The 224144-nt window shown below is 37.4% G+C and overlaps 14 protein-coding genes, 1 long non-coding RNA gene, 1 other non-coding gene and 2 pseudogenes across 25 annotated transcripts; 5 read left to right on the top strand and 13 right to left on the bottom strand.

Moving 5' to 3' along the window:
• Window positions 1-761: 761 nt before the first annotated feature.
• LOC137953513 (uncharacterized) lies at window positions 762-4411 on the bottom strand (annotated as a pseudogene).
• Window positions 4412-8006: 3595 nt separating this feature from the next.
• On the bottom strand, window positions 8007-11721 carry LOC137952812 (uncharacterized). The gene is made up of 15 exons (XM_068799883.1): window positions 11538-11721; window positions 11294-11415; window positions 11138-11188; window positions 10933-11052; window positions 10726-10845; window positions 10496-10637; window positions 10246-10416; window positions 9860-10015; window positions 9644-9750; window positions 9460-9550; window positions 9230-9371; window positions 8969-9125; window positions 8749-8865; window positions 8536-8662; window positions 8007-8398 (listed from the first exon to the last, which is right to left on the bottom strand). The coding sequence occupies exons 1-15, from the start codon at window positions 11577-11579 to the stop codon at window positions 8150-8152; spliced, it is 1914 nt and encodes a 637-aa protein (XP_068655984.1). The 5' UTR covers window positions 11580-11721; the 3' UTR covers window positions 8007-8149.
• A 4514-nt stretch (window positions 11722-16235) lies between these two features.
• On the bottom strand, window positions 16236-17594 carry LOC137953512 (pentatricopeptide repeat-containing protein At1g79490, mitochondrial-like; annotated as a pseudogene).
• Window positions 17595-23615: 6021 nt separating this feature from the next.
• On the bottom strand, window positions 23616-24211 carry LOC137953508 (ribonuclease 3-like). Its single transcript, XM_068800933.1, has 2 exons — window positions 24007-24211; window positions 23616-23917 (listed from the first exon to the last, which is right to left on the bottom strand). Exons 1-2 carry the CDS (start codon window positions 24209-24211, stop codon window positions 23616-23618), a joined length of 507 nt encoding a protein of 168 aa, XP_068657034.1.
• A 6246-nt stretch (window positions 24212-30457) lies between these two features.
• Window positions 30458-42848, bottom strand: LOC137953504 (uncharacterized). Its single transcript, XM_068800927.1, has 14 exons — window positions 42808-42848; window positions 42559-42724; window positions 42354-42475; window positions 42200-42253; window positions 41921-42040; window positions 41690-41809; window positions 41423-41564; window positions 41151-41321; window positions 40914-41069; window positions 40689-40795; window positions 40178-40570; window positions 39853-40093; window positions 39529-39755; window positions 30458-30623 (listed from the first exon to the last, which is right to left on the bottom strand). Exons 1-14 carry the CDS (start codon window positions 42846-42848, stop codon window positions 30458-30460), a joined length of 2226 nt encoding a protein of 741 aa, XP_068657028.1.
• Window positions 42849-46827: 3979 nt separating this feature from the next.
• On the bottom strand, window positions 46828-58037 carry LOC137953503 (uncharacterized). The gene is made up of 15 exons (XM_068800926.1): window positions 57996-58037; window positions 49897-50015; window positions 49694-49750; window positions 49409-49528; window positions 49172-49291; window positions 48936-49077; window positions 48681-48851; window positions 48425-48580; window positions 48212-48318; window positions 48014-48107; window positions 47791-47932; window positions 47533-47689; window positions 47329-47445; window positions 47156-47279; window positions 46828-47058 (listed from the first exon to the last, which is right to left on the bottom strand). Exons 1-15 carry the CDS (start codon window positions 58035-58037, stop codon window positions 46828-46830), a joined length of 1899 nt encoding a protein of 632 aa, XP_068657027.1.
• Window positions 51164-51235, top strand: TRNAG-UCC (transfer RNA glycine (anticodon UCC)). The gene has a single exon. It is a non-coding gene; the product is annotated as a tRNA-Gly (tRNA).
• Window positions 51554-53599, bottom strand: LOC137953453 (L-type lectin-domain containing receptor kinase IX.1-like). The gene has a single exon (XM_068800873.1). It carries the CDS (start codon window positions 53597-53599, stop codon window positions 51554-51556), a length of 2046 nt encoding a protein of 681 aa, XP_068656974.1.
• Window positions 58038-61656: 3619 nt separating the features above from the next.
• Window positions 61657-63654, bottom strand: LOC137953502 (L-type lectin-domain containing receptor kinase IX.1-like). Its single transcript, XM_068800924.1, has one exon. The coding sequence runs from the start codon at window positions 63652-63654 to the stop codon at window positions 61657-61659; it is 1998 nt and encodes a 665-aa protein (XP_068657025.1).
• Window positions 63655-65286: 1632 nt separating this feature from the next.
• On the bottom strand, window positions 65287-88108 carry LOC137953264 (origin of replication complex subunit 4). 3 transcript variants are annotated; one of them, XM_068800581.1, is made up of 17 exons: window positions 88020-88108; window positions 82189-82380; window positions 82004-82094; window positions 81856-81912; window positions 81630-81677; window positions 81318-81368; window positions 81164-81207; window positions 80925-80988; window positions 80659-80745; window positions 79579-79670; window positions 79397-79478; window positions 78183-78268; window positions 77951-78060; window positions 66386-66478; window positions 66235-66299; window positions 65664-65807; window positions 65287-65495 (listed from the first exon to the last, which is right to left on the bottom strand). In XM_068800581.1, exons 2-17 carry the CDS (start codon window positions 82296-82298, stop codon window positions 65454-65456), a joined length of 1266 nt encoding a protein of 421 aa, XP_068656682.1. In that variant the 5' UTR covers window positions 82299-82380; window positions 88020-88108; the 3' UTR covers window positions 65287-65453. The 3 variants fall into 3 exon arrangements, with proteins under 3 accessions (XP_068656682.1, XP_068656685.1, XP_068656684.1); XM_068800584.1 differs by having other exon boundaries at window positions 66386-66463; XM_068800583.1 differs by lacking the exon at window positions 88020-88108 and adding an exon at window positions 87727-87751.
• A 5897-nt stretch (window positions 88109-94005) lies between these two features.
• Window positions 94006-98568, bottom strand: LOC137953501 (L-type lectin-domain containing receptor kinase IX.1-like). The gene is made up of 4 exons (XM_068800923.1): window positions 98554-98568; window positions 98369-98466; window positions 97983-98057; window positions 94006-96016 (listed from the first exon to the last, which is right to left on the bottom strand). Exons 1-4 carry the CDS (start codon window positions 98566-98568, stop codon window positions 94066-94068), a joined length of 2139 nt encoding a protein of 712 aa, XP_068657024.1. The 3' UTR covers window positions 94006-94065.
• LOC137952975 (uncharacterized) lies at window positions 98447-105696 on the bottom strand. Its single transcript, XM_068800120.1, has 5 exons — window positions 105481-105696; window positions 103256-103391; window positions 102863-103000; window positions 102649-102770; window positions 98447-99046 (listed from the first exon to the last, which is right to left on the bottom strand). The coding sequence occupies exons 1-5, from the start codon at window positions 105522-105524 to the stop codon at window positions 98881-98883; spliced, it is 606 nt and encodes a 201-aa protein (XP_068656221.1). The 5' UTR covers window positions 105525-105696; the 3' UTR covers window positions 98447-98880.
• A 13145-nt stretch (window positions 105697-118841) lies between these two features.
• LOC137953756 (MADS-box transcription factor 23-like) lies at window positions 118842-165776 on the top strand. Its single transcript, XM_068801255.1, has 9 exons — window positions 118842-118864; window positions 119007-119229; window positions 149894-149972; window positions 163728-163789; window positions 164934-165033; window positions 165133-165174; window positions 165300-165383; window positions 165513-165667; window positions 165758-165776. Exons 2-9 carry the CDS (start codon window positions 119048-119050, stop codon window positions 165774-165776), a joined length of 723 nt encoding a protein of 240 aa, XP_068657356.1. The 5' UTR covers window positions 118842-118864; window positions 119007-119047.
• Window positions 153171-183899, bottom strand: LOC137953758 (uncharacterized). 7 transcript variants are annotated; one of them, XR_011112411.1, is made up of 7 exons: window positions 183816-183899; window positions 183079-183206; window positions 180451-180508; window positions 175836-175919; window positions 165704-166131; window positions 164891-164985; window positions 153171-158882 (listed from the first exon to the last, which is right to left on the bottom strand). It is a non-coding gene; the product is annotated as an uncharacterized lncRNA (long non-coding RNA). The 7 variants fall into 7 exon arrangements; XR_011112412.1 differs by lacking the exon at window positions 175836-175919 and having other exon boundaries at window positions 153171-153803; window positions 153890-158882; XR_011112416.1 differs by lacking the exon at window positions 175836-175919 and having other exon boundaries at window positions 153171-154003; window positions 156081-158882.
• An 8216-nt stretch (window positions 183900-192115) lies between these two features.
• LOC137953528 (3-deoxy-manno-octulosonate cytidylyltransferase, mitochondrial) lies at window positions 192116-197289 on the bottom strand. Its single transcript, XM_068800955.1, has 8 exons — window positions 196817-197289; window positions 195197-195242; window positions 194969-195055; window positions 194755-194879; window positions 194466-194605; window positions 194316-194367; window positions 193928-194038; window positions 192116-192561 (listed from the first exon to the last, which is right to left on the bottom strand). Exons 1-8 carry the CDS (start codon window positions 197045-197047, stop codon window positions 192469-192471), a joined length of 885 nt encoding a protein of 294 aa, XP_068657056.1. The 5' UTR covers window positions 197048-197289; the 3' UTR covers window positions 192116-192468.
• A 209-nt stretch (window positions 197290-197498) lies between these two features.
• LOC137953137 (pentatricopeptide repeat-containing protein At1g09900) lies at window positions 197499-199772 on the top strand. The gene has a single exon (XM_068800376.1). It carries the CDS (start codon window positions 197720-197722, stop codon window positions 199547-199549), a length of 1830 nt encoding a protein of 609 aa, XP_068656477.1. The 5' UTR covers window positions 197499-197719; the 3' UTR covers window positions 199550-199772.
• Window positions 199773-207329: 7557 nt separating this feature from the next.
• Window positions 207330-212262, top strand: LOC137953103 (uncharacterized). Of its 2 annotated transcripts, XM_068800324.1 has the most exons (10): window positions 207330-207617; window positions 207716-207814; window positions 208107-208266; window positions 208376-208552; window positions 208866-209000; window positions 209299-209381; window positions 209628-209721; window positions 209822-209921; window positions 210258-210287; window positions 211783-212262. In XM_068800324.1, exons 1-8 carry the CDS (start codon window positions 207349-207351, stop codon window positions 209909-209911), a joined length of 1107 nt encoding a protein of 368 aa, XP_068656425.1. In that variant the 5' UTR covers window positions 207330-207348; the 3' UTR covers window positions 209912-209921; window positions 210258-210287; window positions 211783-212262. The 2 variants fall into 2 exon arrangements, with proteins under 2 accessions (XP_068656425.1, XP_068656426.1); XM_068800325.1 differs by lacking the exons at window positions 210258-210287; window positions 211783-212262 and having other exon boundaries at window positions 209656-209721; window positions 209822-209906.
• A 3560-nt stretch (window positions 212263-215822) lies between these two features.
• On the top strand, window positions 215823-219275 carry LOC137953240 (oligopeptide transporter 4-like). The gene is made up of 6 exons (XM_068800530.1): window positions 215823-216530; window positions 216985-217082; window positions 217239-217805; window positions 217885-218137; window positions 218238-218420; window positions 218514-219275. The coding sequence occupies exons 1-6, from the start codon at window positions 215988-215990 to the stop codon at window positions 219126-219128; spliced, it is 2259 nt and encodes a 752-aa protein (XP_068656631.1). The 5' UTR covers window positions 215823-215987; the 3' UTR covers window positions 219129-219275.
• The last annotated feature ends 4869 nt before the right edge of the window (window positions 219276-224144 follow it).

The following is a 224144-nucleotide window of genomic DNA, read 5'->3' as shown; positions in this document are numbered from 1 at the left end:
AGGTGACTTATCTATGTGTTCAACAACTCGAAGAGAAAATTTAAAGTATTTTTTTATGAATATTAATTAAGATTTTATCTAGTTTTACAAAAGGACATGTTTGTTTTACAACTTAAATGATTCAATTTTAGAACTTTGAGATCTCCCTTGGTTAAAAATTTCCATTAAGTTGATGATCAATTTCCAAAGTGCCTAATATCGCTCCCAAGTTCTCTTTGACTTTAAAACCGCTTTGTCGGGTTTGGCTTTGAAATTCAAAGGTCTACTATCATAGTATCGGAAAAAGCCGAGTGTTTTTTAAAACTTTTATTTTTAAAGTAGTGTTTTTTTTTACTTTTATTCTATGATAGAATCATTCTCCTTAATTTTAAGATTATCTCAAACATTCTAGCAAAGGCATAGGGATTGGCTATAAGTTTAAGAAAGCCATAAGTTTCCTTATGGGCAATTTCTAATTGGCCATTGTGGCCTTGGATGTAAGTGTAGTTTGGTTTCTTATAATAGTAAATTAAACTCCAAAGTGTAGAGACAGATTAATTGCCCCAGTTTTGGCTGTAGACCATATAAATCATTTTATGGGATTGTTTACTTGCATAAGTGTTTCAAATCGAGAACCGAATTTCCCCGACATTAACTTGCATTCTAGGAGAAGAGCTTCAAATAAGACTACTCCCCCCATTGTCAATAAAATAGGTTAGATCCTCATAGGTAAATATGAAGAAGAAGAAAAAATGTAGTGATTAATAACCTAGAAGTGAAACTCATACAGGAGGCCCTTCTAAGCGGATGTAATCATACATGATTCCTTGAAACGGGCTTGTACTTCTAGCCTGAGTCAGGAAAACTGTGTTCTCTCCTTCCACAAGCCAAGAACTCTGTACATCAACGTTAAACAACCAGTACAATCCATGAATTCCATGTCTTGCAATGGAGTTATCTCTCCCAAATACCCCACTGCTAAACTGTGGTGGCTTCGCTTCCGAGTCATTGAACCGAACCTTGTAAGAAAAAGAAGAAGCAGTGTACCTATCTGTGAGTCTTAACAGTAACCAGAGCAATACGTGAAGAACGGAAGAGATTAGTTCATAAAAGATTTCATACTTCTAGCTCAGAATTATGGGCTGATGCAATGGCTAGGCGCAGTGTGTAGGTCCCTTTTTGGATCAGGTCCCTTAGGTGAAACTTGATCTGCCATGTTGTTGGCTGGTACTTGTTATCTTCTATCTTTCTGCAATCCATTTTTTATTTCTTCAGGTTCAAACTAGACAAAGAATTCCGTAGAATTTGCAGGTGAAAGCTTCAACCAGAAGGTGGAGAAGATGGAGGAAATAAGAGTTTTAAACCTGGTAACTTGTGCGAAAAACCAGTGTTCTTTATAGTCGGCGGTCCCGATTGTGTAGACAAGATCACTTACAGGATACAATTCGGCGTATCTCTCCCATAAACCATATTGTCTGAATCTGTGGAAAGACGGATAATCACTGAATTGTGCATTATTTGATTCTGAGATCAGAACCCAGCTACAGTAATTGAAACTGTGAGGTTGAGAGCTTACTTGTCAGGATGATTAATGTAGAGTTTGTTGATGTACTTTGGATTTGGATCAGGCACGTAGAACTCAAATGCTGAACGATCAGGGACGCCGATTTCCCACTAAGTTGGACCACTCCTTGGTGGCTCATATACAAGATCACCCACTTCTGTATTGCTTCCTGCATCATCGCAATTTCTTTATTTTTCAGCAACTTACGTGATTATAACAATTTCCTGCATCAGATTACAGTAGAAATGAACCTGGAGTGATGGAGAGAGGAGCATCAAGCTTGTAGTCTCCTATGAAACCAGGGACCCACGCATAAAGATTGTAGTCTCCAGTGCGAATGTCATTAATGGAGAAATACCCAGCTGCATCTGTTCTGGTCCAGAACTGGTAACCCTGAAAATCGAATGCCATTACACTACTCCATAAAACTCTTTATTTGCTTTTATTTTCTAGAACTGAAAGTCTCAAACTCTTTAATTGGAACAGAACCTTGCATTCTCTTTGCCATGATCCAGCAACTCCGGGAAGAGCTAGCCCTACATAAGCAGAGACTGCTGGTAGATGTTCTTCATCCACGTACCTAACCATGATAAATGGAGATGTAGTTAAAGAATTAAAGAAGTATTTACTAACCTCGTTCAACAATTTTTTGAAAAAAACTTATCAATTCTAAAAAAGACAAAAAAAAAATATATATATACTCCAAAAGGCAGATATTCATACTGATCTTTAACAAGCAACCGGCCGTAGACAGAACCTCGCTGATCGGAAGCAGGGAAGTCCTCGGAAACTGGAAAAGTATAAGGCCAATTCTGAACTTCTATCTCCATCTGCAGTTCCAGTATATTAATGTCAGAAAGCCCTAGTTTCTTCTTCGTAGACTCTGTAAGCGACAGGGCAACAGACTCATTCCCTTCTCCCTATTGTCGGCAAAACTGATTTCTTCTCCTCCCAGCACAAAACCTGTTTTTCCTGTTTTTAGCAAATTTGATTTGCTTTCCCCTCAAAGCATCGGCGCACGATAAAGGAGAAGATTCACAAGTTAAAACTTACTCTCTGTAAGCTTTTCTTGCAATCGTGTTCTAAGGCTTTGGTAGATTGTAACTTGATTTATTTTTCTTCTCTCAAAAGTTTTTAAAAACTGTACTCTGTATGGGAAGTTGTGAAGTGTTTTGAATCCAAACCTGTGTTTTTGCATCTTCCCAAAGTGATCGAAGATGATCTCCTCCTGGCTTAGTTGAATTCAGGTAGATGAAAACAGGACTAAATACTTTTTTCCATTGCTCTCCATCGTCGAACTTGGGTGACAATTCATCCCCAGTGTAGTGAGAACTGAAAAATATCTGCAAAGGAAAAAGATGAGCAGAAAAAACACATTTCATAGCAGAGCTAGCAGATTTATGGATACGAGGAGACTCACTGCGAGAGTGGTTGGCCCGACGTGAGAGGTGAGGCTCTGTTTAAGTGGTCCGCCCGTTCTGAACTCATCGCTGGGTGTGATCTGCCAAAAGCCGATGGGAGGATCGGAGCTAATCCAACCATGCACCTTGTTGTCCTTGTTTTCTATTGAATACTCGTACTTGTCGTCCACCTGCTTGCATTGTTTAATTGTTAGATCGATCGTCTTCTTCGTTGGGCGTGAAGTATTCAAACACTTTGACGACAATTATCAGCTTCCTTTCCGGCTCAATTAATTAGTAGTAGTTATCACCTCTCCTTTGATGTCAGGATTAATGGGATCAACCAAGAGAACTGCTTCTTTGTAGGCCAGCTGCTGGCCTCGAGGTGGGAGACGATCATCTGGCATCGGCATCACGCGCTGTCTGTTGTCGGCCATCGCCATGTACTGGAACCTGCAATTCTCTCCTCTGTTATCCATTTCATAATCAAGATGGAAATCTCAGAAAACACAGGCCTAATAAAAACGCTCAAAGAAGAGCTTAAATCTGGACTGGCCGGTAAGCTCGAAAGCAAAAGAAGAATGGGGTTGAGCAGTTGGAGCTTTACTTGTCTTTCCTGAGTTTGAAAGCAATCCGTGTTCTTCCAAGAGTAAAACCCGGCCACCCTTGAAACCGCTCATAAATGGCGTATGAATAGAAGCCGGAAGAACCTCGAAGCACTATAAATCTATTGACAGCAATTTCATGTTATTGATAGCATCAGTAATCACAAACGATATTCCAATCTCTCATTTAACTTGCAACATCACCTCTTGTCTATGATGAGCGGAACCTGGGAACCTGTAAGTGAAGGATCCCATGTTCTTTTAAAGGATACTTCCACCTGATCGTCGTCTTCTTTGATCACTTGAAAGCTTGTTCCCTTAATCCTGGAAAATTTTCAGAACTTGAAGCTCGTTTTCTTCTCAAGTGATTTGAGTAGTCATCCTGTGGTCTATCGACAAAATCATATATAACAAAGAACTCACCGATCAAAAGTTCCTGGGTTTTTGGCGTCGTTCCAAACTAGATCCCAGTACCTATTAATCACCAAAACTGTGAGTAATTAGTAAAGAGAAGTAAGCAATGCGAGAATCCAATTCTATCTTCTCGTTTAACCTCCAGCAAAGACGAAATATCAAATACTTACCCTCTGTCGTCTTCCTGGTTAATGACTTCCAATAAATTATCAACACCATTGTATTGAATTCCGGTGACAATTCCTCCGGGATTCGATAACGTAAGCTGCAGAATACCATTGTCAACAAGAACCTGCACGCCCAAGTTTAAACTTCAGATTAATAACATAAAACAGTTAATTTTGTTGCTACCGTAAGAGGCAGCCCAAAAGAAAGATGGAACAGAGAGACAGAGCAGAGAGAGAGTTGAATACATATTGATCTTGAATTTCCAATTTTACTGCCATCATCGATCTTCTTTACATGCATCAGCGATTAGAAAATCATTAAGCTTCCTCTACGATTTATACAGCCACGTCTTGCCTTTCGAACCTTTTCGAAATATGTTAATAATTCTTGATACCAGTATCGCAATTGGATGAACTGGTTTCTCTCAGAGTTCCCGCAGCGGAGAAGAGAAAAAAATATTCAGGCGGTCGCCAACAACCGAGAATGGGTTACCTCCGAAGTGACATTTTGTCCAGCAAAGATGAAAAAGCCTTGATTGACGCAAAAAAGCTGGATCATCTTTTGCAGGTATCGAAAGCTTGCACATAGGTAGTTGGTGAGATCAGCTAAAGAGACCTTTCTCCTCTAGTTATTAGCTCGTTCATAGAAACTGAAAAATTCCTAAATTCCACATAAACAGCCTCTTTATTCTTAATCTCTTATAGAGTCTTATAATCACTGGTTTTGATCTAACCATGGTAGATTAGGTTCAACCATATGTTAGACTAAAATGGGATGTTACTATTAGATTTTTCATATATTTTTTATTTCATTAAATTTTAACACAATCATGTAGTTTGGTAAGTCGGTATGATATTTTTTATCCAAAGTATTAGGTCTCTATTTCTAATCCTCTCTTCCCTTTGTTGAAACCAGAGTGAGAGGCACAACAGGACCTTATACAAAGACTGGCCCAATCGATATCTCAACACTCCCCCGCACGGGGACAACCCGTGTACATTCGTGTCCCAACATACAAGGGACAAATTCGGGGGGAGCGGGATTCAAACTCGTGACCGACCTACTCTGATACCATGTTGAAACCAATTGGGCTAAAACCTCGAGGCATTAGTGAGAGGCGCAACAGGACCTTATACAAAGACTGGCCCAATCGATATCTCAACACCCTTGGACTAGAATCTAAACTTTCTATTTATCTTGTATCTAAGTCTCTCTCAGAAGTTTCAGAATTGCTCCGAACTTGAGGAATGGTCATGGCTTTTAAGCTAAGGCAGTGTTTTCTTGCAAGTTAAAAGAAAAACTGATAGGACGTGTATGAATGTATTTGAAGCGCTTCCTGTACTTAGAGAGTACTCTTTCTCCCCAATTTGTGCTCAACAGAAAAGATTAAACCATTCTTTAAAATCTTAAAAGCCATTAAAACAAGTAAATCCGGAAGTGTCATTACTGAAAGAAAAGTTTAGACGATGCAGGAACAGAGAAAGAACAGAGAAAACAGGCAAAGAAGAAGAATGGAAACGGAAAAGCTTAATTCAAGAGAGAGAGATGAGTACGTATTTATCCTCTATCTGCAATCGCACGCACTCGGATGACACTGTTTTAACTTTTAATTCGTGCGCCGTGATGAAAATCGCGAGCAGACGCAAAACCCAGAGAAGCTCCATGATGTCTTCCACGCCTAATGCAACAGGTGATTTGAAACTCCTCCATATAATGACACCCAGAAACCCCCCCCCGCGCATTTATAGTCTTTACTGTGGTAGTGATTTCTTGAGGAAATCCAGTTTGGTTTTGCTCAAATCCTGGCAATATTCATCAAGTAAATCACCCGAGATGGGTTAAAAGCGGAAACTATCTGGAAGGAGAGCTGTTCAGGCGAAAACATTAATCAGGTGGCTCCTCCAGCAGGGAAGAAATATGTCCAGATTCTTTGTTGATGGCGGATCACTTAAACTTGGCAATATTCTTTTTTGGGAGGTCGGAGAAGAAACCGGATTTCTATTTGGAAGAATGAGTTGCATCTGCGTCAAAATCTATAAGGCCAGAAGTTTTATTCTTCGTCTTCAGCTGAAGCTAATCGGTAAATTCATCCTATTAAAATATACGATTTTATTCCATTTGGGACGTCTCCAAGATTCTCTCAAGAAATATAGAACTTACTCTTCTCTTCATACTGAAACAAGGCCCAGAATATCAAGAGAAGAAGCAGTCTTGTATCGTCTCTCTACAAGAAAGAGAAGGAGATTGTTTTGCTTTGTTCTTCCGCTCTCATTGACGATGGTGAAAGTCAGCAGACATTATTATATCAGCTCAAGAAAGAGAGGTGAATCACGGGAAAGCTTGTTCCCATGGTGAAAAGTTAAAAGGGAATTTTACGGTAATACCCAATTTTTTTAAATAATAATACAAATAACCAACTTTTCAAATTAATATCACAAATTCTGAACTTTGATTGGTCAATTGTACATATATACAACAAAGGTGACACATAAGCTTTGACTGTGGTACCACGTCATCACACCACATCAGCCCCCAACACCCCGTCCCGCACATATGAACTTGCATGTGCGAATTTTTTTATTATAAATTATATCATTACCTTGTTATGGTTCCTATAATATGTGGTAGAAATGTTTTTTAAGTAGAAACATTTCCTCCTTTCCCCCTAAGTAGGAGGGGTATTTCGTAAATCTGTCCTACTCCTTGAAAGATATAAAAAAAAGGCATCTGCCTTACTTGTTTAGTATAGGCAGTGGGGTTAATATGTTTACACCTTGGTACTTGGTTCACCATTATCACTTATTTTCTGGAAGGTTGAAAATTTTATAAACTTGTTTGAGGTACAAATTGGTAAAGAAACTGCATGATGCTAGATGCAGCTGTAATTTGTAGCTCCTCATATTGTTTGAGGTATTCTCTTAATGCTAACTTTACTCTAGTTTTTCAGAAGAACATATTGGTAGCATTTTAGAATTGCTGCTATATGAATCCATGCTCCGAAGAAAAAAAGAAAAAAATGGGTTTGTGATTAAGTCATCCAAAATCATTTTTCTTAAACTTTTTATCTGTTTCGATGATCTGGTTTTCCAGTCCTTGAATCAAAACAATCTGATTGAGTACAAATGGACAAAACTAGCGTTGTTTTTCAAATGAATGTTTTTGTATTTGACTATTAAATAAAATTTATACATAATTATGCACCTTTTATGAATAATTATATGCATAGTGTATAGATAATTTTATGCAGGGTTAATAAATAGAGGTTATGCCCAATTTTATTAAAATGTACGCATAATTTTATATGAAATTTATTTGACATGTATTTTATGCAAAGTTTTAAATATAGGTTGGAGCTCAAACTCGACTCATGCTTGAGCTCGGGCTCGAACTCGATTAAAATTATTGGACTCGAGTTTGATTACAATTTTAGGCTTGAGGTTAGGCTCAGCTCGAGTTCAAGTTTGAAATATTTAAATCAAGCCCGATTCGAACATATGTAGGTTCGGGCTCAGCTTGATTCAATGCCACCCCTAGTTGACTAGTTAAAGTTATGTATTTGTAATATTAAGTTGAAAAGTTGGTTATTTATTTTATTATTTTAAAAAATTGGGTAGTATTTGAAATTTCCCAAAATAAAATTTTGCTTAAGTGATAAGTTGAGTGGATTAAGTCAAAAACTACTTCAGCCAATCAAACGTCCCCTACCAGGCTCGCAGCCTTGCCTCCCTACCAGAATCGTTGCATCCCGAGTTAGGAAAGAGTAGCTTTTCTTCCTATCGAAATTCTTACTTTTTGTTTCTCTGCAAGTTCTTGATAGAGGAAGAGAAGTTCTATTTTTCAGGTTCATGAATATAGAGAGGTTTGTGTATAGTGCAGATTATCTACATGATCAATACGATGGCAAAATGATCAAATGGAAAGGGTGATGTTTAAACTTCATAGGAATTATACTATTCAAAGTATAAAGATGGTTCTGCAGGAAACTTAATTTCTAGAGATACAAATCGAGGATGTTCCTTCTAAGAACCAGAGTCAGAAGGCGGGCCTTCCAATCGAATGTAGTCATACATAATCCCATGGAAAGGGCTTGCGCTTCTAGCCTGAGTCAGAAAGATGATGTTTTCTCCGTCCACAAGCCATGATCTCTGAACCTCAATATTGAACAACCAGTAGAGTCCATGAATCCCATGTCTTGCAATTGAATTATCTCGCCCAATTTGTCCACTGGTAAAATGTGGTGGATTCACTTCTGGATCATTGATCCGAACCTTCACATAAACACAAATGTTTAACTAGAAGTAACAAAAGACTGCAGTGATGTGTGTGAAGGAACCCAAAAATCAAATAAACTTGTCTATGGTGAGGTTGTGTTCACAAGCAGTAACATAAGTTGAATCGATTAAACCTGTAACTCGGAATATGTTGCTGAGGCAATAGCCACTCGAAGTGTATAGTTCCCCTCTTGGTTGACACTCTCGAGTTGAAATTTGATTTGCCATGTTGTTGGTTGGTACACATTGTTGTCTATCTTCCTGTAATTCAGACATCATGGATTTTAAATATTTGACAAGGATTCAAAATTTTGATCACAGAATTGATTTTTCTCAGAGAAGATGACCTGGTAACTTGTGCATAAAACCAGTCATTTCCGTAGTCATTACTCCCTACTGTGTAAACAAGATCATTTTCAGGATACAGTTCAGCATATCTTTCCCACAGACCATACTGCCTAAACCTGTTACACCGGACAAAAGAAGGTACTCAGAAGGAAAACACAGCAGCAGAAGAGAAAACTCTCATAATAACTTGAGAAATGTGAAGGGACGAAGGTAGCTGACTTGTCTGGGTGATTGATAAACAGCTTGTTCGTATATTTGGGATTTGGGTCAGGAATATAGAACTCCATTGCTGAACGGTCAGGGAAGCCTATCTCCCACAGGGTAGGACCATTCCTCGGTGATTCATAGACAAGATCACCCAGCTCAATTTCACTTCCTGCATTTCAAAGAAACACTGGCTGATATAATCCAGAAAAGAACTAAAATTCAGACCATTTTGGAATGAGGTTTTTCCTTTTGTAAAGTTCAGCAAAAAACGACCTGGGGTGATTGTAAGTATAGCATCATACTTGAAGTCTCCAACAAAACCAGGGACCCAAGCATAAAGATTGTAGTCTCCAGTGCGGATATCATTTATGGAGAAATACCCATCTGCATCTGTTCTGGTCCAGAACTGGTAACCCTAAAAACAGAGCAGTTTGAACTCTTATTTTCAGTGTCTTGGAACTCTTACTCATGAACTTTCAAGACAAATATAATGAGAAATCCACCTTGGATTCTCTTTGCCATGATCCAACCTCTCCAGGGGCAGCCACACCTACATAGGCTGAGTCTGGCAATATGTAGTCTTCACTGAGGTACCTAAGAAAACAGAGGATTTGGCCAAAACGTTAAAGAAACGAGTAATCAGGTCTGTGCTCAGGTGATTCTTAATCGCAAGATCAACTGGCGTACCGATCTTTAACGAGTAATCTACCACTGACTGAGCCACGCTGGTCGGATGTGGGGAAGTCGTCTGAGACTGGAAAAGAGTATGGCCAGCTCTGAACTTCAACCTCCATCTAGAATTTTTTAAAGCAGAAAGAAAGTTAGAGATGTCTCTTATGCTTGGTGAAATATCCACCCATGAAGGATGTGCAGGGAAGCTAACAAATGGGTTAAAGGGTACACCTGAATCTTGGCATCTTCCCAGAGTAAACTAAGATCTTCTCCCGGATAAGTCGAGTTAAGATAAATAAAAACAGGGCCAAACACTTTCTTCCACGACTCCTCTGCTTGAAAGTTTGGGGCTAGGTCATCTCCAGTGTAGTGAGAGCTGATAAACATCTGTGAAAAACAAATTATACAAGGCAAGTACCTCTAAATTGATAAAACATTACATTTCATGTTCTCTGCCAACTAGAATGTGCAGGAAAAAAACGCTATGGAAAAACTTTTCCAAGTCGACAAAAATTTCCGCTCGATTCCTCTTTATTTTTCTTGTCTTTTAGTGTCTGCTACTGCAATTTTTTTCTTATTAAGCATGGTTTGTGATTGGATGAAAATGTAGAACTCACAGCAAGTGTGACGGGTCCGACATGAGAAGTCAGGTCCTGCTTCGTGGGTCCGCCGGTCCGAAACTCATTGCTGGGAGTGATCTGCCAGAAGCCGATGGGAGGGTCGGAGCAAATCCAGCCATGCACCCTGTTATCCTTGTTCTCGATCGAATACTGGTACTTGTCGTCCACCTGTTTGTATAATCTCCTCATGGATCACACTATGTAGATGCTATAACGCGTTCCTCAGATGCAGTTGAGTTTAAATTACCTCTCCTTTAAAGTCACGGTTGATGGGGTTGAGGAGGAGCACCGCCTCCGGGTAGGCCAACGGCTGGCCTCTCGGCGGCAGACGATCGTCTGGCATTGGCATCAGCCGTTGTCTGTTATCCGCCACGGCCATGTAATGGAACCTGCAACATGTCCGTTTTGTCATCGTTACCGACTGTCGCGATTGCTTTGTCGTCCCTTTCAGACTGTAAAAAGGGTAGTGATTTTTACTTGTCCTTTCTCAGCTTGAAAGCTATCCTCGCTTGGGGAAGGTAAAATGCTGGCCATCCCGGTATGCGCTCGAAGACGGCATATGAGTAGAAACCAGAGGAACCTCGAAGCACTATGAATCTGCCATTACGAAACCATTCTCGCTAATTCTAGCATTTAACTATAATAAAAATCCACATTCTTCGTGAAAATGATAAGATAAGAAACCTTTTGTCTATGTTCAGGGGAACAATGGTGGTCTCGACGAATGGATTCCATTCCCTTGTGAAGGACACCTCTACCTGCTCGTGATCTTGTTGTATTACTTCAAATTTTGTTCCCTTTATCCTACAGAACATCAAGATTTCCCTTCTCAATAAGTATTCCCTACTAGAAAGCCATGGATTGAATGAATAAATTCGAGTATACTAACACGTCGAATATCCCCGGTTGGTTGAGCGGACCCCAAACAACATCCCAGTACCTATTAACGCCAGAAACCAGAAAAAAAAGTTGAATATCTGAGTTGCAACTGAAGCTGCATGTTTAAAGTCTGAAAAACTTTCTGAAAGTGGATGAAACTGCTTACCCTCTGTTGGCTTCTTCATTGAGAACTTCCATCAGGTTGTCGACGCCATTATACTGAATTCCCGTTACAATTCCATCGGGTTTCGACAGGGTCAGTTGGAAAATGCCGTTATCAATCACAACCTGCACATTAGTGTGGAGATTAAGATGAAGCTTCGACGAGAAAACCTATGAACCTCGTCTCTCGGCCATGAACATTTCTACAAGAAAAAAAATCAATTTATGGAGGAAGTGAGAGACGATACATGTTTATCTTTTATTTGCAGTTTCACTCCCACAGGTGACATGGATATTACATGTACTGCTACCCTTCTGTATCTCCTCCGTGATCTTGACTGTATGAATCAGAGCACTCTACATCTTCTGTTGCAAATTTTATCCCTCTTCGTTCCTTGATTTCAAGCTAAGACTTCTGGTTCGATAGTGATAAAGAAATGGATTCAGTAGCGATGGCTTTAAAGTGAAGGATGAGTTTTTCTTTAACCGGCGCTTTTCCTCAAAGAGACTGTTGTGAATGTGAGGAGTCTTGAGAGACTCGCTACGCAAATTGGTCTTGTGACTTAACAGTGACTCACCTTACTCGTTCAATTCTCAGTAACTTTTCCCATTCCCAAAAAATGCCGTGCCTTCTACTGTTCAATCGTGATTCTTGAAGAAGAAGGTCGATGGAAGGCATCAAATCGAAGTGATCGCGCGTGAAGGACTCGATTTATTTGTCATGACACTGGAACGTAAAAATTAAGAACGATCGACATCATCAAAGATAGTTTTAATTCCGTAAGCTGTACGAACTCAAGTTAAATATGTTTCAGATACAGAAAGGAACTCGAGTGCAAGAAAAAATCACTCCATTTTCACCTACAAATTGGTCATTTCGTTTTCCGGCCATAGACAGATCTTGACTAAAGACGCTGTCATTTATTTCTCGAGTTTCAAGTAACCCAGCATTAGCAACCAAACCTTCTGTCAAAGCCACCATTAGCATGAAAACGTCAAGCTTATCATGCCTAGCCTTCCAAAGCCACTCTAAAGTGAAAACCAAATTACTTTCACAGGCCAACAATCATGTTAAGGAAGGATAACTGGGAGAAAGATTAAACCATTGAGGTATGTACATGTAAGGCAAGCCAATCAAGCTATCCAACCTTCGAGCAAAAAAAACGAAAGTTAAACTGTTCCTTGTACAAAGAATCTATCCCAATCAATCGATAAATCATTACTGATTTTGAAAGTTTTCTTCTTTGATTCAGAATTCTTAGCACTGTATCATACGTATGGTTGATGTTACTCCAAGAAAAAAAATCTCTCAGCTTTATCTCTCTCTCTCTGCTTTATCTCTCATCAGGTCTCTCCTTTTCAGTCTTCTCTCACCTCCCTATTGCCCCATCTCTGTCAAATCTATTACTGTACATGTTTGTTGTATGGGTTCCCTCCAATATAGAGGATGACCCATGTAGGTCCATTAAGCCCACATGGAGAGAGGGTTTAGGTCCAACTTATTCAGGTTTACTAAAACCTAAGTGTTGCGGTCATTAGGTGAAGAGAGTGTGTGAGAGAAGGAGAAGACAAAGAGTTTGACAAAACAGAGCAGGCTGTACAGCTTCCGTCAAACATTTCGATCGGTGCCGTCTATGGTCCAATCGAACTGAAATCTTTCAGAAAAATTAAAGACACAAGGGTCTACAATCTGAACGCTGGAGATCGGATTTAAAGCAGTCTTTCTGGTGTTTGTATCCGTGAACAGTACCACGTCTTCTTAGGTGAAGTCTCTTCTATCATATTGTTTGGTTGTCAAGAAAGTGTTTTTCCTGAGATTATTATTGATTATATGCCTCTAGTGTTAACTAGAGAGAAAATTTGTGTACACATCATTGTTGATAGTGGAATTTTTAACTGGACTAGGTATCATGGTTTTTCCCTTTGCTTTGAAGGGTTTTTCATGTAAAAAATTCTTGGCTCTTTGTGTGTGTGTGGTTTTTTTATTAAATTATTTTCCAACAAATTCACACAAAGTGGGAGAGTATTATTTTCGTTGTTTGATAATTGATTTGGTTATTCCAATTCACTGTTAACATTTCTCCCAACATTATTTTGGTTAAGTTTAATGACACTTCTTATGTGTTATGGTGAACCCAGTGGGAACCCATCTTTGAGCCCCAAATTCCCATTGATTTCCTTGATGCATCTGTTTCAAGCCCTCAATCCTATATCTTCTTCTGCCAATAAGGATCCTGAAATCAATTTGGATTATTACATATGCAAGTATATAGTATGACCAACTCTTAACTTGGTTCAACTCTACCATCACTAAGAAATGTTTGTAGGGCCCTACAAGGATAAACCTAGAGGGAGGGGTGAATAGGTTTATCAAAATTTTAAGGATATGATTGCACTCAAGAAAATAAAGCATTCAATCACTATACCAAGGATTTTTATAGTGGTTTATAATAAATATTTTAAATTACTAATCCACTCCCAATGGTTTTAGTTTGCAGCCAATGGTTTTAATTTGCATTGTGGATTAATAGTGATAAAGAACCAAGCATAGTCATTACTCATTTGGCTCACCTTTGAATGGTCTTGTGAGGTCAATATTCCCTAGCCCCTTTTTAGACCATTATTTACTCTATTGCTATGGGAGGGACTAGCGATTGTGCAACTATAGAATATCATCCATTTTGAGAATGCGATTTGGATTACCAAATAACAAAATTACATTCCAGAAGAGGTCAAAGCAAGGAGATATACAATTAAATTTGAACTACCAAGGAACCTCATTGGTTTGTTAGTTTACTATCAATGACAATCTATTGTTAAGCAATCCCATTTTCAGTAAATGTCATGAAAAATTGGTAGCCTACTTTATGCCCTTGGATAGAAATATGTATCCTAGGAAAAGTTTACTCCAAGCATTTAGAGGTATGTAAGGATTGAACACTACCTATCTCCACATTGGTATGATATTGTCCACTTTGGACCTAAGCTCTCATGGGTTTGCTCTTGGGTTTTACCCCCCAAAAGGCCTCATACCAATAGAGATAGTGTCCACACTTATATATCCATGATCCTCCCCACTTCTAATCAATGTGGGACTTTAGTTGTATACCCAACAATCATCCCCTCAAACAAATGACCATTAAGCCTCCCCTCAAACAATCATTTATCCGTCCACTCTTTACCAACCCGGATTTTTTTCACTCCAATGCGTTGGAAGCACACGCCTTACATGGAGTACCACCTGTCTCGAGAGCATGCTCTATCCAAATAAACTCCTCTTCACCGTGTTGGGACAAGGAGACGTCCATGAAGAATCCAAAGCACACCACTTGTCCAATAGAGCACATCCATGAATCCCTTCGTGATTTAATTCGAGGCACACCACCTTTGTTTGATATTCAGAGGATCGCATCCACCATGGCTAACTCTGGGTATAGCTCTGATACCATTTGTAAGGACTATTGGACACTACCTATCTCCACATTGGTATGATATTGTCCACTTTGGACTTAAGCCCTCATGAGTTTGTTTTTGGACTTTACCCCCAAAAGGTCTCATACCAATAGAGATAGTGTCCACACTCATATATCCATGATCCTCCTTACTTCTAGTCAATGTGGGACTTTAGTTGTATATCAAACAAGGTATTGACTGTCGCTGTTGATCGATGGAGGGAACTGCAACACTAGCAAGAGCTTAGGCCCCTATGGAATCAGGCAAGTCAAGCAACAAGTGGAGTAATGAAGCTGCTTTTTTGTTTTCGAGAAATCTTTAATTTAATATCTTATAATTTGTTATGGTCCACATTGACTCCTGGTCCTGGGTTAAGTACATACGTCTTCCGCTTCTAACAGACCGGTCTTTTGGGATGTATTGGCTAGGTGCTTGACATTTGGTATCAGAGCTTTGGCTAGGTCATGAGTTCGATTCCCACCGGACGCAGGAATTCCACGGGTCCTAGACGCGGTCATTGTAACGGCACCCGTCGCTACGTGTTAAGCCGTCGTGGGCGTCGACTCGCGAGGGGGGGGGGGGGGGGGGGGGTAAGATGATATGGTCCCAGATCAACACAACGATTCACAAGAAGATGGAAGAAGATAACGAAGAAGAAGAAGAATCGCAAGGGGAGACCACGAAGGTGAATGGCGGTGGATAACCTAGCTCTAAGGGAGACTGTAATCTACGACTTTGAGGGAGTTCGCAACCTAGGTTTCTCAGAGGAGAACCTGATCCTATGTTAGGTGAAATTCGACTTGTTCATTTTGTCAGAGTGGTTCCGTCCACTCTTGTTAGAGTTTGTGGTCTGAGTTAGGTACTTGGCTTTCCGCACTTTAAACGGCTAGTCTTTTCGGGTTGTATTGGCCAGGTATCTGACTCAGAACTTCGTAGTTAAGCGAGCCTGGGCGAGAGTAATTCTAGGATGGGTGACCTCCTGGAAAGTACTTTTACCTAGGACTTTGACATGGTATCAGAGCTAAGCACGCCACGGCGCGCGTTCGTATCCCGTGAGAAGCGGCTCCAGAATGGGTGGGGTGGGTGTCAGAGTGGTTCCATCCACTCTTGTTAGAGTTAGTGGTCTGAGTTAGGTACTTGGCTTTCCGTACTTTAAACGGCTAGTCTTTTCGGGTTATATTGGCCGGGTATCTGACTCAAAACTTCGTAGTTAAGCAAGCCTGGGCGAGAGTAATTCTAGGATGGGTGACCTCCTAGGAAGTACTCTTACCTAGGACTTTGACACATTTAATTCCAGGGTGTCCCTTAAATAGGACTCATGACCACAAAGTTTAGAGAATTATAATTTTGCCCTTCTAAGGCATTTAACATGAAAATAAACTAAATGACTACTTAATTGACTCAGTTAGGGTGTCTCAGCCTGACTCGGCTCACTATTTGGTCCATAACATCCTCACCCCTCCTGGAGAACGAGTTTGTCCTCGAGTTCGAAGCTATTGAGACAACTGGGTGGAGTCATCTGATTTAGGGTGAAGAAGCAGTTGTCGCTTGATGAAAGAAGGCAAAAATTCTATCAGTGCATAAGCCCAAGGTGACAAATGCGCATAAATGTTATCAAAAGAAATCCCTTCTCTATGCAGGCCAGGAATTTTCACAGAAACAAGAGTTGCCCCCACAGATAGGGTTCAGACAGCAAGAGACCAAGCTATATGCTGCTAAAAAACAATTGCCTTGGGAAAAAGCTTATTCTCGTAAGCGACTGTCCATACACATCTGGCTCGATTTATCTGACCCATCAGCACAAGGTAGTTAAGCAGCACATGCACAAAATATTTTACTGCACTTTCCTCCAGCTCATAATCAAGTCCCTGGAAAAACTCTCTAACAAAGGACAGGACTGACTTTTTTCTCTGTTCTGTGCCCGTGAAGAGCCCACACATGAAAGAGTGTGCCTTATGTTGTGTTGGACTAAAAATTTCTATAATATTCCTCTCATTCTGCTCATCCAGACACCTCATAAGATGAGCTAGAATTGATGTGTATAGAATGAGGTCAACTTGTGCAGCTGAACTCACTTATGTCTCCAACAAGGGATTTGTAGATTCATACAAACCACTCTGCATACATGATTCCAACAACTGGCTGATAATAAATTTATTTGTTCGAATCCCACTTGAACCCATAAATCTCAACCATCTCAAAGCAAGATCCACTGATCCATCTTTGATATATATCATCAAAACATCACTAGCATCCACATCAGCTAAAAATCCAGAGGCGTTCATCTTGAGCAAAATCTTAGCAGCCACATCCACAAGTTTCTTACTTGCCAGAACACTTAAGAGAGATGTATAAGTACTGACACCGAGTCTTAGTCGAACATTAGTCATTGAATTACACAATTTAATGGCATGGTCCACTCGGCCAGATGAAGCATGCAGTTCTAATAAACATGAATAAGTAGACGGTGTAAGCAAGAAACCAGCTTTCTCCATTTCTGAGAAGACTGACATTGCCACATCTAGCTTCCCTGATTGGGCATGAGACTCGACAATCATGGTATACAATCCGAAGTTAGGCCTGAATCCTGCTTTCTTCATATCATCCCATAGCCTGAATCCTGTATCTAACATCCCAACTTGCACAAAAAATTCAATCAAAGAGACAACATCATTCAGGTTTAGATCACTTTCCAAAGAATCATGTATCTGAACAAGACATGAAAGAGACTTTGTATTAAAATCAGATACCATGTCAACAGATGAGACATCAACAATTTGGTTAATCCTCCAAGTTGGGCCATATTTGAAGGTGCCAACGTAGAACCCACTACCAAGCAAATCCTGAGCCATTCCTCGGAATTGCATCAAAGAATTGGGTTGAATCCATCGCTGGTTTTCCGTGTCTAGGAAAGGGACATGAGAAAGGCCACCTTCGTCAAACAAAAAATTCTGAAAGAAAATGAGAGAAAATGAGGCCGCTCATGGTGAACAGAGAAGAAGAGGAATTTGCTGTTGTTGACCGGTATCCAAAAACAGGGGTTGCCTGTCCCCAATTTTTACACATAGTGTTGAGGAATTCGAAAACTCACCGTTGTCACCGATACTCATAACCTTGGGAGGCTTTGTCCGCCGGTGAATAGCAAAGGCCTCTGGCCGAGATTTGTCATGGAGCTTCTCAGCTCGGGGATTGCCAATCTCCCCGACTTTGGTTTTCCTGACAGTGGGTTTTGGCTCGAAAGGTCCACGTTCGAAGGTATTAGGTCGAACGAAAACCACATCGGCCTTTTCCGAAGAGGTGTGAGGCTGAATGACTTTGGAATCGGGCTTCTCCGTGGAGATTTGAGGTCGAACGTCTTCTTCCGCAACGGTGACCCTTTGGTCTGAGTCTTTATCCTGAAGAGTGTCAATTTTGGCCCCCTTCTCAGGTTTTTCATTGTAAGCCTGAGAGATTATTTTTGTGCATAGGGCACTCAACTCCACCCGAATTGCTGGTCTTAACTCTGTGCACAAGGCTTCCATTTGCGACAGGATGTTTGCGATTATTTCTGCCTTCACGGATGCTATTTCCTGTCCGACCGTCGTTGCGACTGTTTCTCGGAACGAAGAATCTCTCATCGTGAAACTGCTCTGATACCAAGGTGATATGGTCCCAAATCAACACGACGATTCACAAGAAGATGGGAGAAGATAACGAAGAAGAAGAAGAATTGTAGGGGGAGACCACAGAGGTGAATGGTGGTGAATAACCCAGCTCTAATGGAAACCGTAATCTATGGCTCTGAGGGAGTCCGCAACCTAGGTTCGTCGGAGGAGAACCTAATCCTATGTTGGGTGAAATTCAACTTGTTCATTTCATTCCAGGGCGTCCCTTAAATAGGACTCATGACCACAAAGTTCAGAGAATTACAATTTTGCCTTTCTAAGACATTTAACATGAAAATAAACTAAATGACCACTTAACTGACTCAGTCAAGGTGTCTCAACCTGACTCGGCTCACTATTTGGTCCATAACATAATTACTCTATTGAGAAGTCTTAACCGACTTAATTAGACTACTTATTATACTAAAATATATAAATAACTATCATATATTTAATATAATATGATATATTAATACAACATATAATATATTAAATGATATTAATTATTTAAGAAAAGTTTCAAGGAAATATGCATTTCTATATAATAGAGGGATACCAATGCTCCCTAGAAATACTTTCATGCTTTTAAATGGGTTTCTACCATTTCCTATAAAGGCACTAACATGCTCTTTGAGAATGAAATTAATAAACGAAAGTCATATTAAAATCATATAATAACGGGCTTAGTTTCCCTAATAGGAACGTCAAATGGGAGAGTAGCCACCCTAGGTTGGGCTGCTCTTAGGTGCATTCACCTATGCAAAAAGTTCCGTTGACACATATCTCCAACCATAGCAGACAGATTCTATGAATTTTTAGAAAAGCTTGTAAAGACTATCCAAAGTACCATTGATGGAGAACACGAGCTTCTTTGCTAGACCATATACTGTTTTTAAGTACAACTGTTAAAAGCCTATTTATCATCAAAAGAGGAGAAGTTGGAACTAATGGGTAATTACATTTGTCCCACTATCCCTACATCTAAGGAAAACTACCTGATAATGGGTCAACTTAAAAAGAATATTTTTAATACTTTAATCTCAGGGAGTGTGAGTAATTTCACTTATCCTTTTCTTTAAGAATGCTTTCCATTACTGATTTTTCCATAATTGAAGGAAAGGGAATAATTCCCAGAATAAGGATGACTATCTCAACAGCCAATTCATCATAATTGTTGGCGTGAGCTATGTGAGCTCCCTTTCAGAAGAGAAAATCTTCCGTAGAATCAAAATAAAAAAGTCTATAAGCATGATTGTAGGAAACAAATTGTTGCCATCAATCTGTGATTGATTATGTACCTTGATTTTAGGATCTAAATTGGACCTAAAATCAGCATGTAATATCTTATAAATAGCCTCCTCAATGGAGAAGAATACATCAGAAAATTCTTTGAATCTTTTTATTGCTTTGGTTACTCCGTTACACATGGTATCAGAGCGGGAGAAATTTTTTTGTCGTGGCCGTGAACGAAAAAGTTGCCCCGTCGTCGAAGACACTGTAGCCGAAGACTAGAGCATAAGCTCTGCCCTGTAGCCAAAGAGCACGAAGAGCTGGTTTAAAACAGGCTTCTGAACGTCGCCGTCGCCGTCGATGACACCGATGCCGCCGACAACCGCATCATCAGCCCGAACGTTGCCGTTGACGGCCACATCACTGAAGACGCTCTGTCACCTCTGTATCCTCGTCTTCGTCCACCACCCACTATGACAGAACTTCTGTCACCGACGATCGCATCGTTAGCTGACGAGGAAGGAGGCGCATGGCTTTCACTTTTGCTATCGCGAAAAAATTCAGGCCGTAGCCGAAGATGAAGGCAATGCCAAAATAGCGTCACCAACCACCGGCCCCGCTGCCGACCACTACCGTCGCCGAAGTAAGTCGAAGGACGACCATCGCCAAAATCAGAAGGCTTGTCGTCACCGAAGATAGAGATGACCAGGTACGCGAAAAATAATTTTTTCACTTAACTTAGGTATGATTTAATTATTCTGCCGACCCGGACCAAAACAAAACTGAACTGAACCAGAACCGACCCAGACTAAAAGAGACCTAGATCGGCGGGTCAACTCAGCGGATCCAAACCGCACCTGAATCGGACCACATCCAGACCCGAATAGGACCAGAACCGAACCGGACCCGAATTGGTCCTGAACCGGACCATAACCAAACAACGACTATTGTCTGTAGGAATGTTTCCAAGAACCTAGAAATGACCTTGTTTTTTTTCCGATAACGATGATCTTGTCCTCCCGGAGATTTACGCTGTCTTTGAGCAGACGAAGAGAAGACTGCGAAGGAGATTGTGTCGATTGGGGAGCTGAAGTGGCAAGAGCTCCGAGTCGTGAGTGAAACGCCAAAATACTTCGAGAATGTGTGGATGCAAGCTGACGGATGCCTGCCCGTGGTGTAGTGCCGAACCTACCTGAGCGTGGTGGACATGATCGGCCAGATGGCGAAATCAGAGAGGCTGAGAAGCTTCTGGCGTGGTCTAGTTTTCGTCGTTCTCTGTTCTGCCGCTGGGGAAGACTACCCACCGTTGCCGAAGAAGAAGAAGAATATTGCCATTAAACCAAGGTCTATTTTACCGAAGATGACAACACCGTTGTCGAAGACGATGACACTGCTAAATTCTGTCGTTCCTGCTGTTGTCGAAAACTTTCCCATTATTGTTCCGCACGGTTCGGAAGTAGGGATCATCACTGTGGGGAAGAAGGAGAGTTACCTTTTCTCAACGATGATTCCGTTTCGGTTTAAGAAATTTTTTTCTGGAAATTTTTTGTTACCGAAGTTACTGTTGCCGAAGAAGCCGATTGCCGAATTAGTCAGGAAGAAGCACTGTTTCCCGATTAAAGATTGTCCTAAGTTAAGAAATTTTATTATTTTAAAGTCGTGTTCAGCGTACCGGACTTGACTCGCCCGAATCAACTTGGACCAGCGAACCAGCGTACCAGCAACCCGAGGTACTGTTTCTACACCAGCCAAACCGAGTCAACCCAGATAAACTCAATTTAGACCAACCCGTTCACGGTCAACTCGGGCCCGGGTCAACCTGACTCGGGCCACCTATTTTCTCCCTGTGTCATCACCGTGATGGAAGACACTCTGTCGTCACCACATTACCGAAGACGCTCTGTTGTCACCGAAGACACTCTGTCGTCATTGAAGACGCTCTATCGTCACCACATTACCGAAGACGCTCAGTCGTCACCGAAGACACTCTGTCGTCACCAACCGAAGACGCTCTGTGGTCACCATATTACTGAACACGCTCTGTCGTGACCACAAAATCGAAGATGCTCTGTTGTGACCCCAAAACTGAAGATGCTTTGTCATGACCACAAAATCGAAGACGCCCTGTCGTCACCCATAACCGAAGACGCTCTATCGTCACATGTCACCGAAGACGCTCTATCATCTGCCATCACCGAAAACTGTCTCGAATTAATCTCTGGTTCGCTGTGAGAGCACAGTTCAGAAGTGCTTTCAACGAAGAAGACGATGAGACCAGATTTGACTCGGACCAGACTTGATCAAACCGAATCACAGAACCGGACTGAATTGAACATTCTTATCAGATCGCACAAATAGACTTCCGCTGATCGCACCCGATGGAGCGCTCAAGAAGAGCGGATATATGGCATATTTTGTCTCAGACCAAGCGTAGTATGCAGCAAGAACTTAGACAACTCACTTGGCAAGTTGGGCATCCTATATCTGTACGCACCAACTTGAGGGGGAGTGTTGGCGTGAGCTGTCTGAGCTTCCTTTCAGAAGAGGAAATCTTTTGTAGAATCAAAATGAAAAAGTCTATTAGCGTGATTGTAGGAAACGGATTGTTTCCATCAATCTGTGATTGATTATGTACCTTGATTTTATGATCTAAACTGGACCTAAAATCAGCATGTAATATATTATAAATAGCCTCCTAAACGGAGAAGAATACATCGAAAAATTCAAAGATTCAAGAAATCTTTAAAATTATTTATTGTCGGAAGATCCAAGAGTGCAGAAGTCTTTCCCATCCCTGTAAGTTTGTTGATGAGTCCTAAGAGGACATAAGGAGATTTTACAAAATTACATACAACAACAGAGATGGGGGGAAACTGTTGGCGTGAGTTACTCCAAATGAGGACTTCTTCCTTTGGAGCTATCTTCCAGATCCGTAAAAACAAAGGAAGTAGTCCTCTGTAACAACGGCTTCAGAGATGATCCGATAGACCAGTTGAAATCAACTATAATCATATAAATATGATGTACTTAGTATGAAATCATTGGAATAAAAGAGGAAGATATTACCGAAGGCAACGGTGTTAGGAAACTCACTTTTTCTATTCTAATTTGGGCAACATATTTATTATTCAATTATATTTACTATTTAATGGAATAGGCCGAAATTAAGAGATCTAATTTTTTTAAACCTATTAAGGAATATGGGCCAATTAAGTAGATACCATAAGGAATTATGGGAACCCTATATAAGAGACACATTATGATTATGGTCCCCAATAAATTAAATCACACATAGTTTCCCTTTTCCCCATCCAAAAAAGAACGAAGGTCCCATTGAAGAACTAAAGAGATTTAGTTGAGGAAGATCACAAAACCAATCATTTGTTCGTATCAATTGCCACAGAATTCTGCAACAGTAGGTAATCATTTGGAATTGATCCAGGTATTTATCCCGAATCTTAATATTTTGGCATGATGTAAATTCTGGATTTAGATTTAAGATTAAGAATTTTTTTAACAAACGGAAGAGTAAGAGGGAAGAAAGGATGATTCTTGAGCTCGTGAGACGTTCTTGTTGTGCTTCAGACGAAGAGTTTGGTTAATCTTTGTGAATAGGAAACCAAAAAATTGATTTCTGGGCGATAGCGTCAAATTGCTGGCAAGTGATTACTCAACTAGGACTTCCGAGTATAATGGATGAAGGATTATGTTTAATTTCAGAAGTCAGAAGTGGCGGCATCTGAGCTTTCGTTTCCAATTTCACCTTCGCAGAAGTATAACACGAACTGGTCAAATTTGACTTATTTTGATAAGCACGAAAGGGCTAAAACCCGTTTAAAATAACATTTTTGAGATTTTAGGTACAAGAATTCCTTTTTTCCCTCTGAAGGAATTACATAAATCAACAAACGATTGCCTAACTGATGGATCCCTTTTTTCTTTTCTATGTACTAATCTACCTACACTAGGAAAGCCCCGAAAGCAATATTTGCCATAAAATTAAGAAACCACCATCTTTATCGGATTGATAAACTCAGAAGCATCTTCGAGAGAAACATCTTCAACTGTGGTCGAGGCCAGAGGCAGCAAAGTAACCATTTCTGCGCAGGTGCTTGGTGTAGGATCAGAGCAACTGATGAAAGTGGATGCAGTACTGTCAGTGCATAACCTCACATTTCGGATGATGGAGCTGCTGTTAGAGCCACAGTGTAGAACTGCCGTCTGGGTTCCCCCTAATCCGTCGTTGATGGCATTGACAACATCGGTTCGGTTGTAGCTTCTGGAGCTCGACGGTGCAATACCTAATGAAAAACCACCGTAGGCAAATGGTCATAACCAAGAAGAGACTAATCTGTTGAGATTTAGAAGTTAGTTTTGATTCTTTGCTCACCTTTGTCTGCAAGTAAATTGAGCAAGTCGGCAGAACTCCTCAAAGCCAGAGCTTTGGTAAAGTACTGGACTTGGGTAAAGCCAGTACAGATCCCGTTATCATTCCATGTAGATTCCCAGTCACTCTCGCCGCTGTTGCTTGGGCAAGAAATGCTCGGCCAATACTCTTGCAGATCGGTTAAAATGGGCTGCAACTGTGGAGCCATTTTGGTACAAAATCCGTAAGGAAGACAGAAAGGAACTTGTGAATTGATCGGGTGACAAGTCAGCAGAAAATAAATACCAGAGAAAGATTGAAATCTGTGTTATTGCATGATGGCAAGCCACCGCTAGAGAGGTATTGCACCAAGAAATCATCTTTGACGGTCCATGTGGAAGGGAAGCAGCACTGGTCTTTACTGCAAAGTCCTCCTGGCCACTGAGAAATGCAAGCGCCACAAAGACAGACTCCATGAGCATATTACCGATGAATCAAATATTTACAGGATCAAGCAGAAAGAAGTTTTAGTTAATGGATTATCCTTCATTGTATCCCTCTATTTAATCATGGGGGGTGTCCATAGAGCTCTCTCCTGAACATAAATGAGTCTAATTCATGCTTTCAATAACCGATAAGAATCACAATTCCAAAGAAGGGAGAGAGAGAGAGAGAGAGAGAGAGAGAGAGAGAGAGAGAGAGGTTACCCTGAGGTAGAAGAAGGAGTCCTGAGCAATAATGACAGGGCAAGAGATCAGAGCAATGAGAAAGATCAGCGGAGCGGCGGAACCCATTGTTCTGAAGAAGCAACTAATGTAATCTGTGGTCGATGATTGACAATTCCTCTGTCACTATTTATAGGCTTTACCTCCGGTCATGCACGTAACAACTCTTCATTAAATTAACGATTGTTCACTGGATTAACGCGGAAAGGGGCGGCTAACATCGGTTTTCTTTACATCTTTTCTTCATCGGCAGTCTTTCACGGTTTTCACCAAATCATTATTCTTTGCCAAACAATCTGTAGAAAACGATAAAGCAATCTGACTTTTGAATGTGCTCAGTCGTCGTTCAACGTCAATAATAATAAAAAAAGAGAGTACTAGATTCCTACGATTCTTCAATCAAAAGAAATGTGATCATCGTTCAACTACTGCTGTTTCCTGTTGCAGACGAAGAAGAGTAGATTTGCTACGATAAGGAATCCACGTGCCTTTTGAAGTTTTCGTCTGTGAATGGTTTCCGGAAGGGGGTGAACAGGTGCCATTCTGGGAAGCATCCACAGGATGGTCGTAGGCTTGTGATTTTGGGGCCCAACAAAGAAAGTCGTCGAAAGGAAACACCCAGAATGCTTCTGGAACTAAACGTTTGACATGAGAATGAAAAACAAAAAATAGATCGTATTTCTACCTAACTCGTGTCACCACCTAGAGTGAGGTACACATATTTTATCGATTATATTATTAATGAAGAAGATTATAGGGAATTTTACCAAAATACCAGTTTGAAACAACTTATTTATGAAAATAACGAAGATCTCAACTTATTTGCAAAACTACCGAACTTTGACCCATCCACTGTATATGTGTACAGTCAAAGGTGACACGTAAGCTTGGACTGCTTACGCGTTGCCCCATCATCAGAGCGATACTGTAGATGAACACAGAGGCTGCCACATCATTATTATTGACATGTCATCTGCCACATCATTATATGATAAAATTTTGAATAAATTTTAAAAAATCAAATACACTTTTTATTACCTTATATATAAAATAATAAATTATTTTAAAATTTTTAATAAACAATTTAAAAAGTAACTTTTACTTATTTAACACCATTTAATATCAATTAAAATATTTATTAATTAAAAAAATTATCGTTACACTTTTTATTTCTTCATATTTTAAAAAATAAAATAAAATACCTAAATTAATTAGATTTAAAATATTTATAAATTAAAAAATACAAAAAAGTTATTTTAGAGTTTAAAAATACAATTTATTTTTATACTTTTTATCACCTTATTTACAAATTTTAAATATTTATAAATAGAAAAATCTAACTCTTACCCATTTATTATGGATTTAAAATATTTATAAATTTAAAAAATCTTACTCTTAAGTCTTACCCATTTACTGTGGATTTAAAATATTTATAAATAGTTTTTTTTTAATTTTAAGTCTTACCCATATATTATCCATTTAAAATATTTATAAATAGAAAAATATACAAAAAAGTTTTTTTAGTGTTTAAAAATATAATTTATTTGTATACTTTTTATCACCTTATTTAAAAAATAATAAATTATTAAAAAATATATTATTTAATTAAAAATCTTACTAAACTTTACAATAATTTTAATTTGGCAGAAATTTCATTAACATAAAATCAGAAATTAAACAGTAAATCACAAAAAAATCAATACAGTAATTAAACATTATAATTAAAAATAATAATTCGATTCAATTAACAAAAACCCTAAAAAATCACCCTCTTAAATCGGCTTTTGAAATTCAAATTCGGGTTTGGAGGGTGAGTAGGGTTTCGGTTTTGAGAGAAGGGGCGGCGAGAGGATGAACAGAGGGGAACGGAGAAGAAGAACGAGAGATGAGGCTGAGACGAAGAGAGCGGTTGAAAGGGGGATGTCGAGGGCGAGGCCGAGGCAGAGTAGCAGCAGTAGGGGAGCGAGCGGCAACAGGGGAGCGACGAGAGGAGAGCAACCAAGACGAGAGGCAAGGAGAAAGATCGTGCAAGATATTAAAATGAAAAACATATGTGAGGGCTGATGTGGCGGGTGCTTACGTGGCCCTAGATGATAGGGCAAAACTAAAGTAATATATAATGACATGGTAAGTTACGTGGCAGATGACGTGTCAATAATAATGATGTGGCAGCCTCTGTGTTCATCTATAGTATCGCTCTGATGACGGGGCGACGCATAAACAGTCAAAGCTTACGTGTCGCCTTTGACTGTCTACATATACAGTGGACCGGTCAAAGTTTGGTAGTTTTGCAAATAAGTTAGATCTTCGTTGTTTTCATAAATAAGTTGTTTCAAACTGGTATTTTGGTAAAATTCCCAAGATTATATTAAGGGTTATTGTTTTATTTTCCATATTTTTTTATGTAAATTATTATAAGGATAATGTTCTTTTGTCACTGTAAATATATACTTTAGCCTGTTGAATTGGGTTCAATCAGACCCGATCCATTAACATAGTTGCAGGTGTTATAGATTCGGAAAAGAGTAAAAAACAGCTTAATCGGCCTCAGTTGAACATCCCATAATAGTCGATGCAAGGTATCTCAGTAAAAACCAGAGAGACAGATCGAGGAGTAGGAAGAGGGGAGCCGCCGCACCACTCCGCGCTTCCCGTAGACGACGGGAGCTGGATCATATCCACCCCTACCAACGCCCCAGAATACAAACTCTTCTACTTCAGCTCATTTTTCTTCTTGTCCATAGAAAAACATTCACCCTTGCTGCCTTCCTTCTTTTCCTTCTTAAGGTACAAGCCCCCATATCTGTCATCGCCATTACCTTTCTGCTTTCTTACCTTTTACCGGCTCCTTCTATGTTGTTTGCCACAGACTACAGTAATCTCATGATTTTTAACTCACCTGATTTGTAATTGTGATAGGAGGTAGACAAGCTAGTTTTGAAAGATTTGATTAAGTGAAACTGTCCTCTGCTCGAAGGTATAATAGCAGAAGATGGACCTGTAATTCTAGATTATGCCTGCAGCATCCGAACCTCGACTGGCGGGATTCGTGTCAACGAAGGTGACAGGTATTGCTCTTCCTTCAGCTTCACCGACTTAACATCCGACCCAGAGACGGGCATCGCTCCGCCAATAACTTTAAGATTTGTTCTTAAATTACATAAATGGAATTTAAAAAATTTACATGATATTTTGTCATTTTATTTTATATAAAATGGGTGAAAATATTATTTTTGTGAATTTATATGACACATAAGTTTAAAAAGGGATAATCAAATGGAAACTTATTTACATAATCAACATTTGCATTAATTTTTATTTGATTAATTATATATTATATGCATAATTACATATAGAAGGGTATTTTTAATTTAAAATTTTATATGTGAAATTATAAATTAGATTTAAAAGGGTTTTTAATTACCATAAATTAAATAAAAGAAAATTTAAATGGGAATTTTTATCATTTGTATTTTCTATAACATGAAAAAGGGTGAAAGGTATTTTTCTCAACTTATATAGCTCATAAAAAGTTTTGAAAAGATATTTTTAGTAAAACTAAAAGAAATAAAGTGCAGTCAAATAAGAATTTATTTCTATATAGTGACAAAATTATATGAAATGGTAAATTTATCGTTTATATGATATTGTATGCAAGAAGTATGTATAAAGTAATTTTTGCATTACAATTAGAATATAAGAAATATTTAACTGAAAAAGGGTGTATTTGGTATTTTTATATAATATGCATTTAAAGAGGTAAAAATAGTTTAATATTTAAAATAAAAATATTGTCTTAACTCCTAAGGATGTTAATGGAATTTGATGCATCATAAAACCATCTTAGATAGGTTTATTAAATGAATGATAAAGGACTAGTATTGTAATGGGTTAGTGGAAAAATGTCCCACATTTAAAAGTGTTAAGAAAAGTTAATGAAATATAAGATGTTGATTTTCAAGACTTCATATATTGCATCTTGGATAAAGAAGATAACACACATTGGGGAGGAAAGAGGAGGAAAAATATTATAATTGTACCCTTGACCCTAGTAAGAGTGAAGAAGAGACAAAAAAATATAAATTAATTACATCAATGACACCCTAATTACATCATATCTTCCAACATTCCCTTTCAAGTTAGGAGGTAATGTGAGACGAGGGGCAACCAGCCGAGTCCAGACGGCATACCCACATGCCCACCACACTGCTCCAGCACAAGGAAAGGCAATGCGCATACGGCAGAGGAAGCACGTATGGCAGCCATCCAAGTTCGGGACGTAACGTCGGCAAGCCTAGCACACGCCTTGGCGCAGCGCACACAAAGCTGGGCAAGTCACACGCAAGCCAGGCAGGCAAAGCAGGGTTACACACGCCCCAGACTCCAGGCAGGGTGCCCGCGCGCACACAGACTCCAGGCGAGGCGCCCGCACGCAAGACTCCAGGCGGGGCGCCCGCGCGCAGAGGCATGGCGCCTGGCGCCCGTGCAGAGGCATGGCACCTAGCACCCGCGTGCAGGAGCCCAGGCGAGGCGCCCGTGCGCAGGAGCCCAGGCGAGGCGCCCGAGTGCAAGACCCAGGCGGGGCGGGGCGCGTGCGGCCTGGCGCCAGAAGACTCCAGAAGGCGCCAGAAGGCTCCAGAAGTGGAAACCTCCAGGTCTGACGAGTTTTCTGGGCCTCTCTAGAAATTTCTAAAGGTCAGGGACAACTGGCACGATTTTTTGAGTTTCTAGAGCCTTCCAAGGCCAGGGAGGAGGGTTATAAATAAGAGGGGCCTCTTCCATTGTAAAGCATTCTTGAGCATTCTTTGCATTCATTGCTCTCCAAGTGTATAGAGAGTTTTGGCCTTCAATAGAGTTGAGCTTTTCTCTTCCATCTCTTTGGTCTTTCCATTGTCCCTTTGTCTTGCAACATCGAGTGTGGGAGGTTGGGAAGAAGATCCGAAGCACAAGGAGGCTGACTAGTTCTTGGGAAGAGCTAGGCCGCACGAGGTAGATATTCCGCTTGGCTAGACAAACTTAGCCAAAATCTAACCGCGTGACAACTGGTATCAGAGCAACATTTCCAACCATGGCATCCACAAGTGGTGATGTAGCAGCTAGAGGTATAGAGTCACCCTCTGAAAACAATGTACGTTTTTGTGATTTCGAGTCCAGACTTGCAAGCATTGAGGATCAGTTTTCAAGACTGGAGGAGTACGTGAACGACATTGCACATGCACGGTTACCTGTCCCGGAATGGTTCCAAGGATACAATAACGACGTGCACAGTGCTATGGCCGTGATGCGAGCCGAAATCAAGAGGGTCGACGAAGAGGTCAAGACCATTGCGGGAGAAGTTCGGGTGAGGCTCACCCTATGCGAAAGAGCCCTTGCGAATGGAGGAGGTTTGCAAGGGGGTGCAAAAATCAAGATACCGGAGCCGAAAGCCTTCACTGGAAAACGCGACCCAAAGGTAATAGACAATTTCCTTTGGCAAGTGGAACAATATTTCAATGCTTCAAAGTTAACCAGTGAAGAAGCCAAAGTCAGCACTGCATCTATGTTCCTTGCGGAAGATGCTATACTTTGGTGGAGGAGAAGGACTTCGGGCGAGCAAGGAGATGAAGCACTGGTGGAAACATGGGAGGACTTCAAGAGAGAACTCCGACGCCATTTCTTTCCGGAGGACATAGACTACCAAGCTCAGAAGGAGTTGCGTGCCCTCAGACAAAAAGCTACGATTCGAGAATACGTCCAAGCTTTCACTTCTCTTATGCTCTGCATTCCTCGTATGTCCGACAAGGATATGCTCTTTTCCTTTCTAGCCGGGCTAAAGCCTTGGGCTGAGACCGAACTTCGTAGAAGGGAGGTAAAGTCCTTGGCTGCAGCCATAGCCACGGCTGAAAAGCTGACCGAGTATGAGCGGAAGTCGGAGGACAATGCTACTTGGCCAAGCAAGGACAACAGCTACAACGGCCAGAAAAAGAAGAAGAAGCCAGAAAAAGAAAGGGAAAGGACCGAACCCAGTGACACCCGCCACACCAACAGCAAGAAGAAGGATGACAAAGGTAAGTCCTTCAAATGCCCTCTTAAATGTTTCATTTGCGAAGGGGAGCACATGGGGAGGAAAGAGGAGGAAAAATGGGGTTATGGACTTAATCCAAACTCTTCCCCTTAAGCTATATTTATAGATTCTAAAAGTATAATATTATAATTGTACCCTTGACCCTAGTAAGAGTGAAGAAGAGACAAAAAAATATAAATTAATTACATCAATGACACCCTAATTACATCATATCTTCCAACACTCCCTTTCAAGTTAGGAGGTAATGACAGTAATAATCACTAAAGAGGGTAATGCCTGTCATTCACAAGACGATGATAAAAAAACCCAAGGGTAGTCCATTACCTGTCTCTCATACGTAGTCCACCGCTGACCAAACCACGATGATGAGTACGAGGGTAGTCAACAGAAGTTGGAAAACCATATGGCCAACTTCTCACCTCTTGTTCCTGTGGAATATAGAAAGGAAGAATAATATTGTTGTGATTATTATTGATCAAGTGTATACTATTTATAAAATTACAATAGAGATTATAGTTGATTAGAACTTTACAATTTGAGTTTGTCTTTAATTCAATTGCTAGTTATTTTTATCTCTATCATGCCCCCTCAAGATACAGCTCTGAGAAGAGAGTCCAATCTTGATCTTCAAAAAGAAGAAGTGTTCTCGGAAGTGGTTTGGAAAGAGCAACGACACTGGTAGCGACTGAGAATCGCAGTGGCACTGGAAGTGGCTGGCACGGACAAAATCGCAGCGGCACTGGAAGTGGTTAGCACAGATGAAATCGCATCGTCTAGAGGAAGAACAAAGACATTGGTAGCAGCTGAGAAGAGCAACGGTACTGGAGGCGGACGGAATTGCATCATCCGGATAGAATAAAGAGGTTCTTCAATGAGGGTTTTATTTTTTACAATAAAAAGTTTTCGCACATGTGAAACTCATATGTGCGAGTTTGCACGTTGTACGGGACAGAGCTTCGAGGGAGGGGGGGAAATAATTTACCCCCCTCAACTTAGTTGAGATAGATGAGTATAGACCCATAGACCGACTTTCTTCCATGGCTCTCCTTCTTGAAGTGTTGTCTTTGGATCATCTCCAGACTGCTTTGAAACATCTGCAAATGAAGAAAGAAGTTTTACCAGAGAGGCGAGAAAATCTTCTTGCCAAATAGGAAGTACTGCAAAATCTAATTATTCTGTAAACAAATAAATTTACCGAGCTATTTCATTTCCTTATCGAACTTAAAGATCGTGACCCATTATTATAACAATGTCGCCAGATTCAAGTTTCTCCATTGAAACCAGTTTGTCAAAAAGAAACATACTCCATATGTTCATATATTTTATGGAAGCTTTTGAAAATAATTCTTCCGCCGAAGATTTTTGCAGAAAGCTTTGAAATCAAACAATAGAAAGACTTACAACAAGCGTGGTAGGTACGGCATGAGATCCAACTTTGAACTCGTCGCTGGGAGTAATCTACCAAAAAACGATCCGAGCATCGGTGGAGATGCAACCATGTACTTGCGTGGATACGTGGAGAGGAAGAACAAATGTGAAAGAGAAACGGATTAATTAGATTCTTAGCTACTTGCCCTTCCTTTCTCGTCGTGGTTGGTGGCATTTCCTTTTCCACAGCTACTGTTTCGATTGAGAACACCATGTTTAATTCCCTCCGAGCCTCGGATCAGGAAATACACGACTTCGCTATCCTCTATATTGTAAACTCCGAATTCCAAATCCGGGGTTCTTGACATGAATCAAACACTTCTCAAAACGAAGACACTTAGACGTCATCCAATCAACACGACTCTCCTAATCTCTTCAATCCGAGTTTCCCTCCTTGGCACAGTTTTCCAATCTTTGGACGGGAAAAGATATTAGAATGGGGGCTTTTTACCCAATTACCCATTTTAAAAAACTTATTTCAATAAGTAACGTTACTTTCAACTTATTTTGAAAAATACCCATCTTTAACCTGTCCACTGTACATGTGTACAGTCGAAGATGACATATAAACTTTGACTAATTACGTGTCACGTCATTAGTACTGTGTGACTAGATAGACACATCAACTGCTTCATCACAACTTTCACCCGTCAGCAGCCAAATAAGATGCCACATCATTAAATTACAAAAAAATTGAATAATTTTTTTTATTTTAAAAATCAAATTTATGAATACACTTTTTATTACCTTATAATTAAAATAATAAATTATAAAATATAATAAATAATTAAAAATATTAATTCTTACCTATTTAACAACATTTATTAGCGACTAAAATAGTTATTAATTAAAAATATATGAAAATTATATATTGGAGTTTAAAAATAAAATTTATCGTTACACTTTCTATTACTTTATAATTTAAAAAATAAAAATAAAATAAGTATACTAATTAATTAAGAAATATTACTATTATATTATTGATTTAAAATATTTATAAAAATAAAAATCTTACTCTTACCCATTTATTATCGATTTAAAATATTTATAAATTGAAAAAAGTATACAAAAAAGTTATTTTAGAGTTTAAAAATACAATTTATTTGTACACTTTTGATCACATTATTTATAAAATAATAAATTAATAAAAAGTATTAATTAATTAAAAATCTTACAACACCTTTTATTATCGATTTAAAATATTTATTAACTGAAAAAAATGAAAATTTTATTTTAGAGTTTAAAAAATAAATTTATCCGTACACTTTCATTACCTTATATTTAAAATAACAAGTTATTAAATAATCTTAATCTATTCTATTTAACATCCTTTTATTATCAATTTAAAATATTTTTTAATTAAAAAAATTGAAATTTTTAGTTTTGAGTTTAAAAATCAAATTTATCAAAACATTTTTTTCAAAGTTATCAATGCACTTTTTATGACCTTATATTTAAGTTAATTAAGAATAAAATAAATATACTAATTAATTAAAAATCTTACTCTTACTTATTTAAAACAATTTATTATCGATTTAAAGTATTTTTTAATTGAAAACATTATTTAAAAAAATTACTTTAGAGTTTAAAAATCAAATATATCGATACTTATGTTGTTACCTATATTTAAAATAATATAATATAAAATTAGTATATTAATTAATTATAAATCTTACTCTTACCTTTTTAATACTTTTTATTATCGATTTAAAATATTTATTAAGTAATAAAATATTTTATTAATTGAAAAAAATAGAATTTAAAAATCAAATTTTCGAGTACACATTTTATTACCTTATACTTACAATAATAAGCAATGATGGATGTAAAAGGACGTCATATTTTAATAAATGATTTTATATCAAAATGTCAAAGAATATAAAAATTCATGTTTTCTACCTCTTCCTTCCTTCCGACAAGGACTTTGTAGTCAAATTACTATAATTACTGGTTTGGCTTCTAGTTTCTGTATCATGACCTGAATTGGTGCTCTCTTGCTGCTTAGGTCTAACATTCTCACGAATTACTAAACACCCATCAGAATCCATCTCCAGATCATATCCACATGGGGAGACCTGAATTGGTGCTCTGATGACCCAAGGGTTGCTCTTGTCTTTTGTCGGTTTAGGAGGTCAAGTGAGTCATTTTCCAAATGATCGGAAAGGTCTTCTGCCAAATTCTTACCTGTTGGACAAGTTCTACAAATGAATCTGGAGGACCCATCTGAGATTTTAATTGATTATTTCCAGATGGGGAGATCAAATCTTGAACCTACATGAAAGGAGGAAAAACAAACTTTAATGCATTCAACTAAGTACTTTATATGTTGAAATGAAACAAAAAATACAGAGGAAACGATATTGGCAAATAGACATATATAAGTGATCTAACCTGTTCATTGTAGAAATCAAATGCAGTAATTTAAAAATAAAATCGCAAAGTGGAAGTGCTATTTGAGTTTGACAAATCAAATAACTCCTCAAAACTCCACACATATAATCCTGGGTCATTGCTAGAGCCTTCTTGAAGAAAGAAAATGAAACCATAACAAGTTGAGAGACAAAGCAATAGATATCTGGCTTAGCTATAGAGCTTTCATATATTGTAAGAAAAACTACTTTCAACCCAAAACCACGAAATGAAATGTGATCCATGTAATGTACAAAAAGTACTAGGCAGTAAGAGAGAGACCATGGTGTGTGTCTTTCCAGAATGTGATTGTCCATATGCAAATACAAAAACATTATATCCATCCAATGCTGACTGTACAAAAGGTTGAACATTGTTGAAAAGCTCCCCTGCAATTTAGAAAATTGAGATGTTGGAAACTTACTCTAAGAAAATGATAAATATCTGGAATGGTATGCCTATATTATTCTGCCAACATTCATAAGGAACCGAAACTTAAACTTTCTAAGAAATCCAACCAGAGCATGATGAAGGCACCACAATCACCTTGTCCAACATGAGACCTATAGACTCGGTCAAACTCAAAATGTTTCTTTTGAGGAGTGATAGAATCATCACTAGTCTTTACACGAATGGTGAATCCATCAGGAAACTCAACCACTCACGTGCCCTCATCTTGAAACAAGGGCTTTACCAAATAGGCACTAACCACAACTTCCAATAAGAACGACTACAAAATATAAAATTTTAAAATGACTGATTAATATATATAGAATACCAAAAAATATAAGACAATAATCAATAGTAATACTTAAATTTCACAAGTAATGAAAATGTTCACATTGGATTGCTACTTCTTGGAGCGGTTATTGGGGGGGGGGGGGGGGGGGGGGGGGGTGGAGTTATGCCGCTGTTGTTTACATCTACCACATACATAGGTACCACGTTCTCTTTTATCCATTTATGTACGTATACGAATTGAACATGGACGACCTAGTTGCTTCCTTGTAAGAGGTGGACAACTTGTACACCTGTATTAGGCCAATATAGTTTCTTATCATGACGAATAGTGCTATTAACACGTGTGATCTCCACCGTATTTTCTTTTCTTAAATTGATGAATCCTTCGATCACATGATGCAAAAACACTCCAAGTGCATTCATCTACAACACAATTAATTTTATAATCATAACTGCTATACCTCAATGTATTATACTCGACATGTCTTTCAATCGAGTATTTTCTCAAAAAAATATACCATTTGGGACTTATCCTCAAATATTTGACCCACACTGATATCATTTGATGTTGAGTCTGAAATATTTCTTATTCTAGAATCATCTTTGATACGTCTAGTATTAACCTCCCAAGCATTTGTATATATATCCGGGTACCCAATTCCATCTATTTTTTCAACTCTGCTACTATGAACCCCGACTTCGAAAATCTCATCCTCCTCCTGCTCAATATCTTCTAAATCAATATCATTATCACTAAAATTATCACTATCATCATCATTAACAACCCTGAATAAACACAACAATAAACATAAAAATCCGGGTAGGGATAGCATATATATCACACATTTAACAACGAAAAGGTAAAAAAATTACATTGGGAGAAGATGTTCCACACTCAGATGGTGATGCAATAGACAAGGGGTTCAAAAACCCCACTTCATGCCCGTGCGTATTAAAAATATATAGATAATAGTTTGTACTTAAAAAAAATTCATGTAAACTTGACAATTCATATCATAAATATACGAACATAAATACTTTTGTGTACGTGGTAATTCTTGTTCTTGGGTATAGGAGGTTTCACCACTAAAGTTTCGATTCCTCGTACCTTCCCTTCTTCTTTTCTAAGTAAATCTCAACCATAGATCTATTACTTGAAGCCATCTCAAATAATTCAATCAAATCATGATCATTTCCCACATTTACGATAATAAAAACGTCGTCGAAAAATGGAACTTTGGCCTTAATAATCGTTGGATGAGTATCACCATCCCACCCTGTGACTCCATACATCATTACTAAGAACTCACTAAATTTAGTTGAAACTGCAATCATTTTCATCCGTGATTGATCTCCATCATAACTATCAAAATATCCGGACTTCTCCTTCAATTTTCCATTGTATCGACAGAAGAACCCAATAACTGACGCCATATTATCTATAAAATCTACATACATTTGTAAGAGTTTATTTATGCAAAAAATTGTCTAAGTTTTAATTTTTATGACTAGTCCTAACAATACAAAAACACACCTAAGTCCAAATTCACCAAACACCCCTGGTAGAACCCTATATTACTTCGCAGTCACTACGAACCGTACCTCATCAGTGATGGGGGTTGGGTTTTATTGGCTAATGGATGCCCTTGTAGGCAACTCAGCCTAGTTTGAACCGGACACAATCCACCCTCCATTACCCAACCTACTCTTAATTAGACTCTCTACCCATCCCTAGGGACACATGTAAACTCAATAAAACATAGAAAAAAATACCATGTGGTGGTTATTTATAACACCCGAATCTCCTCACCACATGGAAAAATTATTCCATAGCACTTAAAAGTTATTCAACAACATTCTCCAACAATTAAAAATTAATTGAACTAATTCTATAGCAGATGACTAGTCCTAACAATGCAAAAACACACCTTAAGTCCAAATTCACCGAACACCCCTAGTAGAACCTTATATGACTTTGCAATAACTACGAACCGTACCTCGTCAGTGATAGGGGTCGGGTTTCGTTGGCTAATGGATGCCCATACAGGTGACTCAGCCTAACTTGAACTGGACTTAACCCACTCTCCATTACCCAACCTACTCTTAATCAGACTTTGTACCTATCCTAGTAACTAGGTCAAACACAAAAAAAAAACCCACTTGGTGGATATTTATAACACCCAAATCTCCTCACCACATGGCATGATCATTCCATGATACCAAATTTATTTAACAACAACTAGCAACTAAAAATTCTGCAAATCTTATTTCAATAGAGTAAACTGCAACTTCATAAATCAGAAAACTAAACTAAATTAACCAAAATTAAACTAGCAACTTCCAAAAATACAACATTCAATGGCATAGGAATTCATAAACTAAAATACAGAGAGGGAAATTCAATCAAGTTTCAATTAAACTTTACAATAATTTTAATTTATCTGCAATTGACAGAAATTTCAGTAACATAAAATCAAAAATTAAATAGTAAATCACAAAAACATCAATACATTAATTAAACACCTAAATTCAAATTGACATTATAATTAAACACAGTAATTCGATTCAATTAACAAAAGCCCTAAAACTTCACCTTCCTAAATCGGTTTTTGAAATTCAAATTTGAGTTCGGAGGCAGAGTAGGGCTTCGGTTTTGTGAGAAGGGGCGGTGATAGAGTGAAATGATAGGGTATTAAGAGAGGGGACACTGAGAGAAAATTATAGGGTTCAGTTTTGAGAGAGGGGGCGACAGAGAGATGAAATGATAGGCTTCAGTTTTGAGAAAAGGGGGGGTGAGAGGATGAATAGAGGGGAACGGAGAAGAAGAGTGAGAGATGTGGTTGAGACAAAGTCTGGGCTGAGAGGAAGAGAGGACAGTTGAGAGGGGGGCGTCAAGGGTGAGGGCAAGGCCAAGCGGCGGCAGCTGGCATGGTGAGAGGAGATGAGAGGAGAAAGATCGAGTGGGGAGACATAAAATGAAAAAACTTAAGAAGAGATGAGGGCTTACATGGCGCGAGATGACGTGTCAGAATGCCGACGAGAGGATGAATAGAGGGGAACAGAGAAGAAGAGTGACAAATTTGGTTGAGACGAAGTCTGGGTTGAGAGGAAGGGAGGGCAGTGGGGGGGGGGGGAGATAATGAGAAGCGATGAGGGCTTACAGGGGTGCGAGATGACATGGCAAGAAGAGTGTTAATAGATAATGATGTGGCATCTTTCTTGGCAGATGATGTGTCAGAATGGTGAAATGGCAGTCGATGTGTCTACCTACTCACGTAGTGTTGATGATGTGGCAATACGTAATGAGTCAAAGCTTACGTGTCACCTTTGACTATATACATGTACAGTGGACCAGTCAAAAGTTGGATATTTTTTAAAATAAGTTAAAAGTGACATCATTTATTGAAATAAGTTTTTTAAAATGGGTAATTTGGTAAAAAGCCCTTAGAATGGCCAATGGATTGAAAATTTTAAGGCAGGTGGAGACCACAGTGGCGGCGTTGCCTAATAGGGTTCAACTGGTCCTGCCACATGGAGAAACAAAACACACGTTAAAGATTGTGATGCCACACTCCATTAGTGGGCTGCCTAACCCTTTTTACCTAGGAGCAAGTAATCAATCACTGCATCACAAATTTTTAATGTTGTTCACAACCAATTTTTATTGTTGTTACCCTAGGAGTAACCTTAAGTCCCTAGTATTGTAATTGAGTCTCTTGAAACCCTTTGCTATCGATGTTGTTTGATTATCCCTAGTGAAAACTTTAATTCCAGGGCAACACTCTACCCTTACCTTGAACCCGTATAGGGTTATTTCCTCAACCCCAACCCCCACTTGTATTGTGAAACTTAAACGAGGTTTCCAGGTCCGGTCGGAATCCCCACAAAAACCGACCCAGTGCCTACCCGTAATTCCAACTATAAAATTTTGAGCTGTTACATTATTCAATATATACATGTCCACAAGAAATATACGGTATACATTTAATTTGTCAAACTGAAAACTAAAAACAGTAACCAATTGCTCTGAGGCGTTAACCTTTTTCTAGTCTACATGTTAAACCCAAAAACTAACCAAAAGTAAAAACAGTATAAAAGTATAACCCACTCCCCATCTCCGGGGTTAACGTGGGTTTTTCTCTTCATGGAGTACAGTGCAGGCTATAGATCTTCTACAAGGGAGGCCCCTCTAAGCGGATGTAGTCATACATGATTCCTTGGAACTGGCTCACAGTTCTTGTTTGAGTGAAGAAAAGAGTATTCACTCCTGGGACCAACCAAGTACTCTGGATATCAATGCTATATAGCTCTTGTAATCCATGGAGCCCATGTCGAGCGATTGCATTATCACGCCCATTGGTTGTTCTACTAAAGATTGGACTGCTTGATGGATTGTTCAAGTGAATCTTCCAAAAGAAATGAGAAAAACTTGGTTAGTTTTTTGTTTTTGAAAATTATAAAAAATCGAAACATGAACTATGGAAAGAGTTAATGATTCCATACTTGTAATTGAGATAAATGGGACGATGCAATCGCCACCCGGATGGTGTAAGTCCCAGGTCTGATACTGTTTAGAGTAAATCTGATTTGCCGCGTTGCTGGTTGGAACCCTTGATCGCCTGTCTTCCGGGGAACATGTGCATAAAACCAGTCTCGTCTATAATCACTGGTACCAACTGTGTAGACTGGATCCCCATTAGGATACAGTTCGGTATATCGATCCCACAATCCATACTGCCTAATCCTGTCAATTTCAGAACATAATTAGATGAAATATAAGTTTCAACCGGTAAATTAATTGGATGAAGAGAATTTTTTTATAACAAACCTGTCCTTGGGAGCGGTTAAAAATGAATTGAAGTATGAGGGATCGGGATCAGGAACGAAGAACTCGCGTACTTCACGATCAGGAATGCCTATTTCCCAGAGTGTAGGACCATTCCTTGGTGGTTCATATACAAGATCACCCAGAAGTATATCACCTCCTGCTGTGATGGTAATTGACGCAGAATACCTGTAGTCACCAATGTAACCTGGCACATACCCATAGAGATTGTAGGTTCCTGTTCTCACGTTTCTTATGGAGAATGATCCGCCTTCATCTGCTGTTGTCCAGAACTGGTAACCCTTGGATTCTGTTTGCCATGATCCGGCATCTCCTGGTAGAGCCAAGCCTACATAGGCGGAAACTGCCGGTACGGCAGCATCTCCATTAAGATACCTGATAAAAAAATTGCAGTTCGTATTACTAGAGATTTGATTACTCAATGAATTCTATTGGAATCGATAACTGATACAGAGTGCAGGGCTAGTATCTCTGATTTGATTTTCGTACTCACCGGTCCCTTACGAGTAGTCGACCGCTGACTGCACCCCGCTGGTAAGCATGAGGGAAATCCGCAGATTCCGGGAAACTATAAGGCCAGCTTCGAACTTCTTGCGTCATCTGCGATTCTCAGAACAAAGAGAAAGAAGACGTTGACAAAATTTTCATCTTAATTAAAGAAGAAGAGAATCCCCTTTAATTTTTCAAAATATTTAGTCGATGCGTGCGAAATTGGAACCTGTCTTTTTGCATCCTCCCACAGGGAAGGAAACGGAGCTCCACCTTCGATTCTGTTAAGATAGAAGAAAACTGGGCCGTAAACTTTCTTCCATGGCTCTCCGTCCTCAAAGATGGGTTCCAGACGATTCCCAGAATAATGACCGCTCTGAAACACCTATCCATGGAAAAGAATAATGCAGTATGGAGTCAAAAACAAGAAAGTGGAAAACGATTTTGTGATAGGAAGAAGACTTACTGCGAGTGTTGTAGGTCCGGCGTGAGAGGTAAGCTCCTGCTTCGTGGGTCCTCCCGATCGGAACTCTTGGCTAGGGGTGATCAGCCAAAAACCGATAGTAGGGTCGGAGCAGATCCATCCATGAACTTGGGAGTCTTTGTTCTCGATGGAAAACTGGTACTTGTCGTCAACCTATGCATGGAATCGACATCACCATAACGAATTGTTAGCTGAAAAAGTCACGGGCAAAGATCAACCAATTTGATGCTACAAATTAAGATCGTTATACTTACTGTTCCTCTGAGTTCAGGATTAGTGGGGTTAACGAGGAGAACAGCTTCCTTGTAGTCCAAAGGCTGAGCTCGTGGAGGGTTCCGATCCTCCGGCATCGGCATGATATGGTTCCTCGTATCGTCCGCCACGACATACTGAAACCTGCAATGCCCATCAATTCCATCATTAAATTGTTTATTAATGGCGAGGAGTTGCTCTAAAGAGAAGAGAAGAAAGTGTTTGGAAATTTCTGTGAGGAAGAAACTTTTTGCTTTAAAATCTCTTACTTGTCTTCTCTCAGTTTGAAAGTGAGCCTTGTCTGTGAAAGATGGAAACCAGGCCACCCTTGAACACGTTCATAAATAGCATAGGAGTAGAAGCCAGACGAAGCACGAAGCATTACGAATCTGCAGTTGTAAGTTGGCATTATCAGACTTAAAGCAGAGACGGGAAAGCAAACAATAAAACAAGATTATAGGTTTCCTTCTTCCAATAGAAGAAGATAGAGCTGAATTGACCTCTTGTCGATGTTCAAAGGAACCTGAGTGCCAGTCTGAGAGGAGTTCCATGTCCTTGTGAAGGAGACCTCCACCTGTTCTTCGTTATTTCTTATGACCCTGAACTGAGTTCCCAGAATGCTGTAGAATGTATTGCAGTTCAAGTAATTCATACATGTAAGACCTCTCTACCTCTCTCTCTCTGTCTCTCTCTCTCTCGCTATATCTATATATCTATATATATATATATATATATATATATATATATATATCTAAGAAGAGTAGAGGAAGATAACTTACACATCGAAAGATCCTCGATCCTGACTAAGGTCATTCCAGACAAGGTCCCAGTATCTGTCAAATAGCGAAAGCAATTGCACAGTTAATTCTTGTAGCTCAAGGGTTGAGTTTACGAACCTAAAAAAACATTGAAAGGTTGTTCATCTTCGCTTACCCTCTGTTAGTTTCCGTAGCCCGAAGCTGCATCAAATTCTCAAGGCCGTTGTACCGGAGTCCGGTGACAGTCCCCTCCGGATTCAATAATGTGAGCGTGACGATGCCGTTAGCAATCACCACCTGCACTTACGCCCCATTGACAAAACCATTAGAGTATCTAAGAGAAAACAAACGCAGGCAATGAAGATCAAGAATGTTAGTACATGTCTGCCCACTGTCCGCAATTGCACTCCCATGGTTGTCGCTTCCTGCGCCTGGGTGATCATCAAAATCATGGAAAGGAAGAGAAACCAATTACTCCATCTCCAATCTCTGTGAGTCTCCATGTTATCCACCAATCTGCAAATAGGCTGCGGAGATTGCTTCCCACTGCTTTTATACAAAGAAAACAGAAACCTTAGGCTACGGATATTGCTTCCCACTGCTTTTATACAAAGATTACAGAAACCTACACATTTGAAAGATCACAATCGTAGCTCCAAACTATTGCCATTGTTCCTAGGATAAAATTCCTATCTGGTCAAAGTTTCTTCCAGTTGGGGATTATTCAATATTTGACCGATAATTTCGATCGTTACGGAACCACTTCGTGAGCCAGTTGGCTGAAAGCGTTCAAGATTTCCAAACAATCGTCTGAATGTTGGCGCCGCCTTACTACCAAGTAGTTTCCCAGTAAGAATTCTTCGTGTTTGATTATGGTCTCCATTCCTCCACAAACTCTTCTTCCAATTTAGGTTACTTGTTTATACTCTAAACCCAACGAAACGTTCGGTTTAACCTAGTCTACTGTAAACCTGAGAGCTTCGGAGTCTAAACGTGTACGTTTTTCCCACTCGGAGCTCCCTTTTCTTTCTGGAGTTTCTTCCCAGAGGACCCAAGTGCAGGACGATGGCTTCTTGATTATTTAGGCAATGGCGCACTGGCATTCATTATCTAAGTTCACCAGTTGACATTCGCCCAAGCCTGAATTTTGTTCGCATTCTTTAGTTTGACTCGTTGAGTTCAACTCGGTAGCGTTTGACTAACCGGGGGAATTAAATTTCATGCCTAGTGCTTTTAACGTCTAACTGGTCTTAACTAGTATTTGAGTCATATTAATGGATGAACCGATGTTGGAACCAATTGCAGCTTTTAAAGCTGCTCCTTTTCCTCATTGAAAGCACACACTTAAAAAATTTTTAATTTTTTTTAATTTTTATAAACTTATTCCAATTAATTTTTTATATTCACAATGGAAATATATTTCATCACTAAAAAACATGATGCGATTTGTCTTTATAAAATTTTTTGGATTTAGGGTTTAGGGTGTAGGGTTTATGTAAATCCTAATAATTATTTTTTATTTTCAGCGAATTTGTAGAAGAAAGTCGATGCGTGAAATTAGGGTTTACATATGTCTTTCCTTTATTTATAATGTAAACATATTATATTATTGCCTCAAATCTCCCTTAAACCTTAGAAAACAACTTTCCAAAAAAACTATAGACATCCCTGCGCTCTCCCTCAAGTTGGAGCATACATATAACTTCCGTTTGTTACAAATTTATCTCATAGTCCCCATACACAGAAAATACAAAAATTGGTCTTCAACACAATATTGGCCTTAAAAAACTATGTGTGGTGCAACTTTGTGTTTTGAAGTTTCCGACTTACTTTGCATGGAGCCATGTAGACGTGCATGGAGCTTAGGTCGACGCTGAGTTGCCTCTTGCATTTGATGAGATGGTGGGCATGCATGGTTAGGTTGTGATTCATGTAATGTTCCTTGTAGTATGTGGTCTTAATAATAGATATCTTTAGTCATCTAAGTTATCAACACCCAATTTTTAATTTAACTATTTACTTTTTATTCATGTTAACATGAATAATTTAATCATTATATTTAAGACCCTAACCAACGGTCCAAATTGCAAGTATCAAGTAGTGGTTGAGATCAAGAGGTCCCAACTAATGATTAATGTTGAAAAACATTATAACCCATGGCACGAGTTTCAATCAGGAATCGGAGTAGTCAAACTCTCGAGGGGTGAGTGCCAGTGATCTAGATAGATTATACATGCATTTCACTAATCCAATTAAGTGCCTCTACATTAATCCAATGTCAAATATCAATTATGTGATTAAAACTTAGATTAGGGCCTGAAACTCTTAGGCCTATAGGTTCCTCAACCTCTTTCACCAAAATAGGAAAATGAAGAAGAAAACTAAACCTCATAGGATGCCATGCATATGCACTCACACAAACCAATCTAACAATTATTTGGTATAAGAAGAGTTGGCTAGCATGCCTGGCTTTCATAGCCAACTCTAGCCTATCTCTTGAGTTTATAATCATATTGGCACATCCCATAAAACTCAAGAGTGAAAATATGCTAGAGTAATTGAGTCAATGCCCTAAACTAAATCATGAAATCATCATGAGCATCAAACCTTGAATAGGTTTGTTAATTTTTCTACTTAATTTTAACTTCTTTTGGCTAATCCTTGTGGGTGTGTATATTTATCTTTTAATTAATAAAAATACAAGGCTAATCTTATAATTTATATATATGTTTATGTACAATAATCAAAGTATATGTGAAACAATCACATATCAAGTATGCACGATTTTTGTCAACCCTTCTCAACCCTTGCTTTTCAAAGCACAATTCAACATCGTCTGCTTACACAAGGTCTTATAGCTGATACAACTACAAATCTAATTTGTCGACCCCTACTTCTGAACCACAACAAGCAAAACTCAGATGAAATCCAATTGTGTAACCAAAGATTTAAGAACCAAGAGTGTCTATCATGTCAATGCCAATGAGATGGATCATTTCATCTCATAAGATGGATTCTTTGGTCTCATCAGATGAATTATTTCATCTCAGCATATGTCGAATTGGAAGATGGATTTTGTCATCCTAAAAATGAAATTTTAAGACAATGGAATCTTTTGTCTATTTCTTGAAAGATATTCAAGTAATGCATAAGAGTAATTGAAAATGAAGAAAATTGAGCCCCTCTGGAGGATGTAAATCAATGGCTGGAAGACCGACAAAAAGCATACCGATTACTAGGGACATTCATTTAAACTTCTACATTTTCCCCAACAATGGAGATGATTCAATGGAGAAGGAGATGACTTACATGAAAGCCAATTTTGGCAATTGCCAGGAAATAAAAGTTTCACAAAAGAGAAACATAAATCTAAACATCATGGTTCTAGAATCTGAAGGAGCTTGATGTGAAACACATAAACAGAGGAAGGTCAGTAGAAAATTATGTGTTCCAGAGGATCAGTCACCGGAACTTTGCCTTTGATGCTGGCAAGGTTAATCTTCGGTCTGGGTTCCGTGTCTGTAGTATTCGACACATCTGACTTCAACAAGCCTTCGGAAATCTGTGCCACCAACCACGAACAAAGTTACATTTCAAGTGAATCCTTGAAAATGTTCCGCTTTTCGTTGTGATCTTTGCCTTTGATGCTGGCAAGGTTAATCTTCGGTCTGGGTTCCGTGTCTGTAGTATTCGACACATCTGACTTCAACAAGCCTTCGGAAATCTGTGCCACCAGCCACGAACAAAGTTACATTTCAAGTGAATCCTTGAAAATGTTCCGCCTTTCGTTGTGATCAGCAAGTAAATAGAAGCACGACAAGCCTTCCATGAACCAATTGAGCAAAGGGATCCAACGAGCTAAGTGTTAAGGAATAGTCCCTTATTGATTAGTGAATACAAAAATCTTGAGTTTACTAGTTGGGAAAGAGTTTTCCTAAGTTGCCTAATCATTTTGGGATAGACCTTGGACCCAACTTCACATGGTATTAGTGCAGGTACTCATACGTGGGCCTTCACCCAAATTATCTACATGTAGAGCCACAAAAGAGAGCCTACTCATGAGGGTGTGTGTTAAATATTGATTAGTGAGTACAAAGATCTTGAGTTTACTAGTTGGGAAAGAGGTTTCCTAAGTTGCCTAGTCATTTGGGGATAGACCTTGGACCCAACTTCACACTACGGCGACTAGACGGTGGTAGCGCGCTACTCCCAACAAATGAATCTTAAGCGGCAACTTAGCATGGAGCAGAATCGTTGACAAGCATCTCTAGAACATAGGGAAAAGGTTTTTGTAGTTTGATCACCACAAAAGATATAGTGGCATACATCCCGACAATGATGAGTTACATGACACGATCTTTCACAGTGATGAAGATGCCATCGTTTGCGTAATTAATAATCCCATAATTACAATTCTTAATCACATTTTTTCATTACCAGACTCTAATCTCTCGTAATTCTTTGAACCAAGATAGACACTTTATGCAAATAAATATTTTTTTTCTGTAAACAACTGGACTGAGATATTCAATTCACTATGGACAGTTGCTTTTAGCAACGATCATTTCACTTGCAAATATGAAACAAACCTGAAAACCTATTCAAAACCTACCGTTCAATATAAAGAATAGAAAGAGTATCCGACCACCCTAAGCAGGAGCTTCTAAGCGTACGTAGTCATACAAGACGCCTTGGAAATGATTCAAGCAGGATGTCTGGGTGAGAAAGATTGTATTCTCGCCTTGCACCAACCTATCACTCTGCACGTCGATGGTGAACAGCCGATACAATCCGTGAATTCCATGTCTAGCAATTACGTTCTCCCCTCCGATCCTTTTACTCCTGTAAAGCGGAGGACTCCCCGGATTGTTCAAACGAATCTTCAGAGAACCAAGAAAAACAGCCTTAGTTTTTCTGAACTTTTAGAGAAATAATAAAGGGGAAGATCAGAATTATGTCTGTTTGTTTTAGTTTTACCTCCAACACCGATTTCATGGCGGCTGCATAAGCCACCCGAAGTTTATAGGTTCCATGTGCGGCACTGCTCAAGTTAAATTTTATCTGCCGTATGTTCCTGCATTGCGACAGTGAATCAAGTTTCAAAAAAAAAAAAAGATAAATTAAACTCAGGGAAAGTTAAGAGAAGAGACCTGCACATATGCGCGAAAAACCAATCTTTATGATAATCGCTGAACCCAACGTTATAGACGGGCTCTCCATTGGGATATAATTCTTCATATTTTTCCCACAAACCATATTGCCTAAACCTGTCAATTGCAGAGCGTAATTTGGTTTTTAATCGTTTGGGTAAGCGTCTAATTGATCTGAGCATCCAATTCCAGTTGACAACCTACCTGTCCTTTGGATCCGATAAGAATTTGTTGTAATAGATGGGTTTAGTGTCAGGGATGAAGAATTCGAGTGCAGTACGATCCGGAAAACCTATCTCCCACAACGTCGGACCGTCTCTCGGCGGTTCATATACAAGATCACCCAGATCAATCTCTCTTCCTGCGCTTCAATGACAGAAACCCTTTCAGATTCACCATTCAGTTACATGTAAAGTTTCCGTTGATATTATTGACTGGAGCAAGAGAAAGAAGGACACCGACCTGGACTGATAGTAATTATTTCAGCTTTTTTATAGTCTCCAATGAAACCAGGCACCCATGCATAAAGATTATAGTTTCCTGGCCTGACGTTTCTTATAGAGAAAGAACCGTTTGGATTTGTTCTAATCCAGAATTGATAACTCTGAAATCACAAAGCCTCAAAATCAGATACAATTCAATCTTGAATAATGAAACTGAATTCGAAGGTGAACTGTGATCGGACCTTGCATTCTGTCTGCCAAGACCCAACTTCTCCAGGTAAAGCCAAACCTACATAGGCAGCTGCTGCTGGTACAGGAACATCTTCATTAACGTACCTAAGAATGGATTAACAGGTTGTGCGGACGTGTTGATTAGTGAACTAATTATAAAACTCAAAAAGTAAAAAAAGTTTTGCGGATTTTATTTTTTCTTTCAGTACCGATCTTTCACTAGTAGTCGTCCACCAGCTGAACCGCGTTGATTGGAAGGGGGAAAGTCCTCTGATGCTGGAAAACTATACGGCCAATTTTTAACTTCTGTTGCCATCTGCATTCCCAGAGAAAAATATGCAGCGTAATTCCTGTAAATTGAGGCTTTCTGTTCTTCATCCCAGATTTGAATTACAGTACTGTAAAGTGGAATGAATGCAGACCTGTCTTTTCGCATCATCCCAGAGCGTAGGATATCCATTTCCAGTATGAACTGAATTGAGATAGAAAAACACAGGACCATAGACCTTCTTCCATGGCTCTCCATTCTCAAAGTACGGTACCAGATCCATCCCAGCATAATGAGCACTATGAAACACCTGTCAAATGAAAAAAGGTGCCCGCATTCAAAGAACAAAAAATGGTGATTTGCCTAAGCAATCGCCAAAAAAAAAAAAAAACTTTGTGACGAAGACATACAGAGAGCATGGTGGGTCCAACATGGGAGGTGAGCTCCTGCTTCATCGGTCCTCCAACTCGAAACTCATTGGTGGCGGTAATCTGCCAAAATCCTATGGGAGGATCCTCGCAGATCCATCCATGAAGTCTGTTGTCCTTGTTCGTGTTCGAGTATTGGTACTTGTCGTCCACCTGCAAAGTTTTTCATTGCTTAAACAGCAGGAAGAAATAGAAAGGAAAAAAAGAAAAGAACAAACTCTCTTGTCTCACATTTACTACTCCTTTGAGCTCCGGCTCCATGGGATCAACCAGGAGAACTGCTTCTTTGTAGGCCAAAGTCCGTCCTCGTGGTGGTTTACGATCTTCTGGCATCGGCATGTGGTGGAACCTCGAGTCATCCGCCACCATGTAATGAAACCTGCCATTTCCGTTTATAGTTAAGGAGAATACAGGCCCCAAAGAGGAGAAACTGGCTACAGTAGAAGAAGAAAGGGCAGAGATGGGTATTTTACTTGTCGTCTCTCAGTTTGAAAGCTATCCTCGTCTCAGACAATAAGAAACCAGGCCAGCCCGGAAGGCGCTCGTAAATGCCGTATGAGTAGAAGCCAGACGAACCACGAAGCACTACGAATCTACACTTAAATATTTGTTTGCATCATTTTACTTGCGTAACAAAAAATAAGAACAGTTTGCTTTTTTAAGGGGAAAAAATGAGAAGATGATAGGGTTTTAATTTATGCAGAATTCACCTCTTGTCTATGTTCAAGGGAACCTGAATGCCGGTGAGAGAGGAATTCCAAGTCCTTTTGAAAGACAGCTCCACCTGATCTTCAGTATCTTTTATTACCGTAAAGATCGTGCCCTGTATGCTACAAAAAAGTTCAAAAAATGCTTACGGAAACATATAAGAACAAGATCAACTGAACAGATTTGAGCAAAATGCTAAAAACCCTTCTCTTCTGCCCTCTAAAATGACGAAACAGGCATTTAACAACTGAAAAGAAAAAAAAAGCGAAACATAAATGAGTACTTACACATCAAATTTTCCAGGGCCTTTAACTTTAGAATCAGACCAAACAAGATCCCAATACCTATCAAAGGAAATTGAACATTCATTGCCCGGTCCGATGGAAGGAGGTGATCTTTGTTTATATCTATAACTTGGAAAACCATGCACGTTAAAGGAAAGAACTACTTCCTTCCCATAATATGAAGAAACTACAAAGTATGTACATACCCTCTCATTGTTTCTGTATTGTACTCCAGCAAATTACCGATGCCCCTGTACTGGATTCCGGTAATACTGCCCCCTGGTTTCGACAAAGTAAGCCTGAAGATGCCATTATCGACCACAACCTGCACCCCCACCGTCACACAAGGAATTTAAATTATTCCTTAAAAGCATTAATACCATTTAAACGTCTTTTGTTAATAGAAGTGTTTAGTAGAAGAAAAAAACTGGCGTACATGGAGAGACTCAGAAGTGCCATTACTGAAACAAAGTTAAGATCACGATACAGGAACAGAGAAAACAGGTGAAAAAGAAGAATGGAAACGGAAAGCTTTATACGAGTGAGAGAGAAGCGTACGTATTTGTTCTTTATCTGCAATCTCACGGACTCGGACGACACTGTTTTGACATTCGCCGTCGTCAACATCGCTAGCAGAAGCAAAACCCGGACGAGCTCCATGTCGTCTTTCAAGCTTGTTGCAACAGGTAACTTGAGAGTCCTCTATATAGTAACACCCAGAAACCCCGCGCAGGAGTAATCTTTACAGCACTAGTCATTTCTTGACGAAATCCAGTTTAGTTTTGCTCAAAACCTGGCTGTAATATTCGACAAGTGATCACCCAAGATGGGTTAAAAGCGGAAAACTACCTGGAAGGAGAGTTGTTTAGGCAAAACATGGATCAATGGCTCCAGCAGCAGGCACGAAAAATGTCCAGATTCTTAACCCAATAAATTTCCAGGCCTTAACATTTACCAGAGGCAGCCGATATTCTTTTCTTTCTTAATGGCGGATCCCTTAAGACTTTGCATTCTTTTTGGGAAGTCGGGGCAGAAAGCAGCTTTTTCCTTTGAAAAAATGAGGTGGTTCTACGTCAAAGTTTATAAGCCGACATTGACATTCACAGAGAGAGATGAGGCCATGGGCGCTAAAGTTTTATTCTTGATTTTCACCTGAAGCTAATGCGCAACTTCATCTTATTAAAATTGCCAGCTAAAATATACGATATATTCCATTTTGGACTTCTCCAATTAGACGAAATTAAAGCCTGACGCGACCTGAAAGCCTCGATGATGGGTTTCCTCACACCCCACAAGTCAGGAACAGGGTAAGGGAAAAAACTTCGACCTGCATAATTTTCATATTAGAGTTTTTTCTAAAACCCGACCGATCCTAATTAAAAAATTGTGAACAGCTTAGTCTTCTTGTCAATCCTAATTAAATTCACAGGTGGTTTAGATTTAATAGAGTACTCAAAACTGTTAAAATATGAAGCGTTTGTAGTCCAACGGTTAGGATAATTGCCTTCCAAGCAATAGACCCGGGTTCGACTCCCGGCAGACGCATTGAAAATTTTTCTTTCATTTTTCCTTGTGTGTATGCATTGGAATGCTTTTATGGCTTGGAGCGTTAACATCCGAAACAGTGATAGTTTCATCTTTGTATCTCGAGGAGGAAATTTTTTTTCCCAGCATAAAACCTAAATAGACAACCCTGTCATAAGAGAAATTAAAGACGAGTGATGGTGTGAAGATGCAACAAAACCCCATTCTTCTACTGAATTCATCACTTTGGCTGACGAACAATCATCTCTATTCCCAAATTCAACACTCTGTACACACTCTTCTCAGACAACGGGAAACAAAGAAAGCATTGCAGAAGAACTAACTACAGCACTTAGATGACTCGTTTGCATCGTATTCATTCTGGGAACCAAGAAGACTAGGCTGGTTAGTCTCCACCTTGCTCTTCTCCAACAATGATTTAGTGGAAGAAGCTCTAGAAGAAGCAGTAGACGAAGTGTTGCAGCTGCTATGGCTCCCGCCTGTTGTCCAGTTTGTAATGCTCATGTTGCTCGTGTAGTTAAAATGAGACATACTGAAGGGTGGCGCATAGTATATTGCTACTGGCATTTTTGCTGGTAAACTTGGCAGTGGAGCTTCAACATTCAATACTTGAATCACTTGCCTGATAGAAGGCCTTAATTTGATATCAGGGTGAACACAACATAGCCCAACAGTCATCAACCTCTCCATCTGCTTCTCATCGAAATCGTTACTTAGCCTCTCGTCGACGGCCTCGAAGAGCTTACCCTTCCCATAAAGATCCCACACCCATTCCACCAATCTCACCTTACGTTCATCAGCCCTTGTGTCCACAGGCTTTCTCCCACAAGCAATCTCTAAGGCAACCACACCGAAGCTGTATACATCAGACTCTTTACTGGCCTTGCCTGTTGTTATACACTCAGGAGCCAGATAACCCATTGTTCCTGCCACCACAGTTGACTGTGAGCCTAATTCATGATCAATAAATCTTGCAAGGCCGAAATCTCCGAGCTTGGTGTTGAAGTTTGAATCCAACATGATGTTACTGGACTTGATGTCTCGGTGGATAACACATTGTTCCCATTCTTCATGGAGGTAGAGAAGTGCAGAGGCCAAGCCTAGAGCTATCTTGTACCTCACTTTCCATTTCAGAGAAAGCTTCTTGCCAAAGAGGTATGAATCGAGGCTTCCATTAGGCATGCATTCGTAAACCAAGAGGAATTCTCCGTACTCGTGGCACCAGCCAATCAATTTGACGAGGTTGCGGTGCCTCAATCGACTAATTACTGTCACCTCCGTTACATACTCTTTCCTTCCTTGCTTTGAACCTCTAGCAATTTTCTTGACTGCTACTGTCTCAAAGGCAGTACTGTTATTGCTCAAAGTTCCTTTGTAGACACCACCAAACCCGCCTTGCCCAAGTTTCCCTTCCTCGCTGAAGTTCTTAGTAGCCAAAGCCAGCTCCTTGTAAGTGAACCTCCTAGGAACGGTTCCTTTCACAAACTTATCTTCTATGGAGGCATCTAAGACGGTGTCGTCTCTGCACTGCCTTTTTTCCCTTCTCCAGACTATCCATGCAAATCCCAACGCAGCAACCAAGACCCCCATGGTGACCACTAACAAAATAACCCATTGCCTTCTCTTATTTCCTGATCGATGAGTATCGCTACCAAGAGTCATAGAAGATTGAAAATTCCATGACAGGATTTTGTGGAGTTCAGTTGAAGCTCCTGTTGAAGCCGAGAACCCTATCACTATCTTGTCAGGGAGAAAATCTGTAAGATTTACTTCATAAGAGATGCTGGGTTTACCCGCGAAGCTCCATTTGTCGTAAGTAAGAAACGCATAGAGGCTCCGCGTAGTTGAATTATATCCCACCCATGCTGACCCTGCAGAACCGTTCCTTATCTCTGTCTCCCAGTTCTTAGTGGTCACTGAAATGATGGAATTTATGTCGATACCAATATGATTTGGACTCGGGTCCCAGCGATTCTGGAATGTATCAAATTCTACAGCAACAACTTGAGTTGATGCCATGCCATTGGTGGTAGAGTTGAAGAGCCCCAACCACTGACCAGTGGAATTTTGTGGGAGATCGGAGCCAACTGGGGCCATGAAGAAGGCAAGACCATCTCCATATTTTTCTTTATCAAGACCATCGATAACGAATTTGAATTGGGTGCAGAAATCAGCAACAACGCGGGTCGCAGGGTCCCAAATCTGGATGGGGGAGGCATAGGTGATTCGACCTGCACTTTGGAGCAAGTCCTGGTCCAGCTGGTTGCGAGTGAGTTGGATGACCTTTTCACCGGAAGCGAAGGCGTCGCCGGAGAAGATGATGTCATGGGCATTGGGAGCGAAGGAGGTGAAGTTAAAGATCATTTTGGAGGTTGATATATTTAGGACTGAGCTAAACAAAAAGAAGAAGAAGAAGAAGAGGTAACGGCTGAGAGCCATTTCTCCCGGAAGAAGAGCAAAGCAGACGGTTAATATTGCTGCTTTTAGTTCCAGAGTTTTTGTTGGCCAGAGATGATGAAAGGGGAATTCAAGGCGGAGGGTTCAAGGGAAGAATTTGTTTCCATGCATTCGAAATCTTCCTCCAGGAATATTTTGGTGGAATCTTGCCAGCAAGAGGCCGGCTGCTTCATACTACAAAAAGTTGACAGAAACATCAAGGGTGTTTGGCTCAATTCAGATGAGTCTACGAAGGTTATATACAAGTCTCGATAGATTTCTCACAGAGATGTACTCTGCACTCAATTTCTAGTGTGAAAAAGGGATTCTGATCTGATTAGCCCAAATGGAAAACATATTTGATAGCTAGTCCCACCAAGCAATTAGAGCACTTGCCCTCAATGAAAAAAAATACATAGATGGAAACCTTTGCTAAAATCCTCATTAATTTGGCCAAGCTTAATTTCATGTTTTTGTTATTGTATGTGTTAAAATGTGTTATTGAATTCTTACAGATTCTTTAAGGACGTTGTTGTATACATTTATCATCACAAATCTGCGTAAAATGGTTCGGAGCTATGCACTATTGAGGCACATGCTAGGTTTAGCAACGCACAAACTGCAATTAAGGCTAAGTTATTCCTGGCCATGCTCGTAGTCTCTGGAGGAGACAGGAATGATGGGGTGTAGACCAGCAGATACCCCCATAGATTCAAATACTAAATTATTCATATGCTCTAGAGAAGATGTGGATATTGGAAAATATCAAAGACTTGTGGGAAAACTTATTTATCTCTATGTAACAAGATCGGATATCTCATATCCAGTAAGTGTGGTAAGCCAATACATGAACAAACCACAACTTACTCATGGACAAGCATTACAAAGAATATTGCGATATTTGAAAAGAGCCCCAAGAAGAGGGATTCTCTATAAGGACCATGGTTACTTCAATATAGAAGGGTTCTCAGATGCAGATTGAGTCGGATCATCAAATGACAGAAAATATACTTCAGGGTATTATACAATGGTTGAAAGAAACTTGGCTACATGGAGAAGCAAGAAGCAGAATGTGGTGGCAAGGTCCAATTCTGAAGCATAATACAGGGTCATGGCACACACAGTTAGTGGGTTTCTATGGATCAGGTCCCTTCTTACTAAACTGGAATTCTGTAAAGGATCCTCTATGGATCTATAATGCTATAATCAAGCGGTAATTCATATCATTTCAAATCTGGTCTTCTATGAAAAAATAAAACACATTGAGGTGGACTGCCACCTTATACGAGAAAAATTCTAATCCAACATATTATCCCTCAGACATACCTCCTCACAAGGACAAGTTGCAGACATCCTCACGAAGCCAGTCTCTCATAAAACCATATCTACCATTTGCAACAAGCTGGGCATTTATGATGTTTTCTCACCCCAGCTTGAGGGGGTGTGTTAGAAGATAGGCCCAAGCCCACACGAGCATGGAGAAGGCCCCCAAGTCTAAGAGGGGTGGCATGCTTATAAATAAGGTGTCATCTAATAAAGATGACACAAGGGTATAATTAGTTAAGTTGAACATGTCTACTTAGGTATTTTCTCATGTAGAGCTTGTAGCCCTAAGGGCATTGTAGGCATTGTAAATTCCTCTAAAAAACTATATAGAAATCATTGGTTTGGGGTAGAGCATCAAGTCTCTCTCCCCTTTGCCAAATTCGTCCAAGCTCTCTTAGCCTAAAGGCTCTCTCCCTTTTCTCTTTTTCTCCCTTCTTTACCTGAGTTCTCTCTCTTCTTCTCTCCCGTTTTTACTTTGCTTCGAGGTTCTAATCTTTCTGTCCTAAATTTAGCAATATTCATTTATATTCATGAACTTATTGCACATATATTTTATATGCTTATGGGCATTTGTCACTATAAAAAAGGAGATTGGTGGTCTCAATATGGCCACTGAGATAATTTGATAATAAAAAAATACTTAAGTTACTAATAACTGTAAGACCTTGTGTAGGTAGGTGATGTTGAAAATCTCCATGTGGGTCTAAACTTGTGTGACCTAGTAAGCTACTGAAAAATCCCTTAACGGCTCAAGGTTAGTGTACGTAGTTATCTGTTGTAAATCTAAGTGAGGGTGTGCTATTGTAAATTGACTATTATGGTGAATTGAGTAGTGCAAGTCCCTATTTAGATAATATAGTAATTGGCCTAAAAGGCAATTTGTTGTAGATGACAGTAGGCAACCCAACCTTAATGGAGCTTCAAGGTTCTAAACACCTTGAAAGATTGTAAACCACATAAAAATCTTGTGTATTTTATATGTAATTGCTTCCAAGTGTACCTGGATCATTGTGCATAAACACCCAGTGTAAAATTGGCTTTGTACTTTAAATTAATTAAAATGACAAATACACACAGATAGGAATTAAACAAAGCGGGCTAAAATTAAGACAATGGCCGAGAGTTGGCAGGGGGACATTAGATGCACCATCTTAATAAATGACGGAGCATCCTCTACTCTCTGAACAGAGTATTACACCCACCACATTGAAATTTCTAGTGTCATTTTTCATGCATACATGACTCCCAAGTCCTAGAATTTATTAACTCTTATTGATCAGTCATTTACAGAAGAAATTGGGAGAGATCCAACTTTATTGGCACTGGAGAATCACTGTTTGCTATCAAAATTGCGGAGACTTCAACAAACTTGTCGAAGAAAATGAGCTTGAAGAGACGGTTACCTTCGAAGACTCACTGGTACTGCAGGTGCCAGATGAAAACGTATCGGGAGCAGTAACTTCCACAGTGGGTGTTGTGTACGAGAACTGGTTCATGTTCATCGGAGGTGGAAAATACACAGGAACAGGTTGCTGGGAAGGAAGAATAGGCAATGGAGCTTGAAAGTTGAGGACATTAATCACTTGTCGTATGGAAGGCCGAAAATGGTAATCTGGGTGAGCACACCAGAGACCAACCACCATTAAGCACTCCATTTGCTTTTCATTGAAATCTTCACCCAGCCTCTCATCCGCAGCTTCAAGTATTCTTCCTCTTCCATAAAGGTCCCAGACCCATTCCATCAGACTCAACTTGGCTGCTTCTGCTCTGATTTCAACTGGTCTTCTCCCACAAGCTATTTCCAGGGCCACAACTCCGAAACTATAAACATCGGACTCCTTACTGGCCTTCCCAATGGTGACACACTCAGGGGCTAGGTACCCCATCGTCCCGGCCAAGACTGTTGTCTGTGATCCAAGCTCATGGTCCACCAGTCTTGCCAGTCCAAAATCTCCAAGTTTTGCATTAAAACTTGAATCCAACATAACATTGCTTGACTTTATATCTCTATGAACAACACACTGCTCCCACTCTTCGTGCAAATAAAGCAGAGCAGAGGCCAGCCCAAGTGCGATTCTGTGCCTCACGTCCCATGCCACCAAGTTTTTGCTGCCGAAGAGGTGCGTGTCAAGGCTGCCATTTGGTAGAAACTCGTAAACAAGAAGGAACTCCCCGCGTTCATGGCACCAACCGACGAGCTGTACCAAGTTTCTGTGTCTTAAACGACTGATGATCTTTACTTCAGAAACATACTCTTTTTTCCCTTGTTTAGACCTCTGAGAGACCCTTTTAACGGCTACGATTAAGTTCAAATCCTTCAATTGCCCTTTGTAAACACCACCAAAGCCTCCTTCTCCAAGTTTACCTTCCTCCGAGAATTCATTTGTAGCAGAAACTAGTTCTTTGTAGGTGAACTTCCGGGGTCCTGTTCCTCTTTCGAATTCGTCGTTCATGGTCAAGTCGAACTCATCATCTTCTTCTCCTCCTTTTCTGGACCACTTCCTTCTCCATAAAAGAAACCAAACTAAAACAAACCCACAGACCAAAACGCCTGCAACCACAGACAATATTACTGCTAAACCCGTCTTCTTTTCTTTCTGAGTCTCCAGATTTGAAGAGAAATCCCATGAATGAATGTTGTGAATCTCAACAAATTTGCCGGTCGAAGCTGAGAAGCCCACAGAAACCCACTCAGGTAGAAATTCCCTCAAGTCAATAATGTAAAACAGACTAGAATTGCCGTTATAAACAGGCTTTTCGGCATAAGTAAGAAAAACACTTAAATTTCTTGCAGATGCATTATAATTAACCCAAGCGTTAGCTAAAGAACCGTTCTTCATGCTACTCTTCCACGAAACGTTCACCCTTGACTGAATTGAATTCACGTCGATGCCAACATGATTAGGACTTGGATCCCACCGGTTTTGAAAGCTGTCGAACTCGACGGCCACAATTTGATTTGCAGAGGAATTGAGAGCTGAGCTTTCGTTGAAGAGACCAAGGTATCCTCCAGCTGATGCCTCAGGAATATAGGACCCATTGGGGGCAAGAAAGAAGGTAAGCCCATCACCATAATTGGATTCATCAACTGATTTCATGATGAAGGAAAAGTGAGTGGTGAAATCAGTAAGCTTCTTGGTTTTTGAATCCCAGAGGTGGAGAAGATCCTTGTATACGGCTCTACCAACGCTTTGGTTTATGGGTTGATCAAGTTGGTTCTTGGTGAGTTGGATAACATCGTTTGAGGTAAAGGCATCTCTTAGGTAATCGATGTTGTCTGCAGCCTGCCTAAACTGGGAGAGATTGAAAGAAAGTGGATTTGCAGAAGGAAAAAGCAATAAGAAGATGATGAATGGATAGAAGCAGGCCCTTGCATAGGTGCTGAGAGCCATGGCAGAAGGAAGAGTTGCTTGAGAGTTCTGGAGTGGTTGAAGTCGTTCCTCTAAATCATTCAAAGCTATTAGACTAGTTCTTATGGTGGGTGATACTTTGTCTGGTTTGTGAGGTCAGAATAAAAAATAAGGCTCACTCTTAAGTTAAAATAAATGGTTTAGGTTTGAATCTCACTGGTTTGAAAATGTCAATTCCTCCATTCTTTAAGCTTCTGCAAAGGTTTCATCGTTCCAATCAATGTCATTAGAATAAGATAATCTCGCAGCAAACCCTTAAAACAGTTTAATACCTCAGAGAAGTTAAAAGGGTGGGACTGAATATAGAGATTAAGAAGTACTTGATCTGATACCATGGAGAGAATAAGAAGAAGGAATATTTTTCGATGTTTTACATTCATCAATACAGATAGTTATAAATTAAAAAAAATAAGATTTTAAATGATAACCATTATCACTAATTGTTTTAGAGTTAAAATTTGAGACAATCTCAAATTCTATTGGTTTTATCTTTATCCCTGTCACTGAATTGAGAATTAGTCGTCCCTTCCGAGAATTGCCATTAAAATATCAACAGTGTTGCGACCTTATAATTAGGCAAACTAAATAAGGCCGTGGCAGCGACCAAGTCCCTCGTTTCATCACCACAAAGCCGACCAAATTTTGATTCTTTAATAGAGATGAAGACAACTGCATGAATTATGGAGAAATGGCTATCCAGATGTCTTCTGGGTTGAGCATATCCTTTGATAATTCCTTGGTATAATCTGTGTAGACTTCTCTCTTGTGTTTGCCGTCTTGACATTTGTCTGTTGCTTTTGGAACTGAAACCTACCATGAAAAACCAACAGAAGAAAACCCTTCTCTTCATGTTCTAGAGAGGAAAGCAGCAGACCAGTTCGCACCCCCAAGTTAGAAAATCGATATCCATATCAAATGCATTACGAAGACGTGTAACTCTCGCATTAAATTCCCTAATTTCATATGATTGACGAAAATATTATCTTTGATTTGGTCAAAGGCTATGTGATCATCTGAACCATTACAGTTTTCAACTATGACAACACTGAATTTCCATGAGAGCACTGAACAGAACAGGTAGCTGGAAGAAGATAGTATAAGGCAGTTAAAAAAATTGCAGTTAGAAGTTGTTGTGCACAATTTTTGCAGATGAAATTACAATTAGAAGATCAGCATATCTTTAGTGCCAAAGTGTCAACTACCACTTCCAAGTTCTTTTTCACTTTAAGATAAAATTATGGAGTTCGAATTTGAGTTTGGATGAGCTAACCCTCGAGGAATCAAACACAACAAAATTAAATGAAATATCACTATCAATTTACAATCACCCAAATAAAAACTATAAATCTTTTAAATAAAATCTTATTACTATTAGAGACTTACTAGAAAATTACAATAAATATATTAAATTTTTCTTAGGAAAGTTAAATGGACCTCTTATTGCCTTTTCTAAGGAAATAAATAAAAATTAATAATTAATCTAATATATTATTATACTTATCGATAAATTTTTAATCACATAAAATGTCCAACACAAAATTGCTATGAAAATTACCTTATGCTCAAAGTAGTATATCATCAACTATCAAATACTTATTCAAAAATTTTCTATATGGTTTTCTAACCCATCTTGGCAGAAAAATCTTACTTAGAAAATTATGTGATTTTTTAAAAAGAATTTATAATTAGAAAAATATTTTAAAAAAAATGAGGCACTAATGGTCCCTATATTTCTACTAAAAATGTCTTTTCAACATTTATTGAAAAAACCAATAATAGTCTCTAGAAACGTATTTCTACTAAAATATCTTTTCAATTTCTTTAAGAGCCATGAGGAAGGGACAAAGAGTTTTTTTTTTCTTTGTTTATGATCTCGCCTGTAGGGGTGGCTTTGAATAAATTATATATAAAATTATGCATACATTTTAAAAAAATATAATGATAGGGGAGGTTCAGGATTGAATTTCAATAATGGATTAAAATACACCAATATTAATCTTTTTTACTCCAATTGTTGTCTATCTTGTTTTGTAATTTTTGAATCCCCCTAGATGAAAATTTATATTCTAGGAAAAACTAAAAATATTTTTCCTATGATACATATTCCCCAAAAAATCTTTAAATAAAATCTTATTACTATTAGTGACTTATTAGAAAATTACAAGAAATATTTTAAAATTTCCTTAGGAAAGTTAAATGGACCTTTTATTGTCCCTACTAGGGAAATAAATAAAAATTAATAATCAATCTAATATATAATTATACTTATCGATAAATTTTTAATTAAATAAAATATCAAACACAAAATTACAATGAAAATTGCTTCATGCTAAAAGTATTATAGCATCAACTATTAAATACTTATTCAAAAAATTTCTATACAGTTTTCTACCCCATCTTGGTACGAAAATCTTACTTAGAAAAATATATGATTTTTAATAAAAAAATTTAATTAGAAAAATGTTTAAAAAAACATGAGACACTAATATTTTATAGAAACTTATTTCTATAAAATTTATTTTTAATTTTTTCGAGAGGAAAAAGTTTTTTTTTTTTTTACTTTATGATCTCGCTTGTGCGAAATCGCACGTGCGAGATCATCTTCGCGCGGGCGAGGGGGGAGATTATTTCTCCCCTAATTTCTCCCCTGAAGTTAGGTTCTAGTTTTTCGTCGAGACGACGAGGAGGGAAGGGGGTTACGGCGCCGGGGAGGACCTGTCGTCGGGGATGACGGCTGTGACGGAAGTGGCGGCGACGAAAATAGAGGCGATGGCGAGGAAAGGAAGAAATCGAACTGACGGCCACAGAGGCGGCCGGCGAGCAGCTGTGACAGCGGTAGAGACGGCCGGCGAACAACTGCGACGGTGGTAGAGGCGGCGACAACAGCCGATGGGAGGGGCTCGGCGGTGACGAGGGGAGGAAAAAAATTTCCCCCCTCGCTCTCGATCCCGCTCCCGATCCCGATACCGAATCCGACTCACGTCGAGCCGGCTCGCGAGCCGACAAACCGAACCTGGCTTCGGTCGAGCTCGGCTCATTAAGATAAACGAGCTGATTTCGGTGTTCGAGCTCGATAGATAACGAATTGAACCGAGCCGAACTCGAGCCGGCTCGGTTCAAAGCCACCCCTAGTCACAAGTAGCACGACAGCAAGTAATTAATAAAGAATTAGAGAACTTGAGGTGAATCCTCACCCTTAATCACGAAGATTTAAATAACACAGACTTGTTTGTATATACGAACACACGATTAGCGACCAACAGGTATGCTTGTATATGTTATGGAGCCATGGCTAGACTGACTCTCAGAGGTAGTGGGTACACGGTATATTGGGATTGGCATGGTTTGTGGAAGTTCGGGCAGTGCTGCCTCAAAACTGAGAACCTGAATTGCCTGTTTGATGGAAGGCCTCAGAGAGTGATCGGGGTGAGCACACCACAGCCCCACAATCATCAATCGCTCCATCTGTTTCACATCATATGCCGTATCCAGGCTCTTATCCACAGCTTCCAGAACCAGACCATTTCCATGGAGCTCCCATACCCACTCGACCAATCTCATGGTGGTTTCGTCATCTGTATTTTCCACAGGCTTTCTCCCACAGGCAATTTCTAGAGCCACAACTCCAAAGCTATAAACATCTGACTCCTTGCTTGCCTTGCCTTTGCTTATGTATTCGGGTGCCAAGTATCCCCATGTACCAGCCAGGCCAGTGGTCCTCGGCCCCAGCTCATGATCCATGAGTTTGGCTAGCCCGAAATCGCCTAGTTTTGCATTAAAACCAGAATCAAGCATTACGTTGCTGGACTTGATGTCTCTGTGCACCACACATTGCTCCCACTCCTCATGGAGGTAAAGCAGTGCAGAAGCCAAGCCTAGTGCAATCTTGTATCTGACTTCCCAGGAGAGGAAGCTCTTATTACCAAAAAGATGAGTGTTGAGGCTCCCATTAGGCATGAACTCATAGACGAGTAAAAACTGAGCTTGTTGATGGCACCAACCAATTAGCCGCACCAGGTTCCGGTGCCTCAAGCTGCTGAAAACCTTCACTTCGGTTAAATACTCCTTTTTCCCTTGTTTAGAGCCGCTTGAAATTTTCTTTACTGCCACAAACATGTCGAAATCTTTTAAATATCCCTTGTAAACACTCCCAAAACCACCTTCTCCCAACTTCCTTTCCTCAGAGAAGTTGTTTGTAGAAGCAACAAGCTCTTCGTAAGAAAATTTTTTGGGCCAGGTTCCTCTCTCTAGGTCAGTATTGATAGATGTGAGACCCACGGTTTTCTTCCTCCTCTTTGATGTAATCTTCCTTCTCCAAAACATCACGCTTGCTATAATCAAGCCACAAATAAAAACAGCTCCCCAACTAGTTGCGAATCCCACCATCCATTTATTCACTTCCTCTTTCTGCTTCTCTCCATTGGCCTCGACATTTCTCTCCTTCATCTCCAAAGATGAATTGAACTCCCAGGAGTAAACCTTGTTCAATTCCACGTACTTACCAGTGGCTGCAGAGAACCCAATCGAGACCCATTCAGGCAAGACTTTTCTCAGATCAACTTCATAAGAGAAGTTATATTTCCCATCGAAAGTGGGGTTGTCTGCATATGTCAAGAAAACACTCAACCTCTTGTTTCTTGAATTATAATCAACCCAAGCATTACCCTTGACCTCGCTATGCAGGCTAGCATTCCAAGGCACATAAGCTACAGAGCCAAGAGTATTTACAGAGATACCTACATGCGGGACTGGTGGATCCCACTCGGTATTCACGTATGAATCGAACTCGACCGCGACGATTTGATTCTGGGTCGGGGTACCAAGGGTGGTGGTGTTAAACAGGCCCAGAAATCCACCATTAGAGTTTTCTGGGGTCTGGAAGTTCACAGCCGCAAGGTAGAAGACCAGCCCGTGGCCATAGTTCAGATTGCCAAGCGTATCAATGGAGAAAGAAAAGTGAGTTGTGAAATCTGTGAGTGTTTGGGTGCCAGAGTCCCAAATGGGAACATGCCGGTAATAGGTGGCGCGGCCAACACGGGATAGATAATCGTACCGGTTCATTTGGATGGCTCCATTGAATACCTGTGCATCGCCTTCGAAGTACATGGTAGTGGCGTTTGGATCGAAGCTGGACATACGGAAAGAAATCGAGCTGCTAAACGGCAGAAAAAGAGAGAAGATGAAGAATTGAAGAGGAACAAAGCGGAAAGTCGGCGGTGGCATTGCGGAGGTCCCGGAGTTGGACATGGTCGAGGGAAGTTTTTCTTTGAGTCACACTTCTCCATTAGAAGCTCTTTTGAAGAAGAATAAAATAGTTTTCTATTAACTTATAAAAGCATCATCTGTTCAACGTATTGACTTCAATTTTCTGGATTAGTAGCGGTGCAGAAAAAAATCTTTTCCAGTTAGATTCCATGTTCCTAAGCCATGGAAAGTGGTGAAAGGTAGTTGTTTTTTTAACACATTTTATATTATATGCAACAGTAGACTTTGTGATATCTGACTTATGTATTGCAGCGCACATGGTAGAGATCGGTGAAACACACCCACTTAATCAAACTGAAGCAAATCTTTTAAGTTACAGAAGAAGAAAACTTCAGGAAATGCTTTTAGATGAAAAAATTGAAGAAATTAAGAGAATCTGACGGCAAACCCTTAAAACTGTTCAATACCTCGGAGAAGTTAAAATGGTGGGACTGAATGTAGAGAATAAGAAATACCTGTTTGGATACCATGTAGAGAATATGAAGAATGAATATTTCCCGTTGCTGCTAAAATTTTAGATGATAAGCATTATCATTAAAACGAGTTTACATTGCTTTAAATTTACAATTTGAGAGAATCTCAAATTCTATCGGTGTTGCGACCTTATAATAAGTAGGTAAACTAAAAAAGGCCGTCGCAGCGACCAAGACTCTCCTTTCATCACGACAAAGCGGACCAAATTTTGATTCTTTAATAGAGATGAAGACAACTGCATGAATTATGGAGAAATCTTCTGGGTTGAGCATATCCTTTGATAATTCCTTGGTATAATCTGTGTAGACTTCTCTCTTGTGTTTGCCGTCTTGACATTTGTCTGTTGCTTTTGGAACTGAAACCTACCATGAAAAACCAACAGAAGAAAACCCTTCTCTTCATGTTCTAGAGAGGAAAGCAGCAGACCAGTTCGCACCCCCAAGTTAGAAAATCGATATCCATATCAAATGCATTACGAAGACGTGTAACTCTCGCATTAAATTCCCTAATTTCATATGATTGACGAAAATATTATCTTTGATTTGGTCAAAGGCTATGTGATCATCTGAACCATTACAGTTTTCAACTATGACAACACTGAATTTCCATGAGAGCACTGAACAGAACAGGTGCTGGAAGAAGATAGTATAAGGCAGTTAAAAAAATTGCAGTTAGAAGTTGTTGTGCACAATTTTTGCAGATGAAATTACAATTAGAAGATCAGCTTGTGACAACATGAGTACCATTAATTTAAGTAAGAACTTAGTTCACTACTCTCAATTGAAACATATCTAACATGGTCAAGAACTTGTCAATCAAGGACAATTGGGGTAGAATTTTTCTACTGAATAGCAATTAGTTCTTTTTACAAAACCACTAGGAACCTATCAATTCCCAAAATTGAGGGAATTAGATATGGGTAATCTGCCTAAATCTACTTAGTAGAAAATGGATAAAATAGTAAGGTCCCTCTTTAAAGCCCCTTCAAGCTTAGGCTGGAGATGTATCGAATGTTGAGGTTGCTGTAAATTCAGTTGCTTTTTGCACAATATGAACTGTAGCATGAAGCATGGGGCAAGGCCCCCTTCCCCTCTTTCTTCTTGCTGGCAAGGATTACTATCAAGAAAAAGATATTGGACATATCACCCACTTCAGCAAGAAGGCAAGCAACTTAATTACTCCCTGAGAGAATTGTGGATAGTTCAAATGGTGTAAAAATTATTCAAAAAAGAAAAAAAAATTGAAAAAGTTAAACCACATTCTCTAGAAATAACTACAATACGGACAACAAGAATGGTGGCATCTCTTCATTTGTAGGCTTCACGATCAAGCAATTTCAGAAGAATGGCCTGAAACAAGCAACTCACCATGTTAAGTTCCATTAAAACAGAAAATCTTCTAAAGCAACTCCAGATAACATTTAATATTATCTACTTCTTAATGTAAATCAACAGTTCGTAAATATAAGTTGTTAATAAGAAGACATTAAATAGGAGATTTCCCTGAAAACAACTCACTGGGCATGAACGATTTAATCTGAGTCCCTGATTAAGCTCTTGTGGTGATATCAGAAGTTTCACTGGACGAAACTCAATGAAGTGAGTCTGGACCCTACCATCAACGAATCCAACCAATTCTCGCTCTAAAAGGTGCTCAAATGCCTGATAAGCAAGAACTATGGTTATAACGCAAGAGACAACACGCATGCACGGTTCATTGTTCTATCTCAAGTGAGAACCAGCAAAACAAATTTATTTTGCTAAAATATCACTTTATGGGTCACAGCAATCTCGAATAAAGTGGAGTATTGGGATTTATCACACAAATCATTTTGTATCCTTAGAAAATTCCCAACCTCGGATCTCCGCCAGCCATCCAACATTTCAGTAGAACCATAAACTTAGATGTTTTAGATCGTGTCTCTAGGAACATTGGATGGTATGATTTTGTGGATTGCTAATTTGAAAACTCTCATCCATTAGGTGGGCCTCATGATGCCTGTGTCAACGCATGCGTACATCTGTATGTGTGTGCTATTGTGTAGAACAAGAGAAAAAGCCATATGCAAACTTACAAAACTCAACCCACCCTTAAACAAACGCTGTGTGCATAATGGTCTGAGGTTTGATAGGTATCGTGAACAGCTTTGTACTCTGCCAGAAACAACGATCAGTAAATTGCAGCAATCATACATCATAGATGAGAAGAAAAACAATATGCAAGGCACCTTTAATCTGACCTTTCATTATAGAATTGAAATTGTATGAGTTTTGCTCCTTAACCTCCAACCTGTTCATGCACACCAGCATATAGAGCTCTAAAACAGAAGCATCTGTCAAAAGGTTTAATTTTATTATGTTATAAGAAATACCTTAAAAATAATCAACATATAAAGGTTAAAGTCGTTGCCACTCAATAAATATTTAGGAAGACCACTTCCATGTTCTATTGTTTCTCAAATTACCACAAATGCATGCAGATCTGGAACTTAGTGTAGGTCTCGCTAATAATATAAATATCAGCACTATTTCAAAAAAAAAAAATTTAATATTAATATCAGGCAAATCATAGGTGACAATTCTAACATTGTTATGGTAGAAGCCACAATGTTTTGTATTAAAAATTAATTTAGGAGTTAGGGAGGTAAAAATAGGATTTCTAGATGGGTAAAAAAGAGATTGTTACATGTCTCGGGTGCCAAGCAAGGAGGAGAGAGGGCAACAGCCTCCTAGCAGCATTTTATTGGTTGAAAAGTCAAAGTCGGTCAACAAGAGAGTCGTAGAAAGTCTTCTTTGTAGTGTGGTTCTTAGTTGGAGTTTCTATTAGGAGTTTTAATTACTCTCCTATTAGGACTTTGAATTTCTTAATTGATATACATGATAAATTATCAATAGAATGAAGTTTGGCTAGGCAAGACATGCCTAAAGCCTTAGTATCTTTCACTTGCCCCTCTCTTTTCTTTCCACTCGTCTCCTAATAATCTCCCTCTCTCCCTTCTCTATTTTCCTCTTTATACTCGAGCTCTTTCCCTCTCTACTTCTCTTCCAACTTCTATATTCTTCTCTCTACTCGAGCTCTCTCTTCTTCTATCTTCTCCCTTCTCTATTTTCCTCTTTATACTCGAGCTCTGTCCCTCTCTCTACTTCTCTTCCAACTTCTCTATTCTTCTCTCTACTCGAACTCTCTCTTCTTCTATCTTCTCCCTTCTCTTCTCTGCCTCCAAGATCTCTGTCTATCTCTTTTTCTTCTTCCTCTTATTTTACCTTTTTTTTTCTCTAAATTTACCTACACTTTTTTTTTTCTAGCCCTCTGATCAACCTTTTTTCAATCTTCTCTTGCAATTTGCTGAAAAGATAGGACCATTTCAAAGAGGGTTCTATCACATTAGCAAGACTTAGACAAAATTCTTAAAAAGTCACAATTGTTTTTTTCTTTTTTCTTTTTTGAAACCCAAACTCACCCTGAGACTGTTTGAAAGTATTATTTACATATAAACAATCAGCAATTCTAAGAAAAGTAAATAGGATTATCACAGTCACCAAGTACACAAAATTTATGACAACTCAAGTCATGCCTTCATCTATTCTATTTATTAATCCAACAGAAACTAAGATACATAATGTAATTGAAGCTGAGTAATTTTTTTGTTGTGCATATCCCTGTGCTTAGAAAAATTGGTAGGGTTAAATGGACCCAGTACTGTTGAATACACTGTAGCCTTCTAAGTCTTTTAGTTTTTTTACTTATGAGTTATTGTGTATTTTTAAGTCTTTTTAGTCTTTTCAAATGGGGTCCTTAAGTATGTCACTGGTCAGGTAGTATACTGATTTATGTATTTAGAAGAGTGCCAGTTTAAGTATTAAAGAGAGAGGGGTATACTTGTAATTTTGCTAACTGAGTATAAAGGCAGATTGGTCGTCAAGCTCAACCCCTAATCCAAGTGGTTCTATTCTGCCACAAACTCTTTCTTCTTCTTCTACTTCTCTGTGTTCTCTTAATCTTCTCTTTAATCCCTTAAATCTATTTATCCACATAGTATCAAAGTAAGACCATTGACTTTGGTATAATTTGTGAGACATCCTCTTCCTATTATCAATCTACAACATCTCTCAAAAAGAAAGGATCAAACTTTTTATCCAGCTTTTAGGTCAGTTTCTTTTCAATTTCTATGTCAATTTCTAGAACCTCCCAAAAAATGTCCCAATGGCGCCACGAGGGAGGGGATGCACAGTCACACCAGCCAATGACCACCTTCGAGTCCCCTTCAATGTGGAGGGGGCCACTGCGGTTGTCTCTGAAAACGGGAAGCCCATTGAGGAGGCCATGGAGCTCAGCCAACGTTGAATCGGAAATGCCTAATGGGCCAACATACGAGAAGCACTGATTGTCGGATGATCCAAAATAACTCCCCCAAAGCCAGCAGTCCCGGGATTGCCGAGAGAAGAGCCACCACAATTCAACTTTAGGAAACCAGGTTCCAGAGGAGTCCTTTCCTTCATGACTTGGGCCATGGTCCCAATCTGCATCATTGCCAAGTTGCTCCAGTTTTCACGTTTAGAGGTACCCACAAAGGAGGAAAAGGGTTCTTAGTCAGAAGCTAAGCGGAGATTTGTCCCGACACCCGGTTCGCGACTCTTACCGCTGATTCACACTTGGCATCAAAACACCATCGGTTGAGTTCATTCCAAAGCCCCCACGGAATTAAACCAACACAAGCGGAGATCATCAGCTTTCCGAGACCAGGAAGGGGAGTACCAATGAACGACTTGCTGAAGGAGATCAGATATACCGTCATACAAAATTGCAGCCCCATCTGGCAAAGAATGGAAGTCCACACAATCCATGAGAAAGCGCACTGTAGCAAGATGTGACTGGTGGTTTCAGCCTCTATGATGTAGAACGGGCAAAGGGGGTCGATAGATGGGTGGCCCCTTCTTCTAAGCACACCTGCTGTGAAAATCTTTCCTTGGCAAGTGCTCCACATGAAGAATTTTATCTTTGACGGTGCACAGAGTCACCATACAAAGTATATCTCATGTTCCCTTTGATCTGAATTCCAGCCATTAATGTATCTGTATACAGAAGATACTGAGAAGGTACCGCTTTTGTCGGGCCACCAAATGGGCTTGTCCGCCTCTGAAGGTCTTATCCTGACAGAGTTCAAAGAATCCGTCAATCAGCTTGCCTCTAAAGCCTCCGTATCGGAAATAACCCTTCTGGGGTGTAGGCTCAGACCACCCCCCTCAAAAGCATTGGCTACTGATATCTCCCTTTGTGAAGAGAGGAGAAAAAGATTCCTGAATGAGGATTATAAAGGTTCCTGTCCCACCCACCAATCATCCCAAGATTTTAGGGATCTACTGTTTCCAATGAAAAATCTACTGGCAGAGGAGAATTTTGGAAGTAGTGAGAATACTGATCTCCCAATTGAGGATAGGCATCTCCGGTTACCACCTGAAATCCACCATTGACTAAGACAACCAAGCTTAGCAAGAACCATTTCCTTCCAAAGATTGGACGATATTGTGTTGAATTTCTATATCCACTTTAAGGGCAGAGCTTGGTTCATTTCCTTTGATTTTCGAATCCCCAGACCTCCCATGCTTTTTGGCAAACAAACTTCATCCCATCTAACCAAGATGATATTTAAAGGCATCGCTCGATCCCCTCCAAAGAAATCTTCTTTTCAACTTATCCATGACTTTACATACAGAGGTGGGGCAAGGCATAAAGGATAATGCATAGTTCGGGATGCCTGCAATGCAAGACTTCAAGAGGATGAGTCTCCCGGCTTTGTTGAGCAGACAACCCTTCCAGGATGCTAGACGGGACTTAATCTTTTCAACCACAGGATTCTAAAGACTTTGGTTTATACGACCATTGAATACGGGGAGTCCTAGGTAAGTTGTTGGGAGGTTAGTTGTTGTACAAATAGGTTTACCATCTCAGCAAGGAGCTCAGGTCTGATGTTAAAACCCATTATTGATGTTTTCCCCCAATTAATTTTCTTCCCTAAGGCTAATTCAAAGAGTTCCAATACCACTTTGATCCTTTTAGCTCCTTCCATATTTCCAATTCCAAAGATGATGGTATCATCCGCACACTAGAGGATGGGGACATTAAAAGCCTATTGGAGACTAGTAGGAGGGAGTCATCCAATATTAACAACTGAGTGAAACATCGAGGAGAGGAATTCTACTACCATGTTGAATAAGAGTGGAGATAGCGGATCACCCTGCCTTATCCCCCTGGTCCCTTTGAAATATCCGCAGACCGAGCCATTGAGGATGAGTGAGTAGGAGGATGAACCCACGCAACTTCTGATCCAAAATCTCCATTTTTCGCCAAAACCCATTTTTTCCATTATCTCATCAAGTAGGATCCAATTTACTCTATCGAAAGCTTTTTCCAGATCGAGCTTGAGAGCAATTCTCGGATCTTTGTTACGGCGAAAGTGATCAACAGTTCCTATGCTGCCATTATGGAATCTATGATTTCTCTCCCCTTGAGGAAAGTGCCTTGCCCTCTGTGGATGACAATCGGGAGAAAGACCTTTAATCTATGAGCCAAAAGCCTAGCAATGATTTTGTAGGCACTCGTAATAAGACTGATTGGTCGGAAGTCTTTTGGTTTCTCAACACTGGCTTTCTTCGGAACCAAAGTGATAAAAGATGCACCGATACTGCAAAAAGTGATGTCATTCTTGAAGAAACCTTGTATCATTGCTATGATATCCTCTTTGAGCTGTGACCAAAACCTTTTTAAAAAATCTCCATTAAAACCATCAGGACCTGGGGCCCTATCACTTTCCATGCCTAAGACGACACGCTCAATTTCTTCACTAGAAAAAGGGGATTTTAACAGAGATGCAGCTGCTGAAAAGAGACGAGAGAAACTGATGTGTTGAACCTTTGGCCGGTTTGGACACTCCTCCGAATATAAATCTGTGAAATACTGAATCAATACATTAGTGATTGAGGTTCGACATGACGTTACCTCATTATTAATACATAATGAGGTAATTCGATTGGATCCCCCCTCTTCGCTTATGCGACGGCATGAAAAAATTTAGTATTTGCATCGCCTTCCTTGAGTCATTTAAACTTGGCTCTTTGCTTCCATCGGATCTTCTCTTAATGGAGGATGGTATTGAGATTAGTATTTAGGGGGGTGAGGGGGTTAGTGCACAATGTAAGTGCAGAGGGAAATGAAAAGTACTTGTTTGTGTTAGTGTGCGCAATGAAAAGTGCAGTGTAAAGTACTTGTTTGTGTTAGTGTGCGCAATGAAAAATGCAGTATAAAGTACTTGTTTGTGTTAGTGTGCACAATGGAAAGTATAGTATAAAGTGCATATAGATTATTTATTAAATAAAATATTTTGATATATCTGACTATCAGAAAATTAAATTAATATTAGTTAATAAATAAAATATATTAAATATGATAATTAAACATATGCCTACTTTTATATTATTAAAATTGTAATCAAATTTTAATTTTGTAATATCTAAATATAAAATAATTATACAAATATCATACTACACAAATATCATAATAAGAAAAATAAAAATAATACAAATATAACTCAATCACCTTTTTAATATAAAAAACTATATCTGTTCATACAAAAGTACAACATAAAAAATATTTAGTGGCATTAAAATATAATAGTCAATAATTTTGCCACATGTGAATTGTTAAAACATCTCGATAATATGATGCTCTTGCAGATTGTACTGCAGACTCCCTCTGAGTACGTGCGACGAAAATAAATTATTAAAAATAAATTAAAAATAAAAAATAACATAAGTGAATATAATAAATAAATAAATTATTTTTTAATAACATAAGATATGTTTTAACATTAAAAACCACTAATTTAATATAATAAATAAATATATATTTATCAATAACATAATATATTTTTATGTATTATTAATTAATAATATATTGTCACAAAATATAAAACCATTGGTTTAATTAATTATAGCAATGGAATAATTAAACCAAAACAATTTATCAAATATTTATTTTAACAATATTTTAATTATGACTATTAAATCACTAATTTAATATAGTAATTATAAAATAAATATATTAAATAAATAAAAATAATTATTTTATAAATGAAAAATATAAATTATTATTTTTACGACGGTTTAATTTTTCCTAACTTAGGAAAAATTAAACCATCGTCTTCTTGCACGTGTCGTCTTCCTCAGCGGCAAGAAACTATGGCGACGGGCCAGCGGGCAACGGCGACGGAGGTTGCGCTCCAACGGTACGCCGAGAGAGAGAAGAGAGGGAGGACCAAGAGGCTCTACGGCAAAGGCTCGGCCTCCCGTGCTCTGCGACGGAGGTCGAGAGGGAGAGGAGAGGGAGGCCGAGAGAGAAGAGAAGTCAAAGGTCGCGAGAGAAAAAAAAATTTCTCCGAAACCACGTTCGAAAGAGGTTCCTCCCTGACATTGAGATGTATTTGAACGATGGTAAGTGAAATCCGAGCTCAACCCCTCGGATTTCACTTACCATCGTTTTATGCATGAAACAGGGGAAAGCAAAATACAACTGTATTTCACTTTCCCCCATCACTTACTGGGCGCACTAACGGGTTTCGGCCCACAATACACTTCACTTATGCTGCGCACTAACAGGCCCTTAGAGAAACTCGGGAAGAGAACTCAGCAGGAGTTAAGTACCTTTGTCCCTCCACCAGGTCCAGGGCAGCGATCTGAGAAAGGAGAGAAGCCTTCTCAACACCCAAAGAAGTACAACGACTTGTGGCCCATTCCTTTATTTTTCCTTTTATGAACCGCAACTTTAGAGGGAAAGCCCACTCCCTTCTTCCAAAGCTTGGACTTTTTGAAACGGAAAGGAGAAGGTCCCCATTTTTCAAAAGAATTGGTCAACATGATAAGCCAATGATCAGACCCAACCTTATTGAGCATTCTACCAGTAACATTCTCGAGAAGTTGCAACCAGTCTGGACCAGCCAGAAAACGGTCCAATTTTGAGAGAATTGGCTGTTGCTGGCCATAGGACCACGTATAGTTCTTTCTATAAAGAAATATCTCATCCAGCCCACATCCTCCAATGAAGTCTGAAAAGCCTCGCATTGAGGCAGATATGCAGGTTGTCAGTGATTTCTTTTCATTGCAGTATCGTATAGCATTAAAATCACCCGCAAATAACCAGAGGTGTCTACTTGTTTGATGAAGCTCACTGAGCTCATCCCAAAAAAGGATTTTCTACTAATATCTAGTCGGGCCATATACTCCACCCACGCACTAGATTCTACCAGAGGAGTGATCCTAGAGCTGGATACCCAATGAGAAACGACCCTCAGTAACATTAAGAGAATCAAAATTCACTGAGTCCCAGGTGACAAAGATGCCACCGGAGTGACCAATGGCGTTTACCGCCATCCACTTTATCGAAGGACACGACCAAAGTTCCTTAGCTATGACATCGGTCATCTCCTGACATATTGTCTCTTGAAAAATTACTATGGAGGGCTTAAATTGAGAGAGGAAGCTAGATATCATGCCGCGCTTCCGAACAGCACCAATTCCTCTAATATTCCAAGATAACAAGATAATTTATTACCTCGTTTCTAGACTCCCGACATGGTGCTGTCCCTAGGCAGCTGACCCTTGTAAACAACTCCCATAAGGTGGGCCAAATTCATCATTTGCTGCCACGTCTCATCATCATATCTATGGCATTCAACTTGGAGTTCCTCCACTAGATGAGACGATATTTCATTTGGGGGAAGGGAGGATTGAGTACTTTTGTATCTCTCAGGAGATCAAAGATTGCCCAAACTAGGTTGACCATGTGGGATAGCATTTTCCTGGTGCCGTCTTCTTCTTTGGTAAGTTGCTAGGACAGGGGGGTGATTTCGGATGTGGATTCAGAATCTGGGTGATCGGGATTTTCGGACTCCATATGTGGGTGAGGCAGAGAGGCAGGAGGCGTCACCATTTCTGTTCTCAGATGAGAGGAGTCTTGCTCGACAGGGGTATGTTGGAAGTTGGAATCACCGTGCTCATTTTCTGGCAATTGGGTATGCCATTCCTTGAGAGATACAAAGCTTGAGGGGAGAAGGACTCTGTCAAATATATCAATGTTGTTTCCTCAGTGTGATTTCCAATATGATGTGGCCAATCAGAAGGGTTTGGATGGGTGACAAGGACATTACGTGCACTGGGCAGAGGGTTTGTGTCAGAAGGGTTCCCGGTATTCCCGTTGTTCGAGGTATCGAACCATGAGAGATGGTTGTTGCTCTCTTGGGTGGGATTTCTGACGGACTTGAGCTGAAGCATGTTAAGGGGACTTACCTCGAGATTAAGGTAATCAATGTGCTGGTGGCAGTTTGACTGTGCACCTGAGACCTCGGGCCCTGTGCGAGGATTTCTTGGGACGAGGGGGAAGGAGTACAATTGTTCTGAATGGACTTTTCAGAAAGAGGGGGTTTAACAAGAGGTTTGTAACAGGACTGATGCCTTTTTGAAAATTTGAAAAAAAGGAGGAAGACATGAGGGATTGTGCATTTTTGGGATTCGGGAAAGCAGGGTAGGAAGGTGTTTCTAACAAAGGGCTGGCAAAGAAACAAAAATATTCTGCCGAAGTTTGAAAATTTGGTGCTGATATGCATGATGACTCAGAATTGGGTTCAGGAAAGGAGGCTTGGATGGAAAATCTGGCATGCGGCCAGATTTTCCTTTTTGGAATACGGGAGTTAAATTTGAAAGGTTAACCTTGGTAACCGGGACCACGGCAGATGGGGCAGATCTCGAAGAACTTGCAAGAAAATTCAAATTTGAATTCGAGTTCGAATCCGAACTCGAAAGCAAGGTCGATTCACCTGTGCAAGAAGAATCATGCTGAGTGGATTCGGAGTTGACTCGACGAGGAGAACTGGTTGTGAACTCAGACGTCGAGGCCGATGACCCTCCAGCAAACTCAAAATACAGATTTCCCCAAAAGAAACCTCAATCCATACAAACTCTACGCCGAAGATGATTTCCAGAAAAATAGATTCGGTCCATCGTGAGTTTGGGGCGACGAAGGCATTGTTAAAGAGTCATTGTAAAAATAGAAAAAATTTAGAATTGTGGTGTTGATAGTGTATGTGGATGACATTGTTATATTTGGCAATTATCTCAAAGAGATTGAAGCAATCAAAGAACAGCTAAAGAGTCATTTCAGACTGAAAATCTTGCACATTAAAAATATTTTTAGGCATCGAAATGGCCAAGGCCAAAACTGTTACAACCCATACCATGTGGGATAGGATAGTTGACTAGGAGAGTTGCCCCTACATGCGCCCAATTAGTAGGAAGAGTTTGCCCCTATGAGGCCTTAGCAGCAGTAGAATTGCAATAGGAATCTAAGTGTACAAAGTCAAAGTAGAGCTAGTAGTAGTAGGTGTCCATAGTCCGAAAAGAAGCAAAGATTGCATTAGAAGAAGACAAGCAGAGTTCAAGTAGTACTCAAGCCACAAGCAAAGACCATGTAGAAGAAATCCAACCTTCTCTGAAGATCATAAGATTCTTGATAAGTCAACGAGTCTATAAATTGTAAGCTTTCAAGCCAGGCTTTCAATCAATTCAATACAAATCACTTCAGCTTAGGCCAACCCAAAGCAGCTAACCAACAATAACTAGGCCATAGATCCGGCTAACCCCCTGATTTAAGGTACCTACCCAGCAATAGCTTTCGAGGCCCACTTCCACCTTTTGTCTACCATCATTGGCACACTATCTTGCTTAGCTCCCACAAGCTTCTCCTATCCATCACCATCCCCTCCACGAGAAGTCACTCGACCAGCACCAACCTCCACTTCTCATCATCCTCCACGAGCATCCACCTAGGTGTTTACAACCACACCAAGATCCTTCCTATCACCCTAGGTCTTCTCTCCTTCTCTATCACAAGCACAAGCCCCTCCCCTTCAACTCTAGATTCTCTTCTATCTCAAACTCTTGTCCCTCAACAACGCGCCCCCCCCCCCCCCCCCCCCCCCCCCCTTAAGGGTCTGTTTGGAACACCTAGAAAAGAAAAAAAATGAAAATTTGATCATTATTATTCCCAAAAATAGTTAATGAAAATGAGATAATGATCAAATTCTCTTTTTCACTAACTATTTTTGGGAATAATAATAATAATCAAATTCTCATTTTCTTTCCCATGGGATTCCAAACCCTAAGAGTCCCACTTCCGGCCAACCACCTTAATCCCCTTTCGTACAAAATCCTACACATCTCCAACTCCTTTTCCAGCACATTGCCAAGTCCCCTACATCCATAACACCTTAAACCCAGCCTCCCTTAGATTTCCCCACAACACCTCAGCTCCTTTCCCCAAGCTCCCACTGCCTACCCAACCCTAAATGCTAGATCGATCTCTCGCTACCCTCTAACATCCCAATCCACTTCCAGCCCACAATCCACTTAAATGTTCACTCTTTCCCCACATGCAACACATCTGAAGTGTTCCCCAACCTCTGAGCCAGCTCCCAAGTAAATTGCATGAAACAGGGTTGCAACAAGAACTGAACTGATGTGGTCACAAAGGACATATATAGTAGACTTGCGAGAAGAGAAGAATATCGGAGCCAAACCTGTCAAGACGCCATGGAGAGTAACCATGACCTACATGATGATCAAGTCTATTGCTAAATGAAAAAACACAGTACAAGAGACTTGTTGGGAAATTAATCTGTCATAGTTACTATGCCAGACATATCATAAGTCATAAGTGTGGTAAATCAACTTATGGAGAATCCCTGCAAAATTCATTCTGAAACAGTGAATTGAATTTTGAACTATCTAAAGGGATCAACAAGTTAAGGTTTATGGTATATATCTCATGGTCATTTTGAGGTTAAGAGAATTCCTGATGCGGATTAAGCAAGATCTATATTAAATAAAAGGTCTAATAGTGGATACTACGAATTTGTTGGAGACAACATAATTACGTGGGAAAGCAAGAGACAAACTGTTGTTGCAAGGTCTGCTACAGAAGTATAGAGCAATGACTCATACAACCAATGAATTGATGTCGGTAAAATCTCATATGGAAGAATTTGACTTTGAAGTGAAAGAACCAATGCATGGGTTGTGACAATCACGCCACTCTTTTAATTGCTAGTAACCCCTTTTTCATGATAAAACTAAACAAAGGTTCATTGTCACTACATTACTTATTAAAAATATTGTCATCAGTGGGGAAGATTTCAATTCCATACATCAGATTCGCTTGGTGCTTCTTTACCGAGGCTCTAGGGAAAAGAGAATGTATTTCTTTCTATAAAAATTAGGGGTTGTTGGACATATACAATCTAGCTTGAGGGGGACTGTTGCATTAAATGTATCCTTAGGAGCATTTTAATCTTTTTACTCACAGCAATAGGGTATTTTTGTCCTCCACTGGTGAGGTAGTATATTGATTCATGGATTTAGAAGAGAGCTGGCTTATGCATATGACAGAGGGGCATACTCGTAAGTTTGAATTATGTTTATTAAGTGAGTATAAAGGGAGATTAGGGACCGAGCTTAACTCCTAATCCAAGTCCTTCTATTCTGCTGTAAACTCTTTCTTCTTCTACTTCTGCCTTCTGTCTCAAACCTCCCTTTCATCTCTTAACTATCAAATCTAAAATGAGTTATGTAGTCCTGGGTCAACAGACAAATAACTATTCATAGCATAGAATGACAGTGTTTTCCAATAGAGTTATACAGTGCAACAACATGGCTTAATAAACAAATAACTTTTAAAAACAAAGTCGGGCAAGCTCATTAACCTTGTAGAATTTCAAGCTTGGGTTGCCTATGAACGCATTGACTAGCTGTCACAAAGTTCTCAAGTGATAGGAATCCAGACTCCAAATTCATAGAACAAACTGCATGAAATCTGAAGATTTAAATTTAAAAAAAAAAAAAAAAAAAAAAAGTGAAATGAGTTTCCTAAAGCTCAAACTATATTGTTAGTTCACCGAATTGATCTATATTCAAGCTGAAAAGGAAACAACTTACAGAAACCTCGTCAGATGGCTGATACTGTTATCAAAGTTTGATAATGAATTCAGAATATCAATAAATTTCGGATCGGTCAACAATATCTGCAGGACGTCAAGACCTAACAGATGGATGGCATGCAGACTATGAAATGCACAAGCAAAGGAAGATGGGTACCAAAATAACACCTTTTGATCACTTCAATGACTTCAAACATTTGGTGCTCATGAAGATCAACATCAGAGACTAAATAGATAATTTTCTCAAGATTCTACTGAAAGAAAATGGTTCTATAGCATCCAATTTCAAAGAAAGCAACCAGACAAAAACCCAAAAATGATCTTCACTTTGGGTTTGAAAAATCAAGTGACTCTGCTATAACACATGGATGAAACTCTCTCTAGCAAATCAAGATCCAATACTTACCAAATTTTCAAAATTTAGATCAATTCTTTACTTCAAGCAGGAGTTGAGACCAGTATGATTGGTTGGTGCTATTAAAAACAAAAACGAAAAAAGGTGGTTTAGTCCAAAATGACTGGTTCAAGTAGACGGGCAGCTTCTTTCAAACTAATTTACCTGAAATGTTACATTTATAAATACAAAAAAAGTAACTTTGCAGTTTCAATTGATTAGAAATTTGCTTTTATAATTGTGTATTTTGGTGTATAAACATCAGCTTCTCTTAGACTATAAGAATATAAAAGATAAACAGCCAATACAAGAAAGATCTACTACAGTGGCTGAATCTGGCAGCACAAATCTCTCAAACCTCCAGTTCATCCAATTTTAGTTTTTTTCATAATAACAGGAAAATATTAAAGCAGCTCTGCTCAAACCCACTTTATTCTCTGGTATGTCACCTTTTAATACATTGATTGAATGTTTAACATTTCCAAAACATGGCAAAGGAAAATCAACAACAAATTTGTGTCCCTTTATGGATTATGTTCCAGGAGAGAAGATGCATCTTGTAAGAGTTCTAAGTAAAACAGGTTCTACAGATAAGACTTGCAGATATTCCTCAAGTAGACGTGATGTCATATCAATCTTGCATATTGCAATATATCTGCTGAGCAACAAGCTTGGTCTGTATGATCTTCTTTTACAGTCAAAGCCCTAGTTGTCAAATTGAATTGGTTTAAGCTCAGTCAAGTTTCATAATTTTATGTTTGAGAAGTAGACATAGTTTTCATGCATAGTAGATAAAAGAAGCATTCGTAAAAGGATACTTGGAGCTTTGAGTTGAAGTCAACAACATATTTGCGAGGAAAAATAGAGTCTTTTGGCAAATAGAGTACGTGCTCCAAGAACCTGCATCAGAGTGCTAAAAGCTAAGAAACATTCATAGAGGCAAGAGCCATGATGCTTAAAGTATTAATGCACCATAAATATAAGGAACAAAAATGATAACCTTTGCAAATCTCCCCGTTTGGGAGGGACAAACAATAGCTTACGATGTGAGAATCGGGATCTCACTCTCTTCTCTAGCAGTTGGTCGGCATCCTGCACATTGAAGTAAAAGAGTTGCCTATAAAGCTTGATTTCATAAGAGTTGAGATCCAATTTTTCTTACTTTGAGCAGGATTGAGACCAGAAGAGAGAAACAAGAATGGGGAGTTTCGAAGTTGTGACACGATGGGAGACAGAGGTGCTTAGGATCAACAACTACTCTAATCCCTTTCATATACACTTGAGTCAAAAGATCACAAAATTACAAAAAGGTCCATCTCCCTCTTCATAATTACATCTAAATACGCTTTCAGGGACTGAATTTAAATACTGACATATAACTTTCCTAATTTAGGAAGAGAGGGATACCTAATGACAAAATACTAAGCTACCCTTGCAGATAAATTTCAAATTTGCCATGATCTTCACTCTGTAACAAAATTTTATAATTTTGCTAACTAAACTTAGTGCCATTTCCAGTTTTAATGCTCAAACTGACTTCTTACTGATCCTTAGAAGGGTCCTAACCCACCTCTAACCTGAGAACCCTTGTCAGTTGAGGAACTAAACCTCCCTAACTAAAGCATGCTTTGATGCAATTATATCAATGTGTCCGCCGTTTTTGCTGATCATCTCTAAATTCTACCCTTTCCATCTTTTTTCCTGTCCCTACCATATCCCCTTTGATTAGGGATTGACTGCCCAACTTCCAAAGTGAACTGCACCTAAAGAAGCACAAGCACAAACATAGAATAAAATCAAAAGAGGTTTTCACTCTCTATTAGAATCACCAGATATATGTCAGTGATCTTCTCCTTCAACAATATTTATCTCATCAGAATTTAGTTCGTCTTTTAGGAACAATTTTCTGATGGATCCGACTTTCCAACTTTCAGAGGTTTGGATTAAAACCAAGGTAAAAAAGGGTTACATTACCCCTCAAACTTGTGCAGCAGAAGAAATTTCTATATCAAGGTGCAACAGAATCCAATGGTCATTTACGATATTGAAGACAATTAAAGAAAGTCTAAGAAGAGCATACCAAACGACAACAAATACCAATTACTACAGCCTGTGATGTCAGAGACTGCAAAGCATCTAGCAAACTATAAAGTAACCGTTGCTTCCCCTACAAGGAACAGACAAAAAGGGAAAGTAGCAAATTAGGAACTCAATCAATTGCAAAATTATGTGGAAATATATAGTTTCATTTTCTTGCCATCCATATTATAACTCAGGAACTAACAAGTAGCCACAAAAGTAGCATCCAGATTAACATATACAGGAGGAGCAAGACATAAGGCAAACCTGGGTGAAAAGATCGAACTCATCCAACACAAATATAATTGTCTTATGAGCTAATCCACACTCTCTGACAAAAGAAGCCCATCCCAAATGAGCAAATGCAAAACAGGAAGAGGTGGCAATCCCTCCTCGAAATAGAAATGGTCAAAGAAATAAGAAAATTATAGTTTCACGAGTAGTTGGGAAGTGTGGGACGATAACAAGTCCAAGTAAGAGTTATTAGGTTTTTCACATGAACTCACCGCAACATTGCAATCACAAATTGTGAGTTGTCATCAAATGATGCCTACAAATCAATCAGCACTACAGGATTTCAAACCTTTTTACTCATGAAATTGAAGATAAAATTCAACATTGATGAACAAAAACTATTAGGTAAAAGCAAATTGTCGATACCATTTTTGAGAATATCAATTGATGCTCCAAACACAATTGTCTTGCAATTTCCTGAAAATTTTGGTTAAACCTAAAGATTAAAATCATTGAAAGATAAAACATACCGCAAAGTATTTAAAATCAAGTCATATTGAATTTTTTAAACTTTTCAAACCTTGTACCCGGTTGACATTTGAACGACCCAAGATCTTATACAGTAATTATTTTTGGTACATGTTATGAGACTCACAAGCTCAAATCGACTGGCAACAAATTTTAAAACAACCATGATAAGAAAAACCAAGCAATAGGTAAACATTGTACAAGCATCACCTTTAATGCACAATTATCATCACTATGCAATAATCCATTCAACTTCACCTGCAAAAAGCATAGAAAAAAAAATAAAAAATTGAATGTCATTTTTACTTTGTTAGAATAATATATTATACAAATCAACCATAGAATCCATCCAATTTATGATAAACAGCTTGAACAAAGTAACCATGAAAGAAGTAAAATGAGGACCAGATACAAAAAGAAAAAGAAAAGTACATACCAAAGATATCATGTCAGGGTATTCCATCTGTAAATCTCTTAAAACAAGCTCTAATACCTTCAGGGTAGACAACAGGACAAAATTTATTGTTGTAATATATCTAAGCAGAGGCAAGAAAGTAGTACTTTCATTGAGATAGGTGAAATACAGCTTTTTTCCCACATCCACGGGGTCCCAAAAGAAGCATGGAGTTGTTGCAAGACTCAGTAATGGAACTGGAAATGATGAACTTCAGCTTGCTGAAACTCAAAGCCAGAGATCTGTCAGATATAAACAAGAAAACAAAAAATAAGTAGAAAAAAATATAATTTTATGCTTTGACAAGAAAACCACCTGTAATTACTGTCTGGGGAATTCATTGAAAAGGAAAAAATGAAACTAGGGTCACATAGCCTGCTTCTAAGGAGAGCAATGGCTCTTTCTGCTGGGCTGCCTCCCTCCATCGCAAGTGGCAATTTTGGGAGTTTGGAACAGCTATTAACTTGGTCTCATTGTAACTTGCACAAGCTAGTAACCTCAACCATTCTGTTACAAACAAATAAAGTCAGGGTTTTTCTTGAGAAAAAGGCACAATTCATTAAGCCCAAAGGCAAACAGCAACAGAAAAAAACAGCATTACAAAGGAAGAAAGAAGGGGGTGAGGGATTGTGTTATCTTCTTTTTTTCTTTTTTTTTTTTGAGAATAGTGAGATTTATTAACCAAAAGGCAAAAAATGCAGACAAGGGAGAGGGATTGAAGGGGGGACCTTTTTCTTAGCCAAAGAGTCGGCCAAGCCATTGGCTACTCTAGGAATATGACTCCAATTACAAACAAAAGAACTAGTCATCTCAAGGACCTCAAAGAAAAAATGTCATAGCCTCCAAGGGGGGGATTGTTGCCAAAACCACCAGTTTATAACACATTTGGAGCTGCTCCCAGCATGGAGAAGCCCCTGAAAAGGAGGCAAGGATGGGGCCCGAGGAATCTCAAAAGACACCTCCAAATCCGAAAGGACCTGGCTTCCCCAAAGAGGAGACATCAGAGTTTAACTTAATGATATTTGGCTGTGGGGGAAATCCAGACAGCAGCTTTAGATGGTGAAGGAAGAGATAGACGAGAGACCCGGAACCATTGGTTTCTAATACGGTCAGTTTTGACATCAGTCAAGGAGGGGAGAGAGCTGACCCAAGAAACCACATGGGAGAAGGTGGTTTCAGCAACCCTTTCCCAATGGCTCAGAGGCCCTGTAAAGTAGGCAAGGACGGGGCCCGAGGAATCTCTAAAGACACCTCCAAATCCGAAAGGACCTGCCTTCCCCAAAGAGGAGACATCAAAGTTTAACTTGATGATATTTGGCTGTGGGGGAAGTCCATACAGCAGCTTTAGATGGCAAGGGCAGAGATAGATGAGAGACCTGGAACCATTGGAGTCTAATACGATCAGTTTTGACATCAGTCAAGGAAGGGAGAGAGCTGATCCAAGAAACCACATGGAAGAAGGTGGTTTCAGCAACACTTTCCCAAGAGGAGGAAGTCTTTTAAAAGATCCATTTATTTCTCTCGTTCCACGTGGCACAAAAAATAATAGTAACGCATGACTGGAGCATAAAATATCTAAGAACGAGAAGCGTAAGGCCAAAGCTGGATTTGCATGAGGCCCGAGAGAGTGTTTGGAAGACAAATTTAAAGCTCGAACTTGTTAAGAAAGAAGCTGCAGATATTCCTGGAAAAGTGGGAGTATACCAGTAAGTGATCAATAGATTCCTCACCTTCAAAGCAAAGGGGACAATTGCTGCAGGTAATAATAGAGCCACAGCAAATAAGGTTGTCCTTTATGAAAAAATTTCTATGAAGGGCACTCCAAAGGAAAAGTTTCGCCTTGTGACAACCTGATAGTCTTCAAGAGATGGTCACTGGGGAGAAGAAGCACAGTCAGCAATTAAAGTGGCATAGCAGGAAGCCTCGTGAAGTTTCCATCAGAATCCGAGCACCAGATGAGGTAGTCAGCTTGGTCACCTTTGATGAAGGTTGTGGTTAGTTGATTCAGCAGATTTCCAACTTCAACGACTTCCTGGTCATTAAGGTTTCTCCAGAAATGATGGCTCCAGTTGGTGCACTGAAAAGAACCATTCACAGCGATGTGAGCTATGAGAGCATCTTGCTGCCTCGAGAGATTGAACAATTGGTGACCTTAACGGGGCAATGCAGAAGAGAGAGGTAGTACGTCGGGATACCAGCAAGGCAAGCCTTGATAAGGACAAGTCCGCCAGCCTTAGAAATCAACTTCCCCTTCCAAATAGAAAGCTAGTGATCCAGTTTTTCAATAACTGGATTCTGAAGGGATCAATCAATTCTGCCATTGAAGAGTGGAAGCGCCAGATGGGATTTTCAGGATAGAAGCCATCCTGCAGCCAAGTTTGTCAGCTATAGCGTTCAATGAGCCTCGATCCAAATTAAACCCAAAAAGCCAGGACTTCATTCAATTGATCTTTTGGCCAGACATGATTTGAAAAATGTGGAGAAGGGCCTTAATGCTGGTGACCTCTTCAATTGTACCTCCACCAAAGATTATGGTGTCATCAGCATATTGGATGATAGAGTTTGTGAATTGGTCACTAGGGAATAAAGACTTACGCCAGTCAATGTCCTGGGCAAGTCTGAAAAAGCTAGTGAGACCCTCAGCAACAATGTTGAAGAGAAAGGGGATAAAGGGTTGCCTTGGCGAAGGCCTCTATTGCTCTTTAGGTACCCACAAGCACTATCGTTGATGAGGATGGAGTATAGGGCAGAGGAAATGCAGCTTGCAATCCACATCCGCTATTTGTGACCAAAACCCATGTTGTCCACCATGGAGGCCATGTATCCCCAGCTGATGCGGTCAAAGGCTTTCTCGAAACCTAATTTCAGGATGATCCTAAACTGGTTGCACTTCTTGAAGCAATCAAAAATCTCATGAACACTCATAGCAGCATTGTTGGAATATTTGTTTGTATCGACCGGGCCAGTCCTTGTATAAGATCCGTGGGGTTGATTTCCTAATAGGTTCGAGCCTTTTAGCGCACTGGTTTCAACATGGTATCAAAGCAGGTTGGTCCCGTGTTTGAATCCCGCTTTCCACGGCTTGTTCCCCGTGCTTTATACGGGCCCCAAATTTGAATTTCACGGGTTGTCCCGTGCGGGGGAGTGTTGAGATATTTATATCGACCAGGCCAGCGCTTGTAGATTTACCTGTTGTGTTTTCCTAACAGGTTCGAGCCTTTTAGCGCACTGGTTTCAACATGGTATCGAATAACCCTTTCCTTCATGAATGCACATTGTTCCTTGCTAATAACATGGGGAATAACAACATGGAGGTGGCTAGCAAGGATGTGAGTAACCAATTTATACGGGCTGGAGTGAGACTCATGGGCCAGAAGTCAGCAATTCAATCAGCACTGTCCTTCTTTGAAACTAAGGAAATGAAGGAGGCGCCAGGGCCATGGTAGGTGATGCCATTTCTGAAAAAATCATTCATCGTTGATTGGATGTTCGGGGCTATGAAACACCAGGCATGTTTGTAGTATTCTCCATTGAAGCCATCTGGTCCAGGGGATTTTTATCAAGTGGCATTTCCAAAGTAGAGTCCTCAATTTCTTTGCTGGAGAAAGGTTTTCTCAAGCCAATCCTTTTTTTATTATCAGAGAGTCTTTTCAAATGGAGTTGGGTAACGAAGGGGCATCTAGGAGCTGCATAGAATCTTAAAATTCCATTAGTAATGGCCGATCTATCAGAAGGTAACTCACCCCAATGTGGAGGGACTTAATCCTGTTAGTTCGACGTGGACCAAAGCTATGGAGTGAAAAAAAAAAAAAAAAAAAACAGTTATTTGCATCCCCTTTCTTCATCCATCTATACCTAGCTCGCTACTTCCATTTAATTTTCTCTTGGTTTTGTAAACCCTAAAGAGAGCAAGATGCAGCAATACAATTAGAAAACTCAGAGTGAGAAAGAGGCCTACCTTTCACAAGGAGATAAAGAGAGTTGATTTATGATTGAAGGGTAATCATTTGAGCAGATTGAGCAACTGGAGAAGCTTTAGACCAATGCTTCAACTTTTCCTTGAGTGGTGTTAATTTCTGGCAATGATTCCCTAAACTGGCCTGTATACAACCCCCTCCTTCCACCAAGTTTCCATTGAACTGAGGAGTCTTTGTCTTCAAGCCACATATTTTCGTGACAAAAAGGTTTTGGCCTCAAATTGCTCATCTTGGTGTCAAGAACAATGCCCAATGGTTTGACACCGCTTTGCCAACAGTGGAGGCACAAGCTTCTGTATAGAGATGAAGCCAATCTCTTGTGCTAAGGAAGCAATCAAGTTTTTCACCTGATTTTGTTGCTTCAAGTGAAAACTTTCCAGATGTAGGGATTTCATCCAGCCCATATATGCCAAAGCAATCACAAAATTTTCTCATGGATGAGGAGATGCGAGGGGCTAGTGATGACTTCTCACTACAGAACCTGATGGTATTAAAATCACCAACCAGCAACCAAGGCTCAGCCCAGTTATCCATGAGCAGTGAGAGTTCCTCCCAGAAGGTAGCACCAGCTGATAATGCACTTAGAATTGCCTTCAATGTGGAGACCTCCAAAGAAACAGGCTCTAAAAAACTTTAGGCCATGAAGAAGGGCAAGCAGCCAAAGTGGAATCCATGACAACTAACAGGCCTGCAAATGATGCCAGCACCTCACCACTGGAATTCCTGAAAACAACCAAGACTCCGGCCGGACCAGGGTTGCCAAGGGAAGAGTCGTTGAAATTTAGTTTAATGGTGCCAAAATGAGGAGGTTGTGTTCAACGTAATGCTTGATTCTGGGCGGAAAGAGATTAGTTGCCCCCCACCTACTTCTAATGATCTCATCGGTTACGTATTTGAAATCAGAAAGGGAGCAGAGCCAAGGAACAATCTGAGTGAGTAGACGTTCAGCAACACTCAGCCAAGATGAGGATTTTGGAGGAAAAATCACTGGTTACAATCATGCTGAATGCCCAGCAGAGGGAAGGGGCTTCCAGAGATCATGGACATGATCACCAAGGGAGCTGGGATGCAGTGAGAGAGACCAAATAAACCAAAGAAGAAAGGGCAGTGGAGAATCAAGTGATCAATTGTCTCCTCCGCAATACCACAGAAAATACGAGAAAAAACAGGCAGTCATGAATCTTAAGAATTGACTGACAATTCTATTAGCAGCCTTAGAAATTTTTTAACCTTAAACACACTTAAGAAATCCATTCACTAATTCAAATAAAAAATACACTGATAACATATGAAGCTGAATTTGATTCATGATAAAAGGATAGAAGACATAAGATTAAAGAGGGGAACAAAAAGATTGAAGAAGATTTTACAGTAAGAATTTCTTCCTCAATGTACAGATTTCCCTGGTGATTCTCTTCATGCATTTGACTGCCATAATATCGAAGAAACAGCTTATCTAAAAAAATTACTAGTTTCTGAAATGGAAATTGTTGAATAGGCATATGTCATTTGATATACATCAAGAGTTGATGGAGAAGAAACACATAAATGCATTTCCAAGAATGCAACGGCTAAACGGATACACAGCAGTGAAAATGAAAAAAAAAATTCTGTCAAAGAGATGCCAAAGGAACGCAATGAGTGCAAAAAGAAAACAGTGAGTCTATGCTTTTTGCCATTGACACCTCCCAAAGCTCCACAAGTATCCAAACTAAACAAGACAATAGTCACCACTTGTCTAAATCCTCCATTTGAAGAAACATTCTATGGTCTAGGCTGTGGAAGCTTTACATGAGATTGAAGTTAAACCCACAACAAAGAAGCTACAACAACATGGCTGGACCCAAAGTTTCAAACACTGAAATCGACTCCTTACCAACTCAATCAACGGCAACTCCACTCCTTCACTCAGAAGTTTGAAGTATAAGCAGGACGAGTGGCAGATATAAATTAGTTATTTGACCAAGGGTTGCGGGAAATTTGTGGCCCAGATATACAAATGTTGGAAAAAAGAACAGATATACAAAGAATGACATACTTTGCCATCAAGACATACGAAGGAAAAAAATGGAGAGATTCAGAAGGAGAGAAAAATGAGAATGACTTGTATAGGTTTCTACACCGAGAGAGGGAGTGAGGAGATGAGAGGGAGGAGAGCAAGAGAGGTACCTGTTAGCCGGCATGGATTGAAGACAGGCAAATATGACGTTGAGAGGAGGAAATGTTGGGAGCAGCAGCATCGAGCGTAAGAAGAGAGGAGCGGGAAGACATAAAGATTAGAAGGTTGAGCTCGACATTTTTTCCAGGTTTTCCGCCAGAAAAATAAATTCCAGGAAAAATTGGTCACTAAATCTCTATTCTATTTGGTTGAATCTTGTTTTGTATTTAGGGATTTTTTGCCAGAAAAAAAAAATATTTGAAGCTTGAACAAAGTTATTTGTTCCAACAAACTATGTTTGAAAAAAAATCCAAAGTGGAAAAGCTATTAGAAAAAAAATGGTTTGAATAAGTTTTTCTACTAAAACAAATTTAGCTGCAAAAATTCAAAGTTGTCTGAGTAAGAAAAAATGGTTTAAACAAAAAGCCCCCATTAGACATACAAAAGTTGTTCAAATATGTAAACTTGTTCAAATAGAAATCATAATAGAAGCCCCTAGAAAAGCAAGTTCTTTGAACAAGAAAAATTATTCGAACTAAAAATCCGAATAGAAGCCTCCACGGAACAAAAGTTGTTTTTGAACAATGTGGACCAGAAAGTTGCTAAATTGGATTTTCAAGCTTCAAATCGACATATAAAGTTTTTAAGTGACATGTCTATGTATTCAATAGCTCAATTAGAAAGCATTAACTATTTTATTATTGTTTTTTATCGAGATCTCAGCCAGATTTACTAAAGGAAAAAATTTGACCGAGAGGAGAAAGAAGAGAAGAAGAAGAGAAAGAAGAAGAGAAGAAAAAAGAAGAAGGTTCTCCAAAGCTTCTTCAAAGTTGGTCTTTCTCTACATTCTTATTTTGGTGAAATCTCCATATCCGGTTTGTTATTCTTATTCTTATTCTTATTCTTATTCTTATTCTACATTCTTATTCTTATTTTGGTGATATCTAACCTTTTTTTATTTGGCTATCTCACAATTTTTGTGAATGAGATTTTGTAAACCTCAAGTTTGAGCAAACTTGAGAGAAATTAATATTGTAAGCCCATTTTTAATAGTGGAAGATTATTCGGATTTACCCTGTGGTTTTTTCCCTCCACACTGAAGGGTTTTTCCAAGTAAATCTTATGTTGTGGTTGTTTGATTGTGGTTGATTGTTTGAGGCATTGGCTGAGTTCTAAACTTTATGTGGGTTTCCATTTTTGCACATAAGGTGTTTGTAGAAATATTTCAAGTGAGATGATCAATTAATATTGCACAAGTCCTATTGTCTATCAGCTTCCCATAACAAGTGGTATCAGAGCTTGGTTGTTTAGGTATTTTTTTTATCCAATGGAGAGTTCAAATGCAGCTAATAGAATGGTTGGTCTGAACGGAGAAAATTGGATAATATGGAAAGCAAAGATGGAAGACTATTTGTATTGCAGAGACTTGTATGCACCCATTGAAGGAGAAAAACCTGAAAAATATTTCAGATGAAGAATAGAAGAAACTTGATAGAAAAGCAGTTGGGCATATCCAGCAATGGGTGGATGATAGTATTTTTCACTATGTCTCAAGTGAAATTTCAGCCAAATCATTATGGAAGAAATTAAAAGATTTATATGAGAGAAGACAGGTGGAAATAAAGCTTTCCTCATAAGGAAACTTGTAAATTTGAAGTACAATGACAATGGTTCCATTGTACAACATCTCAATGAGATAAAGAACACTGTAAATCAATTGGCAGCCATGAAGATGGTTCTCGATCATGAGCTTCAAACCCTTTTATTATTGAGTTTTCTACCAGATATTTGGGAAACCTTAGTGGTTTCTTTGAGCAACTCCGCTCCGGATGGAATTGTGAGTATGAACCTTCTCACTAGCAGCTTGTTGAATGAAGAGACAAGAAGAAAATCACTAGTTTCTTCCCACTCTCAAGCATTGGTGTTTGAAAAGAGAGGTAGAAGCAAAAGTAGAAAACCTCAAGACAGAGGAAAGTCAAATTCATGAAGGGATCTTGAGTGCTACTATTGCCATAAAAAGGGACACATCAAGAGTGAGTGTCGATTTATCAAGAAAGCACAAAAGGAAGGAAAATATAGTGCCAAAGAAAAAGATAATGAAAAAGATAAAAACACAATAGTGTTGGATAATGAAGTTGCTATTATGACTTGTGATGTAGATTCTCTTTTAGCAAGTGATTTCGAAACAAGTTGGATTGTTGATAGTGGTGTTTCCTTCCATGTTACTCCTCATGTAGAGTATTTTTCTATGTTCCAGTCAGGTGATTATGGAATAGTGAAAATGGGAAACACAACTTTTTTGAAAGTTAAAGGAAAGGCAGACATAGTTATCAAAACTAATCTCAAGTGCAAGATGATTCTTTGAGATGTAAGGTATGTCCAAGATCTTCGCTTTAACATAATCTTTGCAGGCATATTAGATGAAGAGGGATATGAGAGCTGTTTTGTTAATGGAAAGTGGAAGTTTTGCAAGGGATCACTTATACTAGCAAAATGAATCAAGTCATGTACTCTTTACAAAATGAAGTAGAAGTTATTAATGAAGGTTTCACTGCAGCCCTAGAAGCAAGCTCATCAAATTTATGGCATAAGAGACTTGGACTTATGAGTGAGAAAGGGTTGGAGATTCTAGCAAAGAAGGACCTTTTACCTAATGGTATAAAAATTTCTCCTTGTGATCATTGTTTGTTTGGTAAACAACATAGACTTACCTTTGCTAGAAATGCTCATAAGAAAGACACAAAGATTCTTGATCTTGTTTATTATGATGTATGCTCTATGGATGTTAAGTCTCTTGGTGGTGCAGAGTATTTTATTACTTTTGTAGATGATGCTTTTGACAACGGCTAGCCAATACACCCAACAGACCGATCTGTTAGATGCGGAAAGCTATCGCCTACAAGAGTGGACAGAACCACTCTGACACCCACCCCGCCCATTTTTTACCGCCTCTCACAGGATTCGAACGCGGGACGTGGCGTCCCCAGCTCTGATACCATGACAGTGGCTAGCCAATACACCCAACAGACCAATTTATTAGGTGCAGAAAGCTACCGCCTACAAGAGTGGACATAACCACTCTGACAGCTTCCAGTAAGGTTTGGGTCTACACTATGAAATTCAAATGGGAAGTTTTTGATATATTTAAAAGGTTTCATGCCATGGTTGAAAGGGAGACAGGTAAACAACTTAAATGCTTACGTAGTGATAATGGAGGTGAATATACTTCTAGAGCATTTAAAGATTATTGTTCAAAACATGGAATTAGGCATGAGTTGACAATTCCAATGACCCCTCAACACAATGGTGTAGCTAAAAGGAAGAATCGCACCATTGTGGAAAGAGTAAGGTGTATGCTTTCTACAACTAAATTACCTAAACCCTATTGGGGGGAAGTTGTGAGGACCGCAGTTTATTTGATAAATTTGTGACCTTCATACCCTTTGGGAGAGGATATTCCTCAGAGAGTATGGAAAGGAAAAGACATTTCTTATTCCCATTTGCATGTATTTGGTTGTAAAGCTTTTATGCATGTACCTAAAGAAAACAAGTCAAAGCTTGATGTGAAATCTATTCCATGTGTCTTTGTTGGATATGGAGATGATGAGTTCGGATACAAATTATGGGATCCTAAGAACAGGAAGTTGCATAGAAGTAGAGATGTGGTCTTTCATGAAGACAAAACCATTAAAGACTTTGAAAAAGTTGAGAAAAGTCCAAGTACTCTAGATATTACCTCATTCTTGCCTCCTATGTCTCTTCCTACACCAGTTATTGAAGAAAGTGTAGAATCTCATGAAGAGGATGATGTTATCCATGAAGATGTGACTCATAATGATGCTGAATTGGGGGAGTAACTAAATGAACCATCTCAAGAAGTTGAAGAAGAAGAAACTCCTATTGAACAACCAGTGGCTGAACTTGAATTAAGAAGATCTCAAAGAGGTAGAATTCCTTCTTAGAAGTATCCTTCTAAAGAGTTTATTACTCTTACTGATGCAAGTGAACCTGAAATTTTTTAAGAAGCTTTGAAAGATAAGAACAAGGATATGTGGTTGAAAGTTGTGGAAGAGGAGATAAACTTTTTGCATAAGAACCACACTTTTGAGTTGGTGACATTGCCGAAGGGTAAGAAGACCTTGAAAAACGAATGGTGCAACAATATCGGTGGTTTGGGTCGGAGTTGAAGCTTGGAGCAAAACTTCAGTCACTCTCATTGTCAACTCGTCCAGGGCAGAGGAGAACGGATATTCACTAGACTGGAATTTTGTATTGGCCATGGATGAAGACACGAATCTGGTCTGAGTCGAGTCTTGGTCAAGTCTAAGTCGTTAGGGTTGACTTGGTTTGGGTCTGGTCCGGTCCAGGTTGGGTTGGGTTGCTAGACTAGAAATTAATTCTGCCCAAAGTTAGGAATTGGAATTAATTCGAACCATCGTCATCCCCGTGACATTGTTTCCTGAACAGCGTGGGACGGGAGGTCTCATAAACAAAGGAGGCTTCGACGAGGCCTCAACGTCAGGATGAGAGGTCTTGACAAACCGCTCGTCGCTAAGGACCATCGGTGGTAGAGCAAGCCTCTCGGAATACCAGATCAGAGCACCAACAGAGAGCGAGCCTATCAGATTGCGATTTCTCTCCCGGTTTATCGAAGGACCAGTAGTGGCACAACACATGGATTCGCCGGAGAAGATTTCAGCCCTCTTGCCTTCTATAGCTTCGGTGCAGGAAGATGAGGGGTTTCAGATCGTTGGCCTCCTAGTTCCCTGCATCATTATCGAATGGAAAATTTTCTCCCGCAATCATTGAACTGGTTAATCTAGCTTTGATACCATGTAAACTTTCGTAAAATCTTTATTTCTTATTCATCATTTCATACAAATACATCCATATTTATATACAAAGATTACATGTGAATTAAACTGGTCTCTCGGATCATCTCCGAAGATATTGTTACGGAGGACTTTTTCCTCCGTTTTTACGGATCTGGAAGACAGTTCGATGGACGAAGAAGTCCTCCTAGGATCTCACGCCAACAATATGATGCTTTGAAGGTCGGAAATGGCTTAAGCTAGTAAGTGTTATCTTGGATTCAAAAAGTCTGCATAGTCCAGAGGAGATTAAGGCGGTATTCTGACTTTCTTGGGTTTAATCCTGAGAGTTCAGATGGCTTTAGTTTTTCTTTTTGTTTGGTTTCTTGCTGCTTTACCTGTCTTCTTTCTAGTTAATTTATTTTGTTTCTACTTTTCTTATGGTCCTGGCTTTTATGTGTCTGCTATCACTTTTTTTTGCTTTATCTCTTTGAAGGAAGTTGGACGATTGATATGCTCTTTATGGTATATTTGTTTAATATTTCTTTCTCTTAAAGCATGCACTGTTTTAAACAACGTAACTGCAACCTGTCTTTGCCTCATAGTTTAACTTATTCTGGAATACACCCTCTTTCTTAAAGAGTGAATTTCTATAGAAATTTTTTTCTCTCATACGTATGACTCTATGCATGTTTACCAAGATCCGACTACACTTCCAATGAAAGGAACTTTTTTGCTTGAACACCGATAACTTAGATAGAATGCAACACATCAGATCATCTATAAATCTGACGATCTGTTACTGTTATTTGTCCTTTGAAGGTAGAGAATTCTGCTGAACCATGTATGCTATCTGTGGCTGTTATTTGTCTTTTGATTTCGTTAATACTCGACTTTAAACTGGTATTACAGCGAAAAGATAGGAGGGCAAACAAATTAGAAAGTAATTTTCCATTTTATTGTATTAAAGCAAAGCTTGACAAAGAAATTGATCAATTGTACAATCTAAACTTTGAAGCCTAGGCTTAGCAACATGTTGATCTGTGATGAATACATTCAGAACCTCATCTGAATTGCTTAGGCCGGTACGTGACTCTTCTAATTTGATTTCTGTAAAAGTTCTCAGACACTTATTGAAGCTATTTAAACTAATCGAGACATATGGACGATTTGTTGCTCCATCACCAACACTAGTACGTCAAGCAGAGGATGAACAGGAAATGTGTATGCTTGTATGTATACAAGATTACCGGCCGACTGATAGACTCGTCTCGGTTATTGAGCCATGGCTAGAGTGACTCTCAGAGGTAGTGGGTACACGGTATACTGGGACTGGCATGGTTTGTGGAAGTTCGGGCAGTGCTGCCTCAAAACTGAGAACCTGAATTGCCTGTTTGATGGAAGGCCTCAAAGAGTGATCAGGGTGAGCACACCACAGCCCTACAATCATCAATCGCTCCATCTGTTTCACATCAAATGCCGTATCCAGGCTCTTATCCACAGCTTCCAGAACCAGACCATTTCCATGGAGTTCCCATACCCACTCGACCAATCTCATGGTGGTTTCGTCCTCTGTATTTTCCACAGGCCTTCTCCCACAGGCAATTTCTAGAGCCACAACTCCAAAGCTATAAACATCTGACTCCTTGCTTGCCTTGCCTTTGCTTATGTATTCTGGTGCCAAGTATCCCCATGTACCAGCCAGGCCAGTGGTCCTCGGCCCCAGCTCATGATCCATGAGTTTGGCTAGCCCGAAATCGCCGAGTTTCGCATTAAAACCAGAATCAAGCATTACGTTGCTGGACTTGATGTCTCTGTGCACCACACATTGCTCCCACTCCTCATGGAGGTAAAGCAGCGCAGAAGCCAAGCCAAGTGCAATCTTGTATCTGACTTCCCAGGAGAGGAAAATCTTATTACCAAAAAGATGAGTGTTAAGGCTCCCATTAGGCATGAACTCATAGACGAGTAAAAACTGACCTCTTTGATGGCACCAACCAATTAACCGCACAAGGTTCCGGTGCCTCAAGCTGCTAATAACATTCACTTCGGTTAAATACTCCTTTTTCCCTTGTTTAGACCTGCTTGAAATTTTCTTTACTGCCACAAACATGTCGAAATCTGTTAAATATCCCTTGTAAACACTCCCAAAACCACCTTCGCCCAACTTCCTTTCCTCAGAGAAGTTGTTTGTAGAAGCAACAAGCTCTTCATAAGAAAATTTTTTAGGCCAGGTTCCTCTCTCTAGGTCAGTATTGATAGATGTGAGACCCACGGTTTTCTTCCTCTTCTTTGATGTAATCTTCCTTCTCCAAAACATCACGCTTGCTATAATCAAGCCACAAATAAAAACAGCTCCCCAACTAGCTGCGAATCCCACCATCCATTTATTCACTTCCTCTTTCTGCTTCTCTCCATCGGCCGTGACATTTCTCTCCTTCATCTCCAAAGATGAATTGAACTCCCAGGAGTGAACCTTGTTCGCTTCCACGTACCTACCAGTGGCTGCAGAGAACCCAATCGAGACCCATTCAGGCAAGACTTCTCTCAGATCAACTTCATAAGAGAAGTTATATTTCCCATCGAAAGTGGGGTTGTCGGCATATGTCAAGAAAACACTCAACCTCTTGTTTCTTGAATTATAATCAACCCAAGCATTAGCCACGACCCCGCTATGCAGGCTAGCATTCCAAGGCACATAAATTGCAGAACGAAGAGTATTGACACAGATTCCCACATGCTGAACCGGTGGATCCCAGTACTGGCCGTCCACAGAGGAATCGAACTCAACCGTGACGATTTTATTCCGGGTAGGGGTAGCGAGGGTGGTGGTGTTAAATAGGCCCAGAAATCCACCATCAGAGTTCAATGGGATCTGAAAATTCACAGGAACAAGGTAGAAGACCAGCCCGTGGCCATAGTGGTCAGGTCGGAGCGTTTCGATGGAGAAGGAAAAGTGAGTTGTGAAGTCTGTGAGCCTTTGGGTGGCTTTGTCCCAAATGGGAACATGCTGGAAATAGGTTGCACGGCCAACACGGGATAGATAATCATAGTCATTCATTTGAATGGCTTCTTCGAGCACCTGAGCATCGCCTTCATAGAACATGGTAGTAGCGTTTCTGTCGAAGCTGGGAATTCGAAAGGAAATTGAGCTTATAAACGGCACAAGAATGAAGAAGATGAAGAGTTGAAAAAGAAGAAGAAGAGAGAAGGAAGCCTGCAGAAATTTTGCCGGGGGCTTGGAGTTAGACATGGTGGTGGGAAGTTTTTCGTTTGAGTGGATACTTCCCCGGTACATATGTCTAAAGGCTTCAGTACTACAATGAATTGGCTTCATTTACCAGGATTTCGAGATGTGCAGAAGAATTCCCCGTTCAGGTTTGTTTTTAATTAGTATACTTAATCTTGAGTCAACGACAACACTCAGACATGACAGGGGTCCAGCTACGAGGTAATGGGCGACTTTTGTGTTACCCAACTTTTTTTTTTAGGGAATTTTAAAATATTACCTAACTTTTTAACTTATTTATAAAAATACCAAATTTTTACCCGGTCAACTCAAATTTTGATTGATTAGGTGGTGCCACATTATCATGATACATCAGCACTCGATTAGTCAAATGACACATCATCTTCAAGATACATCATCACCCATGTAGTTACCGCATCATTAAATGACACAAAAACCCGAAATATTACATGGCAAACCAAGTTTTCATCCATGTAAATACTTATTATTAAAGATTTTAAATATTTATTAATTGATTAAATATTTGAAAAAAATTAGAGTTTAAAAATAAAATTTATTAGTACACTTTTTATTACCTTATATTTAATATATATAAAAATCTTACTCTTACCTATTTAACACCTTCTATTATCAATTTAAAATATTTATTAATTAAAAAAATATTTGAAAATTTTATTTTAGAGTTTAAAAATAAAAAATTTCGATACACTGTTTATTACCTTATATTTAAAATAATAAAAAAATAAAATAAGTATACTAATTAATTAAAAAATCTTACTCTTACCTATTTAACACCTTTTATTATAAATTAAAAGTATTAATTAATTAAATTAATATTATAAAAAATATTTTAGAGTTTAAAAATAAAATTTATCCGTACAATTTATATTTTAAATCGATAATAAAAAAGTCTCAAATAGGTAAGAGTAAGATTTTTAATTAATTAATATACCTATTTTATATTTTATTATTTAAATATAAGGTAATAAAAATGTACTTATAAATTTTATTTTTAAATTCTAAAATATTTTTTCAATTAATAAATGTTATAAATTGATAATAATAGGTGCTACATTGATGATGACGTGGTTTGCCACGTAATATTTAAAACTGACCTTGAGGGTTTTTGTGTCATTGAATGATGTGGCGGATGATGTGTCATCCTATGTGGGTGATGATATGTCAACTGATATGTGGTTCGTTTCATCGGTCAATGCCTATGTGTCATTTTCTTTATCTAATTATGTTTAAAAGTTGGGTAATATCCTAGAATCTAACTATAAATGAATGTGAACGTAACGTATAATTTCAGGGGAAACCCACTATCGTAGTAGATGAACTCATGAAGAAGAAAGAAAAAGGTCTTCTTCTTTTGTTTAAAGGTCCTTAATTGTGATGGTCAAAAGTAGAATTTGACGCGTTTCCTCCCCATTTCGCTCTAGTAATTGTTCCATTTTTCTACCAACCACAGGAACAAATTGTTAAGGAATAGTCCCATTTTAAATCATAGTTCTCTCACTCAAAATTGAAAAAGAAAGGCGAAGGACATGGTTGAAGATCTCCATCACTAACAATTTTATTTTATTTGCAAGAGGAGGCAAACTTCACTTGATCTTCCCTTTTTAATTTTTTTTTTAGAATAGATTACAACATATGATGTCATTATGGATTAAAATGTAGAATTAAAACCGGTTAATTAATCTGACTTAGTCAGATCATTCCCTCTTCGAAGTTGATGTTTTATAAGACCCGAGGATCAGTCAAAACCTGACCAAGCTATGTTAACCAGTCCAATCGTGAACTGACTAACCTGGTCAGCTTAGTTATGTCTCATATTTGAAAAGGCGAAACAATTACACAAACATGAGTTAGAATTTTATAAAAACGTCCGAATGTTCAAGTCCAAGATGCTGCTCGAAGCTATCGAGTTAGCACAAATGCATAAGTAGGACAACCAACTCTTAGAATGTGGCAAGGCAATGGAACATCTTAGATGAAACTTGATATAGAAAATAAACTATATTTATACACCTAGGGGTGGCAATTTTACCCGATTACTTAAAAGAATGGATAATGAAATCATTAAAAGAAGATAACTTAAAAGAGGCATTTGAATCATGTTTTATTTCAAATGTACATTAACTCCAAAGAAATTCACTAAACTCTCTTACCCATTTGTTTATTTAATAAATAGTAACAAGGCATTTGATAAAATATACTCCAGAATAATTTTAAATACCCCAAATTTTTATATAATCATTTATTTATATGCAAAATTTACTCGTGTTAAACCAGGTACTGCATCGGCCCCAAATCCCAGGTCGGAGAACCTTGGTAAAACTTTGACAAGAAGAGTAGACTAAACGCAGCTCTTACTTGTTCAGTGCTGTTCACAACCTGCAAAGTTTGCCTTCAAAATATATAACACGGTTACAGTAAGTTCAAAACCAGCTTATACTGTGGGCTCCTTTCATGGCTTCTAACGTGGGCACCTGTCATTGGGGCACCAGATTTAACCAGATTATTACTGTCAATGTCGTTGCTCTAACTATGCCATATTGAGGTCGAAGCCTTCAACACGAAGAGATTCTCCTGGGCAGTCACACCAGATTTAACCAGATTATTACTGTCAATATCGTTGCTCTAACTATGCCATATTGAGGACGAGGCCTTCAAAACGAAGAGACTCTCCTGGGCAGTCACTATCTACAACATTGGACAAGGTGACTGTTTCTACACAAACAAGATGCAAATGGGCAATAAGTCGCTCCAATGATAAAAGAAAGCATCTGAAACAGATGGCCCAACCAGTTACTGCTGTTGAGAATCATCATCTCTTCGTTGGAGGAAAATGGATCCAAGTAGGACTGCAATCCCTGTTACTGCAATTGTGAACATTATGCGCCTTTGTGAAGAACCACGTGCTTGCCTTCTCGGTATGTCTCGTCTCTCGGGAACCATTGCATCCGTCGGTATTCTAGACAATAGTTATTTCTAGGTTACAATTATCACAATATCAACGTCCCTTGAAAAGTATAGATTCCAACAGAATAGAAAATAGAAAACCTAAGAGTTACTGAAATACTTTTAAGATGTTAGTGACCATGTTCTAGAACCAGTAAACTAAGCAACTTCAGAAAACTCAAAAGGTGATTGTGCACACAGAATTTCTTCTTCTAAATGAGAGATATGCTCTCCTTAACTTACAGATGATCATACATGTAGAATGACTAAAAGTTTTATTTCTGTAGAGAAGACACTATCACATTGCAAACTTGATTCTTCAATTAAAAGTCACTCTCTTTATGAAACTATAAACAACAGATGTACAATAATCATGTCCATAACCCTGAAGTATCATATAATTACATACAATTTGTGTTTCAATGCTACATAAATGTCTACTGATGTATTGATGCTACCATGTTTCTTATATAATAAGTGCATAAGCCCGTTAGTTTTTAGGTTGTCACCTTATGTGGAACCACGAATTGGCCCAAATTAAAATCTTGTGCCCAAGTTTGAAGCTAGGTCCGAAGCAGTACTACATTGTTATTCTGTGGTTCCAACACCTAGCTCACAGGACCATATAATAGAAGAGGCACATAGCATTTCTCGTATGGGTATTTTTTATTTATTTTATATGTCATAAGCTAGGGTAAGCTGACAAACATGGACAAAAGTTGGCAGCATGGCGCTGTGATTAACAATGTACTTAAATGTAGAAATCAGAAGTGAATCCATGAAAAAAAATGGGAGTTTTAGAGTTAAATAACTAAATCGACTTTATTCAATTATATAAAAGAGAAAATAAGTGACCTCATGAATTTTTTTCTCAAAAAATTTTTTTTAAACATGTTTGGGGGGCCTTTCTTTACAAAAAAAAATCTTCTGGCCCCAATTGCTTCCACATCAATTTCCTATACTACTTTTTGGCCACTATTTCTATTGGTACTACTACTAATAGTTTTCTCCTATATTCAAAGAATTTTATTGGTCCTGTTTTGCCACACATACACCTCAACATTCTCATTTTGTCTGGTTTGATCTTCTTTACATGTTGCTTATTGACAGCACAAAAGTCCAATTCATAAAGCATTAGAAGATTCAACCAATGCTGTCAAAACCAGAGCGAACAGGCCAATTCAACCTGGTTGAACCGGAAGTGGAGCCTTTTCCACATTTTATAACACATAACCAGATTTTGCTGAGAACTGAGGAGCCAGCTGTTTGGGCTGGTTCATCATTAATAGGACTGGTAACGTTGGTCCGGTTCAAGAAGGCCATATGGATGAAATAGAATTCAAATTATTTTAGGTGTCTGAGGGAGGATTTGAAATGCAAACCTCGGATATGCAAGGGTGCATACCTAACTAGTCTACCAGACTACTGTTTTGTGTGTACATGTAATGGAAAATGCATTTATATAATAAAATTAAAGGTTGCATCCCATTCTGGTTCAATGTGGTTGAAGCTAGACAAACTAGGTTGAATTGAAACTGGCCATGCCTCTAGTTTGATGGATGATTCAGTTTTAAAAACACAGGATCTAACAACAATGTCCTATAACTCATCCTTCACGACACTTCTAGTAGAACTTTGACATATTGACTTTATCAGCCAATATATATAAGATTTTCACTTACCAAATATAGCAGTAGCTGGCTGAAAGCTTTCTTGAATTCTGAGGTCTTGCTCACAGTATCCCTATGGTCTCTTTTATAAGACTCTTAGCTGGTGAGGTACTCAGGACTTCAAAAACTAATGAAGAAAGCACTGGAAATGTTATTACTCAAACAAGACAGCTAAAATGTAACTTTTTTTTGTTTTTATTTTTCAGAATGAAATTAAAGAGCAAAATTTTGTTGCTTGAGGGTGGAATCCTGTGTGCTAACCACCCGTATGTATGACGAACTAAGAGAGAACTCAGCTACAAAGAATTGAAGCTGAATGTAATGAGTACATATGCAGTAACAATTTTTATGCATTTGGTTTCCATTTTTCTTCTTGGGATAATGTTTACAGCAACTTCACAAGTGTTACTAAGTGCATATAGATGAGTTAAATTTCTTTATCTGTGATGATGCGACAGTTTAGGAGGTAGCTTGTATGACAGCTCCGTCAAGTAACGTGTTTCACATGAAATTTTCAGCTCGTTTATTCTTCTTGTCTTTATCCTGTCTCTTAATAAGTTATTAGCATCCTTGCTTGAATAATTTCATCTCCAAATTTATGTTTGAAATTTACAACCAACAAAAAAAAAAAGTCAAAACAAAAAAAGAACCTTTGATTTTAGCGAGTTTCTCAAGTGCTGTTGTTATCAAATACCATAAAGACCAGCAGCTTTAGTTTTTATTGGACAAGGCGAAAATGTTTCAAAATATATAACCCTCTTGATATTAATTACATTGCTTTAGAAGCAGCATTTCCTTTACACTAAAAAGCTAGTCCAAGTCCATTCCAAATGGCTAGCTGAAGATGGGAAATTTCATCCCATATAATAAATATATGATCTTTCTAAATCATATATTGGATCAAAGTAGGAGTCTTATCAACACTCCCCCTCATGTGTTCTTTTACACATGGATAATTTCTTGGTGGAGGCTCGCATATAAATACTTGCTATGATATTATGTTAAATTTGGGTCCATGTCTCTATCCCAAGTTAGGAAATATCTTCCGTAGTAATAAGCACATGATCATTTTAATCCTGGATCAACATGGGACTTTTTTTTTAATGCTACCAATATGGGACTAGTCTAAACAGTTTAGAACGACAATAAAACGCAGAAGAAGAAGAAGAGGGAGCCAAGAGAGTAATAAATTCAACATTACCAACTTAGACGGTGAGAAAAACATCAGTGACTAAAAAGACAAAAACGACAGAGTTGAAGAAATTTTTTAGAAAAGAGAGAAAATAGAATAAACAGACAGGAATAAACTGAGAGAGGAAAGAGGAAGAGGAGAAGGAACTGTTACCAGGATGAAAAAAGGAGAAAATGATCAAGAGCCAGAAGCTCAGGAAGGGGAAAAGTGAGCAAGGGAGAGAGCAAGCAGGAGAAAGGGAGAGAAAAATAGGTTTTTTTCTTTTTTGAATGAAGAGAAAAATATGTAATGGTTAGACCAAGAAGAATGATTGAGAGCAGAACACTGTCAAGCAGGCAGACCAGTGGCAGCAGGAAGGTAAGCAAGGCAGTACAGAGTGAGAAGAAAAAAATATGGTTTTACATACTTGACAGAGTATATAGGTTGGCAGCCGACATATGTCACCAAATCACTGGTCACTAAATGTAATAAGACAACCAAGTGTATTTAACATTTTCCTAATTTCACATAGAACCTAAAAACACATACCCAAAGACTAGATGCAAACAAAGATCAATGCAAGACATACAGCTTTCTTAATTAATGCAATAAATGGCTGTAAATAAGCTTTTCATTCAAAGGTCACATTGGCAGTGGTGGCATTTGTTTTCTAATGAGGTCTTGGGTTCAAGTCTCATTGTGGCTTGGTGTGTGTGTGTGAGTGTGTGTAATCAACATTCCAAAAAAATCCAGGTAAATGATAGTTTAGCAAACCTAGAAGATTCAGCAATACTTTCGGTACTACTGTGGAGTTGGATGTCATGTTGAATGCGCTCGCGTCGTCGAACATACTTGTTGCATTGGATGCACATCTCTGTCCTATTACCACACATTTCCTGACATTAAAAAAACAATAAGATATTTAGTTCCCAACAGTAATCACTAGAAAATTGGAAAGTTTTGACTATATAATGTTGATGATGACTACCTGGTGTTGGAAGAGATCCACTGCAGGCAATGGGAATTCACAGTATTCACATGTAACCATCCTCTGAGGGCAACTTTCATCTTTATGAAGATCTAAAGCATCCCGTTCTATAGTCTCACTGCATTGAGAACATGCTACCTGCCATAGCAATATTGAACCACAATTTTCATATGAAACTGAGTTCCAGATTTTGCTCAATGTGACTCCATACTGGAAGCAGCCTCAAATAAGATTAGATAAAAGATGCCAATATCAATCAGAGCTGCACAAGTATGCATTCCAATAGAAGTGGAATTACTTCAGCTGAAGCTTTTGTCCAATAGCTGAACATGTCCTATTCCAAAGCCGATTGCACAATCATGTACAATAGTTTCAAGAATGAGATACACATACCGGAGCGTGAGTATTTAGATAATGTTCATCTGCATGTCTTTTTGGGACCATTTCTCCACAGAGCATACATTTTTCAAGGTTGCGGGAACAGTGTGCGAAATGCAAATCAATGTTTAGAGTTGGAATATCTCGCTGACTGAAACCACAAAATGGAATTGTGAGGTTCACATTCCTTAGGCACAAACTACAATTACAGTGTAAAGTTCAAACACTTAACGAGCACTAGTTCCTACACAGGTAGCATAACATCTATTTGCAGTCCGTGTTAGATTTAGTTTTGAGTGGAAGTTTCCAGCTGGACATCCTTTTGTGATAGACCTGATTCAGTTTTTGGACACTACTGAAGCAGAAGGATGGGCCTGGCAATCCTTCTCTGCTTTTCTTTTTTGAGGAACATTAAGTCAAAAGCTGGTTCTCCATTGTACCAAGATACAACTGGAGGTTTCCAGCTAAATGATTTGATTTCCAATAGTAGACTACTCTGACTCATGTTGAGGAAATCAGTGAAGATTTTTTGTGTTTCTCTTCATGAGGTAAATTGACTTAGAAGCTCGCCCCGTGGATCAAAATTATTTTCAGCATACTCTTAATTAGAGAAAGTAGAAGAATAAGGGATATGCAAGCATCTCAAAACGATCTGGCTTTGGTGCCAAGCAGAGTTCATCAAAGAGATGAGAATCACAGCATTAATAAGCCAACTATAATTCCATTTCAAGAGATAACCTTATATGGAGATAAATGTTTTACAAATATGGCTTTCTAGAGCAAATAAGCCAACTTTGTCATGTTCGCTCCTGTTCTCAGGTAATAATAATGCACATTTAGCCCAAAAAAGAAAATAAAAGATGAAAAGGAATATGTTAAGCCAAATGAACGAGCACCAGGAGAGTCTTTGATGACATGTCAGGACCTATGCAATATATTGACAATATTCGTAAAGATCTACAGATGACATTGGTCATACTTCTTCAAAGCTTAGAAGGCATAATAGATAAGAGAACAATACCCTCGTTCTTCTAAATTCCTTTTCAATATTTTAATTTTCTTTTATGAAATACTGATGTTCTAAAGAAGTACGGACATCCAATTAAGCATCACTTTTTTAATGTTAAAATAGCTTTATCTTGCAGATGTAAGAAGCGTATTTTAAGAATATGTTAATTAATATGAACCGGTAAGGTTTGGTGCATGCTAATTAACACCAATACACATTGGGGATGTGACGCTCAACAGCTAACAATCTCCCAATTAAACGTTATCTTTATTCTGATTAGTGAATAGATTCATGATCCTGATTGCAATAGGATTAAATGTAACCATTGTTCAATCTGAAAGAAATTTGGAGAATCCAACAAAAATATGTGGAGAAAAGGTGTGACGGTTCTTGTTGATTGATGAAACTGTAGACATAACAATAGCCATTTGTCCTTATGTTGTTGTAATCATAGTTCCATAAAATTTTTGCAATGCAAGTAAAAGTCACTTTAAGCAAAACACGATCTATCATATATCAATTTTATAACCGACGTCATATAAGATATTCCACCATCTCTAAGTGAAAACTAATATAAGTGATGTCACTAACGATTATAGTACACGGTCAGAAATGGTGTGGATTAGCTGTTTTAACCTGCCAATAAGTATGAACAGTCTCTCCAATTAACTGCATTAATGTTCTTCAACAGTCCTGTAACATCAAACTTCAGTTTGTTTAATAGTTCCAAGTATCAACTCCTAATCCACTGGAAAACTCTGACGATATTTTCTGAACGTTTCAGTTCAATTACTACCACTTGGTTCCACCACGCACTTTCTAAATCATGATGGGTACCGAGTTTTTATTCCAAAGGATACTAAAAAATATGCATCGTGTTCTCTGTATCTTTGTATATAAAGAAAATAAATTTGTTTCAGGATCCCTACTGAAAAGGTTTAGGAGACGCTGTTTAATTTTCTAGACTTGCTGTTACAGATATTATCTTATGCTAAGTAAAAACAACAAGAGCAATCTACATAGAGATAACAAGATCGATGACCTTCTCTTTGGCTTCATAACCACGACTGAAGGACCGATTTACCGGCTATCTAACCACAGCCTCAGGATTACAGCAAATAAGAAAGAAACAAGTACAGCTCAGAAGAGAGGACCTAATTAACAAATCATCAACTTACATAGAGCTAAACTATCCTGCAATGAGACATGTAACAAGGAGGAAACCGCTTACCAGTGACTGCAAACAGTCGTGGTTAATTCGGACGGAATTGCCATGTAACCAGGAAAATCGACGGGAAAGTATAGTATTCTGCTTCTGCTAACGAAAGGAACGAGATTCGTTGTGCGTCTTGCAGCGATCAAACGGAGTCAATATAATCGATGCTTAGGTTTGATCTAGTCTCCGGGTTCGGGGATTCTTTTGCTTGGAGGTTTGTACAGCAGTTTGGACGAGTCCTGGCATATACGTCCCTCTCGTTGCCTAATTTCCGTATAGAATATAGATCGCTGAAGTCGAATACACTCTCAGTGGCTCGCGGCTTTTCTTCAAATGCTGCACATCTTTCCGTAATGACCTTGCGGTCCGATTCGGCGGCTGTGCTTGTTATTTCCATCGAGCCCGCCCCACCGGCCCGGTTAGTGAGCGGTTGAGCTAATTATAACTTATAATAATGTTGTTAAATTCGAATTAGTCATTAAATGGTAGGAGGGTTGATTTGATTTAATTGGGTTAGATCAGGTTTAACTATAGGTCATGCCAAAGAGGGATACTATCATTGAATTTTTATTTTATTAATAGCTTGATAACGTTTTTCATGTAAGTGTTTAGTCTCTATTTTGAATCTTCCTTCAAAATTATATTTTCAAGACTCCTACAAAGATTATTTAATCTCACCTGATTCAACCCATCTGATTAATGGTCGAATCGAACCAACTAACAGGGTTGCCTAAATAAATAAAAATCTAGTTCCTATTTAACCTGGTCAAACCGTCTAATTTGGTTTGATTTTGATAACATTGATTTATAAAATAGTGATGTTGTTATATGAATTTTTTTAAGAAGAAGGAGAAGTCTCTTTTCTTTTCGGATCCACTAAAATGGCATTAAGGTGCAATATTGCAATAATAGTTAAGAAAATGATTTTTTCTGCCTTTTTTTAACACTCAACAGTCTCTATGATATATTGACAAATGTTTTCTTATCTAACAATCGCTGATTGGTTATTGTAATATTGTGTAATTGTGCCATTTCAGCTTATTTTAGCTCCATTTCACAAACTATGTGTAATTGTGTAATTGTGGATATGAAAGAGGAGAAAAACTAGAAATATTTTACTATCTTAAAATCAAAATTATGACAAATCAATACAAAGACTATCATTTATAAGTTTATTGGAGATGAAAATTCAAATTCTTGTGAATCTATAGTATTCCTAGTATTCCTATAAATCTGAAGCATGCACTCATGTTTCTCCATTAATCGTACTACTTTATCAACCTAAGTGAAAATGTTGAACATTTGACCATAAATAGATGGAGATTTTTTGGGGGTTTCCTCGATCTGTTCACTTGAACATGTTGAGACACTGACACCCATTTTTGTTTCTTTCTTGAATATGAATCTTAAAAGATTCTTTCTAAATTAAATGACTCTATTTTATACAATAGACCTTTTGTTTTGAAAAGGATTTTTTGCTCCAATTCATAAGAGAAGTGCACTACAATTATCAGGACTCTTTTCAAAAGCATTACACACTTTGAAATAATCTTGTGAGGTTAATTTGGAGAATTCTAACTCAATCTTGAATAGATTAGTGTTGGAACTAATCGAAGTCATAGTTACAATCATATTATGCCATCCAACAAGTGTACTTGAGCTTTGATTTTCAAATCATCTATTGGTTGAGCTAATTTTTCATGTGCTAAGCAACATAGAACTCTTATTTTTCTATTGTTGGTTATTTTAGCTTGTATATAGAGCTGGTATTGATGATCTATTGTTAAATCATTCACATAATATAACAATTATTTTTTACCTTTGATTTTTCTATCCCCTACTTGTTTGAGTTGTATTTGAAAAACCGAACTACCACAAAACTCTTATTTTCAAATCTTTAAGTGTACTTGGTGATTTTTACGAACTTGTGCATTTGACTTAAAATTATTAGTCGAGTTCAATAAATCTCTTGTTTTTTTTAAATCATTTGCTTCATTAGGGTAATTACATTTGGGCTTGTACTTTAATTCTTAAATTGGATTTTGTAAGTGATACTTGTACTTGAAATCAACTAATTTACTTATTACTATGGGGGTTGTATAAGAGAGTTGTAATTTTTCGTTTGGTTATGTATTGTACAATCAACCTACTTAGGGGCATTGTATGTGTACTTGATTTATAAGCAAGTAACTCTTGCACGTACTAGGTTAAGTCTTGTAAAGACTAGACCATCCCATAGCTTAATTCATTAAGAAAGCTGGTAGGGCTGAGGTTGAGGTGCTGAAATCCCAATTTTAGGTCTAAACTTTAAACTCTAGTTTTGAAAATTCCATGTATGGGTTTAAGCTTGTAAGCCTAGTGTGGTTTAACTATGTGAGGGTGTGCTTTGTAATTTGGTTATTGTAGTCGATTAAGTGGATCAGTCCCTATGTGGGAAATATTGTCATTTGATTCTTTATGACTCTTTGATGTAGGCTTTATATATGTCGTTTGACCTTTTCACTTAGTAGATTCAACCCAAAGGTGCATACAACTTAGAAGTTGATGTGGTAAGCGGAATTTGGGTTGTGAACTACTATAAAAACCAATTTGTGCATTGTGTGGAATGTTCATTTCTATTGAACTTTGATTTTTACATTAAAAAGAAACTCACACATAGATTTAGTGATAAAAAGTTTAAATTTGGCAAGCAAAAGTATACAAACCTTCCCCTCTTCTCTAGGTTTATTCCTCATGGGACCAAATAATTGGTATCAAAGTAAGTGTATTTGATAGCTCAATATACATGTTGACTACTAGTAAATATCTCTTATGAGAACCAGAATAATAACACAACCAACTCCTTGTAGTTTTAACAAAAAATGGGTATTACAACCATTGAGGTAATTAGAAATTGTCATCTCTTTGATCGCTAATTATGAAAGTTGGAAAGAGAGGAAGACCATATTCATCCTAGCTCATAGCATAGAAACTTGGAGTGTAACCAAGAATGGGTCAAACGTTACCCCAAACGGGAGCCTGACTATTGAAGACAAGAAATGACTTCAAGTCAATACATGGTTATGCATTTGGTGCCATGTGCAATTAGAGCTAAGGACTTTCACCTCATTGTGACTTGCACAATAGCCAAAGAGATTTTGGAATGTTGTGAAGCATACTTTTCTTCTTGTTCAAGAAGGGAAAGAAATCGAAATTAAGGATTAACAAATTTAGAACATGACACCTCACTCTAACGAAATCATATTGTAGTAATAGGTTTTAAACTTAAATAGGATTTTGAGAACTTACATTAAATTAAAACCATTTTCCAAAATAATTAAATTAAGTGTTACTTTTATGATTTTTTAACCATGAACCGGTTCTCTATATCCCTAGTCGAAAGTTGAAACTTGCAAATGGTTATTCTATCAACAAAGTGAATTTGACTCAAGGTCACTAAGTCAATTATCTTTTTGGTTTTCCTTATGACTATATCATAAGTAGAATCTTGAATTAGGCATACATGACCTAAAAATTGCCACTTGTCCACGTCTCAGTGATTTGTCTTGGGTAAAATTACATAAAGTGTATTAATATATGAACAATAATGACCTGATAAACTATTTATCATGGGTGTGTGTCCATTAGGTCATCCCTTGAACTTGAAACTTGAAGTAGCCAAAACCAAATCAAGTCTCAAGTACTAAACTCATTCAACATCTTAAGATCTCATCCTAAGGCTTAAACTAACATGTTGTAGTTTTTTAAATGATTGTTAGGTCATTTTGATGCAAGGAATCAAGTTGGTTAGAATTGGGAAGAGCTTTCATTTGATGGCTATACATTGAGGGAAGTGTTGATTTATTAGAGGATGGAAGGTTGTTGTGCCCCTCTATACAAAAGCAATTTACCTAATGTTACAAAAACAGTTTAGGACCTAGCTTTGAGAAAAAACTTCAAAATACATAGGTTCTTTAGCCATTGGTAGCTAAGTAGGTCAATGAGGAAGCAATTTGACTGTAGAGGATGCATCTTTACCTATAGTGTGATAGATGCACATGTTATCACACAAACCAAGCTTAGTATAAAAAAAAATTCTTAGAAATGCTCATGCACATGATAGACATGTCTATTAATTGTTAGAGCCATTTTTTGGATAAAATGCTCTTGTGCTTTGGTTTTTATTCTAGAACTTGAGAATCTAATCTCATGGCAAATTTAATAAATTATGTTTTTTTTAAAAATTCAATATTTGATTCTTTGCATGAACTTTATAATTTTGATACTCTTCATGGAGCTCTAAATAGTGTTTTGAATCAAATCTACCTGTACATGCAAGATAAGACTTTGACTGGCCAAATCGTAAAAATCGTAAATGATATGTTTGGTAGGTCAAATGAAGGACAATGGTGCTGTGGACCCTTTAAGCTTCCTTAGAAACATTGAATTTTGAGTTATGTGGGGGCAGGAGAAGGATTTTCCTATTAAAAAGCTAAGTAAATTTGACAGGCTTTTGCTATCTATAGTCAAAAACTCAATTGGTAGTAAAACTACCAAACATGTCCTTGTAAGTGACAAGATGCTACTCTACATTCTGAAAACATTGGTTTCAATTTGGGGGTGTATGTTACTTTCAAGGATGAAAAAGGATCTCAAGATTGTACACAAGTCGTTGATCACATATTAACTATTGAAAAAAGACTTCAAATAGCAAAAATATGGACTTGAGAAAATCACTAAGCTTGTAAATGGAACAATATTGACTGGTATTAGTGGGACAAGAGAGTTCAAGGGAGAAGCAAAAGAAGAGGCGGAGAAGAGACACTTGGTCAAGCAGAAACAAATGAAGAAAAAGCTCCCACAAGTGAGAGATTAGCACCTAATGCGACACGTTCCTCTACTTCTTACACATGACCATTTCCATCAGATGCAAGAAAAAATGGCATGGAAACTGGACACTCTTGCATCTTTCACTAGGTATGACCTAGAAGGAATGTTGTCTAGAGTATCTTAGAAAAGAAAATATAGGAATTGAGCCACCACCCCCTTGGCTACATGATGAACAAGGAGAAGTGGAAGGAAGTGAGGAGTGGCAGAAGAAAAGGAAGAGGAGGATAGTGAAGGGACTAAGACTGAATGAGGGAGATCAGCCTAAGGGCACTAATGAAGATGATAGCCCAGATAGAGATGGGGATGGGCAAGGTAGTGAACAAACACTCAGATGAGGAACTCACCCCTAATACTGGAATGAGAAAACAGACACATTGACAAAATGTTGATAGATCTAGAAGAAGCAAAGGAGAAAGGATAAGAAGCATTTAAGAAATTTTCAGAAGGTTTAAATGATGGAGACTTGAGAACATTGATAACCAGGAAGCAAGAGGAGTTTAAGCAAGTGCTCCACATGACAACTGAAGAGGCAAAGAAAGAAAGAGAGAAAGAGAAGTAAGAGAGTCGGCTAGAGAAGATCTTACCTCTGTAACTAGTAGCAGGATGATGGAGAGCAACATGAGCGAAGTCAGCCCCCCAAGAAGAACTATGACTGACATGGATGAGAAGACTACTCTAGATTAAGTAGAAGTGTGTAGTTAGCCCTCATCTCTGAAACATGGCCTCAAAGGAAGAGGTCTCCAAAAAAAACAGAAGAGTCAGGTGGAAGATGCCTGTCAATAAATCCCCTAAATGAGGATTCATTATTCTTCCCTTCTATGGTAGTGAACTCCTCTGACATGAACACACAATAAAAGAGATCTAAGAAGCCAGATTCAATTCTTCTACGCTTCTACCCTTCCAAATTGGTAGAGACTCTTAACCGAATGGATAAGCATGAAGCTAACATTAACAAGCCCACGACCACTTAATAAGCAATCTTAGGGTGTAATTAGTCTTCATTTGTGTTTTGCCTTTTATTCTGTCCTTCTTTTGCTTTTCATAACTGCATTATATCATCAATCAATATCATACAGAGCTGTTTTGTATATTTCACTTGTGTTTCAATTTTCATGATGTCAAGATATTAAACAGGGCATGTTGAAAAAGAGAGTTAACCTAGTGAGAAGAGGATGCCAGATACTTGTGCCTCTTGCTGATCCCAGATCAATCTGTTTATTTTTCTAAGTTCCAGCTTATGGTTTAATGACCAAAAACAACCTTAAATTACTTCTTTTTCAAAACACGATAGTGAATAGATCTGAACGTGGCACCTGGTCTCTACTAATACAAGTATATGTCCATATCCTTCCTCTCAGGCACCTGGTTTTGTTAAGAATAAGACCCAACTGGTTCCCACATTAATTCCTCTCTAAAAAATCATCTCCAGGATCTTTACTATGTATCACATTCATGAGAAGCGACAGCCATTACCATCAACCTGCTGGCCTTTCATTTTTCAACCTTTCAGGTTCCTAACTTGCAAGTCCATAAAAAATCAAGTCTCCACAGCAAGGGAAACCAATAGAGCTCAAGTTTGCAAGATATACTATGAAAAGGTAGAGTTCGTCTTGTCAAGCCCGGAAGAATAAGGTACGCTCCTCCACCAACCTTTCCTACAGCATTATCAAAAGTGTTGTAGAAGATTCCACCATGATCACATCTTTCTTTTTAACAAAGTTGTGATTCCTTCCGACAATGCTTCACGCTCACCCACTACTGCTGGGACCCTTCTTTACAGTTCTATTACTCAAGTTGCACCATCAAAGCCCTGCATGAGGCCTCTGCCTAACAAGCCATTATCGAATTTTCAATATTTGAACTGTGAGCTCCATTTCAGCCCCGATGAGGAGCACAATTATGAGGCCATTTTACTGTAATTAGAACGTTTTGAAGTATTTTGTTTGGTACTTCTGCCGTAGTCCTTTTGTTCTTCTTCCAGTAGGAGTTGGTACTTACTAGCCATGCCCTAAACAGTTTTAACTAAGATGTCCTGTCTTTCCAACTAGACTACAGCTTCTTCTCCGCTAGTCCACCCCAATAGCAGGACATGTACTTTGTAATTGGAACAGTTCTTTTGGGCTGGCACCAAAGTGAGAGGATCTCCCACACCGGTTAGTCCAGAAATTTATTCGACTTATGGATTGTCATGGTTCCATTCACGTCGAGCTAGGTGATTGGTTAGGTCCAGAAAATTCTTGGACCAACTGGTACAGGAGATCCCATCTCAGAGCAAAATGCTGAGCTTATGGTCTGTTAAAACGAGAAAATATAAAGGAAATTTTGTGAGCTTAAAATGTAAAACTGGTAATGTCGCAAGATGCATAAATGTTTGTATAGATTTTTCTTTTTGAACCGATGCAACTTGAGGAAAATATTTTTGGGGTATAGCCCACATTATATTAATGTGACGATGCTTAGACATACTAACAACCTGTTATTACTTAAAAAATTCTCTTTGTGCATATTGAAATTGAGGGAACACCTGAAGAGACTAAAATTTCCATGTCTTGCCAACCTCACCACACATACCAAACGGTCAGGACAATCGCAGTTGGTGGTTAGTTGACCTAATGCAAGCAGGATGTAGAGATACATCTCCAAATATTCCCCACCCACACAGACCATTAAAACATCTGAAGTCTTCAAGTGATGATCTCAAAAATGGTTTCATATGAAAGCTCCTAAATTTGTCAAGGGTCCTATGATCATGCCTATTCGCGTCTGGACATTTTTATTTTATTTGGGGGTCCCTTCCAAGAAGGGTTAGTGATTGATCACAACTTTGGAAATATTTTTGGAAGAATTCTCAAACGTTTACATGCTGTGATAGTGGTAGAACCTTCCAAGAAAGGAAAACCCCTCTGTAGGTTTTAAGATAGAATTTTAAAATCCTTTGGGTTTGAATTTCCCCTCCCCTTGTGAACCATGCACACCCAAATAAAGATTTAACAAGCAGAATTTTAAATGCAAAAAATAAAAATAAGGTAAGCTTTTTGAAAAATTTATTGTGTACTCTATTCACATCTAATGGAGGCATCAACTCCCCATAGAAGAAACCTTAAATCCTCATAGGAAGGCAAACTTGCTTACTGTTCCACTTATTATATGATTGAGTAGAGAGATGTATTATTTAAGTGAGAAATGGATTCATTAAGTAATCCACATGGGTTGGGATTATAAACTAATCCTAAAATCTTCTTAAAAATCTTTCTCCTTGGTCATTGAGACTGTATTATTTGGCGATGATTGACACTTGGCCGCGCTCTTAGTTGGAGGCATGGTAGGCTATTATATTTTTTTTGTATAAAGCTCTTTGATATTTGGACTTGATCAATCCAAGTGCCCCCAAATGCATATCTTTGGTAATTTGTCACTTTCATTGGTTGACGAAATCGGTGTCACGTGGTCTCGACCAATCCAAAGATAGTATTATGCAACAAATCACCGCATCCCATAGGAGAAACTCTTTTCTTATGTCTTGGGTGACTTCCCAACCAAAATATATTGGGGAGTTTGACTAAAAAATTGATGTTTCCTAAGTGCTACCACATTTAGATGTTGATGTTCTAATGTTAATTAATTAAAATTAAATTCGTTAATTAAAGCTCGTGATGCTTGTTTTGCTCTTCCATGAAGTGAGAAGAAGAGAGGCTTACAGGCTTGTGAGGGCATGGGCTGATCTCGATAAAGCTGAGCGTGTGAGGGGTGGCCTCGATTGGTGACCAGGGTTTTTCGCTGGTCACGTGCATGTCGGTCGCTCATCTCTTAACATATGCCACACGCGTGAAAGGAAGAAGGGTCGAATTTATGGGTAAGACCGTAAGAAAGAATGCTTATCTTAATTCCTGCGAAGAAGTTAAGGTTCCGATATCCAGGGACAGAAAAATCGACAGGAAATCAGGTTTTTTATTATCCATTCCTGCCTGTAATCATTTTGCTGAAAATCTCGATCGGAACAATCCCATCAACCCATCCATCTTCTTCTGACAGTTGTGAAACAGTGGGAACTTCGCCACCATTGGTGAGCACTGGGCACTGCTTCTTCTTCATCTGATCAATTTCTTTGAGTAATGGTCATCGGTCCCTTCAAATGGCAGTCTGTCTGGTTCGGTACTTTCAGGGTTCCTCCATCTCTTCCAACTTCGATCTTCGTCTACAGTTATTTTAATCTTTCCTTGAACTTTTTAACTGCCTTGTCTGAGGTAAACAGGCGTAAAGCGGCTCATGAGAGCCATTTCCGTGGAAGAAATACAGTGATATCAAATGTATTTAAAAATTTTCAGAACGAGACAGAATCAGTCGTCCAGACCCATGTGAAATTCACGTGGATGAACAAACGGCCCTTATTCCTAACTCTCGTTGAGACGCAATTCAACAAACCTAATGGGATATATTTATTTAAATGCAACCGCACTGTGGATTAAGATAGATTTTACATAATAGTTAAGAGTATCCTTGGAATATCCACACAGAAGGTGGTCCCAAAAACCCTATTTCAAGTCATTCTTCCTGTGGTTGACCCAAGGGATTGGCGAGAATATGGGGAAGTTGATTCCTCAGACGACGGACTTGTCAAGCATATACACCTGATAATTGAATAGCATCCGATGTGGGCTGGAAAAGAGAACCAGTCGAGAAATGCTTCAGTAATGTTTACAATCATTCCTCTTTCCGATGCATCCAGTTCAATCGCTTTCGCTTTCCAAAAAGAGAAGAAGAGATACTGGAAAAAACTTTTGGCTCTGTTGCAGTGAGTTTCAAGAAATACAATATAACATCAAAGCAAACTCCTGGTGCCATGGATTAGCTTAGTTCTTCCCAAGGATTGAGGCACAGATGACTCCGTAAGCCAAGCTTTTGATAGAATTCAGATGCTCGGAAACCGAACACGGTTATCCTCTTCAAATGCCGAGTTATAGATACTCTGAAACACCTGAAAAGTTGCATTGCTTCTCAAGTTTAGAGAACTTGTAGTGATTCTTTTTTTTTTATTATTAAAGATAGTGTTGAGCTTTCACTAGGTTTTGTTTAAAGCCCCTTGGCTGGAAACCTTTCTCTTCAAATTCAAAGCTTTGAGATATAGAACGAGAGTTATAGAACCCACGTATAGTGGATGAATTGCAGAAGCTCAAGGAAAAGGTACTGGTTAATTGAGAAAATGGGTGCTCCGAGATAGGGAGATTGAGATAAAGGAAAAGAAAAGAAGAGTTAATTATTCTGAAGACAGCACGCATTGAAAGCATCAGAGTGAAGCCCTTCGTATCAACTTTGGATTGCCTTGGTGTTCTTATGCTTGTCCTGGTCAAGAGCTCACATTTTTTCAATATTCCTTTTGTCCCCATGGCCCTATTCTCAAAATTTACTTCTCTCACCTTTACGAATCCTTAAAATTTTCAATTATATCATCCATAGAGATAACCTTGGTTAAAGTACTCAACCAACATAACATATTATTGTTTTTATTGTTGAATGTTGACCAAAGATGGGAATAGGGATGTAACCTTGTGTACAAACTCGAATGGTGATTTAACTCGGTAGCGATTCCAGGGGCCAAGTATAAAGTGTAAGGAACCGTTACACCATCACCGTCCAAATAAGGTTTTCCTGATCATGTGTGTGGTCCTTTTTACTTAAAAAGTATTTTCGAGTACTTAAGGCTTCAACTAGTTGTGGAATGACTTTGAATGTTCGAATTTTTAGTCTATCATTCTTCTCTTCCAAATATTGTTACAAGTTAGTAAAAAAAAAAAAAAAAAAAATTAAAATTTGTCATTTTTCACCTCAATCCTGCACCACCAAGTACTTCACTTTCTCTTCGTGAGAATTAAAAAAACTTAAAAGCAAAAGTTCTACAAGGAAGAGAGTAGTAAAATAAAAACAAAATAAATAGCAAAAAAAAAAAAAACTACTTTTTTTTGAAAATTATTCTGCTAACGTTAACAAGCAAAAGATTAAGGAAGAAAAAGGCGAAAGCTAAACTAATGATTCTGTCGATCCACTTAAACTTTAAGGGATTCTCCTTTCGCAAGTGTCATTCGTAATCTCTACCTACTAGCGATCTTTAATTCGTCATAGTGTTAATTTTTCTCGTTTAATCAAAATTTTCATGCATATATTCTCCTACATTGATTTTCTTCTTTTTTATGTTTAATTTCTTTGCAATTCCTCAATGCTCTTCCAAAAATTAAAAAAAAAAACTATGTTACAACCTCCAAATATGCATAAAATTTATGACATCTACCAAGAAATGCGAACTCACCAAAGAATAATATGAAATAAGAAACAAAAAAGTCTAAAAGAGGCTTACCACTCAAGAGAGAAAACAATAAAAGACAAATCTCTTATCTATTATATACATAAAAGAAAGAAAGCCCCCCTCCCTCCATTAAAAAAATCTCATTAAGTGCTTAAGTCCAATAAATGAGACATCCACTTGTTAATAGTAAAATGGGAGTATTTAACATTGCTAAAAGGGGAAAAAACATAGAAATATAAGCTGCAATGTTGTAGTATGTGCAGAGAACAGAGGGAAGCGACAGTTGTGAGAGTTCCAAGCTAGTTGGGAGGAGTGAGAAAGGAACGGGAGAGGAGGCCTTTTCCACATATGGATTTGCATGGCTTTATCTCCTTTTGCCTGAAAAGGAAACCTTTTCTCGCGAAAAAACCCAAGTAATCTTTTCTGTTTTTGGGGGCTTTCATTATCCACCACGTTTTCGGCGACACGTGGTACGAACCCACATTCCCTTCTCGTTAACGTATCTTCCCCATCAAACACTGAAACCCACTTGCTTTCGATTCGTCCCAAGCTTCAGACCGACTTAACGAACCCGCACTTGTGGACAAATTCGCAAGCTGCCTCTCCAAATGACTAATTTACCCCTCCCTTTTTTACAAGTCCTTCTCCTCTTCTTTTGCATCCCTCTTGTGTCGCCCATTTGTAGGGTGTATCGGTTCATATTACCCTCCTTATGTGTCACCTTGTATTAACTGTTACAAAGTGTACTAGATACCTAAAATCGAAACCAATACCTCATATATTCTATAGTTTGGGGGGCCAACTTCACCTCTCTTTTCTTTCGATCATTAGGTTTGAACCAAGTTCTTTCGTCCGCTTAAAATCATGATTTATTTATTTTTTTAAAGTGAAATTGTTGGATGGGTGAAATGATTTAGTGTAAGTTGACCTGTCCTGACACATTGTACAGATGGCATGACATTATTTGTCAGCATTTTCAAAGTGAATTTCATATGTCATTATTTAAGTACTCATCCTCTTTTCTTTTTTCTCTTTTATACTATTAAATAACATATTTTAGTGTTACTTTCAATAAATTTTAATAATTTTTTATAGTTAAAAATTAATACATATAAATTACGCTCAAACTGTAACTGGGGATTGCTTGCAGAAGATGTTTAATTATTAAATAATAGTTTATAAAAACAGTTCAGAGGTTTTACAAATCTTTTCCTTTGAATTGGTTAGAATATGTGGAGAATTTATTTCTCGGCTTGCAACTTTATCTTAAATAGATGCTCTATTTGATATGCATAAATAATGACATTTTTGTTATGAGAAAGAAAAAAGAAAAAAATGAGAAAATTATATATTAGAATTAGAAGGCGGTTTGTTTTAACAAGTTTCTCTTTCAACATTTGAATCCAAAGACAAAGATCGAGTAAATTAAAATTTTGACGCTCATAATCACATTATAGAGTTCAAAGTAGGAAAATATAACATATAACATTATCGAGGATAACTAAAATGAACAACATATAGGGTTTAGGGTTTCAAATATCACAGTTCCTTTAGGACATGAGAAGTGAGCCATAGAAACAAGTAAGTAGTAGTTTAGTGTCAAGACGTTTTTATGCAGGTTTGGAGAGGGAGGATGGCTTTTATGGAATTACCGGTTTAAGGCACACTGATACCGACGAATTGAAAGAATAAAAATGATTTCTTCCACGTATCATCGTAGAGGGGATCATCGTAGAGGGGACCCCATTAGGCACAAATATTGCACTGTCCTAGGGGACCGCACGCTGTGTCGACCTGTGGAAGAGTAAGCAACTAGGGCTTTCGGGGCATAATCGGCATTTTAAGAAGTGAAGGACAGCTAAAAGGTCTTCACCCCCACCAGGCGCACAGCTCCCGACGTGGTTCGTACGACCTACGTATTCGAACGGCAACGTGTCAGTGATCAATACGGCAGGCGGCGCCATCAAATAGTCCTATTTTTAGGCTCTCACGCACTCCCGATTTGGCCTCGAACCTTTCCATTTTTAATCTTCCTGCAGACAAAACCAACCAACACGAAACCGCTACGGTTTCCGTTAAAAAAGCTGTTTTCTGTCCTTCCAAAACCGCTCTTTTTATTTTTTCATCAAAGCCACTCATCAGAACATAAAAAGGGAAAACGAGCCAGCAGAGAAGGCGCTCAAAGGAGACTCAGCTCATCAGGCTTTGGAGCAAATCTGATTAATCCAACAGGTTTCTGCAATTCTTTTCCGTTTTGTGTCCGATGATGCGGTTTTTTTTCTGTTTTCGCTCATTTATTTTCTTCATTTCGTTGTTTATGGCTTTCGATTGATAAAGTAGGTTTTTCTTGCTTATTTTTGTTTCCGTTGTTCAGATCTCGACCGCGGGAATTTTGTGAAGTTTTAAACAAGTGCGATGGGGAGAGGGAAGATTGTCATACGAAGGATTGACAATTCCACCAGCAGGCAAGTGACTTTCTCCAAACGGAGAAATGGATTGCTCAAGAAAGCCAAGGAACTCGCGATTCTTTGTGATGCGGAAGTAGGTCTCATGATCTTCTCTAGTACCGGCAAGCTCTATGATTTCGCGAGCACGAGGTCAGTGCAATTTACTGTGCGTATTTCTCTTTTTATTTTCTTTGCATTTATTGGTGGTTTTTTCTCTTGTAAATTACATGCAGTCATGACATGTTTCGCTACTTGATTAGCACTCCTGAAGGACGAGTATTTATTGTTTCCGAACATATTTTCATCAATTTTGTGTATGTGCTTCAACAGACGGTCCGTGATAGAAACAAAACTGGCTTTTCTTACTTGAGTTTCAGAATATAAATGTGACATGAATTTATACTTTGCAAGGATTTTATCTCATGCCTAAGAAATTTCGTCTCCATATTATCGGTGCATGGCCTTTTGCTTGACATAGGAATGGGAATCGTTCGTGTGAAATTATAAGAATTTATTAGCTCGTTTACGTAAGATGGATAGTTTATACTGATGCCTAATATAGTGCTCTCCATATTATCGTGAGTTGTTCGTCCTTCATTGCTTTAGGCTTGCCTTAGTTTGTTCGTGATTTTTGGTACAGAAACCCGATTTGACGGATAGGAACGTAGATATGAGATAGTTGAGAGCTGAGGGTTTGCGGTATGTTGGATTAGATATCCCAGAGAATGCCTTTACTACTACTGAGGAAGCCCTGCTCTTAGTATTTAGGGAGTTCACAACTTTCATGAAGGAGAGCTACCAGGAAGATTAGTTATCTTGAAGCCTCTGATCTCTAGGAATGTGATGCAACTTTTGAACACTCTTTTCTCTCCATTACCATCTGATTTTCTCTTCTTTTTCCGCCTGCTTTCAAGGATTTCTTGACAAACCATGAGCGAGTCTTTTCTCATATTTATTTGGTCCTGATTGTAACGGTTACTGCTTCCATGTTGGCTAGTTTCACTGATGTCTGCACGATTCTCCTTGTTTCCTGCCCTTCTGTAGCAGTAACCATGATGTCTGCACTCTTTTAAGCGCATGAGGCTTTATTTGAAGCAAGTTTACGTTGAAATCTGCACCCAGCATAATCCTTTGAACCCTAGATGCGCGGCTTCATCCATACGATAAGGTTTCTTCGATTATGGGTTTGAATTAACCGAGCGAAAGACACTTAGCAAGATATACTGATCATCCGTTCGTCCCCTCCATAACCTGGAGCGTTCGGGATTGGTGGCTATCATTCCAGAATGGTTCTAGGGAGCAAATACACAAATTTAACAGATTGTAGCATGTCTCGTTGCTTCTTTTTGGACTTTATAGTTGTTCAAGAAGAAGGTAGTGGAGATGCATATTTATTTATGCTCCATCAACATAAATAATTTAGAGTTTTCGTTCTAGGGAATTTTTTCATTCTTGCATATGTCAGAGTTCATTTTTGGAGCAGGTTTCAGAAAATATAGCAGTTACATACGAACTCTACCTAATAATGATCTTTCCTTCATAATTACCTTAGTTTATTCTTGTAAAATAAAGGGCTATTTTAGGCTGTTAAGATAAACATTACTTTGGTTAGGCTAGTTTATAAGTATTTGATCCATATTGGAGATGGAGCTAACAAATGATATACATTTTCCCCTTGCCAAGTTCATAAATGATAACAAACAAAAATTAATTCCAAATGAATGAGCTGGAACCGTCTACAAGTGACAAGAACCTTACTGCATAGTTTCATGCTTCAAATTTAATAAAAACAATCACAATGTCTTACGAATATAAGTGTTTATTTTCCATATATATCTTTAGTCGACAAGATATCTTATCATTTTTAGTGTAGTTGATTTCAATTGATAAGAATTCTCCTTTCTTATCTCTACTACTTAATTTTTTCCTAACAACATTTTGTGCTTATGTGACATACGAAATTTTAGGAAGTATAGTATGAATAATGCTTTAAGTAGGATAAACCTTGCTGAATTTCTGGAAAAGAGAAATACTTAACTAACTTGATGTAATTTGAGTACAATGAACCTTTATTTACAATAGAGGAAATAATTAGAATCTAATTACAATTAAACTACCCTTATCCCGGTTACACCCAAAGTTAAACACTAAAAGATAAGTCTTAGAACAATTGAATAATTGAATATAAATAGAAGACTAACATAATTAAAACACCTTTAACTAAGACTCGTCTGTGAAATCTCCTCTAATGAGACTTCTATAAGACTCTTCCATATTAATTCTAGTTCTGTGAGACTTCTTATTGTGAGAGTCGATGTAAGACTCATCCATATCTCCTCTTCAACACTCTCCTTCAAGTTGGAGTTTACAACTTCAACTTACAATAAAAATAATTTTTTATCTTCAATTTTCTTTTGTTGAGAAAAAAATTCTTCATTGATGCAAAAACTTCATCTTTATGCAAAAAAATTCATCTTTTGTGTTCCCCTATCTTGAATATTACCACAACATGTGAAATAAAATACTTATTTCTTATACCTCTTTTTCTACTTCTCCCCTTCAAGTTGGGGATAAAAAGGACATAGAGACCCAATTTGGATAATACACAATATGGGATAAGAAAATCACTTTTAGCAGTACGACAAAACTCCATACACTAATAAAAAATGGTCATAATCTGAAACACACTCCATTCAATTCTAAAGGAGGAAAACGACCCAACTTTAGGGTACAACAAAGAGACTACTTAGGTTTTAAGGATAACTCGAACACAAATCACCTTATAGGTGAAGAACAAAAGACTTGACTCAAGCTGGATGTTGGGCAAACTCCTATACTTTTTAGGCAGTAGGTTTAGGCATTGCACTGAAGTGATAAAAATACAAGATGATAAACTGAAGAAATACTAAAGAAAAATAACTTTAAAAAGAAGGAGGCGACTATGCAACACTTATACTTCTAAAGTCACATTTTTTTTAAAACTAGGGGAGACTATAATGGTAGAAATTAAATTTGAACAAGTATAAATTTTTTGGGGTGATCACAATTTATCAGAGTTAACTATGAAGAAGATACACGACTAAGAAACAAAAATACAAACCTTGAAAGCAACATCGAAGCAAAATATTGCATACATTGAATGAGGTCATCATGAAGTGATTAAGTCTGACCAAAACTCTCTGATTAGAAAAAAAAATTGGCTAAAAAAATCTGATTTTAAGAGAAAAGGAATCTCAATTTACGTCAATGCACAGAGAGATAATAGGTGAGAAAAAAGGGAAAATGAGAGATTTTTGACAGAACTGACCTTAGGAATTTCTGATATTGATATCTCCAAAAATATAAATCAAAATCACAAAAATGTTTGTCGCTAGAGAAGCTAGATTCAAAAAACTTTAAATTTATATCTAATTTGACATAAAAATCTTTATTTTTGAATCTTTTATGACCTCTTTATGTTCTTCATTCTATAGCTTGACTCTTCCTGACTTCAATGTGAATATATCTTTAAATATATATCTCCTTAAATATAGATCAGATTAACATGAAATTTTTTCCTTCTGAAACTAGACTTCAATACCTGTTAGCTAAGTATAACTTTTCTTCATAAAATATACTTTATTTGAGAGAAAGAATCTAATAGATTTTGGAGTATTTAATCTGGCTGAACTGATTACTCTTTCTTCTTTGGTCACCATGACCATTGACTTTGCCAAGATCTATATATCCCTTTAGAAAACTAAGATTAAGAATTGGTTATATAGGAAAGAAATTAAATATATGGATATTTCATTTGATATATAATTCTCCATATAAAGTCTCGTTCTTGATGGTATAACACGACTCGAAAATTGAAGCATTTGACCTTTGTTGCTTCAAATATTGATTTCTCTTGATAGAAAACTCAGATTGCCAAAATTTAATTTTGCGTTGGAAAGTAGATTCGAAGATATTTTCGTTAATATATAATTTATAATATGAAAAATTTAATATAGAGGTGAGAACGCCAAGAAACAATTAGTACAAGAACAAGAAAGAAAGAAAAAAGAGAGAATATGAACCCAAGCTACTAGAGATGATAGATTAGAAAAACATCACATTATCTCTTGGGTTGATCGAGTTAGCTCATAGAACCCGGTCTAATACCACGTTGAATTTCTTAAAAAGAGAAATACTTCACTAGATGTAATTTGAGTGCAATGAGCATCTATTTATAATATAGGAAACAAGTAGAATCCAATTACAATTAAACTACCCTTATCCCAGTTACATCCAAAGTTAAACACTAAAAGATAAGTTCTAGAATAATTTGTTGATTTTCAAGACTCCATAGAGAAAAGGAGTGAAGGTATGTTGGGGAGAAAAAGGAGGAAGAATGAGGTTATGGACTTGTATCCAAACCCTCCCCCTGAAGGTATATTTATAAATGAATAAAAGTATAACGTTACAATAATGCCCTTCACCTTAGAAGAGTGAAGAAGAGAAAAGAAACATAAACTAACCAGTACCACCCTAATTAGATCATATCTTCCAACACTCCCCCTTAAGTTGAGATGTAATGACATTGATCCCAATTTGAACCAAATAACATACATGTAGTAATAAGCTCCTCCATCACGGTGTCCTAACATTGGGCACCGACTCTCAAAGGATAGAAATGGGTGATAAAATATAAGTCAAAACCAACCTCAAAGGATTTCGATCAAATATAGTGATAATAATCACTAAAGTGGGCAATGCCTGTCATTCACAAGGCGATAAAAGACCCACGGGTACCAATAAAAATCTCAGTGGACTTGAAAACACCCATATAAATAAAAAGGACCAACCAAATTAACACTTCAAAAGGGTTGGCCAAAAGAGTAAGTGAGAGTCAAATAAAGGTCGGTAGGAGAAAGGTTGCCAAATAATAAAAGGGTAATGGGTAACGAAAAAGATAAGATGTTGAGGCCACCATATGTTATTTTTCCTAAGAAATTCAAATTTTGCATCAGACGAACCAATACCGACAACAATCAATAAGCTGCCAATAATCCAAGATAATAATCCGAGTCAATAAATGAGTTATGCCGAGTCAGGAGACCGGGTCAAGATGGCTGAGTCAGGCTGACCTGCACCAAGTTGACTTTGTTAAACCCAGCAAAATAGCAAACAATATGGTGGCTGACTTGGTATGAGTTGACTCAGTTCGAGTTGAGTTGAGTAAAGACCAAGTCGAGTCCAAGTTGACCTGAGTTAACCCCAGTGAATCAGAATTAGTATGGTTCCCAGTAATAAGCAGTATGATACCATCAGGCCGAGAGCAGCAATAATAGGCAGAGTAATTAACTCAGCATATAACTCGATAGTAATCAACTTTGAACCAAATGACCAGAGTAATCAACTCGCACCCGGTAGATTAATCAGATTAACTTGGTAGAGTTTGGTGTCGTTATCTTTGACAACAGCAACAGAGTCGGTGTTTGAGAAATAACCAGCTCAAAATGAGTAAATCACGTGTATCACTCTATAGGCAGCAACAACCAAATAACAATCAATTGAGTCATATGAAATCTTTCCAAATAGAGCAATGTTGTTTGAGTCATCTTAAAGTAGAAATGAGAGAAAAATGACTGGCATGGAGTCGTGATCTTTCCAAATAGAGGAAATTTTTTTTTTCCAGAAATAACTAAGTATCTTCTCCAATAGGGGCAAATATATTCTCGACCATTAGAGTGAAAATGGAATGAACCGAAAGATCAATCCCGAGCATGAACAACGAAGGCAATGAGGAATATCGTTTTTTCATGTGATGAATCTCGTATGAGAAGATATGATGAATCAAGTTGTTTTTCAGCCAAAAACATTTTGGCTGGTATTGTTGAATGAAGATATCATCCTCTGAAGCAACGATGCTTTCAGAAGACACACCAATGGTTGACTATCTGGTGAAGCAATTTTCAGAATGGAAAATCAAATGCCAATGCTCGAATAACACTACCAGACAACTAGTTGTTCTCCGATGAAGATAAAAATAATAACTTTCCAAAAATAGATAACAAGCTAGATCAAACCAACCATGCTTTGCTAGCTAATGTCCAACCAAAAAAAGAAGCCAGCTTCCAATGATCAATGGATGTTAACAGAAGATGATAACAACTTCTTTCCGACGAGTTTGGGAAAGATATCAAAAGCCAATAGTCAGTTTACCAAGAGATGGAAGACTTGACGGAAGTGGTCAACTGCTAAGGAATGGAGGAGCAGAAACTCCTCTTCAGACACCGAGCAATGGATGGGCAATGGAGGTACGAGATTCAGATATCAAACACCGATGCTGCAACAGATAATGGAAGAGCCCTTCTTCTCCAAAAGATAATGATCAAGAGAAGAATAAAAACAATTGTGATACTGCTAAGAGAGTAACTTCTTCTCCAAAAATAATTTCTTCCCTGTTATTATCACCTATGCTTTTTGAGTACCAATGGATAGTTCAGAAGCAGCAAGGTAGTCTCTCCAATGAAAAAAACAACATCGTCCAAGCCAAATAAATAGGATTGGTAGTGGCAAAGTAATGACGAGCAGTAGGAGAAAACGAGCAATGTTGGTAGGAAGACGAGCCAATTAGGAGAAAACCATGGTTCCAGTGCTTTATCCACTATCGTTGGAACGAGCACAATAGAAAAAATGAAATTTTCAGTAACAACAATAGAGATGAGCAACAATATTAAAACGAAGTTCCAACAACGATGAAAAATGAAGCAACAATATGAGCAAAGAAAAATGATGGGTTTCTAGAATCCTGAAAATCATTGCTCTGATACCATGTAGATTTTTAGGACGCCATGGAGAAAAGGGAGAAAAACGGAGGAAGAATGAGGTTATGGACTTGTATCCAAACCCTCCCCCCTGAAGCTCTATTTATAAATGAATAAAAGTATAATATTATAATTATGCCATTCATCCTAGAAGAGTGAATAAGATTCAAGAAACATAAACTAATTACATCAGTGCCACCCTGATTATATCATAACTTCCAACACAATTGAACAACTGGATATAAATAGAAGACTAACATAACTAAAACACCTTTAACTAAGACTTTTTTATGAGACCTCCTCTTGTGAGACTCTTGTAAGACTTCACCATAGTAGTTCTAGCTTTGTGAGATTTTTTATTATGAAAATCAAGTAAGATTCATCCATATTTTCCCTTCAACAAATCTAACTATTGTTTTATTGGAATTTTATTTTATAATCATATTAGTACTAATTTTTTAAAAACGTTTTGAAATACTATGAATGTTTTGTCAATCATAGTAGCAATTTAGAACAAAACATTAATTGAATGGCTAAGTGGCTTGACCCAGACTTTGTGCCAATTTTGATGCTCTAACTTTGATAATATTTTTATTAATTTAAATAAGGATGAATAACATTTATTTATACTTCTAAGTGAAATGGTTTCATTTTTAATATTGATAATGTATTATTGCCTTGGAATAGTTATAATAAAATAAATATTATTCTTATAAATAATATGATTATCTAAAGAAATATGTAAATGTAGTTATTGAATTTAGGACCCCTTTACTAAAATCTCGAGCAATGTGAGAGAGGGAGAAAAAAAAGGAAAGAGAGAGAGAGCTCTCGGGTAGAGAGGAGAGGAGAGAAAAAAAGAAAAAAAGTTTAGGCTAGAGAGGAAGTCTTCACGAAACAGAAGTGGAGAACTACTTTACTTTCTTATTATTAATTCGAGTACAAGTACCTGTATTTATAGTAGATAATAGTAGTAGTCCAAGGACAATTAAACTACCATTCTTCTAATACATAATTAGAAAACTAACATAACTCAAACTAAAACTCTTCTATGAGGACGTGATCATATGATAAAGATGCCGGTTCATGGTTATCATTGTGAGTCTCACTTGATCTTCCAACTAATGTGATAAGGATAGTAGCTCGTGCTTTACATCTTCCAACTCATGTTGGTTCGTGTGATGACTCTTCATGTCATTTCACATTCTGATAGTGGATCCCACTAGCTTGTGCAGCCATGGTGGGTCCCACATTGTAACAGTAGCCAATGTTGGTTGCACTCGAGTCTAGTTGGCTTTTGTTCCATTTTAATGATTAGAAAAACATTGTCAAAATCATGAGAGAAATAATGTAAGGAGTTGGTGTCTACAACGAATACCAAGTAGCGGAAAATAACTCTTAGATAAGATATCTTCATTTTCAAATATGGTGTTTGAAATGATATTTAACTATAAAAGTTAAGTTTTGTTGTTAAAAGTAGTACATACGAATTTTATGACAAAAAAATCATTATTTTGTCATTAGATTTCATGAGTCTATACATCATATTGACAATTTTCTAGTTATTTCTAATATATATAGCAAAAAAACTAACAATGAACTATAATATAAAAGGGAAAATGAGAGATTTTTGACAGAACTGACCATAGGTATTTCTGATATTGATATCTCCAAAAATATAAATCAAAATCACAAAAATGTTTGTTGCTAGAGAAGCTAGATTCAAAAAGCTTTAAATTTATATCTAATTTGAAATAAAAATCTTTATTTTTGAATCTTTTATGAGCTCTTTATGTTCTTCATTCTATAGCTTGACTCTTCCTGACTCCAATGTGAATATCTCTTTAAATATAGATAAAATTGACATGAAATTTTTTCCTTTTGAAACTAGACTCCAATACCTTTCAGCTGAGTATAACTTTTCTTCATAAAATATACTTCTTTTGAGAGAAAGGATCTAATAGATTTTTGAGTATTTAATCTGGCTGAATTGATTACTCTTTCTTCTTTGGTCAGCTTGAACATTGACTTTGCCAAGATCTATATATCCCTTTAGAAAACTAAGATTAAGAATTGGTTATATAGGAAAGAAAATAAATATATAGATATTTTTTTGATAAATACTTCTCCATATAAAGTCTCGTTCTTGACGGTATAACATGGCTCGAAAATTGAAGCATTTGACCTTTGTTGCTTCAAATATTGATTTCTCTTTATAGAAAACTCAGATTGCCCAAATTTCTTTTAGCGTTGGAAAATAGATTCGAAGATATTTTCGTTAATAGATAATTTATAAAATGAAAAATTTAATATAAAGGTGATAACGCCAAGAAAACAATTAGTACAAGGACAAGAAAGACAGAAAAAAGAGAGAATATGAACCCAAACTACTAGAGATGATAGATAGAAAAACATCACATTATCTCTTGGGTTTATCGAGTCAGCTCATAGAACTCGGTCTGATACCATGTTGAATTTCTTAAAAAGAGAAATACTTCACTAGATGTAATTTGAGTGCAATGAGCCTCTATTTATAATATAGGAAACAAGTAGAATCCAATTACAATTAAACTACCCTTATCCCAGTTAAACCCAAAGTTAAACACTAAAAGATAAGTCCTAGAACAATTTGTTGATTTTCAACCATAGAGAAAAGGAGTGAAGGTATGTTGGGGAGAAAAAGGAGGAAGGATGAGGTTATGGACTTGTATCCAAACCCTCCCCCTGAAGGTCTATTTATAAATGAATAAAAATATAACATTACAATAATGCCCTTCACCTTAGAAGAGTGAAGAAGAGACAAGAAACATAAACTAACCACTACCACCCTAATTAGATCATATCTTCCAACACTCCCCCTCAAGTTGAGATGTAATGACATTGATCCCAATTTGAACCAAATAACATAGATGTAGTAATAAGCTCCTCCATCACGGTGTCCCAACACTGGGCACCGACTCTCAAAGGGTAGAAATGGGTGATAAAATATAAGTCAAAACCAACCTCAAAGGATTTCGATCAAATATAGTGATAATAATCACTAAAGTGGGCAATGCTTGTCATTCACAAGGCGATAAAAGACCTACGGGTACCAATAAAAAATCTCAGTGGACTTGAAAACACCCATATAAATAAAAAGGACCAACCAAATTAACACTCCAAAAGGGTGGCCAAAAGAGTAAGTGAGAGTCAAATAAAGGTCTGTAGGAGAAAGGTTGCCAAATAATAAAAGGGTAATGGGTAACGAAGAAGATAAGATGTTGAGGCCACCATATGTTTTTTTTCCTAAGAAATTCAAATTTTGCATCAGACGAACTAATACCGACAACAATCAATAAGCTGCCAATAATCCAAGATAATAATCCGAGTCAATAAATGAGTTATGCCGAGTCAGGAGACCGGGTCAAGATGGCTGAGTCAGGCTGACCTGCACCGAGTTGACTTTGTTAAACCCAGTAGAATAGCAAACAATACGGTGCTGACTTGGTATGAGTTGACTCAGTTCGAGTTGAGTTGAGTTGAGTCAAGACCAAGTCGAGTCCAAGTTGACCTGAGTTAACCCCAATGGACCAGAATTAGTATGGTTCCCAGTAATAAGCAGTATGATACCATTAAGCCGAGAGCAGCAATAATAGGCAGAGTAATCAACTCAGCATATAACTCGATAGAAATCAACTTTGAACCAAATGACCAGAGTAATCAACTGGCACCCGACATATTAATCAGATTAACTTGGTAGAGTTTGGTGTCATTATCTTTGACAACAGCAACTGAGTTGGTGCTCGAGAAATAACAAGCTCAAAATGAGTAAATCACGTGTATCACTCTGTAGGTAACAACAACCAAATAACAATCAACTGAGTCATATGAAATCTTTCCAAATAGAGCAATGTTGTTTGAGTTATCTTAAAGCAGAAATGAGAGAAAAATGACTGGCATGGAGTCGTGATCTTTCCAAACATAGGAAGAATTTTTTTTCTAGAAATAACTAAATATCTTCTCGAACAGGGCAAATATATTCTCGACCATTAGAGTGAAAATGGAATGAACCAAAAGATCAATCCCAAGCATGAACAACGAAGCCAACGAGGAATATCTTTTTCCATGTGATGAATCTCGTACGAGAAGATATGATGAATCAAGTTGTTTTTCAGCCAAAAACATTTTGGCTGGTATTGTTGAATGAAGATATCATCCTCTGAAGCAACGATGCTTTTAGAAGACACACCAATGGTTGACTATCTGGTGAAGCAATTTTCAGAATAGAATATCAAATGCCAATGCTCGAATAACACTACCAGACAACTGGTTGTTCTCCGATGAAGATAAAAATAGTAACTTTCCAAAGATAGATAACAAGCTGGATCAAACCAACATGCTTTGCTAGGTAATGTCCAACCAAAAAAAGAAGTCAGCCTCCAATGATCAATGGATGTTGACAGAAGATGATAACAATTTCCTTCCGACGAGTTTGGCAAAAATATCAGAAGCCAATAGTCGGTTTACCAAGAGATGGAAGACTTGACGGAAGTGATCAACTGCTAAGCAATGGTGGAGCAGAAACTCCTCTTCAGACACTGAGCAATGGATGGGCAATGGAGGTACGAGATTCAGATATCAAACACTGATGCTGCAAAAGATAATGGAAGAGCACCTTCTTCTCCAAAAGATAATGATCAAGAGAAGAAGAAAAACAATTGTGATACTGCTAAGAGAGTAATTTCTTCTCCAAAAATAATTTCTTCCCTGTTATCATCACCTATGCTTTCTGAGTATCAATGGATAGTTCAAAAAGAACAAGGTAGTCTCTCCAACGAAAAAACAACACCGTCCAAGCCAAACAAATTGGATTGGTAATGGCAAAGTAATGTTGGGCAGTAGGAGAAAATGAGCAATGTTGGTAGGAAGACGAGCCAATTAGGAGAAAACCAAGGTTCCAGTGCTTTATCCACTAGCGTTGGAACGAGCACAATAGAAAAAATGAAGTTTTCAGTAACAACAATAGAGACGAGCAACAATATTAAAACGAAGTTCCAACTACAATGAAAAATGAAGTAACAATATGAGCAAAGAAAAATAATGGGTTTCTAGAATCCTGTAAACCATAGATGTTATTCCTGAAAATCATTGCTCTGATACCATGTAGATTTTTAGGACGCCATGGATTACACCATGGAGAAAGGGAGAAAAAAACACATTGGGGAGAAAATAGGAGGAAGAATGAGGTTATGGACTTGTATCCAAACCCTCCCCCTGAAGCTCTATTTATAAATGAATAAAAGTATAATATTATAATTATGCCATTCATCCTAGAAGAGTGAATAAGATACAAGAAACATAAACTAATTACATTAGTGCCACCCTAATTATATCACATCTTCCAACACAATTGAACAACTGGATATAAATAGAAGACTAACATAACTAAAACACCTTTAACTAAGACTTTTTTATGAGACATCCTCTTGTGAGACTTTTGTAAGACTCCACTATAGTAGTTCTAGCTTTGTGAGACTTTTTACTGTGAGAATCATGTAAGATTCATCCATATTTTCCCTTCAACAAATCTAACTATTGTTTTATTGGAATTTTATTTTATAATCATAATAGTACTAATTTTTTAAAAACGTATTGAAATACTATGAATGTTTTGTCAATCATAGTTGCAATTTAGAACAAAACATTAATTGAATGGCTAAGTGGCTTGACCCAGACTTTGTGCCAATTTTGATGCTTTAACTTTGATAATTTTTTTATTAATTTAAATAAGGATGAATAACATTTATTTATACTTCTAAGTGAAATGGTTTCATTTTTAATAATGATAAAATATTATTGCCTTGGAATAGTTATAATAAAATAAATATTATTCTTATAAATAATATGATTATCTAAAGAAATATTTAAATGTAGTTATTGAATTTAGGACCCCTTTACTAAAATCTCGAGCAATGTGAGAGAGGGAGAAAAAAAAGGAAAGAGAGAGAGAGCTCTCGGGTAGAGAGGAGAGAAGAGAGAAAAAAAGAAAAAAAGTTTAGGCTAGAGAGGAAGTCTTCACGAGACAGAAGTGGAGAACTACTTTACTTTCTTATTATTAATTCGAGTACAAATACCTGTATTTATAGTAGAGAATCGTAGTAGTCCAAGGACAATTAAACTACCATTCTCCTAATACATAATTAGAAAACTAACATAACTCAAACTAAAACTCTTCTATGAGGACGTGATTATATGATAAAGATGCCAGTTCATGGTTATCATTGTGAGTCTCACTTGATTTTCCAACTAATGTGATAAGGATAGTAGTTCGTGCTTTACATCTTCCAACTCATGCCAGTTCGTGTGATGACTCTTCATGTCATTTCACATTCAGATAGTGGATCTCACCAGCTTGTGCAGCCATGGTGGGTCCCACATTGTAACAGTAGCCAATGTTGGTTGCACTCTAGTCTAGTTGGCTTTTCTTCCATTTTAATGATTAGAAAAACATTGTCAAAATCATGAGAGAAATAATGTAAGGAGTTGGTGTCTACAATGAATACCAAGTAGAGGAAAATAACTCTTAGATAAGATCTCTTCATTTTCAAATATGGTGTTGGAAATGATATTTAACTATAAAAGTTAAGTTTTGTTGTTAAAAGTAGTACATACGAATTTTATAACAAAAAAATCATTATTTTGTCATTAGATTTCATGAGTCTATACATCATATTGACAATTTTCTAGTTATTTCTAATATATATAGGAAAAAAACTAACAATGAACTATAATATAAAAGGGAAAATGAGAGATTTTTGACAAAATTGACCTTAGGTATTTCTGATATTGATATCTCCAAAAATATAAATCAAAATCACAAAAATGTTTGTTGCTAGAGAAGCTAGATTCAAAAAGCTTTAAATTTATATCTAATTTGAAATAAAAATCTTTATTTTTGAATCTTTTATGAGCTCTTTATGTTCTTCATTCTATAGCTTGACTCTTCCTGACTCCAATGTGAATATCTCTTTAAATATAGATCAAATTGACATGAAATTCTTTCCTTTTGAAACTAGACTCCAATACCTTTCAGCTAAGTATAACTTTTCTTCATAAAATATACTTCTTTTGAGAGAAAGGATCTAATAGATTTTGGAGTATTTAATCTAGCTGAATTGATTACTCTTTCTTCTTTGGTCAACATGACCATTGACTTTGCCAAGATCTATATATCCCCTTAGAAAACTAAGATTAAGAATTGGTTATATAGGAAAGAAAATAAATATATGGATATTTTTTTGATAAATACTTCTCCATATAAAGTCTCGTTCTTGACGGTATAACACGGCTCGAAAATTGAAGCATTTGACCTTTGTTGCTTCAAATATTGATTTCTCTTTATAGAAAACTCAGATTGCCCAAATTTCTTTTAGCGTTGGAAAATAGATTCGAAGATATTTTCGCTAATATATAATTTATAATATGAAAAATTTAATATAAAGGTGAGAATGCCAAGAAAACAATTAGTACAAGGACAAGAAAGAAAGAAAAAAGAGAGAATATGAACCCAAACTACTAGAGATGATAGATAGAAAAACATCACATTATCTCTTGGGTTTATCGAATCAGCTCATAGAACCCGGTTTGATACCATGTTGAATTTCTTAAAAAGAGAAATACTTCACTAGATGTAATTTGAGTGCAATGAGCCTCTATTTATAATATAGGAAACAAGTAGAATCCAATTACAATTAAACTACCCTTATCCCAGTTACACCCAAAGTTAAACACTAAAAGATAAGTCCTAGAACAATTTGTTGATTTTCAAGACTCCATAGAGAAAAGGAGTGAAGGTATGTTGGGGAGAAAAAGGAGGAAGGATGAGGTTATGGACTTGTATCCAAACCCTCCCCCTGAAGGTCTATTTATAAATGAATAAAAATATAACATTACAATAATGCCCTTCACCTTAGAAGAGTGAAGAAGAGACAAGAAACATAAACTAACCACTACCACCCTAATTAGATCATATCTTCCAACACTCCCCCTCAAGTTGAGATGTAATGACATTGATCCCAATTTGAACCAAATAACATAGATGTAGTAATAAGCTCCTCCATCACGGTGTCCCAACACTGGGCACCGACTCTCAGGGTAGAAACGGGTGATAAGATATAAGTCAAAACCAACTTCAAAGGATTTCAATCAAATATAGTGATAATAATCACTAAAGTGGGCAATGCCTGTCATTCACAAGGCGATAAAAGACCCACGCGTACCAATAAAAAATCTCAGTGGACTTGAAAACACCCATATAAATAAAAAGGACCAACCAAATTAACACTCCAAAAGGGTTGGCCAAAAGAGTAAGTGAGAGTCAAATAAAGGTCAGTAGGAGAAAGGTTGCCAAATAATAAAAGGGTAATGGGTAACGAAGAAGATAAGATGTTGAGGCCACCATATGTTTTTTTTCCTAAGAAATTCAAATTTTGCATCAGACGAACCAATACCGACAACAATCAATAAGCTGCCAATAATCCAAGATAATAATCCGAGTCAATAAATGAGTTATGCCGAGTCAGAAGACCGGGTCAAGATGGCTGAGTCAGGCTGACCTGCACCGAGTTGACTTTGTTAAACCCAGTAGAATAGCAAACAATACGGTGCTGACTTGGTATGAGTTGACTCAGTTCGAGTTAAGTTGAGTCAAGACCAAGTCGAGTCCAAGTTGACTTGAGTTAACCCCAATGAACTAGAATTAGTATGGTTCCCAGTAATAAGCAATATGATACCATTAGGCCGAGAGCAGCAATAATAGGCAGAGTAATCAACTCAGCATATAACTCGATAGTAATCAACTTTGAACCAAATGACCAGAGTAATCAACTTGCACCCGGTAGATTAATCAGATTAACTTGGTAGAGTTTGGTGTCATTATCTTTGACAACAACAACGGAGTTGGTGCTCGAGAAATAACAAGCTCAAAATGAGTAAATCACGTGTATCACTCTGTAGGTAACAACAACCAAATAACAATCAACTGAGTCATATGAAATCTTTCCAAATAGAGCAATGTTGTTTGAGATATCTTAAAGCAGAAATGAGAGAAAAATGACTTGCATGGAGTCGTGATCTTTCCAAACAGAGGAAGAATTTTTTTTCTAGAAATAACTAAATATCTTCTCGAACAGGGCAAACATATTCTCGACCATTAGAGTGAAAATGGAATGAACCAAAAGATCAATCCCGAGCATGAACAACGAAGCCAACGAGGAATATATTTTTCCATGTGATGAATCTCGTACGAGAAGATATGATGAATCAAGTTGTTTTTCAGCCAAAAACATTTCGGCTGGTATTGTTGAATGAAGATATCATCCTCTGAAGCAACGATGCTTTCAGAAGACACACCAATGGTTGACTATCTAGTGAAGCAATTTTCAGAATAGAATATCAAATGCCAATGCTCGAATAACACTACCAGACAACTGGTTGTTCTCCGATGAAGATAAAAATAGTAACTTTCCAAAAATAGATAACAAGCTGGATCAAACCAACATGCTTTGCTAGGTAATGTCCAAACAAAAAAAGAAGTCAGCCTCCAATGATCAATGGATGTTGACAGAAGATGATAACAACTTCCTTCCGACGAGTTTGGCAAAGATATCAGAAGCCAATAGTCGGTTTACCAAGAGATGGAAGACTTGACGGAAGTGATCAACTGCTAAGCAATGGAGGAGCAGAAACTCCCCTTTAGACACTGAGCAATGGATGGGCAATGGAAGTACGAGATTTAGATATCAAACAGTGCTGCAACAGATAATGGAAGAGCACCTTCTTCTCCAAAAGATAATGATCAAGAGAAGATGAAAAACAATTGTGATACTGCTAAGAGAGTAATTTCTTCTCCAAAAATAATTTCTTCCCTGTTATCATCACCTATGCTTTCTAAGTATCAATGGATAGTTCAGAAGGAACAAGGTAGCCTCTCCAACGAAAAAACAACACCGTCCAAGCCAAACAAATTGGATTGGTAATGGCAAAGTAATGTCGGGCAGTAGGAGAAAATGAGAAATGTTGGTAGGAAGACGAGCCAATTAGGAGAAAACCATGGTTCCAATGCTTTATCCACTAGCGTTGGAACGAGCATAATAGAAAAAATGAAGTTTTCAGTAACAACAACAGAGATGAGCAACAATATTAAAACGAAGTTCCAACTACGATGAAAAATGAAGCAACAATATGAGCAAAGAAAAATAATGGGTTTCTAGAATCCTGTAAACCATAGATGTTATTCCTGAAAATCATTGCTCTGATACCATGTAGATTTTTAGGACGCCATGGATTACACCATGGAGAAAGGGAGAAAAAAACACATTGGGGAGAAAATAGGAGGAAGAATGAGGTTATGGACTTGTATCCAAACCCTCCCCCTGAAGCTCTATTTATAAATGAATAAAAATATAATATTATAATTATGCCACATCCTAGAAGAGTGAATAAGATACAAGAAACATAAACTAATTACATCAGTGTCACCCTAATTATATCACATCTTCCAACACAATTGAACAACTGGATATAAATAGAAGACTAACATAACTAAAACACCTTTAACTAAGACTTTTTTAAGAGACCTCTTGTGAGACTTTTGTAAGACTCTACCATAGTAGTTCTAGCTTTGTGAGACTTTTTACTGTGAGAATCATGTAAGATTCATCCATATTTTCCCTTCAACAAATCTAACTATTGTTTTATTGGAATTTTTTTTTATAATCATAATAGTACTAATTTTTTAAAAACGTATTGAAATACTATGAATGTTTTGTCAATCATAGTTGCAATTTAGAACAAAACATTAATTGAATGGCTAAGTGGCTTGACCCAGACTTTGTGCCAATTTTGATGTTTTAACTTTAATAATTATTTATTAATTTAAATAAGGATGAATAACATTTATTTATACTTCTAAGTGAAATGGTTTCATTTTTAATAATGATAAAATATTATTGCCTTGGAATAGTTATAATAAAATAAATTTATTCTTATAAATAATATGATTATCTAAAGAAATATTTAAATGTAGTTATTGAATTTAGGACCCCTTTACTAAAATCTCGAGCAAGGTGAGAGAGGGAGAAAAAAAAGGAAAGAGAGAGAGAGCTCTCAGTTAGAGAGGAGAGAAGAGAGAAAAAAAGAAAAAAAGTTTAGGCTAGAGAGGAAGTCTTCACGAGAGAGAAGTGGTGAACTACTTTACTTTCTTATTATTAATTTGAGTACAAGTACCTCTATTTATAGTAGAGAAAAGTAGTAGTCCAAGGAAAATTAAACTACCATTCTCCTAATACATAATTAGAAAATTAACATAACTCAAACTAAAACTCTTATATGAAGACATGATCATATGATAAAGATGCCAGTTCATGGTTATCATTGTGAGTCTCACTTGATCTTCTAACTAATGTGATAAGGATACTAGCTCGTGCTTTACATCTTCTAACTCATGCTAGCTCGTGTGATGACTCATCATGTCATTTCACATTCTGATAGTGGATCCTACTAGCTTGTGCAACCATGGTGGGTCCCACATTGTAACAGTAGCCAATGTTGGTTGCACTCAGTTTAGTTGGCTTTTGTTCCATTTTAATGATTAGAAAAACATTGCCAAAATCATGAGAAAAATAATGTAAGGAGTTGGTGTCTACAATGAATAACAAGTAGTGGAAAATAACTCTTAGATAAGATATCTTCATTTTCAAATATGGTGTTTGAAATGATATTTAACTATAAAAGTTAAGTTTTGTTGTTAAAAGTAGTACATACGAATCTTATAACAACAAAATCATTATTTTGTCATTAGATTTCATGAGTCTATACATCATATTGACAATTTTCTAGTTATTTCTAATATGTATTGCAAAAAAACTAACAATGAACTATAATATAAAAGATAGAGACAAACTCCTTTTTTTTATTGGTTATTAATTATAATAGCTCCAACAAAGTTTGACCAACTTGCTAAAAAATAATTAATTATCTTCCTCTCTTCTATGTACATGTTTCAATTTAAAATGATTCAACAAGTATGGCAACACATTATATATTTCAATAAAATATTTCTCAAACAATACTAATAGTTTGTGTTAGTGAGAATGATGTATGAACAAAAAGAAAAATCATAAAAATAAATTATATGACCAAGGAAAAACTAGCTAATCAATATTTACTTAATCCAAACATTGTTTGAGAAGATTTTTTTTGAAATCATTGTAGTAGTACTCTTCAAATTATGAAAACATTTTTTTGGATAAAAATTTTTACTCTTAAAATTATTTTAAACTTCTAATGATCTTGATTTAAATATTTTATAACTATGATTAATAAGATATATATTTAAAAAGTTTTATCCTACATTTTTCATTCCACAAAACTGTCACAAATGGTTACCATCACCAACATAGCACTATGAAAATGGTTTATAAATTCTGTAATCAAAACAACATAAATGAGGTATTTTAACTATGCATGAGATCATTATTATATCATAATAAGTATAAAATTTTCTTCTCCATGTTTGCACTATTACTTTTTGAAAAAAGTTGAAAAATTTGTGAAGAAAGAGGGTTAAAAAGAGAGGATGAGAGAGATAGAGAGAGAGACAGCGGAGGAGAAAATTGAGAAAGTGACTGAGTTTGAGTTGGGGGACATGCACGTCCCCCATCCTCTATTTATAACAAGGTTGAGTACAATTTACAATATAACCCTTACTTTAAGTGAAAACCCTAATTCTCTATATTTCCTATTTTACATATCCTCTTTACATAAAATTTGGCCTATAGACATAGTTTGACATGTAGAACAAGATTACATAAAAAATATGAATAAATATAAGGTAAAATAACTAAAATGCTTCTATTTTTGTTTTTCAACACTCCTCAAGCTGGAGAGTATATGTCGAACAATCCCACTTTGTCGTAGAAGTTTAAAAATTCACACTTTCTCAATAATTTAGTTAGGATATTGCCAAGTTGATCATCACACCAAACATATGGAGGAGTTACCTCTTTCCTCATTACTACATCTTGGATGAAGTGACAATATATCTCTATATGTTTTGTTCTTTCATGAAAGATTGGATTGTTTGCAATGAAAATTGTTATCTGGTTATCACAATACATAGTCATAAGATCCTTTTGATCGAGGCCAAATTGTTTGACAAAAGATTTTATCTACTTTAGCTCATTGACATTGTGAGCTATTGCTCTATATTCAACTTTTACACTGGACCGAGCAACAACATTATGCTTTTTACTTTTCCAACTGGTTAGATTTCCTCCCAGAAATACATAGTATCCAGTAGTTGATTTTCTGTTAGGCTTGGAGACTGCATAGTCAGCATTAGAGAAAACCTAAATCCTCAAATTATTATTAGGTTTGAAAAGGATACCTTTTCTTGGTGTTCCCTTTAGATATCTCAAGATTTTTTGTGCAATCTCTAGGTGAATCTTACGTGGATGCTCCATGAACTGACTCACTACACTCACTGTAAATAAAATATCTAGTCTAGTAGTTGTAGCATAGATGAGTTTGCCTACTAGCCTTCGATGCGTTATTTTATCTTTCAATTATGGACTTTGATTATCATGAAGATCAAGTCCTACCTCCGCAGGTTTAACCCCCCAAAGTTCATATTCTTGAAGCATATTAGTAACATATTTTCTCTGAGTTAGAGTTGTTCCTTCCTTGCTTCTTGCGACCTCAATACATAAAAAAAATATTTTAGCTAATCCAGATTACTAGTCTGAAAGTGATTCACCAATTGGATTTAACCTTTTTTGTGCCTGATATGTCACTCTCAAATATGATGATATCATCTACATATACTCGTAAGATAATAATTTCAAATGGTCTTTTCAGAATAAATAATGAGTGGTCACAGTGGCTCCTATGAAATCCCATAGATAGAACCACTTGACTAAAATTTTCAAACCAATCACACAGACTTTGTTTAAAGCCATAAAGAGTCTTCTTGAGTCGACATACCTTATGTATCTCCTCCTGAGCAACATACCCTAGAGGTTACTCCATATAGATTTCCTCCTCAAGGTCACCATATAGGAAGACATTTTTAATATCTAGTTGGAACAAATTCCAACTTTTATATATTGCAACAAAAATAAGTATATGAATAGAAGACAAGCGAGCAACCTGAGAAAAAGTTTCAAAAACATCCAGACCAAATGTCTAGGCATATCCTTTGGCAACAAGACAAACCTTGTACCTTTCAACTGATCCATCATATTTATATATAATACCTATAATCTAAATCAAGTAGTTCAAGTGAGCCCCATAATGTAAAATCACAATTAGATATATGATGTGCGCAGATAAAAAAATCTAAAATATCAACAAGGGGATCAAATTTAGAAGATACAGTGTACAAGGACTTGTATTAGGGCTGACATCAGCAACGTTGGTGCACACTCTTGATCAACATAAAAAAACCTCTTTTGGTAGTTTAGAAAATCTGAATTTGTTCTTAAAACAATAAAACCAGTAACCCTTGGGTTATGGTGGAGAGGAAAAGAGAGAAATTGGATTTTTACTAACCAATAGGCGAAAAACTGGAAAAATATCCTTCCTTCCTTTATGTAGAAATCTACTTCAAAGAAGAGAAAAAAAAACTTATAAAAAGCCTTCCTAAATGCAATCTACTACTCTGATACCATAAAAAAAGATGAAAAGTTGAGAAGAAAGAACGTTGTAGAGAGAGAGAGAGAGAGAGAGAGAGAGAGAGAGAGTGGAGAAGAGAAAATTGACTGAGTTGGGGGACTTGCATATCCCCTAGCCTCTATTTATAATAGGGTTAAGTATAATTTACAATATTATCTTTATTTTATGTGAAAACCTTACTTCTCTATATCTCCTATTCTACTTATCATTTTTACATAAATTTGGTCCATAGATATAGTTTGACATGTAGAACAAGATTACATCAAGAAATATAATTAACAACAAGGTAAAATAATCAAAATGCCCATGTTCTTTTTTTCAACACTTTTATTTTCTTTATGTAAGATTGATATAACATAATTATCTGTTTAACAAATTCATTAGAAAAATAAAAAAACAATTAAAGCAAAACATATAGTAGTTATAATTTTACTTAAAGGTATAAAAATGTTGTGTCTTGGTTTTAATTAGATTATAATTTGTGTTTTTAAATTAAGACTACTTACTGTATATATAAACCCTTGATTTTAATGAAAAAATGAGATTGAGTTTGTTTTTAAAGTTAACATTGAAGACTACATATCTTAAAAGTTATTACTATTTGTGTTTTAAGATTATAAATATATGGCAAAGAAAGAAATTTGACTGCATTACTAACTTCAAAGTGGAGAAAAAAGGCAATTAACATATTCCATTAGTTACTATTGTCTAGAAGTTGAATATATTGTTGTATAGATTGATGGTTAATGTTCAGATTGTGAACAATGATTTATTAAACCACTCATTGTTATATGTTCAATTAAAGTGTTCATATGGCTAATAAAATTATTTTGTGAATGATATATCTTTCGTTGGACAATTCTCTCTACTTCTATTTTATAATATGAAGTGTTGATGAAAGTCAATTAATATGAACTAAATTTGTTATGTACCTCTACTATTGTTGGTAAGCTAAATGAATACAAATGAATAGTATAGCTCTACTTAATGCACAACAAAGAACAATATGAACACTTAAGTCATTTTTCAATGTTCAAATATAAACATGAGCATATAATCACCTAATGTATGCATCTCAAGTTAAAACCTTTTACTTTCTCTAAAATAATAAAGAGAATTGTCGCATTGAAGTCAAAACATCCAACAAAGCCAAAGACTATTGATTATTAAGTTAAAGAAGATCATTTAAGCCAGCTTATATGAAGCTAAAAAGTTCAATACAAGGGCATTGTAGATTTTCTAAAACACCAACAATCTATTGGAGGTAGAGAAGATAATTCAAAACCTTCAATGTCCAAAACCTGCAAGAAAGTTAATTTCTTAGTTTAGATAGTTGGTAAGGAAAAGAATATAACTTCTTCATTAGGAATCCAAATTAGGTAAAAAAATTTTGTTAGTTACTTAATATCTAATAATATGCATAAGGATGATATTTGACTGACAAATATAACTTCAAAAGTAGTTTTATTTATAATAAAATAATATTTTCCTATTTAAAGATTTTTAAGTTAGGCAAGTCTGAATAGGGGTTGGATTTGGAGTCTCTTGCTATATATATTACCTTATATAAAATCCTCTAGGAAATGGAAAATAATTATTTTTATTATTTTGAGTTGATAATTTTTTTTTATGTAGATCTTACCTCATCCTTGAAGAATATGTCCAATTTGTCATCCTTTCAAGTTTTTTGAATCCAAAACTATACTAGTCAATTTTGCACTCAACCAAAACTATACTAGTAAAGTTTGCACTCAACCAAAACAAGATCACCACAACTAGTTTCTTTTGACCTGATGATCTTTTAAGGTTGGTTCATCCTTATGATCCGTCACATCTTTATCTATTTTCCCTATAGAGTTGGTCAGCTCTTTGATCCATCCCATCTTTGTCTCTTCCCTTAAACCCAAGCATTCCCTTCCTGGGGTTGTTTCATCTTTTCATCTTTTCTTTCTTAGGATGGTGATCAATGTCATTTAGTTGATGATTTCTTTTTCTTATCACCTTACAAACCCTGCTATGCATTAGACAACTATTTTTTTATCACAAATATTCTCTTTGTCATGAAATTATATTACTTACCTAATAAGTGCATGAAAATACAAAAAGACTCATAATGTGAAGACTAAGGTTAATTTATTTTATTATTTTTTTCTTTATTTTTAAGTTCGTTAATTAAAAGCTCAAATGAAACAAAATGTTCTACAAGATATCTAAGTCAAGTTCTAGATAGTAATGAAATGTTTAGTTGTCACTCTACGTAATATATTAGTTTTAAAATTAGTTATAATCATGAATTTACTTCTAAAGATTGTTACAATAAATAAAAAAATTATTAAATTACCAAAATAATAGTTTGTGGATATATCGTTATCCTCGTTGAGCTACACATATATCATTATTTCATTTAAAATATGTTATATTAACTTTTTTATTAGGCATAGGTTCACATTTTTCAACTTTAAATTACAAACAATTCTATCTAAATAATCTTATTATTTGTTATCACAAATATAGTTCATGAACTACTTGTTTTAAAAATGTGCCACAAGGTAATTGTTGAGATGATTTATGTTAGTCTCTATAAAATCATAACATAAAAAAATAAAGAGTAAAAATTAGTTATGTTTACCTTCCTTAATTATTAGGACAACAACAAAAACAAGCAAAATACTCAATAATTTTCATTATAAACAAGTCATAAAATGTGAAAATTGTTTCAAAAAATAAAATAAGAAAAATAGGATATTTTAATCTAATGTGGGTATTTTTCAAAATCATTTACAAGTAAACAAGTAATAGAGTATCAATCATGGTCTTAAGTGCAAACCCAGATCAATTTAATCAAGTGAGAGTGTGTAGTAGGCACTATCTTATTGCTACCATGGTCGAATAAAGTGAGGTCATTAATTCAATCAATGACTCAGATAAGATGAACAATAACGATAACCATTTTAAATAAGGGAGAATTACAAAAATTAAATTAAATTAAATATATACTTGATGTGGGCTAGAACAACTAAGATGTATATAGGTCCCAAACACAAGGAAAGTACATTAATGATACATAAGGACTTCTAAGTGGGAGTTAGATAATCTTCTTAGTAAGTCGTGCTTGTTAATTAGTATGGTCCCACGTATAGTATTTAAAGTTATTATTTAATAAAAATGTCCAAGACATCTAAGTGTCTCTCCAAAAATGTTTTACCCAAGAGAAGAATTAATTTGTGCAAAGTGTAGGACTTACACTCCAAGTTTTTTACCATGAAAAAGGGAGACAAATCTCTCATAAAACATGAGAGCAGTTTAGATAGTATGTGGTAAAATATTGTGAATTATCTTCTGCTAGTAATGAATGAGGTGGTGTTGGAGAGATTGAAGAAAGAGTAGTATGTTATATGCTTCCTTTGCGTTGAGGTTGAGTCATAAAACAATTGGTGCACAAAATTCTAGCAAGGACTGACAACATATCCTTGGAGGACACTGTGTCTAGAGTTATGATCAGAGCCCTTGTTGAGCAAGGGTTAATCCTAAAAGGTGATGCTTTCAGCTCTAGTTATGAAACCCCATACATCTTCTCTAGATCAAGGCGGTGGTCCACATGGGAGAAATAGAAATCAAGGGGGAGGCGGAAAGTATTGTCAAGCTTCTAAGAAGTTATGGGACAAATTTAGAAAACAGTCTAGGCAAACATGCTTGGTAGGTACAAGAGGTGATTGCTACTACAGCTCAAGTCCATAATAGTGAACAAAGATGACTCCAAAGGTCAGTTTAACAGTTAATGCAAGTTCTACAACTGAACCTTCACCCTCCTCTACTACTAGTGTTACTCTTGTACTATCTAAGTTACTCCACCTTCACCCATGGCTTGCATCATAGTTTTTGGTGTTTCCATGCATACATATATGACAGGTAATACTAGTTTTCTTCTTCTCTATCTACTTTTGGTAGTTTTTGTCTCTCTGTTTATCAAATGGTTCTAAAACTTATGTTTGTGGTGAAGGAATTGTTATGCTTACTTCTCTTTCATTGTCCTCTATTTTACATGTGTGCCTACTTTCAATCAAATTTATTATATGTTAGTCAATTTACAAAGCAACTCAATGGTACAAATAAGTTTTTTCCCTCTTATGTATTTTTCCTAGACCTCCAAATGATGAAGATGATTAGTGGAGGGTTGAGTAAGGTGGTTTTATTACTTTAAGAGTTGTGACATAATATCCACATCTTCATCAATACTCTGCTCCATATATAGTCACTCTATATGATTGGCATGCACATCAATTGTAGAGACTTATGTCAAGCATAGGCTGCACTTTTTTTTTTTTTTTTTTTCTAGATTGCTCATCATGTCAGTTGGCAAAGCCTTTCAAAGTGTCATTTCATCCTAGTCTTCGTAAAAGAATGTCTTCCCTATTAGCTTATATATTCTAATGTATAGGTAAATTGTTAGGTACCTAATCAACTTAGTCTTTTTTTTTTTTTTTTTTTTGGGGGGGGGGGGGTGTGTATTTCAGCAGTTTGATATCCAGATTTACATGTTCCTTTCTAATAATGCACTTAAGTATAAGAGTACCTGATTTTCTTATTTTTGTTCTATTCGTGGTATTGTTCATTAGACGTTCTAATTGTAAACTCGACAACAAAATAAATAGATTGAAAGAAATAACTGACATCTTTTAAACACTGATCAAGTAATGTTGTTTCACATCAAATTGTTCAAACATTTTTGAGGTACCAGTAATCGTTGGGAATTTGAAAGGTCATATTCCTCTACAAATCATTCAGCTTCATCAATCCTTAATCCTTATTCCCTCTGCTGCCCAAAGTATTTGGTTGTTAATGTTTTATACATGATCATAGTCCCAATCATGACAAGCTCTTGCCTTGGGCCACCAAGTGTGTCCTTCTAGGCTACTCCCATAATCAGAAAATTTTGGTCTAACTAACTGCAAATTATACACAAGTTATTACATCATATTTTTTGACAGTCTTCTACATTAATGCTATCCACGAGGTTCTAGACCTTGATGGCCATTTCTATTCCCCTCTTCCATCCCTCGACATGTGACAACATCAATCAACTACCTCCACTCAACATTAACAAGCCACTTCTATGCCTTAGCTCCTTTATTTGACACAGATAGGCGTCCTCAGCGATCCTAACCGTAGTTTTCTTATTTGCATCTTCTTATTGCTCTACATATGAGAGCATATAAGATCATGCAACGATACCCTACCTAAAATGTTTGTTTCGTTTGTCTTCCTCACCCAATTATTAGGTGTTTTATTTTTCTTATTTATTTCCTACACGATGAAGGAGAGCCATGGAGGAAGAGATGCAAACTTTATTCTCAAGCAATATTTGCACGGTGTAATCTACCAAGTGATGCACATGCATGTCATTGGTTGTTGATGGTTTTCACTATCTGTTGGAAGATGGGTTCAAGCCCACACAACTAAGGAAGGCCCCAACATCCAAATGTGAGGAACATGAGCTCAAGCTCACATACCAAGGAGAAGGCCCACACAATAGTGGCATGATGATAAATAAAGAGTCATCTCTTATGTAATTAGTTTATGATTTATATCTCTTATTCACTCTTACTAAGGTAAAAGGTATTCTTGTAATATTAATACTTTTGATATCTATCAATACAACTTAAAGGGGAAGTTTTGGACAAGTTCATTACCTTATTCTTCCTCCTCTTTTCTCCAAATTCACCACTCTTACTCTTCTCCTCCTAAAACCTTCTCTCCACAACTTTTCTTCTTCTTCTCACCCATTAATCATCTTCTACTGTGGTTATACATCATGGAATCCTATGTTTCAACATGGTATCAAAGCGGGCAATGATCCGAGATGTAAAAGGAAAAAAAGATGGAAAAAAAGATGGAGAAGAAAGGGAGGAAGAAGAAGAAAAAACAAGAATTTCTCATTTTTCCTTATGTCTTATTTTTCAAATTTCTATATTTCATTGGATGTTTCACTTTATTGCCATATTTTTCATATGGTAAATTATATACTACCGTTGGAAAGATATTTGCGTCTAGTTACCAATTCAAAATGAATTGTTGAAAACAATTTTTTCTAGAAAAAAAATCATCTGAAGTATCAAAGGTAAAACATAAAAAAAGTTTCAACTTTCAAGCCATTTTATGCCATAAAGAATGAGAATTTATATGGAGAATTATATATCAAAAGAAATATCTATAAGTCTATTTTTTTACCAATTCCCATTCTGAGTTGTTTATATGGAGATATCAACCTGTTAGCCAAATAAGAAAGAGTACTTGGTTCGACAAGATTACAAAATCTGAAATCTATTAGATTATTTATCTCAAAATAAGTATATTTTATGAAGAGAACTATACTTAGTTGAAAGGTATTTAAGTCTAGTTTCAAAAGGAAAAAAAAATTCATGTAAATCTAATCTATATTTAAGTAGATATTCGCATTGGAAGAATCAAAAGTCATGTTGGTATACTGTTGTATCCTTACCTAAAAAATTAAGGCAAGAAAAGATTGAAATATTTGGTTTAACTTGAGTTACTTGGTTTACGATATTTGAGCTAGTGAAGTTGTTGATACTAACCTTCTTGATCATATAAGAGGTGGATTATCACATGAGCTTGCAAAATATTTGGTGAATTCAAGATGGGACCATTGACATTATTTCCCAACTTGAGGGGGAGAATAAGAGAAGTATAAAGGATAGGCACATTGGAAATTGTTTGATTTATTGATTATCAAACAACACTTGGTTCATCTTTCTTATTAGCAGTCTATTACTCGGCTTGACTCACTCAATCACTGTCTAAGCTACTATCTGCTATCTGCAATTTACTATCAGCTTGACTCTGAATTAATTACTACCTTGGATTATTTTCAGCTTATTACTTGGTGCATAGCTTCCTTATTCAAAGATGAACTTGTTGCAAATTATATTATATGTCCTTATTGCTCTTTATGAGTTTTACTACCTACTGGTTAGCCACTGTTATATAATTACCTATTTGGTAGGTGCTATTTGGGCCCAGGCCCATTTCAGGTACTGCTATTGTGTCTCTCTTATTGAGATATTTTTATTAAAGGACTTATCGATTGCTGATTGTGGTCAACTTGGTTATTTTGATGAAGAAGAAAGCTCATGGTGGCCCTAGGAGTGTGTCCACCATCCAACGTGAGTCAAGTCTATTATTCACCCAAGAGGGATTTTTTTAGCTATCCTGAGAAAGTGGTTAGACTATGTGCCCCACAATAGGGCAACTTTTTCACCTATGAAATTGAGCAGAAAGTATTTTTTACTATGACCATTTGTAATATAAAACTGTTAACCTCGCAATGTTACTATAATAGTTATTTTGACCCAGGCCCATTTCAGGTGCTGCTATTCTTACGACAATGGGTGATTTTACTTTCTTACATTATGCTAGCTGAGTCTCTTGGAAAAGAACAAAGCGACCACCAACTTGAGGGAGAGTGTTGGAGGATATGGTGGATTATCATTTTATACGAAAAGATCATATACACCATTTGTTGCAAACTACGTGTTTATGATGTTCTATCACCCCCACTTTGAGGGAGAGTGTTGAAAGATTGGCCCAAGCCCACACGACCAAGGATTTGGACACCTTAAGATACTTGTGTGGTCTTGAATTGGCAAGGAATAAAATTAGTACTGTTTTGTCCCAAATAAAGTATGTTACTGATATGTCAAGTGAAACGAGACTTTTTTGTGCTAAACTAGGAGATATACCTATGGACATCAATGTGAACCTAAATGATGAATGACAGCAGCTAGCCAATACAACCCGAAAGACCGATTTGTTAGGTGCGAAAAGCTACCGCCTACAAGAGTGGACGAAACCAATCTAACACCCACTTCGCCCATTCTTGACCGCCTTTCACGGGATTCGAACGGGGGACTTAGCGTGCCCAACTCTGATACTATGACAGCGGCTAACCAATACAACCCAATAGACCGATCTATTAGGTGCGAAAAACTTTCGCCTACAAAAGTGAATGGAACAACTCTGATACCCACCCCGCCCATTCTTGACCGCCTCTCACGGGATTCAAACGCGGGACGTGGCGTGCCCAGCTAGATACCATGACAACGACTAACCAATACCCAACAGACCGGTATGTTAAGTGCAGATAGCTAAGTACTTAACCCAGATGGACCAGGGGTGGACGAAACCTAACCCAAGTGGACCGGAACCACCTAGATCTGACACCCACCGTTCCCATTCCCTACCGCTTCCGTCGGGATTTGAACGAGAAACGTGGTGTCCAACTCTGATACCAAGTTAAACGCCTAGCCAATACAACTCAACAGACCGATCTATTAGGTGCTGAAATCTACCGCCTACAAGAGTGGATGAAACCATTTTGACAATGAACTGTCCTCAATCTTCAAAGATAAGACTCATCATTGTCGTCTTATTGTAAGCTTCTTATGCCACCGTCGTTCATCCTCACATAATGAATACAATAAGTATAGTTAGGTAATTTATGCAAAATTCAAATAAATTACGTCCGGAGGCAGTACACAAAATCTTGAGATATTTGAAGGGAAGATCGGTCCAAGGCTTACTTTATAAAGCACATGACCACCTTAACATAGGTGTTTTTTTTCTTTTGTACAAGGCCTCTAGCCTGTGCAGGGTCAAGAAGTGATGAATGATCAAACCAATGGCTGCGTTTGGTGGAGGTACTTTAATCACTTCGAAGAGAAAATACTAAATGATTACAAAATCAAATGTTGAGGTTGAATATTAAGCTATGGGTCACATAGCTTATGAGCTAATATGGATACATCATTGATTACCAAATTTGGTTTCTAACCAAGCAAACCTATGAAGATTATATAGAACAAATAAGTTGCTATTTTCATTGTAGGCAACCCAATCTTCCATAGACCTGCCCCTTCATTTGTGAAATAACAATGAGCCAAAAGATGGAGACACATATGTAAGACCAAAGACAAACTTGGAGATTTTTTTATAGAAACCTTGCTTAAAAAGTAGTATGCTCAGCTACGTAACAAGATCAGTATAGGAACGACAAGAGAACATACTTTACGACTCAACATTGTAATATAAAACTGTTAACCTCGCAATGTCATGAACACAAGAAATTGACATGCTGGCTTAGGGGAAAGTTCAGGGGTTCGTAACTGCTGAGGTTTCATGTCACAGGCATTTTCTTTAACCCATTCTGGGAGATGGCTATTATTATTCACACATGCATAATGTCATAAATCTCTAAACTAACCACCAATGATGGATTCTTTGAATGCTATCAGCATGAAATCAGTAATTGATAGATACAACAAAGCAAAAGAGGAACATCACCAAATGCTGAATTCAACCTCGGAAGTCAAGGTATGTTTTCATTCACTACTTAAGAATTTTATTTTCCTAGACAAACTCATCATTAAAGATGAGGACATCAACTTCTAGGATCAATAAATATTGTTTGTGATTAGTTGTGCCATTATTATTCATTTATCTTGAAATTTAACAAAGTAGACCATTATTAACTGTAGCACACACTTGATCTGTTTTTCCATTTCTGACCTCTCAGTGAGTTACAGCTACCTACACTTCTATTAGATTAGATATATGAATAAAAATAGCATAATAAAAACAGTATAAGCATAAAATATACCACATCAGAAACTAGGACATGTCAGTGACTATTAACACGAAAATTATAAAAGCCTAAAGTGGGACATCCCAGTTGTGTTAACTCTTCATCTAAATCTGTTCTATGTTCAGTGTAGACTACTTATTATCACCTCAAAAAAGCTCTATGTTGTAATATATCAGTCTCACGTGCAAAACCATATCTTGTTTCAAGAGATCTCTAACAACTTAAAGAAGAGAAAAAGGAAGATCATGTAGTATGTACATGATAATAGACACTAGAGTTGATAAATAAAACGATAAACTATTAGAGAATGCTGTCTTTTCGATTTCCCAAAAGAATTTTATCAATTCTATTAATGCATCTACATAAAACTGGCCAGAAAGATTTTGATGCAAAGTTTTAAAATATTGAGCACCATTGACTGAGGTATACGATTAACAGAAATAAAGAATAGTGCAGCAATGGTTGTATTCCACGTTGAAAAGGTTAGACTCAATTTCAGATCAATATACTTATGGAGAGGCATGTGGAAGAAATATAATGCCCATTAGTTATCAACTTTTGGTTCTTAGGGGTGTCATGAAACAGTCTTTTATGTCCATAACTGTTGCATATTCATCAAACGGCATTTGATCATCTTGGCTTGTGCATTTTTTCTTCTAATATTTAAACATGATAATATAGAAATGGAACCTGATGTAGGATCTGAACAAAACCAACAAAACCCAGGAAGACAATGACCCTTGAAGCTCCACTAGGTAATGCATAGTTTAGCCCCACTGGGTTCTGGGGTGCAATGCGTCTCTAATAAACATAATTTAGAACCAAACACCACCCCTCTCAAGCCTTAAAAACAATGAAAAAATAAAATGACAAGCCTTTTACTTGTCAATGTCACATACTGAGGAAAGTCATGAGATCATCGATTTCCTTGCAAAAATATAATCAAATAATCAAGAAGAGCAACTGAGTGTGTGATTAATTCTTCTCTCCTGGAATTTGTCTACCTCTTCGTGTTGGATTATGCATTTTTGTTCTCATATTTATTTGAGAAAAAAAAATGTTATACTCTTCCAGAAACTAAACAAAAACAGTGGTACCCAGATAGAATAATTAAACCTCAAAACTTTTTATTTCTGAGCTAAAAAATGTACTAACATATTTTTCTTTTATTCTCCTGATGCAAAGGGCAATTATAAATCAACAGTAGCAGAACAGAAAGCACAGATGTTTCTATAATTATTTTACAAAACTAGCTGTCAAAGTTATTCAAGAACATGCGAGTACAGAGATTGACAGTAGAATTTTGGTATTAAACATTATAAACATGACATTTGAAGTTCTCTAAGCAAAGAGGTTGGACTCATGCAATCCAGCTTATATTATATTTTTATGTGAACATTAATCTTAATAAGTCCAAAAGCCACAAACTTAGACTATTAATTTTGCAAGGTTTGCACAACTAGATGAGGCAGAGTTCAAACCTAAGAGTAAGGACTAACATGATTTAAGGGAGAATGAGAGTATATGTTACAAGATCTAGTAACAGATAGGAAGTATTACCACAGGCATAGATTGGCGTAAATAGTGCACTTACTAAGCTGATGATTAGATGATTATAGGCAATCAAACATTGGTCTTTCTCCAATCACCGACTTAGAGATAAACCTAGAAGATTTTCTCCACATGAAAGCTTTATTTTGTCTCTTCCAAATCATGATCATTCTTCTATATCTATCATCTAGTACTCCAGAACCACTATCAATACAGCATCATCAAAGGAGACGTTGAACAGTTCCAGACAAGTTCAGAAAGCATGGGATATTTGATGCTGTAAAATTAACAGAAGGAAACCATGGGATTGGATGTTATTGCTGAAAGTCATAAGACCTTTGAAGCAGTATGTAAGTTTGACTAGTAGCCGCTCACAGGGGTTTATTTCACAATATGAGGAGATTTTATTCAATGCAAATGAAGATACAAACAGACAAAGGATGAAAGCATTGGCTCCACTATCCTCAACAAATGGGTAACTGTTCTAGATGGGTGTGAAGATAGGAGCCTACAAAGTTCACAGAAATCCACCAAATAGATGTCATATCCTTCATATAATCTATGGTTCAGCAAAAGACAACCATGTGAGATATTCAAGTACATAATGTTGATTGAGGCTTCATTAAGTCCGCACCACTGTTCTAATATTGACAATTCAAATAGAACTAACTGTGCATTTCTAGTTACAGAGATATCTTATTGATAGTACAACTTTATTTTATTTTATTTTTTTATTTTTGAAAAAGGATATATATATTAACAAAAAGAATTACAAAGAAACCGGGAGTAAATCTCTAATAACAAGAGATTGAAAGGTTGCTCCTGACTTAGCAAGCACATCTACCACCGAGTTAGCAGTTCTCGGAATGTGAGACCAAATACAAGAAAATTGAGAAGCAATTTCAAGAATTTCCTGATAGTTTATGAAATAGCATTTAGTCATTTATATGTTCCATCCCCATGATTAGCGTCTTTTATGTGATGTTCTAGTAATCACAGCTATGATTTAATAATATCCATCCTGCAAAAAAAGTTTTGCCATCCCAAACTGGAAGCAAATACAAAAAGGATCCATTTTCTCAAACGAAACATAGTCCGCCTTTTAACATTCAAAATTTAAGGCCAACATGGATCATGAAAGTGAATGTTTTAGTACAGGCGAGGAATCACAAGCTGAATCGTATAAGGGAACTGATAGAAAAAATAGATTTTCTTGATCCATCCAATATGCTTGATAATAGAAGAAAATCCTTAAAGAAGAACTCAATAATGACATAGATGGTTCTCCTTTTCCAATGATAGAAACAAACTACTTTCCCAATAATGGCAATCAGTAATTAAATAGAACAATAGGAAGTGATAACGATTTTCAGAAACAACTAGATTTTTTTTTTACAAGAATGAGACTACCATTAAAAGTAGAGAAGAAAAGGAACAACAAAAGGAGGGCCTCAAGACAAAGTAATGCACTTCATAGATACTGAAACAGCTTAATCTATGTAAATAAGTGAAAAATTATAAAGACTGAGTCCTGGCCGTTTATTTACATGAGTTGCTTTTATGCTAGCCTACAGGTGCAGAGATCACCTGTGTTGGCTGGGCACACAAGCAATTTCTTTGTAAGGAAGAAAGAAAGCTGGCAAGCGATATGCCCCTCCCGAGAGTTACTTCATTCCACTGATTTATAATGACATTGATACACCTACATCTCTAATTTAGGTTAGATACTCAGATGATTGAGTTTATGATGATCTGAAATTTCTTTTGTGAAGTAGATCTGAAAAGACAAATGAGTTTACTCAAGCAGATTTGTCATAGACCAAGGACAGTAACAATTTACCTATAAATCTCAAGCTCATCTATCCAGATTAATATAAGAAATGATGATTTTTGTTATCTATTCTGAGAAAAAAATCCTGAAGTATTAAAAAGAACTTGGTATCAGAAGATATTGACAACCAATACTTTTCCTTGGTATCAAAAGCTCCACCTCTTTCATAATGATGACGCTGCCACACATATGAAAACCAAAGGATCAAGATGCAAATACAGTCAACAGAGCCCACAAGAACATCCAGAAGTGTGCAGAATCTACCTGCCTTTCTTTACCAAACCACCAACATCTTGTACTCATTAGTATGTCATCGACAAATCTTTTTGTCATTCTTACTTGTGTGGAACATCAGTTTAGGGCCAAAAGCAGCAGCACCTGCAACAGTGGCAATCGGGATTACTTCACTTTCTGCTGGATGTCATATGAATACTCTTGTTAGTTGCATATGATGATAAGAGCTATTTAAGCCACAAACAGCTGGAATTGCTACAGGCCACCCATTAATCACCTTTCATATAGAGAACTAACTTTACTGTTTCCGAAAGAAAACAGAAGTAAATAGGGATTCAAACTTCTGTTTACCCTTGGCCATGGTACAATATATAATGAGAGCACCTACTTTCTAAACTCACAGATATGAACATATAATCCTTCTCAGCAAGACAGGTTTCAGTAACACAACTGGGAAGGGTATGTGACAGTTGCTAGTTATAAACAAGAATCGTCCATTTTCTCCAACTACTGCAGCTCTCACTTACAAGACGATTCTTGACTCTATGCAGGTTAAATCTACCGGTGGGTTGAGCAAGCACCACTATTCACAGGATAACTCAGTTAAAGACTCTCAAGCATACAATCTGGTCCCATTTAGGTTTGTGAAATTTTACCCTACACTCCTCTAGTGAGTTATCCTTAATTTTCTTTATTCACTTATTGAGATTGAGCCTAGAAGAAGCCATTCTAACATACTAGCAGGAAGCTGACATCTTACTTGTAGGATGACAGCACAAAACTTTTAAGACTTCTTACTCTGTTTTCTTTTTTGAAGAAAGATGACTGCATAAAAAAGCATCTGAAGGTGAAGCCGTTGTAAGTGAGTAATGTAAACATTTGGCAGGTTCAGCATTCCTAATTGGAATATAACCAAAAGGATGGAGTTGACTATGATGATTTTGACTAATAAGATAATCCAAAAGTAGTATAAAAAATGAAAAGGTAAGTAATAGGTTCAATGTGCAAATTGCATGTTGAAAAAACAAGTCAGGAACATGCATCAGTGGCGATAAGGAGAAATAGAAATTCAAATGAGAAGCACAGAGGACTCACGTGGCTGCCTACAAAATAAAAAATTATCAGAGCAGTCACATCAAAAGGACAATTGGAAACACCTTTCAAAGTTGAACCATTTCTTCTGCTTAGCTTCCAGCTGATATTGTGGGTAGCCCATAAAAAATATTAAAGAACATTCAAATCCTAAATGGATTACAACATATCAGGCAAGGTTTCTAAGAGATACCTCCAACTGTTGGGCCCACTGATTGACCAGAATAGATGATACACAGTTGTGAAATAACAGTCCAAAGAGGAAAATCTGACTTTATTGTCGATGAACTGACAAGCGCATGTGAAACAAAGATTCCACATGTTCAACACTAGCCATAGTCCCAGTTCTCTTAGGAGAAAGAATATCAGTGCCAACAGCTAGTGAACCTCACACTTGGGCATAAACTTGTTAGTGTGTCTCTTGGTTTTCCCAATTAAGCTTTCTTTTAATGGACCTACTCAGACATTGACCTCATCTTCACCTCCCTTTGTCAATGTATTTGTCTCGCAACAATGCTCAAAAGTTCTTTTCATGTTAGACTAGTCTACTTCATTAAGAAAAGAATCTTTCTGGTGCCATTTGGCCTAAAGAAAACCAGTATATATAGATAATGAAACTCTAACGTGTGGCCCAGTAGCTGCCTAATTGATATCACGTTTTTGTGATAGGCATTGGACTATCCTGCAGAATGACAACATCCATCTGTGTTTTAATTTTTTTTTTTTTTTTTTGGATGGTGGTGGTGGTTAGGGGGAGGGGGGGGAGGGGCGGGGATTAGTGGAACTTATAGGGAAAAATCTCTAGAAAACCAAAAAAAAAGGCTTGGAAAAAGGCTAAGACATATGGAACTATGTATGCCACTAATGATAACTGCTGTAGACAAACTATTTTATTCTTCAGATGCATGCAAATTTCTATGTCAGACACTGCTGCATTTGTTTTTATGATTTTCTTGACTGATTTATGAGGAATAATGGACACAGATAAAATATTTGCGTGGATTACTAGTTTGCACTGCATACAGTTGTCAAAAAAGATACCAAATTGACGACATAGTCAACAGAATAAATAATTTAAAGCTTACACCGGTTAAATTTCATTTGTAAGTGGAATATGCTAATCAGAGACCTTGGCTGACTCCACAGACCAGACTGACATAGGATTCCATACACTTTTCAGCTTTTTGCCTCCAACTATCTGAACCTTCTGGGGTCCACAAGAATATAACACAAAATTGGTTATAGAAACATGCTTAATTAATAATCCGGTACACATAGTAAACTTGTCCTTATACAGACCAATTGTTAACTAAAAATACTCTCAACCATCACAAATATCATTAAAGACTAATGACATATTCTTGCATAAACCCAAAAAAAATGGAAAGGAATTTAAAGGTAAAAGGAAAATCCAATAGTTGGAAGCAAAAGGATGAAAGTCACCATAGACTTTCCATGCTGGGGTGCCTCCTTTATTTCTTCTCTTTTTGTTTGAAATTATCTATTTATTATCTCATTTTGCTCTAGAAAATGACAATTTGACCAAGCCTGTTAGCAAAGATACATATAGTTCAGTTGAAAATCATGCAGAATGAGCTTAGAAAATAGAATTAGGCAGATCAGTTGAAATGCCAACATATCGGTTAATAGCTAATAACATTTGGAAATAAATTCCGACAGCTTGATGTAAAAAACACATGGACAAAAACACCTCTTTGAAGCAAGGAATGACTAATAACATTATAGAGGTCCATCATCAAACTTATAACATTCTTTTTGCTTTCTTTCTTCTTTTCAAGAAAATAATAAAAGTGAAAGGTGAATAAGAACAATAAAAAAAAAAGGAGAATAGGGACCAAGTCATAGGAATTAAGGAAAAATATAAAAATATAATACAAAAAGGAGATGAGTCCCAAACAACAAGCCAAATTATTAGCGCATCTAGGGCCCATGAATCAATGAGATCATCTTTTTTTTTCTTTTTTTTTTTTTAAATGATGTTGAATTTTATTATGAGAACTCAAACAAACAAATTACACAAGAGGAAACCTTCCCAAACAATGAGAGATTGCTAGGAGGTTCCGGATTTTGTCAATTTATTAGCCAAATAATTGGCCGATCTAGGAATGAGGTTCCAATTACAATGAATAGATGACACAATGTCAGCAATACAATCAGTGATTGGCCAGTGGCGCCAAGGAGGGGAGCTTTCTTTTGAACACCAGTTGATGATAGTTTTTGAATCGCCTTCAATAACCAGCTTGCCATGGAGCCGCTCTTTAAAAATTTGGAGGCCGAACAAAAGAGCACTCACTTCAGCAGTATTTGAATCAGCAATACCCACCGGCCCTGCATAGGATAGAATAGGGTCTCCACTGTTGTCTCTGAAAACACCACCAGCTCCAGCCGGCCCAGGACAGCCTAAAGCACTGCCATCAAAATTGAGTTTGATGCAGCCGTAAGGGGGAGGATCCTAGGTGGCCATAACCGGATTTCTACGGGGGCCCGCCATGTGCGCTATCAAACCCCAATTTTCTTGAAGGGAAACGCCTGATAGAGAAGCAAACTCCTTCCTAGAATATAGCCAGCTTGAGATAAGGCCCACAGCCTGAGAAGCTATATTATCTGGGTTGCTAGCGTTGGAGTTGAATCTCCGGTTGTTTCGCTCTAGCCATATACATCATGGGACATGCGCAAGGCATGCCAAGAGAATTATCTTGCCTAGATTAGGAAGGCGTATCCCCATAACCATCTCAAAGGTGCCAAAAAGGTCTTGATGTAGCCCCATTTGGAGACTAATCTTCTGAAATATCTTCATCCAGACTTGCCATGAAAACCCACGATGTAAGAGAACATGCTAGACTGCCTCATCACACACACCACAAAGGGGACAAGTACGATCGAGGGTGGTGTAACCTCTTTTATAGAGGTTGTCAGAGATGAGGATTTGTTCCCTGATGGCCGTCCACACGAAGAATTTGATTTTATTAGGCATTGAGAGCTTCCATGCCAGGTTTGCCTTGTGCTCATGCATGTTGTAATCTTGTCTTCTAATTTGAGAGTAGGCGGATGCAACTATGAATCGGCCATTAATGTTGGGCTTCCATGTCAGTTTATCAACTGCATGCTCATGAATAGTAGTGTTGCTAAGTCTGGAGAGGAGAGAGCAAAAAGCAGTAGTTTCCTCATATTTAATCCCCGACGAAACGTAAGACTCCATGAGCGATCTCTCCAACAATCAGCCACTGAGCAAGAGAGGTCCCTCGCACCCTAGAGAGCCCCGGGAAATCCTCGAAGAGGGGGCGGGGGTCACACCATTCATCCAACCAAAAGAGGAGGGTCCTTCCATTGCCTGTGTGAAAGGAAGTTGCATCTCTGAATATTGGGAGGAGCTTTTAAATTAATTTCCATATCGGGGATAGGAGCCGAGTAGCGTCATCCTCCCTCCACCAGGCACCCGAAGGTTGAAGATAGAACCTGACCATATCACCTCATAGATTGTTATACTTGATGTTGAAGTTCCAGATCCATTTGAGCAAAAGGGCATTGTTAATCTCCTTCGTAGGCCAAATGCCTAAACCACCCCGATTTCGGGGCATGCAAATATCCTTCCAACTCACCAAATGGTATCTGAAGGTGTCCTCTAATCCTCTCCAGAGAAAACGACGATGGATGGCGTCAATCTTGTTGCAAACGGAGGCTGGACAATGCATGAATGATAATAAATAGTTTGGCAGTCCAGCCAAACAAGACTTGAGGAGAGTGAGCCGCCCAGCCGTAGAAGATATCACAAATTATATTGAACTACAAAGTCTCTCTGCCACCAGCAGATTGCCAAAGAAACTTGTATAAGCCTAATGGAGCCTTCCTTCCAATGCAATTGGGTTGATCCACAATCCAAACTGTCCCTATCCGCAATTCCCAATCCAATCTGAAAAAAATGGATCGGATTAGTACGTGGGACAAAAATGTTGATCTGCACTTAATAAGGATCAATATGTGGATGTCTCGCAAAAAAAACCCAAGCTGAACCGATCCATTCAAAAATTAAAATGGATCAAATTGGACCTAAAAATTTTAAGCCCAACCCAATTTGTGGATACCCAAACCGATACACAAATAATTTATTTAATTATTATTTATATTTAATAAATTAATAATTAATATTGTATATCTAAATAACTAATGTTAAACTCTTCAATTTAGGAACTTTGTTCCTAAGATCCAAGTCATCTAATTATTCATTCTTACTAATTAGATGGTTCTCACAATCTCGGTTGAATAGTCTGTGTCATTCTTAAGTGAACATGTGACACCAAGTTCATAGTATAGCCTATTGCATAAACTTATGCTACCCCAAGTTACGAATACTGCTAGTAAGAGGCGTTCTTAAGTCTAGGAATATTTTATTATAAAGAAGAAAATATATCTTATGTTTGCAAGTATTGAAATTGTGTTTACTCTAGTAAATCGAGGAATGCACAAGTCATTTAAAAGATCATATTAAAAAGTGTAAAAAGACGAAGCGCAACGACAGTGGACAATCTATCACCTATTACACCCAAGATGAAAAAAAAAATCAAGAAAAAGTTCATTCTTATATGCAGCATAATCAACTATAATCCTCCTTTGATCCACTTCATATGGAAACTGATCACATGTGGCTTCTGCAATCTCCCAATCTGATCGATAAGATCCGTGGATGAATAAAAAATTAAATAACCCAACCAACTCTGATCCGCAATAGTGCGTGGATCAAATTAAACAGAGCCCATCATTCAAGTGGAACACACTAATAATCCCCAACTTAACATCCAGAGACAAAACTACTTTCATCCTATTCTCCCCTAAAATTGCACTTTGGAAGAGCTAGAAATCTGATGGCAAAAGTTTATCAAAAGAACTTGATGATCATATTTTTTGAATTATGCCTCTTCTAGTGTAAGCTTATACTTGAAAGTTCTATAGACTCAAATTGACTGGTAGCAAATAGTTGTTAACAATTTAATTATTGGTAAGTAATCATTTGGAAGAGTAGATCAAGTAACAAAGCCAACAACATAATTGCTTAATCCAAACTTATTGAGAATGGCTGCCTAGATGTCAAAGTTGAAAGGAAATTAGATGAAAAGGTGAAATGCCAACTCTTTTTGAATCAAGATTTCCTCAATCAATTGTCAAGGCATATCCATCTTGTATCTAGCTGGCTCAAAATGGCCTTCCACCTATAGCCATAGACTCAAACTAGAGGAATTGAGTAACCTTTGGGGAGTGTTTGGAGCCCCTTTAAAAGAAAAGAAAAGAAAATGAGAATTTGACTGTTATTATTCCCAAAAATAGTTAGTGAAAATGAGATAATAATCAAATTCTCCTTTTCACTAACTATTTTTGGGAATAATAATGGTCAAATTCTCCTTATCTTTTCTCTTCCATGGGGTTCCAAACAGACTCTTGAGGTTAGAGGTTTTGAGCACAAGTACTTCCATCAGTACTTATTTCCAACAAGCATATAATACTTTTTAGAGTTAATTACTCTCAACTTTCTGAAAAATACCTAAATTACTCTCACCCTCGTCTCTCTTTCCACCAGGAAAGAGAGCATCAAGAAGGGGGGGTTGAACCTCCCATAACTAAAAGAAAGAACCAAGGGAAGGGGAACATCTCCCCTACAGGTGTGACAATTTTACCCTATTATCTGCATTAACACTTTATCCATATTTTTGTACATGGATATGAAAGAAAAACAACTACTATAAGAATGAGAACAAAGTCACGCAACAACCCTATACCATTTGTTGATTGCAACAAATAAGGGTAATAAGCTTTTCTTATCTGATCAACCATATCGTAACTTGAGCAAAGGGAACTCTTGGAACCTCAATTAATCTTTTACTACATACCCTACTTCACGTAGACCTAAAGGTAGATTAGGTTCTTAGTCTTTCAATGAATTTTGGGTATGTAGAATCCATGGTAGTATTTTTGTAGTAGGATAGGTCTTTAAGACTTTTAATTTTAACTTATATTTGATGTGCGTTTTTTGCGTTTTTAATTTTTAAAAATAGGTAAATACTCTTGAAACAAAATACATTTCACCTATTTCAGCTGAGTTCAAGATCCTGATATTGTATGCTCAGCACTTCTCAGCCCTCATTTCCTTTGTAATCTTGGGGTTCTACCCTGTTTCATGATGTTTTATTGGTCATTCGTTAATAAACGATCTCACAAATTTAAGAAGAAGAAAATGTCAGATGGAATGGGCAACAGTAATGGGTGAAAGGTAGAAAGAGGGGTGTTGAGCACCTAGCCAATACTACCCAAAAGACCGACCTGTTAGGAGCGGAAGACATAGGTACTTAACCCCAGGACCAAGTGGGTCACTGTGAGCCCATAACATCACACCCTACCTTCACGAGCCGACGACCCCGACGGCTTTACCCGCTAACGACGAAGAGGGGTGCCTTCGTCCGGGATTTGCCATCTCCCACGCCTGTCGGGAATCGAACTCATGACCAAGCGCTAGCTCTGATACCAAATGTTAAGCACCTAGCCAATACATCCCAAAACTATTAGGAGCGGAAGGCATAGGTACTTAACCCCAGGACCATAACAAGGGGATCGCATAATACTCACCCATTCCATTATCCATTACTACTCCTACCTCCACCCTTCCTATCTACTGGCAATAAACAAATAGGGGTGAGGATGCATTCTTCCTTCCCTTGTTTTGAAAAAGAATTGGAGTGAGCGAACCTTCCCCTACCCCTTTACCTTGAAAAAGAACAAGAGGGAAGAACCTCCCCCTACCCCTCTGTTCTACTGATGACAAAAAGACCACGTAGGAGGTTCATCTCATCCCATTTTGGGGGACCACCCCGCCCTTGACAAGTGGGGAGAATTTCATGTGCCCAATGATTATACTTTAATGAAAATTTATAAGTTGCAAGGGCATTTTTACCCTTTTCTAGAAAAAAATTAAGCAAAAGAGTGATAGAAAAAACATATTTGTAACCAAGGAGATTAGTGTAATTTAGCATTCTTGGGAGGTGAGAGTAATTTAGACAAATCTTCAAATGGTTGAGTAATTAACCCAATTTTTTACTACAAAAGTTCATTTTGGAGGTTCAGTTTCTCTACCAATCTTTATAAGTTGAGCATATTTATCAGCCATTATCCCTTTCAAAATAGAAAGAACAGCAATCTCTTTCTCATTAAACCTTGGAATTCATTGGTAGAAGAAATAGATTCTAAATCTAGCCAACAAACATCCTCTAAATTAATCTTAGTCATGTAAGTTTCTCTCCGACTCCTATTCTGTGTTAAGATCAATGACCTTTTATTTTTTTACTGGCATATAAGTGGACTCTCCTAATTTGAAAACTCTCTGTTATTCTCGTATAACAATTCTAACAAAGTTTTCCATGAGATGGCAATATGTTATTCAAACAATGCCCTTGTTAATCAGCTTGTACAATATACTATATTTGCGGCACAATTGATACAAAGAAATATACCATTCAGGCCAACTAGATGGCTATATAGGTAAGCCACTCTTAAGACCATATAAGCTTAAATCAGAAATCGAAACGCACAAGAAGAGCTTTGTCTTTTACAGTAGAAGAGTACAATTTTGCCATAGGACCAAAGAAGCAACACAAAAGTCACCTCATATTTCTGAGAACAACTACCAGTCCAATGAGCTGTATTTTATAGGGAGAGTTAAAGTTTGCTTAGGAGGATAGAGGGACCATTAGATGGAAAAAATACAGTGATCCAGAATGATTTTCTGTTATTTTTCTTGAATCTCATGTTTGAATTCAAAAAGATTCATTTCTTCTTCATGATAACAAAAAGGATTAACTTCAAGTCTTCACAGATAAAACAACTGACATATGATTCTTACATTCAATAAAAATGCTATTTGACAACCAAAGACGCTACCTTGAGTGCCATCGTGAGTGTTTCATCATGTCTAATCTCCTTTAGTATTGAAATTATGTAATTTTGCCATTCTGTTAATAGCACATCTTGCAGGACATATAGGTTAGTCCAAAATATTAATCTTCTCATATTATTCTGCATAAAATTCCTTCCACTGCTTCTCTCTTTTCTTCTCTTTTTTTGATGCATTAAGGAGACTATCTGACTATAAACAATTAAAAAACTACTATTTTTTAACTCTTATACAGGCAGGCATTAAGCAACATTCCGGTTGCTCAAGTGCATTTTCGTTCATTACAAACCAAGAACGGATACATTATTTATAATGGATGAATTCTCACCTATTGCCTTGGGGAGGAAGGTAAAAAAAGCCAGTCAGGAACAAGGGGGGGGGGGGGGGGGGGGGGGGGGGGGGGGGGGACTGCATATAAAATCACTGGTTTCAGGCAGTTAGCAGCTTCCTGTGAGATACTGCCAGCCTGTTCCTTCACTACTGGACACAAATAGGACTTCCATTCTAAGTACATCAGCCCTACAGAAAGAATCTTGGTAGTTCCCATGCCTCTGTGTAAACTTGATTATACCTAACTCCTTTTATTTAACTGTTATATTAGAAAAAAAATATATATTTAACTAAGAAGAAATCGAATCTAGATCCACCATTAAAAGACTGACATCAAAGAATAACAAAGCAAATTTTGTTGTTTATCTGAGTGTTCACTGAGAATCAGTACCAAATACCATAGCTTCCTAGTCAGAAGTTTTTTTCTTATTTATCAAAGTTGTTTATCTCAACATTCTTATTATAGATTTTTGAAAGCCTTCTGTTCTCCAGTTTTGGCAAAGGGAGGCAGCCAGCTTGAGACAACAGTTACAGCATCTGCAAGAGAATCACCGGTACAGTGTTTTGATCCCAACCTTAACTCAGCAGAGTGTCTTACATGGAAATTTTGACCTCATATGAAACAGCTTTATACAAATAACTGTCTCTGTAGTTTGGAGTTACAAGTAGGAATAAAATATTGCACAGAGAAAAGCAAAGATATGAAATTGTGGAGGTATCGACAGGCAACCAAACATAGCTACCCAGATTAAGATCAGAATCCATGAAAATCCAATCATTTTCTTTCAGGTTCAATCCGATTAAAATGAAAATGACATACAGGTCAGCGAGAAAGAGAAACACAGTTTAAAGAGTGACCCTCTAATGGAGACATGAAAAGAGATATTAAAATCAAACCAGGCAATTCAACCGGAACTGGGACCATAGTCCCCTCCAGTTCTTTAGTAGCCAAAACCCATGTTCTGTATGGAACCAGTTGACCTGGCAAGGTGTACCAGTTCAGCCAGTAAATAGGTGAGATCCTACCTGACTCAGGTCTTACTTTAAAGTACAATGATGAGTTAGAAATCTGGGATAGAATTCTAATATAAAAACCTAATGTACTTATCCATGATAATTTTAAATATATTACTGAAAATAGAATTATACAAGTCCAACAGTGTCTGGACCAGGTGGAACTGGACCAGGCCAAGCCACATCCAAGCCTAAAAACACTGGTGGAAAGGCTATATGATTTAGCATAGCTGTATTTAACTATAAATTGAAGAGACAGACCTTGTAAACTTCCATCAGATTAAAAAGTGTTCATAGCAGCAAGATCCAGATTTTCCAATAACCGATCTGTGTCTTGCATGTTTGCACTATGGTTAAAGAACAGATATTGGAAAAGCCTTAATATTGGCCATTGATGATTGGATAGCAGCAGGAATGTCTTGACATGAGATATAACATGTCATAGATTCACTTGAGGAAGTAAATCTTTTTTCACATTATGACAAAAATTTATAAATTACTATGTGGCTTCAGATAAACTGCAAAAATCAAGGCAATGAAATAATCTCGAAATTCCGAACACGTCTTTTTAATTTTACACATAATTATCACAGTACCGATAGTTAACATCAATTGAAGTTCACATCAAACTTTTGAAATACCTGTCTATTAAGCTCAAACTAGCCAATATTCTGATGATTGCAGCCAGCTGATGGGGGAAGAACTTTCCACTTTGAGTGTCAAGGACCTGCAAAATCTAGAGAATCAACTTGAAATGAGTTTGCGTGGTGTCCGAATGAAGAAGGTTAAAATAGCCTAGGCCTCAACTACTGCTTATATGATATTCTCAGTTCCAAAGTCTGTAACATGCATAAATAAATAGTCATGTAATTCACTTTTGCAGGATCAGCTTTTAAAGGACGAAATCCAAGAATTAAACCGAAAGGTCTCCCAAATGATTATCACTTGTTCTTTATGACTATTACTTTCTTTCATTACCCATTACAATTTCACACTGACAGTGACATTTTTTTTTCTGTCCAAGTATCTAAATGTTTCGTGACTTAACAGGGGAACCTCATTCACCAAGAAAATATGGAACTGTATAAGAAGGTAAACATCATCCGTCAAGAAAACATGGAATTGTATAAGAAGGTATTGGTTAAACCACTGATACGAGTATTTTGATATGTTAGAAAAGTAACAAGAACCATTAAAGCTTTATAATTTAACTCAGGTGAGAATAGAATTTTGACAATGTAATCAAAATATTCTCTGTCACAGGTTTATGGATCCAGGGATCCAAGTGGAGTCAATAGAAACTCGTTGCTACCAAATGGATTCTCCAGTCCAGAAGATGTACATGCACCTGTACATCTCCAGCTTAGCCAGCCTCAACAACAAAACTATGAGACACCAACCAGAGCTATGAAGTTGGGGTAAATTTTTCTTTTTCATTGAAATAGGAAACTTACTTGAAAAGCCCTATCATTGTCATTCTGATCCCTCTGTTGTCAAAAAAATTGCAGCAGACTACAATTGCAATAAGGGAGCATAGTCACGAACCATGCAAACTTGTCAGCTCTCATCAGTACTTCACCATGGTTCCAAGATTATGCTACTTGCTGTATTTGCATGAACACACTTAAGCAAGGTCAACATGCCACAAAGTCCTTTAGGTCTGGTGTGATATGATCAGAAGAACAATGATATATATAAAGCTATGTAGCAATAAAGGCACACATAATGCCTGATGTTCTCTAGCTGTTTGGAAATCAAGATCATAATCCTTGAAAACAAACTCTTGGAAGTAGTACCAAAATTGTGCTTGCATTTTCTGAGGAGCATGTGAAAGATACTGTTGATAAAAAGAAGAAATTGTTCTCCTTCCAACAGTAGAGCTCTGCAAAAAGATCACGAGAAAGGTAGCACAAACTTGAAAGCCAGAAGAACGACAGTAATAGGATGCAAAGCATACTAAATGTACACAAAGGTATACTGTGACAAAATCAGTAGATAAAAAGACACCATGTTGCAACTCAAAGAAAGAAAAAAAGACACCATAGGCTCTCAAGCCACATGATATCACACATACGGTACAAAAAGAGAAAAAACTGATAAAATTATAGAAAAAATAAAGAAGTTTCACTCTCATGAAAAGAGAAACAGTAGAAGCAGTGGTTGCATGCAAGGGATGAACATCCACTAACTCCAGCTAAAAAGTCATATAGCTCATACTTAAGATGTAAATCAGAGATGTTTCCAATTAGAAAAGACAAGTTGAATAGATATAACTTAAAGGAGATTTAAATTTTTTGGAGGTGAATTTAATTTTGTTACTTAAACGAGTGCTAAGATTACAGTAAGAAAGATTTAAACAAATGGAAATAAAATCACAAAACTGATTAAATGAATTTCGTGGTCAAACTGATGTTTATAGGTTGAGTTCTGAAGATGACATATAAGGGCAATCTGGAGCTCCTCAGAACAATTATAAAAATTCCTGCAGGACTCTAATACGCATAGAATTATTATGTACCTACAATGTGAACTCAAGTTTGATGGGTAAAACTTGGAGGACAGAGAGTAGGTTTTTGCAGCTATTAAGAAAAAAACTACACAGAGGAAAAACAATAGGATAACATCACTCAACTGAGAAAAAAGATGGTTTCCTTGTTACAAATGAAGCCCTTTTATAGGTACAAAAACTCATTAAAACAGGAAACACCCTTTTTGTCCCATTCTAGGAAGTTGACTCTAACGGTAGTTACTAAATCTAGCCCAGACTTGCTAGACAGAAAATTTAAAGATAAGAAATAACTTCTAGCTTGTAGAGTTACTAACTTCAGGCTCCACTTCTTAAAATTAAAAAAAACAAAAAAAAAAACTTCAAACATTTTCTGATTAGAAGTAGGCTTGCTAATTGAAATTTTAACCAAAACAAAAAGTTGTTTCCAGTGACGTGTTCAACCATTCAGACAAAAAAAAAAAGTGATGTTTTTAAGAAAAATCAAGTTACTTTTTTATTAAAAACTTCATGCTACAGAAACCTGCCATTATCTTACACTTTCTATTTTAATTTTGTGGAAATAGGAAATTGTAGCTTATGGACTCAACTTATAGACTTTCCAATTTAAGATTTTATATTGCAGAAACTGCAACCTAAAATAGGAAAGTCAGCTCTCTTTGAATTGAGTTTCCTTCTTGCTTATTCTTTCATGAATGAGTGATCTCATGTCCGTAAGTACTTCAACACCACGATCTATTCAATCAATCTGATTTCTTGTATTAAATTTTAGTAGTAACTACTTGGCTAGGAAAGCCCCATCCATCTACCATGCTAGCATGATGCCAACATCATGACAAAGCTTAGGCATGCCAAGCTCCTAGTACCAAGTGTTATCTAAACTTTAATTTGTCCCTCCACACAAACCTCTTTTATGCTAGACCAGACTCATTACTACTTGGATAGGAAAGCCTCATCCATCTACCAAGCTAGCATGATGCCAACATCATGACAATCCTTAGGCATGCCAAGCTCCTAGTACCAAGTGTTATCTAAACTTTAATTTGTCCCTCCACAGGAACCGCTTTTATGCTAGACCAGGCCCATCAAGCACAGGATGAAAGAAAGTATTTGAGAGACCCCCAAGGATGGAATTGTAAATGCTGCTTGATTAACAAGGGTAAGGAGGTTATCCTTACGGGCAGTGGCATGTCTCATAAACCATTTTATAATTTGGACCCACAAGACCTTAACTGTTTCATGAAGAGGCCAGAAAGGAGGAGGACAGGGAGGTGGATCAGCAACCTTGGACTGAAATCATCTAAGATACAATTGAAATGGAAGCATGAAAACCATTTAGAGATGTTGAGGGGCTTTTTTAACATCTTGGTATCATGTTTTATGTATGCTAAATGGCAGATCAATATGTCCACACCACATATTTTTTAGTAAGTGAATGAAATGTAACAGGGAAAGGGTTCAAAAGTTCAATCCTAGCTTACTCTCTCTCAGTCACCTATAAACCACAACCTGAAATAACAACATCCACATATACAATCAGTAGTACAATACCAGTGTCTCTCTTGAGTACAATTACTAAAAGATCCAAGTCACTTCCTTTAAAACCAAATTTCATGACAACCTTACTAAACTTACCAAAACATGCTGTAGGACTTTGTTTCAAACAATAAATCATTTTTTCAACTTGCAGACCTTACCATTTTCCCCCAAAATGCCAAACTCAAATGGTTATTCGCTATACATACATCTTGAACATCAGCTGATATATACAGCCAACACATCTTCACAAAAACTAAAATTAAAACTTGGACTAAACTTAACCTTGCTATAGTAGAGAAAGTCTCAAAGTAGTCCACACCATATAAAGATATACTCTTTAGCAATTAACCTGGCTCTGTGCCATACAATGAAACCATCTGAGTGATACTTGATAGTGAAGAATCAGAGGCAACCAGCTATCTCAGCACCCTCAAAAGGATCACGCAATACTCTCAAAGTTCACACCATATAAAGGTATACCTTTTAGCAACTAACCTAGCTCTGTGCCTTTCAATGAAACCATCTGAGTGATACTTGATAGTGAAGAATCAGTGACAACCAACAACCTCAGCACCCTCAAGAAGATCATACCAATACTCAAGTTTTCCAAAGACTGCAAAGCTTACCTTTATTCAGGCACAGCTTATTTCTGCTCTGGATTCTCTAATAAAGTCTAATACAACTTGAATATAGACTTCTTTCCGTAGTTATCAAAATGAAGCAATGAAAAATGAATCAAAACTTCTTTCCCCGTCTCATATTAAAAAACACTTCCATGATATTCACATAATTAACATGACTCACATGCTAAGTTTGATATAGACTTCGATAGTAATTGATGCTGCAATGATTGAGGTGATGAATGCCCGAGGTCATAGTGTCATTGTATTGGCAGAAATTTCTAATCAACCCCATGCCTGACAAACAAACACCAACATAATTTGTTGATTGAAATTTTTTTTATTTCAAGAACATAGAGAATGTTGGTGGGTAAAAAGTCTCACCTTTTTCTAATTATTCATGGTCTATGTCAAAATTGTCTAAGAGAGAAAAATTACGATAAAAAATTAGTTGACAAAGCAGTTAAATGAGAAACCTGCCCTAACCTAGACCACCAAAGGCAAAGATAGGGTCACACAATTGCGGATTGCCAACAAAGTAAGGGGAAAAAAACCCATGCAGGTTCAGGAACAGGACAGATTTGTCATTATGACCTTGTCCAAAAAAAAAAACATTTACGCAAAGATAAACTAACTCAAATGAGGGTGTTTTCAAAAAGAAAGTTGAAATGGACCATGAGCGGTCAAGGAATTGACCAAGGATGTGGGGACGGGGACGGGGACGGGGATGGAGACATGGAGGGGGATGAGGATGTGGACTGGGGACGAGGCAGAGTAGGAAAGTTGGAAAACAGAGTAAAGATGAGGTTAGGTTTCCAAACCCATTATGGGTATTCGTGCAAACAGTTTTTGGGGGTGAGCTCAGAGAATGGGGTCGAGTTTTCAAAACCCTACCCTAAGTCAACCCCAGTGCACCCCTAGTCTCTTCATGTTTTCTAGCCATTTTGGAAGAACTAGACCCAACATGAGTCCAACCTATGAGGACTATCCACAGTTCATGAGTGTGCATGTCTCTATCTTGGGCAAATTCATCAATCCGAGCATAGACATAAGGGAGATAATTAGTGGGAAGAAGTACCACCATCATGTGGTTGCATTTAAATTTCCATGTCTCATGTAAGTGGTTTAATAGTGAAAAAACAATTATGGGAAATATTCTAAAATTGGTTTATGTTTGGAAAAATATAATGCTAATTAATTAAAGAGTTTCAAATCAAACTATGAGTCTAAAGCCACTTGGATTTTCCAAGTTTTCCCTTAGATTTATACTCGAAATTGCGCATCTTAGCAAGATGAGTACATCAAATTTAGCCATCTCAAACTTGACCAGGTCATACATAAAGCGGGCAATCTAACTCTGACTTGATACAATTCTATCTTTACATCAATACATGATATGGTAGTTTATACTTGGGTAAAGATCGTCACAAGACCCTTTAGTATTTAAAGTTTTATCCATTTTAAATTATTTAACTAACTTTTTTTTAGTAGTGTACAATTTAATAAAGCCCGAAGGCAAAGAACAAAATACATCAAAGAGGAGAAAACTTGGGCACATGCATATGAATCATCATTGTCTTAGCTACCTCCAGTAAATGGCGATTCTTATGTTCAACAACGCCATTTTGTTGAAGGGTAAAGACACGATATCTGATGAATAATTCCTTGTTCTTGATAAAAGACCTGGAATTTATGACACATGAACTCGAGGCCATTATCAGTACGCAAGATACGAAACGATGCAACAAACTGATTTTTTTATTTCGTTGAAGAAAAATTTGAACTACATCAAAAGCCTTAAATTTTTCCTTAAGAAGATAAATTCAAGTACACCTACTAAAATCATCGATAAAGGAAATATAATACCTATGACCAAACAGACTAGTCACAGGACAAGGAACCTAGACGTCTGAGTATACAATTTCAAATAGAGGGTTGGTTTTATGAGATGAGACTAGAAACAAACTTTTGTGATGCTTGCCCAGTTGACACAACACGCACAAAAAAGAACTCGAAGGAAGGTCAGGAAAGACTTGAGCTAATTATGCTGCAGATGGATAACCTAACCGCAAGTGCTCCTGTAGAGGAGAATCTGCGTGTAACTTCTAAATATTATTTTGCCGATCATTGTCCAGGTATTATAACCCATCTCTCTCACAAGCAGAACCAATCATCTTCCTTGTCGCAAGATCCTAAAAAACACAATGAGTAGGATAAAATGTGAGAGAACAACTCGTGGACTTGGCTAACTGACTAACCGACAATTTTTTGTATTTCAGCTTTCTTTCTATAAGTCGGTTGTCTTTCTATATTTCTTTATTTCACCTTACTTTCTATATTTCGTCTTTCTTTCTATATTTTATTTTTCTTTCTTTCGTCTTGTTGAATTGATGCAAAAGAGAAATAGTTCATTGACTTGATCTAATTAGAGTACATGAACCCTTGTTTGTGATAGAGGAAAGTCATAGAGTCCAATTACAATTAAAGTACCCTTGTCCCAATTACACCCAAACTCTAACACTTAAAGATAAGTCCTAGCATAATTAAATAACTCAATATAAATAGAAGACTAACAAAACTCAAATACCTTTAAATTGAAACTCTCCTGTGAGACCTAACCTCTATATGTTTCAATCTCTCATGGAATTCAGGATTGCTGGCAATAAAAATGGCTGCCTAGTTCTCACAATTCATAACCACAGGGTCAGATAACCTAAAACCAAACTCAAGAAACACAAACTTAATCCACATAAGCTCACTAACTGTATGAGTCATTGCTCAATACTCAGCCTCTACACTAGACCTAGCCACAACTGTTTGTTTTTACTTTTCCACCTTACCAGGTTATCTCCAACAAAACAATAGTAGCCTGACATAGAACATTTATCCATCTTACACCTAACATAATCGGCATTAGAATACCCAAGTACATCAACTTTCCCATTATGAGTATACAGAAAACCTTTTCCAAGTGCACCCTTCAAGTATTTCAAAATCCTCTGAGCAGCTTCTTAATGAGATATTCATCCTGATAACTATAGCATAGATCGGTTTACCAACTAACCGTTGGTATTGAGTTTTATCCTCGAGTGTAGGACCATGTGTGTTATGTACATTATGATTAACTTCCAAGGGAGTGTCTATGGGTTTAGCACCTAATAAATCATACTCCTGTAACATATCTAATATATATTTTCTCTGAGAAATAACAATACCTCGCTCGCTACGAGCGATTTTAATGCCAAGGAAGTACTTGAGAGAGCCCAAATCTTTTGTCTAAAAATGAGTGGCCAGATATTGTTTAACTTTTGTAATACCATCAAGATCATCACTAGAGAACACAATCTCATCTACATAGACAACTAAAACCACCATACCAATCTTCCTTTTAAGTAGGAACATAGAATGATCACAATGACTCCTATAGAACCCAAATTGTAGTACCACGTCACTAAAATTTTCAACCAGTAGAATCGGTTTAAGTCCATAATAGCCTTCTGCAGCTTACAACCTTACTTGTCTTCCCCTGAGCAACATACCCAGGAGGTTGCTCCATATACACTTTGTCACGTAAATCACTATATAGAAAGGTATTCTTCACATCAAGCTAAGAGAGAAGCCAACCCTTATTAACAGCCACAAATATCACAATATGTACTGAAGTAAGTCAGGCCACCAAAGAGAATGTCTCAAAGACATCAACTCCAAAAGTCTGCATATACCTCTTTGCTACCAACCGAGCTTTGTACCGTTTAATAGAGCCATCAACATTATATTTGATAGTATAAACCCAGCGACACCCCACAAAAGCTACTCCTGCAGGTGGATCACTTAGACGCCATGTTCCTCGAGACACCAAAGCACTCATCTCATCATCCATAGCTTGTTTCCATTTTGGAGAACACAAGGCTTCCTACACTGGACGAGGTATATAGGAATTAGACAATGACATAGCAAAGGACTTGAAGGATAGGGACAAAAAATCAAGAGACATATTTGGATATCGGATGAGAAGTACAAGATCGTTTACTTTTATGCAGACTAATAGGCGGGTTCAAATTAGAGACAACAGGATCCGCAGGCACTGAGGAAGCTGGTGGATCATGAGAAGAGAGCTTTGTAGATGTAACTGTTGGAGGCACTACAGGGACACAAGAGCAACGGTTGTAAACGCGAAGAGGCCAAGAAGAACTCGATGAAGCTGGCACATCCAAAACTACAACAGAAACAAGATTGTCTAAAGGAGATTCAAGTCATACAGGAAGTTCAGTAGATGATGAAAAATATAGAGTACGTTCAAAGATGGTCACATCGGCTAACACATGTCCTCCGCCGAATAGGATCATAACATTTGTACCCTTTTTTTCGACAAGAATATCCAAGAAAAACACATTTGAAAGACCAAGGTGACAACTTATCAACCGAAGTTCTAAACATATGAACAAAACAAGTACATCCAAAACTACGAGGAGCCACATCAAACAATTTATAATTGGGTTTTAAAACCTAAAGAGGAACTTGACCACTCAAAATAGATGAGGGTATACTATTAACCAAGTAGCACGAAGCTAAAACTGCATCTGTCCAAAAAAGATTTAGGAACATTCATATGCAATAATATTGTCCGTGTAACCTCAAGGAGATGTCTATTTTTACATTCAACCACTCCATTTTGTTGTGGTGTATAAGGGCAAGATGTTTGATGGGTAATACCATGAAAAACACAAAATACTAAACATTTATGGTTAAGATATTCCAAACCATTGTCAGTACGAAGCACATGAATACAGGCACCAAATTGATTTATTATTTCATTGAAAATTTGAGGAATACATCAAATACTTCAGATTTCTCCCGTAGAAGATACACCCAAGTGACTCTACTGAAATCATCAATGAGCAACACAAAATACTTAAAACCAAATGGGTTAGGACCTAACATGGACCCCATACATCAGAGTGGACTAATTCAAACAACTTGGTGTTTTGACTAGAACTAACTGGGAAACTAGAGCGACGATGCTTTCCCAGCTTATAGGATTCTCAATTAAATGAAATATCGGCTGGCAAAGAAGGAAAAGACTAACACACAGATGCTACAAGTAAGAAGAATTTGTAGTAGTGAGAGCTACAGCTTGGGAAACGGATACATCATCCAACATGTAGAACCCTCCCTTTTCGTGTCCTGAACCAATCGTCCTCTTCGTCTACAAGTCTTAGAAAACACATGAAGTATGATATTACTGAACAATTTAAGGATTTAGTTATATGACTCACAGACAAGAGATTAGCTGAAAATTTAGGTACAAATAAAACAGAATCTAAGGATATTTGTGGAGTAGTGTGAACTATACGCTCCCCCTGAATGGGAGAGGTAGATCCATCAGCTAAAGTAACTCGATGATATGAATAAGATCGACTAATAGACTAAAAATAGGGAGGGCATACCTGACATGTGTGTAGAGGCTCTTGAATCAATGATCCAAGAAGGATAATGAGACACATACAATGCATTTGTACTTGTACTAGCCATTGTGGCACTCGCTGAGGAAGGAGTCTCGATAGTCTGAGAAGCAGTAGATGAAGCAATAAGTTGACCCAATCGCTGTAATAACTGTTGAATTTTCTCATAGGATCCAGTGTGTGAAGAGGCGTCCTTATCTGTGACTATAGAGTTGCCCAAATAAGCTTACCAAAATTTTTCTAGCATTTCTCAAAAATATGATTAATCCTACCACAATGAACACATTTTTTTATCCAACTGTTCATTTTGGCCACAGTCGTAGGTAAAGTAAGAACAACCTTAACTTCTATTATTGCCACCATAAAACTGACCATCAGGCTTACCAATAGAAGACTAAAGGTTAAGAGCAGTTGCTTCTAAGAGAGCTCCACCTGATTCATTCTTATTCACAATTGCACCTTCAGCTCGAAGAACTCTGTTAATGGCTTGCTCAAGGATGGTCCCCTCCTCGTTGACAACAAATTGGCTCAAATAGAATCATACTCAGGCCCCAAACCATCCAAAACCGGACTACTTGAATTTGATTTTCTTTCTTATGAATGTCATCAGCATTCGTAGTAAAAGGATGGAATGTACTAATCTCCTGTAGAACTCCCCTCATCTTAGTGAAATAATCTGTCACTGATCTACCTCCACACTTTATATTAAAGAACTTCACATATAACTCATAAATCCTTGACAACTTACTTTCTTGAGACAAAATAGAAGCCAAGGTAGTCCACATTGCCTTATCAGTACTGTAACTTAAAATCTGGATTCCATATTGTTGACCAACGAAGTCATTACTAAATTATCTTCTGCCACCCAATCTGCAGTAACAGTCACCGGGGGGATCATCAGTTATATACTGTCATGTTTTTGGCTCTCAAATACATCAAAACTGATCAGGACCAGTTTACATAATTCAATCCATTCAACCAAATCGCAGTTATCTTAACAGACTGAGAGAATTTCACATTTGAGCTCTCAGAAGTCCTCTGGACAATAACCCATGTGCTGAATCAGTCATTAAATATCACCAAACACCACAATTCAGTACATTAGAGCATCAATTAACCAAATTGAAACACTCTCCCAAAGTTTCTATGATTGCACAATCAGGTGGGCCCACACCGAATTCAATTAGGGCAATTCAGCACCCAATTCACTCAATTTCAAACCAATAATGATCAATTTCAGCAATTGGCACCATAAATCGATGAAAGAATGACCTAATTGCAAGAAACCAGGATGACGCAGGCCATATGGATGATGATGCAAGTATTGGTATGATGACACAGATAGATTTGAGAAATTTCCTCGGATTGGGATCATCAAATACTTCTATATCCCAACAATCAATCAAATAGTAGTAATCATTAGCCAATAAAAAGGGAAAATTTAGAATTTTCACCCTACCAGTCCAGAAATCTCCAGAAATCTGGGAAAAACCTTCCAAGGGATTGCTGAAAATGGAGAGAAGATCCACGAAATCAAGGAAACCTGCCCAAGACTTGTGTTACTGCTCTGATACCATGAAAAATATGTGATTTGAGGAGAAAATAGAAGAGAAATTTTTTTTGGAAGAAGAACAACTTTGTTGCCTTAGAATCCGAGCCAAAAAAACCTGTCTTGCTTCTTTATAATCAGGGTTTAAGTGAACATTTACAAAAGGACAAAAATGCCCCTCAATACTCAAAATTACATATCTCCTAAAATACATGTCTAAATTGAATAAAATTTTAACTAGAGATAAAATAAGACATTCTCTATCTAATAGTTATACTATAAGAGAAAAATATAATATGGAAAATATGGTAAATGACCAAAATACCCTTTGTCTTGTATTTTAACTAATAGTTGCCACCTCTCAGAGGACCTAAGCTATATCTCCCTTTGACCGCAGATTGAGGATAGCATTATATGGAAACATACTGCTAGTGAGAAGTTCTCAGTGGCATCAGCATACTACTTCCTCTCGAACTGGATATCATCCCTTGGGCGGCACCTTGTGGGCCTTGCTTGACGCCTCTCTTTGCCCCCAAAAATCAGATTCTTCATCTGAAGCGCCATCACAACAAGATCTCGACAATTGACAACCTTTGGAAGTGTGGCAAACTAGCAATACAGGTCCAGACATATGTTGCACCTTCTGTGGACTTTGTGATGAGAGTGTTACTCACATGATCCTTCACTGCAATTTTGCCTGGAAGGTTTGGACTCGTCTACTCCACCTTATTGGCATCCAGATGTGCTTCTCTAGTGATTTTGCCTCCCTATGCCATCAACTTCTTGGCTACATGGGATAGACTCTCTTGTCTACTTGCATGGCCCATATCTCCCTTGGGGTCTTTGAAGAGAAAGGAATAACTGCCGGTTCAACTTTAAATTTGCTACTGCCAATGAGGTGACAACAAGCATCATTGGCCAATTCTCCTCTTGGGTTCTAACCAGAAGGGAATTTGGCCACCTAAGCAACCTTTCCATCAGTAATAACCGGTACCTTATTGAACAAATGCCAGCCTCTACCCCCCATCCACCTATTCTTGAGTGGGCTCTACTTAATTTTGATGGCAGCTCGCTCGGCAACCTGGGCCAGCTGGTCTTGGCGGAGATGTCCGCAATTCAGATGGCACTATTCTTCTCACATTCTCGGGTTCTCTTGGGACAATGGACTCAACCACCACAGAGCTTTTGGCCCTCCATCAAGGCTTCGTCCTCTTTCGTGATCACCTTTCTAGATCCCTTATCATTGCGGGGGACTCCAAGGTGGTAATCTCTTAGTGTTCTTCCCCTTTCCCCGAGCCCCTTTGGCATCACTGGATGCTTTTTGTGAGATTATGGATGTCTCCTCTGTTCTTTCTTGTACTTGGTCTCATGTAACATGCTCCACCAATTCTTTGGCAGACACACTTGCTAGGGATGGAATCCCCCTCCAATCTCTTGTTGTTTTGGGCTCCCTCCCTAGATTTTTTGTAGTTGGTTCTTGGATTAATAGAGTTCAACATTTTCAAAAAAACAAAACCTCCAAGGAAGAACTATCAAAATTAAGCAATTAAGCTTCATGATATGCAGATCTGGAAGTAACCTTTCAACTTGCTTAGATGGATTAATTGAATGAAGGCAAGCGACATGAGCCTAACTACTCCTTAACATATCAATAGAAATCTCACTAAACAAACCTAGCGACTTCAGCCAATAAATACTCTAGGATATAATCTCACCAGTTACTTCCAAGATGATACTCGCTAGAAAAATCTATAGTTCCTCGCATACCAAAGATGCTAAGGAATGAGAACGTGCATGCATGGAGCATTGCTTTTGGAGGTCCCGCAAGAGACCAGGCAATAGCTACAAAACAATTGGAATAAACATTTGAGATAAAAAGATGGTAGCAAGAAGATACAAAGAAGAAAATGTCTAAGTTAGGACACCAAAAGATTGTCCAGCTCAAGAGGATTTAAGATAAATGTCATCCAGCTCATGAATAAGTTCACTGGACTCCAAAGCTTAGTGTAATATTATATGATTTTATCATATTTCCTGCCTACACAAATTAAAACTAAGGTTTTTATACGCTTGTTATTAAAATTAGGTCCAGGTTTATCCCAAAATAACTCTAAAGTTGGAAGGCTTTTTCCTCAACTAAATACCATAGAATTTTTCAAAATATTATTCCATGAAGGATAATACCCACTGACTCTCCCCCTCACGTCTAGGACTATACAAACTAACAATAGGCTTGAGAGATGAACATCTCAAATGGGGTACAAACTACATGGGTACGTATTAGGCACAACATCATAGACTTCCTCCTTTGGTACCATATTAAAGTTGGGTCTAGGTCTATCCAAGAATTACTAATCGATGGTAGAGGGGTCTTTTCTCAACAACTAACCACATGATTTTTCCTTACATTAATCTATGTGGGATTATTCCCACTAACACTTCTCACAGTAAAAATTATCTTTCTTAACCATCTCTTAAAATACAATAATCAAGATTACAAAAATACCATTAAAACCATAAAAGAAATATTTTCAAGTGATAAAAACCACTACTCTTTGAATTTATCTTCAATTATAAATTAAAAGGACTAATCCAAGGGCAAAATAAGTGATTGCACATAATCCAAATTGATGACTTCAACAAATTATTTAGTGGATCATGGTTATAACTTTAGTTACTTATCCAAGTATTCGGATAGAAGAGAGAAATTGTTTAGATTAGAGAAAAATGTTTTTTCTCAACTTATCAAATATGTCATTTTGAATTTTTCTTAAATTTTTTTTATGAAAAGTGATCTTTTGTTATCATCCTTGAGATGGTTCAATCAAACCTTACAAAACCGCAATATAAACCCAACCAATAATTAACATCACAAGAGTAGAAACTATAGATTAGTCTAGCTTAGCATGTGGCCATTCCATGCTCACAATCTATGCATTTGTTCCTCAAATGCTATTACTTGTTATTACCTTCAATATTTTGCTAGATTAGGAGGTTATAAGTCCAGAAGTGACTAGGATGGCAATGGCAATGTCTCTTTGTGGTTTAGAGGCATAGAAGTACATTGGGGAAACTTTCCTTTGAAAGGAGGCCATAGCTCATAAAAGCCATAGCACATGACCACCTCACTTGTTCTTCTCTATTATTTTGAAATTTATTTCTTTTAAGGCTAAGCAACTTTTTATCAAAACCACAGGAAGGAATAACTCAATTTAATATTAGTATCAAAGGAAGTCACCATTTTCTCTGAGCAATAATCAGGCGGTTGCACGTGGATCTAAAACATAAACAAGTTGCTCAGTCTCTACATGAACCCAAGTACCAATTATTGTTATGTAAGCATGTATACATATTGATGTTAAGTATCTAAAGCCTTGTGATCAATACATAACGTTTGAAAATGGAGGTCACAAAACTTCAATCAGCCCTTTTCAAAACTCATCCGGATGAAACCCCCATAATGAACTGAAGCCTACTAATTTCAGCACATAAATGGTTAGGTATGATCAGCTGTGTGATGAAATCCATGCTGATCTGTACAAATTATCGCCTTTTCTTAGTTCCTAAATGCAAACACATTATTGGAATGTTCAATATCTACCAGTGGCTGACAATATCTACTTAAGGATACAACGGGAATTCAAGGTCCATTGACTAATGACATCTAAAGCTAAAAATGCAATCAGCTACTGCATTACTAGAAGGTTTCTGGCTAAAACATAACAGGGAACTCTTGCAAGCTAGAAAACAACTAGCTGTACACCAGGTGAGGTCATGAGTTCACTCCACTAAGCAATGTTTAGAGAAGAATCTAGGAGCCTCCGAAGGTCAAAATACTCCAAAACATAGAAACACAAAACATCATACAAGTGGATAGAATATATGTGTCCAAAGAAGCTAACAACAACATGGACTGTCTCACCAACAAGGGTGTCAATTGACAAATCCCTATTGAAGCAATCTGTCTAGTTCCCTCTCCCATTTCCTAAGGTTACCCTTTAAATGATGTAACTCATAGTTAGTATTTAATAGAGACAGTAATGTATCACTCAAAGACAATAAATATTTTTATGAGAGAAAATAACCTCTACAATGTAGGGAATGTACCTTTCAGGTAGTCTTTTTACAGACGTTACACATCAAATTCATGGGAGGAACTGTCTATCCAGAACTATATATGCAACAAATTGGCTCATATCAAATTGCATGAATTGGAACTTTTTTATAACAATGAGAGTGGCGAATCCATTAAGAGATTTCTTCCTAGGAAGTGGACTATTTGTTACTCACTAAAAACCATATCAACCTTGTGTAATGTGAGCCATCAGCTAAAAGAAAATATTCTCACTATGAATATTGAATTTATTGTACAAATGAGTATAGCGCAAATTTCTGCATGTACACATGATCCGCCATTATATGATTGGATGAAACAAATTTGATGTGGGATAGCCAGAAGTTACTTTGTTTTAGCAAGATTTAGAAAGGCAAAGCAACATAAATAGCTAAGAAAGTCGGAATTTACCTCAATTTCAGACAAGTAGGATGGTTCAACGTATGAAAGTTGAACTGGCTGGTCCATTCTGCTCAAGAAAACAATAAAAAATAAAAATGTATAAAAAGGTCAATAAAAGGTGAGTTTAAAATTTACAATTTTAAGGGTTTTTTATATTTTACCAAAAAGTTATTTTTTAATCATTAGATGACCTGGTTAATGGTTAACTGTAATTGTAGCAGAATAGACTGACTGATCTTAGTTGAAAATCATAATTTAATATTCAAAATACTTGAACCTATGCAAATGGACATGCATGACCTCTCCGTTGTATCTTTCCCAAATCCACAAAACTGTAAATATGCACACATATTCAAGTCCTTAACTCATAAATATAACAAACACAAAAAAAGACATTGCCAATGCCATTATTAGAACAAGGCAACTTCTATGCCCCAACCGAAGCCTGATCTTATGTCCTTCAACTTTCATTTGAACATCATATTAAATCAACATCTGTCATCATTCGAAAAGAAAAATTGTCGGAATCTCAGCATTTCAGTGTTCATTACTCAACCTACTAGCTTACACTTTATACGGAAAATGCTTTATTTAATTTCAGAAGAAGAACAGAAGAGAAGAGGGAAAGTGATAGATAATTCATTATTTTTAGAGGAGGTATAGAGTAGACAGACCCATGAAATAATAACTTTATAGCTACAAAATCTACTTTGTTTGTTTGCTTTTAAATTGTTTCATATCAAAAGCTCCGAAAAGCAGACCTAGAGAAAGGTATGGCTTAAACCCCAGATCTCACATTAAAGACACAATACGTGGTGGCCATTGGCCCAGTAGCCAGTGTTTTATGTTAATAAAAATTAAAGATACAACATTAGCCAAGTAAAGCACTTCAGAGAATTCTATTTCAAAGGATACAGACATGTTTGCAACAATTCATAATAGAACAAACTTTCGTCACTATTTCAGGAAACAAGTAGGAACTACAGTGCAATCCTCATATATGATGACAACTAGTTTAAATTTCATAGAATATCAGAGAAGCTATCAGCAAATCCATTGAAGTGCTGCAAAGTGTTTAGGATAAATCTGACAAATATTTTATTTTATTACTTCCAAGGTAAATCCACATTCCCGGCAATTTTATGTGGTTAGATTGTTCAGACTTCTCCCTTTTCAGTAGATCATAACAAATGGTAATTATTGTGAACCAGCAACAGATAACGCACTTTCAACATTTTCAATTCCCCAAATTCATTAGCATAGCCCATTCCTTCCACTAATAGAGATCTGAGGGTTAATTATCCATCATCAAAGACAGCACAAGGATTAGAAGAAGAACTAAGATCTTCCATGTCCACATGCTTCAGCAAGAGAAACTATGTTGTTGACCAGGTGAAGGTGAAAACATGTGACTGTGGTCACCGTTTCCATTTGTCTGGGTATTAATAAGCATAAAACACCAGCATCTGTGACATTCAACATTGAGATAGAAAATGCTTGGAGAAGGTTAAAATTCCAAGAACAATATTACAAGCATACACTTCTTTTTCTGCAAGTGTTCCAAAAATACGAATATGATAACAGTTAGAAGAGCCTCTTCTTCTACAAGCTTAGTTACTGTATGGATATGAGGGATACAAAAAAAAGGTTACAAGGTCCACCAAGTCCTTTAGCAATAGAAAATAGATGGATCTTATGAACCAGGAATTGAGTTTCATATTAACATCAATTATGCTTGCAACATGATTGTTATAAGAATGATATCAATCTAAAGTGTGATATATATGAATAAGGAAACAGAAGTTATCATTATTTTACCATCTTGCAAACCATTCAAGTCAGTCTCAAAATAAAGTGTCTCATGAAATCACCTTATATCGAAGTTCGACTATTCAAACAATAACAAAAACAAATGTAAATTTTCCTCAATCAGTCTCAAAGTGAAGTTTAATTATTCTAACTATGCGCAAAAACAAATGCAAACATCCCCGTGCTCAAATCACCATCCGTTTCCCTGTAATCATCCAGGCAATTATCCATGCCTGTTTCTTGGGCTAATATAGAATCACATAAAATGAAGCCAGTGCATCACACAATAGATCCAACAGTCCTTAAAAGTTTGGAATCCGAAATCTCTCCATTACTCGGAAAACAGAAACAAAAAAGGAAAGAAAAAAACTGACATTAAAAAATCCATGATTTTATGTCATTTTCTGTACCATAAGTCTATGACATAAAACATTAATACCGAACAGAACCTATCCAAATTAGAAAAAGTTCTATGAATTCTTTTCAGTTTGGTGGCATCTGTAACCGGCAACATGCTAATACATAATATAATGAAAGAGGTGAAAAGCATAAAATACATATAAGCGAAAAACTTCAACCACGAAGGAAGAGAGGAAATGCGAAAATTTAAAAAAGGGGGGAGAAAAATAGCTATTCTCATCATTAGATACCTCCAGAAACAAAAGATGTAAAGGCCGACTGGACAACAATGAACACCAAGAGGAAATAATGAGAATGATAAAATTCCTCCATGAAAACTAAAAAAATCTGACCAGTAGTAGAAAGGAAAACCAGGCCAAATATTTCCAGTAACGGAGCAGAAGAAAAATGAGAATCCACCACTTTTACCTGGAAAGTAGAAGGCAAAAAGCCGTAAGGTCCTCCAACTGTATCCGTTTCGCCCTAAGTTTGCTTGAAATGCTTCAGAACACCCAACCAAGGAAGGAAAATATGAATATGAAGCCTGCGGGTCCCATCTGATAAAAACGACCGTCATTAACACCAGAAAAATATCCACATAAAAAAAAGATATAGGACACCATCGAGTAGATGAAAAACACAAAAAAATAAAAATAAAAAAAACTTATACCATCAAAATATCAAAACAATAAAATCAGCGGCATTGACAAGCGCGAGATTTCAAAAAATACAATCATCAGGAACTAACATTCAGCGAAAGCAATGGACTCAAGCTGCTATTTAGATGACTGGAAATGCGGCAACAAACATTAATAACGAAAAAGGATCACACGAAGTACAAACTAATTCATGTTCAAGAGATAGTTCTCAGTTCTCACATCGTAAAAGGCGGAATCTATTCTCGGAAAGAAACAAAAAAAAAAAAAAAGCAGTTGGAAGCAAAAATAAATAAATAAATAAGAAAACAGTTAACGTAGTTTAAGGCGAGAGTCAAGCATTAGAGATGTAGCAGAGTAATTGACGACGACTGAAATCCTCTAGATTTTGTTGGATCAGAAGCCAGAAAGCAGAAAACAGACGAAGAGACGCTGATTTAGAGAGGCGACAGAAACAAACTAGGAAATCCGAAGAGAAGAAGAACAGCAGATCTGATTTCGATTACCGACATCTGCGAGAGACGAGAGCGTTTGCGTTCGGAGCCTGGAGAGGACAGCAGCGGAGAACATGGCTAAAATATTGCAGGTGAAGAGCGAAAGGGATTGGCGAGGAGAATTTATTCTGTTAAAATATTCCTAAAGAGGAGTACAGATGCCCCCACTTGATCTGCCACGTCATTAGTCTTTTTAGGTTTTCGGAATTCATTGCACAACAAGGCCTCCTCGCTTTTGCTGGACGGCTTTATTCATTTTTTAAATTTTCCAAGCGGCTTAGATGGTTGAGTTGGCTCGTGGCTGGCTCATGGCTGACTCCGAGTCTCCGACAGGTCTCTCCATCCTTTGTCTAAACCTGGTCACACGACCCTCTCACAGGTAGAGAGCCCTTCTTTCCCTTTTTGCGTTTCTTTATTTATTTTTGTTTATGATTATCAGCTTAATTAATAGTTATTTTCTCTTACATAAACATACTCCAAATATGGTGTAATTGTGTTTATAATTATATTCATATTACCAATTATTTATAAGCTTTAGGGCATTTTCTATGTATTTTGCCGATTTTCATCCCTAGAAATGGACATAAAATTGATGTAATTTTTATATACTGTTACAAGTAATAATTTTGATTATTTGGATAAATAAATATACTCAATCATTTACCCCATTACTTAGTTACGATTGTATATTCTAGTTACGATTGTATATTCTAACTCATTAACCTCAAAGACATTATGCCCGGTGCTTATTGGTGGTTAATGCTAACAAAGAGAGTCAAGGGCACGTCCCCAATCAATATGAAGACCATCAATACATTAATGAGTGTGTGTGCACTTTTTATACTAAAAAATAACTAAGCCAAACATAAGGCAACATTTATCATTATGATAATAAAAAAGTATTCTAAAATATAAGCATCTTGAGTGGCCACCAAAGGAGGGTGTTGGACGTTGGGTTGTGTCCAAGCATTCGTTAAAGACAATCTCAAATGACATTGATCTCACTAACACAAAATGTTTTTTGGAAATTTGTTTCTGGGTAGAAGAAATCAATTTTCAGGAAACATTAGTGCCCATTTTATTTGAAAATACTTTCTTGGAAAATAAGATAATTTTCTAGGGAAAGGTTTCCAATTAGGAGGGGCTACAACCATTCTCCTAGAAAAGATGTATATAAGCCATTCTCCAATGTGAATCTTTATGCATTAACTGGTCCAGACTTCCGAGCCGGGCAAGGGCCAACCAAGAAACCCTACGCTGGTCGTCCTCTAAGCGGCAAACAGAAATGCCTGGAAGAAAGTAAACCTCGGACAGCAAGCGGGCAAGCCCAACGATTTTGTGCAGCCGCGACAAGCCGGCGAGGGACCCTGTTGTCGTACATCAGCAAACCATCGTACAAAAAAATCTCCACAGCAACGGACACCTGTCCTGGATTTAAAATGCTCGTGTGTTAAATATACGAAGGCACATGCGCCTTTTGTTCGATTGTACCATTTTTATATTCTTTTATAAGCGAAGAGAAATGCGCCACGTTCCTTATGTTGCCTCCTCACAACATGGTTGGGCCACTCCACTCGCGTGCAAAGCTTACAAGCGTCACGTGTGAAAGGTACCGAGAAAAGACCAAATAATTTGGTACTTCGTAAACCTAAGTACGCATTCTATATGGCATTGCTCTATTGAATAAATTGCGATTTATAGACACATAAAAATCTGAGCAATATTACGGGTGGAGTAAGAAAGGATTTGGTCGGAACAAAAGAGTCGAGTCTCTTCACTAGGGCTTTTTTAAGTGAGCTTATCGGAGGTGTCCGATAAGATAAGTGCACTGGTTCTGGATTAACGAATAAGTTACATTTACCAAAGTTTTATCTGCAGATATAATAGTCCAGAGAGGATCATTGTAATTCGAGTCCACCGAACTAAATTAGTGATTCCAATGAGTGGAGCTTGACTCTAAAACGTGTCAAGCTCAGGATCAGAGCCTGAGACCTGTTTCTGGTCGACAACTTAACCTGCCCAACTGATTCGTTCTGGAAATCAAAACGACCCAGCCTACTGTGGAGAGGTTGGGTCTGTCTGGAGCAGTGCAAGCTGCAAATTCTACCTACATTACAGCGCAGGATACATTGCATCCAGCCGTGAAAGCTTTAAACTCGATCCTGAACCGGCTCAGTATCCTGAACATTCGATTGAAGTGAAAGCGACAAGATCAGCCTAGTTGATGCGAGCTATGATCTTCTGGAAATCCGGCTGTTTATAGCTGCACGACACGGCTGCATTAGTTCGAGGACTCTCGAAGAGAAGAGATCCATTGCATCTGGCCATGGACAGATCATAGTTACGCTTTCATCTTGTTCGTGAGACGTAAAAGCAGGTACGAACTCTTTGTTGGAAAGGATTAAAGGGCAGGATTAAAGGGCAGGTGGTAGGGAGTCTGATTTCTGGAAGCGTCCGACAGGGTTGCATCTGGATGCCGTCACTGCTGACGCTACCTTCCAGAAAACTCGAACACCGATCGAAAATATCTGGGTGCTTCGCCCAATCAATCTCCGGCTGAATCATTTTTTCTGTAGAGAGATTATAAAAGTGAAGGAAATACAGTTGTGGAAGAGATACTTCGTTGACTCACATTTAGACTTGCAAAGCGGTCTCGGTGACGACTTTATGTAGAATCACTACCCAGAAAAGAGGAACGAATCCTCGGTTTTTATAAATCCCAATATCTGCCGCCAACTATCCGATCGGCACTAAATAATGGCAAGAAATCGGAGATACTGTTTCTGCTCTTCTCGAATCTCTGTACGAAATAATATAAAGAAATGGTAGATATTTTGATCGGCTACCGTCTGGCACAAGATTTTCTCCTCGAGAAGCAGAAAGACTACGGGTTTGAGCAACCGGAATAATCTAAGATGAAAAATGATTTACCGGGCGCCTCAGCGCCTCAACGGGTCGTTCGCTTTTCTTTTGTAGCCATAATAGGTGGACAGCAGTCGCCATTATAAATAGTCCCATTACCTGTGTAAAGCTTGTCTGTAATGTGATGCTTCCGTCTCATCTTTACACGCAAATTCTTTCTGGAGCATTCGTTTACCTAAATAGAAATCTCCATGGCTTTATTTTAGTATCTCGTAGACGTGTTGGTGTTGCATGCAGTCGTTGTCAAGTAAAAGAACAGAATACTTCGGCAGATGAGTTGTTCCCCTCTGCAGCATCATTTATCACTTCGAAGTGCTGGTTCTACCTAAGTAATTAAAAGATCTGTGATCTGTCAAACTCACAGAGACAACAAGTTTGGTTTGAGTTGTTCCCGTCTACAGCATCATCTGTCACTTCAAAGTTTTGGTTCTACCTCAGAAATTGAAACATCTGTGATCTGTCAAAAACTGGGTCACAGAGACGAGAAGTTAGGTTTACCAGTTTTCTTCCATTTGGCAGAGAAAGCTCATTTCCAAATACAGACTGCATCTGGTAGCGTTCACTATGGATCTATTTTTATGCCCATTGGTACACTGAACTGAAACAACAAAAGATTTGAACAACGTAATAAACTTTTCATTGCGAAATCAGGATTCGTTTTTTCTGAAGTTCGAGAATTCTCTTTCTTTGGCCTTATCTAAAGAATGATTAACTACTCTCCATCACAACTTCTTATTTTGATTAAAAATCTATGCCGACATGGGCGAATGATTTAGTCGGCTAAGAGTTCAAAGTTGCGGAAAACTCCAACTATTCTTCTTTACAATGTTACGTGTTTTATACTACTTTACCTCTTTCAATCATCTAGTAGAGGATTTCACTTTCAAAAGGGTCTTCCCGATATCATCATTACGAAAAGGACAAATTCATAGTGGTGTCACATTGAGTGATTCCGAATTTGATGTCGGCATGCAAATCCTGGCTCCAGGCAGTGATTTTATCGGAAGATCCTGTTTATCATAGGCGTCTTGAGCAGTGTTTTGAATACTGACAGGTTTGTTCATTTCAACAAGATTTTTGCACCTTGTTTTGAATACTGAGGCTTCAAAATAAGAGGCATTTGACTACGGATGTAAAGTCACTGCCGGGGTTGAGCAGAAAATCTTACTCTCTAATGGAAGCCGAATATTTTTCAACTGGGACAGTTTTAAAACCAGTACAAAAAATTGTAATGTCAATAAGATATTATTCTCGGGAAGAAAGCTCTTTCCTTCGGCCTATGCACAAGCAGGTTTATCAAACCAAAAACAAGATTCATATACCAGCCTATTTTCATGGCTCAAAATCATCAAGGAGACCTATAACATTATTCAGAAATTTGAACAACTAATTTTAGTATACTCATCTACATACCCTTGGTGAAGGTTTTATGACATAAAATTGAGGAGCTCAGTCACCAAAAGAATTAAATACTCCCTAGCTTATTAAGTACATCTTTTTGCATGTTGAGATTTTCATTAAAAAGCCATGAAAGGAAAGGAAAAGCTTGGTGCCCATTACGCAAGTGATCTAGGACACACAAAACATTTTGAGTGGCTTAAGAGGGTTGCCTACTCAAATGAATCCCGTGAACAACAAAATCATTATTCAAGGAGTTGTATGTTATAGTATGGCACATTCATATAAGTGTACCATATTGCTCTTGTAGGCTGTCTCAAAGTCAATGGTTGTGGGCTGGTTGGGTCTTACAATGCAAAATGACCTGGCTCATTGACTCATGTACTATCATGTGCAATGGACAATTATTGGGCAGTTTGCGAATGGGTTTATTCTTAAAAAAAGGGATGAAAGTCTAAGCAAAAGTCTAAGCGAAACCCTTAGCGAACTTGTTTGCTTGATCAAAGACAACTTCAATTTATTTGTTTTTATGTTTTCTTAAACAAAATCATAGTCTATCTTGACATGCTTTATCTATTATTGGAAAACTGAACTCATTATTATTGTTAATGTGCTTTTATTTGCACAACTTATATGTTGTGATAATAAAAATGCATTGGCCAAATTTTCACTAAATGAGCAAGTTCTTTTTGGTGCACAGCTAGACTTTGACTTCTCTTCCTCCCAATGAAAAAGTTGTTGGATGCAAATGGGTATTTAATCTCAAATATAACATTGATGGCTCAATGGATAGACATAAAACGCAGTTGGTGGCTAAAGGATATACCCAGTCATACGGAGTTGATTATGAAAAAAACTTTTTTACTTGTGGTAAAAATGAATTCTATATGGGTACTTATCTCTCTCGTAGCCAATTTCAAGTGAGATTTACATTATTTAGATGTGAATGCCTTCTTAAATGGTGAACTCTCTGAAGAGGTCTATATGAGTCAACCGCCGAGTTATGTGGTTGAGGGGGAGACAATATATCGATTACACAGGGTAATCTATAGGTTGAAGCAATGTCCTCGAGCTTGATTTGGTAAATTTACTATTGTGGTCGACCAACTTAGGTTAAAAAGGTGTGAGAGTGATCACTCAATTTTTACAAAAACTACCACTAAGGGAAACATTCTTAGGGTTATCTATGTTGATAACATTGTTATTACCAACATCAATTATAGAGGTATTCAACAAGTTAAGAAGGATCTAAATAAGGAATTTCAAACAAAAAATCTTGGACTTTTCAAATACTTCCTCGACATAGAAGTTCTCCAATCCAGGCATGACATCATTCTATCACAAAGGAAGTATGTGCTTGATGTCATGAAGAAAACTAAAATGCTCGGATGTAAGCCAATCAATACACTAATGGAACCTAATGTCAAGATATGTGCTAGAACTAGCATTGATGTTGATGTTGGTCACTTCCAATGGTTAGTTGGAAAACAGATCTATCACATAGTCACAAGATCGGATATATCCTATTCAGCTAGTGTTATCAACCAAAATATGCATCATCTACAACAATCTCATTGGGTAGCATTGGAAAGAATTCTCCAGTACTTAAAAGAAGAATCAAGGTCAATAATTACTGTACAAATGTCATGGGTACACTGAGATTGAAGGCTTTGTTGATGCAAAAAGGGTAGGCTCCCTTGATGATAGAAATAACACTTTCGGTTATTGTATAATGGTTGGAGACAATTTAGTCACTTGGAGAAACAAGAAACATAATATTGTGACCCAATCAAGTGTTGAAGCTGAATACCATGCTACGACACTTGCGGTATGTAAATTATTATGGCTAAGATCCTTTATGATTGAACTTAGGTTTAGGACAATCAAGCACATGCAACTTCAGTGTGATAATCAGACAACTATCTACATTGCAACCAATCCAATATTCCATGCAAAGAGGAAACATATCAGGATTAACTGTCATTTCATTCAAGAAAAACTTCAAGCTGGGATTATAACCATGCAATATGTACCTTCCAAAAGTCAATTAGCCGATATCTCCATGAAGGCCATTGCTGCAAGAGCACTCACAAATACATGGTTCAAGTTGGGAATATATGTTTGTTTTTCACCAACTTGAGGGAGAATATTGAAGAAGAATGAAGGATATTCGATGTAATTATGAGAGTGAGTGGCATAAGGTATAATTAAGTTAGAGACTAAGTATTTTTTTCCTTGCCCCACTTATATAAATAAGAAAGAGAGAGGGAGGAGGCTCATTCAAGAGGTCACTCTAAACCTTAATCATCTTCCTCACTCAACTCATCCTCTAGTCTCTTCTAGCCTCTTCTAGCCTCTTCTAGCCTCTTCTTTCCTTCTCCATTTCTTCCTTCTTTCTTCTTTACTCTTCTTCTTCTTAACCTAAGATTCCTATGGATTAAAACCTAGAATCTAACAATAATTCCTTAACTTCAATATTTCAAACGCTGAGGGAGATTGTTTCAAACCATACAATTCCTTCTTGAGTTGACATCCTCTACCTCCCAAAATATTCAAACCAATGGAGAAGTCATATAAACCTCATTCCCAAGCTTACTATTAAGGAAGACATTCTTAACATCTAGCTAGTGCAAGCTCTATTCATATTTTGCATCTAAGGAGAGTAACACCCGAATAATATTGGGCATTGCAATAGGTGCAAGGTTCTCACAGTAATCTTCTCTAGAAATCTGAGTGAACCTCTTAACTACCAATTGAGCCTTATAGCTTTCAATTCCATAATTAAATATATATATATATATATATATATATATAATATTTTATACTCATTAACACCTTATGGGTTTCTTACCTGCAAGTAGTTATGTTAGTTTCCATATGTCAGTCTTTTCTAGTACTGTCCTTGTCCACTACTTTTTGAGAATAAGGAATACTCATTGCCTTTGCAAAGGTCTTAGGAATGACATATCAGGAGGATGTTGGTCTCAAGTCCACTTTTTCACCAAGTTTTGATGATAACCTAACCATGTGTGGAGTAAGTTTTGAACAGGTCTCTAAAGTATTTCAAGATCCCAAGCCATTCCTATATGAATGGTAGGAGTATCTGAAGATTGAAAAACAAAAAAAGTAAAACAAGAATGTAGAAGCCGGCTAGAAGTTGGCATCCAAATGTTGAAAACATAAGATAGGAGGAGGAATACCATTTGAATGATATTTTCATCAAGAGAATGATACTTCAAGTAGAAGCCAAACAAGAAGAGAATCATTTAAATGATACATGATCATTCAAATAAAATTGCCTAGAAATTTATAGAAGTGAATTTTGAGCCTTCATTCGGTCAAGATAGGTCTCAACACTTTCTAATTAACTACCCTGGTAAATAGCAGCTAAAACCAATAATTTTAAATATTTATTCATGATTTTTGATGAAGGATTTTTGGGAGTTTATAATAGGACAAATGTCTTTTTTTCTTAAAACCTATTGACTCTATTTTAGAACATTAGAAATTCATTTTAATGTATTTTTCTGCCTCATTACATATGAGAAAATTAAGCATTTCCAGCCACCACAACCTTTTCCTGAGCATTCACAATGAAAATTATTTTTGGAGCTTTTATTGCCACTAATTCACCCAACAACTCATGTGACTTATGTCATGTCATTTTCTTACATGGCATGCATTGTAATGTGGCACATTTATGGCTTCGCGGCGAACCCATGCCCGGGCTGCGTGCTTTACCAAAATGTCTGTCATAATTTCTTTTTTCCTGTTCAGTTTTTCCCTTCAAAGAGCAATTGTAAGGCTTGCGGACTCGGGCAAGGGTGGGAATATCTAAAGCTAAAAACCATAATACCAACTACAGCGTTAGCCCTTATTCAACTCTTCCATTTCTTAACCTGCTCTGCTGATAACCAAATTCCATGAATCAGTGTTCAATGGTGATGCCAGCATTGGCTACAGTAGCGAGCTATTATTGTCTAAGTCAATAATGCATCACAAAAGAAATGGATGCTCATCATATTTAGATGTTTTATCCATCCACCTATCAATTCCATTGTCAAGAAATTGTTCTTTGAGCAGTTAAAATAGATGCCGGAATACAACTCTATAAAGAATAAAAACTAACACAGAAGAATGAGTAAACCCGAAAAACCCAACAAAAAATACAGATTCTTTAACAATAATATCTGATTTTCAGCTGCATGAAAACTCAATAGTGATTACTCTTTTTTGTCTATGCATGAGCCGAGTATCTCAAAATCTGATAAGTATTGGGCATATCAGTTGAGGAGGCAAAATTTGACACATCCCCGACATGAAACAGCAATACACCTGTCTCTAATTAACTAAGATATATTTCTCTCTTGCATCATTAATTCAATTTTCTGAACATCCTCTGGAGTGTCCACACCATGGGCGTCATGATCAACCTTGATTACCTGCAAGGACATCAGATTGTTCATTTGTCTCTCAAACAAAATTGCTGCAAATGACGCACTTTAGGACAGGCTCATTTCAACTTGGTGTGATAAACAATTATCTATGAATCGAGATCTGATGGAGTTAGTTCACAAAATTTAGATCACACAGGAAAAATTGAAAGTTCATCCAAGAAGATCCATTTACTTCATAAAAAGTGTTCTTTTGTGCTAGCTTGTGTAAATGAAAAGTTAATGGCGGGATCACCTTTTATCTCAAATCTAAAGTTGACATGGAGGATAATATCATCCCGCATCTTCTCCCTTAAATATTTTTGAGATAAAAGTTAAATGCCAACCTTTGAGTGGAGTTGAAACTTTTTCCTGTGATTCACCCTCTAGGTAATGTAGACTCGCCCAATACTTTCCATGTGCAGTACTAACATAATTAGGCACATCCTTTAGAGAATTTACTCTCTCAACATTCCCTGTGCACTAACAGTGCCATATTAAACTGAAAGGTGGTCATATCTTGTTATACCTGTAACACCACATCATTCCTGCATATTACATAGTATAGAAATGGTATGGCAGATTTGTCACCTAAAATGACTTGATGAAGTCCCAGGTTGCAGTCAGTTAACACTTGACAGGCAAACATGAAGCAAGCTGTTCAAGTCTTCTTATATTTTCTCAACTTGAGCTTTTTCCTTCACTGAAGAAGGGTACTTCCAAAAACAGCCCTCTCAGATGTCCTAAGTGCCGTATTGACAAATAAAGTCAAAATCCAATTCTAGCCCTTTAAACTTAATGGAAGTTGTTGAAAAAGGGTACAAGTGTCTTTAAACACTAAATACTTACATTATTTATACATTTTAAAACAAATGAGAGAGAGAGAGAGAGAGAGAGAGAGAGAGAGAGAGAGAGAAGAGAGAAGTGGGTCATCCTCCCCCTACTCATCCACAGTGTTGCATTGACCTTCGGGAAAGGGGTCATCCTCACCCTTGCCCCTTTTTACATGCCTCCCTTCCACCCCATTCTGCAGCAAAAACAAACTTCTCCTCTTTCAGGGGCTGATGGAAAAGATGCCTGAAGAGGATATGTTGGCTCTTTCTCCCTTTCATACACAAATACTTTTTTATTCAAACAATTTGACCTATTTGTAACATTTCCCTTAAACTTCTGACACCCTCCAAGCTTCCAGGGTGGACAAGAAATATTTATTTTCTAAATGGAAGAGTTGTGTTCAGTTACAAGTTTTAAATGAAGCTTTTGGCTGAGAGAGAGATGTAGAAACAAAAACAAAAGAGATATCTTATGTCTTATGCTTGCTGCACCATACACTAGAAGAAAACCAAATACACAGAATCACGAAAATTATAAGTACCTTCATCTTGTACCCATTCTCAAGAACCTTAAGTTGTTCCAGATCTTCTTCTAGTTGCAAGGGTGTTGGTGGAAGCTGCGGATATATTCTCAAAAATTTTGAATCATAGCTCTGGTGAAAAGAACAAAGGCATCAGTAAAAAATACCTACAGTAAATGGCACTATGGAAATTGTTAAAGCTTTTCAACTTCAAGAAACATGGTACATAAAATAAATGGAGAGCAGTAAGATCATTCCTAGCACTTAAGAGTAAGTAAAGATAACCAACAATCACGAGAATCACACAAATACACATACACACAAATATATATATATATATATATATATATATATATATATACATACATATAAAATACAAGCATTTTCCATTATATTGGCTCTCTTATACCTGAATACCCAAATGAAGTAAATATGGGAAGTTAGGATTCATCTTGCCAGACCTGCAGAATTAAAACACATACACCATGTATTCAGGTATTGAGAAAAGAAGATGTCTTTAGTAAAGAACACAGGTTTTGAACTGAATACAGAAAGTCACTTGTTGTATGGGATTAGTCCCCTGGAGAAATAAATGGCATAGCCACGATTGTCCACTATACACTTCACCCTGTTTGGATCAAAGCCATCTTCCGGTTTTAAGGCTGTGACAGCAGTGCTGAACACTGCATCAGGGGCTCCCTGAACAACTCAAAAGATTCAGATGGAAAAGTAAATGCATTGCAGTTTTAATTTTCCATATGTTTCCTTCAGTAGAGAAAAATGCCTAATTACGTAGCCTAACTAAGTTACTTTAAGTGGCTGCACAAAAGATAAAACTCTTTTTTAACCTGGAGAGCTTTAACAACACCATCTATTATTTCAGGTTCAATAAGAGGCTCATCCCCTTGTATATTTACAACAATGTCATACTTCTTCCCAAGCTTTTCAAGTGCTTCATTGCAACGCTCAGTACCTGCAATAGGAAAAATAAATAAATAAAGAAAGGTGTAATTATGAAACAGAAGACAAACTTAAAACCATGCACAGGGGACATGATTGTACCATTTTGGCATGATTCTGAGGTCATTACCACATCAGCTCCAAACCCTCGACAGCACTCTGCAATGTTTTCATCATCGGTTGCCACCACTGTGACATGAAGGATTTAACTGTTAAGTCACTAAACATTGTTTATCAGTGTTGTTTCTGTTACAAGTAAATTGGCAAGCCATAAATTGATGAACTAAACAAAGAAAAAGTACTGCAAAAGGGTTCAGTAATGTCTCATACCAACATGGTCTAAAGTTGAGGCTAAATTTGCTCTTTCCCAAGTTCGCTGAAAAAAAAAGTTTAAAAGAAGACATTCATGATATGGCAACCTTATTTGATGTGAATCACATCATGGCAACAGTAAAGTGGTTGTATACATAAAAGAATATGAAATCCTTTTTCACCATAAACTTAGAAGCAATTCCTTTACACATCCAAAAACTGACAATAAAATGAAAAACTTAAAAGACATGTATGTGTGAATAAAGAGCTTGAAGGGAAATCATGCCCATAACAGTACTTTATATTGAATCATTACCAGAGAGAGAGAGAAAGAGAAAGAGTGAGTGAGTTTCCTCTGCATGTAAAATTATAAGATGGCATACCAGGAATTAGGATGAAGAACAAAGCATCTGGAAAAGCTGATGAAACCCAGCCGAGATTCAATTATTTTTTTGAACTTGTAAGTTTCAGCATTTTGTCATTTGCTACAGAATCAGAAGAGGCATTTTTTGGGAATCGTATGAGGCATTTTTTGAGAATCAGGAGAAGTATTCAAACTAAAGAAGTATTAAATTATAAAAAAATCAATACTGATGCCTGTGAAACAGTAAAAAGCACTACAATTATGAACCCGAATTGGGTTGACCGCTAATCATTACCTAAAACCAAGAGAATTTTTTTTACAAGTTGTGAGCTCTTGTATACCTAGCCTGAAAGGTAACACTAAAGTTTTTTTAACAGGGTCTTAACCAACAATATGAATCCATTCCTGTAAGTTAACATTGGCATTGTTGCCAAGGACAACACAAGCACAGCAAAACACAAAATCCAGATTATTAGTGAATGTAGATAATGCTATGACCCCGATGACCTTGTCTGACCTTTACAGCTATAGCTAGGACAATTTGATTGCTAGGCACATGTTTCTTTCCATCAAAATTAGATGATCCCATCAATAACCATAGATCAGCAAATCTCTGTTAGACTGATGAAAGGAAAATGACTTCCTTTTCATCTCCAGAGTATGTAAAGTACTCAGGAGAACCAAGTTTCTTCGACACGGACTTGAGAACTGTCTCAAACTCACGGAAATCCAAGTCGGGTTGCTCTGAATTGGGTTAGGGCAGATCGCTGGAATCCAAAATAAATAGGGTAATTCCACTGCCTGATCTGAGCTGCTGTCCTCCAAACGCCAGTGGACTAGCCCAAGTTGCAAATGGACTTGCCGGTTCTTACAACCATGCGGAAAACTCTTTGATGGGGTAATACAAATTAAGAGAACATGGAAGAACGCTAGAATTCATCCTTAAGCCCGAATAACGCAGTTGATGAAAAACGTAGAAGGCCACAGACTACCGATCCATATTGAGAACTACTCTGCGGAAAACTTATTTTTAAAAAAAAGCCAACCGATATTAACTAAGAATTTTTTTTCTAAAAAATAAAAAAACAAAGCAGTAACTCCTGATAGACTCAACTTACTTTAAGTCACGAAGTCAACAGTACTAACTAAATTTTAGAGAGGGATAAAGAAAACCGTGATTTTTAGCTAGTTCTTTCAAGTCGTATAAAGAACTAAAGAGAAACTAAAAGTAATGTTCAATGAAAAGAAAAGAGAATGAGAAAATGAAAATGTACCTGGATCATGGGTTTCCCTAAGATTTGGACTAGCGGCTTTCCCGGAAACCGCGAAGATGCAAAACGAGCAGGGATAATGCCAACAACTCTGTTCCTCAAATTTCCTGATCTGCGAAGAGAAACTACTGCATAAGCTCCAGCTGCAGCGATTGCTGCTCCGGCCAGCAACCCATGTACGATCCATGCCTTGTCACTTGAAGAAGAAGAAGAAGAAGGGGAACAGATGGCCATGCTCCTCTCGATCTTCCCGGATTCGTTTTATGGGGAACAGGAGAAGGAGCTTCGGAGCAAATTTCCCTTCGATCTCTGTAGTACAACACAAGATTCGGCCTACTGAAAGAAAAATCGACGAAAAACGATCGAGTAGTCAGTGGCTCTCAACGTTTTTCCGCGTGAGTTGAGGATAGGAGACACGATCAGTGCGGGAAAAGGGGGTGCAAGAAAAAAGACAATGGCCTGTGCCTGTTAGTGCAAGTATAGTGCAAGTATTCTTAGACAATTTTAGTAGTCGATTAAAATTTAAATTGTGGAGAATTGAAGTTCGATGAGGCGGTTGCTTAATGGGCCACAATTGGATCTTCAAAGTCCACAGTTTGATTTAAACAACAGGCCCAGTACCCAGTAACGATTTTTGAACTGGAATCCTCGACGCTTCTGAAAATCATAAGATAAGAGCGTCAGGAGCGAGGTATGGTCGACCTCAGAATGTCTTCTACCTCAAAACCCTGTAAAACCCTCTCGCACTGCCTGCAACCACTGGTCTAAGACTGCTCAGTCTTTCGTGGTGTTTATATTCCAAGTTGTTCATCTCTGCTTCTTCCCGTAGCCCTAGAAGCTTTTGAAGGATGAGTTTTGGCTCCCGTTGGGTCCCATTTTTCTAGAATCCAATTGAAAACGAAAGAGATGGGTTCTCTGGTACCGGCGAAGCAAAGGCCTGGATGCTGTTCATCATTCACCTGCGGCCTGAATGAAACTAAGGTTAGGGTTTTGTGCCTCAGTTTTACTAATTCTCGCTCATGGATTGGTGGAGTTGTTAGTTTTAGTTCCTGCTACGATATTTTGAATGGGGATGTGAAAGTAAGAACATTGGCTAAGTATAGGAAGCACCGTAGTGATATGGTGACGGCAGTAGTGAGAATGGATTCTGTTGGCTCGAACGGTAGATTGTTGAAGCACTCAACGGGCTCAAACGGGAAAGCAAAAAGGAGCACTTTTGAGGACTCTTCTCATGTGGTTGATGATTCAGAAGGTAACGATCAGTTACGCCGATTTGTGAGAAATGGGGAGCTGGAAGAGGGTCTGAACTTTTTAGAGAGTATGCTGGCTCATGGACAAATTCCCGATATCATCTCTTGCACAAGCCTAATTCGTGGGTTTTGCCGGGGTGGGAAGATTGCCAAAGCTACTCGTATTTTAGAAATCATTGAAGATTCTGGAGCTGTTCCTGATGTTATTACCTATAATGTTCTAATTAGCGGGTATTGCAAGTCTGGTCGGATAGGTAATGCTTTGCAGTTACTGGAACGAATGAGTGTAGCACCAGATGTGGTGACTTACAACACAATATTGCGTAGTTTGTGTGATAGAGGAAAGCTGAATCAAGCCATGGAAGTGCTTGATCGTATGCTTCAGAGAGAGTGCTACCCTGATGTTATTACTTACACTATTTTGATTGAAGCTACTTGCAAGGACAGTGGGGTTGATCAGGCAATGAAGCTTTTGGATGAGATGAGGAGAAGAGGATGTAAACCAGATGTAGTGACGTACAACGTTCTTATTAATGGGATTTGCAAGGAAGGTAGACTTAATGAAGCAATAGCTTTCTTGAATAGTATGCCATCCTTTGGTTGTCAGCCTAATGTGATCACCCACAATATAATTTTGCGAAGTATGTGTAGCACAGGGAAATGGATGGATGCAGAGAAGTTGTTAGCTGATATGGTGCAGAAAGGATGTGCACCCAGTGTTGTAACATTCAACATTTTAATCAATTTCTTGTGTCGAAAGGGTTTATTGGGTCGGGCCATTGATGTATTGGAGAAAATGCCAAAGCATGGTTGCACCCCCAATTCTCTAAGTTACAACCCACTGCTTCATGGGTTCTGCAAAGAGAAGAAAATGGAGAGGGCAATTGAGTATTTGGATATAATGGTTTCGAGGGGGTGTTATCCTGATATTGTAACATATAACACTTTGCTAACTGCTTTATGTAAGGATGGAAAGGTTGATGTTGCAGTTGAGATTCTTAAGCAACTGGGAGACAAAGGTTGTTCACCAGTATTAATTACTTACAATACAGTTATTGATGGGCTATCAAAGATGGGAGATACGGATCGAGCAGTAGAACTTCTTGAAGAGATGTTGCAAAAAGGTCTCCAACCTGATATAATAACATATTCTTCTCTGGTTGCTGGACTTAGTAGAGAAGGCAAGATTAATGAAGCAATTAAGTTCTTTCATGAATTGGAAGGTTTGGGTATTAGGCCAAATGCCATCACATACAATTCTGTAATATTAGGCCTTTGTAAGGCTCGCCAAACAGATCGAGCTATTGATTTCCTTGCTTATATGGTATCAAAAGGGTGTAAACCAACTGAAGCAACATACACAATTCTCATTGAGGGAGTGGCGTATGAGGGGTTGGCAAGGGAAGCTTTAGAGTTACTGAACAAATTGTGCTCCAAAGGGGTTGTGAAGAAGAGTTCAGCAGAGCAGTTTGTGGTTAAGATTTAGGCTTGATGCTATACTCAGTTTTGAGGTTTTGGACAACTGGGAGCAACTTAAGCTAGCCTATTGGCGATTTTGGTTGTTACCCATCTTTCTTTGGTTAAAGGTTCACTAGAGACTATGTTGCCTTATTTTAAAACCTTCTTGGTAAGTGGTGTTCCGTCTTCTACAAATTTCTTGTATCATGTATTAACTACTCTTTTCTTGAAATGAAATATATCCAGTTTATGTGCTCTGGATTCGGTTTTATTTTGATTGCTGATTTTTTTTTTCATGGCTGATGTTATCTAGTTGGTCTAGACTTTCTGATAAATGTCATGGTTTATGAAATATTTTCACACAGTAAAATACTTCTACCTGTTGTTGTTCTAAATGCGGCTGTGAAATTTTGCAAAATTATAGTATTTAGAGATCAAAGTTTTTTTTTTATTTTTTATTCAAGTCAATCAAGTTTCAGCAATAGTAATTTTGTTTTTTTCACTTAGTACCTGTGATACGATAACAATGAAAGGGGAATCAACTATTTTCCGGTATCCTTTTAGGAACGAATGCGAAGGCTTATCGAATCGGTGTTGAAACCAGTGACGAACGCCATCCATGACTGCCTCCACCCACATGAAGCAGCACCCATATGGAAAACATTCAATCAACAAGCATCATCTTTGAAATAGTCTTTGAAGAAATCCTGCTTTCTCTTTCCTAAAGCAGCAACAACTTGCAGTGAAGTTGAAGTATGAAAAACGAAATATTGAAGAACCAACAACAAATAATTTCACAAGTTCTGGTAAAAAAAATTATGCGACCAATAACGAAAAAACATCTTAGTTAAGTTATAGTGGGAGAATAGAAGATAAGAAGTTATAGTGCAAACTCGATCCAACCCCGGTAGTCCCTACCCCGTTTCATACCGCCATCTTATCCCACAGGTCAGTTTTGGGAAAATTTGTCATCAACTTGAAACCTAGCTTGTTTTTTTACCTGACCCGCAGGGTGAAACCCAAAACCCATACTGTCTTTGGGGGTTGGGTCAGTTTCCATGTGAAGCCCAACCCATTTCAAGTGTTTGTATGACCTCTTCAACATGCTCTTATACAAAATTTGAGGCTCATATTCCAACGAGGATTCCTCTTTTTTCTTCACTTCATACTAACATTGAAACCTCTAGTCATATGAGGCATACCCATGAAATAGTATTTGATCCCAAAAATGAGCCCTAATAGTGTCCATCGATCCCAATTCTCATAAAGTTTTTCGAAAAATTAAATTAAATTATCCATGATTTTGAGAAAAATTAATATTTTGGATTATTTTATTATTTTTTCTCGAAATACAATTATGTCATTGGGATTAAGGGTGGCATCGAGCCGAGTTTGATTTAAATATTTCGAACTCGAACGCGAACCAAGCCCAATAATTTTATGCAAGTTCGAGCCGAGTTCGAGCTTTAACATTCATTTAAAAGTTTTCAAAAAATACATGTATCGAGTTCGAGCTCCAACATATATTTAAAACTTTTTAAAAAATACATGTCAAATAAATTGTATATAAAATTATGCATACATTTTATATAAAATTGAGCATACAATTTACATAAAATTAGGCATTACCTTTACATAAAATTGGGCTCCGCCGAGATGACGCCGAGGGTATGGGTCTAGCAGCACAGGACATGTCGTCGGGGATGACGGCAGCGACGGAAACAAAGGCGAAGGAAGACGAGGGAAGTAAGAAATCGAAGGAAGAAAATGAAACCAAGCGGCGAAGGCAATCGGCCAGACGCTCTCGACGGCAATAGAGGGGCTCGGCGGCGAAGGGGAGGAAGAAATTCCTCCCCCCCCCCATTCTCGCTCTCCTGCTCCCAAGTCCCCGACTCTCGAGCTCGTTAATGAGCCGGCTCGCGAGCTTTCGAACCGAACCATGGTTCGGTCCAGCTCAGATTGTTAACACAAGCGAGCTTTATCTGCCAGATAAATTGAATCGAACTGAGCCGCTCGCAAACCGGCTCAGTTCGATGCCACCCCTACTGCTCAGTGCCTACGTTATCTGCATGTCGTCATGGAATTCAATGTGTGTTTGATACAGTCCGAGGTGTCCCGAGTCCAAATAAGCTTCTATTACTTGGAAAGTTTCTTTTCTTTGTCTATTCCCATATGGACCCGTATACCATATGCCAAAAGACTCCGAATATTTGTGAAAACCTCCATAACGTTTTCCTTTTGGGGGGGGGGGGGGGGGGGGGGGGGGAAGAAATTGAAAGAAGAAGAAAATGGAACCAAGTTGCGAAGGCGGGCGACAAGCAGCTGTCGACGGAGGGGCTCGACAGTGATGAGGGGAGGAAGAATTCCCCTTTTAATTTAGGTCTCTGGTTTTTGGTTTTCTCCGCCAAGACTACGCCGAGGGAAGGGGTCTAGCGGCACAGGACCTATCGTTGGGGATGACGGCGGCGACAGAAGCCAAGGCGAAGGCAGAAGAGAGGAGGAAGAAATCGAAGGAAGAAAATGGAACCAAGCGGCGAAGGCGGCTAGCGAGCAGCTGTTGACGGCGACAACAACGGATGGAGGGGAGGAAAAATTCCACCCCCTGCTCTCGCTCTCTTGCTCCTGTTCCCGTGTCCCCGACTCTTGAGCCCGTTAATGAGCTGGTTCGCGAGCTTTTGAACTGAACCATAGTTTGGTAGAACTCGGCTCATTAACACAAATGAGCTTTCGAGATCCAGATAAATCTAATCAAACCGAGCCGCTCATGAACCGGCTCGGTTCGATACTACCCCTAATTGGGATGAATCCTCATGAACTAAAATGTGCCAAATCTATAGAAATCAAGAATTCTTTAAATTGGTTAGATGCATGGAATAATCAATATACATGAACCTTTTCAATCCCAAGAACCACTTATCTCATATAAAAGTTAAGCTAATTTGTAAGATTGATAGAAGTGTGATAAGAAGGCAATTTGGGTTCATAGGCTCAATGCCAAATAGAAGTGTGATCACTCGTTCCTCAATGGAAAACCAAAAAAATAAGCATACATGGTGAAAATGCCACAACTCATGACTAAAAGTTTACACTCCATTGTTACTAATGAACCCAACTAGTGACAAATATATGTATTCTTCACTAATAAGGTCCTTACGTGTTTGATGACATTTATATCTAGGAGGTATCAATTCTATTTAGTGAAAAAGTTAGTGTCATTGCTAATAGCCTCGTCTGTAAAACATATAATTCCTTATACTAATAAAAAATACATGTATACATTCATATTGAATAATAGGGTTTTTGGATATGAAAATTGTGGTGATGGGATTTTATTATATTTTAATAAGATCATTTAAGATATTTTAATTTATTTTATAAATAATGTTTAAAAGACTTCGTTATAAAAGGGGGTGGGAGTGCAAAAGAAATAATTTTTTTTATTTAATGTATTTTATGAAAATTTAAAAGAGATTTATAGATATTTTCTAATTATTTCCCTTTTATATTTATTTTAAATATTTTATATATCTTTTCATCTAAAATAATCCATAGCCGCTTAGCCACCCGAGTTTTTGTCTTTCCCTCGTGACACCTCTGACGTCTTATATCTTCATCTATAGGATTCTTTACAGTCTACCAGAGTGAGAACTGTTGCCATCTCACTCCCAGTGTTTTCTTCTGCTTGTCTCATTCCTTCTTCCTCATGAGAGATGGCAGTAGGAGTTCGATTCCTGACAATGGAAAATATTCTTACATACGATAGTAAATTTTCCTTTGTCAGATATGTTTCCGTTTTGTGTACAGTCCAAACTTTGAACAGATCTCCCATCTCACATCTGGAAGACAAGATTATCTCCGACATTTTATTGATCAGAAAAACCAACACGAAATGGCACATTTCCTATCACTCAAAAACCCCACTTCTCCCTCTTTTATCTCTCCATTGATCTCCACCACATACTATCGAAACTGTTCCAACAAGCAAGAGAGCTTCAGGGAGAACACCCCCGTTTTCTTTTCTAGCATCTGTGCAGGATAAGCGGGCGTGAAGCTGATGGATAAACCTGCCTCTGTGAAAGAAGGACGAGAAACTGAGCTTCTTTCCTGTTGGGGTCGCTTCAAGCTTGGGTTGCGGTGGAGAAGCAGATCGTTTCTGGCCGATGTGTTCAAGAGCAAAAAAACAAGGAAAGGTGGTTTCAGGTATGACCCATTGAGCTACTCTCAGAATTTTGATGAGGGGGGTGTGGATGAAGAGTCCGGGAATTCGTTTTCGTCCAGATACGCCGCTTTAACTTCGAAACCAGTTCAAGAGAGATAAGATGAGATTTTTCTTCTCGGAAGACAGAACTCTATTTGCATCTATACATGTATAAATTTACAGAGCTCGATTACCATTTTATTAATCGATATCCTCCATGTCTTTCGACTGATCGATCGTATGAGAGAGAAAGAGTCATTACGAAATGACAACTCTGTATACAAAAGATGACGTCTCTGATCAGTTTAAGCATTTTATTATCATACAGTTTATGCAATGGTATTTCTCTATCTTTCGTCACTGCACGTCTACAGCACCAAGAGAAGAGTCGAGCCTTTCGTTAGCTACTCTTAGCAGTTAGCATCATCGTCATTGCGGGTTCACTGGATTTCCCTGTTTCTTTCCCCCTTTGATGGTATGAGAAGAAAAGGAGAAAATGTCTGTTAATATCTACGCCTTTAGGTTCCAGTGCAATCTGCATATGTTTCTGGCTACTCAGAATGATAGCTGTGCTCCTGTCAAAACGACGCCTGTAAATCCTTCCTTGATTATTCCTTTCTAGAGCTGCTTGCACTTTTTAGTGATAGCTGCGTCCACGGAAAGGAAGATCTCTGCTCTTTTAACAAATCCATCAGCTGTCAATGGAACCACAGCTTCCAAGCAGACGCAACTCCGCTGCCAAAAACATCGATTCCTTGGCGCTTAAGGACGAACTCGATCAAGTTCTTGCGATGAATCATATATCTTATTCAACAGAAGGCGATTTCGATTCCTAGGCAATGAACTGCAAAATGCCCATCTGGTCTCCCTGCCAAATATAATGGTAGTTCTACACCCAAGCTTGGAGTCCACTCAGTAGCCATCTTCACGATGTGTTCTTGGGATTTGATGGACCAGCAAACGGGTCCATCGACACAGCCATTTCGATAGACTTCTTGCTGAGTGAAATCATCCACTTGAAAGCCGATCAAATTCAGAGAAAAGAAAAAATGAGGATTGAACCAGCAGAAGTAGATGACAAAGGCGGTCAAAATCTCGCCTAATCGCTGAAAGCTGCTTCTCTTGTCTTCTATACTGCACTGGGACAAATCCAGCTCAATTGGTAGCAAGAAGCCAAAAGGAATACGAGGCATTCAAATTACCTAATGTTTGGAGCTCTTTAGGGGCCTCTTCTTTTGCCCCACGGGGATCAGGTAGAGAACAAAGATCGAAAACCCTTCGGTACTCACCGTGGTCCATAGAGTCTTTCTTGGTTCTGAAGTAGCCAAGTGGATAGTACAAAGAAGTATGCAAGTTTTAGGAATTCTCATAGAACTCGTAATATATAAAAAACCTGGAGATCACATATTAGGCCTTGGCTTATGTTTTCAACCTGCTTTGATATTACTATTGGGCTGAGTTCGGTTTTATCGTAAAATGATTAGTCACTGAGAAGTACTATTGCTCAACCTTATAACTCATTCATTTTTCTTAAGATTTCACCAAATAAATATAAAACAACAATATAAGGTCTGACTTGTGTGTAAAGAAAATCACGTACAAGTTATTGTATGTCATACTGGTGCAAAGTTACGGTTCGCCCTAACAAACTAGGCGACAAAGCTATCTTTGTTATGCAACACGATTGAGCGAGAGGAGAAGGCTTCTTCGTCTAGCACTACTTGTGGGCTTGATGAGGTTCCTCAAAAATAAAATAACCCTTACCACTAAGTTGTTTTTTTGTTTTTTTTTTGTTTTTGTTTTTGTTAGACTGGAGACTTCTAGGCTGTGTTTGGAACACAAAAAGTAGAGAGAAAAGAGAAGGAAGAGAAGAGAAAGTGAAAGAGAACGAGAAAAATGAAAGAAAAGAAAATAGGTTTTTTTTTTCTCTTGTTAGGATGCCCATGGAAAATAAGAGAGAAAATGGAAAAAAATATAGTTTATCTTGTTTTGTTACACATGTAAAATAAAAATGAAAAGAAAATTAGCAATATTTTAAGATTTTGATGATTAAACTTTTCTCAGAAGTTTCTATTTCTTTTATTTTCTCCCCAAATTCCATCATTTCGTGAGAGAGAAATTATTAACTAGAAGAGAAAGTGATTTTCTCTCTTATTTTTTTTTTTTCTCTCAATGATTCTTTGCTACCAAACAACAGAAAATAATTTTCTCTCTCCTTTTCTTTTCTTTTCTTTTCCTTTTGTCTGGGTTCCAAACATGCTCCTAATCTCTCTTCTTTCCATCATCCATCTTCTCCAACCCACTGTGAAGTGATTAAGAATGGACACATAAAATTTTAATGGGATTATGATAAAAAAATTAAAATTATCAATAATTGTTTTGAACCCAATGTGGTAGAATTGGAAAAGAATTTTTTTTTCCAGATTCAGCTTTTTTTAATCTTGTTTCCAAGTAAAATTACCTAAATTAAATGATTTGGGTGATTCAAATGCTCAATGAAAATTTTAGAAAAATTATCAACCCACTTCATTTTTATCATATTATAGATTTACGAGGAATTTTTTTAAATAATTAATTACCAAAAGAACTATAAATTTGTAATAAACATGAAAAAATCAATTTAGTAATAAGCTAATTGTTGTTATGAAAGGAATATGATGTTTTAATTGGTTAAAAAATAATAATATAAAGAGAGTTTTTTTCTTCTAAAAAATTTCACCAACTTAGAAAATAGAAAATTTTAAAGTGTTTATCTAAAAATAGGTCACCCTCATCTTTACATCTCGAAAATGCTAGGACCTCTAAATAGATAGAAGTGTATCAATTGCCACTAGGTCTCACAAGGACTGTCTTCTTAGGGTCAGCTTTCCTAGTAGAAATGGAACATAATGCACATCTAATCTATTAGTTACAATGTTATTTGATCCAAATTGGCCTTGTAGGTAGAGCACGGTGTTGAGAAGGATCCTAAATGGTTGTCATTATATTTAAAACATAAAAGAAAATAGGGAAATACGTCAAAGAATTCACATCCTATTTTTGTTTATGTTTGTGAGCTCACACTAATTCCCTCGAGTACATCACAAGTCCATTGCTTCTTCTCCTTTCATCTATCACAAATTAAATTAGTGATCAAGATTAGTTTAATCAGAGGCCATCACTTTACCAAGTCAGTGACGTGTGTTGGAAGATGGACCCAAGCCTATACGACCAAGGAAGACCCACATGTCTAAGTGTGTTAGAAGATAGATTCAAACCCATAAGACAAAGGGAGACCCACACATCCAAGAGAGGTAGGGTTCAAGCTCACAGGCCAAGGAGAAGGCCCACACAGGCTTACAAATAATGACATGCTAGTAAATAAAGAGTCATATCATAAAGTTGGGTATTATTATAATATTATAATTTTATTAATCTATAAATTGAGGGTTATGACACTAGTCTTGAAAATCAACAATGTGGTCAGTTTTTATAAGATATTATTTATCTAAAATTTCAATTGGCTTAAAATTATAAACCCATATTAAAAATATGGCATGTATGAGCTAATATTCTAACCTATTTTTAGATCCTGTGAAGAGGTCACCTGCGCTAGCGTAAGGACCAACGGGCGTATCCGTTTGACAACAATGTCAAGAAAGCTCGTCTTCCCAATTCGAAACTCCACAAAACTCGCTACCAGCACTAGAAGATGCAACCCCTCCATAATTCGGAGCTTTCGATCGAAAGCAGCACTGGATGCCCTAGAGATGGCTTCGGAAGAGAAGATACCTGACCTCGTCCTCTATAACTATCCTTCGTTTTCTGGAGCTTTTGCTGCCCTCTTCGCTCATCTCTACCATACTCGTCTCGATCTCCCATGCCTTGTCTTACCTTTCTCCTCCGTGGAGCCTCTAAGGTTGTAAGGGTACATGGTAAACTTTAAAAAAATGCTCCATTTTTTAGTTTAAATGGATCGCGTTTGTGGTAATTTTTATCAATCATTTTTAACCCTAGGGTCGAGGATGTGGCATTGGAGGGTATTCAAAGGTGCTATCTTCTGGACTTCGTTGGACCGAAAGGATTTTTACTTCAGCTTTCCCAGCTGATTAGTCAGTAAGTTCTCTCGTTCTACATGTCTCTCATTTATTTATTTGCTTTCTCTTGGGTTTATTTGCTGTTCTTTACGGTGTTGCTCTCATCAAATCTAGTTGTTTTTTTCAAAGAAATCTAATCGCTTTCAATCTATGGTTTGTTCTATTATTGTGTGAACCTTCCTAAAAGTCCTTCACCACTATTGCTCGTTTTGTGTTGGCTGTTTAAGGTGATTCGCTAATGCTTCGTTCACTTTTAGCTACACGTTTTTAATCAAATTTTTTTTTTCACATCCATCAACTATTTTGTGAAGGGTAATGGTTTTTGATCATCGTAAATCTACATTAGCTAAGATTCCTGCCATGGAGAACCGCCCAAAGAATCTTCTCCTGCACGTTGACACTGAGAAAAGTAGTGCCCAAGCTGTTTTGAATTACTTCTCGAGTGAATTTGTGACAGCAAGACCTACAGAGGTAAGCTAGAATAATGCATTGGTCATCAGCATTGATTGTCTGTTTTAATTTTCATCTGTTGCTGTTGTAATGTATGCTAATTAAAACCTGCTTCGTTTGGATGAAAAAGGAAGTTAAGGGGCTGGTCGATCTGGATGAGGCAAAAGGTTTGATGACCGTCCTGAGGTACATTGAAGATGGAGACTTGCGTAGATGGGCTCTACCTGATATAAAAGCATTCAATATTGGACTCAGAGAAGAGTGGCCCAAGCTCAATTTCCTGACAAATCCATCTTTGTTTGAACAGGTTTGCTCATTTTAATTAGACATACAAAAACGATTTCCACTATAATTTGTGCAACTTGAGTAAGGCACTGGTGCACCGCTTCTTGTGCTTCCTCTTGCTGCATTATTATGACCATATCTTGGTGGCTTGCAAGTAGAGAATGAAATTTGAAAACAAATATAATGATCCACATCCAAAATTTTACTGATTGAATGATTTGGAACAGCCTGGTGATGTTTGAGCATTTAGTTGATTCCATCTGCACGTGGTGATATCTTTAAGTTCTAAAATGGAGCCTATTCACTCTTAACTGCCGCTGATATTGTTGTTACAGTTGCTAGAACTCAGTGCTGCTCATTTAATTGCCAAAGGAAACTCATGTATTTGCTCTTGCAAAGTTGCTGCAAAAAAGTCTCTGGGAAAAGTTTTCAGGATTCAGCTAGGCAAAGGTCTTTATGGGGAATGTCTGGTAGAGTATCTTATCTAAAAAAGTCTTTAAAGAAATTAATTACGACTTCATGAATTTTGATTGATCTATGAACTCATGTTGTTCCTATAAGTCAAAACACTTTAAGACCCCTATTTGTTTTGGGGCTTTAGGTTGACAAAAAAATATGGTTGAAACAAAAATTTTAGGGAAAAAATCTCTCTTTTCTTGCTTCTATGCCATTTTTTTCTGATTAACATCCTTTAGTTAAGAATAGTTTTGCTTCTATTGTTTTTTTGTTTCTATCTCAAACATGCACTAATTCTTTTGTTTCCTATAGGGAACCAGAGCTGATGGAAATTCTGACATGACCAATGAAATTGGTGAGGAACTCAGCCTAAGGAGTGCTGGAATGGGACTGAGGTGTGGTTTTCGTAGCGTTTTTACCGTAACAAATAATTTGATCATTATTTTGTATTTGTTATGTGGTGTCACACTTACTATATTAGCAAGATGAAAGTGTTCAAAAGAAGTATCCTTATGTTTACTATTTTTACATAAATGAAAGCATTCAGTGTTTACCAGTGATTGTGGTATCACAAGTGCTCATCTCAGCTGCTCTGAGTATGTTTATGCTCTATCCCATAGAAACTTACTTGATAATGGCAGACCTATTGGTGCTGTGGTGTATATGCAGCGGGGTAATCTTAAAATGTGTTTGAGGAGTTCAGATAGTGCAACAGACACTTCAGAGATTGCCAAGGTAACACGTATGCCACTTCATTCAAAAAAAGGCAACTACTGCAATGCTACAGTGACTGATTTATTATGGAGCATGATTTTGTTGCTTTTTGCTAATGCAGGCATATGGTGGGGGAGGCTCACCAGCTTCAAGTTCTTTTATCATAAGAATGGATGAGTACAATGAATGGATTTCTGTGAATTGGTCATAATAAGTAGAAGGTATATGGATCAATGACCATCGAGTGGCATTACATTAACTGCTCATGAGCATGTTATTGAAAATGGGTTGTGCCTTAGAAAAATTGGTTTTTAAGCTTTATCTATTTCTTTTAATCTTCAGACAAAAAGAACCCAATACCTCTTTTATTTTTCTGTTTTAGTTATGCTCTAGAAAATTTTGATTTCGGTAGTTGTCTTTGAGAATGTGGGGTATGTGATTTCCTTTTTATGTGTGTGCTTTTCTGCATAATCTGTTTTTCGATTTGTGTAGCAATGTTTTCTCCTTCATAGAACATAGAGTAAAATTATCCAATTTTTCACTGTTTGTTCTGATAGGTGCTTAATGCAGAGAGGTTGCTGGACTAGGTATGTTCAATACTAGCTAACGATGTTGTGCTACTAATTTTGTTGTTACTTGAAGATCATGTTGTGCTACTGAAGATTTTGTTTTCCTTATTTTGAATGGATTCTTGTCTTTCCCTACTTAAAAACTTTTACAGAACTAGGTGGACATTATGTCTAGGAGTGTTGCTTGTGGTCTTTTCACCTGATTTACATGCACTTTATTGTCCACAGATGTATGTCTAGAACATAGTTATTGGTTACAATAGCGAACTGGTACTCTGCCTATGCCATACATTGCAAATTTGTTGGTCATTTCAATTCTCTAACAAACAACATCTAGTGAAAATATTTTTTTTTTTTTTAAATTATTGACGGCTGCAAAAGTACTTTGGCTAACAGATCATCTGACTGAAAGTTAACCACATTGATATGTATCTGCCAACATGACTGCTGACTTTGTTTCCAAAACTGTGAAGCAGAAAAATTAGACTAAAGAGAGCAAAAGCTATGAAGAACTGGACTTCTTTTACTAACAACAAGTTTTTTCTCTAAGTAAACTTCTGTATCAGTGTGAGAGGCTTGCAGTGCAGAAGAATAACATTATTAATCACAAAGAAAATAGTATAGAAACATTTGTAGTGCTAATGCAAAATAATTAATGTTATTTGTGTAACAAATGAGTAAATCAATGCCAGCAATGTAGCTAGGCATGGCTGGCCAACATATTCACATCCTTGCTCCCATGGCAGACTTCTGGTTGTATTTTCTGCTTAGGTTGGAGAAATATAGTCTTTTTATCCATGTGCACGTTTTCTTCTGCCCTCTATCTTGCAAGAAAACCCATTTTTCCAGCTTGTCTCTATTTCTTTCTTCTGTCTGACTATGGAGAATACTTGGGAAGGACAAGAGCCACCAGAAATTCTCACATTCAGGCTCTTTTTTTTGCTTTAATTCTTGAAATGGCAAGATTTTATTAAGAAAGTTGAAAACCAAAGGAATGCAATACGATTACCTCAAAGAGGGGGGCCAAACTCCTAGCAAGAGAATCATCTAAACAATTTGGTGAAAGATGAACTTGAGTACATTTAGGAGCATACTTTAATCACTACTTTCAGAAAATGCACCTCTGAAACATCTTTTACATTGTAAACTCACTACTTTCAGAAAATGCACCTCTGCAACATCTTTCTACATTGTAAAAATTTGAAGCAAAAAGAATATTCTAAAAAATTTAATAAAAAAGAAAACTTGTGAGATATCAGTTTGTCTATTTTAGTGCAAAGAATTATCAGCGGCTTAGCTCTTGGGCAAGCATCAAATTTGTATCTGTGGCAGAAAATCAATGTTTTCGGTCCTCCCGGAATTCCAAATATAAAGGTCAAATCGAAATTAGCACTTGTATTCTCTTTTTCATTACCAAAAGAAAGAGGAGGTGGCTTCTCAGATAGAACGATATGATGCACTGGTATCTCTTTGTACCATCTTAACTATGGAATACTTTCACCATCTTTTTCAGACCAAGCAAGCAACTGGGTTTTGGAGCATGAAGATTGCTCGAGAGGAAGCTCATTAGACATATACTATCCAAATAGTTTCTCTCAAGTGATGTAAGAACGATGTAGTAAAACCAGGTCAATTGGCTGTCTCTCAGCAGAGAACCATATTCAGGGTCAAACAGGAGGACAAGTTACCATTCCGAGCTTGCTTTTCAACGATGTCGACGATAGCATGAAAGAAGTAAACCAAAAACAGTACTGTTGAAAAGGAGAGCGACAAACATGACGGGACTGAGTTGAAAAGAGTGCGGCGCCGATGATTGTAGGTGTTGAAAGAAATTGAGAAAACTGACTCGTCATGTATTCATGTCCATAATTATCTGCATTTCAATGGTGGAAGGCTTCTAATTTTTGTGGTGAATCTGCTTCTGTTTTGATCAAAAGCTAATTCATCTAGAAGCATTTGCTGAATATTAAAATAGATTAAAAGTTTTGGGTAGTTGAGGGATAGCTATGATCCCACTATAATGAATGATCCCACTATCATCAATAAAGATTTTTAGGGGTGAAGATGGTTTTGGCACCTTTGGAGTTCACTTGGGGTGGCCAAAAAGAAAAGATTCTTCGCTTTCACTCTTGCATTTTAGATTACCAGAGAATCTTCAAGGAATGTTGGATTCCGGCTCCGGGTCGTTAAATTCCAAATGCTGAATCCATAGCCGTTCACACAGCCAAAATAGTCCAAGAATCTATCAACAGCCAGCGACGTAGTCGTTACGTTCTTCACAACGTACGTCGTGGAAATTAATTGCTTTGATTGCAGTCACGATACATTTATTCAGAATCCCCATGACCTCTTTTTTCAAATCTGATCATTTATCTAATCTATATCTTGTCTCAATCAGTAGTGAAATCCATCATTTTTTTCCGTGAATGCCGAGTATGACAGAAGATCAAATCCCAAACTGGCTCAAAATTATTAGTTCTAATTTCATCCGCCTTCCAGCAAGTTTGAATTTGCTGCTGTACCCGGATCCAAGGGGTGTGAAAGGATTTCATGGTTCGTGGGAACCGAAATGCTTGAGAACCCATGATAGAGCTCAGTGCCGGCGTTTCATCGCTGTCTAGATTCTTAGAATCTCGATGAATCATTGGACACTTAATTATTCCGGCCGTCGCGTCGACGTTGCTCAATCAAATCATTGGACCTGTCTTCTCCGCCGGACTCAAATTTCCCCGACATTATTTTAATTTAGAAGATAACGTGTTGCGGCCCTGGGCCACGATTTCTGATAGAGTTTTCGCTGATTTTTTGTTTGTTTTCAGTCCACGCCAGCAACGCCGTTGCTTTTGGCCTTTTGGTGAAGTCAGGGGTGGCTTCGAGCCGAGCCGGTTCGCGAGCCGGCTCGGTTCGGCTCGGTTCGATTTGTCATTTTTCAAGCTCGAGCCGACCTCGAACACCGAAATCGGTTCGTTTACCTTAACGAGCCAAGCTCGACCGAAGCTAGGTTCGGTTCGCTGGCTCGCGAGCCGGCTCGAAATGAGTCGGATCGTCATGAATCGGTACGGGATCGCGAGCGAGCGGGGGAGCGGGAGCGAGAGCGAGGGGGGGAAAAAATTTTCCTCCCCCCTCGTCACCGCCGACCCCTCCCATCGGTTGTTGTCGCCGCCTCTACCGCCGTCGTAGCTATTCTCCGGTGTCTATACCGCCGTCGCAGCTGCTCGCCGGCCGCCTCTGTGTCCGTCCGTTCGATTTCTTCCTCTCCTCGCCGTCGCCTCTGTTTCCGTTGCCGCCGCTTCCGTCACCGCCGATTCCGTAGCCGCCGACTCCGTCGTGGCCGTCATCTCCGACGATAAATCCTCCCCGGCGCCGTAAGCCCCTTCCCTCGGGGTCGTTTCGGCGGAAAACCAGAACAGGGGAGAAATAATCTCCCCCTTCCTCGCGAGAAGATGATCTCGCACATGCGATTTCGCATGTGCGAGATCATAAAATAAAAAAAAAACTTTTTCTTCTGGAAAAAATTAAAAATAAATTTTATAGAAATAATTTTCTATAAACTATTAGTGTCTCATGTTTTTTTAAACACTTTTCTAATTGAAATTTTTTATTAAAAATCATATAATTTTCAAAGTAAGATTTTTTGTACCAAGATGGGGTAGAAAACTGTATAGAAAATTTTTGAATAAGTATTTAACAGTTAATGCTGTAATACTTTTAGCATGAAATAATTTTCATTGTAATTTTGTGTTTGATATTTTATTTAATTAAAAATTTATCGATAAGTATAATAATATATTAGATTGATTATTAATTTTTATTTATTTCCCTAGAAGAGACAATAAAAGGTCCATTTAACTTTCCTAAGAAAATTTTAAAATATTTCCTATAATTTTCTAATAAGTCACTAATAGTAATAAGATTTTATTTAAAGGTTTTTTTGGGAATATGTATCATAGGAAAAATATTTTTAGTTTTTCCTAGAATATAAATTTTTATCTAGGGGCACTAAGGAGGCCATAATAAATTATGGCCAAATTCAAAAATTACAAAACAAGCTAGACAACAATTGGAGTAAAAAATATTAATATTGGTGCATTTTAATCCATTATTGAAATTCAATCCTGAACCTCCCCTATCATTATATTTCTTAAAAATGTATGCATAATTTTATATATAATTTATTCAAAGCCACCCCTACGTGCGAGATCATAAACAAGGAAAAAAAAAACTCTTTGTCCCTTCCTCATGGCTCTTAAATAAATTGAAAATATATTTTAGTAGAAATACGTTTCCAGAGACTAGTTTTTTCAATAAATGTTGAAAAAACATTTTTAATAGAAATATAGGGACCATTAGTGCCTCGTATTTTTTCAAAATATTTTTCTAATTATAAATTCTTTTTAAAAAATCCTATAATTTTTCAAGTAAGATTTTCTTGCCAAGATGGTTAAGAAAACCATATAGAAAAATTTTGAATAAGTATTTGACAGTTGATGATATAATACTTTGAGCATGAGGCAATTTTCATAATAATTTTGTGTTTGACATTTTATGTGATTAAAATTTTATCGATAAGTATAATAATATATTAGATTAATTATTAATTATTATTTATTTCCTTAGAAAAGGCAATAAGAGGTCCATTTAATTTTCCTAAGAAAAATTTAAAATATTTCTTGTAATTTTCTAGTAAGTATGTAATAGTAATATGATTTTATTTAAAGAATTTATAGTTTTTATTTGGGTGATTGTAAATTGATAGTGATATTTTATTTAATTTTGTTGTGTTTGATTATTGTATGGAGTTTATTTATAATGTTATGCAATGTATGGAGTGTTTAGATTATTTTATGGAGTGTATAAACAATTTCATGAAGTGTTTATGGAATGTATAAACAATTTTATGGAGTGTTTATGGAGTGTTTATGCAGGTATTATGTATATTGATTATGCCCAATTTTAAGTAAAGGTCATGCCGAATTTTATACAAGTATTATATATATAGATTATGCTCAATTTTAAGTAGAGGTTATGCCCAATCTTATACACATATTATATATATAAGTTATGCCCAATTTTATGTAGAGGTCATGCCCAATTTTATATAAAATGTATACATAATTTTATATACATTTTATTCGATATATATTTTTTGAAAAGTTTGAAATGTATATTGAGGCTCGAGCTCGGCTCAACTCGTTGGGCTCGAGCTCGATAACAATTTTAGGCTCGAGACGAGGCTCGGCTCAAAGCTCGGCTCAAAATATTTAAATGAAGATAGGCAGGTTCAGGCTCGGCTCGGCTCGGCTGGATGCCACCCCTACTTTTGGGTAGGACGAGCTGTTGTCACCCTCTTACTGTTGAAGTGTGGAATCGTTGCTTTCCGTCTTCCTCGCGCCCAGTTCGGCGTTTCCCAGAACTGTACCAAGAACTGCCAAAAATATAAGTTACTTTCTGCTACTAGAAATGTATTCCAAATTTTGTCACAGTTATTGGTCCCCGAAATTTAATTTATAAGGCTCGCCTTGTAAATTACGAGCTGCAAATTTTTCTGCAATGTTCCAGACTGTTAAGTTCGACCGTTTGGAGAGTCTCAGAAAATGGCAGGCTAACAGCCTGTATATATAACGTAACACCTTGAAATTGTGAAAGACTCAACAGAGGAGAAAAAGTAATTTTCTGGGAAGAAAATAGTAGGTAGAGGATTGAGCGTAGTGGGCAGCCATGGGAACTGAGAGTATAGCACTGGAGATGGAAGTAAATGCAGCGAAGGAGGAGCAGAAGGCGGGGAAGGAGGTTCTGTCGCAGGAAGTGGACGAAAACGAGGAGGAGGTTTCTCCGGTGGAACAGGTCCGGTTGATTGTTCCGACGACGGACGATCCAACTCTACCTGTATGGACTTTCAGGATGTGGGTCATTGGGGCGTTCTCCTGTGCTCTTCTCTCCTTCCTCAACCAGTTCTTTAGTTACAGAACGGAGCCCCTGGTGATCTCGCAGATCACCGCGCAGGTGGCCGCGCTTCCGTTCGGGCACTTCCTTGCCAAGGTTCTTCCCACCACCCAGTACTCGATTGGGTCTTGGAAGTTCTCCCTCAATCCGGGGCCTTTCAATATCAAGGAGCACGTTCTCATCTCCATCTTCGCTCAGGCGGGGTGTGCCTTCGGGCTTGGAAACGCCTACGCGGTTGGGATCGTCGACATTATCAAGGCGCTTTATCACCGGAAAATATCCTTCCTCGCTAGCTGGATTCTCATCGTGACTACCCAGGTAGGCGTCCGGCCGACATTACCCACATCCTGATAGCAGAAAATCATTAATCCTCGTTTGCAGGTTCTCTTTTCCCACCAATTATTCTTTTCGTTTTCTGTGGACAAACGAATTGCTGAGAGCGGATGCCCATTTTTATTGTTTTCTGTCTGAACTCTGCACAGTAACTGCGGCAGACATGCTATGTTTACAGATTCACGGCGATTAATCTGCAGAAAACTCGGAAAAAAACATAGAAAATACTTTACTAACAACGGCAATATGTATGATCATCTCACAAGTTCACGAAATAAAAAAAATGATCCAAAAGTTGCTGGCTTTTATGTTTTTTTCCACTTTCAGACCCGCCTCGTAGATTAGTACCGAAAGCTTTCGATTCAGCAGAGTCGAACAAAACAAAACTCAAGAAAGCTGTTATTTTTGTCGGTAGTTAACAAAAGAAAGGATGTTGCAGGTATTGGGATACGGGTGGGCGGGGATATTGAGGAAATTCGTGGTGGATCCAGCACACATGTGGTGGCCCAGCTCTCTTGTTCAAGTCTCCCTCTTCCAGTAAGCCGTCGATCTCTCCTCACCAAACTTTCTCCATTACCTGATCATTAGCTAAAAAATACTAAAAAAATAATTGATGTTTGATGTTTTCATCGTAAAATTTTACAGAGATTCGTATAATTTTAGAATTTTTCCTGAAATTTCGATTTGTTTCAGGGCAATGCATCAGAGAGAGAAAGGACGACGAATGACCCGGGGAAAGTTCTTCGCGCTGGCGATGACTTTGAGCTTCCTCTGGTACATAGTCCCGGGCTTCCTCTTTCAGACGGCGATGTGCATTTCCCTCCTCTGCTATGCGTATCCTAATTCTGTCACTGCGCAGCAGATTGGCTCTGGCTTCTCTGGCCTTGGCATTGCTTCCTTCACTCTCGACTGGTCCACCATTGCTGGTTTCCTCGGCAGTCCACTCGTCACACCTTTCTTTGCCATTGTCAATCTCATCGTGGGCTTTGTTATCATCGTCTACATTATCTTTCCTATCTCGTACTGGGGCTTAAACTTGTATAATGCCAAGAATTTCCCCTTCATCACCTCCCATTTGTTTACTGCAAATGGTCAGAGTTACAACACAACAGCTATTGTCAACGAAAAATTTGAGCTGGATATGGCGGGATATAAGGTCCAGGGACCTGTCTATTTGAGCTTGTTTTTCGCTCTTACTTATGGATTGAACTTCGCTAATGTAGCCTCCACTCTCACGCACTGTGGCTTCTTCTATGGAAAGTATGTTCTGTTTCAATTTGATGTGAGTGAGCTAGCTGCTATTTCTCTGAGTTTAAATGGAGGAAAACTGTTCCTGCAGGGAGATTTATGGTCGGATTCGTGCTTCCTACAAAGAAAAGGATGATATTCACACAAGGTTGATGAGGAAGTACGAGGACATTCCCAGTTGGTGGTTCCTCCTGCTGCTTGCTATCACTGTCGCTGTTTCTCTCATCCTCTGCACGGTTTTGAAAGACCAGGTTCAGCTTCCATGGTGGGGACTTCTCTTTGCCTGTGCACTCGCCTTTACCTTTACCCTTCCTATTGCCGTCATTACTGCCACTACAAACCAGGTATGAAGCCAATTCTTCTCTCTGCTTTATTTTACAAATCAAGAGGATGCGAAATGGGTTTACTAAACGCCTATTTTCTGTGTTTTTTTGCCATCTCAAGACTCCGGGACTCAATGTGATCACCGAGTACCTCATGGGTCTTGTATACGCAGGTCGTCCCGTTGCCAATGTCTGCTTCAAAACTTACGGGTATATTAGTATGGGGCAAGCCATCTCCTTCCTTAATGATTTCAAGCTTGGTCATTACATGAAAATACCTCCTAGATCAATGTTTATTGTTCAGGTACTTCTCCACTCTCCTTCTTCCTCTTCAGCACTGTACCTCTATAGAATAGGATTTGACGAAATTTCCTTACCTGTCGCTCCTGCTCACCAGGCCATAGGAACCATTTTAGCGGCGACGATCAACCTTGCTGTGGGATGGTGGCTGCTAACCACCGTCAAGAACATCTGCGAGCCGGATTTACTTCCGCCGGACAGCCCATGGCAGTGCCCCGGCGACAATGTGTTTTTCTCTGCATCCGTCATTTGGGGTCTAGTAGGGCCTGCTCGAATCTTTGGTCGTTCTGCCTATTACGGTGCACTGAACTGGTTCTTCCTCGGCGGTCTTCTCGGCCCTGCTATTGTGTGGCTCCTCCACAAGGCTTTCCCCAAGCAGAAATGGATACTCTTGATAAATCTCCCTGTCCTGCTAGGTGCAACGGCTGCCATGCCACCTGCATCGTCGATCAACTACACGTCCTGGGCAGTGATGGGCACCATTTTCAATTACTTCATTTTCAGGTACAGGAAACGATGGTGGCAGAGGTACAATTATGTTCTATCGGCAGCACTTGATGCAGGAGTCGCCTTCATGGCTGTGTTTATTCACTTAGCCTTTACCATGGAGGGAAGAGAAATCGATTGGTGGGGCAATAGAGGGGATGATCACTGTCCCCTGGCTGCAAATTGTCCAACAGCCAAGGGGATTCATGTTGATGGGTGTCCATAGTTCTGATTTCTGTCCTCTCCTGTCGCGTGTTTGCCAATGGTAAGTGTTCAAATCAGTCCAAACAAGTAAAAAAGTTATTCTCACGAAGACAATACGAATATGTTGAAAAGTGTATATATATGTCTCTTCAAACATTTTAGCAAGGTATACTGAAGTTGGGTCCTAGACATCCCAAAATGATCAGCCAACTTAGGAAACCTCGTTCTCAATTAATAAACTCAAGATCTTTGTACTCACTAATCCATGTAGGATCTAATACCATATGAAGTTGGGTCTAAGGCCTATCCCAAAATGACTAGCTAACTTAGAAAATTTCTTTCAGAACTAATAAGTTTAAGATATTTGAACTCACTAATCCATGTGAGACTATTTCTTAATACTCCTTACGTGTAGGTTTTCTTTTGTAACTCTACAAGTAGAATAATTTGGGTGAAGGCCTACATAACCTGGTTTGATATCATGTGAGGCCTATCCCAAAATGATTAGCCGTCTTAAGAAGCCTCTTTTCCAACTAATAAATTCTATGTTTTTAATCCATGTGAGACTAGTCTTTAACACTCTCCCTTACGTGTAGGCCCTCCTCCTGGATTAGTGAGTACAAAAATCTTGAATTTATTAGTTGTAAAAGAAGTTTTTTAAGTTGGCTAGTCATTTTGGGATAAGCCTTGGACTCAACTTCATAGTAGACATGGTCAAACAAACTCTCTACTTAAAAAAAATATATGCTACTTTGCTACTCCTCAAACGTATATGATAATAAGTTGATTAAAATATGCTCTCCATTTCACATTGTTTCTGGTTCTAACGAACTCTAAGACATATTATAGTCAAATAAGATTAATAGACCAACCAAAAAGCACAATTATCTCCATCTACAATTGTTGTGCTTGCTCAATTTGGAATCTTAGTCGAAGATAATGAAATTTGACACAATCAAAAGGTAATTAGGTTCACTTGTTATTTTAGAATATCCACTAAGTTTTGAGAAGCCATTTCTGCTTGGGGAAAGCCTTTGTTGAGGAGCCACAATACAACGACACCCAAGAAACAACCAAGGAAGAAACGATTATGAGAAAAGTAATTTTCGAGTCATCCAAAATTTTGATTCGATCCAACGAGACACCAATTGACGGATGCAGAACAAAAGACTATCATTGGGACATGTTCCATGGGTTGTTCGATGGGAGTCGATTCGGCTAGCACATGTTCTCGATTGAGTTCAACAACTACCAAGCCACTCCAACAAAGAAGAGTGCCTCATAGGGGGGTTAGTGCACTTTTAAAGTGTTGAGGAAAGTGAAAGTGAAAGTGAATTATCTAATGAAATTGAATTACTTTTTTTTTTTTAATGTGCACAATGGAAAATATAGTGTGAAGTACTTTTTTTGTGCTATTGTACACAATTGGAGGTGCAAAGAGAATTTTTATTAAATTAAATATTATTTATGATAAATTAAAATTTTATATAATTTTTTATTAATTAAAAGATATATTTAAATTTGTTATAAATTAATAAATGAATAAAAATTAAAGTAAACTTAATTAATTATTAAATATATAAAATAAAATAATAAACAAATATTTAATTTTATAATATAAAAATAATTAATCAATTTATTATTCTAAAAATAAAAATTTCACTCTTAAACTTGTAATTAAATATAATATTAACCTTAATTAATTAATATATCAAGGATATTTTATTATATAAAATCAGTCTATTAACTCTATAAGATTGTTGTATTAAAATTTTTATTAATAAATTAAGATAGATTTAAACTTGAGATAAATTAAAAAATAATTAAAAAAATAAATTAAATTTTTAATTAATTAAATATTTTAGAATAAAATATTTAAATAAATACTTACTTTTATAATATTATAATAGTTAATCAAATTTTTATTTTGAATTATCTAAATTCTCACTCTTAAACTAGTAATTAATTATAATATTAACCATCATTAATTTATAAAAAAATATTTTATTATATAAAATTATTTATTAACTCTTTTAAGATAGTTGTACTTAAATATTTTTAGTAATAACCTAAAATAGATTTTAACTTGTGTTAAATTTAAAAATAAATAAATAAATAAATTATTAAATTTAACGTGTAATTAATTGAATATATAAGAATAAAATAATTAATCAAATATTTGCTTTTATAATATCAAAATAGTTAATCGAATTATTATTTTGTAGTATCTAAATTCTCACTCTCAAATTATTAATTAAATATAATATTAAAAATCATCAATTTTTATAAAAAATATATGTTATTATGTAAAATTAGTCTAGTAACTCTTATAAGATTGTTGTGATAATTTAATTAATTTATAATATAAACTAAATTTTATTTAATTAATATTTATAAGAATAAAATAATTAAATAAATGCTTACTTTTATAATATCATAATAACTATAAATTATTATTTTACAATACCTAAATTCTCACTCTTAAACTATAAATTAAATATAATATTAACCATCAATAATTTATAAAAAGTAATATCTTATTATATAAAATTAGTCTATTAACTCTTATAAGATAGTTATACTTAATTTTTATTAATAAACTAAGATAGATTTTAAGTTGTGATAAATTAAAAATAATTAAATATTTAAGAATAAAATAATTAAACAAAAGGAATATTTTCTTTCTTTTCTAACGAACAAAAGGAAAGCAGCATCTCCTAATGGGTAACAAAGGCCCTGAAGAAAAGAAACAACTATTCAAGTTGCAACAGAATTACCAGACCAAACTGTAGTTACAAAATTGAACATATAGCTTGTGAAACATCCTAACATGATTGAGAAAAATTGGGATAGAGGTGCAGTGCCATGACATCCCTACAGTCATTTGTTGCCATTACTGTGGCAACTATGATAATACATTTGTAATATCAATTGGGACAGAAGCGTGAACTCATGAATTTGTTATCAACTGTCTGATTGGTACAACAAAAAAATAATTTTGTTCTTGGGCAGCCATAGAATATCAATTGTACCATCAACAAGTTCAATCAGAAATTTTAAGGACTCTACTTGCATAAAAGAATCATGGAAGTTGTTCCTCTATCTTGTTTATAGCTTCCAAGACTAAACCATAATCATGACCATACATTGGTAAAAGCATCACTCCAATAGACATGTCTGTAATTGAATGTGGATAAGAGCACGTAGACCCATCTCTGAGAGATAAATAAGGATTAAGATCTAAACCACATCTAGTCAAATGATGGGAGGGATGTAAAAAATGAGTAAAGGATAATGGAATGTCGAATAACCAAAAATTTCATAATTGTCGTAAGATCCTTGTCTGGACTATATTGAGCTCAAGTATCCAAAAAAATTGAGTTAAAAATGATGAAAAAGAAAGGAGAAATGTCTAGCTTGCATGTTTAATAATGACATATGGTAAAATTACAAGAATTCGGTAAACAACTTAAAAGATGAATTTCTTATTTCACAAATATTGGTTATCCTTCTAAACCCAACAACTTCCTAAGGTCAACCGTCACAATTGGCACTAGCTCATCCCTAGAAACATTTATGATTAGAAGTATTTTGATATAAAGACAAGAACAAAAGACAATAAAAAAGCATAACAAGATTAATAGGCGAAAAAAAAAAATGAGGCCCAAAGATAGGAGTGGGAAGCTCCCATACAATGGAGCTCTTGCTAGATCCCTGTTTTGATTTCCTGCAATGAATGTTGTGAAAAGATAGTGGCCCTTAGGTGCTTGATCCAAAAACATCATGGAAGAAAAGTGTGTATTTGCTTAGCAGTCACAGGAAATTAACTTCAAGATGTTTTTTTTTGAAAAAGGCCTAATAGAAGTCCCAAAACATTAAAAATATACTTTTCAACCTCAACATAAAAAGAAAATAAAAGAAATATGAATCATTAGTGTTGGAAGATAGGCTCCAACCCACACGACCAAGGACTGTCCACATATCTAAGAGTATTATAAAATGGGCTACACGACTTCGAAATGCCCAAAAGATGGGCCACACGACCAAGGAAGGCCCAAAAGATGGGCCCAATCACATAAGAAGTAGGACCCACCATGAGTACCACGAGCTGACATCATTATCACATAAGTTGGAAGATCAAGAAGGACTCATAAAGATAACCACAAACTGGTTAGAATATCAAGAAGGATACATAAAGATAACCACGAGCTGACATCTTTATCTTATGGTCATGTACTCATAGAAGAGTTCTAGTCTGAGTTATGTTCTCTTTTATTATATTGAGTTATATAATTATGCTAAGACTTCTCCTGAAGTGTTAAAGTTTGTGTGTAATTAGGACAATGGTAGTTTTATTGTAATTGGACTCTACTACCTTACTCTATTATAAATAGAGGTACATGTACTCTGATTATAATAAGTCAATGAAGTATTTATCTTTTTCATAAATTCAACAATTAAAATCTCCACACAATACTAATTCATTTATGGCAAAAGCATACCAAGAGTGTTCAAACATTTCCTTGCTCTTCGGAAGTAACAAGAACTCCAAATCCTTCTAGGGGATTTTTAACCTTCTCTTTCTCAAAAGAAGTAATAATAACGAATAAGGCAAGTAGCTTACCATCATTTTGAAATGAAAAAAAAATATCATGGATGATAGCAGAATTCTCTTTTCATGACAACAATTAGTCCTCAGTGCTTTGGAGGACCTGATATCATTCCTTTGCAAGGAGAATTCACTGGTTTCATGGAGTGAATTCAATGGTTTCACGGAGTGAATTCCCTTTCACTCATGCTTCACTTGAACGAGTTAGAGTAAATTACCTGTGCAATTCATTTTCCCTTTCCACTTATGCAGTGCACTAAATTTTATGGAGCCACTTTCCCAGTACAGAGTGCACTAACAAGGCTAAGTTTTCATTAAGACAAATGCATATCAGTGTGAGGCAGTCTAAAGACACCTTCGATGCAACTGTTTGTGCTCTAGCAGGTAGACCATCAATCTCCTTAGCAGTAATAAGCTTTTCAAACTTTT

Source organism: Aristolochia californica, unplaced genomic scaffold (assembly GCF_029961685.1).
Source record: "Aristolochia californica isolate CCGP_79_NKW_82.1479 unplaced genomic scaffold, dmAriCali1.0.hap1 SCAF_16, whole genome shotgun sequence".
Classification (NCBI taxonomy): Eukaryota; Viridiplantae; Streptophyta; class Magnoliopsida; order Piperales; family Aristolochiaceae; genus Aristolochia; species Aristolochia californica.
Note: the sequence above shows the minus strand (reverse complement) of the source record. Positions and strands in the feature narration are given on the sequence as shown.

What these genes read in the sequence shown, in the direction of transcription:
- LOC137952812 (XM_068799883.1), bottom strand. Translation starts at nt 11,579, where the DNA reads ATGTCACCTGTGGGAGTGAAACTGCAAATAAAAGATAAACAT. An exon ending in AGATTACTCGTTAAAGATCG is followed by an intron (nt 9,551 to 9,643) that starts GTACGCCAGTTG and finishes CTGTTTTCTTAG; the next exon opens with GTACCTCAGTGAAGACTACA. An exon ending in CAACATATTCCGAGTTACAG is followed by an intron (nt 8,399 to 8,535) that starts GTTTAATCGATT and finishes GTTTATGTGAAG; the next exon opens with GTTCGGATCAATGATCCAGA.
- LOC137953508 (XM_068800933.1), bottom strand. Translation starts at nt 24,211, where the DNA reads ATGGCTCCACAGTTGCAGCCCATTTTAACCGATCTGCAAGAGTATTGG. An exon ending in CAATTTACTTGCAGACAAAG is followed by an intron (nt 23,918 to 24,006) that starts GTGAGCAAAGAA and finishes GTTTTTCATTAG; the next exon opens with GTATTGCACCGTCGAGCTCC.
- LOC137953504 (XM_068800927.1), bottom strand. Translation starts at nt 42,848, where the DNA reads ATGGCAATAGTTTGGAGCTACGATTGTGATCTTTCAAATGT. An exon ending in CCTTTGAACATCGACAAGAG is followed by an intron (nt 41,810 to 41,920) that starts GTCAATTCAGCT and finishes TTACAACTGCAG; the next exon opens with ATTCGTAATGCTTCGTGCTT. An exon ending in CGACTACTCGTAAGGGACCG is followed by an intron (nt 40,571 to 40,688) that starts GTGAGTACGAAA and finishes TTTTTTTATCAG; the next exon opens with GTATCTTAATGGAGATGCTG.
- LOC137953453 (XM_068800873.1), bottom strand. Translation starts at nt 53,599, where the DNA reads ATGATCTTTAACTTCACCTCCTTCGCTCCCAATGCCCATGACATCATC.
- LOC137953503 (XM_068800926.1), bottom strand. Translation starts at nt 58,037, where the DNA reads ATGGGTCCTATATTCCTGAGGCATCAGCTGGAGGATACCTTG. An exon ending in ATCAGCTGGAGGATACCTTG is followed by an intron (nt 50,016 to 57,995) that starts GTCTCTTCAACG and finishes GTGGGGGTGCAG; the next exon opens with GTTGTGGTCGATAATGGCAT. An exon ending in TTGGACCCACCATGCTCTCT is followed by an intron (nt 48,581 to 48,680) that starts GTATGTCTTCGT and finishes TTCATTTGACAG; the next exon opens with GTGTTTCATAGTGCTCATTA.
- LOC137953502 (XM_068800924.1), bottom strand. Translation starts at nt 63,654, where the DNA reads ATGTCCAACTCCGGGACCTCCGCAATGCCACCGCCGACTTTCCGCTTT.
- LOC137953264 (XM_068800581.1), bottom strand. Translation starts at nt 82,298, where the DNA reads ATGGAGGGAGGCAGCCCAGCAGAAAGAGCCATTGCTCTCCTTAGAAGC. An exon ending in GTGGATGTGGGAAAAAAGCT is followed by an intron (nt 81,913 to 82,003) that starts GTATTTCACCTA and finishes TCTACCCTGAAG; the next exon opens with GTATTAGAGCTTGTTTTAAG. An exon ending in TTGGTATTTGTTGTCGTTTG is followed by an intron (nt 79,671 to 80,658) that starts GTATGCTCTTCT and finishes TTCAATGTGCAG; the next exon opens with GATGCCGACCAACTGCTAGA.
- LOC137953501 (XM_068800923.1), bottom strand. An exon ending in TGGGATTTGGGGCCGATGCA is followed by an intron (nt 98,058 to 98,368) that starts GTACCTGGTTTA and finishes GTTTCATCTAAG; the next exon opens with ATGTTCCATTGCCTTGCCAC. An exon ending in GCTAACTCGATAGCTTCGAG is followed by an intron (nt 96,017 to 97,982) that starts CAGCATCTTGGA and finishes CTCTCTTCTTCT; the next exon opens with TCTTTTTCAACTCTTCATCT.
- LOC137952975 (XM_068800120.1), bottom strand. Translation starts at nt 105,524, where the DNA reads ATGGCAATTCCGTCCGAATTAACCACGACTGTTTGCAGTCACTG. An exon ending in ATCTAAATACTCACGCTCCG is followed by an intron (nt 103,001 to 103,255) that starts GTATGTGTATCT and finishes TTGCTATGGCAG; the next exon opens with GTAGCATGTTCTCAATGCAG. An exon ending in AGTATTGCTGAATCTTCTAG is followed by an intron (nt 99,047 to 102,648) that starts GTTTGCTAAACT and finishes ACTATTGTCTAG; the next exon opens with AATACCGACGGATGCAATGG.
- LOC137953756 (XM_068801255.1), top strand. Translation starts at nt 119,048, where the DNA reads ATGGGGAGAGGGAAGATTGTCATACGAAGGATTGACAATTCCACCAGC. An exon ending in ATTCAACCTCGGAAGTCAAG is followed by an intron (nt 149,973 to 163,727) that starts GTATGTTTTCAT and finishes TCTGTTCTCCAG; the next exon opens with TTTTGGCAAAGGGAGGCAGC. An exon ending in ACATGGAATTGTATAAGAAG is followed by an intron (nt 165,384 to 165,512) that starts GTATTGGTTAAA and finishes TCTCTGTCACAG; the next exon opens with GTTTATGGATCCAGGGATCC.
- LOC137953528 (XM_068800955.1), bottom strand. Translation starts at nt 197,047, where the DNA reads ATGGCCATCTGTTCCCCTTCTTCTTCTTCTTCTTCAAGTGACAAGGCA. An exon ending in TAGGGAAACCCATGATCCAG is followed by an intron (nt 195,243 to 196,816) that starts GTACATTTTCAT and finishes TTTTTTTTTCAG; the next exon opens with CGAACTTGGGAAAGAGCAAA. An exon ending in GTGTTGTTAAAGCTCTCCAG is followed by an intron (nt 194,606 to 194,754) that starts GTTAAAAAAGAG and finishes TGAGTTGTTCAG; the next exon opens with GGAGCCCCTGATGCAGTGTT.
- LOC137953137 (XM_068800376.1), top strand. Translation starts at nt 197,720, where the DNA reads ATGGGTTCTCTGGTACCGGCGAAGCAAAGGCCTGGATGCTGTTCATCA.
- LOC137953103 (XM_068800324.1), top strand. Translation starts at nt 207,349, where the DNA reads ATGTCAAGAAAGCTCGTCTTCCCAATTCGAAACTCCACAAAACTCGCT. An exon ending in ATCCATCTTTGTTTGAACAG is followed by an intron (nt 208,553 to 208,865) that starts GTTTGCTCATTT and finishes TTGTTGTTACAG; the next exon opens with TTGCTAGAACTCAGTGCTGC. An exon ending in ACACTTCAGAGATTGCCAAG is followed by an intron (nt 209,722 to 209,821) that starts GTAACACGTATG and finishes TTGCTAATGCAG; the next exon opens with GCATATGGTGGGGGAGGCTC.
- LOC137953240 (XM_068800530.1), top strand. Translation starts at nt 215,988, where the DNA reads ATGGGAACTGAGAGTATAGCACTGGAGATGGAAGTAAATGCAGCGAAG. An exon ending in TTCTCATCGTGACTACCCAG is followed by an intron (nt 216,531 to 216,984) that starts GTAGGCGTCCGG and finishes AGGATGTTGCAG; the next exon opens with GTATTGGGATACGGGTGGGC. An exon ending in GATCAATGTTTATTGTTCAG is followed by an intron (nt 218,421 to 218,513) that starts GTACTTCTCCAC and finishes CCTGCTCACCAG; the next exon opens with GCCATAGGAACCATTTTAGC.